The sequence below is a fragment of the Alligator mississippiensis genome, chromosome 4, assembly GCF_030867095.1.
Source record: "Alligator mississippiensis isolate rAllMis1 chromosome 4, rAllMis1, whole genome shotgun sequence".
In the NCBI taxonomy this organism is placed as follows: Eukaryota; Metazoa; Chordata; order Crocodylia; family Alligatoridae; genus Alligator; species Alligator mississippiensis.
This window is the reverse complement of record NC_081827.1, coordinates 131,902,781-132,191,138: the sequence shown is the minus strand read 5'-3', so window position 1 is coordinate 132,191,138 and position 288,358 is coordinate 131,902,781. Positions and strand designations below refer to the sequence as shown.

General features: G+C 45.0%; 1 protein-coding gene across 8 annotated transcripts; it reads left to right on the top strand.

Annotated features, from left to right (window-relative positions):
• The first annotated feature begins 93,576 nt into the window (after positions 1 to 93,576).
• Positions 93,577 to 265,620, top strand: SHISAL1 (shisa like 1). Of its 8 annotated transcripts, XR_009461848.1 has the most exons (7): positions 93,578 to 93,944; positions 163,284 to 163,383; positions 170,201 to 170,414; positions 195,141 to 195,458; positions 232,973 to 233,122; positions 259,164 to 259,595; positions 260,144 to 265,620. XR_009461848.1 is itself a non-coding variant. In XM_059726649.1 (5 exons), coding segments are annotated over exons 2-5 (600 nt in total). In that variant the 5' UTR covers positions 93,580 to 93,944; positions 163,284 to 163,316; the 3' UTR covers positions 259,165 to 265,620. The 8 variants fall into 8 exon arrangements, 4 of the variants coding, with proteins under 4 accessions (XP_059582632.1, XP_059582633.1, XP_059582631.1 ...); XR_002092026.2 differs by having other exon boundaries at positions 93,577 to 93,948; positions 259,164 to 265,620; XR_002092024.2 differs by having other exon boundaries at positions 93,578 to 93,760; positions 259,164 to 265,620.
• Positions 265,621 to 288,358: the final 22,738 nt, after the last annotated feature.

Below are 288,358 nucleotides of genomic sequence, written 5' to 3'. Positions count from 1 at the left end.
TTCTGGCCCTACTGAAGTTAATGGCAAAATTTTCACCAATTTCAGTGGGGCAAGGATTTAGGACTTTATCCCTGGCTCTTGCTCAAGGAATTGACCTCTTACAGTCTAATAGCCAAGACTTTAAGAAATGAAAGCTTAAACTTAGGTCCCTGAGTACATATGTAGGCACCTCAACTAATGGCCCAATTTTCAGAAATGCTGAGCACCCAGAAGCTCCTGCTGATGCTGCTGTTCCAATGAATAGTTATCACAGTACATATGCAGAGAAATGAATATTCAACTCAATAAAAGTTGCCTATTTTGAACATTTATGAAAGAGAAAAGAGACTTTGTCTTTCTTGCAACTGTGGTCACACATTTAAATTGCAAATAATATTTGAGGCAAACCAAAAAAAGAATACACATAAAAGTGAATTTTTTCATTACTAATACATGAAAACTTATACTAAAAAGTCCTAGCAGAGCCGTAGGATTTAGCTCTTCTCTTTGCTGTTTTCGTCCCTTCCTTTTCAGATGTAAAAGAAAATGAAGACTAGCCATCCATCTGATGAAGCACAAATAGATCAAAATCATCAACCTGTTTTCTGTTGCATAGCCTAAGTCTTCAGCTGGGAATTAGAAAATGCAACTCACTCCAGGGTATGTCTTGAACACACAGGTGAAAAAGATATCCAAATACAGTACCAAATACTCACCTTTTCTTTATAGTTGATGGCATTTCCAAAGAAAACATTTTGACTAGCTTTCAAGTGTCCTTGATAAGTTAATATGCAGAAATTTAATGCTGGATTCTACATTTCTAAAGGAATGCAAGTAGAGGGGTTGTTGTGGAAACCACTGGATATATTGCAGTCATTAGGAGGGGAGAAGGAAAAGGCTGACTAAAGAATTAAAGACATTGTAAAAGAATATTTTTAGAAAATGTAAAAAACCTATCCATGGAGGACCCCCAGAGCCCTGAGTTTCTCCCCACTATGCTGCTGCTTGCAGCAAAGAACAAACTGAGGTTGCCCTGGGATAATTCCTTCCCCCAGCAAGCCTTAGCTCAACTTCCCTTACACTGGACCACACAGCTGCAGAAAGAGAATCTTTTCCAGGTCTACATGGCCACCCCTTTGGGTTGTGAAAGAAAGTCCCCCCCTTAGAAAGGACTAGCCTAGAGTATCATTTGCCCAGAGATCACTCTTTCCATAGGCAACCTGTAAAGAGGCAAAGCAACAAAAGGATTTATTGTGTAGGGGAAAAGAATTATACAAGCAAAATTGACCATAATTTTGGAGACAGCCATAAAAAGATCAATAAGGTTTCTTACCCTCTCATCTGGCCCCACATCTCAAAAATGATATAGCAGAACTAGAAAAGCTTACAAAGAAAGGCAACCATAATGATCCGGGGCATGGTGCAGTTGCCATACCAGGGAACTAAAGAGGCTAGGACTCTTCAGTATGGAAAGAAAAAAGTCTGAAGGGGGATATCATATAGGTATAGAATGAGGGGGCATTTGCTGATGTTAGTAGGTGACAGGTTTAAAACTAACAGGAGAAAGTATTTTTTTATGCCACACACACATAGTTAAATTGTAGAATTCATTTCTACAGGAGGTGGCGGTGGCAGATGGCATAGCCAGGTTCAAAAAGGGACTGGATAAATTAATGTATGATAGATCTACTAATGACTATTGAACAGAATGGTTGGAGATGTTCCCACTGGCATCTCTAAACTAATAATGGTGGATGTCAGGGAGGGCATTGAATACAGGGTAGATCATTCTAGAGATACCTGGTTCAATGCTTTCCCTCTATAACATCCATTTTTGCTGCTGTTATAAGGAGGCCAGGCCAGAACCCTAGACCTAGCTCATCCCAATCAAGAGTTCAGGGCAAGTCACCCCCAAAACAAGTGCCACCTGCAGCAACCCCAGAGAAGTGCTATGGTCCCAGCTGGGCTTTGTAAGGCAATCAAGGCCCTCCAGAAGCTTCAGGCAGCAGGCCCCACCCACTTCAACTCTTAAAAGCCAGGCCAGCCTACAGTCTCTGTCTGAGCAAAGGGGAAAGTTCTTTTTCTTGACCTTCTGTGTGTTTCCTTACTGATCTTCTGATTTTGACTTCCAGTTCCAACTCTGGCTTCTGATTCTAGTAAGACCCTTGGCATTCCCTGATTTCCTGCTTGTGACTCTGGCTTGACCTTTGACTCCGGCTTCTGATCCCAATTAACCCTCAGGTTATCTTGTCTTCAGCTTTGGCTTCTGACCCTATAGAGGGATTTTTTTTTCCTATGACATCTGAATCCATTTCTGATATCAGCTCATTCCGGACACTAGCTCCCAGGGGAACAGGCCTAGACCCATGCTTCAAGTAACTAATTCCTAGGCCAAACATGACTGCTACGGCTGTGTCAAGCTTTGGCTCACAATTTGATTTGGAGAAGATTCGTCCTGATTCCGAGGCTGAATCTCCAAATCCAAACTGAATTGCTAGAAACTTAAAATTTTCTGAATTGATTCGGAGCCTCCAAATTGATTCAGAAAAGATTTGGAAGAGATTCGGTGATTCAAAGATTTGGAAGGTGGTCTTTATGGGGAAACAGAAACTTAGAAAGCGGGGGGGGGAGGACTGAAATCTCTAGTTGACCAGTGAGTGTGATTTCTCTCTGACTGCCCTTCGAATCACAGTGTCTGGGGGAAGGACATAGAAACAGCATAAAAGCCTCTGTCTGCAGGCTTGCTGTGCCTTTGTGAGCTGGTTCTGAGTGAGCAACTGCATCAGAAAGGTACTGGCTTGCTTCATAGTCAGTCAGTTGCCTGCTCCTTTTTGTTCTTAGAAAGGACTGGATAGGATATAGCTTAGCTTAGTTTAGCTTAGCATCTCTCTACTTAATACTTATCCAATTCATTTCTTTCAATTTATATTTGTTCTCTCTCTTTTTTTTGTTTTGTTTTTTTTTTTGCAATACTTTTAAACAAGAAAGGTCACTGTTTTCCCTAGTAGTGTGATCCATCCCTGAGCAAGGAAGCATACATTGCACACACTCTCACACACACACACACACACACACACACACACGAACAAAAATCATATATTCATAGAAGAGACTGAATAGTTATGACATTAGTTATTAATATTATTAATTATAGTTAGTTTGAATAGTTTACATACAGACTAAAGACAACACAGAAGAACAAATAACTAGTCAGCCAGCCACATGTTCAGATTCAGACCAGGTCAAAGAAGAACACAACACAACACACCATACATACAGACATACATACAGGTACTAATAATCAATAATCAATCAGACAACAGTCAACAAATCACACAGCACTCACAAACAAAAGAACTTGTCACTGACAGCCCACCACACATTTGGATTCAGACCAAGACCAGATTGAAGAAGAACACAACACACACACACCTTTTCCAGCACAGGAAACATTAATAGTGTGCTGGAAAGGCAGATGCCTGGTCTTCTGGCAGGGGAGGGAGAGGGGCTAGAGGGGGTAGCAGGAGAACTACAGCTTCAAGTTCCTCCCCCCCAAACATAGATTCATCTTCTTCCCAAGCAGCCATGAGACTTCTGCTGCCAGTGGGAGCAAGGAGATGAGAATAGTACCTGAGGTCCCTGCACCTGCACCACCTCCCCTAACTCCAGAAATAGGTACCAGCAGCAGAATCACTGTCTCCTCCACCACAATGTCATCTCCTAGTGTGAGCCTCCCATTGCCAGAGGAGAAGCTGGAGCAGGAACCAGGGGACATAAGCATCTCGGCTCAAGCAGTTCTGGGGACCGAGAAGGAATCGGAGTTTGTGCTCCACACCCCTCAAAGTTCCCCTAGACCCAGGTCTCCTTCTCTGGAAACCAGCACCTCAGAGGAGGTTGAGTTGTGGAGGCTCAGGCAAGAGGCTCATTTGAGGCAGCTCCTCTTGCTGTTGCGCCTCAGCCTGCTGAGGAGGGGGATAAGGCAGCATCCCCGCCCTCAACCCAAAAGCGGGCGAGTAGCATAGTATGGGAGCATTTTGAGCTGGCAGATGATTCCAAGTTTGCTTTCTGCCAGCACTGCCAAAGGCAGATCAGCTGGGGCAAGGGAGGTGAAACACTTCGCCACCACAGTGATGCTGCTGCATCTCAGGAGGCAGCACCCCCTTACCCGTCTTCCTGCTCAGCCTGGCACCAGTGCGAGCATGCCCAAAGGGAAGTCCCCAACTCACTCCAAAGATCTCGTCCCCTCAAAGCAGAGGCAGGCCACCCTGGAGCAGTGGGGGAAGCTGTAGACAGAAGGGAAAGTATTGCCAAGGTGAGCAAGATCACCCAGAGCACTGGGGAGATGCTTGCTTTGGATAGCCAGCCCTTCTCCCTAGTTGAACAACCAGGGTTCAGGCAATTCATGTCACTCATGGCCTCATCTTAACAAGTTCCCACATGCACCACCTTTAGCAGGATGATGATGCCCTCCCTGTATGAGGCACACAGGGAGTACTTGAGGGAGGAGCTGCACAAGGCAGGGCCACTGGTGTGGGGTAGTAAATACCTCACTTAATCATTTTCCAGTTATATCAGTGAGGCTGCTGACAGACATGAAAAAAGAAACAGTGATTAACTGGAAGAAGCACATTAGTTTGGCCCAGCTCTGCAGTGTCTGTATAGACCGTGTACTTCAGGCTTTTTGGAGCTTTTATCTAAAGCTGATTCAAACGGGTATTAGAATAAAAGCACCAAAAAAGCCAAACTGAAGTGCCTGATCTATATGGACATTGCGTAAGCCAGGTCAAACTAACACAATGCCTCTTCTGGACATGTGCTGGGCTCAGAGCATGGGTGTGCAGAGTTTAAAGAACTGTTTTGGGTTTTTTGTGGGGGGGAGGTTACATCTATAAACAGTCAAAATTACAAAAGTACATTTATATCAAATACTATCGTATATACAGACATGAAAATAATGCTAACATGTACCCAGCTATTCAATAGTTACCAATAGAGAAAAAACACCATAGGAGGAAATTAACTTGGGAGATGTCTGCATGCCACATGGTGAAACCTAAAAGTAATTTAATTTGCAAGTGAATCTGTGACAGAAGAGTATGATGTATATTAGGTCAATAAGAGAGACTCTTCACTGTGGCCCCCTCCACATGCAGGTAAAGATATGATAAAATCTAATGTGTAATCCACACAATTGAACCACCTGCTATGCCACATGTACATGGCAGGAGGCACAATTGTGGGATCATGCATTCGAACCAACTGCACCTTATTGCTAGTGTAAGGAGCCCAATCCTGGGCTCCCCCTGCATCTGCAAGAAGCAGGAACCCATAACTAAGTGCACCCTTTGCTGAGGGAGCTCCCAGCCACATAGGCCATGCACAGCTGGGACTGAGAGTCCTTGCAGCTGATGTAGCTCTGGTTCAGCTGTGCCTTACATGTAGCTGGGAGCTCACCCTGTCAAGGTCCTGCATGTGAGGCACAGGCAGAAGCCAGAGCCCAATGAGCTGCAGAATTTCTTAGTCCCAGATGTGGGAGTGGTGCAGCTAGGATCAGGAGCCACAGGTGGAGTTTCATGTACCCCACTGAGCTCTGGGGAACTGTGATCTCCAGATCTTGGGGGTTGCACCCATGTGCCTGGGAGCCCTGTCAGCTCCTGCTACATGTGCAAATTAAAGCTCAATAGTAACCAGCTATAAAGTTAGTACACATTTTCAAGGTCTAACTTTATAGCTGGTTGAAGCTTTTTATTCTGTGATCAGCTACACATGCAAAGTAGCTGTCTCAAGCTAATTGTGCAATGAACCAGTTAATTGTGCAATACTGTAATGTGTAAAGGGATCCTAAGTCTTTCAGTCTGTCCTTGGTACATTTGAACAAAAGGATGAGTTCAGCTGTTTGATTTGAATTTCCTGTTCCTTTCAAGAAGTAGTGCTGATCTTATCTTTCTCTGTGTGTTTTCTTTTAAATTCCCAGTCACAATATTTCTTCTGGTTTAACTAACATCCCTTTTTAATCTTTTAAGGCCATGGATACACAAAGCCAAGCTGTCCTGATTTTAAAGAGTTGCAAAGACATGACCAGAACCAATGCAGCTGACCCCAACAGTAGCAAGTTTACCTCTCATAAAGCAAAGCTAAATGTGTTACTTTTCAAATGTATCCTTGCAAAGTCCACTCGTTTCTCACAGTCTATTCAGTTGTGCATATCTGCCAAACTGCTCTTTGTTCCAGTTTTATACCTCGTGCATTGCCTCTGTTTTTCCCTGACCTTAGTTCAACTGATTTGTGATCCTGCATGGACATTATAAAATCCAATTTATAACTATCATGTATTGATTAATTGAGTTAAATCAATGTACACCAGCTGTAAATATATTTAATTGTGTCCACACAGGAATTTGCCTCAATTTAACAAAGCCAATTAATAGCCCCCTCCCTGCCCCCCCAACACACACAATTCTGGTGAAAACCTGTGCCACATGCTTTTGTAGACAGGTCCTATATTTGATAGATTTATTCTGAACTGGAACACTTCATAACAACAGAGCTGCACTGTTGAATATCAACCTCAATTCTTGTTCTTGTCATGAATTTTCTTCAATGGACCTGTTGTTTCTCTTGTAAGGAGATATAACCCATGCATTTGCCTTCTAGATGGGTTTGTTATGTATATAATCCAAATAGTTTATTCTAAACAGGAATGCACCCTAAATTTTGGTGCAAACCCTGTTAGAAATTATATAGGTTCCTTTCCTCAGTAGTTAAATTCTTAACAGAACAGCTGAGTTGGACACTATAATTTAAAGGCATAAAAACAAAAAACATTTTTTAATTCCCTCAGGACAAATGACCATGTACTGTCTAGCCATGCTGTCCTGTTGATGGAATTCCATCATACATAAAATATTTATAGTGGTAGGAATATATGGCTTAGCTTGGCAGCAAACTAACTTGAGGTTTGTCCTGAATAAATAATGAAATTAGTTCTAGGATTGCAGCTTCAAATGTTTGTCATTTGGGAAACAATATAATCCCCAAGATTAATTCTATCCCCATGGCATATGCTTGTCCTTTAATGAATTGTTTTCTTATTCAGGCAGAAATTCTGTATGTATATTTATCTCTCTCTCCTTTTTTTAATGTGCTATTTGTTATAGCTGGGAATTTTAAAATCTCTAAACTACTTAGACACCAAAGTATTTCTGAAATTAAATGGAAATCCACTGGTTCTCTTGAAAATTTCAACCTTCAAAAATATGAGAGGCATGGAAACAAATTTATTAGCACACTATAAATTCATGGCTGTTGTTATTGCTGTATGTTGTGAACACTCTGAACTTTACAGAGTGGCAGTAGGGATATAATTTAGATTCTTCCTGTTCCAAAATCAAAAACCTCCACTATAGGGGCTAACAAAATACAGTTTTTAGTTATTTATGGAACTGTTTCCCAGAGTTGATCAACTCTGATTCTTCTAGTGAAAGTCGGTGCTAAATATAAGCACCTGTCATTTTATTCTAGTTTCTCGGGAAATAATTGTTTTTATTTCACAGTGCTGGAGGTTGAAGAAGAGCTATGAGCTATATGAAGAGCAATGTTTTTCATAATATATGGTTTATTATTAAGCATATCTCAGTCTGTTGACATGCCTTCTCACTACCATGCTGTTTTTGGCCACAACTGTCCTTCATTCTCTGTTTGCCTGAATTTAATTTTTTTCTGAATATATCAGATGCAACTCAGTAGTGATTCTGGATGTTGACAGTACGTGGCCCAAATCCTCAGCCATAGTTCCATTGAATGCTGTGGACCTATGTCAATTTACATCAGCTTAGATCTGTTCCAGAATATTTATTTGTAATGCAGCATGAAGGTAAAAGTCTCATAATTTGTTTGCAAAATAATAGGAGAAAGACGGTGACAACTGTCTGAGGTTTGTAATACACTTGGCAAGCCAGCCAACTGATGGGTCAAATATTGCTTATTGACTGCATATTTTTGACCGGTCAAAGATTATAGCCGTTTTACAGAAAAACTACATTTTTTTTAGTTTTCTTGATAGGAATACAATTTGTTTATTTTTAAAAAACATTTCTTAATGGAAAATTTGTGCTTTATCTGTATTATTTGTACCTATTTGCAATTTTTTACAATTTTTGGTCAATATTTGACTGGTTAATTGACTGAACTTTATTTGACTAGTCAGATACCCAACCCTATTTTGTAGTGAGTGCATTCTTAAAAATCCTCCTGATAGAGTAAAAATACCTAAGTGAATACAAATGTATGTCAAGCAGAGAATAAACTTAAGGAGATACAAAATCAGAGTATTCAGAGATTGAAAAGACCATCTACAATTAGCCCATACTCCTACAAAGCAGGATGCTGTCAGGGAACTTTAATTCTGATATTTCCTAACTTTTGAATGTTTGATATTTCATAGATTTCATAGACATTAGGGTTGGAAGGAACCTCGGGAGATCAAGTCCAGCCCCCTGCCCCAGGGGCAGGAAGTCAGCTGGGGTCAAAGTATCCCAGCAAGATAAACTTCCAAATGTCTCTTAAAGGAGTCCAGAGTAGGTTCTTGCACCACCTCTGGCGGCAGTCTGTCCCAGGCCTTGGGGGCTCAGATAGTAAAGAAGTTCTTCCTTACGTCCAGCCTGAAATGGTCTTGGAGGAGTTTGTGACCGTTTGACCTTGTCATCCCTTGGGGTGCTCTGGTGAACAGGCTTTCCCCCAGATCCTGATGTATACACCTTACATACTTATCCCCCCTGAGCCTGTGCTTTTCCATTGCAACCTTAATAATTCTGTTTTGGGCTCAAGTGTTCCTAGAGTTTTAAAAAGGAGAAAATGCATTTTCTGATTTTGTTTTTTTCTAGTTATGTGGCATAATATTGGTACCTTAACATTGGTACCATAATATTCATTAGCCAGGATGGAAATTAAAGAGCCAACTTACAGATCTTTGCCACCTAAACTGGGAAAGTCACTGAGAGAAGCAGTAGGTTGTCATCCTTTTAGATCATCACTAAAAGAGGACAGGATACGTGGTCAATAGGTTTCTTGGTATTTCCTGGCAATAGACAAATGGTGAGACTTGGGAATTTTGGGTTCCTTTATTGCTGGACCTCTCTGGATCTGCCCTGCTTTGTTGTCTCCTCTGCAATCTCAGTGAATTCCCTGCCTATACCACAATAGCATGAAGAAGAACAATGCCTAACTTGAATATTGGAAGTACAATCTTCACTGCTCTGTGTTCTAGTGCCGCCACCCCCACCCTTCCTGGCCAACAGCAGCTGGCAGCAAACACTGTAGGGAAAACCATGCTTTGCCCCATAGTTCAGGGCTGATGAGTATTCAGTTTGGATTAGATTTTTAGAGATTTTATATGTAACCTCCAAAATAGCCTACTGTGCATTGTCAAGCAGATTTCTGTTTTTCTAAAGCTTATAAGTTGGCCAAATATAGATAGATCTTCAGTAAAAAGAGTTATCCCTACTGAACAGTTCCTGCTGAACAGCATAGGGACAGCTAATAGAATCATAGAAAATTCTATGGGACCTCAGGAGGTCCAACCCCCTGTTCAAAGCAGGACTTGTCTAGCTGGGTCTTAAAAGCCTCCAAGGATGGAGATTCCACAGCCTCTCTGGGTAACCTGTTCCAGTGTTTTACTACCCTCCTAGTAAAAAAATTCTTCCTCATATCTAACCTAAACTTCCTTTGCTGCAACTTGAGACCATAGCTCCTTCTTCTGTCATCTGCCACCATAGACAACAATCTAGCTCTATCCTCTTTGGAACCAGTCTTCAGGTAGTTGAAGGCTGCTATTAAATCCCCACCCCCCCCACCTCAGTCTTCTCTTCTCCAGACTAAATAAGCCCAGTTTGCTCAGCCTCTCCTCATAAGTCATGTTCCCCAGTCCCGTAACCATCTTCATTGCTCTCCACTGGACTCTCTCCAACTTGTCTACATGCTTACAGTAGTGTGGGGCCCAAAACTGGACACAGTTCTCCAGACATGTCCTCACCAATGCTGAATAGAGGGGAAATATCACTTCCCTTGATCTGCTGGCAACACTCATACAGCCCAGCATGCCTTTAATCTTCTTTTTAACAAGGACACATTGTTGACTCATATTCAGCTTATGGTCCACTTGAACCCCTAGGTCTTTTTCTGCAGAACTGCTGCTTAGCCAGATGGTCCCCAGCCTGTACTGGTTAATGGCATTATTCCTTCCTAAGTGCAGGACTTTGCACTTGTTTTTATTAAACCTCATGAGATTTCTTTTGGTTCAATCCTCCAATTTGTTGGGGTCTCTATGAATCCTAGCCCTACTCTCCAATGTATCCGCTATTTCCCCCAGTTTGGTATCATCTGCAATACTTTTGAAAGAAAGAGTTGAAAGGGCAAAAGGACATATTTTGTCAAGTGCCATTCTCCCAAATGGCTAAAACTATTAAAAAAAACCCCAACCAAACAGTCTGAGTCAGACACCTGTCGTGGAAAATTACAACCCACCTGGTTAAGATTTGGTAATATTTTAAGTACAGTAGTTAAACATAGAACCTTAAAATGAGAAAGGTAAGAATACCTTCCTTAATAGCCAGCATTTCTGGCTCCATTTATAATAGTAAAACATAACATCTTCCATTAAAAGAACTAACATATCCTTTTCATGTTGGCAAAAGGCAGATACTGGGGCAATTTCAATTGAAAAAATAGTATTGAGAAATAAAGATGAATTTGCTCATCATATTCACAGTGATTGAAAACAAACTGTTCTATAAATATTCAAGATATTCTGAAATCAGCTGTTTCTCCTTAGTTGAGAATACATATTTTTCTAATCAGATATACAACTTTAAATTTGTGGTGATGGGTTTTTTTTTGGGGGGGGGGGTTAATTTTTTTTTTTTTTTAATCTCAGATTTATAACCTCTGAGTTGGCAAATCTCCCATGAATTCTTCAACTGTGCTTTTCGTCCCTAGCTTCATCTCTCATCAAAAGCATCAATTCTATTTCTGTTCCAAAATCCCATCTATTTTTATTTCTTTCTTCTTTTGGCCTTCACATTCTCAGTCTTTCTTTCTCTTGCTCATGCACTCACAGATTCCAGAATGCACTGTGTTTCCAGAAAGCCTGCCCCCCTCCACCCCTCACCATGACTTTTGTTTTCAGTCTATCAGATTGCTGTTCTTTCTCTCCTCCATTCCTATTTACTCTCAAACCCTTACTTGGCCTGCATAAAATGGCTTCTGAGCATGTGTGCTTTTTTTCTCTGTCCTCTCTTTAAAATGTTCTCTCTCACCTCTGCCTGTTATAATTTCTCACATAGATGCACACATGCATACACTCCCCCTTTCTGTGGTACTCTAAGCTCTTCCTTTGCTTTGGTTTATCCCTACACCTGACATTGCTACTTTTACTCAGTAAACAATATCAACATGTTCACCAGACACAGTGCTTCCTAGCTATTTATGTGAAAGTAGGATACTTTGTGAGGAGTACTGAGGCCCCCTCTGCATATGTAGGTAAAGGCATGATTGGATCTAATTCATGATCCACACAATCGCACCTCCTGCCATGTCACACATGCAAGGCAGAAGGCACAATTTTGGGATCACACATTAGAACCAATTGCACCTTATTGCCAGAGTAAAGGGAGCCTAGGATTGGGCTACCCTTCATCACCAAGAAATAGGCTCCCACAGCTAGGAGCCCCCATTTGCTGAGGGGACTCACAGTCATCAGGGCCATATATAATGGATATCAAGTGTCCTGCACTGGACAGGGCTCTGTTATGGCTGGGCATGTGTGCCTGGGTGTTTAATGCACCCATGAACCTGGGAGTTCATATAGTGTACCCCTGTGGCTGGGAGCCCTATAGCTGATGGGGCTCCCAGCCATAGAAGAGACCCTGCTACATGTGCAAATTTCAAGCTCAATAACAACCAGCTATAAAGTTTGGAGGGCTCAAGTGCCTCTATACTAATGCTACCCCAACCCCAAGTAGTATACTACCCCTTCTTAATTTGTCCTCCTCCCGATTTATAACTACCCAGACTTTAACTACCCAGACATCTCGTGGGAGGAGCACTCAGCCAAATCCGAGTGGTCACAAAGCTTTCTCTCGTGTGTGGATGACCTCTATCTGATGCAGGAAGTCTAGGGACTGACAAGAGGTAAAGCACTGCTTGACCTCATACTGGCAACCGGGGATGACCTAATCAGTGACCTAATGATCGAAGGGAAGCTGGTTGATGGTGACCATGAGCTGATCACCTTCACCATCTGCTGTAAAGCTGGCAAGTCAGTCAGTAATACAGAAGTCCTCAACTTCAGGAAAGCTGACTTTGACAAGCTAAAGAGGCTTGTCAGAGAGGCCCTAAAAAGCCACAACCCAATGGAGAGGGGAGTTCAGGACAAGTGGTTGCTCCTCAAGGGAGCAATCCTGGATGTGCAAGCAAAGTCCACCCCATCTCGGAGGAAAGGCAGCAAAAGGGCACAGCAGCCCCCTTGGCTCTCCAGGGAACTGGAGGACCTCCTGCATCTTAAGAGGAAGACCTACAAAGGATGGAGGACTGGAACCGCCACCAAGGAGGAATACTCTGCTCTGGTCCGAACCTGCAGAGAGCAAATCAGGAAAGCCAAGGCTGTGATGGAACTCTAGCTAGCTACAAATATCAAAGAAAATAAAAAGTCCTTTTTTAGATATGTGGAGAGCCAGAGGAAAAGCAAGGGTAACATTGGACCCCTGCTAAACCAGATGGGCCAATTGACAACCAATGCCCAGGAAAAAGTGAACTTGCTAAATGGGTACTTTGTGTCAATTTTTCACCAGTCCCACGGGGCGGCCCTGCCCGCTATGGGTCAGGGAGGTCCAGGTGAGGGAGATTACTTGCCCTCCATTGAAGCTGACCTCGTGAAGGAACACCTTGACAGGCTGGATACCTTCAAGTCACCTGGCCCTGATGTGTTACACCCAAGGGTATTCAGGGAGCTGGTGAGCATCATAGCTCAGCCCCTGGCACAGATCTTTGAGAGCTCTTGGTGCTCTGGTGAAGTACCTGATGATTGGAACAGCCAATGTCATGCCTATCTTCAAAAAAGGGAGGAAAGTAGATCTGGCAAACTACAGGCCCATCAGCCTGACCACTATCCTGGGGAAGGTCTTGGAAAAGATTATCAAAGAGGCCATCCTTAACAGACTAGCTGAAGGCAATATCCTGAGGGATACCCAGCATGGGTTTGTTGTGGGTAGGTCTTGCTTGACCAATCTCATTTCCCTTTATGACCAGGTGACTTATCACTTGGACAAGGGGGAAGAGATCGACGTTGTATATCTTGACTTTTAAAAAGTCTTCAGTCTGGTATCCCATAATCACCTCTTGGCTAAACTGGCTAACTGTGGCCTGAGCCTCACCACAATTCGCTGGCTGGGGAATTGGTAGGACCAAGAGGGTGGTGGTTGATGGGAGCCAATCGTCTTGGTGCACTGTGATCAGTAGAGTCCCTCAAGGTTCTGGCCTAGGGCCTATACTATTTAACATCTTCATCAATGATGTGGACATTGGTGTCAGAAGTGGACTAACCAAATTTGCCGATGACACCAAACTCAGGGATAAAGCATCCACACCTGAGAACAGGAGGGTGATCCAGGCAGATCTTGACAGGCTCATGAAATGGGCGGATGAGAACCTGATGGTATTCAACACCAAAAAATGCAAGGTTCTCCACCTTGGGAGGAAAAACCTGCAGCATGCTTATAGGCTCAGTAGTGCTACACTGGTTAACACTACAGATGAAAGGGACTTGGGGGTCATCGTTGACCACAAGATGAACATAAGCCTTCAGTGTGATGCTGCGGCTAGTAAGGCGAGCAAAACCCTGGCTTGCATCCATAGATGCTTCTCAAGCAAATCCCAGGACGTCATTCTCCAGTTATTCTTGGCCTTGGTTAGGCCACAGCTGGAGTACTGCGTCCAATTTTGGGCTCCACAATTCAAAAAGGATGTGAGGAAGCTTGAGAGAGTGCAGAGGAGAGCAACGCACATAGACTCATAGATTCATAGATGTTAGGGTCGGAAGGGACCTCAATAGATCATCGAGTCCGACCCCCTGCATAAGCAGGAAAGAGTGCTGGGTCTAGACGACCCCAGCTAGATGCTCATCTAACCTCCTCTTGAAGACCCCCATGGTAGGGGAGAGCACCACCTCCCTTGGGAGCCCGTTCCAGACCCTGGCCACTCTAACTGTGATGAAGTTCTTCCTAACGTCCAATCTAAATCTGCTCTCTGCTAGCTTGTGGCCATTATTTCTTGAACCCCCGGGGGCGCCTTGGTGAATAAATACTCACCAATTCCCTTCTGTGCCCCTGTGATGAACTTATAGGCAGCCACAAGGTCGCCTCTCAACCTTCTCTTGCGGAGGCTGAAAAGATCCAGTTTCTCTAGTCTCTCCTCATAGGGCTTGGTCTGCAGGCCCTTAACCATACGAGTGGCCCTTCTCTGGACCCTCTCCAGGTTATCCGCATCCCTCCTGAATTGCGGCGCCCAGAATTGCACGCAGTACTCCAACTGCGGTCTGACCAGCGCCCGATAGAGGGGAAGTATCACCTCCTTGGACCTATTCGTCATGCATCTGCTGATGCACGATAAAGTGCCATTGGCTTTTCTGATGGCTTCGTCACACTGCCGACTCATGTTCATCTTAGAGTCCACTAGGACTCCAAGATCCCTTTCCAATTCTGTGCCACCCAGCAGGTCATTCCCTAGGCTGTAGGTGTGCTGGACATTTTTCCTTCCTAGGTGCAGCACTTTGCATTTCTCCTTGTTGAACTGCATTCTGTTGTTTTCTGCCCACTTGTCCAACCTGTCCAGATCTGCTTGCTGCTGTTCCCTGCCCTCCGGTGTGTCCACATCTCCCCATAGCTTTGTGTCATCTGCAAACTTGGACAGAGTACATTTCACTCCGTCGTCCAAGTCGCTGATGAAGACATTAAAGAGTATCGGTCCAAGGACCGAACCCTGCGGGACCCCACTGCCCACACCCTTCCAGGTCGAAACCGACCCATCCACCACGACTCTCTGGGTGCGACCCTCCAGCCAATTCGCCACCCACCAGACTGTGTAGTCATCCAAGTCACAGCCTCTTAACTTGTTCACCAGTATGGGGTGGGATACTGTATCGAAGGCCTTCCTGAAGTCTAAGTATACGACGTCCACCCCTCCTCCTGTGTCCAGGCGTTTCGTAACCTGGTCATAAAAAGAGACTAGATTGGTCAGGCACGATCTGCCTGCCACGAACCCGTGCTGGTTTCCCCTCAGCGTAATTTGTCCTGCTGAGCTCTCACAAATGTGAGCCTTGATAATTTTTTCAAAGACTTTGCCAAGGATGGAGGTGAGACTGACTGGCCTATAGTTGCCCGGGTCCTCCTTCCTCCCCTTTTTGAAAATGGGGACCACGTTGGCCCTTTTCCAGTCCTCTGGGACTTGGCCCGTGTGTCACGAGCGTTCGAATATTCCTGCCAGTGGCTCTGCAATGATGTTGGCCAGTGCCTTCAGCACCCTCGGATGGAGCTCATCCGGGCCTGCCGACTTAAAGGCATCCAGTTCTTCCAAATGACTCTGCACCATTTCAGGGTCTACGCATGGAAGTCTGGCACCTTGCTGCTCTCTCTCAACCCCAGTGAGAGACTTGTCGTGCCCCTCACTTAGGAACACTGAGGCAAAGAACTCGTTGAGGAGTTCAGCCTTGTCCCCCCTGTCTGTCACCAATTGTTTCTGCCCATTTAGCAGTGGTCCTATTCCTCCCTGGTCCTTCCTTTTACTCCCTATATATCTAAAAAACAATTTCTTGTTGTCTTTTACTTGGGTTGCCATCCTCAGCTCCACGGTAGCTTTGGCCCGTCTAACTGCCTCCCTACAAGCACGAGCAGAGGAGGTATATTCATCTTTGGTGATCTCTCCCTGTTTCCACTTTTTATGTGCTCCCCTTTTGTCCCTTAGGCTGCCCTGGATTTCTTTGGTCAGCCAGGGAAGCCTCCTGGCCCCTTTCCCTCTTTTGCCTCGCTCGGGGATCGTCTTGCTTTGTGCCCGAAGGATTGTTTCCTTAAGGCACAGCCACCCTTCTTGGGCTTCCATCTCTTCAAATCCCCTACTCTGCAGTGCGTCCTTGACTAATCGCCCGAGTTCATTGAAATCAGCTTTCCTAAAGTCTAGCGCTTTCACCCTACTAGTTACCTTACCCACTCAACGTCTTATGATGAATTCTATTATTAGGTGATCACTGTCCCCCAGATGGCTACCGATCTGGAGGTCCCCTACCATGTCATCTCCCGTTGCCAATACCAGATCCAGTATGGCATTCCCCCTAGTGGGACCGTGTACCTCCTGTGTCAGGTGGAGGTCCTGTACACAGGTTAGAAACCTGTGTGAGCGGTGGGACTTTGCTGTCTGTGACTCCCAGCAGATGTCTGGGTAGTTTAGGTCCCCCATGACTACCGCCTCTTTAGCTTTTATGGTCTCCGAGAGTTGCCTCAGGAGCCCCGAATCTCTTTCTTCCCCTTGATGTGGGGGTGTGTAGCAGACCCCTACCACCAAATCCCTTTCTCCTTGCCCCCCATGTAGCCTAACCCACAATCCTTCTACTTCCTCATCCTTGGATTCCGTCTTGATGAGGGTTGATGTATATTGCTCACTGACATAGAGCGCAACCCCTCCCCCTTTCTTCCTCACCCTGTCCTTTCTGTACAATCTATAGCCCTCAATATGTACCACCCAGTCATGGGATGAATCCCACCAGGTTTCCGTTAGCCCCACTAAGTCATAGGTGTGGCTAACAATCAGAAGTCAGGAAAGAAGACTGTATGATGAGAGGCTGAGAGCCATGGGGCTCTTCAGCATGGAAAAGCACAGGCTCAGAGGTGATCTGTTGGCCACCTATAAGTTTATCAGGGGTGCTCATCAGGATCTGGGAGAACGTTTGTTCACCAGAGCGCCCTAAGGGATGACAAGACCAAACGGTCACAAACTCTGCCGCAACTGATTCAGGATGGACATAAGAAAGAATTGCTTCACTGTCCGAGCCCCCAAGGTTTAGAATAGACTGCCACCGAAAGCGGTTCAAGCACCCACCTTGAATTCCTTCAAGACACATTTGGATGATTATCTTGCTGGTATCCTATGATCCCTGCTGACTTCCTGCCCCTGGGGAGGAGGCTGGACTTGATGATCCTCTGCAGTCCCTTCCAACCCAAATGTCTATGAAATGAAAAAATCTATGAAATCTATAGTCTGTCCTGCCCCCACCCATGTACCCTCCACCTGCCCCCCCAGATTCACCCACACCCCCCGCTGTGTGCCCCCACTGCAGTGGGCGTAGCTACAGCAACATCCCCAGAATGGTGTTTTGCAACTAATTTGAAACTTTGGAGTCAGTGGCTACATCAGCATTTCCCAACCAGTGTGCTGCTGCATTTTGGGCTGGAGCCACACCCCGCACCTGCTGCTGCAGGCAGCCAGACAGACAAGGGGGTGTGGCTCCAGTGATTCAAACACTGTGCCACCCATTGCCTGCCCCGCCCCCCCTTGCAGCGTTTGGCTGCTCGCCTCCCTCCCCCCCTCCCTCAGTTAGCCAGTGTGCCATGGGGTGGGGGAGGCCATGCAAGTATGTTGTGGGGTGAAAAAGATTGGGAAATGCTGGGCTACATGGCTTCATTCAATACTGCAAACCTTCTGGAATTCACATTCCATTTCAGAAACATGATAAATAGTCCAGGATGCTGGCTGCCAGACTCACTAGGGATGGGGACAAGCAGTTAAAAAAGCATCAAAGAAAGTCCTGACCTGAGCTGTGTTCATATTTATGTATGTATATTTTTTATTTCATATATATATTTTTTTATTTTATATTGTAATGATGGGGTGGGGCAGGAGGAAAAAATCCCCATTTGTACATTGAGTATTTTATATCAGTCTTTTACATTTCTTTATATTTTGTTTTATCTTTATATATTTATTATATATTATTATTTTATGTATTTATATATTTTTCTTTATTTGTTTTCATTTATATTTCCTGTATATATATTTGTTATTTTATATTGTTAAGGTGCTGGGGGGGGGGGAGGAAAACTCCCCTTTTTGTATATTATTTCTGTTATTATTATGCATTTAAATTTGTTATTTTTATGTATTTAAATTTATTATTATTATTTAAATGATTCAATGTTTAGTTAAAAATTGCCTATTTATTTTTTTAAATATCCCTTTTTTATATGCAAAAAGAATGCACCACACCTGTCTTTTTTCTGATGAATAAAGTTTTGATTTTGCTCTCTAAAATGTGTGAGGTTTTCTTTGATAGGCAAAATTGGGGGAGGGGGGAGGGGGGATGCCACCAGCATTTCTTGTAAAAAAGACTGCACCCACCCACAGCAGCAAGCAGGCAGGAAAAATAAAGCAGCAATCTGCAAAACTTCTCCAGGCATGGACCACCCTCACAAAGCCTTTAAAGACTTTAGCAAGTCTTTGCATTACAATTTATTTCATATGCATGCTTGCTGAGGAGGGAGGGGGGTTAACAACTGCTGCTGCTGCAGCTCCAAAGCATTTTTTCTAAAGCAGCAGCTTTTCTTCCCCCCCGGCCCCCAGCTTTTCTTTTCTCTTACCCCCTAGCTGTGTTTTCCTTGCAGGTTGTACTGACTGTTATGGGAGGGAGATGCAACGCAAAAAGGTTTTTTTTTCAATGCTTTTTTTGTAATGCAATGTTTTCCAGTTTTGCAGGCCCCCTCCCCTCCCCTCCCCTCCTGGTCGGTTGCAACCTGCTTCACCCCCCTCACCCCTCCCCCCCAGGAGAGAGTTCATCAGATGTTGGTCAGGATTGCTTTGGCCTCAAGTGACAGCACAGAAAAGATCCTGCCAGGGCTCTACAATGGGTATTGGGATGTCCTCATCAGCTACCTCAGGGAGTCTGATTAAAATCACCCTAGCAGGGAGCTGACAATTAGCCAAGGTCAGGATTTCAAAAACCACTCTGCTCCCTAATAAGAGAGACCAGAAGTCTTATCCAGCAGATGGCTATCCACGGCTCAGCAGTAGCTCTTCTAAAGACAATCCATACATATTATTGAATTGCCTAGAGGGAATGAAAACCAATCTGAAATATGGCCCCTGAGCAGCTTTTTGTGTCCTGCTTGGGAAGCTACTGCACTCCCCCCTCACTCTGCACCCTGGCTCCCAGACAGCTCCAAACTGCTCTCCCACTTCCAGGCCCATGCTCTGAAATCAAGCAGGAGCAAGTACAAATCATTTTTTGTTCCTCATCTTTAATTTTTTCACAGTAAATTCAATAAAATCAGAATAAGGCTTAAATAGTGTACACAATTTTGTTTTAGTCAATAATACCATTGGTACTCAAGTGGTGAATACATTTTTTTCTAAGAACATTACAGCAATTGCCAGCAAACAGGGACTTTAGAAAAACTGGTAAGTAGCCCCATTTACTATGGTCAAATGGTACAATGCATTGTCCCTTACATATAGCAACTTTCAAATTTTTGCTGGCCACAAAGCTTAGGGAGGGAGTCATGGAGGTTGGGACAGCTGGGTCTTTTGGGCAGAGAGATAAGGCCCCAGGCACAGTCCTAAAGGGGCCAGTAGGGTTTCCCAAAGACAGCTGGATCATCAGCAGCATCACCTGAATGATAAGTCTTTTGCAAGTAGTTTGAAACTTTGGCATGCATGGCTACATGACTTCCTTCAACATTGAAAACCTTGCTGAAGTACACATTCCACTTCAGAAACATGAAGAATAGTCCAGGGGCAGATAAGTAGGTTGGGTGGCCCAGGCATGGGCCCAAAAGGGCCCCAGGAGATTTTTCCCTGCTGGATTCCACCTGACACTGGTTTCTGGCTGAGTCAGGCGAAAACGCATACTATAGCATAACCAACATAGCAGGCCCACACCTAGGTGTGGGCCTGCTATGTACAAAATATCCATTACGTATAGTAACTTTTGAATTTTTGCTGGCCGCAAAACTTAGGCAGGGAGGTTGAATGGACAGAGGGTGACTCAGGGGTGAAGTGTAAGGCCAGAGGCATGGGCCCAAAGGGGACTCAGGAGGGTTTTCCCCACTGGATTGTGCCCAACTCGGCTTTCTGGCTGACTCAGCCAAAAACCCAAACCAAGCCTTTGATACAGTATCCCACCCCATACTGGTGAACAAGTTAAGAGGCTGTGACTTGGATGACTACACAGTCTGGTGGGTGGTGAATTGGCTAGAGGGTCGCACCCAGAGAGTCGTGGTGGATGGGTCGGTTTCGACCTGGAAGGGTGTGGGCAGTGGGGTCCGGCAGGGCTCAGTCCTTGGACCAATACTCTTTAATGTCTTCATCAGCGACTTGGACGAGGGAGTCAAATGTACTCTGTCCAAGTTTGCAGATGACACAAAGCTATGGGGAGAAGTGGACACGCCGGAGGGCAGGGAACAGCTGCAGGCAGACCTGGATAGGTTGGACAAGTGGGCAGAAAACAACAGAATGCAGTTCAACAAGGAGAAATGCAAAGTGCTGCACCTAGGGAGGAAAAATGTCCAGCACACCTACAGCCTAGGGAATGACCTACTGGGTGGCACAGAGGTGGAAAGGGATCTTGGAGTCCTAGTGGACTCTAAGATGAACATGAGTCGGCAGTGTGACGAAGCCATCAGAAAAGCCAATGGCACTTTATCGTGCATCAGCAGATGCATGACGGATAGGTCCAAGGAGGTGATACTTCCCCTCTATCGGGCACTGGTCAGACTGCAGTTGGAGTACTGCATGCAATTCTGGGCACCACACTTCAAGAAGGATGCGGATAACCTGGAGAGGGTCCAGAGAAAGGCCACTCGTATGGTTAAGGGCCTGCAGACCAAGCCCTACGAGGAGAGACTAGAGAAACTGGACCTTTTCAGCCTCCGCAAGAGAAGGTTGAGAGGCGACCTTGTGGCTGCCTATAAGTTCATCACGGGGGCACAGAAGGGAATTGGTGAGTATTTATTCACCAAGGCGCCCCCAGGGGTTACAGGAAATAATGGCCACAAGCTAGCAGAGAGCAGATTTAGACTGGACTAGGAAGAACTTCTTCACAGTCAGAGTGGCCAAGGTCTGGAACAGGCTCCCAAGGGAGGTGGTGCTCTCCCCTACCCTGGGGGTCTTCAAGAGGAGGTTAGATAAGCATCTAGCTGGGGTCATCTAGACCCAGCACTCTTTCCTGCATATGCAGGGGGTCGAACTCGATGATCTATTGAGGTCCCTTCCTACCCTAACATCTATGAATCTATGAATCTATGTTTTCTTTGATAGGCAGTATTGGCATGGGTGTGGGTGGGCCAAGAAGAAGCATGTGAGAAGAAGGCCTCCCCAGTTCAGAGACATAATTCAAGGAGACAGAAGGCTTAGCTGCAAGACTTTGTGGCCAGTCACAATTTGAAAGGTACAATTTGTAAGGGAGGAAGATTATTACAGAGCACAGACTGGTCTGTGGGTGAGCAGGGCAAAGAGCCCACAGGCAAGGCCTCCCCAATTCAGAAAAGAAACTGAAGGAGACAGAAGACCCAGTTGCATTTGTGGCCAGCAAGAATTCAAATGTTACCAGGTGTAAGGGAGAGGTTTTTGAAACTGGCTGAGTGGGGCAAAGAGCATGCATCTCCCCACCCCATCCCCACACTGTATGCCACTGCAGTGGGCACAGCTCCTGGAAACAGCTATAGCACAGAGTGGATAAAATTGTGATTTTTTTAAGAAATCAAAACATCAGATTTTTTTTTAAATTTAATTTTTTTTTTAAATCATCAATAAGATACTAACTTTCTCATTTAAAAAAGAACAGTTACAATTAAATCTCATCACATACATGATAAACCTACATTTACAGTCTCATAAAAATGAGTTAATGGCTCTGTCACACACACACACATTGAGTTACCTACCAGTCAAACATGGGCATTCATTTCAGTTTTTCATCTCATGAAAATGGCTCTAGTCTTTCTGTCCAGCCTAACTACCACCTCTTGCTTCTTGAAAGTTCTGGCCTTTCAGTTTCTGTTTCTCAGCAGACTAAAGTCATATGTACAAAGACACAGGCTGTATATGATTGTTGTTGTTCTGTGCTTATGTGGTGGTGGAGATGGGCCAAAGAAGGCAAAGGAGTTAATTAAGGCACTGTCTTAAAGACAGAGAGACAATATAGGAAAGGACAGAGGCAGAGTTGAAAGGAACAGTGGAGTGGACTGGAAAGAAAAAGGGAAGACATTATTCAGTAGTACACACACAGCGTCCTATATTCCCTCACACTTTTGCCACAGAAAAACTGTCATGGCTTCTGGGCATAAGAGACACCATATCTGGGAATATTTTGAAGATATTACTTCCTGGTTAAGAAAGGAAAACTTGTCAAGTGTAAGCAGTGCAAGAGGGAGATGCAGGGCTTAGTTGCAAAAATGAAACATAATGAAAACTGCTTATTGGGAGAAAATGATGTGGATGAAGATGTCTGAGGAACAATGTGGATCAACTGGTTAGTAAATTAAATAATTAATTTCACAATGCATCATTCTTCAAGACTCCCTCTATGCCTTTTAGTATAAGTGTGATTTAACAAGTAAATTCCCAAGCTGTTTGCTATGTTGGATGTTGCTAGAAAAAACGTTTAGCTTAGCTAATCCTTATGGCTTGTTTAATTAATTAACTAGGTTTAGAATCTATCATGCAAGTTTACAGTACAGAAAGCTGCAGTAACAGCAATCTAGAGTTGCCAGTTGCCACTGGGTATCATTTTCTTATTTTGTATTACAAAATACATGCCCCTTATTTTGGAACATCATGGCCCCAGACCGTAATGGTGATGCCATAAGTCTAAGCATAAGAGACTTTGACTGTCTAGCTGCAACAATTTCAGAGTCATCATTGGTACTTTTAGCAGCAGTGCTGCAACTAAATGTATTCCAGACAACAAAGTATCAGTAGCAAGCAAAATAAGTCAATCATCCAGTAACACCACCACCATGGATGGGTTTGTAGTAAGGACCAGCAAATACCAACAAGACACTATAGATGAAAAGATTGCTCGGTTCATTTATGCCACAAATTCTCCTTTTCACAGTGTTAACAATAAACACTTCATTGACAGGGTTGAGTCCTTACAACCAGGCTACACTCCACCTGGTAGAGCAGACATTGGTGGAAGGTTGTATGAGAAGGAACTTGAACAGTGTGGAAGAAATACTGAGGGGAAATTTGCCAGTTTAAGCCTTGATGGGTGGAGCAATGTACACAATGATCCAGTAATATGATGTGCCTGTGAGACAACATAAAATGGGGTTGCATATCTTTCATAAACAGTAGATACATCAGGAAGTGCCCACACAGCAGAATATTTAAAAGAAGTGGCAGTGAAAGCTGTAATAAATATTCAACTGTCACGTGCGCAGGTTTGTCACAGACAATGCTGCAAACGTGGCAAAGATGAGAAGATACTTAGAAGAAAAAACAGTAGGATACTCCTTAATAACATATGGCTACAGTGCCCATTTAGTGCATCTTTTAGCCAAAGACTTAAGTACTTCTCCAGGAATAAAAGAAAATGTTGAAGTTGCAAAATACTTACATAAGAACCATTTTGCTTCAGCTTCACTGAAGAGAGCAGGAGGATTCAAACTAATCCTCCCTCAAGATGTTCAATGGAATTCTGTGGTTTATTGTTTTGAACAATTTATTAAGAATGGGCCTATTCTCATAAAAACCATGATAAAATAGATGGAAGTATCTCATACAAAGTATCTAACATTGGATTAAAGAGGAATGTAGAGGATATGCTCAGTATACTGAAGCTTATATCCATAGCCTTAAACAAACTTCAGAGAAATTGTTGTCACATTGCTGATGCCGTCAAAATTTGGAAGGCACTTCAAGAGACATTGAATAAAGAAATACCTAAGCAGAAAGTTAAACTTCAAGCAATAAAGATGCAAATGGATCAAGCCCTAACTCCACTTCATTTTTTTGTGAACATTCTCAACCCCAGGTATAAAGATAGATGCCTAACTTCTGAAGAAGATGATGCTGCCATGCCATGGGCATCTCAAAATCACTCCTCAGTTATGCCAGTCAAAATAAATTTCAGGGCCGGAGGGAAACCATTTAAACAGTACATGTTTACGGATGATGTTTTGAACAAAGTCATTCCTCTGATTTGGTGGAAATCATTAGCCAGGCACCTTGAAACAAGAGTTTCTTTAGTTGCTAAGCCAACTTTTCACAGCAATAGCTTCCTCTGCCGGCACAAAGACGATTTTCATTGTTTGGTATTATTCACTCAAAGCTAAGAAATCAACTAGGAGTTGAAAAAGAAGGAAAACTCATATTTCTGTTTCAGTCTATGAATAAAAATTACAGGGGGAGTGGGGAAGACGAGATCTAGTTGTAGAAGTTTTAAGGACAGCATACATTTCTAGTGTTGTGATGACTTGTCTGTTAGAGTTAATAAAATTTGAAAATTAAAAAAAAAAGAAGAGTTTAAGGACAGATGTAAAATGTGGTATTGAGCTGTAAATTACCATGTTTTAATGATTAAATTTGTGCCATTGCATAAGAAATATGTGAAGAAGTATCAGTGGGAAACTTGATTTAAATCAATGATTTAAATCAGTGTTTTCTCTTGGTGATTTAAATCATGAATAAAATCAATGGATTTAAATCATCTCAATTTAAATAAATCCATGCTGCTGTAGCATCACTCAAGGACAGTGAGTTCTGCATAGTTTTATAGAAGCTTTACATTCTTTTCTATTCTGAAAGTTCTGGGGAGGAACCTCCCCAATTCTGTTGCAGTACTTTCTGTTATCCTTATTTATTTAAAAACATCCTTCTGCAACTTGGAGAATAAACTCAAGGTGACAGAAGTCTCAGAGAAGAGTTTTCACTAGGGTATATGGCTGGGTAGGTGGGTGGCTTAGTGGGGCGAAGAGCCTGTAGGCATGGGTCTAATACAGGGACCCCGGGAAGGAACTTGGAGGAGGGCTTGCTCATTAGCAATGGCCAGCAACAAGGAGGAGGGTAGACTCCACATCTGGGAGAATAAAACATCTGGGAGAATAAAACTCAAGGAGACAGAAGCCTGATGCTTGAGGCAAAGCCTGTGAAGAAATCATCTGCAATTCAAGTAGACAAAGGAGAAGCCTCAGCAGTACTTTACCTTTCTATATCTTAACTAGGAGGAGGGCAAGAAGAATATGAAGTGGGCCTGCAGAATTTGTGCAACTCGTGATGATGCAGGAGTAAGGGAAGATTTTCCCCAGCAAGAAGTAGGGTGCAACAGGGATACAGGGAGGAAAATTTAAACTGCCCCTGCCTGACATGGCCAGTACTACTGGGACATGGCCAGTAACCAGGAAGGGGGAGAGCAGTCACAAGGATAGAGGGAATTTTCCCTAAGCCAGAAACCTCAGCCACAGGAATAGAGGGACCTAGGGAGAAGCTTACTCATGAGCAGAGAGCAGAGAAATGGCCAGTAACCAGGAGGAGGGCAATCAGGGTCAACCCCCACCCTCAGCCACCATTTAATATCTGTTGCAGGTGGGTGACTCAGGTGGAGGGGAGTGGAGCCCCAGGTATGATCATACAAGGGGCCCCAGGAGGGTTTTCTCCCCCACCAACAGGGGTGGATGGACATCTGATTTGAGTAAAATCCCACAGGCTTCTGTCTACTACAGGGACTACAGGACTGAATTTTCAGGAGGGCTTGGCCAGCAACCGAGAAAAAAGCCTCCGCAATTCAGAGAAGAAACTCAAGCCTCAGCTGCATTTGTGGCCAGCATCAGTTCCAAAATTACAATGCCATGCTATGCTCAGCAAGAATTAGAAATTTACCAGGTGGTAAGGGAAAGGTTTTTGATGCAGGAAAAACTGATGGGTTGTTGAGTGGGGGTGAAAAGCACCCGAGAAGCAAGCCTCCCCAATTCAGAGAAGAAATGGAAGGACACAGAAGACTCTTCTGCATTTGTGGACAGCAAGAATTCAAAAGTTACCAGGTGTAAGGGAGCGGTGATGCTAGAGTCAAAGCCTGGGAAGAAATTGTCTGTAATACCAGTAGACAGAGGAGAAGCCTCAGCAGCTGAGGAGAAGCCACAGCAGTAACCAGGAGGGCAATCAGGGCAACCGCCCCCCCAGCCACCATTTAATATCTGCTACATATAGTAGGTGACTCTGGGGGGGAAGGCCCAAGGCATGGTCATACAAGGGACCCCAGAAGGGTTTTCTTCCCTGCCAACAAGTAGGTGTGTGGGCGGTTGTCTGATTTGGGTGAAATCCCGCAGCCTTCAGCCTACTACAGGGAACCCAAGAAGGAATTTTCAGGAGGGCTCAGCCAGCAAGTGAGAAGAAAGCCTCCACCTTGTGGCCAGCAAGAATTCTAAAATTACAATTTGGTCATATCAAATCCCATACCAACATAGTAGGTGTGGGTCTACTATGTATTTAATAAGGGTGAGAATAATACGAAATGGACCTGCAGAACTTGTGCAACTCTTACCATACTTGAGATGGTGCTCAGGCCAAAACTTCTGCAATGCAAGTTGTAGACAGAAGAGAAGCCTCATCAGTACTTGTGGCCAACAACCAGGAGGAGGGCAAGTAATACAAAATGGACCTGCCTAACTTTGTACAACAATTGAAGTAGACAGAAGAGAAGCCCTAGCCATACTAGTGGCCAGCAACAATTCAAATATTACAGTGTGCAAAGGCAGTTCTTAATTCTTAAATAATAAATAATGTATGTATTTACTTTAGTACACATTCCTTATGTATTTATTACGCATTTCTTTATGTGCTTATTTACAGCAACAGTTACTTGATAGTAGGCTACTGAGTGAGGGGACTGTCACTCAATGAATGTGAGTCACCTCAGTGATATACTTTATACTGCATAGTATCCTATGGAAAATAGCCTCAGCTGCATTTGTGGCCTGGTCAGCAACCAAGGAAGAGGGCAAGAAGAAAGCCTTGCCCTCCTCTTGGCACAGCATGAGGCTCAGAATTTGAGTTGGGAACTTTTTATCTATATTTTAAACAGGAGGAGGGCAAGAGAAAGAGGCAGTGAGGGTGCATAATCATGTGCCTTATGTTCAGTATCTACTGTCTCATCATAACGAATGGAATCATTTTTATAAGTGTATATAAAAAAAGTCATTATGTATGCAATCATCCTTATGCAGTGATTAGAGTTTTTCCTGCCAGGCATCTGCATGTTCTGCTCTGGCTAGTGATGACTCCACCAAAACCTCGAGCAAGCATTTGCGGGACTGCCACTGCCTGCTATGAAAATCTCTGCAGCACTCTGCTGTAATGCAAGCAGGGGTTCATTCCAGGTGGCCATGGGTCACGGTGGCAGCTAAACAAAGAAAGAAAGCAATGCTTGCCTTCCCCCCAGTAGGAAAAAAGTACACCCCACACCACCACCATATAGTTCAAAAAATGTGGGCAGTCACGGAAACAGACCCCACAACAGTGGGGCACCACTTTTACTGCCTAAAACTTACAAGTACCCACTTTGGAAACAGGTGCACAGCTGCCGCTGCCCATGCTAGCTGCCAAAAGAATTAAAGCAAATAATTACTTTGGCATCTGTTACATTACAAGTGGTGGAACCAGTCATGCACCACCACCGAAAGAGCATGGCGACCCACCTATAGTGATACATGAATTTCTCCCCCTCCCCTCCACCCAGGACCCCAAACCCAACCAGCATGAACCTGGGCATTACCTGGAAGTGGCAAGAGGCACGTTACAAGACACTTATATGGTCCAGCATGTTCTTGGGTCTCTTTAGCAGTAGATGATGCACGCAGTCTATGGAACAGAGAGAGACTCTGGCACTAAGCGTATGGTGACTGACAATTCTTCCTGACAGTCCTGGTCATCATGGAGCAGGGAGCGGTTTGCATACAACTGAGACATGCTCATGGTTTCACCCTCATGAAGGGCTGCTGCCACCTCCTCCTCCTGCCCAACCCCGGTGCTGAAAGTCTCCATACCTGGGTTGTTGCCCTCATCCTTGGAGAGAATGACAGACATTTTGTCGTAGAAGGGAGCATTTGTGCCACCTGCCCCAAAATGAGAGTTCGCATCTTTGGCTTGGTAAAATGCAGATCTCAGAAACTTGATCTTGCACCGGACCTGGGCCCAGTCATGATTGTGCCCTTGTGCCTGCATGCCCTTTGCTATCTCTACATAAACAGGCTTATTCCCCCTACTTTCCATCCTGTCTATGATCCTTTGCTCCAACCAAATGTCAATTAAGTCCTTCAGTTGGGTCCATGGGCATTGGAGGTATTAGCCTCCTGGGCTGTCAGCTCCATATTGCTGGACTTGGCTTTCTGAGACATGGCAAAGCAGTTCATGGTTAACAGCATAAGCAATTTGTGAGAGGTGGCCAGTGAAATTTGGGGGGTGGGGGTGCCTTTATTCTCAGGTTGTGCTTTCATGGGTGTCTTGGATTATTCCAACAATTGTGAAGTCATTACATGTAAGTGTCTAAGCACCCAAAGGTGATGAAGCACCCCGTTTACCAATGAAGACCTGGTGATGGTGTTGAGAATGGGTTAAATAAGGCCATTGTCCTTTAGGATGCTTGCTCAGTGGCCTGGAATATTGCAAAAAAATTGATGACACCTACCTGCCTGCTTGTGCAAAATAATTTTATTGCAAAAGCACAGCCTGTTTTCCCTGAAGTGGCAAAAGTTTTGAGTAGCCTACATTACCAGGAGAGGAGCAGGCAAAACCTTTTTTGTTTGCAACCTTGATTACATCAGAACACCAGTGGCTGCTAGCCTCAGGATGAAATGGATGTACAAATGCCCCAATGCCCTGGGGTGACTTGTTGAAAAAGCAGCTACACCAAGCTCCAGACCACAGAACACCCTACAGTTCCTGCCCCACACTTGGTGCAGACATGTGAGAAGCTGCTGCTGCTGACAGAGAGGGGCAAAATGGAGACTGAGGATAAAATGTGCAACGTTGGAGAACAACACAGTGAAGATTCCTCTGACATGGAGAATATGGAAGACATGACTGAGCAGGAGGTGGCGGCAGTACTGCTTCTACAAATGGTGCTTACCTGGGGATCTTGGCTGTACTGCTTGAGATGGATAAGAATGATGACAGATTATTCAATGGCAAGGTGTTTTATTGCTTTAACACCAAGAATAACAGCAATAAAAAGAAGATACAGGTACCCAGAGGGCATGGAATACCCAGAGGGAAGCAAAGAAGTGGAGGATAACTGGGCTGTGTTGAGAAACCTGAGGAGCACCAGCATCCACATGGTGTGGACCCATGACAGCAACTTGGACCAGTGGGAGCGAATCATGCTGACCACTTGAAATAACTAGCAGTGGCTGGAGATGTTCTGAATGAAAAGGGAGACATTCTATCATATCGTCTTGATGCTGGGGCCCCACATTGCGAGGAAGGACACTAACGTGCGTCAGGCCATCTCTTCCAGTCTAGAGGGTTGCAATGGCCATCATGAAACTTGCCAGCCCATCCAGCCTGTGCTACATCACAAACTAGTTCAGCGTGGCTGCCTGCATGGCCAGGCAGGCAATGCATGAGGTATGCCACCTGCTAAAGGAGATTGCTTCAAACAAAGTTATCCACCTGCTGAATACACAGCAAGTCATAGATTGCTTCACTGCCATGGGGTTCCCAAACTGCTTGGGAGCTTTAGAGGCACTTGCATCCCAGTGCTGTGCCTGTTGGGGGGGGACTTTCACACACAGGAAAGGATATACCTCTGTGATCCTGTAAGCCATTGTGGACCACCGGGGCTGGTTCACAAACCTTTATACTGGGTGGGCCAGCAGTACGTATGATGTGTGCATGTTCAGAAACTCCCTTTTGCCTGGCCTTGTGGAGAAAAGGACACTACGCACCTGGTATGGGGACAGCGATCTGCAGTGTCGCCATTCCCCTAGTTATATTAGCAGATGCTGCCTACCCCCTAAAGCCTGGCTCATGAAGCCTTATGGAAGGAACATTACTGACCCACAGAAGCTTGTTTTTAACAACCATCTGAGCAGTTGCAGGATGACCATGGAACGTGTGTTTGGCTGACTGAAAGGATGATGGAGGGTGCTTACGTGCCGGCTCAAGATGGAGCAAGAAAATATCACGGCCTTTGTAGTGGCAGCCTGCCTGCTGCACAATATCTGTGAGAGCTGTGGAAAGGTTTGCAAGGAGTCATGGGAAGATAAAGCATGACAGGCAGTGGCCAGACAACCGAGACGTGTCTCAGCAGCAGCACAGGGACCGAGGAGTAATCCTCAAGGAGAGGCTGGTCGAGCGGCCCTTGTGCGTGATTGTCTGGCAGTATATATTGCTGACAACAACACCTAGGAGTGCTTTGTTCTTTCTCTTGGTTATGTTAAAACATATTCATTTACACTTTAAATCTGGGTCTGTATACATGGGTGTGTGGTGTTGAGGACAGGGGGCGGACAGGAGGAAATGTGGACTGGGCTTGGGGATTGCTGCTTCCAGATGGTCAGTGGTTTGGGGAGGGGGGCAATATGCACTGTCACCTATACCTGAATCAGCCCCCCTCCCCAAGTTAGAAGGTTAATTACACCTCTTGGTGGGCAAGGTGGGTGGGGGACCAAGCTGAACAGCAATCCACATTTTCAAAAAGATTACATAAACATTTCAAAAACAATTTCACAACAGACCTCAAGAAGCCATATGTGGCACTACACAAACAGATTGACAGTGGATCCTGGCCAGGGACCCCACTGGAAACTGTACAAAGATCAATGAGCTTGGGAAAACTGGGAAATGTAGTCCAAAAAAAGAAAAAACCCAGGAAAAAAAAAAGCCAGAAGAGCTCACCGCCACCCCCACCAACATCGATCGCTAATCAACTGGGCAGCAAACACCCACCCACCTGCTACTCTAAACTCTGAACATTTTATGATATCGTAGCAGTTATCATAGCAGTTATTGTAAATAAAAGAAAATACACATCTATTTTTAACATGATGGGATGGGAAGGAAAAGGAACAAGAGGGGAGGATTCATGCAGCTTTGTTTTTGGGATTGGGATGAGGTCTTTGGGATCATGTACTGATGGAGAGAGACCAGACTGACCAAGCATAGGCGGGTGCAAGTGACAAAGATTTTTGGGTGACCGTGCCCAGGGGAGACTCCCAGTGAGAGACCCGGGGCATGTACTGGGGAGGCCGGTTGGTTTACATGCGCCTTCTGCTATAATACATTAGGAAAGATATTATGGGGGGTAAATTAATATTTGAGTCCCCCTACTGAAATCTGCAGGGAATAACACACGAGACTTAACTCACTCAAACGCAACATGTCATGCAAACATGAATGCCATGTTGTGCAAACACAAACACGCCACACTAAATAAAACCACATTAAAATTTTCAGGCGCACCACATTAATGCCTGTGTCATCTACATACGCCCTTACTTTTTTTCTCATTATGCAAGTATGTTATTCACATGTTCCCTCTTCCTGATGGATATGAAGAAGAAAGTTTCCTTTCCTCAATTAGGCTTGAATATTTATGACCATAATGTGTTAGAAGATGTTAACAGTTTCTTTGTTTCCAGGAACTGGTTAATTTTTCCTCAATAAACATTTTGAAATAGGATTTAATAAAAGAGAAGAATTAAATTTCCATCTGCATGACAGTTAGTTACCCATATCTGTAGCTATTCAAAGAATTAGAGAAGTATGATTAGAGACAGCTATTGTGTCAACAGGGAGTCAGTCACAAAATTAACCAAGTCCTTGGAGCTCAGAGAGAAATGTATCTAGAAATAGGATCCAGGTACAGGAAAATAGAGTAAATAGTTCCTACCAACTGGATGCTCAAGCCTCCAGGTACCAAATAATCCCAGGTCTCTAATGTACTATTCCAGTACCATTCTATTTTGTGTTGGCTAATAACTATGAGGCAGGATTTGTCCACAAGAGGATCAAGCACTTAATCAAAATCTCCAGCAATTACAGTAGGAGGATTGCCTTTCCTGTAAAAGAAAATATAAACTGTAACAAATGACAGGATCATTGCAGTTAGGTCCATACATATTACTGATAATCAGTTGTGATCTATTTATAGTAGCTTGGAATACAAAAACTCTTGTCTTGAAATTATCAGAATTTAACACAGAAACCGTGACTATTAGTGGTTTCCAGAAAAGCCTGGCTATACATCTGGATTGGAATAAACAGCAGCAAAACAACTGTCTTTTCCTACCCTATCACAGTCTAACTTATCAGTTGACTCTTTTAAAAGCACTGGACATGTCTACACATGTGCCCAACTGTGCAGTAGCGGGAGTAGCATCACGGTTCATATTTGCCGATGCTACATCGCCATAGATCATCACTACGATGACATAGTATCTTGTATAGACACACCCACTGTGTCTGCCTTCTTTCTTTTTAGCAACATGTACACCTTTTTTCTTATTAATTGCCAGCGGCACGCACTGACAAAATGAAAGCTCAGGAACACTGGCTGTGTTAAGAACTATTTTTGTCATATGTGGCCATATGAGCAAGGGTGATGGAATGTTTGTATCTTCTGCACACTCATGGTTCATCCTACTCTAACACAAAATACACAGGAGTTGAGGGGATCAGTCAGACAGTGATCCCATGGTTTTTGTATTACCAAGCCATTTGTCAGACTTCCAAAACAGAGAAGTATATATAGGAGGTGAGATGAGACAAATGAGATGCAATTGTCTGTAATGGCTCAGTACAGAGTACAGTCATGTAGGGCATGATTTCATGAGCACTGTGGTTCCAGAGGGAGGTAAGAAGGAGTAGGGGAAAAGGGAACTGTTAAAAGAAGATATGAAAAGGCTCTAGAAAGAGGGACAGAAAAGCACAAAATGCTAGCTGAAGAAAAACAAAAAGAACTGCAATATACCCATAACAGCTTGATAGTTGTCAAAAGTCTCTTGTCTAAAGTATGTGGTGTTGAGTATCACTCTATCAGTGGTATCTTCCCACTCAGTAGTAATAAAGTAAATTACAATGATAAAACATCAGTTGTCAAATTCTTAGCATCATAATCCAATGATATGTTCTAGAAGGTGTGGGTTCACGCGTAACCTTATCCTGTTCAAGACCACCAATATATATTTTTTTTAACTAGTATCTTCTGTTTATCTGTACTTCTATGTAGTAAGTGCCTCTTGAGGAGATGAGTCTTGGAGGTTATGGGGGAGGGAGGGGAGAGGAAAGCACCCTCTTCACAACCATGATTTTTCTTAATTAAGATATGATGGACAGGACAGAGATCTAACTAATCCTACAAGCTGTAAACATGCACACCAGATAATCCATCAAGCAGTCCAGTTCTACAAGCAGCTACTCTGCATTTTCATACACAGGAGCTGAGCATGTGGAAGGTGGTGGACTGAAGAGAAGGGGTGAGGAAACTGGGGAGTATAGAGATCAGAGACGGAAGGAGGAAAGGGCAGGATTATAACAATGTAGCCAGGAGCCCAGGGTGGTTGCTGCACACAGAAGCAGTGGTGAGTTCTAGTTGCCACTACAGCAGGAGTCACAATAGTGTGACAAAAGACACCCCTCCCATCTCTGCTGGCACTTGGGACCATTGTCCCTGTTGCCCTGCCTTAGTTACGACACTGGGAAAAGGTGAGAGAGAAAGACCCAGGAAGTAAAGGAGTTTGGGAAGTGGAGAAGCAGGCAAGTAATGTGAGGAAAGGAACAAACATGGGAAGTGTGACAGCAGGGAAGGGATAAGTGATAAGCAGGGTCAAATTAATGGGTTTTGCATCTCAGCAACACACAGTTTTTCATTTCCATTATGTTGGTCTGTTGGGAATACATGTGTTATCACTCAGCACCTGCTCATCTATGCATGACATGTGAAGAAAGAGGAGCTTCCTCCCACACTTCCAGACTGTGGAAAGTCAAGCTGCCAGGCTTTGAAGACCTCAGCAGTAAGATGAAGTATCACAGTGAGATTTTCCGCTGGCACCATTTTTAAAAGTGGTGGTGCCTTCAAGTTCCTGTACAGAAACCAGGGGCTATACTGCCCCCTGGTGCCCTCATACCTAAAATACAACAGGGAGATCTACTTGGGATTAGGTGTCCCTTTAACTCAGGGGTGGGCAATTATTTCAGTTGGAGGGCCGCTTAATGAGTTTCGGTGAGCTGTTGAGGGCTGTGAGCATAGCCCTGCCCCTTGACAGGTGCCCCACCCCCTGGTTGCCATTTTGGGACTAGAAGTCCTACCCCTAACCCCTGACCTTTGGGGTCCCTGAAATCCCTGGGGTGTGTGAGTTCCTGGAGCCTCATGTGGCAGCTGCATGCAGGGTCAGCCCAGCTGGGCCCCATAGCACACAACTTCCTGCTCTCCTGCCTGAGGCCCCAGCTGCATATGGTGGCAGCATGTGGGGCCAGCCCTGCCCAGCCCTATAGCACCCAGTTCCCCAGTCCCCTTTTCCCCAGTGGGAGTCCCTGACCCTGGCCCAGTGGGGCCCTTACCTGAATTTCCTGTCTGGTGGGGGGAAAGGGCTGAGAAACAGGCACAAGATTGCCAGGCAGAAGTTTCTTGTCTCCAGTTCCCCCTACCAAGCTGGGGTTGGGGTCAGTTAAGCAACCAGAGCCAGAGCTGCTGTTATAGCAGGCACTGACATCTCCTGCATGTAGGCTCTGGCTTTCAGAGGGCCAGCTAAGGGCCAGGGCTGGTAATACTTTTCTTTTGGGTTGTGAAGGGGCTCCGTGGACTGGATGGAATCATATAGTGGGCCAGATGTGGCCCATGGGCTGTATTTTGCCTGCCCCTACCTTAACTCCTGTACCAGGATGCTTCTCATTCAGCTGTTGACTGAGAATCCCTATATATGTCCCAAAAAGTAATATATCATAAGCTTCCAGATGAAGACAGAACTCAGATAATTTAGTCAGTCACTGGGTAGGGATAACACTACTTGGTGTAGCACAGACCAGGTGCTTAGCTTCTTGGCATATTTAAAAAAAAACTTCCTATTTCTTGCGGGTTTAGCAATGGGTATGCCTCCTCATAGACCTCCATGTAGAACTGCACTTGGCATGGCCATGCTCCCTATCTCTTCTAAAAGGTTGGTCTCTGTTCTACCACATCTATTGCTAAACCTAGGGGAGAAAATAGTGTTACGACTGAAACAATTATTTTCTTATTGTGAATAACCTGCACAGTTTTTTTTTTCCTTTGCAGTGAATTTGATAAATTTAATAATTAGTACTAGAGGTTTACCATTAGTGCCTGGAGCTGAAGAGCCAGGGACCCATGTGCCATTTCTAAATGAAATTCAAAATTATTTGGCAAGCTAAAGACTGCTGGAAGGGGTAGGAGAGAATTCAAGTAGTCTGCTTCCCTCTGTTCTACCAGGTACCCTTACAATTCTCAGTTTGTTGTGGCAGAACTTCCCCTCAAGGTCTGCCAATTTAGATGAGATACTTTTTAGAGGTTGGTCTACATCTGGCCAGAATATGCTGTCATGCCTGATCCACCATTGTCCACTATTCTATCTTTGGCTTTATTTATCCATCCTGTTAGTGTTTGTTGAAATAAGTCAGTTAAGATGACAATCAGTTAAAGTATAGTCATTGTAGCTTTTAATTTCTATTGTGTCTCCAGCTACTTTTTCCAGCAGGGCTGTCACAGACAGTTCCTGCCTTACCTAGTTTGTTTTCTTCTTTTTGGTTTTTCAAGTACTTGCTTACAGGACTTTCAGAGATGTTGCGGTATTTGCTGCTTGGGTGGGGCAGTCATGGACTATGGGTGCTGGGTGGAAAAGGCACTAACAGATGGGTCTAGACCTCCAGGATTGTTCTTCTTGCTGCATGGTATCCCTAACCCAGAACATTTTCATGATGTTTTTCTTTAGTGAAGATCAATCAGTCAGCAACACAAAAATCCTCAGCTTCAGGAAAGCTGACTTTCACAAGCTCAGGAGATTGGTTGTCGAGGCCCTGACGGATCACAATCCTACAAGGAAGGGTGTCCAAGATAAGCAGTCATTCCTTAAGGACATGATCCTAAAAGCACAAGAAAAGTCCATTCTGGCCCACAGGAAAGGTAATAAAAGGGCTGATAAACCCCCTTAACTAAATAGGGAACTCATGGACCATCCTGAGATTTACTTGAGAAGCATCTACGGATGCAAGCCAGAATTTGGTTTGCTTTACCAGCTAAAAGTCAGTGGGCCCTGATGGAATGCACCCAAGAGTCCTAAAAGTGTTGGCTGACATGATAGCTTGACCACTGAGAACTCGTGACACACAGAAGTTCCTGAAGACTGGAAGAGGACAAACATGGTGCCTATCTTCAAGAAAGGACTTTTAACTACTTTATTCAGGGGTTCAGGGATACAAAAAGGTTGGCCGCTTACAAAGCAAAAAAACAAACAAATTACTATTAAACCAAGAACACTATGTCATTGCATTCAGCACATCACACCATGACAGACACCTTCACTACATTCCACGTCGTGTCTTACATGCTAGTTATATGGTCGGAGTGCCGGCCACACAGTCATAACTATAAATAAACAATTTGTACCCTGCTCTATCCAATCATACATGTGACAACATCTTCAACTTCAACAAAAAGAAAGCAAAAAAGTAGCCTGGTGAGGGCCCAGGACACGGCACGAGCTGGAAGTCGTAGTCCGACACTGAGCCAGCCCAGTCACCCAGACCGGTCATGACATCAGAGTGTGTATTTGAGATGGCCATCCTCCACGTGGCACAGCATTCCCTCAAGGGCCCAGCATGTCTCAAAGGTGGGCACCGCCCGCCAGAGCACAGCATACTCAAACTCCAGCAAGAGGCGCACCTGCACCAGGAGGCAGAAAAGCCGCAGGGCATCATCTGAGTCGGTCCCGGCAAGCCGGTTTCGGTGGCTCTTGAGGATGGCCATCTTGGCCTGACCCAGTAAAAAGTTGGCCAGGCAGACGGGACCCCTCTCAGCCGCCTGGTATGGGTAGGAGCACACGTAGGTGGTCTCTGAGAAGCTCCTGTCCAGCGCTCGTAGCAGCGGCTCAAGGGTGACAAAGAGCAGCCGCAGGTGGGGACAGTCAAGGAAGACATGAAAGAGGGTCTCCTCAACAGCACCCGGGCAGAAGGGACAGGCTGTCGAGGCAGCTGGGTCAAAGTGGGATGCAAACGTGCCAGCGGCTAGGATGCCATGCAGCAACCGCCACTTTAGGTCACCAGTCTTCTTGGTGGTTGGCAGCTTACACAATGTGCACCATACTGGGTAGGCTGGTGGGGAATCTGGCAGCCCCAGGCGCCGTTGCCATGGTGTATTGGGGCAGCCCACCAGCACTTGGGCATGGCGGACATGAACCACCCAGGCATATAGGTTTCTACGTGACAGAAAAGCAAAAGAGCAACACGTGTCAGTGTTAGGAGGCACAGAAAGCATCAGAAGGGTGCCAGGGCCATCAGCCAGCTCACTGGCCATAGCCGGTGTGACTGATAATGTAGGAAAAGCCTCATTCGGGACATCCGCAGCACAGGGGACCTGGCCCGCCCGGAGATGGTTGTCCAGGGTGGCTGCTGCCTGCACTGGGAGGGCAGCCCGGATGTCACACAGGAGACGGCCCATGCTGCGGATGGAGTGCATGCCCAGCCGGGTGGTCAAGGCCTCGGGTGAGAGCCAGGCCAACCGAGCGGGGTCAAAGAGATGGCTCAGGCAGAGGACACGTGCCTGGATGAGAACGGCCATGAGAGTGGCAGAGGCCAGGCTTGGCACAGGGCAACTCAGAACTGGGTTGTGCACCAGGGGTTCCCTCAGCAAATGTGGGAACTGCAGGTGACGGGCCTGGGTCTGGAGGCGGAAAGTGGCTTGCCAGGCTCGTACCATAACACGGTAGAAAGCCGGAAGCACCACCCAGTTCAAAAACGTGAGGTCCAACAGCAAGAGCTCCTGGTCAAAGCCAAGGGCCACCACCCTCTGCAGAAACTGGCATGCCAGTTGTTGCCAAGGTAGGCACTCCTTGCTGTACAGGAGCTGTTGAAGGGCCTGCAGGTGGAAGGCGACCACCTTGCTCGCAAGGTCAACCAAACTCTGGCCCCCCTCAGCTACAGGGAGGTAAAGGACAGCTCATGGGAGCCAGTGGCACCCATCCCAGAAAAAATTGATCAGGAGGCGCCACAGTCTCTCGAGTAGGTCCTGTGGTGGATTGAGTACGGTGCACCGGTGCCACAAGGTTGCCGCCGCTAGGTTGTTCATGATGAGAACACGTCTATGGTAAGAAAGGCTGGGTAGGTGCCAGTGCCACCTTTGTAGGTGGGCCTCCACTCCTTCCTCAAGGATATCCCAGTTGCGCGCCATGAAGGTCGATGGCCCCAGGAACACACCCAGGACCTTAAGGCCCCCACAGTGCCAGGTAAGGCCCCTTGGCAAATCTGGGGGGGGTCATGGTAATCCACGCACCAAGCTACAGGGTATCACTCTTGGCCCAGTTGATAGGGGCTGAAGAGACGCATTTGTAGGCTCGCTGGCAGTCTGTCAGGGTCTCCACGTCTTCCTGGGTGTTAAGGAAGATGGTCACATCATCTGCATATGCTGATAGCTGGAGCGGAGTGTTACCAAATTTGCCCATTACTTTGGGGTGTGCTTATTTATTAGGGATAGTTTCTAGGGTCTTGGTGATTCTGTCAATGTGCTGCTTGTGTTACTATACGGAGCTGTATTTCTCCCTTCTGCAAGCCCTTACCCCCAGTGCAGCTATCTTGCAGGACTCAATCTCAATGGGACTGGGTTCTTCCAGTCACCAAATCAGTCATACACACAAACACACACAAATTAACATGACACGCCTGATCTGGCCGGGCTGATCAGCATGGACAGGCTGACACCCTCATATGCCAAGAATCAGTTCATAAGAGCAACAATAAAATGCAGTCAGACACAAGCACACAGGTGAACAGAATCCCTCTGAATCCGGCTGGGTGTCCAGCTGACACCCTCATGGGCCAGCATTCAGTTCATAAGGGCACGTCTGAGTCAAAGTGGGTCAATCAGCCTGTACAAGCTGATCCCCTTATGTGTTTCAAACTCAGCACGTCCCAATCTTTGGCCTCTTGATGAGCAGACCCCACAATAATTTGGGCTTCACAGGGATCTTTAGCATAGGTAAAAGAAGCATTGCTGCACAGCACGGGAGGAAAGAGAAGCAGAGAAGGAAAAATATACCCAATTACTACCAGTTTGCCTATAAAAGTTATTTACTGCTAAGCATATGAAAGATATAATAGTACTAGTAGTAATAGACTTGCAAAAGAAAAACAAACACAAACAATGACAATACTACCCTGGTTTCACTAAGTATTTGGGGAAACTTAGCTCAAGCTTAACTAATACAGTTCAGGTTCAGAAGTTTATGCCTAGACAGAAGAGAGAGAACGCTGGGGTCTCACCTAGTCCACGGTACTCAAGCTGCAAAGCTGACAGGCACAGTCCGTAGCACAATCCTTGAAGAGAGAGACGATCTGTTCTTCCAGCGTCCCAAGAATGACAGGGGATGGTGTCAGCACAGGAGTTTTTTTCTTCTTTCCTTTTCTCCCTCTTTCCTCCTGCTTCTTCTTCTTTTTCTTTCCTTCTTTCAGCACACACATTTACAGATTTTTATACCCTCAGTTCAGCTGCTTCGAAGCACCCTCAGTAGTGTAAATCATTGTCTGTTCTATTGACAAGGGGTTATCTGGTGTGGACCATCTCAGGAAACTGATTGATAATCAGGAAACACTTAAGATTAGGGAGTAACCCAAATACTTGGGAGCCAGCTTGAAATTCCTATGGATGGCAGATATACTGATGGGATATCTCATGGTTTCTTCAGGAACAATAGATAGCTTGCAGCATCAGGATTTTGGATTTTTACTTGTTGTGCACAAGCCTCAGCTTAGCATGACTTTTCCAGATTTAAAGCAATTATTGGGGTGCTCATAACCTTTTGTGGAGAGGACTCCCACCAGTCGTCTCGGGAAAGATATGACAACACCTGGGATTAGGGCTCCAGCAGGCTGGATGCTGTGATGAACCCTTAACCATTGTTCAAATGTTGCCCATACCCCCTCGGACTTGATCTCTTGCCTCAGCGTTCCCTAACCCGGCAACCGAGTTTTAGTCAATCAAGTTTAAATAGGCCTCCCATACTGGGACCGGGGAATGTACAGCCTGAGATGCCTATTAAACTTAGAGCTGTGTGTGTGTCTGGGGGGGAAAAGTCCTTAGCAAATCCAGATTAGAACTGGTCTGATAAATGCTGAGCTGGGTGTGTGTGAACATGGGTTGATTAACATTGGAAGCACAGATTCCCCATCATGCAGCGCTCTCCTGCTTCTCTGGTCCCAGAATTCACTGCAGTCTCTGCTTCAGGCTTTCTGTTTTCCATCTCTCATGTAAATGAATGGTCATGTGGTTCCATCTCGGATGTAAATGAGACCTAGGGCAGTTGTTTCACTCTTATCACCCTTATCTGGAGAGTTTTAGGTGCGTCTCTCACTGCATCTTAATCAGTTTTGTTTAGGTAGAGGAGGGGAGGGAGGGGGGTGAGTCCTTTGTGAGTCAGACAGACTGCATCCTGTGCCAGGGTTGCCCAAGAACACAGAGCTGAGATGTAACAGGAGGGGCAATGGACAGGCCCATGGCCAGTGGTAAGGCCACACCAGCCAGGCAGTGCCGCAGCACATGCAGCAGTGGCTCAAGGGCCAGGGCATAGAGCATGCCCAACAGGGGGCAGCCCTGATGGATGCCGCTGCATGCGGGGAACGGGGCACCGAGCACCCCATTCACCTTGAGCAGACTGGAAGTGTCTTGATACAAGACCCGGAGGGCCCCAGTGAAAAGGGGCCCAAAGCCAAAGGCCTCCAGGGTCTGAAAGAGGTAGGTGTGGTCTACCCAGTCAAAGGCTTTCTCCTGATCTAAAGAGATGAGATCAATGTCTAGGCCAAAGAGTTCACTGGCTGTAAGCAGGTCACGCAGCAGAAACAGGTTGTCTTGGATGGTTCTGCCCAGCATGCAGTAGCTCTGCTCAGGCCTGGTGATGGAGGCCATGACAGTGCGGAGGCGGGTGGCCAGTGCTTTGGCCAGAATCTTGTAGTCCATGCACAGCAGGGAGACCAGCTGCCAGTTCCTAATGCAGCCAAGGTCTCCCTTCTTGGGCAGCAGAATGAGCACTGCATGGCGGCAACTGATCGGCAAGACCTTGTCAGCAAGACTCTCCTGGAAAACACGCAGGAGGCAGGGACTGAGAAGAGGTCAGAAAGTCTTGTAGAACTCAGCAGGTAACCTGTCTAGGCCTGGGACTTTGCTAGAGGCAAGGCCAGCTGTGGCAGCTGTCAGCTCCGCCAGAGATAATTCTTGCTCAAGCTCGCTAGCCTCCAGGGCACAAAGGCATGGCAGGCCCACATGGAGTTCCTGCGTGGATTCAGAGCAGGATGGCTAGGTCGCAAACAGGTCATGATAGAAGGCAACGGAGTGCTCATGTTCTTCACCTGGGTCAGTGATTACCTGGCCCTCAGGGGTCTTGGGGTGATCTAAGACTTGCTTGCTGCCCACCATCGCTCCGGGTTGAAGAAGCAGCTGGTTGGGGCATCTGTTTCGGCCAGCTCTTGGCAGCGGGTGCAGACCCTCACTCCACGGGCTTCACCATCCACCAAGTCATGCAGGCACTTCCTATGGAACCAGAGGCTCTCGTGCAGCACTGCATCACTGCTAGCAGCCAGCAGGGCAGCCTCAAGCTCTACCACATCTTCCTCCAGCTCTCTGATATGGTGGCACAGTTCATTGGTGGCCAGCTGCGTGTACTGCTGGCAAAAAGCCCAGATCTGTACCTTGCCCACATCCCACCATAGCTTGGAGGAGTAATTCAGTCTTGTGGCCTCCAAGCCCTGCCAAAAGTTGGCAAAGCAGTCCTGGAAGTAAGAGTCTTGAAGTAGGCTGACATTGAAGCACCATTAGGGTGCTCACGCACAGGTTCTCCCCGGCAGGCTCAATTCACAGCATGCCATGCCATGATCTGATAGGCCTGAGGGAATGATGCGACCACTGCGTAGGAGTGGCAGATGGTGCCTGGTAACATAAATGCGGTCGAGGCGGCCCATAGTAAGACCACTGGCACTCATCCTGGCCCAGGTGTACTGGCACGTGTCGGGGTGCAGGGCTCGCCAGACATCAACGAGTCCTGCAGTCTCCAAGATGGACTGCAGCTTGCGGGCTGAGGGCAGGTGAGGCTCAGGCCCTGTACAGTCAAGCGGGGTGTCAGTAGTACAATTAAAGTCCCCACCTACAAGGAGCAGGTCATCATTCTCATTAGCATCACACAAAAGGGCAGCCAAGGTCTTGAAGAAAGTGTCCCTCTCTTGGCCATCAGTAGGTGCATAAACGTTGACAAGTAGCAGGTGGTGTTGTGCTAGGGTGACGTGGACAGTCAGCAGGTGTCCGGAGACAATCTCCCATGCCACCGCCGTGTCATGCTGTAGTTGTGACAATAGAAGAGTTGCAACTCTAGTGCTAAGGTTGGTGCCGTGACTCAAAAACAACTGGCCTTGCCAGGCAGCATGCCAAGCCAACTGATTGAGCCTGTCGGAATGCGTCTCCTGGAGGAAGGCGACAGCCAGCTGCTTCTGGCGTAGGAGCTCCAGGACGGCCTCCCGTTTCACCAGATCTCGACAGCCGTTGATGTTAAAAGTACCAATGGTTGTGGCTGCCATGGGTGTGGGTATGGGAGAGGAAGAGTGAGGTAAGGTGTAAAAAGAAGAGCAAGCCCCCGAGAGCAGAGCAAAAAGCAGAGACAGGTAAAAAAAAAAAAGTCCTATCATGCCTTACTCTTACTCCAGGGACCCCGCCAGGCCCCATTCATCTCTAACCCACTGTGTGAGCTTCTCTAGATGATAAGCCATCTGCCGAGTGCCTAGATCTTTTTGCATAAGTTTGGCCACAGCTTTGGCAGCCTTGATAAAAACTTTAGGATCTACGCACCATTGGGTGATGGGCCCTGCTATGTTCTTCTGTCCCTTAGTCTGTTTCAAAAATGTCAGGAGCCCCCCATAGTTGGGACCGACCCAGGGGGGGTCTGCCAACATGGGCTGCACATTTTTGACAGACGCACAGCGAGGCTGCACCCTAGTTGGGAGCTCAGCTTCTACACCCTCAATATCTAAACCCATCAACCTCCTCTGATCTTCCAGGTCAAGGTCTGGCTCTCAAAGAGCAATCCCCACCTTCTTGGAGGAAGAGAGGCCATCCTGCTCTTGAGGTCGTTTGCAACACTCAGAAAGCTGGATCTCCATCTCACTAGCCTCCTCATCCAATTCAGTAGCTTGGGGTGTGACCAAGAGGTCAGCAGACTCCTCTGCTGCCCCCGGGTCAGATCTCCAGAAGAGAAACATTGTGCATAGGTCTTACTGCCAGCCACCTCCAGAAGCTGGGAGACAGGTGTGGGGTCAGTGACCCCCGCCTTCGCCTCCCCCACCTCCAAGCTGCCATCATCCCTGGTCAACAGGGTCATTGACATGACAGCCAGAGCGGGGCCAGGCTCTCCAGCAGGGGCCCCCCCAGCACCAGCTGAGGAAGGTCTCAGCAAGGATGGGAAGTCCTGAGTGGTCCCTTTCACTTTCTTCTCTTTGCTCTTCTTCTTCTTTGTGGCAGATGGCCCACCCTTCACAGAGGATGGGTCAGACTGCTTCTGGCCTGCCTCCCCAGGGCCATCCACCCCAAACAAGGTCGTGGTGGAGGGCAACTGGGAGGAGGCCTGAACCCCATCATCCAACAGGGCCTTGGTGCCACAATCGCTGACCACCCCAGCCACCTCAATCAGGGTGGTTAGGGCAGGCAGGGGGGAAGTGGAGACATCAGCCTCTCCACCTTGTGGCGTTTCCATACTGGTGGGGGTGGGCATTATAGGTGGAATGAGCAGGGGGGAGGGTTGGGGCCTAGTCCCAGCCCCTCCGCTGGACAGCACTCTCACACCAGAGACACCAGCCCCTTCAGATGAAACAGGGGTAGAAGGAGGTCGGGAAAAGCTCCCGGACTCACTGGATGGGACCTGCATCCCAGAAGTGGATGTGCCATCCGTCGGTGCCGCTGATCACTGATGTTCTGGCTGATCTCCTCCATGGGCATTGGGCTGCTAGGTGGGAAGAGCTCCCACACTGAAAACACGTGGTCTCCCCAAAGGAAAAATAGATCACAAACCTCCGTCCATTGAACATGATGCTCAGAAGAAGAGCCCCACACATGATCAAAGGTCAAGAGAGGAGGCCATATGAGGAAAGCCTGAGAGTCACGAGACCCTTCAGCTTGGCTAAGCGTAGGCTCAGGGGGGGCTTGGTGGCAGCCTGTAAGTATATCAGGAGTATGCATCAGGACCTGGGAGAACATCTGTTCTCCGGGGCTCCACCAGGGAAAACAAGGTCCAATGGCCACAACTGCTGCAATACCATTTTAGACTGGACATAAGGAACAATTTCTTTATCATCCAAGTCTCCAGAGTCTGGAATAGACTCCCCCTGAAGTGGTGCAAGCACCTACTCTGGACACACTCAAGATGCACTTGGATGATTATCTTGCTGGGGTCCTCTGACCCCAGCTGACTTCCTGCCATTGGGTAGGGGGCTGGACCAGATGAACTCATGAGGTCCCTGCCAGCCCTAATGTCTATGAAATCATAATGCAGGTAGGTGGGAGAACATCTAAAAGTTAAAGAAGATAATCACATTTGAAATGTAATCAAAAAACCAAACCTTTTAAAAGAAAGTTTATCCTGTATTTATTCCATCTAATCTAATCTTGCCTAACTACCTAAAAATTACTTATTGTATCTGAATATTTCTTTTACACAAGTAAAAGAACACTCTGCTTACATTGGTCACTTAAATCAAAGAATCTTGTATCACAGTTGCCACCACAGGAATATGCAAGCAAGATGTGCATTAAAAAAAATGAACAAATTCAAGACAGCTGTTTGAAGTCTATCACTCTCAGAGGATATAGAAGCAAAAGGAGAAAAAGAGTTGTGTAATGTAACTGATAGCAAAATGAAGTAGCAATATTTACAGGACAAAATCAGCAATGTAGGTAGCACTACAACAAGTGGCTAGAAATTCTTATTTCCTCTGGAATGTAGCAAAAGAAGCCACAAGGAATTAATTTTCTGTTAAATTGTTATGATGTCTATTTCTGTTTCTTTATAATTTAGTAATTATGTTAATTTTTTACACAGTATGTGTTTTGAATTTTCCTGAAAGAAAGGAAACGCATGTTAAAAACTTCCTCAGTTATACAAAGGATTTAATGGAATCTTTGTGGAAGTTTTTAAGTCAAATCCCCCTTAACTTTTACTCATCACTCACACAAAGACACACAGTTCCTCTATTCTCCGTTTTGCTGGTATGTAAAAGCTTAGAATATTACTTCTACCCAAGCAAGAGGAAAGTAACTATTCTGAATTTTAAATTTTTAACAAGAGTATTATTAGATGACTAAGAGCAGGGTTTAAGTGCTCATTAATGGTACATCCATACAAACAATAAGAGGATTAAGCATTATCACTCAAGATTTTACCAAACTGGCTTTCGGTTTATGAAGATAAACTTCATTAATATTGTGTGCACCATTGTCACAGATGGTTTCTTACCTTTAAAGACTTCCACAAATGATTAGGACTATATTTGTTTGTTTTTTTATCACATGCAGAAGATGCCGCTTCTGGCTGCACCACACCCCTTAGTGGCCTGCTTGAGTTACTGTTTCAAAAGTGACTCAGAGAGAAGCCAATCACCTCTTGAATCATTAACACTATCTTCTGAAGTAGCAAGGTGTTCCCTAGAGGTCTCCCATAGCACAGACTAGTAGGGCGGTGTGAAACACTGTTTCATTTTGACATCTGTTTCACCATTTCAAAGGAACAGTGTTTCATTTCGTCGTTTTGTATTGTTTTCAAGCACTGTCCCATTTTGTTTCATCTAAACTGTGTCACTGTTTTGCCCTTTCACCCATAGGCTATAATGGGGAATCATGAAAATGCCTAAAACTTCGTCATTTCTTGCCTGATTTGGATGAAAATTGCAGGGATGGTAGCCCTTCTGAGGGAACCAAGCCTGCCAAGTTTCAAGGAGATAGGTGCAGGGGTTTCTGGGAAACTATAACTCAAACTGTTCAAACCAAAATTCCTGATACTGGATGACAGCAGCAGCCTCCTCTCATCTGACATGCCAGTAGCCCTGGGAGGAGTCCAGCACAGCCTGGCAGCCCTCCTGGGGGTGTGAGTCCCTGGATCTGCATCAGATGAGAGGATGCTCGGACTACTTTTCCCACCTGGGACTGGCACTGGGCATGGGTTGCACCCAGCACTGGACAAGATTGCTGCTGCCATAGCCTGAGCCTCCTCTCATCTGGGGCAGATCGGGGGGCTCACAGCCCCAGGAGTCTGGCAAAGCCCAGCAACCCTCCCAGGGGTGCAAGTCCATGGATCTGCGCAGGATGAGAGGAGGCTCAGGCTGCCTCTCCCACCAGGGACCAGCACCCCCCGCCATTCCTGCTTGGCCCAAACCTGGCCCCAACCCCAACCCCCGCCAACTGCAGTCTCCCTACATGCCCCCACCCAGATGCAGCTTCCCCACAGGACACCAGCAACAGCAGCTGTGCTCTTGGCCTTATGGCACAGCCCCCTGCATGGCAGGGGGCAGCTTGGCTCAGCTCCAGCTGCCAGGTATCCTCACAGCCTCTGCCACAGAGTGATGCTGCATAAGCTCTGTGCTGTCCAGCCAGGCCACTTCTGTGCATGCAGGACCTGGGCCAGTGTGGCCAGTGGTTCCCACAAGCAGCGTGCAGCCCTGGGTGACAGCCCAGAGCTGCCCGAAAGCACATGGCCTTACACTGTGCCGAGCCAGGCTTCAGCAGCACACTGTGGCAGATGGTCTGTGGATACCTGGTGGCTGGGGCTGAGCCATGCTGCACCCCGCTGTGCAGGGGGGCTGCGGCACAACACCAAGAGCACAGCTGCTATTGCTGGTAAGCCACAGGGGGCCTGGAGCTGAGCCAGGAGGCAAGTAGCGGAGCACCGGTCCCTGGTGGGAGAGGCACCCTGAGCCTCCTTTAATCCAATGCACAGTTCAGGGGCCTGCCCACACCCCCAGAAGGGCTGCCAGGCAGTGCCGGACTCCTCCAGTGCTGGGAAGACTGGTGCTGCCACTGGCCTGAGACAGCAACAACAGCCTCCTGTCATCTGGTGCGCAAATCTGGGAGCACAGCCCTGCAGCCCTCCTGGGGGTGCAGGCCCCTGGATCTGTGTGCAGGATAACAGCATGCTGTCACTGTCAGCTGGGGCCAGCTGCAGCACCACTCTTCCCGAAGCTTGGGGCCTGCCCGCCAGCAGGGCTGCACCCAGCACCGGTCCCAGCTGGCAGCAGCAGCCTCCTGTCATCTGATGCACAGATCAGGGGCTCACACCCCCGGGTGGAGTCCGGCACAGCCCCGCCACCCTCCTGGGGGTGCGGGCAGGCCTCTGATCTGTGCACCAGATGACAGGAGGCTGCTGCTGCTGCTGGCCAGAACCAGCACTGAAGCTAAGTAAGCCTGGCTTCAAAACTCAAAACATTTTAAGTGCCCTTGTTTCATTTTGAAGCTCTTTCAAAGGCTTTTATTTTGTTTTGATTTAGCTGTTCTGAGCTCAAAACACATCAAAACAGTTTGAAACAAAACACCTGGTGAAATTTTGCACAGCTCTACAGACTAGCTCTGACCTTGCTTTAGTTGCAAGATCTTCTAACAGCTTAGCCTGAGGTAAGAAGACTACAAGCCAGGCTCTCTTAGCATTAATTGGAATTATGTGTACATACTGAGAAGAGAATGTGTTCTTGTTAAACTCCCAGAAAGCAGACATATCAGAAAAGGGTCTGGTTAAGCATGCAGCTTGTCTTTAAGGTCTATTTTCATTAAAGATTTTTTTTCTAACTCTCACCATTGCTAACATGGCTTCAACCCTATTAGTTTTACCAGTGGTGAGCCCCAAAACTAGATAGGCCACTGACTTTTCTAGTGCTATGCTGTTTACACCCACTGTATCAGGATGGAGTTTAGTCCATCCAGATTTTGGGAAGATCTAGTATTTTGAAAAAGGGAATTCATATTTGTGAAGATGAGCCACATTATAACACAACATGTTTTTCCTCAGTTAAAGAAAAACTAGAAGCTTTACTAACAGGTGCAGGGGCTAGCACTATATTATTCAATATAAGTTCAAAACAAAAACAAATGTAACTTGGAACGTGCACTGTTTGCTATTGCAACCATTTTTTAAAAACAAAACAAACTAGGAAAAAATTGTCAACAGAGATTGTCATTAGTCATGTAGTCATTATAGTTAAATATATGTGTTTTATTGAGATTCATAAAACACGTTTTGACAGTGCCTCCAGTAGTTCACTGTCAGTCATTTCTACACCTGAGTTAAAATTATCATGCCAGAGTTAAAGTTTTTAGCTAGAGTTTGAAACAATTTGCAGGGCTGTGAAATAGAAGAGAGACATTGCCAAGAGTGGCTAACAGACAGCAAAACAGCAGAAGAAAGGATAAAATAGTGAAATATCAAGACCATCAAAAAAGATAGTGGATTGTTAACATCTATGCAGTGGAGACAGAGTAGGAATCAAGGAGATAATAAAGAATCATGAAGTCAACTGACTCTCTCAGTGCTACCTGAATAGAGATTCCACTGCCCCTCCCAAGCAGTTGGTTTTAAGGACTCGGTAGAGAAGGGTCAAAGAGGGGTGGAGGGTATATCTGCATGTCCCCATGGATCTGACCCTAACCTAGACCAGTAGATTGAAAATGTGGTATTTTGTTTTAACTTTTTTTCAGATTTTGAAGTGATCAAATGCTGGGATATTAACAGGATTTACAAGTTTCACCCTAAGATCAACAGGCCATGTAAGGAAAATACAACTTTCAGAAGCTCCAGATTCTTAGTTGCCTTCTTTTGGAGAGGCCCCTAGAACCTTGTCTATATTCAGAGAACCACCACCTGTCTCTCACTCATTTTCTGGCTGTTCTGAAGTGCCTCATTGGCCTGCTTTTTTTCTTGAGTCCTGGGCTGGCAGGCCAATCCCCCGGATTCTCTGCCCAACCTAGCTCAATGTGCTGTGGTCCGGGTGCATGTATAAACATCATGCCCTGAAGCTTCCTGGGAGCAATAAGCTCCAGAATTTATTATAGCACATTAATGGCACATGTATGCCATGTATGCACCCCTTTTGGAGTAGTGCTAAATAACATGAGGAAGGGTTGCAGAACCAGACTCATTGCTTTTGACTGGGACTCTTTTTGGAATAAAGTACTACTTGATCAAAGTAAAAGTAAAAAATATGACCTCCCAGATGCAGTTTAAATAAGCTGGATTTGCGCATGTTATATATGTATACCTCTATTGACTTGCATAACACACACACACACATCTTCCCCTCCCAAATTAGCTTTCCAAAATTGGGGTGTGTACCTTAAGCAGGGAAGCTGATTTTCTGCCCAGAATAGCAGCAGTGGCATTTCTATTCAGGCAGCACTGAGAGTCAATTGACTTTATGGCTCAACTGATTCCTCCTAATTGTTCTTCATTCACAAGTGTTAACAACCCACTCTTCTTTCATGGTATTGCTGTTCTACTAGCAAGCTATCCTTTGTTGGCAATGTTGCTGTCTGCCAGCTACTCCTAGCCTCTCTCTCTCCCTATTTTACAGCCCTGCAGACTGGTTTTAACTCTAGCCAAAATCCTAGGACCCCACCCACAAGGAGTCCAGCAACGGCTACAGTTTCAGCTTTTGACTGAGCAGCCAAGAGCTGCTAGCAATTCATCTGTAAAAGGGTTAAGACTGTAGCTTCTGCCTGAGCAGAAATGGAAAGGTGAGTGAATTGAAGATTCGGCTGTCACTGTTATATGCAGCCATAACAATGGAGAAATCTTCTCTTCTTCATCCTGCCTTCCAAAAAACAAGGTGTGTGTCATATTTGAGGGGTAGTAAGTGAGAAAATACATATACATATACATATACATAGCTAATCTCTACCTCAAGCAAACATTTCATATTCATTTCCTTGGATCTACATTCCAAAACAGAATTAGAAGCAATTAATTAGAATGGAATGCAAACATTTAATAGACACCTTCCCTTCATTCAGACTGTTTCTCTTCCCTTCCATCCTTTTGTTCTTCAAGATACCTTAGAGGCAAGAACTAAAATGACCATAACCTTCAACACTTTGCCAAAATTATGATAAAAATTATGGAACTAATAGGCACTTATTTGAATTCTTCAATTTTAAAAAATTCTCTCCCAAGCAGGCAACATCTCCAAAAAGTCCAATATATTTTGTTTTGCTTGCACATCTCTTAATCTAAGGAGGTAAAATTATCTTGATATAACCCTTTCTTTCTTATTCTCCTCCAAAAAAAAAACTATTGGTCTGTTGCTTTTTCACTTCAAATACTAGGAAGAGTGTGGGGTTCATAGCATTCTTTCTGACGGGATAAACCTCTTCCAAACAGAGCCAATTTTTTGTGTACTTGATGACAGACTTTCATCAACCTGTTAAAACTTAAATGTTCCAAATATGTGGTTTAAAATGTCTGTAAACCTATAAATATTTATAAAGAGTATGCACAAGGTCCACACATCACAACTATGCACTACTGATTTTATTTACAGTAGTGATCTCTACAGATACAAGGAATACCAGCAATGGTTGGATTGTAATCTCTCTGGGGCACAAACAGGCTCATTTCTGTATTTTTACAATGCCTAGCACTTTGGGATCTTAACCTTTGATTTGAGCTATGATAGTACAAATAATAATCAGGCTGTTCATCTAGCCCTGCTGGCAATGCACATTCTCACTCCATTCTGCATTGATAGCCAAGAAGAGTATTGTACTGATAGACACAAAGCATTTGTATATACCACATCAGCAACTGGTTCTGGTGAAAACAGGACTGAGCATGCACTGTCTTCTGAAGTCCACTCACACTTCAGAGATGGAAGTTCACCAGTGAAGCTGCTCCAGACTGGTCCCCAGTGCCTGCTCTCAGACCCTCTACAGATAGAGGGCTCAAGATCAGGCATTGAGAATAAACCCAGGACAGTCTTACTAGTGCACTTCCAGCTCTGGAGTGTAACAGCAGACTCAGGATGGACTCAGTCCCATCTAATGTGTTGTCTTTAACCAAATCAAATTGACACAACTCTAATAGTGACTCTTACTATCTACAACTGGAGATAATGAGCCTGATTCTTACCTAGTCTGAGTCAGGGGCAGGTTAAGAATGTTTGGAGTCCTGGGTCCAACGAGTATGGGGCTCAAAGAAAGATTGTGCTGACAACCATTCAGAATAGAAACTTTCCAATATCAATGACCGTCTATGTGCCCCTTTTAGGAATGCACTGGCATTGTACCTCTCTCTATAGCAAAGATAGCCCAGGCTTTCCAGTAGCCAGCAGTGTGCTATTGGCATTGCCTACCCTGACTCAGCTGTGGCTGCAGAAAAGTAGCAGAAGTGGTAACTGCCAAGTTCCTGGGGCCTACTGCAGCATGGATCCAGCTGGGCAGGGGGGGCACGTGACCCACTGCCCTGGGCCAGAGTGCAAGTGGAGCCCCTGCTGCAGGGGTCCGTGCCGCAACCCACCTGTCCTTGGCAAGGCCTGGAGGAGCTGGTGCAGCTGTGCCCCTGAGTCCCAGGGGGCCTAGGCATGGCAATCCTGGCTGGGCAGGGCAGCAATGGCTGAGCGCAGCCATGGCTGCTGCCAAGAGCTCCCCAGGCCCTTCACCCAATGGGGTCCCCAGTCCTAGCCATAGCCCTAGCTGTGGCCCGGGCCGGCTCTTCCTGCAGTGCCCTTGCAGGTGCTGCCCCAGCCTGTCTATGCATTACCCCCACAAGCTGGAGCAGATTTTTCCCAGGGGCCCTCTGATTGGCAGGGACCCTGGGCCCAGGCCCCACAGGCCCATGCATTAATCTGCTTCAGGTCTGAGTCACACCAGCCAGCTGGCAGTAAGGCTGTTACAATTCTTGTGAAGTCAGTTTAGCTATTTGGTTTGGTTTAGGAGGTTTGTTAGTTTGTTGTTTTAAAATAAACAACCAAGATATTGATAAACTTTTTGTGTTGCCCCTCTAGGCTTTCAGAGTTTTGCAAATACTGGTAGAGAAGAAAATGTCAATGATGGTACCAATCTGATCTCGTATTTCTAAATGAAGAAAAAACAGCCTGTCAAAATATGTGAGGAGCCATGGCATTTTCAAAATTTTCTACATTCAGTAGATCTAAAAAGTATAGCTAATTTCAAGGCTGAAAGAGAATCTAATTTAACATTAGGAGTTTTGGTACAGTGTCATGGTCCTCATAAAAGGCAAGCTGGTAAAAAATATTATGTTGTGGCATATTCAGATATGTTCCAAAATAAGAGGAATTCTGCTTCTGACTAACAATGCCCAGCACATCCATCTATCCATGCCATTCACTCAAAAATGAGGGAAACTATTAACTTGGCTCAGATAGCAAATGGTATGCATTCCACATGAGAAATATAACTACTGAAAAGAAGCCAAAAAAGGTACACCTGTTATGGAAACTCATCTGGAATAGGTGGTCGCAACAAGGTAGTGATTTGGGTTAAAGATTAAATTCAGCCATAGTGCATAGGTTAAATTCAGGTTAAATTCAGCCATAGTGCACAAAGGATGTTTTTATTCATCATATACCTTTACTGTTTCCACCATTCAGGCTCCATTGGCCATGGTTTAAAACTATCTTCCTCTTTCCCAGTCCCAGGGGAAAGGCACCCTTGCAGAAGCACTGATGGCTCTCTTGCAGTAGCACATTTTCAGTGTAGTGTGTATGTGTAAATGAGGATAAATAAAGCCATTTGTGTTGTGTTATCTCTCTGGATAAATTATTTGCTTTCTTCATAAAAGGTGTGCACAGCTTCCTTCAATTTGTACAGCTATGGTTCATCCTCCCAGGGCCTTTCCAGCAGCTGAGAGGGTAGAGTTACTTAGATCCAAGATTTTGACCTTGGGTATCTTTCTGGTAAATTATCCTTTCTCATTTAGGGGCTTTGGGGAGTGAGAGATGTTTTCTTCTTAAGGACGAGACTGGACCCTTTGGCAATTTTGCTTTCACTCAATCTGCCACTGTATCATGACACCCAGATATTATAGGGGATGTAAATTTACACCCAGGTACACCAGCACTGGTGGCCCCTGCAATTCAGACTTTACCTCCATTATATTCAGTTTCCAGTTTGTGATGGCCAGAACCAAAAGGGTTAATGAGCAACTTTAGCAAAAATATTTTTTGAAAGTATCTGATAAAGGCACATTATGAAACTACTTCCTGTAAATTTTTTCAGCCTGTCTAGAGTATAACCCGTAACAATATATATATAACTGTTTGCACTGATCATAAGACTGGCATAAGTTTTAAAAAAGCAGAACTAAAGAATATAACTGCAGACTTAGCTGATTAGATACATTTTTGCTTAGGATCAGTAAGATTAACAAACCTAACCACAAGGTATAAATAACATCTTAAAAAAATTTAAATAGGTTGAACTTGGGCAGGAAATATGCTAATCTCAGACCCCAAAGTGATGTGGTGTGATTTGCTTATTGAGTAAACTCAAGCTTGGGCAGTAACCTATTATAATAATTTCTAACACCTTTTAACCCCATAGGGTAACAGCTATTGGATAAGATTGTGAGCATCTCTAAAAGCAACAGATTAGCATAGACAGGATATAAAAGAACACGCACATTAAATGACCAGCAGGAAGGGCAAAACAGAATGGTCATTGCTGTTCCATGCCCCCAGATCTCTTACTCCCAGTGTAAGTGAGGACCAGATCCTGACTGAGGGATCTTCCCCAGTATTTCCTCTGACAGCGTGGATCGGAGATGCCTGACTTCACTGAATCAGCTTGATGTGTACCTGACACTGAGGAACTATTGATAATTTGGTAACCAAGTGGAAACTCTGTTTTAATTTGTCTGTCTGTTTTTATTATCACTGCCAATTTTTAACTTTTATTGTTATGCTGTCTGTTTGTTAGCTTAACCTTTTTATTAACTGCTATATGTGTAAACTATATTTTTTGCTGTTGTAAGTAAAATTCATTTTTACTTTTATAAGTAAAACTTGTCATTTCTTCCCTCCCAACTTCACCTCCTCGATCCCGAACCAAACAGCCTGGTGGCTGATACAGTTGCAGCACTCAGTCAGCCTGCAACTAAATTGATACACTCACAGTGCCCAGCTGACCTGTGACAAATGTTGTCATGAACAGGATCAAGGATGGAGAGTTCGGACGGGAAGAATGGTATAGAGGGGGCAGACGGGTGAACCCTGCTGATTGCTTTAATAGAAAAGGTTACAGGTATTAAAAATCTGGGGTGGAATAAAAAAAGATTAAAACCTGCCTGGAGTAATCCTGCCACAGTTCCCTGTCAGTGGGCTGTGTTCACTGCCATGCAGAAAGGCAGACCAAGGAAAGATGTCTGTCCTGGCTGCTGGCAACCTGTTTAAGACTGGGGGGCAGAGGAAGCCACTCAGCTCCATCAAAAGATTCAATCCCTAGAAAGCCAAGTAACCCAGCTTGTAAATTAATTTAAAAAAAAAAAGGATTCTAGCAGTGTGGCGTGCGCAGCCGCTAGAGCAGCTCAAGACCAACTAGAAATACTAGAGCATTGGAAGGAAAAGATACTAGTCACATAGGCAATCACCTCCCTTGAGCAGAAGGTGCAAGTGGCACGATCAGTTGAACCTTCCCCTGAAAAGGTCCAGCAGTGTCTCTATGGCAGAATTCCAAAAACTGAGCTGTGAGATGACCCAGAAAGCAAAAGTCTGTATGGTAAAATCCTGCTTGCACTAAACACCTATGACTTAGTGGGGCTAACAGAAACCTGGTTGGATTCATCCCATGACTGGGCAGTACATATTGAGGGCTATAGATTGTACAGAAAGGACAGGGTGGGGAAGAAAGGGGGAGGGGTTGTGCTCTATGTCAGTAAGCAATATACATAAACCCTCATCAAGACAGAATCCAAGGATGAGGAAGTAGAAGGATTGTGGGTTAGGCTACATGGGGGGCAAGGAGAAAGGGATTTGGTGGTAGGGGTCTGCTACACACCCCCACATCAAGGGGAAGAAAGAGATTCGGGGCTCCTGAGGCAACTCTCGGAGACCATAAAAGCTAAAGAGGCGGTAGTCATGGGGGACCTAAACTACCCGGATATATGCTGGGAGTCACAGACAGCAAAGTCCCACCACTCACGAAGGTTTCTAACCTGTGTACAGGACCTCCACCTGACACAGGAGGTACACGGTCCCACTAGAGGGAATGCCATACTGGATCTGGTATTGGCAACGGGAGATGACATGGTAGGGGACCTCCAGCTCGGTAGCCATCTGGGGGACAGTGATCACCTAATAATAGAATTCACCATAAGACGTCGAGTGGGTAAGGTAACTAGTAGGGTGAAAGTGCTAGACTTTAGGAAAGCTGATCTCAGTGAACTCAGATGATTAGTCAAGGGCGCACTGCAGAGTAGGAGTTTTGAAGGGATGGGAGACCAAGAAGGGTGGCTGTGCCTTAAGGAAATGATCCTTCGGGCACAAAGCAAGATGATCCCCGAGAGAGGCAAAAGAGGGAAAGGGGCCAGGAGGCTTCCCTGGCTCACCACAGAAATCCAGGGCAGCCTAAGGGCCAAAAGGGGAGCACATACAAAGTGGAAAGAGAGAGATCACCAAAGACGAATGTACCTCCTCTGCTCGTGCTTGTAGGGAGGCAGTTAGACGGGCCAAAGCTACCATGGAGCTGAGGATGGCAACCCAAGTAAAAGACAATAAGAAATTGTTTTTTAGATATATAGGGAGTAAAAGGAAGACCCAGGGAGGAATAGGACCCCTGCTAAATGGGCAGAAACAATTGGTGACAGACAGGGGGGACAAGGCTGAACTCCTCAACGAGTTCTTTGCCTCAGTGTTCCTAAGTGAGGGGCACGACAAGTCTCTCACTGGGGTTGTAGAGAGGCAGCAGCAAGGTGCCAGACTTCCATGCGTAGACCCTGAAATGGTGCAGAGTCATTTGGAAGAACTGGATGCCTTTAAGTCGGCAGGCCCGGAAGAGCTCCATCCAAGGGTGCTGAAGGAGCTGGCCGACATCATTGCAGAGCCACTGGTGGGAATATTCGAACGCTCGTGGTGCACAGGCCAAGTCCCAGAGGACTGGAAAAGGGCCAACGTGGTCCCCATTTTCAAAAAGGGGAGGAAGGAGGACCCGGGGAACTATAGGCCAGTCAGTCTCACCTCCATCCTTGGCAAAGTCTTTGAAAAAATTATCAAGGCTCACATTTGCGAGAGCTCAGCAGGACAAATTATGCTGAGGGGAAACCAGCACGGGTTCGTGGCAGGCAGATCATGCCTGACCAATCTAGTCTCTTTTTATGACCAGGTTACAAAACACCTGGACACAGGAGGAGGGGTGGATGTCGTATACTTAGACTTCAGGAAGGCCGTCGATACGGTATCCCACCCCATACTGGTGAACAAGTTAAGAGGCTGTGACTTGGATGACTACACAGTCTGGTGGGTGGCGAATTGGCTGGAGGGTCACACCCAGAGAGCCGTGGTGGATGGGTCGGTTTCGACCTGGAAGGGTGTGGGCAGTGGGGTCCCGCAGGGCTCAGTCCTTGGACCGATACTCTTTAATGTCTTCATCGGTGACTTGGACAAGGGAGTGAAATGTACTCTGTCCAAGTTTGCAGATGACACAAATCTATGGGGAGATGTGGACGCGCCGGAGGGTGGGGAACAGCTGCAAGCAGACCTGGACAGGTTAGACAAGTGGGCAGAAAACAACAGAATGCAGTTCAACAAGGAGAAATGCAAAGTGCTGCACCTAGGGAGGAAAAATGTCCAGCACACCTACAGCCTAGGAAATGACCTGCTGGGTGGCACACAGGTGGAAAGGGATCTTGGAGTCCTAGTGGACTCCAAGATGAACATAAGTCGGCAGTGTGACAAAGCCATCAAAAAAGCCAATGGCACTTTATTGTGCATCAGCAGATGCATGACGAATAGATCAAAGGAGGTGATACTTCCCCTCTATTGGGCGCTGGTCAGACCGCAGTTGGAGTACTGCGTGCAATTCTGGGCGCCACACTTCAAGAAGGATGTGGATAACCTGGAGAGGGTCCAGAGAAGGGCCACTCGTATGGTTAAGGGCCTGCAGACCAAGCCCTATGAGGAGAGACTAGAGAAACTGGACCTTTTCAGCCTCTGCAAGAGAAGGTTGAGAGACGACCTTGTGGCTGCCTATAAGTTCATCATGGGGGCACAGAAGGGAATTGGTGAGTATTTATTCACCAAGGCGCCCCCGGGGGTTACAAGAAACAATGGCCACAAGCTAGCAGAGAGCAGATTTAGATTGGACATTAGGAAGAACTTCTTCACAGTTCGAGTGGCCAAGGTCTGGAACGGGCTCCCAAGGGAGGTGGTGCTCTCCCCTACCCTGGGGGTCTTCAAGAGGAGGTTAGATGAGTATCTAGCTGGGGTCATCTAGAACCAGCACTCTTTCCTGCTTATGCAGGGGGTCGGACTCGATGATCTATTGAGGTCCCTTCCGACCCTAACATCTATGAATCTATGAATCTATGAAAAACTAAGCCAGGAAATGATAAGTATCTAAGGCTTGCCAAAAAAAAAATCCCGCAACATCCCACCTCCTTATGCCCCACCAGCCCAAGAAAATTTAAGAGAGTTAGCCCAAACCTTCCCAGTAGTGATGACCCGTGCAGGGCCACAAGGGGGAAATCTCCGGATGGAGACATGGTCCTTTACTCACACAGAAATTAGAGAATTGCAAGAACAACATAAGGCCAAACCAGGAGAGCCAGTAATAAACTGGTCCGTTCAAATTATGGTGAAGGAACTTCAGCAGTATCTTTAAGTCGCACCGAGGCAGCACAATTGGTTCTTTGCCCTGAAATCCAGTTGGGTCAGTGGGTTGGGCAGGACCAAATATTACTGTTTGCTTCTGCAATGCAGGCGGCTGCTGCGGGTTATGGTAACATGGAAAAAGAGCTTAACCCTCCCCCAAGGGCATGGGCTAACTTAGAGGAAGCTATCCACTGTCTTTATCAACTAGTGTTAACTGAAACCATTCGAGCAGAAAACTGGAGACAAGTTCCAGATGAAAAATTAGTGACAAAAGCCACGTGGAGGAAGTTCTGCTGGCAAGCACCTATGGAATGCACCTCAGCCCTGCTGGCCTTACAGCAAGAGTTAGTAACTCACCCAGTAAGAAATGCAATCCAGCGGTTGGTAATGCTTCTGCCCATCTTGCAGAAGCCGAGGCTTCCCAAACCAATAAAAACTGCCAAGGCCATGGCAGTGGCCCCCAAGAAAGATGACCCAGCAGGGCCCCCCAAGTCTGGGAAAGTGGGAAATGAAAAACCTAAAGCCACGTGGGTGCAAATGTGGAAAGAGTTCCTGGCAGCAGGGTTTAGTAAAAAGCAAATTGACAGACTGCCTACCACAGTCCTGCAAGCATTATGGATCAAACACTGCGAGGGCAGGAAGGGGAAGAAGACAGAATTCTCGGCACCCCCGACCCCCCCAGTAGGAGTCCCAGCTGACCCAGCCCCCTGAGCAAGGGGCCATCGTGGGGTCAGTAGAGGATCGGGGACCGGTAACACAAAATAATATTGGCCCCTTAATCAAAGTACCTATAAAAATTTGTTTAAATGGAAGGAAAAAGTCAATTAACATGCTACTAGATACTAGTGCCCAGCTATGCATTTTGAACTGTGCAGAATGAAAAGGGGCACGGGGAACCCCCTACCAGGTAATAGGAGTTGGAGACACAAGACAACCAGGACATTTGGTCCAGCCCACATTCACCTTACCCAATGGCTCCATAGTAAGAGCAGTCACTGTAATGCTCTGGGGAGGGCCAAACCTACTGGGACTAAATGTGTTGCAGGGGCAGCAGTTTCTTCTTAAGCAGGAAACCTGGCAGTTTGGCTGCGCCACAGCCCAGGAAAGCAAGCAGAAAAATGTGATGATGGCAGTAGCCCGATGTTCCATGACCCCACTCGCCCATAAAGGGGGTACATCGGCCTCAATACCACACACCCCCTGAGGCAACGCAACCCATCCAGGACATCATCATTCGGCAGCTGGAGGATGAAACCATCATTTGAACTCATTCTGCATACAACAACCTGGTGTGGCCAGTACGTAAACCAAATGGGGATTAGCAATTGACTATTGACTTTAGGGCTTTGAATGCCAACACCAACCATCTGACAGCCGTGGTCCCATCCATGCCTTCATTAACAGAAAACATTAGGTGTTATGGACTCCAGTGAATGGAATCTGTGAACATTAAAAACACTTTCTTTGCTATCCCCATCCATGAAGATCACTGGTCTTTGTTTGCCTTCACATGGCTGGGACAGCAGTACACCTACACAGTCCCACCCCAGGGTTGGGTGCATAGCCCCACCCTGGCCCACGAAGTGCTAGCTGCGGTGGCCCATGAAGTCCAATTAAGCCACCCAAAGGTGCATGTCTGGCAATATGTCAATGATGTCATGGTGGGAGGCCAGGATTGGGAATTAACCATTTGTGCTTTTGAGTCCCTAAAAGAAAAGATGCAGGCTTTGGATTCATGCTGTCCAGCAAAAAAATCCAAGAAGTTGGGGCCCAGTGTGAATTCCTGGGAATCCAATGGCAACAAGGTGAACCCACCATACTGGCTAAAGAGCTGCAAAGCCTGGTATATACCCCTGCCCCCAACAATGTAAAAAAACTGCAAGCCCAGCTGGGAGCACTTAGCTTCTGGTGCCTGCATGTCCCCAAGTTTAATGTGTTGGCCCGGCCTCTGTATAATTTTTGCAAAAAAAAGGCACAGTGGCAATGGGGCCCCAAGCACCAACATGCCATGTGGGCCCTCAAGGAGGTGGTAACCACCCACACCTCCCTAGCAACATGACACCCAGAAGGGGAGCTCTGGCTCCATGTGAACATGTCCAACGGGGGGTCCCATTGGAGCTTATGGCAGAGAGATACACCTAAGGCAGAGGGAAAGCCCCTTGGGTTTTGAAGCCAAGGCTGGAAGGGGGCTGAAGCCCAATACACCCTGCTAGAACAAATGCTATGTGCGGCAGCCACAGCTTTAGAAGCCACAGAGGCCCTGAGAGGGGAGTTACCCACTATCATAACCACCCCAATACCCATCCTGGGAATGGCATTGTCTGACTGACACCTCCTGCCCAGAGGGAGGGCCCAAGAAATAACAGTGCAAAAATTGATCTATTATATCCAGTCAGGCTCAGTGGGTAACCTCAAAGGGACGTCCAGCACTAGTAAAAAAAGTCACAGAAAGCACAGTTAACGTATACCCAGACACAGTCAGCTCTGATGAGCCATCTCCCATCAAGGAAGCACCTCCCTTCTCACCTGACATGGAAACACCAGAAGATGTAGAGGTCTGGTTTACTGATGGCTCAGCAAAAGGTTGCACCTGAAGGAGTGCTGCCATACAGGTTTGAGATGGTAAGCAGCTTACAATGGGGGGAAACAGCCAAAGTGCGCAGTATGCCAAACTGGCTGCTGAAGTTGATGTGGCCAACAATGAACTGTTACTAGGGTCAGGCTATACAAAACCCATTTATATCTACTGCAATTCGAGAATGGTAGTAAAGGTTTTCACCAAGTGGCTACCCCTATAAAAAAAGAAAAACTTCAAAAGGCGAGGAAAACAGGAAAACCCCTATCTGTTTTTTGCATTAAGCAGGAATGCAGGTTGCTAATCCAAAAAAAGCCACCACAAGTGTATCCGCTACCTCACTTGTCTAATGTCACCCCATGGTGGAGGTCCCAGACCAGAGCTCCAGTTCTCCTTAATGTCTCCTTGTTTAATGCCCGTATCACTTTTAACCCTGAGCAATGGTTTATCAGAACAGCATTCCCCAACTGATCTGCTGGTGCCCAGTTGTCCAAGAAAATATGCTGTGCTGGACTAGGCCAACTGTTTTCCAACTCGTAGCCCAACAGCCTCCAAGTGCCCCCCCCCCCCCAAAAAGGCATCCTAAACCACGTGTGGAATGGGCTTAATTCAGCCATGGAAGTTTGAAACATAAATAAATGTCAGAAAAACACCGAAGAAACCATGAATATACAACAAGCCACAGGTTTTCTCACTAAAGGGAGTATAATTAATAACATGGCCCTAAAATACACTAATAAATTAGTAGCAACCATTGGCTGAGAAGCAGCACAAATAAGCTACCTTTTAATGCATGCAGCCTTTCAAGCCAATGCTAATCAAACTTGGAGTACTACATGTGCCCAAGTGCAGCTTTCACTTAACTTTCAATTCTCCCAGGTAATGAGAGATCTCAGACACAAAAAATGGCCTGCTGGCTTAGAGCACCATGGACTACCCCCAGTTTTAACCCAACAATTAGTTTACCAAAACACGTGAAACACACAATGGAAGGGGTGTAGCAAGACAAAATACATTTTTGTCGTACATGGGGTAGCAAACGGCACATGGTCCACTGCCCACCTCTTAACAACAGGACTGGAAAAAGGATGCATGTGAAACTGGGACTTACATGGTCCCATTAAAAAAATTATAACCCCTGAAGTCCCCAAGTATTTAGCTCAGTCTCTGGTGTACCCTGTAAATGGCATTTTAATAGGCTTAAAAACTTTATAAAGGGGGTGGCCCAATAGTCTCCCCAACATAATTTGTATAACACCCCTACCAGCAACTCCGTACACTACCCTAGCTCAGCGGGTTTGTTGGGAAGGTCCTGGCCACTTGTACTACCCCAACAGAATGTTTTGGACCTCCTGCACCAGCTGCTGTGCAGAAGATCAAGATTTTCAAGGAGCATCAGCTATTTCAAATGTCCAAGGCCAGGAAGCTATTTTAATGAGGCCAAAAACCCAGCTAGAAAGTTTCACCCTTAATCTAAGTCTTCCAAAATCCTAGGTTCAAGATGTAGACATGCCCCAAGTAAAATGGTGAAATAAAGTAGCGGCCCACATCAACAATTTGTTTAAAAATACCCAAAAAGGTAAACAGCTTGCTCTCATAGCCCAAGAGGGAGGGAAAATTATTAAGTGTGCTACTAACATTCCCCCACTGTGTAAGTAGTATAAAGTAGTCTGTACTGTACAAATGTATACTTTCACTAAAGGTGCTCCCTTTCCTTGGTTTGCAGTAGTAATAAGTTTAATCATAGAATTATTACTATTTATTACAATCCTCTAATATTGTTATTATAAAATAAATCCTTGTGTTTATGCCAAAATAAATGTTGTTGTTCATACTAATGCTATATATGCCACCTGGCAAAAGTCATATTTATAAAGCAAATACTTCAAAAAGCAACGGGTGGATTGTGAGGGCCAGAACCAAAAGGGTTAATGAGGAACTTATAGCAAAAATGCTTTTTGAGAGTATCTGATGAAGGCACATTATGAAACTGCTTCCTGTAAATGTTTCTGGCCTGTCTGGAGTATAACCCATAACAATATATATAACTGTTTGCACTGATCATAAGACTGGCATAAGTTTTAAAAAAGCAGAACTAAAGAACATAACTGCAGACTTAGCTGATTTAATAATTTTTTGCTTAGGGTCAGTAAGATTAACAAACCTAAACACAAGGTATAATTAACATATCTTTAAAATTTTTAAGTAGGTTAAACTTGGGTGGGAAATATGCTAATCTCAAACCCCAAAGTAATGTGGTGTAATTTGCTTATTGGGTAAACTCAAGCTTGGGCAGTAACCTATTATAATAATTTCTAACACTTTTTAACCCCATAGGGTAACAGCTATAGGGTAAAACTGTAAGTGGCTCTAAAGCCAACAAATTGGCATAAACAAAATATTAGAAAAACCACATTAAATAACCAGAAGAAAGAATGAAACAAAATGGTCATTGCTGTCCCATGCCCCCAGATCTCTTACTCCCAGTGTAAGCGAGAACCAGATCCTGACTGAGGGATCTTCTCCAGTATTTTCTCCAACAGCGTGGATCAGAAACGCCTAATTTCGCTGAATCAACTTAGTGTGTACCTAACACTAAGAAACTATCGATAAATTGCTAACCAAGTGAAAGCTCTTTGTTAATTTGTCTGTCTGTTTTTATTATCACTGCCAATTTTTAACTTTTATTGTTATGTTGTCTGTTTATTAGCTTAACCTTTTTATTAACTGCTATACGTGCAAATTATATCTTTTGCTGTTATAAGTAAAATTCATTTTTACTTTTATAAGTAAAACTTGTCATTGCTTCCCTCCCAACTTCACCTCCTCAATCCCAAACCTAACAGCCCAGTGGCTGATACAGTTGCAGCGCTCAGTCAGCCTGCAACTAAATTGATACACTCACAGTGCCCAGCTGGCCTGTGACACCAGTTACTTCATGGAAAAAGACTGAGATTAGGATCTTGATCTGCTTGCAGATGAAGTATTTGCAGTGAGCCACTGCTAGAGATAAGACATGAGTTGTATCAAAGAACCTTTACCATAACTTAATATTTGTTGTTCTGTTGTTTTAGACTGAAGTATGATAAAATCTAATTAAAAAACTGTCATGTAGACAATCTAAAATTGTGCATGTGGCAGGGCACTTGGAGGGTCTGCTACTTTACAAGGTCAGGCAGCCTGCAAAGCCTCCAGCAGGTAAGGCCTAGGTCTAACTGGGAGTCAACTGACCCAGGGAGCTGGCAGGTGAAACTGAGCCTGACAGACGGAGTCATATGACTTAGGAAAAGGGCTGGCCTTAGAGCTTGCTTGCTGCAATTCTGGAGAACCACCACAAAAGGGACAGCTGAAGGAGTCTGAAGGTTTGGGTAGGAATTAAGGGTCTGGAGGAGGTTCTTAGGGACCCAGGGAGGGGCTGAGAGCGTGGAACCAGCAAAGGTGCTCCAGGGCTCAAGCACCCACTGAAAAAAAAATAGTGGGTATTCAGCACCCACAGAGCCAGGCTTGCAGATGTTTAAAAAAAACCCCCAAAAATGCATTTTACTAGAAGAAGCAGCACATTACTTCAACCTGCCTCTGCAGCATCTATGAAGACTGGGCACTTCAACAAGGCTTTTGGGTGCTTTTAGCTAAAGCTGATTCAATCAGCTATTAGATAAAAGCAGAAAAAAGCCCCACTAAAGCACTCAATCTTTAAAGACGCTGCAGAGCTGGGTAGAAGTAACATGCTGCCTCTTCTTGGCATCCACAGGACTTGGCATGGGAATGTGCTGAGTTAAAAGTAAAGTGCCATTTTGGTGGGAGGGAAGGGGAACTCTATGTCAAACACCCACTGACAAAAAACAAAGTTGGCGCCTATGATTGGTGCAAATGACAGTGCAGAGTGCAAGACAACAGTGAAATGGAGACTTTGAATTCCTCAATTTCTACTGAAGGCAATGGAAGATGCTCAGGACCTCCAAAAATTAGAATTTTAAGAGCCATAAACTAATTGGAATCAGTTTTCAGTGGCATTTTTTTCATTGACTTCAGTTGAGAAAAGGACAGCCTTTAAGCAGAGATTTGAAATGTCAGGTCTTTTCTCAGAACTGGCATAGCTCCACTGGAATCAGTAGAACTACCATGATTCGTATCACTGGAGGATTTGGAGCCAGGAACGAATAATTTAGCTGATATTCTCTATTCCCTTGTACCTGGTGAAGACATTTATCCTTAAACAGTATAGATGCAAAAATCCATCCATACTGTAAGACCTCCTGGACCCACAGTGTGTCCAGGAAGTGTGGTATCTGACAAGATTCTGCATGAGGTCAGTAGGAACTTCCAGGCAGCAGAACAGGAGAGGTGTCAGGCCACAGCTTCAAACCCAAGGCCTTAGTGCATCAGTATCAGCCACTGACCTCAGTCTGCCATTTCTCCAGCTGACCATGCAGGCTGGTCAGAATTTCTATCCAGACACTCTATGAAGTCCTATCCACCCACCCACTCCCTACTGCTGAAGTGAGCTCCATCCGAGGGTGCTGAAGGCACTGGCAGACATCATTGCAGAGCCACTGGCGGGAATATTTGAACGCTTGTGGCGCATGGGCAAAGTCCCGGATGACTGGAAAAGGGCCAATGTGGTCCCCATCTTCAAGAAGGGGAGGAAGGAGGACCCGGGGAACTATAGGCCAGTCAGTCTCACCTCCATCCTTGGCAAAGTCTTTGAAAAAATTATCAAGGCTCACATTTGCGAGAGCCCGGCAGGACAAATTATGCTGAGGGGAAACCAGCACGGGTTCATGGCAGGCAGATCGTGCCTGATTAATCTGGTCTCTTTTTATGACCAGGTTACGAAACGCCTGGACACAGGAGGAGGGGTAGATGTCGTATACTTAGACTTCAGGAAGGCCGTCGATACGGTATCCCACCCCATACTGGTGAACAAGTTAAGAGGCTGTGACTTGGATGACTACACAGTCCGGTGGGTGGTGAATTGGCTGGAGGGTCACACCCAGAGAGCTGTGGTGGATGGGTCGGTTTCAACCTAGAAGGGTGTGGGCAGTGGGGTCCCGCAGGGCTCGGTCTTTGGACCGATACTCTTTAATGTCTTCATCAGCGACTTGGATGAGGGAGTGAAATGTACTCTGTCCAAGTTTGCAGATGACACAAAGCTATGGGGAGAAGTGGACACGCCGGAGGGCAGGGAACAGCTGCAGGCAGACCTGGACAGGTTGGACAAGTGGGCAGAAAACAACAGAATGCAGTTCAACTAGGAGAAATGCACAGTGCTGCACCTAGGGAGGAAAAATGTCCAGCACACCTACAGCCTAGGGAATGACCTGCTGGGTGGCATGGAAGTGGAAAGGGATCTTGGAGTCCTAGTGGACTCTAAGATGTACATGAGTCGGCAGTGTGATGAAGCCATCAGAAAAGCCAATGGCACTTTATTGTGCATCAGCAGATGCATGACGAATAGATCAAAGGAGGTGATACTTCCCCTCTATCGGGCGCTGGTCAGACCGCAGTTGGAGTACTGTGTGCAATTCTGGGCCGCACTTCAAGAGGGATGCGGATGACCTGGAGAGAGTCCAGAGAAGAGCCACTCGTATGGTTAAGGGCCTGCAGACCAAGCCCTACGAGGAGAGACTAGAGAAACTGGACCTTTTCAGCCTCCGCAAGAGAAGGTTGAGAGGCGACCTTGTGGCTGCCTATAAGTTCATCACGGGGGCAAAGAAGGGAATTGGTGAGTTTTTATTCACCAAGGCGCCCCCGGGGGTTACAAGAAATAATGTCCACAAGCTAGCAGAGAGCAGGTTTAGACTGGACATTAGGAAGAAGTTCTTCACAGTTCGAGTGGCCAAGGTCTGGAACGGGCTCCCAAGGGAGGTGGTGCTCTCCCCTACCCTGGGGGTCTTCAAGAGGAGTTTACATAAGCATCTAGCTGGGGTCATCTAGACCCAGCACTCTTTCCTGCCTATGCAGGGGGTCGGACTCAATGATCTATTGAGGTCCCTTCCGACCTTAACATCTATGAATTGTCAAGGTATTTCACTTTGCTTTGCTTAAATTTACCCGTTGGTTGAGTGGGGCATTTTTTTATTTGATTACAGCTTAGAATTTATTTTTCCAGTTTATCTATCCAGAAACCATCTATTTGAATCCTTAACTGGCCTGTGTAAACTCATTCTCCTTCATTTCTGTTAGACCCCGACACTATGCGGCACCCAACAACTAGGGAGATGATGATCCATTTGCTCAGAGAGCAAACACCAGCACACATTGCTAGCAACAGCTTCAAGCCAGCTCCAACAAACTGGGCACCTGCCTCGAACATTAGTTCTTTGTACATTTATACACCTTGGTTCATACTCATTAACATTTACTCCACCTTTGTCCCTCCTTTGTTCCACCCTTAGTTCTTCCCATTTTAAGCTCCACCTGTGTTTAATTTTTGTTTCATTAGCATGGAATTATCTATATATTTCACTTATTTGCATGTCTTTTTGCTATAAGCACATGTCTAAGACCTTGGCCCCACTTCTTTCAGTCACTGGGCGGATTTCAAACAAAACCTGGAAGCTTCTGGAGGCTTGTTTACAAATCAGCATTCACCTTTTTGCATATGTTTATCTTGAATTCTGTTACCAGTTACATGTTGTCTTTCACATTCCAGTCTGTTTTTCAGTTGCAGGTTATATCATCTCCACATTCCTAAGACTTCACCTCATTCACAGCACAAAGAGTCACACAGACTCACTTGAAAATGGTTGACAGAGTTAAATTGGTTACTCAGCATAAGCAAATGGCTGGCTTAGCATATGTATTCATCAGCAAAATCCACTTTACCTCCTAATGATACATAATGAGATATATATCTTACAACACTACTATATTGTTAAGAAAATGCTTACCTAAGCATCTTGCAATGTTACTTTTAATATATTATTCTGCTTTGTGGTTAGCAGCTTTGTTGGGCCGCAGGCTATAGCCTTGTATTCAGCTACAAATTAGTGTTCCCCAAGATGCAAATACTGCAACCCTAACAATTTCCTTCCTCTTTGCCTGTACTTTCTGAATTTTGGCCATATATCCCTGCCTCTGAAATTACTTTGTCAATTCTCAGGATTGGAGGTGGTTTGTCATACTTTTGAAAGCTGTGAACCTTACTGAAGTTTACAAATGCTACCATCCATACTATAGAAAATAAAAATATTCATATGTAAAACTGGACAATTAATATTTAACAATCTCAAAAAGCTAGTTTAGAAACTCAATTATAAAACTAAACCATTCTGAGATATTTGGAGAAAAAATCTTCTAAAAGTATATTGTAAAGAAATTAAATTGTTGGCCTCTAATATCCAGCAATTCAAACATTAGGAATTGCTAAGTAATTTTACTGTAAACCATTTTCCCTTAATGAACACTTTTCCTTTCTCTTAGCTGAGTAGATAAGACAGCCAATTAGGAGAGAAGGTAAATCTAAGTATTAGCATTAAAAATGGAATATAGTATTTACATTAAAAAAATAAGCTTTTTATAGGATGCAAAAGTATATAATGTTATCACATCCCATTCCAGAGATACTTTTTCTACAGTAACTACATCAAATATTTATCATGTTCTTAAAAATAAAGTGAGGGATATCATTAATTAATAACCTTTTGCATTTACATGGTAAATTTCATCTGAGGATCTCAAAAGCCTTTTACAAACATTAAAGGTACAATGTTCCATCAAATCTAGCTTTATGTTATGGTCTTGTAAAAATAAGCTTTTGCATTATCTAAAACCAACAGTCATTAAAAAAACCCCAAAATGTTCCGGTATTTGCAACTCAAACATTGTATTACAGGCAAGTGCAGAGGAGCCTCAAATTGAAAGCGACTAGAAACTAAGTATTTTCATTCCAAGCAGAGAGAGAAACAGGGTAATCAAACTGCATATACAATGCACAGTAAATTAGATTTCTAAAATTCTTTCTACTTTAATGACTCCAGTGACATTTTTTAGGTAGGTAAAGGAAATTTTTTATTTTATAACAGGCCAAGTCTAATCACCCAGCCCACTTCCCTTTGTGTCATAAAAAGAGATAGAAAGCTGGTTTAAATAGCAACCATCCAAGCTACATTGCAAAGGGTTATCACCCTGTGCTGACTGCACCAATATTAGAGGATGTTTAAGGCAAAAGGGGGTTTGAGCATTTCCAGAGTATAGTGTGCTATTCCTGGCTGATAGAGCACCTCTTGGGGCATTGTTATAGAATAGCTTTCAAGGGTTTAGAGCAGTCCCTAGGCTTCTAGGAATTATGCCTTTGGTGGTTTGAGAACTGGTGAACAGGCAGTGCACAATACCCCATCTTCTGAGGTACAGCAAACAGGGACCTAGCATAGTTGACAATCTAGCTGTAGAAGAGTAAGGGGAGTGAGAGGAAAAAAAACGATGCTCGCTCTCTTCCCCTTACTGTCTGGAAGTCAAGCAGCCACAGGGAGACAGGCCACAGGAGAGGTTGAAACAGGGCAACTGCAGAGCCTGCTCAAAGGCAGCAAACAGAAGAAACCCCTAGACAAGTCTGGGAACATAGAGAGAACTGCAGAGTACTCTAAAGCAGAGGGGAGAAGTATCTCAGCAGGGAAAGCCTGTGCTGTAGAGAGCCCCAGGAGAACACAGAGACAGTCCATCCCCTTAAGGTTCCCACTGGGAAACAGAATCTCTTGCAGAGAAAAGCCATATCTGAAAACACTAAAAGGGGCTAGAACAACCCAGGCTGTTTATAACCTTACGGGAGGAGTCACTTGATGTTAACTCAGACCAGGTGTCTTCAATACAGCACAGATGAGCTACAGCTGGGGACCAGAAACCAGCATTGATAGGCTGGGAGTCCAGGGTGGAGAGCCCAAAAAGAACACAAGCAGTAGGGGGAGGGGAAGTTCTGTGCTGTAAGAGTAATGGAGGCTTGGAATGAGGAATACCTATATCTATATTTTTGTTTCTAATGGACTTCAGAGGCTTCCTGGGAGTCATCCAGGAAGGTACTGAGAGTTGCTCCTAGCTGTGATACCTTAACAGCAGGAGCCTAGACTTAAATGCAGAGAACTGTGGTGGGGGTACTGGGGTTGGAGAAGCCCCCTGTGAGGCTCTGTTACAGGCTATAACTCATTATTTTGGATTATCAGACACAGCCCTGATGGTGGAGCTGATATCCCTTCTTGGGGAGAGAATTCTTCAATTATTACCATCAAGTAGTGGTAGGTGAGTGCCCCTAGGAGGTAGTGTACCTCCTTAGCGGTGTGCAGTGCTGGTCTAGCCATATACAAAGGGACTCATCCATACTAGCCCATGCTTTTTAACTATGACAGTCTTCCTCTAGCAATATCTTACAAGTCTCATGAGACAAGTAAGAATTATTGCCAGAAAGTGGAACATTATTGCTTATTACAGCTGTACAGAAATTCCTCCATAACAGATTTCCTGGGAGCCATTTTATCCATTGGCTATCTATCATTTTCTTATTACTAGTTGTTTTCTATGTAGCTCTGTGCTTTATAACAACCAAGAGGAAAAGGAGATGGTCTTTTAATGAAGAAATTAGATTGCAGCTCCTGAAATCTGGGTTGATTTCTTGACTCTGCCATGGGTTTCCTATATGATCTTGTATAAGTCTCTTTATGAGCTGTAATGGGCTATGCACATGTGCAAAGGTTTGCAGAACTGGGCTTCAATCTAATATGCAATCCAATTGCATACGCCATTCTCAGGTAAATGTTATTTTGGCTTTGGTGTTGAAGGGATAAACTGAATAAAATCAAGACTGCAAGACTTCACTAAGTCAGGGCTGCTCAAAATATGGCCAGTGGCCAAATCCAGCCTGCCAAGCACTTTCATCTGGCCCACACAGCCCCCAGCCCCAACAAATTGTGCTCGACCCAGCCATTCTACCCACAAGGGTGGGAATGAGGTGCCCACATGTACACGCAGCCCCAAAAACATTCCCTATTGCCTGGCTTCCACCCTCATGGGCAAAAGGGCCCAGCCAGTCAGTGTGCTCCACTTCCCCAGTTTCCTGCTTGCTCCAGGCAGCAGGTAGGGAAGCATCAGGGGTGGGACTGAAACTGAGAAGGGGCACAGAGTGTGGAGATGGGGCTGGTGGCAACACAGAGCCTGCTTCCAGGGAGGTAGGGGGCGGCAGCATTATGGACCTGGGGTGGGCAGTGTGTGAGCGTGAGGGAGAGTTGGGGGGGGGGGTGGCAACAGAAGCAAGCAGGGTGTCCAGGACACAGGTGCCCGGCAGGGTGCAGCTGCAGCCAGTGCTGCATATCGCAGCAAGGGGTGCAGCAGGACTGCCTGTATTGCACAGCAGGGAGGTAAGCCCCACATACTGGAGCCAGCTGCCTTTCTTCCCAGGGCTGCACAGCACAGCAGAGAAACTTCAAGTGCTGGAGCTGGCTGCCTTCCCTGCTCCCCCAGGGAAGATACCTGGGGCTTCCCACCCCTGCAGTGCAGCAGAGGCAGGGAAGACAGCTGGCTCCAGCATGTGTGGCTTCCTTCCCTATTGTGTGAGTGAAGGGGCTGCGCATGAGTGACGGGGAGCAATACAGGCAGCCCGGCAGAGGCTGCAACCCTTGCTGCAATGTACAGTGCTGGCCAGAGCCGTGCCTCACCAGACACCTGTGCCCTTAGCACCCTGCCTGCTGCTACACCATGGGAGGAATGTGGAGGGGTCTCCTCAGCTATATACATTATGCAAACACAAACATAACACAAATATTTTTTGTAATAAAATTAAAATATGTTATAGTGGGTATTTGACTTTTAATGTATGATTTGGGGGTTTTCTGGTTCTAAGATGGCAACCCCCCACCCAAAAGGACTATTTCCAGTGGGCAATGGGAAGGACTTCCAGTGGCAAAGGTCAGGCAGTGGGGGATGGGATTTCCAGTCCCAAGATGGTGACAAGGGGGTGCAGCAACTGTCAAGGGGCAGGACTACCCATGTGGCCCTTGACAGCTCATCAAAAGTCATTAAGTGGCCCTCTACCTGAAATAATTCCCCCCCTCTCTAAATGAATATGCTTATGCTCCTGTGATAGTGAGTATAGTTTCAGATACTAAAACGGTTTTTCAAATCTGATGCTCCTACTTGAACAGGCTTATAAAGAATCCTCATTGGCTGATACAAATCATGATAGGCTACATCAATTAACTCAATATTCGCTTTTTACCTCTACCAAATCTGCTCAGGCACTGGTCGTGTTTTAGCAACACAGAAGGACCATAGAATGGTGTCTGATCTTTTTTCTTTGTTTGTTTCTCCTACGTTTGCAGTAAAAGCTAACAAATGAACACTATTCCCTAGACCCCTGCACATTCCTGCTCATACTTCTAACTGTAATGTGAACAAACAAAGAAATACACAGACTGAGGCCATGCTGGCTTCACCTGCAGTAGCCACAAAGCAAAAATACAAGCAGAGGAAAACAGAATCTGTAGGAATTCATATTGCCAAGATTCTTAGGAGTATTACAAACAAATTGAAGGTAGAAATCTTAGTAAGGGAACTCAGATTGTAGTTGATAGTAGTAGTATCTGGTTTAAGGGAATATTACTTTTATCATTAAAGAGACAAAAACTGAATTTGCATTATTATGTAAATACATGCAGCAGTATTAGAAAACATGTTCTTCAAAAGGCAGAAAAATTGGGCTTGTTTTTGTTTATTTATCTTTCTCCTCCTCAGTCATTTCCAGTAGATTATAATAGAAGTTTCTGCTATTAGTCCCTAAGTTCATGATAGTGTGCTTTGCCATCACATTTCTAGATTTAATAGATTTAGTAGACTTCATAGACATTAGGGGCTAGAAGGGACCTCATGAGATCATCGAGTCCAGCCCCCCTGCCATAGGCAGGAAGGCTGCAGGGATCAAATGATCCCAGCAAGATAAATATCCAAACAACTTTTGAATGAGTCCAGAGAAGGTGCTTGCACCACCTCTGGGAGGAGTCTGTTCCAGACCCTGGCCACTCAGACTGAGAAAAAGTTTTTCCTTATGTTCAATCTAAGTTGGCCTTCTAGGAGTTTGTGGCCCTTGGACCTTGTTATTCCTTGGAGAGCTCTGGTGAACAACTGTTCACCCAGACCCTGATGTACACCCCTTTTGTACTTATAGGCTGCCACCAAGTCCCCCTGAGCCTTCTCTTCTCCAGGCTGAAGAGTCCCATATCCCTCAGTCTTTCCTTGTAGGGTTTGCTCTCTTGGATCATACGGGTGGCTCTCCTCTGGGATCTCTCAAGCTTATTCACATCCTTCCTGAATTGGGGGGGTCCAAAACTGAACTCAGTACTCCATTTGCAGCCTCACCAAGGCCGAGTAAAGTGGGAGGATGACATCCCTGGTTTTGCTAGAGATGCGTCGATGGATGCATGACAGAGTTTGGTTAGCTTTGCCAGCCATGGCATCGCATTGGTGGCTCATGTTCATCTTGTGATCAATCAAGACCCCCAGGTCTCTTTCGGTTATGGTGCTAGCGAGGGTAGCACTGACGAGCCTATTATTCTAGTCCTCTGTCATCAGAGCCTGTGAGAAATTTGGTGGCTTCAAATATCCTGGTAACCCCCTCAAGTACTATTTTGTAAAAAGGAAATCTGAAAATTCAAATAGAATTGTTCTCTTAATTAATATTTTTAATGCGTTTGTAGCAATCACTTCTTTTTTTACAGCCATGATACTTGAAAATATTACTTTACTCATTGGGCACATCTACATGACATCCTACGTTGCTGTAGCAATGAGCTACAGTGATGTAGCTTGTCACTATAATGACATAGCATTGGCGGGCACTAACTGTGATGCTACCACTAATGCGCAGTAGCAACAAGCAACAGTAGGGTTAGAAATGACTTGTGCACCACCAGGACTGTGCAGTACCAGCAGGTATTGTGCAGTACCAATAGCACAGTGGGGCACACATGTAGATGCACCCATGATATATTAATGTTTATTACGAATGATTTGGGGATTTCTCTAAGCTTTAGGGCCTGGTCTGATTCTATTCCTATTTCCTCCATCTCATAGACTGCTGTATAAATAATAAACACTCATAGTCATAGGCAGAGGGAGAAAAAATTAGTTGGGGGGTTGAGCAGTTTGTCCAGGGTGCACCTGGTGCAAGGAGGAGGTAGCAGCTCCTGCTGCTGCACACACCCTGGTAGGGCACAGGGAGCATGTGCCCCTGGATCTACACATGGGGAGGGGGGCTGGAGCTAAGCTGGGCTCTTTCCAACAGAAGGGTTGAACCACGCTGCACTTGGGGTAGGAAGTGGCAGCACTGGAAGAGGGGATGGGGAGGCTATGGCAAATTTTGGAGTGGTTGACCCCCCTCCCAGTAACCTCCCTCCCAGCGCCACCACCTGCCTGCTGGGAAGAACCCGGCTTAGCCCCAGCCTGCCCTCCCAGGGTGTGTGCAGCGCTAGTGGGGAACCTTAATTAGCATCCAATCAGTTAATTAGGATTGCCTGAAGAGCGGCTAACTTCTCGGTCTGGTTGCTAAGGAGGAGGGTGGTCTTTAGCCCTGGAGATAGCTAACTTTGGCACCACTGGTATCTAATCACTGCCTGATCCTCCTGGTTATTAATACTGAGATTTGATTAATTAGCATGCCAACACAGTTAATTAAATTAAATGATTAACAGCAGTTTATTAACTACAAATAACAAGTAACAGGTAAGCAAGTGGAATTCACAACACTCACACAATAATGACATGCTTTTTATACAATTTAACTATCTATCTATTTCTATCTATATTCCTTAGGCTATCAAATCCAAAACAATATTAACTTTATTAAAGAAGGGGAAGGGAATCTTTATTAGACTCTGGCTGCTATGGTCACCGGGTTACTGAGGGCGAGCTGCCTCTCAGGTCCATGACAGACAGGCATTGCTTACCTTCCACTGACTATACTAGCGAACTTGTCACTAATAAAGGACAGGAGCAGAGAAGGGAGGTAGGTTTGGGTATACTTACAGCTATGGGGCAAAGGGCCACTGCCACAAGCGTTAGGTGCACCTGGAGGGGGAAGTTGTGGAGAGCTAACCTTTATTGACTCCGCTGTGGAGTCCGTTGAAGGGGAGCAAATGCAGGAGACCCTCAAGCCTCCATAGTATTTGGCGGTACACCCCCACAGAGCACCTCACTCGTCCTTGCTCTTCACCTTCAACAGGTCCAATCGTACCTGTACACTCTCTATCTCACTATTAAATCACCAAGTATTCAGTCACTCTCTGTCATATGCTATCACACTCACAGAACATCACCACACCACATGCACACACCAGTCATGCACACACCACAGGCAAGCCCCACACACCCTTTATAAAGGTGTTGTGCACAGCACTTCCCTGGGCTCTGCACTCATCACCAAACTGTGCTCACGGTACTGATCTCAGGTGTCTGATGTCATCTAAATGTGGCGAGGTCATTCAAAGTTCAGTTGGTTGACCTACTTAGAGAGCCATACCATGGTCTCCTTCCATACAGCACCAGACGCAAAATTCTGTTGCAACAGCAGTGGCGGGAACCGCCACCCTCTCCCCACGCTGGGTGCCCCCCTGGACAAGCAGCTTGTGACTCCATCCCATGCCCCAGCCCCATTCCCACTTCTTCCCTACCCCTGCTGCAGCCACCAGAAGCCCGTGGCCTGGTTGCCTTGAGACCCTACTGCTTCCCCGTGTTTGGGGTGGGCTAAGTCCCGTTAGCCCCGCTTTCTGCTGCCAATGCTTATTGTAGTACTTACCATGAGTACCTTTTCAAAAACCCATAGGCTGAATTAACAGCAAATCCCTACCATACATTTTTCCATACCTTATGTAATTTTTTTCGATCCCTGATATTAAGCCCTTCTCATTTCCCTATTTCACTCCCAACTCTTATCTGGACATTCTTGTTTTCCCATAAAAACAAGTCAGGAAGCGGTGGCACAGGCAGGTTAATTTATACTCAGTTCACATGATAGAGTGAGGGTAAGGTGTTCATTTAAATCCTCAAAGATATTTAATTCCAGTGCCTAAATAACTTTAAGGATCTGAGTTTAAGTGAATGAGGAGTCTTGTGACCTAGGTCTTCAAGACGGACTCGAGGGGAACGCCTCAAGACCTAAGGTTGAGGAGGACCGGGTTAGAGTGCTTCTGAAGGGGCTGGACGTGTTCAAGTCAGCAGGTCCAGATCCTCTCCACCCCAGGGTGTTGAGGGAGCTAGCAGGGGTTATCGCTGGGCCCTTGGTATGGCTTTACGAGCGTTCGTGGTGCTCGGGCCAGGTGCCAGATGATTGGAGGATAGCCAATGTGGTCCCCATCTTTAAGAAATGGAGGAGGGAGGACCCAGGCAAATATAGGCCCGTCAGTCTTACATCAATCCTGGGGAAACTCTTTGTGAAGATCATCAAGGAGCAAGGGGCAGGTCATGTCAGACCAACCTGATTGCCTTTTACGATCAGGTCACAAAAGCATTGGATGCAGGTGTCGCCGTAGTCTTTCTGGACTTCAGCAAGGCCTTTGACACTGTCTCCCACCCCATCCTCATTAGAAAACTAGGCAACTGTGGCTTCAATGCCTACATGGTCACATGGATTGCTAATTGCCTGAAGGGTCGTACTCAGAGGGTGGTGGTGGATGGGTCATATTCGACCTGGGGGGAAGTGGGCAGTGGAGACCCCCAGGGCTCGGTCCTTGGGCCCACGCTGTTCAATTTCTTTATCAGCGATTTGGACAATGGGGTGAAAAGCAACCTGTTCAAATTTCCTGATGATACCAAAATTTGGGGTGAGGTGAGCACGCTAGTAGGGAGGGAAAGACTGCAGAAAGACCTGGATAGGTTCCAAGGGTGGGCTAACAAAAACAGGATGCGTTTCAATACGGACAAGTGCAGGGTGCTGAACTAGGGCAGTAGTAACCGGCAACACACTTATAAGATGGGAAACTCCCTTCTTGAGAGCACGGAGGCAGAAAGGGATCTTGGAGTCATCATTGACTCCAAGATGAACATGGGCTGACAATGTGAGGTCACGGTTGGCAGGGCTAACTGGACCCTATCGTGCATCCACAGGTGCATCTCAAGTAGGGCCAAGGAGGTGATCCTCCCCCTCTACGTGACACTGGTCAGGCCACAGCTGGAGTACTGTGTCCAGTTCTCGGCGCCCCACTTCAAGAGGGATGTGGACAACATTGAAAGGGTCCATAGGAGGGCCACGCGTATGATCCGGGGACAGCAGGGCAGACCCTACAATGAGAGGCTACGGGACCTGAACCTGTTCAGCCTTCACAAGAGAGGTCTGAGGGGGGACCTTGTGACTGTCTATAAACTCACTAGGGGGGACCAGAAGGGTTTGGGGGAGACCTTGTTTCCCCTAGCACCCCCTTGGATAACAAGGAATAACGGCCACAAGTTGTTGGAGAGTAGGTTTAGATTAGATATCCATAGGAACTACTTCACAGTTAGGGCAGCTAGGATCTGGAACCAACTTCCAAGGGAAGTGGTGCTGGCTCCTACCCTGGGGGTCTTTAAGAAGCGGCTCGATGCCTACCTGGCTGGGGTCACTTGAGCCCAGTTTCCCTCCTGCCCAGGCAGGGGGTTGGACTTGAAGATCTACAAGGTCCCTTCTGACCCTACTTCTATGATTCTATGATTCAGCCTACAAAGTTTTGCTGGAAGAACTATATTGGAAAGGGTTTTGAAGAGGTCATGCCTCCTAGCTGACAGCCATGTCATCAAAACCCCAGGTTTGACAGCTTTACTGTCAGAAGAGAACTTATGTTGGCATAGGTTGTGCTACTCAGGGAGAAGGCATAGATAAAGTGGTGGACAACTCCCCTCTCTTGCTGGCCTACACCATCTCTCCCCCATTGAACTCTGTCAAAAAAAGATATGCTAGCAGAGCTATAGCAGCAGAGACTGTAAATCCTTAGGTTTCTAAGTCATAAGGGGTAAGTCTGCATGTGTCCCTGGTACTCTTGAGTCTGCCACCAAAGAGCAAAACTCCAACCACCTATAACACTTAAAACAATCCAAGAACCCATTGTCCCTGCTGCACCACTGCTTTTAAGCATGCCAAAAATAGAGGTTGAGAGTTCAGCATAGTGCAACTTTGATCTTTGGTGGAAGCCTAGAGAGTGCCAGGGACACAACATTTGGTTCTTAGGTTGTAGTATGAATTGAAATGTTATCTTGAGTAGATTGAAGGTAGCATAGCACAGAACTGAACAGTGAAGATGCTATATGAGGGTATGGATACGTGCATCTGGAGCTGGACACGTACATCCTCATGTTTCAGAAGGGGAACGTTTTGGAAGGGCAGCAGCTGTCACATTCTAACTATTACATGTGGACAAGCAAGAAATACAAACAACTTTAACTCTGCTTCAACTTTGACTGCTTCATTCAGGGTTGAATTCGAAGCAGTTTTACTGCATTGTATCATTCCTGGCTTGTCCATGTATAACAATTAAAACGTATCAGCTGCTGCCTTTAGGAAAGGTTCCCCTTTTGAAATGTGTGCCCATAATCTGAGAGTTCCTAGGGCTGCCTAGTTTCCGGCTGAACCAGTGGGGGCTGCATGCTGTGCAGGTTGCACCAAGGTGAATCACAGGTCCCTGGGCCATGGACTGTGCAGACCTAGCGTGACCTCTAGCTCTTCCTCTGTTCCCCACACTGTATGGAACTGCCCTGCTCCCTAGGGTGAGGGCAGTAAACAACAGCTACAGGAGGGAGGGGGAATCTGAAGCCACCAGCTGCTGTTGCAGTTGTAGCATTCGGGAGAGTGGTGCCCTAACAGGAGCTTGGGATGCAAATTAACCACTTGTGGGCCACATGGCCCATGGGCCTCCATTTGGACAGCCCTGGCCTAGGGGATGCTTCAAGACTATCTGATACTTGGTGCAGTTTGTTCCGTTTGTCCTAGAAGCATAACTGATCCCAAGGGATCATAAAAATGTCTTTGGAAGAGATAAATTAATAGTATCTAGAGAAGGGTCAGTTTCCTCAGAGAGAGGTAATAATCCCAATATCCCTTTCTGGTGGCAGAATTTCGACAAGGGACTAAAGGAGCCCCCAGTAGTCTCCTTCAGTTCATCAACAACATTCTAAGCAAAAAAGGATGGCACATCGAGCTGGGTCTAATCTCTCATTAATGCACAAGGGATTTATACAAGTCACTCCCGTTAATAGTAATGGGAGTTATTTATTGTATGAAAATCCCTAGGCCAAGGATAAAACCATTGAACATAAAATGTTGTAGAAAAGAAACCTAGTTACATGATGATTTTACAATTAATTTTGTGTGTCTGCTATGCACTGATAGATTCCACGAAGATTGAATATAAAGGAAAACATAAGCTATTTTAGAGAATACACTCCAAACTCTGGATTCAGCTGACATTTAAAAACCTCTTGACATAGCTTTGTGCCATTTATTACCATACAACAGAGAAATCCCTTAGCTGACATACCACTTGATTTTGCTCTATGTTTCTTATTCTAATATATATATTTTATTAGGCAGAAACTGCAGGGAATATTTCCAATGAAATGCTGAAAAATAAGCAATATACACTTGGCCTTTTCCATGGATCCTCTATAATAACAGGGATTAATGTAATGTGTCTACATAGAGATTTTCTGAATGGATTACACAGCAGATTAGGGAAAATCTCATTTGGAACACCCATCAAAATAAAACCTTTACTGGTGAAAAGAAAAACACTCCTCTCACCTCCCTTATAAGAGAATATTGGTCTAGGTCCTTAGCTGTGACAGAGCTTGGTTCAGCACAGTTTAGTGGAACCCAAAACTGGCACGTGGATCATAACCTAGCATGTATTTCTCTAAATTTCTCTGGCTCATAATAACCCGCTAAGGGATTCCCACCAGATGGGAATCACCAGACTGTAACTCCATGCACCCATGCCCCGCCTCCTGTTCCTAGCATGCACTCATAATATACAACCCCTCTAGTATTCTCCTGTGCATTGGTGGTGGGTAAAAAAGGTAGTGTTGTAGACTCAGCATAGCTGACTCTCAAAAGTCAGAAATGGTTTTAGGGAAATCCTCTGGTCCCTCTTATCCTCTGAAACAACTCAAAGGGAATGGAGCATGAGTCAAGATCCAACACAACCTGTAGTAATACTGTACTGTAACTAATGCACATTGCATAAGAACTTTCATTTTGTTGTCTTAAAATACTCTGCAGAAGAAAAATTGTCTCTCAGCATTTCCAAGATACAGGCATGACTATAGCCATGTTATAGACAGATGAACTGAAACCTATGCAAGTTAAGTAGGTTCCCAAGGTCACATAGACAGCCAGAGGCAAGGCCTAGAATAAAATGAAATCTAGGATTTGTGTTCTAGCTCCAAGAACACAGATATTATACATGGCCACTAGATCCCCCACTTACCCTCCTCCCCAGTCTGGGTTAGTGCTGTATTTACTCAGATATAAGATGACCCCCCAATAATTAGATTCTGTATATGAAAAATGTGTAAATTTGTTATAATTTCCGGGTAGAGAATCTCATTATTGGAAGTTTGCCTTGAATTTGTCCCCCTCTTGCTGCTACAGCAGAGGAAATAAATCTGGGGGGGCCAGGTAACCCCCTTGTCCTCTATCCCCGCACCCCCAACACAGTTTTGCCCTCTGCAACCACTTCCCCCCCACTCCTTACTGTCAGGCCTTGCACTCCCTGGGTGCACCCAGACAAGCGTGGTCGTGCAGTATGTGGTGTTCTCTGCACTGCAAGGGCATGCTGTCTGAGCGTGTGTTCATGGAGGGCAAAAGTGGAAAAAAAAACCCTGAACAACACACACTCAGCCAGTGCGTACTACTGAAAAGTGGAACCAGCCCATCCAGAGGCATGCTCCACTGCCAGCCAGGTTCTGCATGGCAGAATCACTGTGGCTGCAGCCCTGGGAGGCCCCCAGGACCCAAGATAAAGCTGGTGGGGCTGGCACAGTGTTGGCCTCAGCTTCCCCTACCCCACCCAGGGTAACTTGCCACGCACCAAAGTATGTGTGGCATGAGCATTCCCTGGGGACAAGAAATGGTGGCACAAGGTGCGCTGCTGCTACTTGTCCCCAGGGAGTCAAATGTTCACGCATGTCTGGAGTACATAGAAGTGAGAAGCAAATTTGAAAACACTGACCTTGAAACACAGCTGTAATAATTTGCATATAGTGCCTATAGATTTAGCTAATCCAGAATTACTGCATTTATATTTTTTGACACTGCTACAAGTTTTAGCACAGGTACTCCATAAACACATTTTTAAGCAACACTTATATATAGTACAAACTATGCATGATATTAGTTCAAAATCAAAAGGTTCATGACTTACCATATAGTTCAGTGAGCTGGGCCCCACCAGTCAACAGGTTTTCAAGCCATGGTGACCCCACAGCTCAGCACTGCTCAGCTTATGTATATACTCCAGATATCATGCCCCCCCTCCTCTAAATGATCCAAATACTAATTAGCATGCCCACTCATGACTGGAACCAGGTGTACTTGTCACAAGTCCTGGGATGCTCCAAAAATGTATATGCAGATAAGGTACAGGGCAGCCTGGCTCTACCTCATGGGGCACGTCCACACAAGTACGCATGTGCCTCTTGCCCCGCCTCAAACCCCTTTGATGTGGGGCAACAAGCATGTGAGGGAATGAAAAAATGTTCCAGGATATCCAGGGGTCTAAAAAAATTGAAGCTTAAAAAAGTGGGGCAAGGCAGGGTCACAGACTATGCCTTCAGGCAACTGGAGGCTGGGTCCTCCATGCAGACACTCTGGCAGGGGGAGAAGCCAGCCATGGCAGGGGTTGGGGGCTTCGGGGGGCTGGTGGGGGCCTGCCAGAGCATCTCTATGGTTGGCCCCTCACCATGGTGCTGAAACATGTAGCCAGCCAGGCTGCATGTTTCAGCACAAGGGCTCTGGTGCTGGTAAGGGGGGGCGGCTGGAGGAGAGGGGAGGGGACCATGGGGGGACCCCTGCTGTGGCCGGACCCTCCCCCTGCCAGCCACCTGAGGCCCCCAACCCCTGCTGCAGCTGGCCCCCCCACCAGACCCCCTGAGGCCCCCTACCCCTACTGGGGCTGGCCCCTCCCCCTGCCAGGGTGGGCCCCTCCCCCCACCAACCCACCCGAGGCCCCTGACCCCTGCCCTGGCTGGCCGCATCCCCTCAAGCCCTGCCCACCACCCCTGCCCCCCCACCCCATACTTTAAAAAAAACCCCAAAACCTGGCACTTACCAGCAGTTCCAACTACCGTGTGGCTGACTGGGGCCCCACCTGCACAGTGTGGGGCAGGCTGACAGCCCCAGTGGCCCCAGCCAGGGCCCTCCTGCCCCTCTGCTGCCCTGTGCTGCCCAGGGGTAACTCTGCCAGGAGGCTCTGGAGCCCCACCCCTTCTCAGGTAAGCAGAGGCTTTTTTTTCCATTCTTTTCTGTTCTTTTTCTGGGTTTTTTTTCAAAGTTATGGTGCCTGGGGTTGGGGGCTGGGGTGGGGCATGTGGGCCTTGCAGGGGGGGTGGTAGCCCCTGTGGGGGCCATTTGGCCCCTGTTGGGGGGCTGAACCCTTTGTTTGGGCGATGAACCCGCTTTTGGGGGGCTGAACCCCTTGTGTAGGGGCCAAACACTTTTGGAGGGCTGACCCCTTTGTGTGGGGGACAAATGCCCTGTTGGGGTGCTGAACCCTCTGTTGGGGGGCTGTAGCCCTTGTGTGGGGGCCATCGCCCTGTGGGAGGCAGCAAAATATGTATTCATGAAACCTGTATTTAGAGTTCACTTTATTATTATGGTAAGAGACTTGCTTTAACACTGTAAGATATATCAATAAAACATTGTCCAACTGATCGCCGTCTCTGTCTCACTCTCTCTTTATAGTGGTCTTTTGTTTTACTTGTGGAGGAACATGGATTTGTGGGATTTTACAGAGTGACTTTGGGATTTTTTTTTTATCAGGGATTTTTCAGTTTTCCAATAGGGAACACCAGAATTCCTGCTAGGAAGGAAGGCCAGTGGCAGGACCCTGCCTGCTCAGGGCTGGCACCTTGGACCCATCTGGCTGTGGCTGACCTCCTGGCTAAATCGGGCCAGGAGGACATGCTTTGACTGTTCAAAACAGGCCACCACACCCAGAACATCTTCCGGGTGATAGCTGCTCAGATGGCCAGGCAGGGGCACATATGGCAGTACTGCCACACAAAGGCCAACTCTGCAACCGCAGTCCACAGGCAGCTGGCCCAGAGGGGCAGATGCCTCTACTGGCTCTGCAGTCCCCATCTGGATCTGGCAAGTGCACAGCAGGTCACAGCCAGGCAGAAGCCCCCACTGCCAGACTGCTGCAGTGGGTAGAGAGTGCAGGGAACTCTCAGGGCTGCTTCAGCAGTCCAGCTGGCACAAGGGTTAGTGTCTCCAGGTACCAATTGGCTGGGACCCAGAAGTTCCTGAGAGCTAGTAGCCCTGAGCTACTTGCCAGGGCAGCTTTTTATACTGCTGGGGCCAGGACAGGGCAGCTTTTTATACTGCTGGCAATTTTATACTGCTGCACAGGTGCTGGCCCTGGGCTCTAGCTCCCCCTGGCTGAAGATCTGGGCAGAGCCAGGCAGGGTTATTTTGCCCCATGTGGCACAATTTGCTTCACAACAAAGTGCATGTCCGAGCATGTGCGCTGAAGCAAAAAACCCCAGCTCAAATTTGCACTCCTTCTATTTGAGCTGCTGCAAGCGCAGGTGCCCACGGAGGGCAGGTCCACACTAATCATATGTGCCGGGCTGAGAAAGGGGGCAACAGAAGGATTCTGGGTGAACTGTTTGTGGGCCCATTTTGTGATGTTTGCCAGACATTTAAGGCTGATAACACAACAAGAATGATTTGAAATGGGAAAGAAAGGGACAACTCAACTGTGGAAGTGAAAAAGAAGTCAAAATATATGCCATATAGTAGCTCACCATGACTTTAGAAAAGGACCTAGTGCTAATGAGGACTGCACTCAATAGACATTACCATGTATCTTATTCAGGTGAGTTGTACTAACCTATCCTTTTGGTAGGTTCCCATCAACACGTTTGCCCAATACAGGCCATGCACTGTATTGGCTGCATTTAATCAACTTCATATTTGGTTTCCATTACAGAAAACAAGCTGCTTTTGGCTGCAATTTAATGATAGACAATGTATTTAATAAGGTTTCCTTGTATGCAACTGTATGACAAGGGGCTTTCTTCCCCATGCTGACTAGGGGGAAAAGCTCATACTGTATTTGACTAAATATGATATCTCCTAGTAAAATATAGTAAACTTTTATTGATATGGTTCTCATACCTCTACAAAATGTATGTGACAAATAATTATTTCACTCACCTTGAAAGTGCAGCCACCTGAGGTGAGGTGTAACAACAGTTTAATAGTTTATGCAATAATTTAGGACAAGAAGTGAATGATATCATAACTAATTAAAAATGTATGGGAATTTTAGTTGAGATGCATTGTCTAGCTGTCTTAGTTGTAAATCAAGCAAGATATATACATACAGTAATGCTTCTATAGACCCCTTGGGTGCATCCAGAAGAGCGTGCATGTGACTGTTGCAGCACTTCAAAGCAGTTTGAGATGCCACAAGAGGCATGCTAAGAATAAATAAAATGTTTCCCGTGCTGCATATTTGCTCGAGCTCACGGCCAGAGCATCTCTATGGCTGCCCCATGCCCCACTGCTCCAGCATGCTGCCTCAGTGTGTTGTGGCAAATAGGAGCAGGGCAAGGCTGCAGCGACGGATTGATCCAGGTGCTGTCCCACGTAAGTAGGGATGTGAGGGGAGGGGCCTATATGGGTGGGGGGGGACTGTGTGTGGGTACGGGGGGACTGTGTGGGGGTGGAGGGACTGTGGGGGTGTTAGGGGTTGCTTGGGAGTAGTGGGTCCTCTGCCTGCCCTCCCACAAGGCCCACAGCCCTCCCATGTGGCCCATAGCGCCCCCCCCACACACACACAGCCCCCCTGCAGCAGCAGCAGTGGCCATCAGGGCACTGATGCCTACTCCTGGAAGAGACCCCTGGTGGCATGGGGCTGCCTTAGACCAGCTGCACATGGGGCCAGCTTGGCCCAGACCGTGTGCCCTCAGATAGAACCAGGCTGCCTCCTGCTGTCACCTGGGGCTTCCCACACCGCAGGCAGAAGCTGCACACCCTCAGGCCAGGCTGGGTCCTTCCTCCATGTGCCCTGTACACCCTTGGGCCTGGTCAGCTACATTCAGGCAGGACCTGGCCCAGTCCAAGGGCATGCAGCTTCTGCCTGCAGTGCGGGAAGCCCCACATGACAGCAGAAGCTGGCCCGGTTCTGTCCATAAGTGTGCAGTTCTGGCTGGGCTGGCCCCATGTTCAGCTGCCAGTCTGTGGTGCCCCTGTGCTGCCAGGGGTCTCTGCCAGGAGTGGGCATCAGCGCCCTAATGGCCACTGCTTCTACTGCTGCTGTGGGAGAGCTTGGTGGGGGTGGAGAATCTACCCATCCCAAGCAGTCCTCCCCAACCCACACAGTCTCCCGCACACCCACAAACTCCCTCATAATCCACCCACACACCCATAAACAACCCCCACAACCCCCCTACCCACATACCCACCCTCAAACCCCATACAAGCCTCACATTGCCCCACAAACCTCACCTCACCCTACACCCAGCCCTACACCCACTCACAATGTCCCCAAGCCTCCCACAAGCCCCACACCCACCTCCCACACCCTTTCCTCCTCAAAACCCCACATCCCCCAACACATCTCACACCCTGTATGCCCAGCTGCCAGATGGGACAGGACCTTCTGGTGGGAGCCACAGCTTCAGGGTCATCTGCCACACTGAAGCCCTACCCCGTGCCCACACTGGTGCTGGGACATGAGACCCTTGCCTGTGGGGGTTCCTAGTCCCAGAAACCACTTGGGGGTGTGATGGTGCTAGCCCCAGCTTCTAGCTCCCCTTGGCTGAAAATCTGGGAGGACCTGGGCAGGGTCAGTTTGTCCCAAGTGGCAAAATTTGCCCTACAACAAAGTGTATGTTCATACACATGTGCTGAGGCACAAATCTTTGGCACAAATTTGCGCCACTGCTATTTGAGCCACTGCAAGCTCATGCGCCTGCTTGTGTGGGTGCACCCCTTGATTGCATAAGTCTCTCCTTCACTTGAAATTGTGTTAAAATTCTTTCTGCCACTTTTTGTATTGTGCATCTCTTTTTAGTTATTTTTGTGGTGTTAGGGATTTCATATCAAGGGCCAAATTTGAGCTCTTGCTACCTCTGTTTTGCATTGCTATCTGATCTGACTGGGATCCATGACCCCAGAGGCTGATTTAGGGTTTGTAGAGCCATCCTCCCATCAGATGAAGCCACCTGGTTCTGACACCTTCTCGTAGAGGAGAGAGCTGCTTGGGTCAAGTTGAAGGGAAACAGCATGTGATTAATGTGGGTTCTCCACAGGCCAGGCTTGGATCAGGAGCTCTGCAGAGTAGATTTGCTCAGTTTAAGGGTTTAGCAGGGTAGATTTGCTCAGTTTAGGGGTTTGGCCCTTAATGACTATGAATTAGCTCAAACATTTATGAAAAAGGAATGGCTGCAGATCTTTATACAGGTGGGATACAAATGTGTATCTGTGTGTGTATAGCTGTATGTGCTTGTATGAACATCATTTTCAAATTTGCACTTAAATGTTGTGTTTTTCTGTGTTATTGTTTCTCTGTTGTTATAACATAGCATCATCTTGGACCAATGAATTCTGCACCAAGCTTTTATTCATAGTTCCATTGTACCTGCCATGGAACTGAGGCCTATGAAAGCCCCTTGACTCAAGCTCATATCCCTCATTATGGTTCATCAGAGCCTACCTTTATTAACATTTTTTACACAGTGGAAGAGTCATATTTTTCCCTGGCCATTTGAAAGAGAGAGGAACCTGAAGGGTTAGAGCAGCAGTTTTTAACCTTGTTGGACTTGAGGCACCCACTGGAATCAAAGCACCCCTGACTGGACTTGAGGCATCCCTCTATAACTTTTGTGAATTGAGAAAAAAATAATTTATACATTAATAGTTACACCCATGTAGAGGGATTAGGTAGTGGGGGCGGAGGATCATTCATGCAGGCCTGCATTTATATACTTATCTGTTTATCTCCTTATACCTCATTTATCTCTTCACACCTAATGCACCCTTTCAAAGCATCTGGCAGCATCCCACAGTGCCCCAGCACCCTGGTTAAGAATCATACCCAAATTAAAGATGTTTATTCGTGATCTTTTGCTAATGAGGGATAAACAACCTATTTGCACTATGGAAGAAAGAGACTTGGGGGTCATCATTGACCGCAAGATGAACATGAGCCTTCAATGCGATGCTGCGGTTAGTAAAGCGACCAAAACGGTGGCTTGCATCCATAAATGCTTCTCAAGCAAATCCCAGGACGTCATTCTCCCTTTGTACTTGGCCTTGGTGAGGCCGCAGCTGGAGTACTGCATCCAGTTTTGGGCTCCACAATTCAAAAAGGATGTGGAGAAGCTTGAGAGAGTCCAGAGAAGAGCCACGCGCATGATCAGAGGTCAGGAAAACAGACCTTACAACGACAGGCTGAGATCTATGAGGCTCTTTAGCCTGGAAAAGCGCAGGCTCAGGGGTGATCTGATGGCCACCTAAAAGTTTATCAGGGGTGGCCATCAGTATCTGGGGGAATGTTTGTTCACCGGAGTGCCCCAAGGGATGACGAGGTCAAACGGTTATAAACTACTGCAAGACCGTTTCAGGCTGGACATAAGGAAGAATTTCTTTACTGTCCGAGCCCCCAAGGTCTGGAATAGCTTGCCATCGGAGGTGGTTCAAGCACCTACATTGAACACCTTCAAGAGAAAAGTGGATGCTTATCTTGCTGGGATCCTATGACCCCAGCTGACTTCCTGCCCTTCAGGCTGTACTCGATGATCTTCCGAGGTCCCTTCCAGCTCTAATGTCTATGAAACCTATGAAATCTTTTTGTGTGATATTTACATGACAAATTTTAACAGTTCATAAATGGCAAATGTCCCCCAGTTCACATCCTTTACAAAGAGGTAACTGATACTTTTTATTTGCTTGCTTAAATATAGTTACCCTTCTGTCTCTCCCTTCTTCTGACAGCTTAGTGGGATGGGGATGCTGAAGTCTGACTTTGATAGGCATAGTATAGGAAGAGAGCTTCCACAATAGACTGCTCAGTGGGTGGAAGTGTGAATGAGCTCCCTCCTCAATAGCTGAGCCCTTCATTCCAGTACCAGTGTTGAGGCTATGATCCCAAGAGGTTGGATTGCTACTCTATCAGTTTTGCTCTCTAGTAAGGGGCTAATGTACGATCACTTTAAGGGTTTGGCCCTTAATGACTATGAATTAGCTCAAACATGTATGAAAAAGGAATGGGTACAGATCTTTATACAGATGGGGTGCAAATGTGTATTTGTGTGTGTATAGCTGTATGTGCTTGCATGAACATCATTTTCAAATTTCCACTTAAATGTTATGTTTCTCTGTGTTATTGTTTCTTTGTTGTTACAACACAAATTAAATCAATCAGCAATGAAACATTTCCACTGTAGCTGATCCTTTCCAAAGTCATGGCACCAGAAATGTCTAAAGTAATGTGTGCCAGCATTGCTGGTTCTGGGCCACCTTTTAGATATTGCTCCAGGGGATATCACAGTTTCATCTTGCAAATACTATATGTAGCCTGGCCAGCAACTCTAAGGTCTGTCCCTGTGTCATTTCCTTGACATTTGATTTTGGAAACCTCTGGCAATCTTCCAAGGCCATGTGGTGACTAAGGCTAGTTCCAAATCACCTGAGCTTGGACCTCTCCAACACACAGTCAGCAGTTCGACACTTAATTCACTGCAGATGTCAATACTTTTCATCTGGTATGATCTGGTGGCTTCTCTACAAAAATGCCCATGAAAGAAGTTCCTCTTGATGATAATTAAAAATGAGTTATGACAGATGGTTAACACACTACCTCTTTCCCTTGTACTGTGTAAAAACAACTTACATTTGAACACAACAAAAGATATGGTAGTAGTCCAACAAAAACAGACATTAGTGGAGGTAATTCAGGCAAATCAAAAAAGAATCATATAACAAGACATTCTCTGTTGTCACAATCGTAGGAACGAAATAATAATGAATAATTTAATATTTGCTATACTGTAAAATAAGGAACAAATTAACTAACTGTAAGATGACAATTACATAGTGTATAAAGCTGCTTAAAATTTCAAAGAAAAAACTTCATAGAATTGAAGGCTCTGTGAAGCTAAACGCGCTATTAATGATATCTTAGAGATGTAGGGACTGCTCTACAAGGACTTGCAGGTATGCTTAACTTGTGTATATATATCTTTGCAGGATCTGGCCTTTGGCATGTCAGAAATAAACCAGTTGTGCTAAAAGCCTACGGTTCAGTTGTCCTCCTGCTGAAGTAAGTGGGAGTACTCATGTGCCTAAAGCTATCCGTGCATGTTTGCAGGATTGGACTGTAACTTCCAGTAGCATAACTTGTGGAGGGGAGAAGACCAGAGCATCAGTTCCTAGCATCAGTTCAAATAGGGCACCATAATGGCAGCCTCCCAAGCTGCCACAGCCCATGTTGAGGGAGTTTGTGTAGAGGTAGAAGTAGCCCATGCTACAACCACTGTGCAAGAAGGATACTCCACCTCCTTTATCTGTCTCCCCCAATACCACCCTGGGCACCAAAAGTTCTGCCTCGGCTAATTTGTTAGGAAACAAAATAGTGGGGTGACATCTATACCCTGTTTTTTTAGCCTACTAACCTAGCTGTTTCTGAAGGCTGGTCTGCATGGGTGGACCTCTGATTTTGACAAAGGCTAAAAAGCTGTGAAATAGGAGAAGAGACTGGAAGCCCTAGTAAACAGCAAAATCCCCTAAGGTTAGCTTCATTAGTGGAAGACCATTACAAAGAAGAGATGATCTTTAATAATTGTGAAGAATAATGGGCCATTAATGGGCCATTGACACCCTGAGGAGCCTCTGGAGCAGAGATCAAACCAGGGTGCTTCTATCACCAACAAAAATGCAGCTTCCTTGCTAAATACATACGATCCAATTTTGGGGGCTGATCTTGAAAGAAAGTGTGTGAAAAAATATGGTATTATTATTTTTCACATGATTATGGCAGTAGCAACCAAAGACCCCAGTCAGTATCAGGACTTTTGTACTAAGCCAGGGGTGATCAACCTCCAGCCCATGGGCCAAATCCAGTACATGGAGCCATGGCATCCAGCCCTCAGGGCTTCCCATGGGTTAGGATATTTGGCAGCGGCAATTAATATTGCCACCCTCACCTGCTGCCAAATTCCCAAGACCCATACTGTGGGTCAGAGCTGGACCACCCCCACAAAGCCAAATCAGAGCTAAGCCATGCCCCCTCTGCCTGTGCAACTGAATCATGGCCTGGCAATACTCCCTTTCTCCCACACAGCTGGATTAGCATGGGCTACCCCCTGCCACTCAGCTGGATGGGGCCCTGCCATACCCACCCTTGGGTACCAAATTGGGACCACCAGCTGGATCCAGCCCACAAACAGACCAGGCACCACCCATCCAGCCCATCAGGTAAAAAAGGTTGAGCACCACTGGGTTAAAGCATTGGACAAAGACTGCACACCTGGATTCTAATGGCAGCTCTGACTGATTTTATTGTGTGACCTTAGGGAAAGTGTGTAACCTGTCTGTATTACAATTTCACCATTTAAAAAACCACTCTTCAGGGAGTTATTAGTTTATTGTCTTGAAAATTGGAGGGAAGTTTCATAGCTATTTAAAACATGTCTTTTGAGTTTGAGACCATAGCAGAAGCCTTCACAGCACAGCCATGTTAGAGTCCAACAAATCTGTGAATTCTGCTAAATACCTTGTCACAAGGACAGGAGAAAGGAAAGGATGTTTGTGATGCTCACCAGGCAATACCTACTTTTGAATCTTTGCCACAGGATGGTGAGAATTTCCTTGATGCATAGTGCTTAACCAGAGAAGGATTGTCATGGGAGAGCCCACATCATTGACATCAAGGTTGTCCATGTATGCTTACTGACAAAACAAAATAGAAAAAAAATATGGAATTGGAATAGCTGGTTGTTACTTTCCCTTCAACTCTAAATTTTCATTCAGCATCTTGTCCTTTCGGTTTAGAAGTTTGGGGACTCAGTGAAAGTATGGAGCACTTACATAGTACGAAGTGGATAAACTAATCTACTAATTTCTCTGCATAATTGGAAAAGCTACCACAATTAGTATATGAAATATTAACATTCCCCCACCTACATTCCTATTTGTAAAAGAGCTATCTATGCCCTATGGTATAGAGCTGTGCAGTTTTATTACAATTGCATACTGGAAGAGCCTATTGTAAGGGATAGGGGCAGGATGGTGGAATTTGATCTCTGTTTAAAATTCTAAAATAAAAAAAAACACCTTTTGCAGCTTTCAGATGGCTGACTGGATTGCCTAGCATAAAAGGTATACATATCACTCTTTGTATTTCCCTGATTTCATAAACAGATTTTGTAATCACACTGCTTTGCCTATACAATATCTATATATCAAAAGTGCATCTCAGCAGCTTGAGGTTCTATATTTAAGTAATATAGTTAAGTTAATGGATATGAAGCTATCATACAGGACAGTTTGTTAAGCTAGCGTAGAGAGAAAGAGAGAGATTGGATAAGAAATGATACTTCACTTCCTCTATATCATAATTAAACCTCAGCAGTTCTGAATGTGCAGATTATATTATTAAGCAGCCTACTTTAAATGTGGCTGTAGCCACAAACAGTAAATAATACACATTTGGCTAGTATGAGTCATCATCACTCTTGTGACAATTTCTACAGTGCTCCCTGTTTTGCATAATTTATGCAATACACTGTAGAAGAAACATATGCCTTATTTGGAATATAATTTACATACAAGAGACCATTGGTAAATTTGTCAATTTAAGGCAACCCTATAGGGAAGTCATGATCCCAGTCTTCTGAATGCCTGCCAGGTTTCAGTGTGCTTTGGGTGGGAGTGTTTGGACAAGGAAGCCCAAGCACTGATCTCATAAATCACTGTACAGCTTCCCTATTAAAACTGCCTGGTTTCTTCCGTATGAACACCTGAGGATATTTCTGTTTGTTTGGTTTTGTGTTTTTTGTTTTTGTTTTTGTTTGGGTTTTTTGCAGCTCTTCTGCTTTTCTTTGCCTCAGAGAAATAGAAATACCTTTCCCCAGCTGAGTAAATATGTTACATTTGTAGAACTGCTTAACTACACCTTTAAATATGGAGCTATGAAACCATAAGTGGCTCTGTGTATGTGTGTGTGTTGTGTGGAATCGCATTCAAAATTGGACTTTTACCCTTCTGCCCCAGAGCCCATTTAAACTCCCGCTAATTGAAGTCAAGAGTGTTTCCCCCCTGCAGCCTCCATCTAACCTTAGCTCTTTTCCTTTGTAGTAAAATGTGGGAATCCAACTGTTATCCGGTTACTAAGCAAAGGCTACTGATTGCCAGCAGTGGTACCAGGCTATCACTTGCGTCACTGTTTCTAGGAGATTCTATTCAAGTATTTTACCATATCCAGTAGCAAATTGCATTTGCACTTGCTTGGTTTGGTTTCTGTACTAATTGATGCCTGGGTGTACCAGCCATAAACACACGCCTCCTTTGCCATAGTAACCATGTCAGTATTAGACAGGGCTTTGTTCCGACCGGGCAGATCTCACTCTGTACACCCCTGCATACAGGGCATTAACCATTAATCCTGTCATTGCACTTAATGAGCCAGTCCCTGATGCTCTGTTGAGACTCGCAGCTGGGCGGGACTGGAGCTTTAATGAAGTGCTTCCCCACCTCTCTGGGCAGCAAAAAAAGAAAGAAAGTAAGAATCTGAAGCAAAGGGGGTGAGGTGCTAATAGATGTGTTAGAGCCCATCCTTAATCCTGGTAGTAAGTAAATGCATGGGGAGAAGTGGAAAATATGTGGACAAGTTGGAAGGAGTCCGGTGGAGGGCACTGAAAATGTCGGGGCGCTTGGGGGGGACATGATTTATGAGGACAGGCTGAAGGAACTGGACTTATTTTCTCTAGAGAAGAGGAGCCCGAGAGGGGATTTAAAACCAGCCTTCAGCTGATTACAAAGAGGAGCTGAACTGTTCCCAGTGGCGACAGATGACAGAACAAGGACCAGTGGGCTCAAGTTGCAGCAAGGGAAGTTGAGGTTAGACATGAGAAAAAACTCTCTCACGAGGGTGGTGAAGCACTGGACCAGGCTACGCGGAGAGATGGCGGGATCTCCACCCTTGGAGGTTTTTAAGCCCCAGAGAGACAGCCCAGGCGGGATGATCTAGTTGGGGCTGATCCATCAGGAGTTGGACGAGTGACCTCCCGGGGTCCCTTCCAACCCTCACTTCCGGTGACAAGGAGAAAAGACAGCATGAATGACCGGTTGCCCACAACGCTGCTTTGTTTTTAAAGTTATTTACAGCCCATTTAATCCCCACACAGAGAGCAGGTGTTGCTCCCCTGCGCCCCCTTCCCACCCTTGTCTGAGATGATTCTCCGGGCAAGGGGTGAAGCCTTTCTTCCAAAGACCCAAGACCCCCCCTGAGGGGAAGCTGCAATGAGGGGGCCCCAGCGCCGGGGCGAGCCAGCAGCTGCCCTGGGAGGCCGCTTGCCCCTCAGACCTCCTCCAGCGGGGGGACCAGGCGGGGCTGTGCCCGAAGCGCAGCGGTGCCCCCACAGCCCGACTTGGTATCGCAGGGGCGCAACTTTTGTGGCGAAGGCACTGAGCCGAGAGCGCCCCCGCCTCGCCGCGGCTTGCAGGAGGAGGCGGCGGCTCTCGCTCCCTGTCAGCCCGGCCGCGGAGCAGCCCCCGCCCCGGGGAGGGATGCTGCAGCCAGGCACCAGCTAAGCAGCGCCCGCCCCGGCTGGGAGGAGGAAGGAGGCTACGGGCGGCGCTTTCCCGCCCCGGCGTGCGCCAGCCCCGCAGGCAGGGGCCGATGACCCGGCAGGCAGAGCCCGCAGGGCAGGAGCAGGGGCGGGCTCGGGCTCCCCCAGGTGAGTGGCATCTCGGGAGGGGTCCAGAGAGCCTGGTCTCCGCCCGGGCGGGGGCAGACCCCAGCGGCCCCGTCTCGGGAGGGCTGGGGGCAACCGAGGGCGTGATGTGAAAGGCAGGAGATTCCCTGCTGGCGAGAAACCTGCAGGCACCGGGTCCTGCTGCCTGGCAGCCGCCGCTTCGCAGGTAGGTAAGAAGGACACGGTGGGCGGGAGGGTCTTGGCAGCTCCCCCCACCCCCTTTTCTACCCGGCCCCTTTGTCAGCTCGGATTTGGGAAACTTTCTGTGCCTCCTCGGACAGGAAGGCAGCCCACAGGGGATGTGAAGTGCCCAGCCGAGTACACTGATGGAAAGGGCAAACTGAGAGCCAGGCTCTGCATCCAGGCTTGGCCCTCCCTTGACTCTTAATCGTGCCTGGATCCTACTAATTTATGGGACTGGGACATTCATCACCCTTATCTAGGAAAGCCCATTAGTGGGGACTTGTTTCCATGACGACCAGACCCCTAGGATTCTTCAAGGATATCTATATCTGTATCTATTTTGCTCAGTTTCATGTCTTTTTGGTATCATTCTGCTTCCCTTTGGAAATCAGTCTGGCTGTTTTCCCCATTGGGAGAGAGGGGAGACTGAAAGAGGAAAGCCAGCTGCTCTGCTTCATTGCTGGCAAACCTTGGGGCTGGCTAGAAGTGTATCAACTGTACAGGTTTCTTTAGTACTGGGCTTTTGCATGGTGTCTTCATGTTTATTTGTTGTTGGCTGAAAACAGGATGTGTTAGGAGTTTACTATTTAATATTGGTGTTTAATATGTCTTAGGTCCACATGTTTAAAATGTAGGTGAATGTTGTTGCTTAATGTTTCTTAGTTATGTGGACACTTTCAAAATCTAGGTTTGACCCCTGTTGTGTTGTTTGTTCAGGAGTGCCAAGGTCCTAGCACCACATCTGTGAAAGCTTTTTGTGTTCTAAAACTTGTAGCTTAGGTGGCAGAACTGAGCACTGAGAATTGGGAATGATTTGTTGCTTGACCTTGCTACAAGCTGCCCAATGTGACCTTGTGCAAGGCATTTAGCTCCTCTTGTCCCTTCTTATCCCAACTCTAGAACAGGGGAACAATGCTCATCTCTGTGAAGTGCTTTGAGCTAGTGATTCAATTTTTTCTTTAAATATAACACTATTTGTTATGTAGCAAGCAAAAGTGTTAAAGCCAAGCCTAGACTTTCTACCTCTCGTGAATGAAAAAGATAGCATATGTCATTGAGGGAAAAGATTAGACAGGTGATCTAAAATGATTTTCTACCTTAAAAAAAAAAGTACAAATACAGTAACTCCTTAACTGACATAAACTAGTCTCAGTCTGTTGAAGTCAATGTCGTTGGGGGGAGGGGGGGTGTCCAACCAAAACTTTTGAAGACAATGATCACATGACAGGATACAATTATTTCTTGATCATTTTGTTCTCCATCACAGTATTCAGTTAAACTGTAAAATGTTTAGTAGTTTTAGGCTTCTAGAATTGTTTTTAATAATACACAGTATGAAAAATAACATGCAAATAACAAAAATGCTGTACTAAAATAGAAAGTAAAACGAGAATTGTTCTTTGGATTGTCTGTTGTAATGTCATGACTAATTTATGAATGACTCGGGCACATTATTTTAAAATATCTTGAAGTATACAGTCAATTAAAGTGGTGTAGGTTGTAGATATCAGATTCACCCAAGGAACCTTGTTTGCCTACAGTCAATTAAAAGAAGTTTTCTGTAGGTACAGACCCCCAAAGTACTAGTATGCTGAGAACTAATTTTTGTGGTTTTCCAGCAGTCACTTTATTTGAAAGAAACTCTTCTTCCCCCTGTTGCTTTGGGAATGAACAAGAAAGAACAACAGGGGAACCTAACAAATTGATTATACTGGGGAAAAAAAACAGTGCATCTCAACATACAGAATATTCTGTAGAATGCACAGATAATGCGTGTGTAAACCCAAAATATTGTTTTTCTACTATATTTCTAATACCATTTTAGAAGCTACTAATGATGAAAATAGAAAAAAACAATGCTCAATATGATTTTTTCTCTTCTTTATGTTGACACTTCCCTATTCAATAAACTACCTCAGAAATAAAATAAAACCTTTCAAAGCCTGAAGAGTGAATGGTGGGTGGGATTTCAGCTCCAATTAATCAAAATATTAAGGCATAAGTTTAATGTAAAGTGCATCAGTAATCCCACTGAAGGCTATTGAATACTCGTGCTTAAACTTGAGCGTTTACTGATCCACTTTCTTAAAACAAGGCCTGTGACTCTGATTTTGTACTGCCTTATCTCCAGAAACTTAAGAGTTGGGAACTTTGTTTTAAGAATTAATTACTATTTGCCCATTACTGACCCTAGTGAAGTGATTTTATGGCAATGCCAGAAAGAGAAGGAAAGGGCTAGAAATGGCTGCTTCTTACTCAGCAACTCTCTGTTCCTGGTGCGTCATTGAGTCTTATCTCCCTGCTTAACTGTCCTGTTCCTGCTATTTAGCACTGCTGAATCAATGCAAGTAGAAGTAAATTAAATAGATTCTGTTCAGCTTCACACATTTGGCAAAATTCAACCCTTTACCACTAATGATAACAAGAGGAATAAATATTTCAACTAAATGTTAGATCTCTAGTTGAGTATTCAGTGCCAGCACTGAAAAAAAGCTCTTTTGACTTGTAAATGGATTGTATTGGCTAAACAAGGCAGTGAAACTAATAAGCATAAAATGCCTGTATGGTTATTTTTACACTTAGTTTTCAGGATACAATTCCTTCAAAAGTTTAAGCAAACCAATATGTTGATTACCATTGCTGAAGATGTTTGGTTTGGTAGAAAACAATGCATATATAAAATTCTGCAAAGGCTAAATCTATGAGATTGTACTACCATATGTTTCTGTAGCCCTACATTACATTTTCTCTATTTATAAAAAATCTAGTATTACATACACTATACTATTTTTCCCTGAACACCAGATTACAACTTTCTCTTAGGAGACTGTATTCATACACAAGCTTCATATGTCTTGAACCAAGGTCAAAAGTGAATATTATTTTTCTGGTATCAACTTGTTTCCCAACTGTTGGAGGTAATGAGTAGGGCACAGGATCAGGACTTTGTATTTCTGTTCAAAGATCTATTATTGACCTCTCGTGCAACCTAGGGCAAATCATTTTGTTCTTCTCTGCCTATGCATCCTCCATCTGTCTTGTATATTTTAAATGCAAGCTGTTCAGTATAGAGACTCTTTCTGTGTTTCCATATCTTGTTTCACTGAATGTCCTCTGGGGTTTATAAACATTGCTGTAATAAAAATAATAAGGAATAATAAAAGTTTTTTTTTTTAAATCACTAAGTCTGCACTGATTTGGCAAGGTTACTAGTCATTGTTTGTGAGGGCAGTTACAGTCTAGAGATGGGGTTAGAATGGAAGACTTGTTTGTAGAGAAATTAACTTTTATGAGCTGTAACTTTTACATCATTTTCTTTTGCATGCATAATCCAGATATTCTTAAATGAAATATGCCCCAGAAGTTGATATGTATATTCTCCAGAGGTCTAAATGAATATTGTATACCCAGTCCTTCCTTTCCTGCACACCCAAGAATCCCACAGGGGCAACTGTACATGTCATAAGATTTTCTGAATGGGAAAACACTGTACTTGGGAACGGATAACATGCACAATAATGACAAAGTGCTCATTGTAGACATAAATCAGCAGAAAACATTCACAGCAGAAGCTTGATTTTTCCATGCTTGTAGAGGGTGAGGTAGAGAGTGAAGTTTCCAAGCACTTTTTTTTTTTTCCTGCCCACTACACAAATGTACTTGATTTAGTAGAAATGGAACATAACAGTAAGAAGCAAAGGGAGTAATTTGTGAATTGTATAAAGTACTTGAGTTTGGAGCTGAATTAAGCTCTTGATAGATCTTTGCAAAAAAACATTTATAGTTCATATTCTGAACTATTTGGTGAGAAGTCCAGCTATTTTCCTTTGACATTTTGTACTCAGCAGAACCACTGTGGAGGATACTTGTGACTTCTGGTAAATTTAATCATTTAGTCTCAGACAAGTTTGGTTCCTATAAAAGGTTTACAGCTGAAAAATTGATTTTTAAAGTGATTTCTCTTGTGCTGTGTTATTTTTATCTTTCATCACTGTGCAAGCTGTTAAAATAAGGTAATATTTTCATATATTCATATAAGGCAAAGTGAAACAAAGAAAAGAAAACTTATGCAGAAATCATATATGTTAAGGTAGACTAGAGCTGAGAGCACAAATCAGAAGATCCTGCTGCTTCAAAGACACTGAACATAAGAATTACAGCTTCACAACTCATGAAACAAAATCAAGGCTATATCGTGGCCTTACAGATTCTGTGGCATGAAATCTTCTGGATCTCTGTAGTATGACTGGTTCCAAAAATTGTAAAGAATCTATTTATTCCTCGTTAGAAAGATGTGATTACATAAAGGTTACACAAAATTAAACACAAACAAGTAGTTCTGATTTTAGCAGGCCAACCGGGCTGTTTGAGAGAGAGACTAAAGGAAGTGGTACACATTTAGCATGACCCTTTAGCACCTTTGCTATAACATCCAAGAAATACCCAATGGCTAGCAGAAGTGGTTGTTCTCAGGTGCCTTTAATTTTTAAATACAAAGCAATATGCAGCTTCCAGAACAGAAAGAATATGGCTCAAGCAATCAACAACATTGGGGGAAATACTTTTGTCAAAATAAATATAAGAAAACTATTATTAAGTATTCTGTAAAGGGTTTCTGTTCTGCTGTGCACACACACACAGAGAATGAAAGTGAGAATGTACTGGCCTCAAAGAACTAACAGTCTAGATACAAATTGGGACACACAACAAAAGTTTACAGGAACTGGTGTACAATAGCCAAGTATAGCCCCTGCTTCAGTTCCATGACCACTGCCCATATAATATAACTATGGAAAAAGTCTTTGGCCAGTTCAGGAAATTCAGAAGATTGAGTTTCACCATTCAATGCAGTCACCTCTGAATTGCCCAATGTCTAAAGCTGGAGTAGTATAGCTTTTTCCACAGTTATTAAAATATATAACTGGGGAAAAAATAGGAGCTGTTTATAAGACAGGTGTCAGGAGGTCATGCTAATCCACCAGAACTGATTATCCTGAGAAGTGCCAGTTCTTAAGGCAGAACTTTTGTGCTGAAATGACTGATCTGTTCTTTCAGTTCTTTGAAGCCACCCATGAACAGCCAGCATAGTGAAAGATGAATTACCCTAAGAATCCCTTGTCAGTGTTGATGGTAGAACTGATTCCTATACTTTTTTTTTTTAGTTGCAGGGGGTGGTGGAGCAGCAAACAATTAAGTATATACATTTCTTTCCGTTCGTAGAAGGGCATCACGCATGGTATTGTGTTCCTTTAAGGCCAAAGCCCTCTTGTTAAGCACAGCGGGGTTCAGTTTGCTTTGTGGCAGTTTTGCAGCACTGGGGACTCCATTTTCTCTGTCATGAGGAGCCAGAGGCTTGCTTGGTTTCTCTCTCTCCACAGGACTGGACTGGATCAAGTCAGAGACAGAGCAGGTATAAGATTTGCATACTGATGCAACTGTTAAAATCCACCCTGGATATGATTCCAGAGAATTGTAATAAAAATAACTGTTAGTTCAACACAGCAGTGTCCAGAATGTTGTTGCTGAACTCACAACATATCACATACAGCACAGTTTGTTACTCAAGCTGTCTGTATAATAACTGTCTTAGTTTGTAGGCTGACTTTCCCAGGCTGGTGGAATGTAGCAGATGCCCACTGTGTCCTATTTTTGTCATGGTGTGGCAAGGTGTTGGGCATTACCAACAAGAGGCCTAGTCTGTCCTCGCTCTTGTGGAGCAGGCATGATTGCCAGTAGAAAAAAGACAAATATTGAAATATTCTTCAGTAATTAGAAGGAAACGTCCTAACAAAGATCAAGATTACCTAAAAGGTTGAGCATTAGATAAGTTTTAGCATTCCAGCAGCCAGATAGTAGTATGACTGCAAACCAAACAGGGCAAATGATGAATCACATGACATTCCTGGCAGGACTGTAAAGGATTACCAGCCCAATCTCTTTCCCTGCCGTGAACACGATTACAACCTGATCCTGTTCCCAGTGAAGTCAATAAAAGCTTTTCCATTGATTTTTACTAGGACCTGCATCAGACCTTTGAAATTATGTTACTGATATAGTCAAGAAGCACTGAAGTGTAACACAACAGCTGTAATATAAAGTACAGCACTGAGGATTTAGTTCTCCATTCAGAAAAGACAAAGCTGTTTAACTTGAAATAGCTAGTCCCTTTTTGCTTACTTCTATATGTTGGCATAGTGATTGTTATGCTAGAGATTCACTAGGGCAGGGGTATCAAACTTACAGGCTGTGACGCTTATTGCTACAGCTGCTACAGCCTCTGCTGTTTTGGGTGGCTCCGGAATCCAGGACATTAATGTCACTTGTCTCCATCCAACCATTAACTGCCACCAAAATCAGGGTTTTTAGTCACCCCTGGTGACTAAAACTGGCAGTGCAGGGGAAAAGAAGGAGGGGGTAAGCAACCATGATGTTAACTCCCTAGGTTCCAGCAGCTCTGGGAATTAATGTTGCCACCTCCACTTGTGGATTGTCTAGCTAGTGGGAAGCCCTGAATTTTGGATCCAGCCTAGAAAAAGCTCCATGGTCTAGATCCACCCTGTAGGGGCAAACAATTTTGAAACTTCTATTTTAGGGCATCTGCCTCATACAGCAGTTGATGTTCCTTTGGGTCTTTTTCATGGTTTTAAGATTGAGACTTTAGAGTAAGAAAATAATTACCTTTATTACATTCCTACATTTCATTTAACAAGTAAACTCTTCCAATCAGGTGTTGCTCCCTGATAGAATGAACTAGACCCCCTACAGCTCTTGGTGGTGATATTCCAAAGCAGATCTGTGCAATTAGTTGTTTTCTTTCCAGGATCTCCCTTCTGTTTCTTAAAGCATGCTGTGGAAGAGCTACAGTTCTCTGCAATCTAGAGAGAGTCACTTCTAGACAGATTGGGCACCTATAATTCGCCTAACATCCCTGAGTACATCAGTTGGCACAGTGGCTGCATTGGTTTGGGAACAGATGATGCCATTGCCTTGGAACATGTCTAATATTGTGATCAAGAGGCTGAAGTACATTACCTCCATCCCCATTTCAGTCTCTTCTGAGGTGAGAGCTCTGGGGCTCAAGTTCCTTCTTTCTAAAATGTTGCATCAATGAGTACCACAGCTTAACAATCTTCCCCCTAGAGTCTTTAAGATAATGGGAAGCTTTCCACTTGAAGATTTCATTTGGCATTGTAACCACACCCAAATTCTAGTTTTGAAAGAGAGTTGGAAAAATATTAACACTGCATATTATTACCAGAAATATTACTAAGAAGCCCCAAAAAATCAGCTACACTTTGGGCATAAGCAAGACACTTTACATTCAGTATTAAAAAAGTTTGTCGTTGGTAGTACTTGTCTGTTGTAGGTATTCTGTCACAGTTTCTCTCAAATCAAAGTGAATATCTCAACTGTGAGAAATTTCTAAAACATTTCAGGTAGATTTTTACATTTTTCTGGAAATGATAGTTACTTTACCTCTCCCACTTGTGGTTTGCTTATCCACTATGTCATCTTCCAGTATCCGGTAGCTCTACCTTAATCCCTGTCTTTCAACAGATGTATCCAAAGGATAAATAAGAAGGTCTGAGTTTTTTTTTCCACGTGCTAAGTTTCCACAGCAAACAATGACTTTAATTTGAATTGGGAGTGTTCAGTACTTTTGACTTCAAATCCAGTATATTTTTATTCAGTTATCATCTTCTGTGAAGATTTGTTTCTCCCTTCCCAAAAACCCTGAACAAACGAAACCAGAAACACAACACATTCTTTGAAGATAAATCTAGGCATTTTAACAAGGAACATTTTTCTTAATGAATTATGTTGCACATGATTAACTCTAGATGTAGCTGTGAAAATGAAAAATACTGTAACGCTATTTGCATTGCTCATATGTACAGTATCACAGTTTTCAGAGGGGAAACAGTGCTCTCTAAATGCATGGACAACTGGTGCAGTGTAGAATAGACCTGGAAGTGCAGTCTCTGCGTTGTGAGAATTTGGGCCATCTTTAATGATAATCCATATTTGTATACCTCCCCTCCCCTCCCCCCCCCATTAAATATAATCTAATAGAGTCAGGAACAACTTGAGCTTCTTTCTCCTGTATGTCATACAGGTACACCAGTGTTGATGTCAGACATCTCATGGCATAGCTGGGCTTTCGAGGTGCATTCAGCCGAGCCCCCACGTGCCTCTGCAGCATCTCAGACCCCCTTGAAATGCTGCAAGAGGCACAAGCAGGAACGGGAAAATGTTCCCCTTGCTGCAGATTTGCAGTGCAGGGGCAAAATTAGACCCCTGGATATCCAAGGGTCAAAAAACCCCGCAGAAAAAAAAAGCGGGGCAGGACACTGTCCCAGACAGTGCCCTGAGTCAACCGGAGGCTGGGTCCTCCACAGAGATGCTCTGGCTGCCAGAGTGTCTCTATGGTTAGCCCTTGCCCTCATGCTGAAGCATGCTGCCTGTCTGTGCAGGGCAGGCAGCATGTCAGCAGCAGGGAGCTGGACCCAGGCTCTGCTGCCGGTAAGTAAGGGGTCGGAGAGGCTGGAGGAGGGGGGAGGGGACCATGGGAGGGACCTCTGCTGGCCTTGCCCACTCCCCCATCCCCCCAACTCTGCCCCGCCCTGCCCCCCCACCTGCCCCCGATCCCTTCCCCACCCAGCCCCATCCTCTCCCCAGCCCCCCCGATCTCTGCCTCCCACTACCCCAGCATCCCAGGGGGAAAAAAAACCCCCAAAAAACAAACCCCAGCACTTACTGGCAGTTTGAGCTGCCACCTGGGTCACTGGGGCCCTGCCCGCACAGTGCAGGGCTGGGTGACAGCCCCAGTGGCCCCAGCCTGGGCCCTGCTGCCCCCTTCTGCCCTGGGGGGCTCTGCCAGGAGCCCTGAAGCCCCCCAAGCCCCTTATCAGCGAGTAGAGGCTTTTTTTTTATTTTTTAAGTGCTGGGGGTTGGGGTTGGGGAGGCAGCCATGGGGGGCTGGGGATGCAAGTGGGGAATGGGGCTGGGTTTTGCAGCCATTGGGGGGTCTGAGGAAGTACGGCGGGCTGGGGGGGCTGCCATCTGGGGGGCTGCAGGACCCAACAGGGGATGGGGCCATGTGGGGTGCAATCCAGTTGGCTGGGGGAGCCAGCAGGGTGGGGCAGGGCCTGTGGCCCCTGTCAGGGGGCTGTGGCCCCTTTTTGGGGGTAGTAGCCCCCGTGGGGGGGCAGCAAAACATATATTCATGAAACATATATTTAAAATTCACTTTATTATGGTTATAGAGACACTGGAAGTCTTCCATATTGCTTTAACACTGTAGATATATTAATAAAACATTGCCCAACTGATCTCTGTCTCACTCTCTCTCTCTCTCTCTCTAGTGGTCTTTTGTTTTAATTGTGGAGGAACATGGATTTGGGGGTATTTTACAGAGTGACTTTGGGATTTTTTTATCAGGGATTTTTCAGTTTTCAAATACGGAACACCAGAATTCCTGCTAGGGAGGCCACTGGCAGGACCCTTCTTCCTCAGAGCTGGCACCTTGACCCCAGTTGGCTGTGGCTGACCTCCTGGCCAATTGGGGCCAGGAGGACATGCTTTGACAGTTCAAAGCAGGCCACCACACCCAGAACATCTTCTGGGTGATAGCTGTCCAAATGGCCGGGCAGGGTGCACACATGGCAGTAGTGCCACACAAAGGCCAACTTTGCAGCCACAGCCCACTGGCAGCTGGCTCAGAGGGGCAGATGCCTCATCTGGGTCTGGCAGGTGTGCAGCAGGTCACAGCCAGGTAGCAGCCCCCACTGCGAGACTGCTGCAGTGGGTAAAGGGTGCAGGGCATTCTCAGGGTTGCTTCAGCAATCCAGCTGGCACAAGGGGTAGTGACCCCAGGTACCAATTGTCTAGGCCCCAGAAGATCTTGAGAGCAAGTAGCCCTGAGCTTGACAGGGCAGCTTTTTGTACTGATGGGGCCAAGACAGGTACTAGTCCCAGGCTCTCGCTCCTTCTGGCTGCAGATCTGGGAGAAGCCAGGCACAATTTGCCTGGCCAAGTGGCACAATTTGCTCCACAACAAAGTGCATGTCCGAACATGTGCACTGAGGCAAAAACCCTGCCTCAAATTTGCATGTTCATGGAAATTTACAAGAGGCGAGGATTTTTGTGGAAGATATCTTTTATTGAACCAACTGTATAATTGGGAGGGACATAGACAAGCTTTCAGGTAGTACCATACCCTTTCTTGGGTCTCTCACCCCAGCGCTACCACAGAAATTTAGAACTTTAGATTCCACACAAAAATTAATTGTGGATAGAATTCTTGGACACAGAAGTTGGAAAGTGTAAATTATGCCCCAGATTCTCCACTATGTTGACCTAATTTCTTTTGTGTAAACTGGCCCAAAGCCAGTAGAATGTGCCATGGAAGTATAGTGTAGGTGCATTCTCTGGTTGCATGGAGCCAGGCTAGGCTGCGTAAGAAATATGGCTGATCCAAGAGTGTCAAACATGCTGTGTCATAAGGCCCAAAAGCTCCTGGAGGGGCCAGGAATTCAGGGGCAAGGTAAGCGGCTATAACGTTAAGTTCTGCAGTTCCATGAGCCAACCCAAAGACTCAGGCATGTACAGAGGTAAAAGCTGCCGTGGCTTACCTTGTCACTGAATTCCAGAGTATGAAGCCCAGATGGGGACTCATTTTGGTGGTGGCAGGGTCAGCAAATGCAGCATTAAGCCCCATGGTTCAAACAACTACAGGAATTAAGTGCCTCTTCCATTTGCCCTGATGCTGAAGGTGCATCTGTATCTGGCTAGTAAGGAGCCCTAAATATGGCTCAGGAGGAACAAATGAGTTTGACCCCCTCCCCCAGTGCTAAGTGAAAGGATCCACAGCCTGGTTTTCTCCGTGCCCCAGGGTCTCACTGTTGGTCCCCAGGGTCATTTTAGCAGAAACACCTGAAGGTAGATAGAACAGCTTCTGTTTTGTTGTAACATGAGAATAGCACCAGGGCACACTGTCATCAAGGATCATAGTGCTGCAAGATTATTGGCAGCAGCCAAAGAGTCTAGACCTTTTGCACAGGTGAAGCTTTTTACTCAACTTTAGCTAGTGTACATTAGAAGTGACTTTTCTAGAATTGATGGAGTTACACAGGTGTGTAACTGGTGTAAGAAACAGGAAAATCAGGCCCATAATACTGTTGTTTTTGCATTAGCTTCATGTAGTGAACTGTATTAAAAAGGAAAATCTACCTTAAAACAAAGAAGCAAATTCAGTTTTATTTCAGAGTGGAAGCGAGAAGATGAAGTGATACCACCAAATATAATGTCCAGGAAACTTTTGTAGACAAATATTATGCAAGAACCTGCTTCCTTGAAGTTGGTGGCAAAAATCCCATTGACCTGAATAAAAGCAGGCTAGGGCCCCTTATGTCTGAAAGAGAATAGGTGCTCTTGGAGAAATTCCCTGTCAGGTCTCCTGTGTGGGAACTGGGATGCTGTGTTGCCCAGTGGTCTAAATATAACAATGAGAAATTTATGAGAAAGGGATTTGGCAGTAATAACATTTCTCCTGCCTCTCCACTCTTTATCATTAGCTTCCCACACTTTTGCACCATTCTCGGCAGAATAGTCTACAGTCCATTAATTGTCTTTGTTATGCTGTCTCTCTTTCTCTTTTCTTTCACATAGTAACATATTCGTAGCAAGGCAAGTTCCATCCATCATTAGTCACTGTAAACCCTGAGGCCATGGACCATAGTCTACTACCAGTTTTTTTTCTAAATCTATTATATGTAACAGAAATGCATACTCTCTCTGGCACTTCTTCTCTACCATGTAAGTTGCTGGACATCACTTTCTCTCATGGAAGTGAGTTGAGACTACCATTACAGGATTGGACCTTTTTTTTTTTTTTTTTTTTTTTTTTTTTTTTTTTTTTTTTACTGCCTGAAAACTGTGCATGTCTTTAAAGCAATTTGCAGCATAATATGCAGTGTGTTCCTTTTATAGGTATATAATTGCCATGACCTTTTATAGGTAACAAAATAAGAAAAAGTTACTGCTTATCTTTGTGCAAGAAATTTTGGTCAGGGGGTTTTCTGATTAGTAATACTAATCAGAGAAGTGTGTTTGGTTTTTGTGACAATAGTTCTCTCAAAGATCTTGTCTCTCTGTGGGCAATTGGAAGTAAGATAAACACGAATGAGCTCAATGGATTTAAAACTGTCAATAGGGCAAATGTAATTTGCTACTTCAGAATACATGCTAGTCACTGGGTAATGGCTTTACAAACTTATTCCCGTTACTGAAATAGGATGTGAAATAAATACTGCTTCCGGAGGGTTCACTGAGCTTAAATCCGGGTTCTATCCATTTAATGGATTGCATTTTCCCCCTTCCTTTCTCAGTCTATCCATATGAAACACAGTTAGCTTAAGTGAAATCAGCATTTACTCATAATCCATAAACGATACATCAGGCAAGTATTCCAGCAAAACCAGTTATATTATATTATTGTTTGTGTTACTGTATTACCTAACAGCTTGCCTATGGATTTAGTCTGTGGACTAAGACTCCATAAGTACAGCTCTGAACAAAGAGTAGGTGTAGCTCCATATAAGTCAATACCTCTTAAAATCAGAACCGTTTCATTTTGCTGCCTCACTTTGGATATTTTAAATTTGAAAATTTAGACTATTTTGTAGTATTCTCAACACTAACTAATATAGTTGACAAATGGTTAAAAGCAGCAAATCATACAATATTTAAATGTGAGTCTTTAACATAAGGGTATGGAATTCAAGCTCGATTTTCAGGCTAAGGTTTTACATCCCCTACCTTGTTAATCCCTATTTTAGGGCTTGTCTCATCACTTCTGCTCTGCCTACCTTCTCAGTCACACGAATTAGTGTAGACTCTTGAAGGAGGGGGTTAGTTAAATGCATAACTGATGCTGCTCTGCACTGGGCAGAGTGGATTTGAACTTTGGCCTCCCATCAACCAGGACAGCATCCTAATTGCCAGGATTTAGATAGTTCTTACTTAATCTCTCTTAGACTCAAAAAGAAATGGGTCTGGAAGGTACCTCAAGAGTTTATCTTTTACAGCTGCCAGCTCTTCCCTGTCTTAAACCTTTCCAGCCTTAGGAAAAAGGTTGTTGAAACTTAAGCACCCCACAGAAAGTGAAACAATATTGAGTGAGTGAGCGAGTGAGACTGACTGACTCTCTAGCATGGTAGTCTGGATGTTTAGTATGCAGACTCCGAAGCCGCTGGATAACGGGGTGGGGAATGTGGGCAAAAAAAATCTCCTCCTGTTCTTTTTTTTTTACTTTAACCTAATGAATCTCAACCAGGGGACTGTACAATATTGGCATTGTTACAAGATTCACAAAATAAATCCAAAGATTTCATATAGGAATCTATAGTGTCATAAATATACCTGACCTGTTGTGGTCTTTCTGGGTGCATCCCCACATGCAGGGGCATGTCCTTGCTGTGGCAAAAATTTTTGCCACTACTTTTTGCCTCAGTATACACCCCTGCACATATACTGTTTGGTGTGGGGCAATTGCCCTGCTTCAGGGAAGCTGCTATTTTCCTGCTCTTCCCGACTGCTGCTGTGCTGAGATGAGGGACAACTAAAGTAGTGGAGAGGCTTTGGCCAGCAGCCAGAGCATTTCCCACAACGACCCTCTTGCATGCACTGTGATGCTTTTTTCTGTGTCATTGCATTTTTGCTACCGGGATTTCCCGGTAGCAAATTTAGCTCCTGCACTGCAAATTTGCAGCTCAGGGCACATTTTAACAGGCTAGGCATGCAGGTTGTGGTGCTGCAAAGTTTGTGATGCCACAGACCACACGTATCTGCACATCTGTATCTGGCCTTTGAGATCTTTGCAATAGAAGAATTGCTCCATTATTTTTCACTCATAAAAAAATGAGTGAAAGCTAAGAACTGCCATTTTCCAAGAGGTGCTTTGAATCTAATAATAGATACCTGGAGTCCACAAAAGGTTGAGAACCACTTCTCTAACCTTTCCTTTGCCTTTCCTATAAATACCTGTCTTGGGTTGAACAGAATGTTTTGTTTGTCATTAAATGAATATATATATATTCATTCATATGTATTCTAAATATTCTTTTGCTTTTCAAATCAAAAAATACCTAGCAAACAAAAGAGCATTTAAGTTCAACACAAACTGCTTTTTGTTTTGTTTGGCTGTTGAACCAAAAATTCAGTTATTCATACAGGCCTGTGAGGGCTTCTTGTGTGTCAGTGAACACCGGAAGGATATCATAGGCTTCACTGAAAGGAGAGGTGCTGAGTGTTTTCCTGGACTGCAATCATATTTTCAAAATGTCAGAATCAGTTTCTCTCAGCTATTTCCCAGGAGAAAAGAATTGTTGTCTCACTGGGTAGCAGCCTCTGTGATTATACAGGCAGGGAGGTTGTGGATGAAATTACTGATCTGGATAAAGCCCATAAACAGAGGCAGTGTTGATTTCCAAAACCGAAATTACATGTATTCATTTCTTGAAAAGGATCATTAAGACAAAGTTCTCAGGTTACAAAAGACCCATATCCAGTCCTCATCACTCTCCTGCCCCTGCTGCAGCAGATTGTTCAAAGCAAAGATCGGACTTACAAGTCATCTACGTACTCACTTGACCTAGCCTCCACCCCCTTCGTTCTCTTCCCTTTTCCTTTTTTCTCCTTTTTCTATTTTCTTCTTCCCTTTTTCTTTCCCTTCTTCCACCCCTCTCACTCCTCCCCCCCCCGCCCTGCCCTGCTGGATGCAGTCGTCTTCGCCTGTGAAGGATGAATCCAATTCTCTCATAGTTTAACCTGCACAACAACAATATTCTGATACCATTAAAAAAATTCTGCTAAATGCTCAGTGAGCCCTGTTTTAGTACTCTCCCATAGCCTTTGTTTCTCCAGTTATGTTGGGCACAATTTATCAGTACCAGTTATTAAAATATGTACTAAAGGGAAAGAAGGGCAGGATGTTGCCTGAATTAAATTGCCTAATTACTAGCAACAGAGCAGACCCAATAAAACAAGCCATTTGCTGTATGAAGCTTGATATTGGTAACAAATATAATGATACTGACAAACATAGACTTGATTCTTGGAATCTCTGGCATCTCCAATTGCTGTTTATTGGAACATTCAGACTCTCAGGACCCAGACCCACAGTACAACAGATATTACAAGCTCATCTTTAATTTGACCAGATAATTTTTCCATATCATTAAAAAATATCACCAAAGCAACAATACTACAGTTTATTCCTATCATGAGATACAGAGTACTGTACAAAAAGTAACAGCGCAAACATTTTGCAGCATGTTCTCCCTGACAATATGAAACTCCTTCAGTGAAAAATGGCTGTTTTAAATCAAGTTTGATAAGGTCCTGTTTAGGCTTTGCAACAGTTTGATGGAGTGGTGCAATCTTTGGGGAGCTGAATGTGGCTGCCTCAAATGTTGTACAGCTTTAATCCTTAGTTAACATGAAAAGTAGATACTTTTCCTATCACCATTTCAATCGGATTTAAAATTCACTGTAGCCTAAACCTCTTTTACAGCTGTGTACCTTACAGATCAATAACTCTGAAATAGAAAGCTTAGAACACGGACAAGCCATGAATGTATAAGAGCAAATTGTGAAAGTATATGGAGAGGCAGGGAGGAAGAACACCAAAAGGCCTTTTCTCATTCCCATCCTGTGCCAGTCACAGCAGGGAACTGCTACAGTACTACTAAGAAGCTTAAGGACTGCATGGCTGCAGCCACATGAGCATGGACTTTTGTTTCCCTGGGGACAAGTAGCAGCACCTTGTGCAGCTGCTAGTTGTCTTTCAGAGAACACCTGTGCCATACATCTTCTGGCATGCAGCTGGTTACCACAAGTGGGATAGAGGAGGCTGAGGCCAGCATGTGTGATGTCCCCAGAAGCCTTACCTGGGGTCCTGAGGGCCTTAGGGAGCTGCAGCCATGGTGCTGGGAGCCTGGGAGCTGCGGTGCTGCAGCTGTAGTGCTGCATCTGGGAGCCTGGCCAGCAGCTAGAGTATGGCTTCAGCTTGCTAGGCTCTGGTTTTGGGGAGTGCACTACCACCACATGCACCACCCTGCTTTTATTTGGTGTGGGGCTTTTTGACCTGGGATCACCTTGGGTCCAATCCCCTGCCCTCCCCCCCGCCATGCTGCAAGATAGCAGCATGGGGAATGCATGCATGTGTGGTGCAATAGATGGTCTGTGGTGCCACATATTGCACATCCGTGCTCATCTGGATGTGGCCCATGAATCTAATTTCATTAAAGTCTAGACTTCTCAGATGAAGTGTCCATCATTATCCTCCAGTGCAGAGGCGTAGTGAGCTCATTGAGCACCCAGGACAGGGTGGGAGTTCAAGGGTATGCTGACCACCGTAGACCTGTGGGGTGTGTGTATGAGGGAAAGGGAAATCTTACCTGTCTGGGCTACAGGTGTTGCTGCTGCTGTTGTAGCAGCATCAGATCAGCTCTAGTGGCAGCAGCCCCTTGGCCAGGCTCCCTGGGAGCTGATCCTGGGGCCCCACTCACTCCCCTTTCTCCCTCCCCAGGTAAATACATATTGGCTGCAGGGATGCACCTGCCATGACAAACGCTTCTGGCAGGAGTTGGTGTGGATTATGGCACCTCCTTATAGCTGGCACTGGGAGCTGGTGCCTCACGCTCCACCCAAGTTATGCTACTTCTCCAGTTACCAGCAAAGGAGAACTAGTACAAAGGAAATGTCTGTAAAATATTTAAAGTGTCCATAAGAGCTCCAGAGTGTCTGGAGGAAATCCAATTTAAGTCGATAAGTGCTGCACATCAACACAGCTAATGACCTGATTTAGCCCTTTTTTGTATGTACATTTTCAAGACTTAATTGTTCTGGTTGTAGAGAATCCACTCTTGCTCTGACCTCTTCATATTCTACAACTAATGTGGTGCTAGGCAAGGAGCCAGCTTCTTTACTAAAATGCTGTCAAGGCCTGGGCTTGATACTACATCACTTGTTCATGACATCAAATTGTGAAATCTGTTTTGCTCCTGTGTTGAACACTGGAACTTCAGACTGTGCTAGTGTGGACTTGCCCAGAAGCATCCTATTGGGCTGTATTCCAGACAACTGCTGTGTCTGAGAGGATATTTGACATCCAGAGCCACAAAATTTCAGTCTGGGTGCAACAGCTTTCAATGGCCATGAATTAATGTCTTCCATGAAATGACCAGTTGTCAGCAGGAACTTCTGGGACATACATCCATATGTTCCACACACCTCTGTAATTGGAAGTGAAAGTGCTATAAACTGTTTCTTATACATGTAGCCACCTCGGCATGGGGCTATGGGGAGGTTAATAAGATCACACTGAGCCCAGTCTAGCTAGCTTTGCCTCTTTTGGAATAAGCTACCTAGACAGCTGGTAGAATCTCCACCCTTGGAAATTTTTATAAGCATGCTAGACAAACATTTGTCTAGGATGATTTGGACAGGATTGATTGAACCTTGAACAAGGAGCTGGACTAGATAATCTCCACAAGTCCCTTCCAGCTCTACTTTCCTATGGTTTTAGTTCAGTATAGTGTGTTCATGAAGCATGGTGACCATGCAAATTCATTCCACCCAAACCAGTAGTGTCACTGGGGTCATGTGGCACCAGGAAACATTCTGCTGTTTCATGTATGTGCACGTTTTGGGGAGGAGGGGCAGAAGTCCCAGATCTGCTGGCGTTTTCCCACAATTTTTCAAATTTAGAGCAAACATTTTGTTTCAAAAACACTGAAAGATAACTTCAAAATTTGGGGTTATCCAGGAAAATTTGGCATGACTGCTTGCTGATAAACCATAGAGTCATGGGAGGGTGTGTATCAGGACATTTGTTATTTTCAGTAATCAGTAACTTCGGAGTGTCTTGAAAGTAAAGGCAATGCAGTTAAGACTGCTAAGCATGTGTTCCTTCCTTTTCTGTTACACAGTTTCTGAATCAGTTTAACAAAATAAGCTGTAAGTGCTAAAGTGTAAGTGCAGCTCAATGGGTATTGTCCCTGTGTATAGGTGTGTAGCCCAGCCTACATGGAGATCTGAGGAAATAGGAATAAGTGAGTATGTTTAAGTGTCTCAGACATTGATTTCGGGGTCTGGAGCTGCTTACTGCAGTTCCTTGAGACACCACCAGGTAACAAAATGTGTGAATCTCATCATGTGCTCTGGAGTCATGGGGCATTTGTATATATGCTTGCACTGCAGTGCCAGGCGCTTTGGCACATTTGTATAAATGGTGAAATGCATGTCAGTGCTAAGAAAATGGTGGTGATGCACTTTTGAACTAAAACACATCAACGGTGTTTTATTTAAAAAACACACCAGTGCCATTTTCTCAGCGCTGAAGCACATTTTACCATTTATACAAATGCATGCACTGCAGCGCCAGGCACATCAGTTCACATGCGGATCAGACTTGATTGAATCAGCTCCGGCACACCAGATCTCCGGCGCATCAGAGCAGCCAAATGTATGTGTATAAATGCCCCTGAAGATCAAAACAGTCCCCAAACCAGTGGTTCTCAACCATTTTAGACTGAGGGCACCCCTCAAAATGCCAGCTTTTAACTTTCACTCATTTTTTGACCATGGAAAAATAATAGAGCAATTCTATTGTAAAGAACTCAAAGATCACAATTTAAAGGAAACGTTTTTGATACTATGGATTCCTCTTTGAAATTTCTAGGTTTATCTTGTGAATCATGTTTTGGTCTTCATTGTCTTTTGTCCTGTCACCTTGCTCAAATTTGGGTCCAGAAAAAGACATATCCTCTTGCTTGATCTGTAGTCTTAGTGATGTTGTCACTGGTGCATTGTTTCCCTACATATGGGCAGGCCAGCAAGTGTTCTGTAGTCTGAACATTTCCTCTACATTTGCATATGGTGTTTATGTCATTGGTGTTTGCTAATACTGGACAGCACCCCACCCTTAAAAAGATCTCACAACACAACAACCTAGTTGAGAATCACTGGAGTAAACAGTGCACAAATCCAGTTGGCTTGGAAACCCAGATATCTGTGCACATGAGTCCATTTGACGAGTAGTAATCATGAGGCAGAGAAGTGACAGCAGTTTGTAACAGACAAATCCAAGTAACCTGTGTGGTGTAGAATATGATGAGGGGGATTCATCAGATTTTCTCTCTTAGCTACAGTGACTCCGTTTTTCAAGATGCTGTTCGCTCTGTTTGTTCTAATAGAGGTTTCTGGGAAACAGGTGGCACGTGCACCTTGCTGCATGCACTTTCCTTTGGGAATCGCTCCTTTCTGTTTAAAGTTTATTCTTTACATATTAACCAAATCTAAAAGCTTGCTCAGATTATCTTGAAATTAAGTGCATCTCATGGAGTAGTTGGGTATTATTAGTGACTCAAATTTAGGTCATTTGTGCAAGTAAACCCCCCAGAAAGCTACATCTTTTAAAGTAACAGATCCTACCAACATGTTCCATCTCCTTTTGGGGATCAAACCATAAGTCAATCAGTTCTGCTCATTTGATGTCACTATCATCTAGCATGTAGCTATGTGTTACCCTTTGGCAAACCAAAATTGAAACTGATATTTGTAACAGCTTGGCTCTCTGTAGAGGCTTCTCCCTGATGCTCATGTGCATGTACAAACAATTTACCTAAGAGGGTTGCTAGCTAGGTAGCATTCAAAGGGGGCATTAAATTAGCCAGTTGTATTCAAACTGGCTCATTGCAATCTCTTAAAAGTACACTTAACCAATGGAATAAGCCATTCAACCTGACCTATGCCCAGACAATATCAATTTAAATCAGATCCTTGGTAGAAACCTGAAACAATGTAGCCATGTTTCTCCAATTACCCTCTGTCAAAATGGTGTATGCATTAATTGGAGGAAATGTAATCTGAAAGACAGCAGAAGGTGCTCAAGCTACCACCAAAAATAAAATAAATTACATATGTGAATGCTTAGTAGGAGGTGTTGAGAAACTAGGTCAAGTGGTCAGCAACATATGGCTGACAGATTGGATCCAGCCTACAGACCCATTGGATCTGGCTCATGGAGTTGGGGTTTTTGTTTGCACTACAGCCTGCTGAGGGGGCCCTGTGCATGCTACTCTGCTCCCCTGCTAGGAAGAGGTGGAGGAGAGGGGAAGGAGCACTGTATTTCATGTGGCTGCTGGGTGGTGGGGATGAGTGGTGTCAGCGAGACAGATCAGGAACTCTGGCCTGCCTGAGACTTGAGCAGAGTTGATTCAGCTCAGGGCTCCAAAATCGTGTTGACCACTGAACTAGAATATAAGAAATGGGGGAGACCTGAAGAGAAGGATGTGGTGAGAGGAGGGGAGTTATGGCAAAATGATAGGTGAGAGGGATTTAGGGGGAGGAGTGGAGTATTTGAAGAGAGATGTGAGGCTGGGCATCAGGGCAGGTGAAAGAGATTAGAAGTCTCTTGAACTGTCAGCTACACATTCTCCTCTCCTACATGAATGCCAGGTTTGGAGAGGCCCTGAGTCATCTCTGCCTCCATATAAGCCAGGATCTGGGAGAAAGGGTTGAGAATGATAGAAATATAAGCGTCTAAAGAAATGTCTTTGGGGTAACTTACCTTTATGACAGAGTGTGATATGAGATACTTTAAACTGCTTATGTTGTGCAGAGCCTCTGATTACGCAGAACTGATCAGTTAGAATCCAGACACTGATTGAAGCAGACCTTTGTTAGACTCCTTGGCTGATCAACACCTAGTGACAAGAGTAAAACAAACTCAGCAAATACCCCGAGTAAAAAAAGAGCTGTTCAAAGCCCCTGCAAAACTGAAACTATCTAGAGACATGGAGGAGAACTGGAGAAAGTTTAACTAGCCCTTCACTCTGCAAGCAATGAATGTAAGCAGAAGAAAGAGCATCAAAAGGTAGTCTTATCTCTGACTGCTGGTTCTCAAGCACTTCATATTTTCAGCAGTTTTCAGCTAATTCAGGCACGAGAGATCAACTATGATGCTTTATTATAGAAAAGTTTGAACTTCACATAAAACAAAATACATGGTTGGTTTTTTTTTAACAAGATTGAAACATATCAATAGCTCTTCAATGTCAGACTGATATAAGGTTGAAGAGCTATTGGGAGTGGGAGGCTCAGTCCCTGAGAAGAGAGACAGTGTTCAGAAACAGCCTACTGGAAGACCCAGAATTGATCCTTTACAAAGCAATTGGATCTGCCAAGCTAGTAAACAGTCCTCTTTTCATTCTGAAGTTTATGGAAGATGTGCAGTGCTCTGACAATGTGGACATAAGAGACAAAAATGCTGCTAGACAAAAGATATGCAACATAAAGGCATGCAGAATTCAAAGTTGCAGTCCACAAAAAAAATCATGTGGAGATGAGCACGCTATGGCAGACAACACAAGCCAAGACAATGCCCAACATATGGAAAAAGATGCAAGTGTGTTACATTGTTGTGTAGGTGCTTGGAAACTTGCCATGTGTACACAGCATGGACAAAGAGAATGATAACAGCTGCATTTGCTCAGAAGAATTCTTCAGAGGAGCAATAGCCATTACAGCAGCAGAAAATGAATGTTCTATCTGTCTGAATGCATATGGGTTTTACTACTATATTTATCCATATCTAAGATAACCCCACAATAATTAGATTCTATACATGGACAATTTATAGTAGAGGGTAGGAGGTGGGAAGATAGTAGAGGGTCAGATTTGGAGGGAGAAGGCAGTAGAGGAACTGGGCCCTGGCTGCTGCTGCATCAGGGACAGATCCTGCTGGAGCAAGGGTAAGGAGCAGCAGGCAGAGGCCAGGTGGTGGGAGACAGGGAAGGGGAAGGGAGGCCCAAGGCTGCAAGAACGGGTAAGTGGAATGGCAGTGGCTGCAGGGACCAGGGGGTGGGGGAGGCAGAGGTGGCAGGGGAACAGGCAATAGTTGCAGAGTAAATCTTAGAATCTAGTAAATATGGCATTATAAAATGGGACACAGGTGCACAAGCCAACATGTTGTCAGAAGCAATGATACTAACATTGAGGAAAAAATCCCAGTCAATAGAAGGTGAATAGATGAAACTTGGGACCTTTTACGGTGAGCTAATTCCCACTAAGCAATTATGGGCATGTCTACACAAGACCCATTAATGCGCATTAGTGTAATTTAATGTGCATTACAGATGTGCATCTACATGTGCGCGCCCTTAATGCACATTAAAAATGGCAAAATTAGGTTAATCACACCTAGATTTAATACCTGCTAATGCAGGTATCAAATTTAGGCGTGATTAGTTAAAGTGCATTAACACACGTGTAAATGTGACCCAGCACTAACTTTAGTTCCAGGTTTGCCTAGCCACTAGGGGCACATGGCAGGGCTGCAGGGACTTGGCACTAACTTTAGTGGCAAGTGCACTACCTTAAGTGCCAAGTCTTGCATGTGTAGACACCTGCCAAAAAATCACTTAATGTGCATTTGCTTAATGCACATTAACTTTAGTCACGCTTAAATGCACATGTAGATGCACCCCGTGTGAACTAAATTAATGTACCACTTAGAAAAAAAATTAAAATTTTGTAATAGTATAGGGAAGGCAAACTCTCTTGTAGTTAGAAGCAAATAAACCTCTTGTCCTTAACAAGAGGTGTACTTGCAAAACAATGGCAGAAAGTCTCCCAGCACCCGCTCCCTGATCACACTCTTGGAGCAGGGGACTTGGAGCTGAATATGAGCCAATACTTCTCTATCATGATCAGGGAACGTGGGGCTGGGTAATCCTTATCTCCCAGCACCAGCTCCACGATGGTGGGGCAGTGCTAGGAGACCGTTATATCCCAACCCGAGATCTGTGGTCACGGGGCTCAGGTTGGGAGATCATTATGTCAAGGATCTCAGCGATATCCCAGCACTGGCCAGGAGACAGCTGTCTCCTGGCCTGGTGCTCCCTGGCAGCCCCTGGGCTAGCAACCAGAGGGATCCTAGAGCTTCCCCTGGTGATAGTAGGGGCCCACTGCAGGGCCCCAGGAAGCATAAGCAGTTTGCTGTCGTTAGTAGCAAATCTGATCCCACTTCCCTGCACATGTGGACACTTGTCCAGGATTGTTTACTCTCGAGTTGTTTACTGGCTGGTAAACTTCTCCCAGATCTAATGCACATGTAGATACAACCAGTGTAAGCAAGTAACTCCTTTTTATTGGTTTTAAATTGGCTGTCTCTCGGTTTTATTGAACGTTTTCTGTTCTTTTATTATGAGAAGCTGAGGAGTGCCCGGTTCATCTTTTCTTTATTGTGCCCGCCTGGCCTTGGACATCTTGCTCCGTGCCTCTTTGGTTCGGGTGCTCACCGGAATCCACCCTTCCGAGGCAGGTGGTCTTTCGAGGAGGTCTTTATACACGATGCAGATCACCCCTTTCTAACCTGCCACAACTTTGAATCTTCTTCAGTTGGGGGGCTAAGTACTTCAGTCTGTGTGCACCCAAGATATACCCCGTGCTCCTATCTGGTCGCTAGGACCCCTTTCTTGTTCACCTAGCCTCCCCAGCTTGGCCCCCACAACCCTGGCTATCATTGCCCTGTCTCTGGGCCTTTACAATGTCATCGCCCTCTCTCTGGGCCTTTCGGTATCGTTGCCCTCTCTCTGGGCCTTCACAGTCTCATTGCCCTCCCTCTGGGCTTTCACAATAATGCTGCTCCCCTTCCCTGGGGCTCCTCAGTGATACTGCCCTCTCTCTGGGCCTTCATAATAATGCTGCCCTCTCTCTGGGGCATCTCCTCAGGTCCCCTGGGTCCCTCCACCATTCCACCTGCTTGGAAGCTGTAGGGAGGGCCAGTGCCTCCCCCTTCTCTGCGGAGGCTGCTAGGCCTGGGTTTTCTCCAGCTTCTTTCTTCTTCACCCGCCTTTCCCTGTAGCGGAGCTCCTGCCCCAAGCGCAGGTTTGTCTTTACTGCTGCTGACAGCTTCTCCCTCGCCGTGTCGGATCCTCCTCTGTTGGGGATCGCCGTCTCTCGCTCCACTCCGTACTTCTGGCTAACTCCCCCGGCTGGGATTCCTCCTAGCGTCCAATTCCTCGCCTCCCTGTGGGCCGTCCTTTTTATCCCTGCTGGCCAGCAATTGCTGCTGACATCACCTGCCGGCCGCAGCTAAATGAAAGGACGGCTAATGGCCCGCGTGGGTTCTTCCCGGTGTTCTGCTTTGCCTCAGGTCTTGCTGCAAGTAAGTGTTCTTTTTTTACTTTTTTCTGTTCCTCCCCCATTTTCTGGACCCGAGGTCCCCCCCCCTGGGCTTTGGGGTCTCCCCTGTTTGTCTCTCCCTGTGACTTGTATCCTCTGTAAAACTAAACAGCTTCAATCTTTTCACCATTCTCTCTTATCAAGGTTTTTCTAGGTCTTTAATCATTCCTGTCACCTGTCTCTGTTTCTGACATGGCCTTAATTATAGGTAGCAGTAATAATCTGGTCTAGAAAATTTACATTAAGCATTTTACACATATTTATTTCAAGGGGGCATTAAAATGGCAAATTAGTGAAACATTAATTGATTTAAAGAGGAAAGAAAATACTTCTAAAAATATTTGAGATGAAACTGGAAAATAGCTGGTTAAAAGAACAGCACTTTTACCATCAAGGACTTGAAGCCACAAGGTCATAGGGAGTTTAGAAACATCATCAAATTTAAAGATAAAATCCTTCCTAAAGTTCTGTGCTCAATAACTATAAGGAAAATAGGATCAGTTGTCCTTAAACTGACATATCTTTTTATGAAAAGCCTCAGATTGGAGGCTACCTTCTCTGCTGGGTTACTTTGGGCTTTTGCCTTCTTGCACTTCTGTTCTTATGTCAACTGTATACTGAAATTGTTAAGATAAATACCAAAGGGTAGCACTTGTAGTGTTGAAGTGATGTTGTTGCTGTGATGATCCAGGAAATATGCAAGAGGCAAGAATTCTTGTGAGTGGTATCTTTTACTGGTCTAATTGCATAGTTAGGATAGAAATATGTTAACATCTATCTCAACTATGCAATTGGTCCAATCAAAGATATCGGCCCTAAGAATTCTTGCCTCTCACAAAGGGTAGCACTGTAAATTCATCCTGTCTACAAGTGCAAAAATACCACAAAACATAACGGCCCTGGAAGTGATTTTAAATAGACGCATTTTCAAAGGAAGTCATGCAATCCATTCTTTTTCTGCTGCTATGAGGTATTTAATAACAGTTGTGAATAGCAAACCACAAAGCTAGAGCTTTCCCATTTAAAAGAGAAAAGTCACCTTAAATGTAAAATTGTTTAAGACAGAGCTTATTTTAAGCATATCACTATTAGGAAAAACATTTCTCAGTCCAATGAAGGGCTGCATCTTGAAACTGAAATACTGTGAGCACCAATTTCCACTTTTAATCCTTCACAAAAAGGTTTGTACTCAGGCTAGGCATCTGTACTACAACTGCCTTCCAGTCTCATAACTCTTGTCACAAAGGGCCTATTACAAAATATGCTCAAAGACAGAAGATTGAGTATTGTCTGGAGAATGAATACTCACTTTTACAAGGAAGCCAAGAGGTAGTAATCAGAACTTAAACTCAAATATATGCAATCTGCTTCTCTATGGGTCACAGTCATGTGATCATTTCAGAACGCAAAAGATACAAATTACAAAAAGCATGCAGACGAACTGCTGATGCATGGAAAATAACTAGCCTAGTAAGTATTTGGTATAACCTCACATAGAGGAAATGAGTTGTATGGAAAGTCAGAAGGCATTGCTCCTGAAAACAGCATGAAGGTGAGCTGAAAGGAAAGATTGAGTAAGAATAAAGACATAAAGATCAAAAAATTACTGGAGGAAAAAACTGATGCCAAAGTGGCAACTTGAGTAATTGTGGTAGTACATACATTGGGCTTTTATCTGTGGGTTCCCTTTTAGCTGCTTGGTAAATATGTGCTCTTCAAAACTAAGAATGATTAATAAGAGAGGCATCAGCTCACTGAAATGCAACAAAACAGTTAATAAAACACTATCTGTAGTGCAGTACTACTATAAAATTAGCACCGAAGAATACCCAGGTGGAGATCTACAAAGCATTTGCAGCTGTATCCATGGATTATAAATGTAGCAGAATATGCAGCATAAATATGTACCAGTATACTAGCATGACCTAGTGGAGTCACTTCAAATCATGCCTGTAAGAGTTAAGCCTTCAGCGTTTGTTTAAGTAGTAACAGCTTTGAAATAGCTACTACTAGTTAAAAAGAGAAACAAGAAAAAAGTTCCCTCTTGCAACGGTACATATGCAGTGTCAGAATACACCAATGACTATGAACTTGACTGTCTTCTCAGATTGTCTTCTTATGTGCAATTGATAAATTTTAGGATGATTTCTACTGGGTGATCCTGCTAGCATGCTACTTACAAATTCTTTGTCTATACACAGCATTCCTAGTTACATGCCGGTTTTACAACAACTGTTTGGATTAAATTTGAACTACTCACCAAAGTCCTCCGTCATAGTTTATGTATGTATTAATGTGGTGTCAGTGTGAAGGTTGCCACATTCATGTGACACATAGCACAATGCAGGATCTGTCAATGACCTGGGACTAATTCTCTATAAATAATAAGAACAAACAGTCCTGCTTCACCACGATGTACAAGTTGCCCCTTAGAGGTCCTGTCTGGTATACTTTCTGCCTTCTGATGCACAGTATGGAGCTTAGTTACATGCTGTTTTCACAACAAGCAACATCATCTATTGCATTCCAAATGATTCCATCTCCTGCATGACTCAGTCAAGTTTATAGAAGTGTTTTCAGCTGGCCTGAGCACCGTGCAAGCTCTGCTGTCTATCTGGAGAGAGGAGAACTACATTTCAGTGGATAGCTTAGCACGTAGTAGTGATAAGATTCATCATGTGATGGTACTAATAGGGGAAAAAAGGATAGAAATTCTATTATAACAAGGCCTGGGACAATATGAACTGGTCTGGCTTTGGAAGAAAACTTTTACATTTTACTCTAAGCTACACAGAATTATTGAAATATCCTCCCCTAAACTAGTTAGCTACTAAGTACAAACCCCTTGCCATGTAGTCTTAAGGGATGTGGAGGAACAGAAAAACACAGTGGGTATGTCTACTCATAATTTAAGGTGCATTAAGGGCACACATCTACACATGTGTGCCCTAAATGTGCCTTAAAAATGGAGATTTTAGGTTATTCAAGCTTAAATTTGATATCTGCATAAAGCAGGGCCCAATCTGAACATGTAGGGCTAGGCAGGGGTAGCTCAGGGCTCTAGGGACTGATCCTGGTGCATAAAGCAGGTATCAAATTTATGCATGAATAGCTAAGTCATAAACATGCTAATGTGCATCAATGGATAGACACTGCATTAATGCGCATTAGCACATCTGCACATATGCTAATATGACTTAGCTATTTGCACCTAAATTTATTGCGCCTTAATGTGCATTAGTGCATCCATGTGTAGACGCGCACCTAAACTGCTTTAAGCAAAGGTGCATTAAGTTTAGGCATGCATAAATACACGTGTAGACATGCCCAGTGAGTCCATAAGCCAGACAAATCAGAAGGATGAGTAACTGAGCTGGAAGATGCAGTTTGGCTTCCATGTAATTCCAAAATCTTGGTGCCTCCTTACAAAACATCTAAGAATTTTTGGGTTTCAGCATATGAAATTACGTTTTGGATACTATGGAAAAAGCACTTCCATTACATTGTGTCTATCAGTCTGTCAACCCCAACCACAGCACCTAATTAGCATGCTACTTTTATCTACCTTGAAACACATTTTATTCTGCCTTTCTAGTCAGAGCATGAAACACATTCTTAGGTGGGTTCACTCTATCCAAATGAGAAACACACTTCATGCACTTCAAAGGAAATATTTATATCCTATGTGAAAAGGCCACATTTTTATTATTAAAAGTTGGCCTTTAAGTTTGTTTGTGCTCAACAACATTTATTCCTGAAAACAAGAACTACTACTTCCTACATCATTCATAGTTTTAATTTCATACTTATACAATATCTATTCACTTATCCACAGACTTAGCTGCCTTAAAAACAAAAACCCATTATAACTATCCAACATATGGCCTGAAAAGCAAAATGACCTACTCCTCCACAGACTTTCACACTACAAAGATGAGGACTGGAAAATTAATTAAGGCTGTATTTCATAATACAAACAAACCATGGCAGTATTACCACAGAACGATTTCTGCTACAAATACCTATTTACTTTTCTCCTCCACAATGGGATTGTTTTGACAGTGTGAGTTTCAGGATATCAGCACAGAGAATTTCTACATTTAAAAGTGCTGTCTTTAGAGGCTACTAACAGCCTCAGGTGCAATGACTTATTTGTTTGGCTGTGCATTAACTGATGTCACCCCAGTTAACAGCACTCCATGGCTACCTGAACATTTCCTTTGTTTTCATGAACTGGACACAAATGCAATACGAAAATATGATAATCACTTTGTTGCAGAAGTCCTTGTAGCTAAACAGACTGTTATAGAATCCCTCAAGGGGAGGGGGCTTGCTCAGGACCACTATGGCTTTGCCTTTCAGAGCAGTATACATATACGTAGGTACATGTAACATATATTCTAAGGCAGGGGTGCTCAACCTGCGGATGTAATCCAGCCCCAACACCATGTCATCTGGCCTGCAGGGCTCCTCCTGAGTGCATATTTGGTGGTGGGGGAGTGCTGGCACTATTTTCCTGCTGCAAAATTTATAAACCTGTGGGGAACCCTTAGTATGGCCCTGCATGCTAGATTAGGCATGCAGGGCCTAAGTGGGCATTGCACATGGTAACACAGGGCCCGATCCTGGTGCATGGGGCTCCAGGGCCCAATCTGAATGTGTAGGGCCAGGCAGGAGTGATTTCAGGGCTCTAAGGACTGATTCTGGTGCGTGGGGTTCGGCAGTACCCCAGGGGTGCACGGGCCTGGACAAGAATGGTACAAGGCCCCAGAAGCCCTATCCCAGCATGCAAAGCTTGATCTCAGCACACAGGTCTTGATGCAGTTGCCGTGGGGGCCCAGGGACTAATCCTAGTCAACAGAGGCAGCCCTGTGCCACTGATCTGGTTCACAGGACCGAATGTTTGGGCATCACTGCTCCAAAATATCAGAATGAACCTTCCTGTCATTTCAATTAAAATAATATAAGATAGTATTAGAAATTAACCTTTTTGGATCAAATTTTCAAACTTGAGTGTCTAAAGTCATAATCTTAAATACATATTTAGAAATGTAGATTCTTGTTTTAAATAGTGGTACTAAAATTATCCAAAAACATTGAAATTGGATTATTTGTATTCTCTGCTTGTTTCCAAAATGGGTTTAAAACAGAAAACACTATAGAATCATAAGAAAGTAGGACTGGGAGAGACCACAGGCACTCACCTAGTTCAGACCCATGCTCAATCATCCCTGACTAAACTGCCCTAGTCAAGTGCCTGTCTAACTTGCTCTTGAAAATATCCAAGGATGGAGCTTCCACAAACTTTGCAGGTAGCCTCTTCTGATGCTTAACCACCCTCAGAGTCAAAAAGTTATTCCTAGCCTCCAGCCTAAGTTTCTTCTGCTACAGTTTGAGAGCATTGCTTCTAGTCCTGTCTCCCATGGCCACAGGGAGTAATTTATCACCCTCCCTGCTTTTATTTCAAGGCTGTTATCAAATCTCCCCTCTTCTCCTACTTCTTTTAGCCTTTCCTCATAAGTCATGTTTTCCAACCTCTAACCATTTTTGGTGCTCTTGGCTTGACTTTTTCAAATGTGTCAACATCTTTCTTGAAGTGAGGGACCCAAAACTGGGCACAGTACTACAAGTGAGGCCCCACCAGTGCCAAATAGAATAGAACAGTCACTTCCCTTGGTTTGCATATGACACTCCTGTTTGTAAAACCCAATCTGCTGGTGATTCTCTCCCCCCCCCCCCGCTGCAGAGAACTAGAGAACAGTATGATCCTGCTGCCGGGACATAGTCCCCACTCGGGCTTTGGTGATAGAGCCCACCCTGGCAGCAAGCAGTTCCAGAGTCAGGGAGCAATCTCTCACCCTCTGGCGGCCAGCTGACCAGGAGCAGATTTGCTTCCAGTCAGGCATCTACATGAGCACTACTGTGCAGTTAGTAATCACAAGTAAATTTGCTACTTGCATTTGCAGGTAGCAAATTTACTCATGATTAGCAAGGATTACTGTGCAGTGTGCATGTGTAGATGTATATGCTTACTGCACAATAAAGCCTCTTGTGTAGATGCACTGACTATGTACAATTAGCCAATAGAACTCATTGCCACAATAAAGGTATCAATGGAGATACGATCTTAAGAGGATTAAAAAAGAGATCAAATGATTAACTAGATAATGAGACTGTCTACACTTACAAAAACTGAAAAGTTTGTAATGGATAAAAATCTTCCTGCTTCAGAGTAGAAGTTAACCTTTTAACTGAGCGGGTTAGAAGGAATTTCCGGTATAAAGAATGGATCTTCTTTTGAAACAGAAAATAGTTTAAACTGGTTACTGAGCTAGATGGATCTTTCATTTGATGTAAGGCAGTTCCTATGCCAGGAATTTTATTGAAACTTCATGATCTCCATCACTCAAAACACATTACTCAGAATATTCTGAAAATCTTATTGTTAGGAGTGAACATTTCCATTTGCAGGGCCAAATTCTGTTCTCTCTCCCATATTGGTTTTACATACATCCCACTGTAGCAGGCTGGCTGTCAAAGGCTTGCAGCAAACTGCACACTTCAGGCTGGAGGAGTCTGCAGGCTTGCAGGGACTACAGCCAACTACAGGCAGTAAAGCGAAGTACAGATCTGCTCAGAGGACTGAGCCAGCTGTGAAAGATAAGGGCATGGCCAAAGGAAGATAAAAGGCTCCCAGGGAAAGGAGTCAGGGAGAATGAGACGGAAGAGAGAGGAGATGAGAGATATGGAAGTCAGTAAGGTGAGAAAGTAAAAAAGGGGAAGAGAGTTGCTTAACTAATGGCTGCATTAGCAGGCTAGAGACTCTGAAATACCAGCCAGTGACCAAGGAGCCAGCAAACAGGGGCTGCAAACAAGGTAAGCAGTTTACAGGCAGTTGATGGGGGCAAGAGGAGGAAGGCACCAGGCACCAGATCCTGCCCAGGGAAGGCAAGTGATCCAGTTGCCTGTGCCTTTGCTTTGATGAGTTTTATGGGTCTAATGAGGAGACAGAGCCAGTCCAGAACCCTAATGAGGGGGCAGAGCCAGTCCAGGCCCAGCAGGTATATAAGGAGACTCCCCAGGTGACCAGGTAGCCTGCAAACAAGAGCCTAAATTATTACAGCTACCTATAATTAAGGCCATGAGTCCTTCAGAGACACGTGACAGAAATGATTAAATACCTGGCCTGCAAAAAGTATAAGCAGTTCGCAAGCCAGCTCCTAGGCCAGTTCGTGCCTCCCATCCTTCTTCCCTCCCCCCCCCCCCCGACTCCTTATGAGGGGCAAGCCTTTCAGCTTGGTGTGAGAAAACAGGGAAAAAAGGAACCCTTTGGGGCCAACAAGCAATAAACAGGCCAGCTTGCAGGTGAGTTTGCTAGGGAGGGTCTGCTTGGAAGAAGAGCAGTAAGAGAGAGAAGGCAGATTAAGAGACCCAGGGAAATGGCTGGAGGACATCACAATGCAAGAGCCACTGCCACTGCATCTGCTTGCACCTGCAAGGTGTCTGTCCAGGCATGCTTCCACCCAGGTCCAGGTTTGGTGCTATGGGTACTGTGGCTTGCAGGTTCCTTCCAGTGACAGACAGGTCAGGGAGTGCCTGCATTGAGTGGTGCCTCCTGGTGGTGTCCCTCAGGGAACAGGCAACAGAACAGGAGGAGAGGTGGCAAAACTCCGAAGCATCCTCTGCCAGGAGCAGTTAATCAATTTGATACTGGAGGAGACCTCCAGGACTGTGGAGGAAGAAATGCCAGAGGCAGCACTAGAGAAGAGCGAGTACATGGACACCCATGAGGGTGGAAGCTGGAGGCTTGTGACTTCTGGCAGCAAGCGGAAATCTTCACTTCCACCTGCAGTGGTTTGTCTGGAGCACAGATAGGCATCCCTAGCAACAGAGAGGGAGGAACACATTCCATTGGTGGAGGCAGACAAGCCAGGCCTCATCAAGGTGGGAAGGATTGAGATGACTGCCACCAAGAAGAAGATATGGGTGGTTATGGTTGGAGACACCCTTCTGTGGGGGATGGAGAAGCCATCTGCCGACCTGACCTTTTGTCTTGGGTGGTCTTCTGCTTGTCCAGAGCCTGGATCCAAGATCTCATGGAGGAACTACCAAGGCTCATCCAGCCCTCTGATTGCTACCCCATGTTGGTTATCCATGTGGGCACCAATGATACTGCCAGGAGAGACCATAAGCATATCAAAGGTGACTTCAGGACTGTAGGTACAAGGGTGAGGGGGTCTAGAGCTCAGGTTGTGTTCTTGTGAATCCTTCTGGTCAAGGGAAAGGGCCCAGGCAGGAGCAGGTACATCCAAGAGATCAACACCTGGCTGCGCAGGTGGTATTGCCAACAGAGCTTTGCTTCTTCAACCATGAGATGTTCTTCCAAGAAGAAGGATTGATGGGAAGAGGTGGGATCCACCTGATGAAGAGAGGGAAGAGTGTCTTTGCAGACAAGCTTGCTAACCTAGTGAAGAGGACTTTAAACTTGGTTCACTGGGGGTTAGAGGCCAAAGCAATGAGCTTAGTGGTGAAGTGGCTGACCTGGAGAAGCCACAAGTAGGAGAAGGCAGCAGGGGAGGCGCTTTCATACTTTCTGAGAAATCAGGGCAAACGACTAGTTACCTCAGGTGCCTGTACACAAATGTACAGAGCCTGGGAAACAAGCAGGAAGAATTGGAAGTCTTTGCACAGTCACAGAACTATCACATGATTGGAATAACAGGTGGGATAGCTCGCACGACTGGAGCACTGTCATGGCTGGGTACAAACTGTTCAGGAAGAACAGGCAGGGGAGAAGAGAAGTTGCACTTTATGTAAAAAAGCTATATTTGCTCAGAGCTTCAGTGTGAAGCTGGAGATAGGCCTGCTGAGAGTCTCTGGGTTAGGGTCCGAGGGGAAAGCAACAAGGGTGATGTCATGGTGGAGGTCTCCTATAGACCATGAGACCAGGAGCAAGTGGTAGATGAGGCTTTCTTTAAACAGCTAGCAGAAGTTTCCAGATCACAGGTTCTGCTTGTCATGGGGGACTTCAGTCACCCTGACAATTGCTGGGAGAGCAATACATCAGTACACAAGTAATCCAGGAAGTTTTTGGAGAGTATTGGGGACAACTTCTTGGTGCAGGTACCAGAGTGGCCAACTAGGGGTCAAGCTCTTCTTGATCTGCTGCTCACAAACAGGGATGAATTGGTGGGGAATGTAGTAGTGGATGGCAACATGGGCAGCGGTGACCATGAGATGATTGAGTTCAGGATCCTGAGGAAAGGAAAGATGGAGAGCAGTAAAGTAAGGACCCTGGACTTCAGAAAAAGAGATGTTAACTCGCTCAGTGAACTCATGGGTAGGATCCCCTGGGAAGCCAGTCTGAGGGGGGGGAGAGGAATCCAGGAGAGCTGGCTGTACGTTAAAGAAGCCTTACTGAGACTGCAGGAACAAACCCTTCCAATGTGCAGGAAAACTAGCAAGTACAGCAGAAGACCAGCTTGGGTTAGCAGGGATCTCTTCAGTAAACTAAATCATAGATTTCATAGATTAATAGATGTAGGGTTGGAAGGGACCTTGTAGATCTTCTAGTCTGACCCCCTGCCCTGGGCAGGAGAGAAAACTGGACTCAAATGACCCCAGCTAAGTAAACGTCAAGCCTCCTCCTAAAGACTCCCTTGGAAGTTGGTTCCATATCCTAGCCACCCTGAGTGTGAAGTAGTGCCTTCTAATTTCTAGTCTAAAACTACTCTCTAACAATTTATGGCCATTATTCCTTGTTACTCCAGGAGGCGCTCTCTCCCAATCCCCGCTGGTCCCCTCTAGTAAGTTTAATCACAAAAAGGAAGCTTATAAGAAGTGGAAACTTGGACAAATAACTAGGGAAGAATATAAGAGCATGACTCAGGCATGCAGGGATGAAGTCAGGAAGGCCAAAGCACAACTGGAATTGCAGCTAGCAAGGGATGTTAAGGCTAAGAAGGGTTTCATTTGTAGGTGTATTGCCAGTAGTAGGTCAAGGGAAGTGATTATTCCCCTCTATTCAGCCCTGGTGAGGCCACATCTGGAGTACTGTGTTCAGTTTTGCCCCCCCCCCCCCCACTACAGAAAAGATGTGGATGAATTTGAGAGTCTAGTGGAGGGTGACATTGGTGAGGTAGGTGAGGGATGTGACTTATATGAGGGAACAGTGAGGGAACTGGGCTTATTTAGTCTAGAGAAGAGGAGACTGAAAGGGGACTTAACAACAGCTTTCAACTACCTGAAGGGGAGTTCGAAAGAAGATGGAACTAGACTGGTTCTCAGTGGTTGCAGATAACAGAACAAGGAGCAAGTCTGAAGTTGCAGCAAGGGAAGTTTAGGTTATAAATTAGGATGAATTTTTTCACTAGCTTTGCAGGTTAGACTAACCTGAAAAGATTGAATCAGTTCAGGCTCAAGCTTTTTGAATGTCTGTCCCTAGCCTAAGTGTCTTGTGTAGACGTGCCAAGTGTGGACTATGTTAAATGCTTGGGTACTGAGTGAGGTTTATGCTGGTTCCTGAGAGGCCAGTGGGCCCAGGAAATACAGACCCTTTTATAGTTAAAGGACTGATTGAGTTAATTAACCCCAAACCTGCTGCACCCACTTCATAGACTTAGGTAGAATTGCTTCTTATTTGCCCTGTGCAAGATAATGGAGTTGTTTTTTTCAATGGCTGGATGGGAAAATTAGAGGAAAAAAATTGACTCCGGTCACACCTACATCTACATTCATAGATTCATAGAACATCTATGAATCTATGAATCTACACCAAAACAGAATTGAAGTTTTCAGCAAATCAAAAAAACAATACCCAAGAATGTTTTGGGTTATCCTTAATAGCTTTGTTCTACTTGAAATTGAATGTTTCATTTCTCCCCAAGCAGAGGAGAAAGCAGCAACAATAGACAGGGTAATAGGAGGAGAGGGAAGAGGAGGGGAAGGGGCATACGTCTGAGCAAGAAAAAGAAGGGAATGGGGGTTTTCACCTGCTTTTGAGACTTAAAAGTGTGTCTGCACGGGTTGGGGGACAGAGAAGGCTGGGAGCAGGGGGTGCAGCCATTACTGCAGTACAGGTTGAGGCTCTCACATCCCCCTTGGGGAAATGCTAGGTCCACCCCTGGGCATAGGAAACATCTTGCTGGCTTCTGAAAAATACCCAGGCCCATTTCCTCTAAAGTATTTAGGTGCTGAAGTATCATTGAGAAGGTTGCATGGGAGGCTTTTAATTACCCTTTAGGATGTGGACTTTAAGGCTGCATCCAGATTTTACTGTGGAAGTGGAAGTCTTTAAATTGATTCAACCTGAACTAGATGAGGTCCTTCATAAAAGACACTTTACTTTTATCTCTGTGATATACCAGTAAGTCATAGGATTTCCTGTGTCAGATTTTCAGTTGATGTGAATAAGTATAGCTCTAGTAAAGCCAGTGGAGAAATGCTGATCTTCCTAAAGCCTGGTCCCTGAAGAGATTCGAAAACCACTGAGTTTTGCTTTGTTTCTGTTCTTTTGCATTTTTGTAGTTATGAAAAAGGTTCTTTTGACATATTAAAAGATTATAATTCAATTACAGTTAAAATGAAACAGGTAGTGAACTTTACTGTTGAGGATGTATTGAGTTCTCAAACCCCATTAGACAGGCAAAGGAAAGACGTAAACCTTATATGTAAATTGCTAACAGAAAGCTTTGAGGATAAAAATGAAAATGTAAGTGGTCTCACCATGCTGGGGAGTCTGCTCTGTTTATTCCTAATTCGTTGTAAACTAAACTAGTAGCTCTTTTTTTCCCCAATCCTTTCAGGCAACTGTGAAGCTTTCCAGAGAAAGAATGGTTGTACCATAAATTATCTGATTAATAACAGTACCTAAAGATCTTCAGAATTATCAAGGCCTCAAAAATAATACAGTTCTAGACTGCTGTGAGAGCTCTCCCTCCCAGCTACTTGAAAATAAGCAAATCCTGCTTTCCTTGACCTGCACTGTGAGGTTTCTTTAGCATGGGTGGATATTTCTTAGCTATGATGAAGTACTGTAAAAATATAGAAGTGTGCTACCCAGTGCTCCATTATCTCCATCATAATAATTGCTGCAAAAAGACATTAGAGCATGTGAAAATCCACAGACACAGCTGTCAAACACAGATAAGAGCATGCACATACAGGTAAGAAATGATTAGAGAGATTGGAGGTTAACTTGGAGAGGAGTAGCTCACAAAATCTAAGGGAGGACAAAATCCCAACAAGGGAGTAACAATGGTGTGAAAGGCAAGTAACTTGTCAAGAAGGATAAGGGTCTGGTTCTGTGTTATGATAAAAAAAATCTTTAGGGACTTTAGTGAGAATAGTTTTCTTAGAGTTCAAGGAAGAGGAAACTGAAGAAGACCTTAGATGGAAGTGGGAGAGAGAAACTCCATGTAACTTGTTCAGTGATCTAAGACAGTGACTCTCAACCAGGGTGCTAGGAAACCCTGGGGTACCATGAAATCCTTTGAAGGGTGCCATAGGAAGCATGAGAAGATAAACAGGTAAGGGCAGGCTCAGGCTCTCCCAGCCTGTTTGCTCCTCTGCTCCCACTGTCTGGCCCCTCTGCAAGGAAGGAGCTAAGCACTGTAATAAATACATTAGTTTTTGTAATGGGATGTCACTCAGTTCACAGAAGTGGTGGAGAGGTGCCTAGAGGTTATTTAGGTTACCTCAGCCTGAAAAGGTTGAGAACCACTGATCTAAGAGATTAAAAGGGAAATGGAAAAGTACTGAAGAGGCAAGAAACATTGGGATGGGAGACACTAAAAGCATGATGGTACTGTGAAGGAACAGAGCTATAGGAGTTAAAGAGAGAGCATTGGAATGGGTACATGGGAGAGCAAACAATGAAATATCACACTTGTTTCTGACTCTCCACTCTGCATCTGAGAGCTTTCTCGGTATTTCTGAGCAGCCATCTCATCCCAGCTTTTCCATCTAATAATCTTGCTGTCTTTCTCTTTCCTCCCTGCATTTTCTTAGCTTAGAATTTCCCTGTCTGTATTCGGATTGAGCCAATAATATAGGATTTGGTCATTAGTCATGAGTCCTAGAACTCTTTTGTAATTAAAGTATTTGATTTGCATCTTTTGTGTTGGGGACAAATGGAATCTAGATTCAAAACTAAGCAAAGTATGTTACTTCTAAATAAAAACTCGTGTGCTCCCACTAGACCTCATTACATTTAGTTCAAACAACTTTAAGCTCTGAAGATTTATAAATTCAGTATAATTTGTCAATAATTTACTGTCCTAAAACATAGTTCAGTCTCTTGGGTATGAGACTGATACATTATTATATGATGGGCCTAAAATGAAAATCATCACAGAATGAGCATGTGTAATGGCAGCAAAAAAATTGCATTTTTGTTTGGTGTAAGAGTAAAGAATTCCTTAACAACAGATAATGTGGATGGCAACAGATTGTGAAAATCCAGAATGCTATCAGAATTTAAATAACATCCTAGATAAAAAAATAAAATCTGCACACACATGTGGGCCCCTGAGGGGTGATACTGATGGGCTGAGTGTTTCAAAATAAAATTGTCTTTTGTTCATTTTATGGTGTGTTCTGTGTCTGTGTTCTCTGTTTAACTTTAGTTTACTGTTTTACTTGGGTGTTGTTTTTTTCCTGATCTCTAAAAATAAAATCATTTGGATCTGTTTTGAAAAAGGGAATCTGATGATCATTAGGCCAGATTGTAACTGTTTGCTACTGCAAAAAATAGGTTCATAATACTGCCATTGTGCAGATAATGTATATTTTTGTAGCATTACTGAAAAAGAGGGAAATATTATTCAAAGCTTCAGAAATGTAGCATTTTAAGTCAAACCATTATTTAAAGCCCAACTAGCCCTACTTAGGTTTTTTCTTAATATGTCTGAATCTTATACATGCTTGTTGTTTTTTAACTATGAGGCTAAACATGGAGCTTCTGTGAAAGATCTGATTATCATGAGAAATATAAGATTTATGTCTATAAGTATGCTTATGCTTTCAAGTGTGACTGGCATCATTCAACACAATTTTTATGATAAACTGGTAGCCAAATATAATTATATATGAACCTAAACTATTTCAGGGAGGGAGAAGAGCTATTTAAATTAAAGAACATTATTGGCACAAGTTCAAATGAATCCAAACTGATTCCAAACAAATTTAGAGTGGAAATTAGAAGGTTTTTACTGTTTAAGAGTAACGTTTTGGACAGGCCTCCTGAAAAAAATGCAGTGGATACAGAACATGAAGTGCTTCATGATTGAGTTTGGTAAGTTTATAGAAGGGAAAGCATGACAGCATTTATAGGTTCTTGGAGAAGTAAACAGAACGTGTCAAATGTAGATTCAAATATTTGGTATCCCCATAAAAGGGGAGAAAGGACCATGCTTCGGGGTTTTGCTGCTCACCTCTGCATAAGTTCCATAGGAGTAACAGATGTTACATCAAGTAAAACCCTATTTTAGACATTAAAGTGACTTTTCTGAATGTACAAATGTTACATTTCAACCTGTGGAACTGCAGTTCACAGAACTTCATCCATTTAAAAAGTGGCTGATTGCACTGGAAAATTCCATTGCATCGGTTGAGGTTCAAGTACTAATCAATTGTGATGCAAATGTTTAAATGAACATTTGCATACAACTGCAATATACTGGGGACACAAGGGTATCCTCCAGTATCCCAGCATGCCCTGTTCCCCACATTTTCACCCTCTAAGGAGATGCTCTGTGTCTTGGCTGCACTCTACTGCTGCAGCCTGAGTCACTGAGCCCTTTTCCCTTATAGATCAGGGGCTAGGAAATCCCAGTGGTGCTAGTGGGGGCTTGCAGGTTTCTTCCAATGACAGCCAGCTGTGGGAGTGCCTGCAAAATGAGAAGTGCTTCCTGGTAGTAACCATCAAGGAACAGACAAGAGAGCTACAGGAGGAGGTGGCAAGGCTCTGACGCATCCTGAGCCATGGAGAGCTCATCAGGTTGGTACTAAAGGAAACCTCTATGACTTTGGAGGAAGGATTGCCAGAGGTAGCACTAGAGAAGGAAGAGACAATGGTCTCCCAGGAAGCTTGGAAGCTTGTGACCTCTGGCAGCAAACAGAGGTCCTCATCCCCACCTGCATCAGTTTGGCTGGAGGACAGGTATGAAGAGTAGCAACAGAGGAGAGGGGGCATGTTCTGTCAATGGAAAAGGCCAGACCAGGCCCTCCCAAGTTTGGGAGGACTGAGACAACTGCCACCAAAAGGAAGCAACAGGTGATGGTAGCTGGTGATTCCCTCTTGCGGGGGATGGAGGCATCCATCTGCTAGCCTGACCTGTTGTCTCAGGAGGTCTGCTTCTTGCCCAGATCCAAGATGCCATCAAAGGATTACCAAGATTCATCTGGCCCTATGACTACTGCTCATCAGTAGTCTTATGCTGCTTATCCATGTGAACACCAATTATACTGCCAGGAGGGACCCTGAGCAGATCAAAATTGACTACAGGACTCTGACTGCAAGGGTAAAGGGGACAAGAGCTCTAGTGGTATTTTCCTCAGTCCTTCCAGTCAAGGGGAGTGGCCTGGAGAAGAGCAGATGCATCCTGAAGTTCAATCCATCTGAGTAGATGGTGTCACCAGAAGGGTTTTGGTTTATTCAACCCTGGGATGTTGTTCCAAAAAGAAGGATTGCTAAGGGATGGGATCCACCTGATGAAGCAAGGGAAGAGCATCTTCACTAGGTTAGCAAGCTTGTCTGAGAAGAGGATTTTAAACTAGGTTCACTGGCAGATGGAGGCCAAAGCCCTGACGTAAGTGGGGAAATGGCTGACCTGGAGAAGGCACAAGCATGCATGGAGCCTGGAAAACAAGCAGGAAGAATTGGAAGTCTTCACATAGTCACAGAACTGTGATATGATTGGAATAACAGACACTTGGCGACAGATAGCTCTCATGCCTGGAGCACTGTACTGTATTGGGTATAAACTTTTTAGGAAGGGCAGGCAGGGGAGAAGAGGAAGAGTTGCATTTTATGTAAAGAACTCAATGATTGCTTAGAGCTCCAGTGTGAAACTAGCCTGTTGAAAGTCTCTTGGTTAGAGTCAAAGGGGAGAGCAACAAGGGTTATGTCATGGTGGTGTCTACTATAGACCACCAAAGCAGAGGTGGATAAGGCTTTCTTCAAACAGCTAGTGGAAGTTTCTCAGTCACAAGCCTTGGTTCTCATGGAGAACGTCAGTCACTCTGACATTTGCTGGAAAGGCAATACAGCAGTACAAAGGCAGTCCAAGAAGTTTTTGAAGTGTGTTAGGGAAACCTTCCTGGTGCAAGTGTTGTAGAGGCCAACTAGGGGCCTATTCTTGATCATCTGTTCACAAACAGGAAAGACTGGATGGGAAATGTAGAAGCTGATGGCAACTTGGGCAGCAATGGCCACAAGATGATTGAGTCCAGGATCTTGGGGAAAGGAGGAAAAGAGAGCAGAAGAGTAAAGACCCTGGACTTCAAAAAAGCAGACTTTGTTTGCTCAGGGAGCTGGTGGGCAGGATCCCCTGGGAGGCAAATCTGAGGGGGACAAAGAGTCCAGGAGAGCTGGTTGTATTTTAAAGAAACTTTAATAAGTGTGCAGGAATGAACCATCCCAATGCACAGGAAGACTAGCAAGTATGGCAGAAGATCAAGTTGGCTTCTCAGGGAAATCCTTCAATGAGCTAAAACACAAATAGGAAGCTTACAAGAAGTGGAAACTTGGACAAATGACTAGGGAGGAGTATAAGCATTGTTTGGGCATGCAGGAATGAAATCAAGAAGGCCAAAGTGTAATTAGAGTTGCAGTTAGCAAGGGACATGAAAGGCAACAAGAAGGGTTTCCACAAATATGTCAGCAACGAGAGGAAGGTTGGGAAAAGTGTGGATCCCTTACAGAATGGGGAAAGCAACCTAGTGACAGATGAGGAGGAAAAGGCTGAAGTACTCAGTGGCTCTTTTACCTCAGTCTTCACAGGCAAGGTCAACTCCCAGATTTACTACACCTGGCAGTACAGTTGCAGGAGAATGTGAGCAGCTGACAGTGGTGAAAAAACAGCTTAGTGGTGAAAAAACAGCTAGAAAAGTTAGACATGTACAAATCCATGGGGCTGCAGTTCACCCAAGGGTGCTGAGGGAGTTAGCTGATGTAATTGCAGAGCCACTGGCCATTACCTTTGATTAGAAGTCCCTGGTAATTGGGAAAGGGCTAATATATTGCCTATCTTGAAGAAAGGTAAGAAGGAGGGTCTGGGGAACTACAATGGTCAGCCTCACCTCAGTCCCTGGAAAAATCGTGGAGCAGATCCTCAAGTAATTCATTTCTAAGCACTTGGAGGAGAAAAAGGTGATTAGGAACAGTCAGCATGGATTCACCAAGGGCAAATCATGCCCTGACCAACCTGATTGCCTTCTATGATAAGATGACTGACTCTGTGGATGCAGGGAGAGCAGTGGATGTAATATATCTTGACTTTAGCAAGGCTTTTGGTATTGTATCCCACAACATTCTCCCAGGCAAGCTAAGGAAGTATGGAATGTATGAATGGATTGTCAGCTGGATAGAAAATTGTGGCTGTATCATCAGGCTAAAAGGATAGTAAGTAAAGACTATGTCTAGTTGGCAGTCAGTATCAAGTAGAGTGCCCTACGAGTTGGCCCTGTGCCTGGTTTGGTTCAATATCATCATCATCATCATCAACGACCTGGAGGATGGGATGGGATGCATGCTCAGCAAGTTTGCAAATGACGCCAAGTAGCCATCTGAGGGGGAGGGGGGAGAAGTAGTAGGTGCACTGGAAGCTAGAGCTAGGATTAAGAGAGACCTAGACAAATTGGAGGATTGGACCAAATGAAATCTCATGAGGTTCAATAAGGAGAAGTGCCAAGTCCTGCATTTAGGGCAGAGCAATCCCATGCAAGGTACAGGTTGGGGACTGACTGACTAAGCAGCAGCTCTGCAGAAAAGGACCTGGGGGTTACAGTGGACAATAAACTGAATAAACCAACACTGTGCCCTAGTTGAGAAGACGGCTAAAGGCATATTAGCCTGCATTAGTAGGAGGGTTGCCAGCAGATCAAGGAAAGTAATACTTCCCAGTCTATTTGGCACTGGTGAGACCACATCTAGAGTACTGTGTCCAGTTTTGCGCCCCACCCCTTACACAAATTGGAGAGAGTTCAGCAGAGGGCAATGAAAATGGCTAAGTGTTTGGAGGATGTGACTTCTGAAGAGAGGCTGAGGGAACTAGACTTATTTAGTTTGAAGGAGAGAAGAGTGATAGGGGATTTAATAGCAGCCTTCAACTACCTTCATCCATCCACAGATCCCCATCTGGTCTCAGACCAAGTTCCCCCCAGTTTGAGGAGTGGGTGGGAGATGGAGGAGGGTTGCTGGATTTGTGGGCTTGCTCCTTCACTTGGCTCCTGGTGCCTGGGAGCTGAGCAGAGAAGCAGCCACTTCTTTCCCACTTGCTCCTCAGACCAGAGTCCCCATTCTGAAGAGTGGGTGGGGGGCTTTGCCCCACTGCTTCAGTCTCCCTAGGAATGGGAGGACTGGAGTGTCTGCTGCTCCCCATGCTTTCCCATCAGGATCACCCAGTCTTGGCAAGTGTCACAGGCCAGCTGGGCACTGTGAATGTATCAATTTAGTTGCAGGCTGACTGGGTGCTGCAACTGTATCAGCCACTGGGCTGTTTGGTTTGGGATCAAGGAGGCAGAGTTGGGAGTGAAGCAAAAGCAAATTTATTATAGCTTACACACACAACAGTTAACAGAAAGGTAAATGCAATGAACAGATAATGCAGTATTAAATAGTTAATAGTAAATAATAACAACAGATAATAACAGATAGATGGATTAATCTGTCGCAGGCCAACTGGGCATGGCGAGGGTATCAGCCACTGGGCTGTTCAAAACAACAGATAGGCATCCCCGATTGACGCTGTCAGAGGGATTACTGGGGAAGTTCCCTTGATCAGGATCCAATCCTCACTCACACTGGGAGTTCAGAGTCCGGGCTTGGAAAAGCAATGGCCGTTCTGTTCCCTCCTTCCTGCTGGTCACCTGACGCACACGTTTTTGTACCTAGTCTTATTGTAATCTGTTGGCCTTAGAGCCACTTACAATCTTGCCCTAGAGATTCATAGATTGTAGAGTCGGAAGGGACCACAATGGATCATCGTGTCTGACCCCCTGCCCCTGGCAAGAAAGAGGACCGTGGGACCCCACTGCCCACCTCCCTCCAGGCCGAGAAGGAGCCATCCACCACTACTCTCTGGGTGCGGTCCCTAAGCCAGTTGGCCACCACCTGACCGTGTAGGCGTCCACTCCACAGTCTGCTAGCTTCCCAATGAGGATAGGGTGCAAAACTGTGTCGAAGGCCTTCCTAAAGTCCGGGAAGATGACATCAGCCTCAGCTCCCGCGTCCAGGCAGTGTGTGACCTGGTCATAGAAGGCTACAAGGTTTGTCAGGAAGGATCTACCTGTGACAAACCCGTGCTGGTTTGTTACCCTATGGGATTGAAAGGTTTTAAAAATTATCTTAAAAGATTACTACCCAGACTTGGGTTTATCCAATAAGCAAATTACAATGCAGCATCTTCAGGTTTGAAATTAACATTACTCCGCCTAAATCCAACCCCTTTTAGGTTTCTCTGAATATGCTTTTTTGGGATGTGTTGGGTGTGCCAGGTGGTTGGATCCAGTTTTTATCATCAAGGCTGAACTCTGAGCAAAAACTGTTAGGTCAGCTAATCTTACAACAAACCCACTGAGCTAGGGTAACATAGGGAGTTGCTGGTAGGGGTGTTACACAAACCATGTCGGGGGGACTATTGGGCCACCCGCTGTATAAAGTTCCCAAGCCTATTAAAATGCCATTTACAGGGTACACTGGAGATTGAGCTAAATACTTGGGGCCTTCTGGGGTTATAATTTCCAAAATGGGACGATGTAAGTCCCAGTCCCACATGCATCCTCCCCCCCGGTCCTGTTGTTAAGAGATGGGCAGTGGACCATGTGCCATTTGCTACCCCACGTACAACAAAAAAGTATTTTTTTTTTGCTACACCCCTCCATTGTGTGCTCCACATGTCTCAGTAAACTAACCGTTGGGTTAAAACTGGGGGTAGTCCGTGGCACTCTAAGCCAGCAGGCTATTCTTTGTGTTTGAGATCTGTCATCACCTGGGAGAAGTGAAAGTTAAGTGAAAGCTGCACTTGCGCACACCCAGTGCTCCAAGTTTGATTAGCATTGGCTTGAAAGGCTGCATGCATTAACAGGTAACTTATTTGTGTTACTTCTCAGCCAATGGTTGCTACTAATTCATCAGTGTATTCTAACACCATGTTATCAATCATACCCCCTTTAGTGAGAAAACCTATGGCTTGTCATATAGCCATGATTCTTTGGGTGTTTTTCTGAGATTTATCTATGTTCTAAACTCCCATGGCTGAATTAAGCCTGTTCCACACATGGTCTGGGGTATACCTTTTTTTCCAGGCGATTGGAGGCTGGGCTGCGGGTTGGAAAACATTTGACCAGGCCCAGCACAGCATATTTTCTGCCAACCGAGCACCAACAGAACAGTTAGGAAATGCTGTTCTGACAAACCATTGCTTAGGGTTAAATGTGATACAGGCATTGAACAAGGAGGCATTAAGGAGGACTGGAGCTCTGGTCTGGGACCTCCACCTTGGGGTGACATTAGACAAGCAAGGTAACGAATACACTTGTGGTGGCTCTTTTTGGATTAGTAGCGTGCATCCCTGCTTAATGCAAAAACCGGACGGGAGTTCTCCTGTTTCGGTGCTTAACCATTTCCCTTCTTGTTTCTGGGACTGGTAAACTTCCGAATGGGGTTGGTTTATTCACTGGAGTGAATCTCCATCTGCGTACTTGAACACACAGTGTCCAGGTATGACTATGGCATGGGTATCTTGCAAAAATGATTCTGGCATGGTGACCCCCATGGGTTCAGCCAATTTTTCTGGGTTGACTAGGGCTGTGCCATGCACGCTTTCTCAGACTGTTTGGCAATATGTGGCTATGGTATATTCAATTCCATGAGTGTGCCCCTCTTCATCCATACGGCGGAACCACAAAATACCCGGAACATGGGACATGTTGGTTTCCCATTCCGTGGACCACCACTTGACAGCATAAGAGCTGTTTTTAAACCACCATAGTACCTTGCTATACCTGGAGGACCAGTGTATTTGGTGAGCTGTACACCACTGTGCCAAAGTGTCATCGGGCAGGGGAACCGCTGGAGTGATCTTCTCCCATGGAGATGGGGTTGGAGGGTTTGGTCGCCTCTTTGGGCTCTGGGTGGTTGTAGAATTTCAAGCTGCAGGTGGGGTTGTGGCAGTAGTCATGTCGGGAGCTGGGATGGGTAGCGTACCTGCAGGCAGAATATAACAGCACCAGGGCCATTGGAAGAAACCACAACAATCTCCCCCTGTCCCACACTCGTTTTTCCCGATTTTGGCATATGGGAGGAAACCGAGTAACCACCCTGTCCCACAATAACATTGACAGATTCCCCCTTGCCAGTCCACAATCCATCACTGATGACTGAGAGGCCAGTTTCGCACTTCTTCAATTGCAGCTGGGTGCTCCCAGTATCTCAATGTGTCTGAGGCCTTGGCAGTGGGTGCGATCTGGGGTGCGGGAGCATAGGAATGCCCCACATTAGTCAAGCAATAGCAAACAACTAGCAGTCCCATCATGATGACATTCCATCCCTTCATTGCTGGATGAGGGTGGCGGTGTTGCTCTGGAGCAGGTTGATGACTCAAGAGCGCCCCGAGGCCGCTAAGGCTGTGCCCGTAGATGGACCCAATCTGCAGAAACAAGGAAAATTGAAGCCTGGCTCCTGTTAGATGGATCTGACCTTGACACCCACCGTAAGTTATATGTGTCCCATGCAATTAGCACCCTTTCCCATTTGTCCCTCTGTGGATACCTAACTACTACCTGGTCTCCCACCTGGAGTTTCCACCAGCCACCCATTGGCCATTCCACTGCCAGCTCACGGGGCCCGCTTTGACCAAAGGCTTGCTGCATGGGGCTTCCTCCAGTGCGGGGCCGATTGTTGGCCCAGTTGACTGAGCAATCCATGTGCAGGTCCCAGCCCTTGAGGGCCAAACTAGCGGCCATTCGCAGGTTGCACTTTAAGATACCGTTGGCTCGTTCTACCAGTCCATTAGATTGCGGGTGATAGGGAATGTGATAAGTCCACAGCACATGATGTTTCACAGCCCACTCATAGACAAGACAGTTGCGAAAAATGTGAATCGTTGTCACTTTGCAGCTCTATGGGAGGTGGGTAGATGGCTAACAGGTTTTCCAGTGCTGCACAGGTGTCCTGTGCCGTGGCCTTGGTGGAGGCCCGGGCAAATATCATTTCGGTGACTGCTTCCACTGCTACAAACACATACTGTCGCTTTCTGCGGGTGCAGGGATGTGGGCCTCTAAAGTCGCATTGATAAACTTGCTATATTACCTTTCCATCACACAGCGACAAAGGGGTAGTCAAGGCAGGGGTTAATCGATCTTTGACCTCCTGGCAGATCATGCAGGAGTTGACTAATTCCTGTGCTTCCCTTTTAGTTAGGTGAATGCCTCAGGTGGCTGCTAGGCGAGCAGTGCCATAGCGTCCAGGGTGCCCATGGTGCCGATGCAGCCATTCTGCGGCTAGCACTCCAGGGGCCAGGGTGGGGCTGTGCACTCAGCCCTGGGGTAGGACTGTGTAGGTGTACTGTTGTCCCAGCCATGTGAAGGCAAACAAAGGCCAGTGATTTTTATGGATGGGGATAGCAAAGAACATGTCCTTAATATCTACGGATCCCATCCACTGGGGGCCATAGCACCTAATGCTTTCCATCAGTGCAGGCATGGATGGGACCGTGGCCGCCAGATGTTCGGTGTTGGCATTCAAAGCCCTAAAATCAACAGTCAGTCGCCAATCCCCATTTGGTTTACATACCGGCCACACCGGGATCTTGAATGAAGGTTCCATCCTCCAGCTGACAGTTGATAATGTCTTGAATGGGTTGTGTTGCTTCGGGAGGCGTGCGGTATTGAGGTTAGTGTACCCCCTTCATGGCTGGCAGTGTGAGCGGGGTCATAGAACATCGGGCTACTGCCATCATCATATCTTCCTGCTCGCTGTCCTGGGCCGTGGCGCAGCCAAACTGCCAGGTTTCCTGCTTAAGGGTAAACTGCTGCCCCTGCAACATGTTCAGACCTAACAAATTTGGCCCTCCCCAGAGCATTACAGTGGCTGCTGTTACTACAGAACCATTAGGCAAGGTGAACGTGGGTTGGACCAGATGTCCTGGTTGTTTGGCATCTCCCACTCTTACTACCTGGTAGGGGGTTTCCCGTGCCCCTTTACATTGTGCACAGTCCAAAATGCATAGCTGGGCACCAGTGCCTAGTAGCATGTTAACTGACTTTTCACTTTTACTTAATTGAATCTGTACAGGCATCCGAATTAAGGGGTTAATATTAACTTTAGATACTGGTCTCTGGCTTGCTACTGCCCCCATTGTGTCCCCTTTCTTTGGGGGTTGGGCCGGCTGGATTCCCTAGGCTACATGATTAGGTGAGGTAAAGGCTGGTGACCCCACATTTGCCTGGGAAAATGTTTACAGTTTTCCCCTCAGGGCAGAGAATCTCTCTGGTGACACTGTTGGTGGTGCAGAAGGCTCCGCTTTTGGGCTTGCCCTCTTGGTATAGCGTTTAGTCCACAGCCCTTGCAAGACATTGGTGGGCAGTTTATTGATTTGCACCTTATTGAAACAGGCAGCTAACAAGTCTTATTTTTGCTTGCGGAGTCTTGGGCCGGCCTTTTCCTGCTTTTCTCAACAATTTGGGGGAGTCAGGGGATTTATCTTTTACTGAGGCCACTGCCATGGGCTTGGCAGTTTTCGTCGGCTTGGTAAGCCTTGGCTTCTGCAAAATGGGTAAAAGCTGCACTATTCACTGGATCGTATCTCTTACCAGGTGATTCACCGCCTCTGGCTCCCCTTCTGGAGGGAAGCAGCCATGCGCGCAATCATAATTTTTCCTTCCCTCCATTCTAAAATCTCTAAATGGCTCTGTGTAGCTCACACAGTCTTGCATGCCATGCTGTTAAAATCTTTTTCTTCCCTTAATTCCCTCTCAATCTGGGTTACTTGGTCTTTTAGGGATTGGTTCTCTTGATGTAGCTGAGTGACTTCCTCTGCTCCCAGTCTTAGGCAGGTTGCCAGCAACCAAGACAGGCATCCTTTCTTAGGTCTGCCCTTGTGCACAGCAGTGAACGCAGCCCACTGACAGGGTGCTGTGGTGGAATTGCTCCAGGCGGGTCTCAACCTCTCTTTATCCCACCCCAGATTCTTAATAGCCGTAACATCTTCTATTAAAGCAATCAGCGGGGTCCACCTCTCTGCCCCCTCTGCACCATTCTTCCCCTCCGAACTCTCCATTCTCGATCCTGTTCGTGACGCCAATTTTGTCACAGGCCAGCTGGGTACTGTGAGTGTATCAATTTAGTTGCAGTCTGACTGGGTGCTGCAACTGTATCAGCCACTGGGCTGTTTCATTCGGGATCGAGGAGGCAGAGCTGGGAGTGAAGCAAAGGCAAATATATTATAGCTTACACACACACAACAGCTAACAGAAAGATAAATGCAATGAGCAGATAATGCAGTATTAAAAAGCTAATAGTAAATAATAACAGCAGATAATAACAACAGCCAGATGGATGAATCTGTTGCAGGCCAACTGGGCATGGCGAGGGTATCAGCCACTGGGCTTTTGAAAACAACAGATAGACAGATGTGGGTTGGCAACTTATCGATAATCCCTCAATGCCAGGTGTGCACCACATGATTCCAGCAAAGTCAGGCGTCCCCAATCGATGCTATTGGATGGATTACCGGGGAAGTTCCCTTGATCAGGATCCAATCCTCACTCACACTGGGAGTATGGAGTCTGGGCTTGGAAAAGCAATGGCCATTCTGTTCCCTCTTTCCTGCTGGTCACCTGACATGCGCACTTTTTGTACCTAGTCTTATGCTAATCTGTTGGCTTTAGAGCCACTCACAATTTTGCCCTATAGCTGTTACCCTATGAGATTGAAAGGTGTTAAAAATGATCATAAAAGATTACTACCCAGACTTGGGTTTATCCAATAAGCAAATTACAATGCATCATCTTCAGGTTTGAAATTAACATTACTCTGCCTAAATCCAACCCTTTTTAGGTTTCTCTGAATATGCTTTTTTGGGATGTGTTGGGTGTGCCAGGCAGTTGGATCCAGTTTTTATCATCAAGGCTGAACTCTAAGCAAAAACCATTAGGTCAGCTAATCTTACAGCTATAGCTTCACTTTTGAGGCTCAGTCAGTTCCAGAAACAGTTAGTTTTATCATTTTGGTTAAACTTATGACAGGCAAGTTACATTTGCAGGTTACAAACTTACAAGCTTTATATTAGACAAAAATTCCAAATGCCTCCAAGAAGCACATATTTATTGCTTATTAATTTCTTTGGTTCTGGTCATCACAGGCAAGGAAGCAGGAGCAGGGAAGAGGGGGCAGTTACAGGCTGAATGCTCTGTCTCCCAGAAACCTGGGATATCCCTAAGCTGTTGTTGATACAGACAAGCTGGTAAGAGGTCTGAGGATGTGGTGTGATCCATGACTGAAATAACTGTGCCAACAGAAACCCCTAATGTAGACAAACTATACACGTAAAACTGATTTACACAGACAGCTTGCTCTGGTTGCAGGTGACCATTTTACAAGACTGGTACAAATCAGCTTGATTGGTGTAGCCGTGCCCACACTAGGAACACTTTGCTAGTTTAATATGCCAAAGCAGCTATGCCAGACTGGTAGAGGACCCTGGGGCAGATGTGACCACAGCCTATTTTCAGAATTGGATCCCACAAAAGTACAAAAGACTTGAAAGGGGCAGACCCTCAGGTATTGTATACCAGTCGAATGATCTATATAGATTTCTACTCATTTTTGGTTTTCTTGTATTATGAATTTTTGTCCTGTGTGAATTAATCCATAATGGCCAGCGTCATTTTGTCTCCTCTAAATTTTGGGTATTGGTCATCTCTGAAGTCAATCTGCCTTTCTATTTCTTGTATTTTCAGTCAGATACTCTTATTCTGACATCACATCATGAATTACAAGCTGTTCATGTTAATAATAATTCTTAATTGTTAAAGCAGACTCACAGGAGGGGGAGCTGTCACTGCACAATCTAAAGGGGAAGGGGAATAGCATGGGAGCACTGCAGGCACAAGCCAGGGAGGAAAGGGAGAGATCCTCTCACAGAAGTGTAGAACCTTCTGTGCACCCATCAAAATGTCAGTTCTCTATAATAGGTGGCATGCTTTTGGCTGTCTAAGCCGCTGCCAAAAAACTTAAACAATATATGAAGCTGATTTTAAAATGCAAAATGCTGGCTGCCTGGGGCCCTGGCACATGCATCCCTGCAACCACAGCATCTTAGGGCATGTGTAGATGAAACGGAGGCCCTAAATTGAAGCAGTGGGTTTTTAAAAACACTACTTCAATTTAGGGACAATTAAACCCCCATGTCATGCACACACCCCGCTGACTTACCTGCCTCTCCAGTCGGGGGGAGGGGAGGGCGAGTTGGTGGTGGTCAAAGCAGTCCCTGGGCTGTGGGGGGGCTGGTGTTTCCCTCTGTGGTGGGCCTTCCCCCCCCAGGTGGCATTCGCCCACAGGCACCCCACTCAGGCGGTCCCAGGGACATTGTAGCCACAGGGGGAAGCACCGAGCTCCTGCGCAGCTCAGACAGGCAGGATCCAGGGGGGGTGGGAATCAGGCTCACCACTTTTCTTGGGTGGAGCCTGCCTTCCTGGGCTGCTGCCAGGCTGCCTGCAGGGCTTCCTGCAAAGCCGTGAAGCTGCACAGAGCCTGGTGCTTCACTCCATGGCTGTAAGTGCAGCAAGCTGCACCCCAAGTCATTTAAGGCAAATTACACCACTGAATTTCCTACAGTGGCTGGAATTAATAAACAATACACTGCTGAGGTGTGCAAAGACCAACACCATTAAAGTGGTGCAAAAGCATTTATCCCGCTTTAAAGTGTCATGTACACACGCCTCATTTCATCTACACACGGCCTTAAAACTTTTTAAATTGACAAACTACAATGAACTCTTCAACATCAACTCCTTGTTAAAAATTAAGAGTTACAAGTCTGCAAAGTTATGGGAAGTAATGTTGAAACCTTTGTCCTCCAATCTCCAGCAGAAAAAGTTGGAAGGTGAGGGTAATTTAGAGGAGCCACAGAACAGCAGGTGTGGAGGTTGCAGAGCAACATTTAATAAGGGAAGCAGAGGATTTTTTCTTAGTTTTATAACTACATTTAACAAGTGTTTATTTAGAACCTAATGGACCACAGAAAACAAGCCTGTGCTGCTTCTGTTGGTACCATAGACTTTGGACTTTGCTTTACAGTTGTTCAATTAATCATTTATAAAGATGCTCATTTTGTGTGGAATTTAGACTTCTTCCAATCACCAAGTAGACTAATGGATAAATATGATTTTATCTAGTTAACAAAATTATTGTCTCTAGCTTAGGATTTTAAGGGGATACCATTCCTTACCTTCCAATTGGCTACATACAGGGAGATCCTCTTAGTCTAAGGGAGCATCATTGCCTTCAGTGGTCTCTGCAAAGGGGCAAGCTTGGAGCCAGCATCAGTTTAAAAAGTGTGTTTTATTTAATTATACCAACACATATACATATATGTATACACATAACTGAAAATATACTATGCACATATTGTTATTTATAATTTGTATTGCTGTGGTACCTGGGGACACTGGTCATGGATCAAGGTCCCATTGCACTCAGTGGTATAGACACATAATAAAGAGTTGCTCACTACCTGTGTCCATACCCTTAGTCTCCTGTTCCACAAAGACTTATACTCATGTTTAATTTTATGCACATGTATTAAGTCGCTGGAGGGATAGGGCCTGGAATACCAGTAAAGCAGCACTCCTAACTTAAAGGCCTTTTAAAAGGAGGCACTTACCAGAATTTTCTGTGGCTAATTTTAACCATTCTTCAGTTAAGAATTTGATGCCCATCAAACTAACCTAGTGTATGCTCTTCAAAACCTTTTCATAATAAGGTTATTGCAATGAGAGCCAAACATTTTTTGTTTTGTAATCAAGTTTCCTTTCATGTAACTATAGTGATGATTTTGTTTTAGTGAGCTTTAATTTTATTATACACATGCAAACACATACATACATACACATGTACATGAACAAATATATACAAACATTGTGCTGGTTTATAAAAACCCCAAACTGATGTGGACTTTATTTTTTTTTCATATTTTTTTATTTTTGAATATTGCCCAACCTAAATTAATTACAAGGAGTAAAACTACATAAATATATATATATAATAGGTCCTAATCCTGCAAAGACTTAAGCATGTACATAATTTTAATCATATGATTACTTTCAGTGAGTTTTAAGAAAGGTTGAAATCCAACATGCATTGAATTAACTGGAGGGGTTTTTTGCGTTAGCTTCAAGGAAACCAAGATATTCTTTATGTGTGTATGACCATGGTAGCAATTTAAGGTGCCCACATTTAAAACTGGGTTCTCCATGTTAAAATGTCTTATGATATATACTGTAGAAAACAAACAGCCGTGACCACAAAACAAATGACTGATGAGTTACAAATGCAGTGGTGTGGGTGCCCTTGAACTGATATTTGTGCTTTATGCTGGGAAACAAAATATTACTTTTAAAAACATTTGCTTGTTTTTTTACAAGCCAGTATTTTGTTTCCAGTTATAATATCCTCATTTCCTCTAAGCTCTAACATACATTAACATGCACTGACTGCAAGTACCTTATGACTTACAGATGGAAAGTGCACTATGAGGTATGTATAAAATAAACATGACCCAACTATGTATTTTATTCAGCTCAGTTTGTTTAGGCTATATAAGTTTCCTTTCCGTGGAGATTGGTGCTTATTTCTATATGTTGTATAATGAAATTTTACTCTTATGTTTTGATTAACATACAATTAACTTTCAGGATGAAAACCTGGCATTATTTAAATCAGGAGAGTTTTGCCACTGAAATCAATTGAACTGGTATTTTACTCCCAGTTCTTATCTACAGCAATAAACCACTGCTAAGTCTCCAGGTTGCAGTAACTGATGTATCTAAGCAATGTAACATGGTGAAAACAGAGCTATTAAAACACTACATTTCCCACTCTGCCTTTGTTATACACAGAATCACAGAAAATTAGGATTAGAAGGGATCCCAGGACAGGGGCAGGTAATTCTTCCAGCTGGAGGGCCACTTAATGAGTGTTGGTGAGCTGCCAAGGGCCGCAAGGGTAGCCCTGCGCCTTGACAGGTGCCCCCACCCCCTGGTCACCATCTTGGGACTGAAAGTCCTGCCCCTAACCCCTGGCCTTTGCCATCAGAAGACCCTCCCATCCCCTGCCCTGCCAGAAGTACTCCATTTGGGAGGGGAAGGTTGCCATCTTGGAACCAGAAAATAATCAAATCATATACTAAAAAAGTCAAACACCTTCTATAACATTTGAATTTTATTACAAAAAATATTTTTGTCATGATTTGTGTTTGCATACTGTATATAGAGATGATTACATAACTCAGAAATAAAGTCTTACTCCTGTATATTGTGGGGGGGAGGGGGTTGGGGCAGGTGGGTGTGTATGATGGGGTGTTGGAGGTGGGGGGGGTTCTGAGGGGCTGTATGTGTGGGGGTGTAATAGGGTATATTGTGGGGGTGGGTGTATATGTGGGGGATGGGAGCAGTGTGTGGATGTGTGGTGTTTGTGGGGTGTGAGGGAGGGTGAAAGAATGTGGGGACCTTCCACATGCTCCCACCTATGGTGCACAGCCCCCACCACTAGCAGCAGCATGAGGTGGTTGCTCGTGGCCTGCACAGGCATTGACACCCAGCGGTGCATGGCTCCAGCCAGCGCTGCAAGTAGCAGCAAGGAGGCAACCATGCTTGCCCTCCTCTATTGTGCAGGGCTCCCTGCAGTGCATGTGCAGCTCCCAGCACTCACATGCCACTGGGAAAAGCCCTGCACAATGGAGCTGGCTGCTTTTCCCGCCTCTTCCTGTGCAGGTCCTGGGACTCCACTGGAAATGGCAGGGAGCCCCACCCCCTGCTTCCCTAGCAAGAGGGAGCAGTGAAGACAAATGGCTTCATCATGTGGAGCTTCCCATGGTGGCGCACGAGTGTGGGAGCTGCACATGCACTGTGGGGAGCCCCACATGATAGAGGCAGCCTTGCCTTGTTGCATCCTTACCTCCACTTGCAGTGCTGGCTGGCAGTGCCTGTGCAGGTCACGAGCACCCACCACCTGCCACTGCCATATTTTGCCCACCCCTGTCCTAGGAAGTCATTTAGTTCAACCCCTTGCTCAAAGTAGGGACATCCCCAACTAAATCATTCCAGCCAAGACTTTGTTTACATGGGTCTTAAAAACCTCAAAGGATGGAGATTCCCACAGCCTCTTTGGATAACCTGTTTCAGTGCTTCACTACCCTCCTAGTGAGAAAGATTTTCCTTCCATAGAACCTAACCTTTGCCTGCTGCAACTTCAGACCATTGCTCCTGGTTCTGTTATTTGCCACCACTGAGAACAATCTAGCTCCATCGTCTTTCAAACCATAGACAGTGGAATTCTGACACACTGCAACCTGCTGCACATCTGACTCCCTAGGTACCTTTCCACTTTTACCTGCACTGCTACATCCCCGTTCCCCCTCCCAGCCTGTCCCTCACCCCCCAATGCCTCCATTCCCATTTTCATTGACTGGCTTTCTTTCCTGCATTGTGTGCCAGGCCAGCCTCTGGATTCTTTACTATTCCTTCCATCCATGACCAGCAGACACACCAACTGCAGGTGCTTCCTCAGTCTGACAAAGGTTTTTTCAACCCAAAAGCTGGCATCTCAGGCAGCTAAGCTGAGCTCACCTGGAGCCTCACAACTCCACTACCACCAGCAAGCCTCAGGCCTGTCAAAGACGTGACAGGTCTGGGCTTCCCCCAGGCAGGACTGTGTGCGTACGTGCATGCATTAGCTGGAGGTTATGGCGCCTCCTACCTGCCTTTCACCAAGGGATCCTTGGTTCTGGCATTTACAGGGCTGTCACACTGTCAGGAGTCCCACCAGGCCTCCCTACCCTGGCAGGGTGCAGTTTCAGTGGTCATGCCCAGGACCTGGGGCCTCCTCCTTTCCCATGGCCCCAGCCCATACCTCCAAGTTTGTCCTGGCACGAGAGCAAGCTCAGCAGGACCATGTTCTTCACCTGCTGGCTGGTGATGCAGTGAGTGCCCCATCAAGCTGAGATTAACTGGGGCATTAACTGGTTTTTAAAAAACAAAAAAAGGAAATAAGTGCAGATGGAGTGAGGAGGGTGGCAGTCAGTCCATCTGCACCTGGAGCTTGGCAAACCCCAGCACTGGGAGGTTCACCTTCAAGAACACCCACTGCTCCACCAAACCAGGATCCAAGCAGGTATGGTGGGGTGTCACTATATCCCCAGCAATGCTGAACACCCTCTCACTCAGAACACTGGCTGGTAGATAGGACAGGTGCTCACAGGCAACCATGGCCAGATCCGGCCACATCTGGCTGTGGCTTGCCCAGTAGGCCAAGGGGTCACACAGCAGTTGCTCCATGTCCACAGTGAGATAGGCAGCCACCAAGGCGTGAGTGCTACCTGCCTGATAGTGGGGTCTGGTGGCTCCGGACCCCACCATAGAAGCCAGGCCCTTGGCCCACATTGGCAGCCCCTGTGGTGGAGGAGGACACTGGCTAGTGGATGACGTTCTAGCATGGGACAGTGGATCCCCCTGTTCCACATCCGCCTGCCTCCTTTTTCTGCCTCCCTGACTTTCTTTACCAGCACCTCCACCCACTGATTCAGTGTTTGGATACTGCATAAGGTGCCCTTCACCTTCAGATCACACATGGCAGGCAGCACGTGGACCATACTGAACCACAAGGGATCAAGCTGTTTCCTGATGTCCTCCTTCAGCCGCCTCACCAATACCTGCACGTCTGGTGACAGCAGTTTGCCCCAGCCAGGAACACTGATCTGCTGGAAGCTCTCCATTTGGCTCTGAAGTTCCCTCACTATGGGGATCACCTGGCTAAGGAGGGCATTGCCAGCTCTGAGGGTCTCGGTTGCCTTGAGGAATGGCTTGAGGACCACCAAGATCTGGGGGATGGTATCCCACTCAGCTCTGTTCAGGGGGCCGCTAATCCCAATCTCCCTGAGCAAGACCATTTCATGGATGGCCTTCTGTTGCTCCACCAGCCTCTTGAGTATTAGGTATGTAGAACTCCACAGAGTCTCCTCATCCTGCATGATTTTGTGCTATGGGATGTGTAGGTCTCTTTGTTTGCCCCACAGCATCTTGCCCCCCTTGATGCTCTAGTGGAAGTAGCCTGCAACCTTCCTGCATTTCAAAATGAGCATGCTGGTGGTACTGGCGCCATCACTGGCAGCCCTGTCCCTCCAAGGCATCCCTGACAACAAGGTGCAACTTGTGTGCCACACAGCAGATGCCAAGAAAGTTGGTGTCACAGACTGCCTTTACCATATTGGCCCCACTGTCGGTGACCATGAACCCATGGGTGAGCTCACCCTGCCCAACGAGCCACCCCTGCACCAAGCGGTTCATGGCCCCCATGATCTCTGTTGCCATGTTTGACTCATCCATCACCTCGGCTTGAAGAAGAGCCCACCGAGGGGCTCACTGGTCACACCAGTGCCCTGTGAGGGAGTGGTAGGCATGATCGCCACCCCGGCTGCTCCAGATGTCCAAGGTGAAGTATAAAGCCACCTGTGGCCCTGCCTTGTGCAGCTCCTCCCTCAAGTACTCCCTGCATGCCTCATACAGGGAGGGAACCACCGTCCTACTGAAGGTGGTGCTTGTGGCACTTGGTATAGAGTTCATAGATTTCATAGACATTAGGGCTGGAAGGAACCTCAGAAGATCATTGAGTCCAGCCCCTCGATGGGGCCATGGGCACCATGAGCCACCTGAACCCTGGCTGCTCAACTAGGGAGAATGGCTGGACATTGACAGCAAGCATCTCCCCAATGCTCTGGGTAATCTTGCTCACCCTTGCAATGCACCCCGCTTTCTGTATGCCTTTCCCCCACTGTTCCAGGGTGGGCTGCCTTTGCTTTGGGGGGATGAGGGCTTTAGAGCGAGAGGGGGATTTCCCTTTGGGTACACTCCCTCTGGTGCCCGGCTCAGGAGGAGCAAGGGCAAGGGGGTGGTGCCTGCGGAGATGCATTAGCATCCCCATGGTGCTCATGTGTTTTGTTCCCTTGCTGGCTTTGGCTTGGCAGTGCAGGCAGATAGCATATGTGGGATCATCTTCCAGCTGAAAATGATCCCAGCCATTCTATTCACTTGCTTCTGGGGTGCAGGTGCATGTGTGGATGCTGCTGCACTTTCTTCTCAGCAGGCAGAGGCACAGCAAGAGGAGAAGCAGACTTAGCCTCCACCTCTACCTCAGCCTCCTCTAAAGTGCCTTCTGGGGAAGGAGAACTGGCTCTAGGGGAAACTTGAAGGGTGTGGAGCACAAACTCAGCTGATTCCCCCTCCTTCCCCAGAATTTCCCTTGCTAGGGCACTGAGATCCAGATCCAGCACCAGCTCTTCTTCTGACACTGGAAGACTCAGCATGGGAAGTGAAATGGGGGTGGAAGAAGCTGCCATGCTGGTGCTGGTGCTGCTGCTTGTTGTTGTCATCATGGTGGTGGGGGTAGGGGAGGGGGTTCTGGCTGGTGCTTATGGAGGAGATGCAGTCTCGGGCACAGGCAGTGGCACTAGCACTGCTCCACTCTCCTTGCTGCTTGTAGCAGCCTCCTCCCTTTTAGCTGGAGGAAAAAGGGGGCATCTCAGTTTGGTGGGGGAGAAACTTACAGCTCTCCCTCTACACCCTCCTTTGCCCCTCCCTGAAGGCTGGCTAGTGTGGCCACCTGCCTTTCCACCATGCTTCATGGTGTGTTTCATATCTTCCTTTTCTACAAATATATAAATGTATTCGTGCTCCTATATAAATTTTAAAAATGTAGGTGTGTGGTGCAAATAAGAAATGTATAACAACAAATATAAATATGGCTTTTTCCTGTATAAATTCAAAAGCGTGGGTGCAAGACCATGGGTAGATGTGTGGTGCAATGAAGAAATGTATAACTGCAAATATAAATATGGCTTTTTCCTGTATAAATTCAAAAGCGTGGGTGCAAGACCATGGGTAGGTGTGTGGTGCAATGAAGTAATGTATAATAACAATTATAAATATGGCGTTGCCCCTGTATAAATTCAAGAGCATCAGTGCAAAAGCATAGGTGTGGAACATATAAGAAATCTATAAAAGCAAATAGAAATATGGCTTTGTCCCTATATAAATTCTATAATGAAGGATGTATGCTGCAAAGCTTTAAATGGATAGAAATAAAATATAAATGTATTTCCCTTCCTATGTAAATTAAATTCTATAGTAATCCTATCCAATATAATTATAGAATTCAAAGAATAAATCAATGAATATAATAGTAAAATAAAAGAGCCTCGAAGAAAAAGGTATTCTGAATCTGAAATCCCTCTTGCTAGCAAGTAGGAAATCCTTTAGAAGATCAGTGCTGCTAGCCGTAGTTGTCTGATGCTGAGCTGCTGGAACACACCAAGGCAGAAAGCAGGGCAGTTCAAACAATGCTGACTTTTATGCAGTTTTTTCATCCCTCCTGCAGAGCACTGGGATTGAAAGACACCTCAGGGAAGGATGACAGTCACTGGCCAGCTACACAATAAATAATGAGAGCACTCCTTCCCCCCACCCCCTACCCTTCCACCTCCCTCTCCTTACTTTAGTTTCTGTTTCCCTGCAGACAAGCCCAGCTTGAGCTTTGAAACTCAAAATGTTTTGAAAATTTCGAAATGTTTCGACTTGCCTTGTTGCATTTTGAGGCAGTTTTGAAGCTGTCTGTTTCATTTTGATTTCACTGTTTTGAGCTCGAAATGAATTGAAACAGCGTCAAAACAAAACTGCCAGTGAAATTTAACACAGCCCTATGGCACAGCCCTTTATGCATGTAGTCCTTCCAACCTGCACTGCTGCTTCTCTGCCAGTAGGTGACCAGGGAAAGCAAACAGCTTGACAGACTTGTCCCTGGAATGACTAGCAATTAACTTGAATGAGCCACAGTTAACTTACAGATGTACATATTTTATCTTGCATATTTTACCTTGCATATTTTACAGGTACTTAAAGTGAGATAATGGATTGGTACAGCGGTGCCCAACCTTCCAGCCCCATAGGCTAAGTGAGTGGTACAAGTTGATCCACAGGTCAAATTCCATGCATGGGGTCAGTCTGCAGGCCCGCCTGCATGCACCAAGATCCAGACACATGCACATATGACTTCATGCTCCCAGATCCCACTGCATGTCAGCCAAACCCCACTGTATGAATGTGGCCACATACGGCCCAATTCTGGACATCCTGATCCTGACAGGTAGTGACTTTGCATGCCTGAACAGGACCACATTCTCCAGCCTGTGGGGCTCCGCACAAGTCCAAAAATTTAGCAGCAGGGGAGCAGCAATTAACACCTGCCAATCCTGCCTACCAAGTCTCCATGTCTGTTGAAGTCTGCTTTTCTGAAATCCAACATGTCTAGTCTGTAGTTCTCCTTTCTTTGGGATTATGAAATCACAGTCATTAACTTCAAAGAGAATTTCACCTTTGAGAGAGAAAACATTGCCATTGACTTAGTAGCCAGAGTTAGTTATTAATATCAGTCCATCATCACAATCATGACAGCAATTCTTTTTGCAGCTGTCTCCCCCATAAGGAATAATTTACTAGATTTTATCCCTGACATAAAATGGAATGCATACAATAAGGAGACTGGTGGAAGATGGACAAGACCCATAATTTTAATGACTTTCATTTGCAATAAATCTAGTAAACATGAAAAGATCCCAGTAGAACACAAATATGTAATGAATTTCACAGAGGCTAGATTGTTAGCAGTATCTTAAATATAGCCTTTGAGAACATGAAAAATTGAATTTTAAAGGTTAGAAAAATTTCTTATCAGTGAAGGCTTGAGATAAAATCTAAACATACAATAGATGTACTAGAAGAGTGGTACCAAAACTTTCCAGGCAGATGAGTAGCGCTGGGTCCCTCTGGCCCAGATCCAGTCAGCGGGCCTGATCTGCTGCACCTGCTGGGTTAGTCAGGGCCTGATGCAGCTGCCACATCACTGATCCTCCACTGCCATTTTCCAGACTTGTGGGGAGACCAGATCTGGCCCACAGGCTAGGGTTTGAGCACCCCTGCACTAGAATTATTTATTATTGTTCTTTTTATAATGGAAGGGCCTAGGCTTTGTTCAGAACTGGGCTAGGGACAGACATTACACGTAAACCATTTTAAGTGATCGGAAACCAATTTAAACCTGTGACACATCAGAATTTTAGTGCACATAAACCAGTTTCAAAATGGCCAAAACCAGTTTAAGATAGATCTAGATTAATGTAGTATCAAGCTTAACTGATTTAGTTAACATCAGTTCACTTCATTATCGGTTCAATCTACATAGCTTAGAAAAACCTGAAGAAATTGAATCAATTCAGCCTCTGGCCTTTTGACTTTCTCAGTGGCATACTAACGGTGGGGTGGGGGGAAGCATGCCCTCCATGGGGTACTCAGTGCCACCAGCATTTCTGGGCTTGGCAATCAAGGAGGGGGGCAGCGAAAATGCAGGCATTGGCCCCCGGGCACTGGAGATCCATGGGATGCTACTGGACTTTCTGTACTTTAGCCCTGAAGTACAAAAGGCAACGTCTGCCCAAACTGCATGTAACCAGTAGCGTAACTGAAGGGCCATGACCAGTGTAACAGCCCTGGATGCCTTGAGGGGGAGTGGGGATCGCTGGTAACTAGCTGCACTACCATCAGCAGCAGCTGGTGTTGCTCCATGTGCCACTGCTACCCAGGATTCAGAGATGCCCAGTTACACCTCTGCGTGTGAGCCTGGTTTCTTTGCAGACCAAAAAAGATGAACTAAACAAACTCATAAGAAAAGAAAAGTGCATGGGTGACTGGTGCCTCCCGAGTCTGGGGGGGCACCAGATCACTGATGGGGGAGGGGGGAGGTCCCCCAGTGGCCCATCGCCGAACCCAGAACCACCAGCAACAAAATCAGAAGTGCACTTCTGCCGCCACTTCTGGATTTGCAGCTGGCGCTGCCAGGGGGTGCATCCGCATGCACCCCCTACTCATTGCCAATGGAAAAATGTATAGAAGCAAAAGGAAAACAGGCAACATTTTGCAAGATCATCTGAAGATGCAACATAACCTTCTTCACTTTGTGTATATTTTATGCATTACTGACATTAGTGTTAAGGCTTTGAAGGATTAGATTGTACAGATACCTTCTTATGGGCTACAGCGTTCCACAGTAGTTCACTTTGACTTGTTTGGATCCAGGCGTCTAGGTTTATTAGTAGCTATTTAAGGGATAACATGGTTGCAATCATGGAAATGCATTTGCATTTTCATTACAAAAATTGGCAAAATTTAAAAAGAAAAAAAGAAAGCCAATGTTATTTTGTCCATATATAACAGTACTGACTGCTTCACTGCAAAATTAAGAGTACTGACAAATGTACATTTATAACTGCTTCAAAAGGAAAGAGGGAGCTACTAGTCTGGAGTGTACATCCTGTGCATGATTCTGTAGCAATATAAATGAGCTAAATTACCCCAACTTTGACCACAGGGTTAAAGCTGGAGCAGGTTTACTCTTGTATCATTACAGGCTCATGCACACCTAACAGTTACAGCATAACAGTTGCTGTGCACTCCTTCAATGCTGTTCCTACTTTCCTTTTGGAGCTACTACAAAAGTACATGTCCATATCCTTCGTATCCTGTTCCTGCAAGACTTATGCTCATGCTTAACTTTATGCACATGTATTAAGCCTCTGGAGGGATGGGGCCTGGAATACCACTAAAGCAGCACTCCAAACTTAAAGACCATCTAAAAGCAGGCACTTATCATAGTTTTCTGTGGTTAATTTTAACCATTCTCCAATTAAGAATTTGATGCCCATCAGGCTAACTCTTCATTACCTTTTTCTAATAAGGTTATTGTAATGGGAAGCCAAACATTTTTTTTTTTGTAATCAAGCTCCCTTTTGTGCTAATTATAGTGCTGATTTTGTTTTAATGAGCTTTTAATTTTATTATGGCACTGTATGTGGACTCATACAAGACAAATTTGCAGCCTATTTTCACGGTGGGAGTGTGGCTGTTAAAAGTGAGAGTCCTGGACTGCAGGCCAGAAGACCTGGGTTCTGTTCATAGCTCAGTCCCAGAATTTCTGCATTACCTTGGTCCAATTTCTGAATCTCTGTGCATTAGTTTCAAAATGTATAAAATGGGGATAATAGCTCTTTTCTGTCTTTATGACACACTTTGAATCTGAAATATGTCATATTAGTGTAAAGTATTTGTCATCATTTCATTATAATCAAACCATTTATTTTCATGCCTAACACAGCTGTCTTCCTAGACCTGTATGTCATATCATGACCCCTACTCTAAGCTTAAAAGTATCATTGCATAGCTATGTCACAAGGTTATGATTTTTCTACTGCCTATAAAACTGCTACAACTACAGAGCCAGTTACACACATATAACTGTGTTTAAATTTAGGTAACTTCTGCCAGCCAGTGGAATCAGTGCCCTTTTATACCAGTATAAATTCAGACCTACTTGACCTTTTGTTGATATAGGCAAACCACAAGAGGTATAGTAGCCAAACTCTAAGTGTAGAGAAGGTGAAGATGATAATGTCTTCAGAGAAGGAACTTTCTCTTTCTCTATTACATGAGCACATGATGCTGAGCATTTTAGGACCTTTCACCCTAATGAGGGCCTTTGGGTATTAATGAAGTATAGATAATAAATAACACTGACAGACAATTAAACACATAACAGTGTATGTAAGAGCATAAAAGCATTTCGCAAGTGTATTAGATGTAACAGGAAGACCAAAAACAGTCTTGGGTCTCTTAGGGCATTTACAGAAGTTATAGGGGGTAAAAAGAAGATACATAGCAGGTAAAAAGAAGGTACAGGGTAACGTGGGGCCTCTGCAGGATGCACTAGGAAATCTGGTCATCGCACCAGACAGCAAAGCTAACCTATTTAACAATTTCTTTGCCTCCATTTTTCTGAGCAGGGACCAGGTCACCCCCTCCACCGGGACCCCCGTAGGCCTCAGGGGAGGCGCACCCAGGCCTAGGGTCAGTGAGGATCTAGTCAGGGAACTTCTGGAGGGACTGGGCGTATTTAAATCAGCTGATCCTGACAATCTCCACCCCAGAGTGCTGAGGGAATTAGCAGGGGTCATTGCCTCTGGCATGGCTTTACGAGCACTCATGGTGCTCTGGCATGGTGCCAGAGGAAAAGGGCCAATGTGGTTCCCATTTTCAAAAAAGGAAGGAAAGAGGACCCAGGAAACTATAGGCCAGTTAGTCTTACCTCGGGTCTGGGAAAGCTTTTTGAGAGAATTATCCTGGCGCATGTCCGCGAGGGGCCAGCAGGGGAGATTATGCTTAGGGGCAACCAACATGGGTTCATTAGAGGCGGGTTCTGTCAGACCAACCAGGTGGCCTTCTATGACCAGGTCACAAAATCCTTGGATGCAGGTGTCATGGTGGAGATAGTCCTTCTGGACTTTAGGAAGGCCTTCGACATTGTCTCTCATCCCATTCTCATTAAAAAACTAGGAGACTGTGGCGTCGATACCTACACAGTCAGATAGGTCACTAATTGGCTGGAGGGCTGCACCCAGAGAATGGTGGTGGACGGGTCTTATTCGACCTGGAGGGATGTGGGCAGTGGGGTTCCTCAGGGCTCGGTCCTCGGGCCCGCACTGTTCAACATCTTCATCAGCGACTTGAACAAGGGGGTAAAAAGCACCCTGTTCACGTTTGCAGATGACACTAAGATGTGGGGAGAAGGGGGGATGCTAGAAGGGAGGAACAGGCTGCAATTGGACCTGGACAGGTTACAGGGGTGGATGAATGAGAAAAGGATGGGTTTCAACACTGACAAGTGCAAGGTACTGCACCTGGGGAGGAAGAACCAGCAGCATACCTACAGGCTGGGGAGCTCCCTTCTTATCAGTGCAGAGGCAGAAAAGGATCTTGGAGTCATTATTGATGCCAAAATGAACATGGGCCGACAATGTGGGGACGCGGTCAGGAAAGCCAACCATACCTTGTTATGCATCCACAGATGCATCACAAGCAGGTCCAAGGAGGTGATTCTCTCTATGCAACACTAGTCAGGCTGCAGTTGGAGTACTGCATCCAGTTCTGGGCACCACACTTCAGTAGGGATGTGGACAACATGGAGACTGTCCAAAGGAGAGCCACCTGCATGATCAGGGTCAGCAGGGCAGGCCCTACGATGAAAGGCTAAGAGACCTGAACCTGTTCAGCATCCACAAGAGAAGGCTGAGGGGGGATCTAGTGGCCATTTACAAACTAGTCAGAGGGGACCAGCAGGCATTGGGGGAGTCCTTGTTCCCCCGAGCACTACCAGGAGTGACTAGAAATAACAGTCACAGGCTGGCAGAGGGTAGGTTCAGGCTAGATATCAGGAGGCACTACTTCACTGTCAGGGTGGCTAGGAGCTGGAACCAACTTCCAGGAGAAGTGGTGCTGGCTCCTACCCTGGGGTTCTTTAAAAGGAGGCTGGATGAACACCTTGCAAGGGTTGTTTGACCCCAGTACTCTTTCCTGCCATGGCAGGGGATCGGACTTGATGATCTGCTCAGGTCCCTTCTGACCCTACCAACTATGAAACTATGAAGAAGTTACATTTTTCATGTGATGAGGCCCCTGGAAGTGCTTTACATCCATAACATAAACATTCACAGCTGTAGAGCACATTTAAAATAGCTGATTGTGCAAAAATTTAACCCTCATCTGATGAAATATTAGATAGGTTCCCTTCAATTGTTAATTTTGGGCAATTAAATTTGTGCAAGCACCAACACAGCCCCACTCTTGGGGCTATCATAGAGAGGAGACAGAAAACCTGTCTTCTCCCTGTGGGATAGGGGAGAGAGGGCATAGAATGGGGAAATGGAGCCCCCCTTGTGCATGGTCTCCCCCCAGCTATCCCTGCTGGAGTCTTGAGGGGAGTAGGAGGGGCTGCCTTCCCCCCTCCCGGCCCCCATGCAAACATCTTGACAGCAGTAGAATCCACTGCACCCAAAGCTGGGGTTCAGAGGAGGGAAACAGAGTCCCTCCCTGCCTCACAGACCCTGCCCAGCTACCTCTGCTGGGGTCTTCATCGGGAACTGGGTCAAGCCTGCAAAGCAGGTGGGGCTCCATAACCCCCCACCCCAGCTCTGGGCACTGCAATTTCTGTTGCTGTCAAGACACTTGCATGAGGGGTGGGGGAAGGGAGCCTCCCTGCCCTGTGTGCCCTCCCTAGCTTCCCCTGCTTAGGACTTGAGGGGAGTTGGCTGAGCTTGAACATCAGGGGGGGCTCCCTTCCCCTCCCACCCCCATTTGAGTGTCTTGACAGCTGGAGCCTCATCTGCTGCACCTGGGGTGGGAGAGAAATGGAGCCACCCATCCTCATAGGCCTGCCCCTGCCCACAACACCCTGGCAGGGGTACCAAGGCTGGGCCTGCATGGTGGGGGGGGCTCCATTCCTTGCCCTGTCTCAGGATTTTGACAAAAGTAGCCTTGTGGTTGCTGTGTCTGGAGCTGGGGCACAGGGAGAGAGGGAGGGAAATGTTGCTTTGCTTTCTTTTTTTGTGTTCTGTTCCACTTATTAGCATAGTCTACTTGCATAATTTTCTTCAGGGAAAAGGACTATGCAAATAACTAGACTCTACTGTGGTTTTAAAAAGCACACATTGGGGTTGTTTTAGGGTTTATTACCTAAAACAGGATAGGAGCTCAAAAAACACCACGTACCTCATGCTCAGCTCATTATCCACCATGTATTTTACCTCTTGAGTCACTGCTTCCTAAAAGATGCTGATCTAACGTGGCCTACATACCACAAGCTGCAGGTTAGGCTCTTTGCCCTCTGCAAGTCCTCTCCTTGAAGCTAACCCCTGGGAAGCCAAAAGAGAAAGATTGTGGGGCCAAGAGGAAGAGAATAAGCTAGAGAGCTTTTGGCATAGTAAGATAAGCCCTGAAAGGAAGGAACCCCTAGATTCTAGCCTGGGCCCTTGGGTGGTATAGGATAGAAGCTTCCCCACTTTTCTTCGTTCATTTTATTCCACAAATGTTAAGTGCAATGGCAAAGCCCCTTATGGGAGAGAGAAGCCTAGAACCTAGGCTTGGCAAGTTGCCCAACCACTAGTCAATTGCACTAAAGTATGAAAGAATTACCATCCTTCTCCATGATTTATACTTTCCCATGGCATGAACATTAACACTGTACATGGAGTACAGTGGCAAACCGTGTGCAAGGCCAGGTACAGACATTACACTTTACTGTTATAAGTGATCAAAAACAGGTCTAAACCCATAACAGAACAGACTGGTTTAAAAATGGCAGAACCTGTTTAATATGTGCACTCCTCAACCCCTGCCAAGGCCAAATGTGTGTTCTGTTCACTACCGATCTAAACTACACTGCTTACAAAAAACTGCATAACTTAGATCAATTCCACCTCAGACCTTTTGAATGTCTGTACCTAGCCCAAGTGCCAAAAGCACAACTGGGTCACAGCCATTTCACCTAAAAAAGTGGAATATAATTCTGCCAATAGTGACATTCTTAAACAGTTCTCAGTCATTCTTTTTTTAAAGTCCTTTCTCCCAGCTGATTTTGTTCATACTTGGTTTCATCTTAGTGAAATTTGAAAGCTTTGAGAGAGAGAGTGAGAGGGTATATAATATGGGACTTTATATTCTATAAACAGGAATTCCTACTATTTGCACATATTGGGTGTGTCTACACATACAATTAATGTAACTGAATAAACTACAGCGCAGTTTGAGCCAGAGTAAATTAATCCAGTCACAGGAGCAAAGTACATGAGAGCCCAAGGGCCCTGGCCCCCCTTGGAAAGAGAGCTGTTACCTGAAATGTGTAAAACTTTCCACATGTCCATCATCTTTGCCCCCCCCCCCCCCCCGGCAAAAATTAAAGTTGGCATCTATGCCAGACGTCATTGTCTCTATGCGCATTTAAGCGCAATAATTTACTCCACTGTTGGATAGTACTTGTGTCTGATGGTACTATGTGACAGCATGACAGCGCAGTAAATTAGTCTGCACCAACCTAATTGCCGCACATATGTAAACAGTGATGCTTTACTGTGCAGCAAATTAGTCTACTGCACAGTAAAGCATACATGTAGATGTGCCCATCAAATATCAACTGGTCATGACTGTCTCAGCTACTGCTAATTTTTAGTTTTGTGTTCAATTCATCATTATCTATCAATGCGAGGTTTACTATAAAATCTGCCCATGTTGGCTGCAGCACTTTTAAATGAGTGAAGAATATGTCACCTCACAACATTCTATGGATATTTTAGTTCTGGCAGCATGGCACCTCCCACATGTGTCATTCAGCCTGTAGTCCCCCTTGATAGTGCAGCCTTTCCCCACTACACACAGAGGTACTTAAGGAGCTCATAATTCTATTATCTGGTTTGGTTGGGTGGCTTGAGCAGATGTCAATTATTTACTCACTATATGTTTATATGTTAATACATTGATTCATAGGCATTGAAGATTATTTTGAATGTCAATGACTTGAAAATAGGCAATGCTTCAGATGTCATTCCCCTTCCACTTTTGCCCACTTGATTCTTCTTCTGTAGATTATAGCCTTTGCTTTTAATAACCCAGTAATATGAATCATTCCCCAGTTGGCAGATATCTCAATGCAGCTGAATTTATGCTTATGAATTAACAATTCCAGTTTCTCTTGCTTATTATTCAGGCTTCTAATACTGGTGTGCCAGCCCTTAACAAATGTCTGTACTCCATACCCTCTGGTGAAATGACAGTGGCTAATAGTGTTGACTTTAAACATACTAGGTCTTGAGCATCCATCACTACCACTTGCAATAAGATAAGGAATACTGCAGCACTGGTGATACCAGAGGTAGGCCCCTGGCAAAATTCACAACAGGGCAGAATCTTAGCTACAGTCAGGGAATGCTCAGTATGGCTGAGGACAGCCAAAACAACATGAAGTTCAAGACTTCTTTTGTCTCATCTAATCATAGGGCTGCTCTACACCAGGCCTATCTTGGACATAAATTTAAGTAGTCTTTTTCTTTCAACACTTGTCAGACTTCAAAGGACCTGGGTAGGTGAGCTGGCAAGAAACCAGTCAGCAGTAGACAAGGTTCAGTGTAAGCTTGGCTGGTTTCCAGTTGAATGTTGTTAAAATGATCTCGCAACATTTTTCAATTTCAACAAATTGGCAAATTTTGAAGGGAACAAAAAAGTATGTTTAAACATTTTTTCCATCAGCTCTGTTCTGTAGCCCACTTTCTGAAACACTGCATCATCTCAACCTCATCCTAGAGTGATGTATAATTTTTTGAAAGGGAAAAGGGATTACTTTAAATCATGTTAACTTTCCTAGTTCTTCTGACACAATGAAATGGTTCATTCTTGCCTACAGTATTTCAAGTCCTGAGGTATGCTCTTTAAGATTACAAAGCTAGGAGAATAGTTAGCTATGAACTTCAATTGGTTCATCTCTCCTTAGTGCTTTAGAATATAAAATGCATATATTAATTTTTCATCCATTCTTTGAATTTATTAGCCTTCACCTTTGTTTACAAAATCTATGTTGTCCATAAAGATTTAAGCAGGTAAAAGTGATATGCAATTACACTTAACCACAATATTGCATCTTGTTAAACAGGTAATCCTCTAATGGATCAATGAAAGCAAAACGATGACAAGTTGTGGTCACCAGTCCTTGAATGCGCTGATGGTTGTGTTCTCATTACTTTTATCAGCAGGTAATGTTTCTACCAAAAGTGTGTGTGTGTGTGTGTGTGTGTGTGTGTGTGTGTGTGTGTGTACTCGCACACACGTGAACTGAGTAAGGGAAGAATTTGTTTTGTTAGTAAGTAGATGTAATGACATTATAACCAAGTGTATCCCTAAAAGAGTTAAATCAAGGATAACGTGATGTATAAAAATTATAACTCTGTAGTTGGTGATTGGAAAATAAGATAAAAATGCAATACTGTTATGTTTAGGAAAGTTAAACTAACAGGAATCTAACAACATAGGCTCAAAATTTGTCACATAGAACTTTAATGATCAATTTTGCTTGCCATTTGATTCTGAATAGTTTATGGTCTCCTTGAAAAAAAAGAGGGGGTGGGGGGCTTCACTACTGTACAAATCATACTGTTATATTGAATGATCCATCTATACACTCAGCAGCTAGGGTTACATGTAGGCTTGGCAGAATTCAATTTTTATTTTTTAATAATTCAATGGCTAATATTAGGGTTTTTTTATTTTTAAGCATTTATTTTGATTTTTATCTATTTACATTTTCAGGATTGTGTGAAATTAGGGGCATGGGGGCACGCACGCACAAATATGCCTGCTTCCTCCTCCAGCCCAGCACACAACATGCACAGGGGAAGTTGTGCTGCTGGGCTGTTAGCCTGCTGCCTACCACTGTGCATAGTACTGATGAGCTCAGCACCCACTTTCCTTTGTCCCACAGAGGTCATTGCCCCCAGCTCCTGCACCCAGTCCCCACCAAAGAAAGGTCCAGCTGCTGCAGAAGCCTCTGTCCCCTTCAGCCAGTGGCTTGCTCTGCCCACTGGCTTCCACTTAAGTTGCAAGGCAGTCACTGAGCTAGGGAGGCAGGGGAGGGAACGCACATTCATATGCATGCAGACCACAGTGCCCAGCCTGCCCCTCCCCACCTCTGCCTCCAGCCACTGCTCATATGGAGCACACCTGCGCACTTCAGCAGCAACCTAGTTTTATGTCCCCTTTCTATAAATTTTGATTATAAATGATGGAAGTACTTTTTTGTCGGTCTGTGAGTGTGAGGTGAAATAGCTGTTTATTGACATTTACCAATTAAAATCGAATCCTGCCGAGCCTAGTTATACGGCAAGTATATTCACTTTCAGAAGCAAGAGCATATGAACGTGTGTGTGGATCACATTGCCCACCACCATCTAGCCTTTCAGATCTTTCTTCTGCTACAGTTAAATTGCAAAACTATTCCCATCATTAGCAGTATCTTACACAGGCTCAGACCTTCCAAATCCTCATCTGTTTGGCTGAAGTTTTCCATGTTTATAGTCTTCAAGAGGATAGGCAAGTAGAATCCTATGCACCATTTCTTCTTTTTTCCTTTTTTAGTTTGTAAAGATCCACCCTTCCCCTCTTTTGGTATACTGTTAATCACACTTTTGTATACAGGAATACAGCAAAAATGGCTAAAATTTATACACAGAATATCTTCATTGAGAACTAGTAATAATAACTAGCTTTTACAATGCTTTTCATTCCTACTTCTTAAAACACTTCATAAAGTTGGCTGACCACCATTATCCTATTTTAGCAATGTAGCAGTGAAGCAAAAATGTATTACTTAGGGTTACACACTGTCACTGAGCAAAATAAGTAATCTCAAGAAATGTAAAGAAATAGTGTTAATATATAACAGTAATTCTCAACCTTTACAGACTGGAGGTACCCCATGGAAAATGCCAGCTCTTAGTTTTCGCTCATTTTTGCCTATTAAATAATAACAATAGAGAATTTATTTTATTGGAAAGAACTCAGAAAAACCACAACAGATCAAAATGTTTTTAACACTATGGATTCCTATTTTAAATTTCTGGGCTTACCTTGTGAATCATATTCAAACAGCTAGTGATGCTAACATTGTGTGGGACCCTGTAGCACCCTTGAAAAGATCTCAGGGCACCCCACAGTGTCACAGAACCCTGATTGAGAATCACGTATTCTCAATGAGCCTTAAGATCATATATACATAGAAAAGAAGTGCTGGAGGGAACCTCAGGAAGTCATCTAATCTAAGCTCCTGCTCAAGACTGGATCATCCTTTTCTATATCATCCTATACAAGTGTCTGTCTAACCTGTTCTTAAAACTGCACAAACAACCCTTTCAAAGAACTACCAGGCATAATGCTCCAAAAAACTAACAACATCCTAGCTTGCCACAGGTAAAGCAGAGGGATGACAGGACTGTCAATGTCTTGACACTGTATGGACAGGAAGTAGTTTGTTAAGATAAAATCAAGAGTTCCAAGATATCCAATCTTATCTCCACTCGTGCCTACATTCTGATATCTTGACCATGGCATCTCCTAAATATGTATATAGATCAGCATTGTGAAGAAAATGTCACGATTTTGCATTATCTTAGAAACAGTTTGTGATCACATTAATAAAGATTGTTTTGTATGGATATTCATGAGAGAACAGAGGTCTTCAAACCAGATCCTCAAAAGGGAGCTGAGTACTTCAACTTCCTTTTTAGGTATGTAATTCCAAAATGTAGATCTTGCATACACTCACAGAGCTGCTGCCTAATCCTTGAAGCATCTAAAAACTGTAAGCTTCTAACGTTGCTAGTAAAGAGTTATGTAATGATGTTGAAACATTTTTAGAGTGAAAATATCTAAATGGCATATTTCAAACTTTCTAAACAAAAAAAAAATTGATATTCCAACTTTTTCCGATTCAGGGTGAAAATAAATTTCAAAATATCACAATTCTCTGCAGAAGTTAACTTTTTTGACCAGCTCTTAGTATAGACTTCTGAGTTCAATATTCCTGTCTTAATCACAAGAAAATCCAGACTTTTGGGCAAGGTACAGACATTCAAAAAGCCTGAGGCAGAACCGATCTAAGTTATGCAATTTTCTGTAAGTGGTGTAGTTCTGTAAACAGCGGTAACAACCACACATTCGCCCTTTGGTGAGGGGGCAAATCTTATACCAGCTTCTGCCATTTTTAAATTGGGCTGTGCGCCAAGCTTCTGTTCTGTTACAGGTATAAACTGGTTTTGTGTGCCAAACTGTTATAGGTATACACTGGTTTTGTGTGCCAAACTTCGGTTCAGTTCTGGGTATAGACTAGTTCTGATCAGTTATACTGGTAAAAGTGTAATGTCTGTACCTGGCCTTAATGGATAATTGCAATGCCTGTTAATTTTGAAATGCACTAGTATGGTTGTTTTGCGAGTCTAGAAGTGAAATGGAGTGTGTTAGAGGCCAGTATAAAAAATGAAATTAGAACAACTGTGTGAAGAAAATTTGGCAGAATACATGAGCATACCCAAGCATTAAGCTGAGGATCCAGCCACATGCCTTGTTTTTAACAAGGATTTTCCATTTCTTGACTTTGTCCTTAGCAAATTTACAAACAACAAATATAGAAATACATATATTCTGGGCAATAAATATCAGAGGCTAAAATTTTCAGGTAAACAGTTTAGCAATTACACGTAGAAGTGAGTATTTACACAGAGAGGTATGAATTTGTTTATACAGTTATTTGCTTTGTTTAACTATGGGATTTCTGAATATAATTTGGGCATGTATATACTGTATTTACTTGATTCCAAGACAAGGTTTCCTTTCCCCACTTAACATGGTGGGGCGGGGGAAGGAGGAAAGCCCCTTGTCTTAGAATTGGTGGGGGGGGGAGGGGAGCAACAGCTGAGGCCCCAGCCCCAACCAGCTGCTCCCTGCCCCCTTCCCACCACTTTTTCACCCCCTGCCTCTCTGCCTCATAACCTTGCCCCCCCCCCTCCCTTCCAGTGTCCCTGCTGGCCTCCTTCCCCCCTCCATCTCCTACCCCATTTTACTTCTGTCCCTCCCCCCACTCTCCCTCTAGCACTTACCCTTGCTCCAGAGTCAGCAGGCTCTGTCCCCACTGCATCTAGTTGGAGCACAGCCCCAACTAGACTCCATAGCATTTGAATTGATACACCATATTCTACAATCAAGATCATTTTCTTCTCAGAGCATGTAATGCTTTCAAAAACTTGATGCCAAAAAGATATATTACCTTCTGTTCTGGAGTATGAAATTATCATCAACTCAGTCATATTCTAAAAGTATCCTGTCAGAAAGGAATGACAGTTATGTTTGTTAAGATACTTGATTGGGGTGCAGGACACAAGAAATTTCTGGCTCTGCCATAGACCATCTATGGTCTGTAGTGCACTATAGGGTTAATTTAGAATTTCCATAATTTTTACATTTTTTAGTAGTGTTGTTTCCTAATTTAGTTCTGGGTCCCAAGACTAATCCTTTGTCCCTTGTTGCATAACAAATGCCCCAAATTGTGGTCACAGCATTGTGTACTCAAAATTTGTACCACCTTTTTTCAGCAGACGTTCGCTTGCTTACAGCACTAGAGCACAAGCTCTCATTCACCCTAGCTAGGCACTTCCGGGACCCAATCCTGAATGACAACAGCCTCAGGCATTAGCCCAACCCAGGGCCTATGTCTGCAGGGGCAGAACAGGTTATGCCATGGGCTTTCCCACTCAGTGCTTGCAGGTACACACCCTGTGAATTCCCTTGCTGACACAGACCAGGGAAGCCCAGTTCCCCACTCCACACTTGCAGGGGAATTTCTGGGGCATAGATTTAATAGATTTCATAGACATTAGGGCTGAAAAGGACATCACAACATCATCAGGTCCAGCCCGCTGGCCAAAGGGCAGGAAGTCAACAGAGGTCAAATGATCCTAGCAAGATAGGCATCCAAGTGTTTTTTGAAAGTATCCAGAGTAGGTTTGCACCACCTTCCAGGCCCTGGGGACTCGGACAGCAAAGAAGTTTTTCCTTATGTCCAGCCTAAAACGGCCTTCCATGAGTTTGTGACTGTTGAGCCTTGTCTTTCTTTGGGGTGCCCTGATGAACAGTTGTTCTCCCAGTTCCTGATGCAGACCCCTTATTTACTTATAGGCTGCAACCAAGTCACCCCTGAGCCTATGCTTTTCCGTCCCATGTCTCTCAGCCTCTCTTCATAAGGCCTGCTCTCTTGTCCTCTAATCATTTGCGTGGCTCTCCTCTAGACTCTCTCAAGCTTCTCCACATAATTTCTGAATTGTGGAGCCCAGAACTGGGCACAGTATTCCAGCAGTTGTCTCACCGAGGATGAGTAAAGTGGGAGGATGACTTCCTGGATCTTGCTTGAGATGCATCGGTAGATGCAAGCCAGAGTTTTGTTTGCTTTGCCACCTGCAGCATTGCATTGGCGGCTCATGTTCATCTTGTGGTTAATCATGACGCCCAAGTCTCTTTCAGTTGTGGTGCTAGCGAGTGTAGGACTGCTGAGCCTATAAGTGTGGTGTGGGTTTTTTCTCCCAAGGTGGAGCACCTTGCATTTCTCAGTGTTGAATGCCATCAGGTTTTGATCTGCCCACATTGTAGGCCTGTTGAAGTCAGCCCGGATTGCCAGCCTATCCTCTAGGTGGCACTTCCCCCTAGTTTGGTGTCATCAGCAAACTTAGCCAGTCTGCTTCTGACACCAGAGTCCAGATCGTTTATAAACACGTGAGTTTATAGGTGGGATAGGTGGCACGTGTTTGCAGGTGGGAAAGAACAGGGGATTCCAGCAGCATACATATCATGCTGCCATTCCCTGATCTAGGATGCGCCTCTACAAGCAGGAGAATTGCCACGGGGTGTGGCACATGGGGGCCATCATCTTACAGGATCAAGCCCTTGAAGCGCTAGGAGCCCAACATTGCTGATCTCACCCCAGAAATGACATCTGTTTATGGCCCAAGTTATACCAGTTAACTAAACTGGCTTAAAATCAGAACAAAATTATTTCACTTCCTCCAATTTGATAGTCTCTTTAGGCTGTAATGTCATCACGACATAGAGTGTGTGTGGAATCTCAGATGGGGCCTTTAAGTCCACCATAACACAAACTTTAAATAAATTTTAAAAATACATGTTAGAAACAGGTTAACTACAGATCTCTTTATCCTAAAAAGCTGTATAATATGCTAGTCATCATATGACAGTTAGTTTATAGTCTATGATCTGAATAAATAGGCAGAGATAATGTAACTGTTTCAAGAGAAGTGAATGGCAAAGCCGGAGTGAAACAGTTATGGAAAAAAAGTCTTAAAGGAGACAGTAAATATTTTACATGGGAAGGTAATAAAAAGAAACACACAAGCTCTGAGAAATCATTTCCTTTCCATAGATTTTGTTTTAACTTTGTATATTCACAGTTGCTCTAGTCTGTTAGCATGACAATGCTTTTAATTATTATTTTTGGCAGATTGGTGCTCATCAAAGAATGACCTTTATAGTGGAGCAAACATTTCTGACACATTAATAACAGCTGTTGTTAATCTTGCATCTCCAGACTCTCATTCCAGTTTGCATATATTCTTTTTATTTACAATAAAATCATCCAGGCAAAATTCTGGACTAACATTTCTAGGTCTTTGCTGGTACCCATATTTTTAAAACATCAGAGTTGAAGATATTTTCTAAATGTTTTAGCATTATGTGCCCTCCATACATGTGGTAGTTATTGATAGCATTTCTTCTTTCAATTTAATAAGAATGGAAACATAGTACTCCTAAAAATTGAAGTATAAGATATAAGATTTTTCCCTTCAGACTCAGTATTTGTATTTATCTTTAAGTAGAAATTGGTGAAATATATTATTACTGTTTTTCAGAAATCTAAGAACATTTTTTGAAGCTTAACTAAGAAACAATAAAATATACATAATATGCAGCTGACACAAGTGACTCACAAAGACAATATCACTCTTTGTTTTCCAGCATTGTCTGCTCACTTTCGGGTCTGTGAGCCATATACAGACTACAAAGGTCGCTACCACTTTGGTTTTCACTGCCCACGTCTTTCTGACAATAAATCTTACATCTTTTGCTGTCACCATAACAACACAGTATTTAAATACTGCTGCAATGAGACGGAATTTCAGACTGTTATGCAGATGAACCTAACAGGGAATGCAGATGGATATATGCATAAGTAAGTAAATGAGTTATAAAGTACTCTTTACCACATTATTCCTGGTCTAATCCCATAGTCTGAGAGATGCTTAAATGGTAGAAGTAATTAGAATAATTACTCAGACAAAGAAACATTGCTAGAAGCTCTTTTCCTTACAAGGTTACTCCTTAAGAAGGGTATGCTTTACCTTTGCTTCTGCTTTGATGCTCATTATAAACATACATCTAAAAGCATGTATATACATTCCATAAGACAATAAACCAGGGGCGGGCAAAATGCAGCCCGGGAGCAGGGTGTGGCCCTCCAGGCCATTCTATCCAGCCGGCGAGGCCCCTAAAAAATTTAGAAAATTAATATTTATCTGCCCCTGGCTGCTTATCATGCGGCCCTCGATAGCTTGCCAAAACTCAGTAAGCAGCCCTCTGCCCAAAATAATTGTCCGCCCCTGCAATAAACTGACTCTCCCTCCTAAACAAATTGTCAAATCTGTGTTTAAATATATATCAGTATGAATAAAAACCTCAACAAGTGACACAAAGGGAAGCGGACATTTTCTATACCAATCCAAATGTTTTGCATGGATAATTGTTATTTTGAATTTCTTCATGTTTTGCATATTAATGCCTTGCAATCACCAAACTTGAATAATGAAAAGCATTTGATTATATGTCTGTGTTGTTTACCTCTCTGTTTGTTACCTGAGGTCCTTTTTGCACATTTATTTTTATTCCAAAGCAACTCAGTGACCTGTTTTGGAGATAAATCCAAGAAACGTGGCGGGGGGGCGGGTTGGCGGAGGTGGAACACACACACATGCATGCACACTCAACTACAAAAATAGTAAGGAGATCTGGTATTATCATTAACACTATGGGCTAAATCCTATTTCACCTAATAGGTATCTAAGTATGATCCTATCCCATCCTGCTCTGGTTCCTGAAAAAAAAAATGTAAAATCTAGTTGGGTCCTCCTCCTCTTTGACATTTGTTTTGACCTAGTCTCAAGGTGGTGGTGGTGGCATGTTACAAAAGTAGGACTGTTAATGGTTTTTCAGGTTCTTGCAACCTCCTGGTTGTGCACACAGCAGTAATAACTTTGTGGCCAACCACTGTCAGTGCAGATAGAGGATTAAGTAGCATTCACTAATCCCTTATTTCCTCTTTCTCTATCCTGTTTGAAGGAGTAATCCTCCAGCTCTGTGTTTCTCTGGCAACCCCTGCCAGCCATGAGCACTTTCTATGGAAATAATATATGAGAGGATGGAATTTCCCATGTGAAATGGCAGCATTCTTTTCTGCAGCTTGACCCCTTAGTGTGTGTAACAATATGTATGGATCTCAGAGGCAAAACCAGCAGCAGCAGAAAGGAGAAGTCCAAAGAAGGAACAGGAAGTGAGGGGGAGGGAGGAGACAGGAAAAACAAGAGAGTTTGAGAGGCTGGGGGAGAACCGCAGGTCCTGTAACAGGTCTGTAAGAAACTACTTTAATAAAGACACTGTTTATATTAAGTAGGGAGCTGTTCCTTGATTACCCATACAGGGTCACATGAAACATGGTGCCTTCAGAAAGTCTGTGAGGAAGCCCAAGACAAGAGAGAAACCTGGGCCCCAGCAGTGATTAAAACAGATTGCAAGAAGCATGGAGGGACAGAAGGCCCAAGGACAGCTGGATTTCAACACAAGAGCCTGGCACAGACATGGAAACAATGGAAGCAAGAATTCAGTTTGTATACAGAATTAACCATGACTGATAAAGTAGAGAAAATGAAGGTAAAGCTGTTTTACTATCTAGTGGGGGAAAAAGGCTGTGAAGTATGACACTGATGACAGGGAACTCTGACACACCAAAACAGTTGTTAGAAGCATTTGATGCATACTGTGACCCCAGGAAAAATAAGACTTTAGAGAGATATCAGTTTTTCACCTGAAACCAAGAGGAATGAATAGAGGCCTATATCACAGCGCTGAAAACTCTGGCATCCTCATGTAACTTTGGAGACATAAAAGACTCCCTAATCAGGGATAGGATTGTATATGGTACATGGGGCTCTGCCCTGAGGGAGAGACTACTAAGAGAGGTAGATCTAATCCTGGGAAAATGTCACAAAATTGCAAGAGCAGCAGAATTGTTTTAACAAAGGATCAAAATGATATCCACAGCCACATGTACAGAGCAGGTTCACAGGCTCAACCTAAAGGACTCTGGAAAGCAGGAACCTGACAGGCCAACTGCAAATGTCAACAATATGATTCAGAGCATGTACTGTGGGAAGCTACATGAAAGGCAGAAGGACAAATGCCTAGCCTATAGAAAAGGGTACAAAAAATGTGGAAAACAGAGTCATTTCAGGGGTCAGTGTCATAGCCACCCAAATAGAAAAAAAACAGTCCACGCAGTGATGAGCAATCAGGAGACTACAGATGAGGAGGAATCTTTCAGTGTAAATTTGACAGATTCACAGACTCACAGGATACACACATTACAGAAAAAAGCGGGTAGCAACTTGGCCATATTTGCAACAATGATGCTAGAGCAAAGACCTATGAGATTCCAGGTGGATTGTGGAGCCACTTGTAGTGTCCTTCCTGTGAATCTATTGAGTAGCAGCATCAGAATGGAAACATGTCACCAGGTGCTGTTAATGTATAACAAAACAACTATGAGGCCACCGGGAAAGTGCCAGCTGACTATAAGAAATCCATGCAACAAGAAACAGTACTGCCTGGAATTTATAGTGATTGACAGGGCAGACACCCATCCACTGCTGGGCAGCTGAGCAGCACAAACCATGGATTTAATTACATTGCAACACCACAACATCCTCCGGGTCACAGAAGAGCAAGAATGGTTATTAAGTTCACTACCTAACTTTCTGTTAAGATATGGAGACATATTCCAGGGCACTGAACTCTTTGAAGGCAAACTGAAGTTAGAAATAGATCCACAGGTGCAACCAGTATGACTACCAAAACACAGAATTCTGCTAGCCCTGCTGGAGCCACTGAAGAAAGAACTGACAAACTTGCAGAAAAAAGGCATCATCACACCAGCTGATAAAAGCACTGACTGGATCAGCAGCCTAGTAGTAGTAAGGAAGTCGTCAGGCAAACTGAGAATCTGCATTGATCCAAAACCACTTAACAGGGCACTCAAAAGAAGCCCATTACCCACTGCCAACGATTGATGATGTACTACCTGACCTGTCAAGGGCACGAGTGTTCAGAGTTTGCGATGTCAAGAATGGATGTTGGCATGTGGAGCTAGTCGAATCATCCAGCCACCTGACAACCTTTAATATGCCCTTTGCCAAGTATCGCTGGTTAATCATGCCCATGGGGATCAACCCAACTCTAGAAGTTTTCCAGCGGAAGCTAAACCAGGAGCTAGAAGGTCTTCCAGGTATCAAGATTGTGGCTGATGATATTCTTGTCATAGGAGAAGAGGATGATAAGGAAGAGGCGATCTGTGACCATGACGTCAAACTACAACAACTCCTTAACAGATGCCAGGAAAGGAACATTAAACTGAATGCCGACAAAATACAGCTGAAAAGAGCAAAAGTACCCTACACTGGACATCTGCTGACTTCGGAAGGACTATGCCCAGACCCAGAGAAGGTGAGAGCCATTATGGAGATGCCCAGGCCACAGGATGTCAAAGGAGTCCAGCACCTTATTAGGATGGTTAATTATCTGTCCAAATTTTGTACACACTTGTCTAATGCTTGTGAGCCACTTAGGTTGCTAACACACAATGTTGCAGCCTGGGAATGGGCACAGACCCAAGAGGAGGCATTCAAAAGAATTAAAAAACTTATCAGCAAAGCCCTAACACTGAAGTACTTACTACAACACAGCTGAGCAACTAGTCCTACTGTGTGATGCATCAGAAGGAGGTCTGGGAGACAGGGCAGTGATCCCAGTAGCTCTGTGGCAAGACATGGTGAACCAACTCTATGTTTCAAACATGGGAATAGAATCATGCCTGAGGAGAGCATGGGAGTGCATCTACTGGCCAGGCATGAATGCCCACTTGAGAACATACATGGAGCAGTGTAAGGTGTGCAAGGAATACAGTGACAAACTGCAAAAAGAGACATTGAACCCTCATGATATCCCTTCTCGGCCCTGGGAGAAAGTAGGGACTGACTTGTCCGATGTCAATGATAGAAACTATATGGTCACCGTGGACTACTATTCCAATTTTTGGGAGGTGGATTACCTCAAAGACACTCATGCAGGAAAGGTGATCAGGAAGCTGAAGGCTCATTTTGTACAGCATGGGATACCTGACACTGTGTTCTCACAGTGACCCACAATACATCCCAAGAGAATTCAAACAGTTCTTCACTAGATGGGAATTCCAGCACAAGACATTATCCCTTGGGTACCCACAAAGCAATGGCAAGGCTGAATCAGCAGTAAAGACAGCCAAGATACTCTTGTTGAAGGCAAATAAGACAGCAGGGAATCCCTACCTGGCTCTATTGGACCATGGCAACACACCCTCCCATGGATTAATGAGCCATAGAACTAAGACATTAGTCCCCTTGAGAGACTGTTTGCTACAACCCCAGGAGAAGGGGCAACAGTAAATGGAAGCAGCTAAAAAAGCAACAGTCTCAGCAAGTATCACAGTATAACAAAGGATCCAGGGACCTGAGACCACTGTGCAGAGGAGAAAGGTCTGGGCACAACCAGTAAGTCCACATGTGAAAGAATGGCAAAAGGCCACCCGTTGAGGGTGAAGTGGGAGATTGATCCTACAAAGTTGTCACAGATAGTGGACAGCGGCTGAGATGTAACCAGAAGCAGCTGCAGAGCGCTGGCAAAGTGGAAATACAATTGAGCAAAAGATTCCAGGATCAGGACCAAGACAACTTTAACAAATGGTCAGTCATCAGTGAGCCCCAGATAGGGGAGAAAGATGCCATGGACTCCACAAAGGAAAGAGACACATAAGCAGAGTCCAGCCCACAAAACAAAGACACGGACAGAACAGAAGCAGGCATAGCACCCAGAAAAATCAAATAAACAAGAAGCGGGAGGCTGGTACAATGACCAGCATACCTGGATGACTATGAGCTCTAAAGAACATAGCAGACCAGTGGTAAAGGCTTGGTCTCCAAAGTGGGCTATGTGCTAGCAACCTCTGGCCCAACCAGGGGAATAAGTTAATCATCTCTTTCAACTGTTGAAAGGAAAAATGTAACAATATGTATGGAACTCAGAAGCAAAACCAGCAGCAGCAGAAAGGAGGTGTCTGAAGGAGCTGAAGGAACAGCAAGTGAGGGGAAGGAGACAGGAAAAACAAGAGAGTTAGAGAGGCTGAGGGAGAACAGTAGGCCCTGTAACAGCTCTGTAAGAAACTGGTATAATAAAAACACTTTATATTAAGTAGGGAGCTGTTCCTTGATTACCCATACAGGGTCATATGAAACAGTGTGTATGTAGATAACTTACCCAAAGCTCAGTGACATAAATAGGAGATTTCTAATCATCTGGATGGGTTTTGGATCAGGCCCACAGCTTTGTGGGTGGGAAGGAAGCACAGGGCAGATAATGCTGCTTATAAGAGCTTTGTTTAAACATAGTGCTGATTAGTCTTGCTTGGACTCTAAATAAGTAAGTTTGGAATTTACAACTAAACTCCCCTCTCCCCATCTTTCATGAAACAAAAAGCAACTGTGAAAGTGTTGTTTGTTTAGACCTTATTTTACACACCATCACAAGAAAACTCATGTACAATAGGAGTATTGGTGAGATGGGAGTCCAGAAAGGGTGGTCATTCCTAAAGGAAGCGATCCTTCAGGTGCAGAGGGAGACAGTCCCATCACGAGGGAAAGGGGGGAAAGGGGCTAAAAAACGTCCTTGGCTAAACAGAGAAATCCAGGGAAGCCTAAGGGCAAAAAAAAAAGAGGGATATAGGCAGTGGAAGCAGGGAGAAGCTACCAAGGAGGAGTATATCTACTTGGCCCGCACTTGCAGGGGGGCAGGTAGAAAGGCCAAAGCAACTACAGAGCTGAGGCTACCAACACAAATTAAAGACAACAAAAAGTCTGTTTTTAGGTATGTAGGGAGTAAAAGGAAGGTGCAAGGCAGCATAGGACCCCTATTGAACAAGGAGGAGCAATTAGTGATAGACAGGAGGGACAAGGCTGAGCTATTCAATGAGTTTTTTGGCTCAGTGCTCCTGAACAGGGCTCAAGATAAGTCTCCTAATGGGTTCTTAGATGGGCATCAGAGAGACACCAGCCTACCAACTGTTGATGCTGACTAGGTGCAAGTCACTTGGATGGACTGGATATGTTCAAGGGAGCAGGCCCAGATGAGCTACATCCAAGGGTACTGAAGGAATTAGCCGGTGTGATAGCAGAACCACTGGCATGGCTGTTTGAGCACTCATGGCGCTTGGGTCAGGTCCCAGACCACTGGAAAAAGGCCAATGTGGTCCCTATTTTCAAGAAGTGGAGGAAGTAGGACCCAAGTAATTATAGGCCAGTTAGTCTCGCCTCTATCCTTGGAAACCTCTTTGAAAAAATTATTAAGGATTTCATTTGTGTGAGTCCAGCAGGAAAAATAATGCAGCAGGGCAACCAGCATGGATTCGTAGCAGGTAGATCATGCCTGACTCATCTGGTTTCTTTTTATGACCAGGTCGCAAAATGCTTAGATGCAGGAGTAGAGGTGGATGGTGTTTACTTGGATTTTAGGAAGGCCTTCAATACGATATTCCATTCTCATAAATAAACTAAGAGGCTGAGACTTAGATGATTACACAGTCCAGTGGGTGGCAGATTGACTTGAGGGTCACACCCAGAGCATGTTGGTGGACAGGTTGGTATCAACCTGGAAGGATGTGGGCAGTGGGGCCACGCAGGACTTGGTCCTTGGACCTGTAGTCTTCAATGTCTTCATCAGTGACTTGGATGTGGGTGTGAAGTGTACTCTATCCAAGTTTGTGGATGATACTAAATTGTGGGGTGAAGTCAACACACTGGAGGGTAGGAAATGACTGCAGGTGGACCTGGGCAGGTTGGAAAAGTGGGCAGAATACAATAGGATGCAGTTCAACAAGGACAAATGCAGAGTGTTGCACTGAGGGTGTAAAAATATCAAGCATACTTACTGGCTGGGGAATGACCCTCTCAGCAGCACAGACATAGAAAGGGATCTCAGAGTCATAGTGGACTCCAAGATGAACATGAGTCATCAGTGTGACAAAATCATCAGCAAAGCTAACCGCACTTTATCATGCATTAGCAGATGCATGACAAATAGAACCAAGGAGGTGATACTTCCCCTCTATGCAGCATTGGTCAGACTGCAGTTGATGTACTGTGTCCAGTTTTGGGCACCGTACTTTAAGAAGGATGTGGATAACCTCAAGAGGGTCCAGAGGAGGGCCACTCGTATGATTAAGGGTTTGCCGGCCACACCCTATGAGGAGAGACTAAGAGACCTGGATCTCTTCAACCTCCGAAAGAGAAAACTGAGAGGTGTTCTTGTGGCTGCCTACACATTCATTAGTAGGGCACAGCAAGAAACTGGAGATGCTCTGTTCACCAGGGTGCCTTTTGGGGTAACAAGGAACAATGGTCACAAACTGACAGAGATCAGATTTAGGCTGGACATCAGGAAGAACTTCTTCATGGTAAGGGTCACCAGAATTTGGAATGGGCTTCCAAGGGTGGTAGAGCTCTCCCCTACCTTGGGGTCTTTAAGAGAAGGCTGGATAGGCATCTGGCTGGGTTCATCTGACCCCAGCACTCTTTCCTGCCACTGGCAGGGGGTTGGACTAGATGATCTGTTGAGGTCCCTTCCAACCCTAGCATCTATGAATCTATGAATCTGTGTCCTTAGTAGCTGTGGAGAATGATTGATCTAGGGTATGCATAGCAATGAACCCACAACTGAGGACTGTGACAAAGATTGATTCAGAGTTACATTCTTTCCCTTTTTTTTTCCTCTTCAGCCATTCTTTCTACCACACACAAACACATTTCTTGTATTAATGTGTTGTGGGAGAAACTCGTATATAGAAGATCAATGTTGGGTATGCCTCAGTATAACTTCAGACAAGGTTATTTACATTTATTCCATTATCATATCTAAAAATATGATACATTTTGGTAGAATATTGGGCTATCTGTGAACAACCAAAAGATTTAACTGAAACTTTAGCTTATAGTATTTATTCATATGAATTCCTAAGAAAGTAAATGTGAGATGTATGAATGATTGGCTTCCATCAGCTAAATAGTTTGTGTATTTGGGAAATACTGCCTTTGGAGCAGATCCTCTTCTGAAGTTAACTAACTGATTTGCACCAAATGTGACTGTCTAGCAATCTTTGTCTACCTGATTAAGATCTATGTCTGCATGAGTTAATATGTCCTGGAGAATCTCATAATTGAGAAATTGGGTGTGTTTGAACTAAAATTCATTTGACAAGCTTTAGTTGAAGCGCCCCTGCTGCCATTTTGAAGCGCGGGGACGCTGATACATGCAACAGTGGCACTTTAAATAGAGCAGGTCTTGGGCCTCTGCCCCTGTCTCCACAACTCATGTAAAAATGCCCCAAGAGACAAATTCTGGCCCAAAATATGGTGGCAGTGAGGCCAATGGATCCATTTCAATTTATATCCAGTAAAAATCTTGGACCATTGATTTCATACACATTTCTATAGCATTGTTAGCATTCAGAGTAATGTTACTCCCTCCTAACACTTGGAAACCCTGACTGAGGGGTTTTTTTGCACAAAGCGGCTTCCAGAGGTTCAGTGAAAGGGGTGATGGAATCATTTTGACTCAGCTCATCTTCCTCTTGTGATTTTTGAGGCATTATAACTAAATTTTGACTCCCTTAGCTCCTTTGGACACTGTTGTTTAAATGCTTCCTAACTTGTTGAGTGATTATTTACTTCATGAATAACCCTAGTGATTTCAATACTATAGTGAAGCTATGTAAGTAAATATACTTGCTCAGAATTTGTACTTTATTATAAATGATCCCTTCTAATTTTAAGTACAAAACAAAAAAGAAAATAACACTTAGATGCATACATACTTTAAGCACTTTGAGGTTGATGTCATTTGTTGTTTATCGTTATAAATATAGCAAATACAGTTCACTTAATTATAAACAAAAATGCTTTAATCACAAGTTTAGGGATGTCTGTTCATGGTTTGTTTTATTTTAATACGGGGTAGGATAATGTTACAGGTTAGACACTAGAATGGGCCTCAGTTCAAAAGCTTCCTGTGCAATTTCATGGACAGGTAACTTGAGGCTAGAACCAATGAAGGACTTAAGCATCTACTAGGTAGGTACTGCAACACCTTCCCTTTTAGATATCTGGCTCGCAAATTAGAATACACAACCCAGAGTTAGGTACCTAGGCTCCTCATACAAGGTGGGAGGAAAATTAGATGTCTCAGAAAGGGGATCCAAAAATCTGGTATGTTGAGCAGGGAGCTGGCTTAGAGGTAAGTAGTAGAAGACACTAAGTACAGAAGACTGAACTCCCACCCCTTTCTAAATCTGAGACACCCAAGTCAGGACTGTCAACTGGCAAATTCATACATTCAGGATCCTGATTTCTTGCACTGTTTTCCACTTTTCCATTCATAATACAGCTAGGTATGGTGATGCACATTTTCTGTATGATAGACTAGTCACTATAGTAATCACCTGGAAAGCTGGAGATCTGAGTTCTGGGTTCCCCTTAGGTTGAGGAGTTCAAGCCCACATGTCCCAGAAGAGTGTTCCAACCACTAAGTTATTATCTAGGTTGAGTGGGAGTATACTCCCTTCTTGCAGAATCTGAGTCATATACATCACCCATTGGATTCTTGAGGAGTGCCCACCATGCACGTAACTTTCAATCCCTGCAAAGTCTTACCTAAACTAATTATGACCAGGAGAATATTGGTATTGCATCCTTTCAGGTATATCCCAAAGATATTTTTTTCTCACATAATATCCCCAGTGAGAAATATCTTTCCCTGAATAACCTGAATAGCCAGGTTTTATGAGTCTCTTAAAATGTAAAGTCCTCACTGTCTGGAAGGCCCTGTCTCAAGTGCCTTGATCAAGTCTTTGGAGTCTGTTTGAGTAAACAAACACCTGTCAGATGCTAATTCTCAGTGGTTACTTCTTTTCAGCTCTTTAGGCTTGGAGCCTATTCCAGGTGTGAAAGAAACTCAGTGTTTAAGTAGTGACACTTGGGAATCATTTCATATTATGCAATCCTAGCCTTACCATAACATATCAGAAATGCATTTAATCTCATGTACTATAGTTCATAGAAACAAGGATTATATGGCTGAGTGCATCTTAATGCCTCCTAGCTGTTGAGACCACACAGGCCATCAGTCAGACTCAAGAAAACATGCATGACACCTCACAAACACCTCAAAATTTTTTTTAGGGATCCTGACAGGCATTACCACCCCCACTTATTTTGAGATGAGAGTAGCTACAATGGATTTTTGTTAGGGGCCTGATGCTATTGTGGGTTAAGCATGCCCATGAGCAAAACCTACCTACCTAAATCCTGCTCTGCCTGATTTCTGAATTATGTTGGGGCATACACAGTAGGTAGACACTGAACTGCTCAGGGAAACACATGGCAGTCCTTGCTGTGTGAAAAAAGCAGAACCCTGGACATCTTGAGAATGTTTATGTCAGTTATGGACTTTTAGATGCCTCCAAAGCAAGGTAGCCACTGGTGGTGAGGGGTAGGGGTTCACTGATGTGTGCCCCATCCTCAAATGGAAGGGATAGGTGGTCAGGCAGTTTTGCTGTGATAGGGATCTAGTTGCCTCTGGATCAGTTCCCTCTAATTCTCCATACAGCTAGGCCAGGACATGTAACTATGTACAAGTTTATTAATATATGCACATAAATATATATAAGACCCTTAAATGAATAGTAAATATTTACAATATGAGTTTACAACCACATTCAACAAACAATGGCCAGGAAAGTGTACTACCACCAGTGGCTATCAAGTCCCCACAGGTAAGTGACCAGTCCTAGAACAGGAAAATGAAGGTAAAGGCAAATAATCAACACCCGGCACAGGTGAGTAATTGGGTCCTGAAACAGGTAAGCACAGGTAAGTACAACAATATTCAAACGCTAGCTAACAGCAGGTAACTATTGACTATTTATGAAGGACATTTACCCAGAATCAATAGGTAAAGGTTAGATTCTCATGAAGAGTTTGATCATAACCCAAAATGTAACAACATGTAAGGTGCTCTCACTCCCTTAGAGGTGCCAGTGGTGTGGGTATACCTGGGCTCCCCCTTTCAACCTTAAGGAGCACTGCTGTGACTTGCCAGGGAGAGAAACAATGCCCAGGCCTTCCTACCTCTCATGGATTGTGTCAGACACCTCTTACCCTGCAGGGGCCTTTGTTGGTTCCCTCCCAAGGGTTCCCTCCCCTGGGGGAAACCCCCTTTTCCCAACAACTCATGACTCCTGGCAAGGCTGGATCTACCTCTGACTGTCCCAGTTTGGGGGCCTCCTCCAGGCAGGAGTGGCCCTCCGCTGTCCAGGCTCTCTCCCACTCTGTAACAGCCTCATGGCCCCATGCACCATCACGTGCACTGCGGGGCTTGTCCTTCTGCTGAAGGTTGGAGGTCCAGGCTGCCTTGTGCAACACTGGGGCTCAATCAGCTCTTGGGCCTCTGGGGGCTGACGCTGCCTGCGTCAATTGCCTGGCTGCATGCCAGGGAATGGGGACTCAAGCTGTCCGAAAATGGCTCCCCAAGTCAGGATCCATTCCCAGATCCTCCATGCAGCAATCTCTGCACCATGCCCTGGCCACTTGCCAGGGGTTGCAGACCCAAGCTGCCTCGAATGGCTTCCAGGGTCTGAGCTCCATATACTGTGCTGCGCTGTACTGCACACGGAATAGAACTGAGGCATCAGTCCTAGTGAGGAAGTCTTCAGGGCACTGGGTCCACCCCCTGGGCAGCTCTTCCCAGCTCTTCTCTGCCCCTTCTTCTCCGTCCTCCAACACATCTCTCCATGTGCTGGGCACACAGCTCCTTTTATTCACTTCATAGGCTCTGCCCCCAAAGTCTTGCCAGACCTGCAGAACACAGACTTCAATCAGGTCTGGAAGGCTCTTCACTCCACCCCACTCCATGCAAGGGGTGGGGCTAGCCCCACCCAGCCCTTACCTGATTGGTGGATGGGCTCCACCAATGAAAACAAAGATTTTCCAAGCCTGTTTAAGCTGAGCTGAATTGATAAATCCACCACATTGCAATTCTGGCTTTAGGTTTTTCTGGATTTGGTTCTTCGTCTTTTGGGGACAGGGCTTGTCCACCAGTAAAATAACAATAATAATATTCTCTACCTTAATGAGAAGCAGATCATAAAGGATATGAGGTATTCATACACTATCCTGATAGGGGCCATCAAAATACCTGAAAAGATGAGGCTTCTTTTTTTTCTTTTTTCTTTTGTGGCTGAGATTTTGAATTAAGCAGCTCAGCTTTGATGAATTATGCATCCAGGTTCCTTGTGAGCTTTGGATTTAGACATCTTATGAAGGGTCCCCCCCTCTCCCCCCACCCCCCAATCTGTGTATATTTAAAGACTAAGCTGTTTGAGCTCTGCCTGACTCCCCCATACAGACTGTACTCTTTTTTTCTTGTTCTAGTATACAGTACCCTGACAATAAAGAAAATAAATTTCAATAAAAATAACTTAAAAGTAATCTTTGTTGGAGAAGTAGGTTTAGGATGGGACTTTCAAAGCAGCCAAGAAAGTTAAGTGTAAATTTAGTTAGAAAGGTTACAGTTCTTTACAAAAATTTTAGTTGAATATTAGGTACATGCTCTTCAATTAAATTAAGATGAACATTAAAAAGGAAAGGGCCATATTTTTGTTCCATTGTCCATTGGATTAAGTTTTTGCTCAACATGAGTACCTTGAAGTCTTTTTTGGACCTTGTTACATGGTAATTTTAGGCAATTTCTGGATCTCTTAACCCCTGGATTGGTAGTTTAAAGCACTTGTTAGTCATCTTACAGTTATGCCACTCCATTCCTCCTAATTTTGCTCCTGTTTCATTAAGGTATGGCCACTCCATACAGATATTGTGCCCAAGTTGAAGTCCTCCAGCATCCCATAATGTAGTGGCCTCTCTTGAGTCAGGGTGAGGATGCCAGGGTGCAGTGGGGCTGGGTATGGTGCCTCTGCCCTCCTGCTTCCACCAGGCAGAGCCAGAGCCACAAATGTGGAGTACCCGATGGCTGCAGGGCTTCCCAGCTGCTCCTAGTGCCTGGACTCAAGTTGGGCCATGGTGCCTGTGGAGGGCGGCAGGCTGGTGCTTACTCCTCCTGCTGACCCACAATTGAACCTGTGCCCAGCCCCACACTCAGCTACAGCACATCCCTTGCCTAGTGCTTGCACCCCGAGAACCCAGGCACATGCCCTGGCAGGGGCAGACAGCTGGAGCAGAATGGAGCTTAGCAGCTGCAGCATGGCACCCCAAAGCTGGTTGCCACTGACCCTGTTCTCCACTGGGCTGTTCAGGGTCTGACTGTTAGCTCTCCTTACCTGGCTCACCCAGCAGCAGTCACAGTTGCGGCTCCTGAACTTACCGTAGCAGCTGGGCAGCTCTGGGAATGGAGCATGGGACTCCGTGCTGGGGTTGCTCCAGTGTGGGGCAAGAAGTCCTGTCCCTGTTCTCCCCTCTTCCCCCCCACCCTCCCCCAGGCATGCTCCCAGACTACTGGGCCTGAGCAGAACAAGTAAGCTCCAGGGCTGCAGCACTGACTCTGCCCAGCAGAAGCAGTGAGCCTGTGGTAGAGGGGAGGAGATGCAGGGATGGGCCGCTGAGGCATGTGTCTGGGTCCTAAGCGACCAATTCATTTTTTTCCCCTGGAGATTATCCCCACCACACCACTGCCAGTCAGCTAGCTGCCAAGTAAGCTCCAAGGGGCCAAATCCTTTTTGGAGATCAGGTGGCACCCACCCAGGCAGCAGCCCAGGAAGGGGTGGCACAGGGAGTGGGCTCCAGAGAAAAAAAGGATCAGGCTCCTCAGAGCTCAACCAGTGAACTGGTCCTGCTGTTAGCTCCTTTAGTCTTGCCCCTCCTCACCAATCCTCTAGTGGCAAGTCACAGTAGGTGAAGGACAGGCAGAGATGTTTTTTTCACCTTCAGATGTGACTGTTCCACTAAGCCAATTAACACTTCTGCTGCTTACAGTATAAGATGTAATACAGTGTAGTCTTGGAGCCAGATCCAAAGCCCATTAAAGCTAATAGAAGGATTCCCATTCTGTTCAGTGGACTTGGACTTTGGTCCTTAAAGAAAATCTTTGCATTATTCATTAACAGAGGTGTAACTAGCATTTTCAGCAACCTCAGCAGAGGTGGGAAAGGGGGATGTTCAAAGCTGCTGCTGCCATAATGCAGGCTCCCCTCACACTAGCTGCTGCTGGTGCCATGTGGGCTCCCTGGAGGTCACCATTCTGGTACCTTCTCTAAATAGGTGCTTGGGGCTGGTATCCCACTTATCCCACCCTAGCTGTGCTACTATTCATTAATCCAACTGTTTAAATGGTGAATTCGTTTTGAAACATACATATGCGGCCCCTCATTGACATCTACTCTAAGTTACTCGGCTATAATCCATGCAAGCTATAGCTTACAGAACCACTTGATGTGAAAAAATATTTTATCTCAGCTGAATGTAGGAAATGGGCTAAGGCACCAAATATGTCCATAAAGCTCTAGTTCACCTTCCCCAGTTATGCTGAACATGGGATCAACTCTTTTCTATCAGTTTGTGGAAAGCTGTATTTCTTCACTGAGATCCTGCAAGAATCCTGAGAGTTTTTCATATGACCTATTGAACCCTTTTCCAATCATTTTCAGCCCTTCAGAGCAGTACAACAAAATTGATAGTGATAATGATGGTGATAATGATGTGTCAAAATTACACTCCCATCCCCAAGTATGCCAGTGTCTTGCAATTACCAACTATGTGAATGAATGTTTGCTTGAGAGAAAATGTAAATGTGGTCATTCAGTATTTAGCAGCCTTATCCAGGCTGCTGCAGGAAGAGTCACCCTAATGAGTTCTGGGTGTCAAGCCACACCAGACTTCCAAGGCTTTTTTTTGCTGAAGTGTGGCTGAGGTTCAGGTTTTACAGATTTTCTTGGCATCATTTCTTTCTGAAGGCCTTCTTAAAAGGAACCTTTTTTATGTTCCCCTTTTCTTGGATTGTTTCCATATGGTACCAAGGAAGTAAAAGAGAATGCTGGCTGCCTGTAGCTTCTGGCCCACTGTCTCTTGCTTGGCTTCTTTTTCCTATACATATTGCCCAGTGCTGGGGAAAAGCAGAGAGCCTTCCTTGATGTGCTAGGGCTGTTTTGGTTATAGGCTTGAATGTGTCACTTGTAGGGGTAATGCACTTCCTTACAAATGCATTTGAACAGCTGTGTCAGCAGCACTGTAAATGTCTTTAAAATAGTTCTATGGACAAAGGACATGCATGTAAAATTTCCACTGGAAAATATGATTTTTTAACAAGGGTTATGGACAAACAAAATTAGTTCATTAGAGTGAACATGTTGGAGACCCATGTCTAAACCATTCTGCATGTGATTTATATACACCCTTGCGTAACCAAAGCTCACACTTAACATAGTTTAGCCTTGTCCTCTGTTTACCCAGTGCTGTTGTCCTGATCCCTTTAGTCCTAAGCACACTCTTCTGCCCAAGCCAGCTATCCAGTTTTCTGAACCAGAGTTTGTAATGGGTGGCATATGTCCCTTAAGCCCTAGTTACCTGGGAATGAATTTTCTATAAATATAGAAAAGGCAACAGGGTACAAAGAGAAACTGCACCCACTGAGAAAGATTAGGTAGATGTGAGTGATATTATTAGGAAAGCTTCATTTTTTAACTGTTTGTGATTAAAAATAACAGCTACACTAAAAGCCTTTTACAGACCATATAAATTTCTGCCACCCAAGCCACTTTCCCTAGGCTATTTTCTTACTGCTGTTTAAATTGACTTAAAAATAAAGATCAGTTGACGCTATTTTTTTTCCTGCTAGAGTCTCTATTGTACATGCTTCATTGAGTTCAAGTAGCAGCTCTGTTTTAGGGGTCCTTACTCTATAACTAGATCAATAGATTCACAGATGCTAGGATTGGAAGGGACCTCAACAGATCATCGAGCCCGACCCCCTGCCAGTGGCAAGAAAGAGTGCTGGGGTCAGATGACCCCAGCCAGATGCCTATCCAGCCTTCTCTTAAAAACCCCCAAGGTAGGGGAGAGCACCATCACCCTTGGAAGCCCATTCCAAATTTTGGCCACCTTTACCATGAAGAAGTTTTTCCTGATACCTTACCTAAATCTGCTCTCTGTCAGTTTGTGACCATTGTTCCTTGAAATGTTGCAACGTGTTACAGTACACTGATTATTTTTTAACTTGTCTCTTACCCTAGATTTGCAGAAGTGAATGAGTTCCCCCTCCACACTTTGGCTTGGATGCAAAAGGAAATAATGACATAATGACACTGCCTTTTTCTCTAAGTTCAGTATGTCCCTTGCAGAATTGAAATGAACCTGCTTATCTACAGCAAAACCTGATCTACAAGAGTGCTGACAAGTCTGTGCTGTCCATTAGCCACTGTAGCATTCAGATGTAATTTAACTGGAACACTCTTAGCCAACTACAGTGATGAGCTCTATATCTTAAGGTAGGCAGATCCTCAGGGCTATGGAAAATTTATTTTAATTTTAGGAAAGGTGATATGCAGAAAGTGTATATTAAAGATTTCAATCCCTCTTCCATTATACAGGTTTCTAACCATTGCCAAGCATGTGTGTGTGTTTGAAAGAAAAATTTGCTTGAAATAAAATTTAAATATATAATATACTACTATAATTAGCAGTCCTGTCCAGAAAAAAGCAGCTCCATGGCTGTTTGCCCACAGATAAATTATACAGCTGCAACAAGCTCTTGCAATGTTTTTTAAAAACCTAAATTTAATGGTTCCTTAATCTTTCCACTCCTGTACAGTGCATAAAAACTACTGGTTCAAAAAAACCCAAAAGAAAGCACATATAACCCCTCCCACCACACACACTCCCCGCCCCCTGCAAAAAAAACCCTCTGTGTTCCAGTCCTGCCTACTGTCTATCTAAAGAATTTCGTGATTAGAAAGCACAGTCACCTTATGACAGTGATTCTCAACCAAGGGGGTCATTGTGCCCTGGGGTGCCATGACAGAGGGAGAGAGGAGATAAAACTCAGGCTCCAGTAAGAAGTGCAGGCTCTTCCCCCCCAGATGCTCCTTCTCCTTCCCAGCCCTTCTTCAAGCAGGTAAGCACTATAATAAATAAATATATTTTTTAAATGGGGTGCCACTCAATTCACAAAAATTATGGAAGGATGACTCAAGTGAAAAAGGTTGTAAACTACTCTTTTTGGAATGCAAATTACAAAGTTGACCATCAGTTTTCTTTCATAATGTTAGCCCAAAAAGAACTCCAATTATGATTCTGTAACTGGAAGAGGATGGAGAAGGGTAACTAAAAGTAGTTCATACCATGTTTACTTAAATCTAAGATGACCCTGAATTCAAGATGACCTGCCCCTCCAAAATTAGAATCTATACATGGAAAATGTATAAATTTGTTATAATTTTAGGGTTGTGTGAAGCATCAGGTGTTGATTCGATTTGAAGGAGATTTGGCCCGATTTGGTGGCTCAATCTCCAAATTGGAATCAAATCAGGGGACCAATAAAAAGGTCCGAATCGATTCAAAGCTCTCCAAATCTTTGGAAAAATGATTTGAACAGCCCCCTCTCACTGCAGCAGGGAGCTGGAGCCAGACTTGGAGCTGGTAAGTAGGGGGCGGAGGAGGAGGGGGCTGGAGGAGGGGGGAGCGGATCATGGGAGGACCCCTTCCAGGCCCCATCCCCAGCCTACTCACCCAGCCCACTCATGGCTGCCCCGCCCACCCCAGCTCTGGCCCTTTCAGAAAAAAAAACAACCCTGAACTCACCAGCAACCTTGGGGCTTTGGGGGGCTCTTGGAAGAGCCCCCCATGTGGTATGGGGCAGTGGGGGGCAGTGGGGATTGCCCCTGCCTGGCAGGAACCGATGAGTCTGGGGTTTGGGGGGGTTCCTTAAAGGGCCAGAGCTGGGGTGGGCGGGGCAGCCATGGGGGGGGGGCTGGGAGAGGGGCTTGGGGAACTTGTGCAGAGCCCCCACACAGTGGGGGGCAGCAGGGATCGCCCCACCTGGCAGGCAGCACTCAGTGAGTCGGGGCTTTTTTTTTTCAAAGTGCCGGGAGCTGGACTGGGCAGGCAGTCATTGCTGGGGCTGGGAGAGTGGGTGGGGGACAGGCCTGGGTGATTCGGAGATTTAGAGATTTGGCAGCAGCCGAATCTCCAAATCAGATTTGGCCAAATCGATTCATGACAGTGATTCGAATCACCAAATCAAATCACTGTCCCCCAAATTGGCCGAATCCGAATCTGAAGCGAATACTAGCAACTTCACACAGGCCTAAAAGTTTTCCATGTGTAAAACATAATTTTGAGGTGTTATCTTTAATTCATCCCCTCCCCTACTGCTACAGTGGGGTAGGCAATGGGGAGCAGGTGGTGTTTGGAGGCTAAGCAGCTTGCCCTCTGCTTCTACTTGTCTCCCAGCCACGTCTGCCCCCTGTCTAATCCCCGTCCCCCACAGCCTCGGGCCCACCTTCCCCTTGCTCCATGTTGGCAGGCTCTGTCCCCATTCTAACCTGGGGCCCTGAGCATGGCCCCAGCCCATTCCTGTAGCAGCTACACAGGCTGCAAGCCACTGCTCCACAACTGGGCTGAGGCTGTGCTCAGTGCCCCAGGCTTCAGTGTGGATGGAGTACACTGGCACAGAGCAAGGGTAAAGTGGGAGGAAGAGGGGCAGGCAGGGGAACAGAGGCTATGTATGTTGTGGAGAGAGGGTGGGTTGCAGAGGTGGCATGCAATGGAGGATAGGGTAGGCAGAAGTTGCGGCTACCGCTTTGACTAGGATTACCATATGTCCAGGTTTTCCTGGACATGTCCTCTTTTTACATCCTCCGATCTCAGACGAGGCAGTTCTTTAAATATGATCAAATGTCTGGGATTTTGGTCAGCTCAGCTTCAAAGTTTTTCCTGGCACTTCCTGGCTTGCCCTATCAAGGAGCTATTTGGGGCTGACAGCAGGGTGATTGGAGGCAGGGCGCACACACACATGGCTGGTATGCAGCCAGACAGGGGGTGGGAGCAGCCTGGCAGCTGGATATAGGTAAGTCTGTGGAGGGCATCGGTTGGATTGCCAGTACTTCAGGATTGTCACTGTGTGTGTGTGTGTGTGTGTGTGTGTGTGTGTGTGGTGGGAGGGGTGTGGAGGGGATGGGTGGTGTGTGGGGGGGAGGGCAGGCACCTGCCAGCACTGAGGGAAGCTGTCCAAGTGCTGGTACTGCAGCAGTGTGGGAGGGGGAGGGTGTCTGTCCCTCCAGAGGGGGAAAAGGGCAGGGTGCCCTTCAGGGGCAGCAAGGAGTTGCATGGCTGGCCCAGCAGCACTGGGGCCAGTGCCTATTCTTGCTGGGGCTGGGCACCTGAGAGACACTGCAGGGCTGGGTGGAGCAGGGGGCTGTGGGTCAGGAGTGAGAGGCATTGGCAAGGCTGGGTGGGAGCTGTGGCTTGGGAGTGATGGGCATTGAGGGGGCAGGGGACTGGGTCAGCAGGGCGGGCCACTGGCAGTGCAAGGGGGTTGTGGGTCAGGAGCGAGGGGCACCACCAGGGATGGGGGGGGCTGTGACTTGGGAATGAGGGGCACCAGCATGGTCCAAGGGGGCAGGGTACTACAGTTTGGGAGTGAGGGGCACTGACAGAGCTGGGGTCTGTGGGTTGGGAGTGAAGGGCAGCAGCAGGGCTGAGGGGGCTGTGGCTTAGGAGTGAGGGGCAACAGAATGGGCAGGGACAGGGTACCAGCATATCACTGCCTCCTCCCTTCCCACCTCCCCCGCCAGTCATATACATGTCTATCTGGCAAGTGTCTTCTTTTTTGGAACTGGAAATATGGTAACCCTAGCTTTGACCCCAGGTAGGGGCTGGAGCCCAAGCCACAACTCCTGCCTGCCCCCACACCACCCTTATACTCAATTCTAAGATGAGGGGCTATTTCTGCCATGTTAAAAGGCATTGTCTTAGAATCAAGTAAATACAGTACTTCTGTGAGTCTTGAATTAAATACCCCTGAAGTCATTTTGAATCTTCCTGTTGACTGCAGCGGACTTTGATTCAAACCTATACTACATCAGTATGAAAGCCAAACCATTTTAAAGGACTGAGCTAAGGGCTTAAATTGCTTCCCTATAAATTATATAGCTGTGACAAGCAGTTTGCAGTGTTTTTGAAAACCAAAATCAAGGGCTCCTTATTCGGTATTCTGATACATGCAAAGTGTTAAAATTACACTGTCACTAACTTCCACAGTTAGGTTTATAATGTTATAATGCAGTAATGTTGCAATGCATTAAGTCTTATTGGATTTTTATTAGAAATAGTTTTTTGATGCAGATGAAACTTTACATTTAATGTTAGTTGTACAGAAAGGTTATATGTTGCACTATTTTAGTATTTTGTATGACAAACTGGACTCGAGTGCAGGTTTTCTCTAGACAACATAAAATGTATTTTATGCATGATTTTTACATGGACTTTTTACAGTGCAGTCGTCCCACTGTATGTTAATTTAAGTAAAGCACTCTTTCATTTTTGGATTTGTGAGAAACAGATGTTATTTACAAGGAACAGATGGACAACCCACATACACTGGGATTAATAAATTGTTGCTTTACATCACAGTGCTCAAAATAGCCCTAATTTTTTACTAAGTGTTTTTTAATGATTAAAGCTAAATACCTAAAATGCAAACAAAACAAATTCATGTAAAATCACACTAAGAAATGTCCCCACCTCCAAGTTCTTGCCAGTGGATATATAACATGGTTTCTAACTTTAGGAAAAGAAATACATTATCCTTCCCATCGTTGGCAAATTACTGCTCATCTTATTTATAGAAATGGTTCTGTTCACCTAGGGGTGTAGACAGAAGTATAGCTCCTCACTGTAACCAAGAACACTTGGCAGGAAACATTCTGAGTTGCAATGATCCCCCAGACCAAACAACAGTTCACTGTTGGTTGCAGGGGGAGGGGAATCTAGGTGCTGGCTGCTGGCCTGCAGCCAGTTTTCTCTAGTAACAGGCCCTCCTCCCTGCCAGCCCCAGCTGTTTTCAGAATGGGAGTGGTGGAAAGGGAGCAGAAGGAGCTCATTCTAGAGGTTCCCTACCCTAACTTGTGCTGGAGGGTGGGATGGGTGAATTGGAGCCTCTCACCTTGCGGGAGGCTCCAATACACCCACCACACCTCCCAGTACCGGCTGAAAACCCCCATACCAAACTCAGTCCACTCCCTTTCTCCACTCACATTCTGAAAAGTGACAGTCTGGCTGGCAGGCAGGCAGACAGAAGTTACAGAATACACTGTTTTGAAACATCTTCATCTGATCCCTCATGCAATGAGGGTTCAGATTTTTGCCCAATCAGCCGTTTTGGGATTTGTCTGCAGCCATGTACTTGTATTTGGTCACAGCTATAGACCACTTTGTGGCTAGATTGGGCGAAAATTGTCACCTTTGTCTGTGCCCTAGGATAGTGACTGGTACTTTACTGAACACGAGTTAGGTCTGAAAACCTGCTCCTAAATTATTCAGGTCTGATTTCCCTTTTGTTTACATTGGTAGAATAGCTAGAAAATAAAACAGAAGACAAGGGTAAGCCCTCTGAAAAATAAAGAGTAATTCAGCTGAAAGTCTTGATCCACACCACTCAGATAAAACTTATTAGGCTCTGGCCCTACAAAAATTTGCACAAGTTAATAGGAACTACTTTCTAGCATATGCAGTTCAGCATATGCATTTATCTTAACAGCATCTGGTCCTTGGGGTGAGATTTTCAAAAGTGCTCGGCTTTACTTTGTTCCCATCCCACTGAAGATTATTTAGCATTGAACACTTTGTGAAAACCAAACTTTAAAATGTCTTTATTTGTGATTTTGTTATTCTAAGGCAATTAATATAGGACTGATTCTGTAATCACTAGCACCTGCTTTTTAATAGTGTGGCTATTCTGAAGTCAGTAGAGTTACCATACCTAAAACATTTTTAGGTAGATTTTACTATCCAATAAATATTGGACACGTTGTTGCTTCCTACTAGCATAACTCTCCTGACTTAGGTAAACCCTCCAACAAAAAATTGTACCATGCATTTGAAATAACAGTTTTGTACATCTATGTGGTGTTCTAGCTCTTCCCACCTCCCCCCTTGTTTGGTGAGTCACTCACATTGTTGAATCACAGTTACCTTCAAATTCAATGGAAAAATGAAAAGCATTTTGTAAATAGATTTTACTATCCAGTAAATAGTGGACAGAAAAATCAAGGATATGCTAATGTTAGAACATTTTTTAAATCAGTATTTCAGGCAAGATTCTGAATTCTCAGCATGTCATGGTTTAATTTTGATTTTGAAAAAGTTTGATATTAGTATGTTCTTGAAGGTAAATTGTGTTCTCCCTCCATAATGTGTGCGATTCACCAAGCAAAAGCAGGAGGGAAACTAGAGTAATACAAAATTGTACAAAGCTGTTACTGAAAACGCGAAATGTGATAATTTTGCTGGTGACATTGACAGAAATGCAAGAGAAAAGCATTCATTTTCCAGGCTAGTACAGTATATCCGTTATCTACAGTATGTTGCATTGGTTTGCAAGTGCTGTTGGACTTTGAATGATACCGTTTTCTTTTGACATTTTATTCCATTTCAGAACCACTCCCAGCTTTCTAACATAAGAAAATATCCTTTAAAAATTCTCCCATTTATTTCAGCAAGAGGTGGTTCAGGTATATATGTAAATAGATCCCTTCTCTCCCTGCTTTAAAAGCCTTTAAGATAGTAGGTCCTGTCCTGAACTGCCCAAAATATAAAGTATATGAATTCAACCTTCACCTGTGAGAAAGAATGTGTTCGTGTGAATGAAATCCCCAAATATACAGTTCTGTTAGATGGAGGCTCCATTTCATAAATAATTTTAAGATTTCAAAGTGTGAATTTATTGTGTGTCAAAGCAAAAAAATAACAATATTTCCTCTATGAAGAGATAGCTTAAGAAAATATTTGGGGAGTATAGAAATGATTCATTTTTTTTAACTCTTTAATTTTATGGTATGGTCCCTGCCACTAAGTGTCTGTGGCTAATAGAGGCCATCTTTGTATAGCTGGCAAATACTTCCTTGCCATCCCCATAGACTTCAGTGACAAAGCATCATTTATACTGTGTTAAACATGCTGGTTATTTTCCGCAGACTTGTCTGTTCACACCTCATTACACAATGATTACCTTACAGACGCATGAGTTATACGCTGGTGATGCCCTGGTGATTGAATCAGTCTGTTGTTTGTACCTCTTCAAGGAGCAATTGCAGTGGCTATTTAAACCATACTTCCAGGAAAAAAATAAAACTGTTTGTAGAGTTCTTTGCTGGAAATAATCAAGAAAAGTTGCAAGTAATAGTTTTAGTGCTTCAAGTTGCATATGTGACTTTTTACATTGGCTTTTTTTAATCTGTTACTTTACTGTGGTAAAATATTTTGCTTAGTAGCAATTTAGAGGTATTTAGAATGTCAGGATAATGTCTGAGATGTTCTGCATATTTCGGATATCCATCTCAGAGTGGGTATTTAACATTAACCCACATGCCTGCTATAACAGGTAGGGGCTTCACAGAATAACTGTAAAATCTCCCACCCTAAATGCCCAATGAAATAACACTTGGTTTTAAAAAATGTTCCACTTGTTGTCTGGGGAATGTTTTCTATTTCCATCTCCGAATCTTCTCCCATATGTTGTTTGGTACCTTTACTTAAATCTGTTCTGTTTTTACTTAACTACATTTTTGTTAGCACATAGGTAGAAACCTTTATGATTCTTAATCATATATATAAAATAGTTACGCAAGCATTTACGCATAAGAATAATATATATTTTAACCTCTAAAATGTTGAATGAATTGTGTAATAAAACCATTTCTCTTTGTAATGCCAAGTTCACAAACGTTATGGCACTGATAGTTCTGGGGTGCCAGCAGTGGCTACAGCTGAACTTATGGTGAATGTGGTTTGATTATAAATGCAAACAAGCCAAGTCTAAAATAATGTGGTTGTAATGGAAATCAGCAATAAGTATATTATTTTAACACCAGCAAACCCAGAGGGCTCAGTTTTTACAACCTCTACTCAAACAAATAATGTCTAATTGCAAGAATAGCCCTGCCGATTTCAATGTTAGGATTCATGAGTAAAATGTGGAGCAAGCCATAGGCCCCTTAAATTTATGCACTTCGGCAGTTCTGTTGAATTCAGTACGGCCATTCATATACTCAGAATTAAGCACTGACATAAATATTTTTAGTATAGGAAAGTTCATTCCCCTAATGGTAAACAGTGCTTAAAGCAATTCTTCTTATGGATAAAAGGGCAGATATTTATAATTGCTTGCATTTTACATTAAATGATATTTTTAAAAGCACTGATAAATAACTAGCATGATAAGTTCTATGGATATGTTGGATGACTTCCTTTGTTGTTTTCTATTTTTACAGCAACTACAGTGCACTATTAGGAGTGTGGATCTATGGCTTTTTTGTGTTGGTCCTGCTGGTACTGGACCTTTTATATTACTCTTCGATGAACTATGATATTTGCAAATTTTACCTGGCAAGGTGGGGAATCCAGGGAAAGTGGATGACGCAGGGACAGAGCCGATGGATTAACCCTGCTCAAGATACAAGCCAAGTACAGACACAGACACAGCCTCAGCCTCCACTTCAGCCACAGCCTCAGACGTCACAGGCAGTACGTACTGTAAAAGGAGATGCTTTAAACCCACCACTGATGTCTTTTCAGAGTACATCTGCCTGGTAAGTTAAGATACATTGTGGCCTTTCCCCCTCACCCTCATATTATTGTGATGTGTAGAGGCACCCACTAATTATCATGTACAACAATGAATATATTTTCATTTCTAAAGGAACATACACTCAAAGAGTTTGGTGTCACATCAGAATGGAAAACCATTTTAATTTGTAAGGATTGATTACATTACTATCAGAAATTTTGAGCTGTCCTATCTTGTCAGACCTATGAGTATAGTTGTATATTACAATGTGGTGTACACATGTTCCTCAGGATTTCAAGAGGAAATGAGGTAGATCAGGTTATATTTAAAAGCTTTCCGCCATGTTTCATGCAAGTACAATAAATCATTTAAATACCTACGGTTCTACTGGAGCTAATATTTATAAAGTATTATGCTGAGAAATTTTGCTTTGACATCAGGCACCAGGGAAAATGTTTGTCAATAGCTTTATCTTTCTGCATAGAGGCAGCCAGACTTAGGGAACAATAAAAGGATGGAGAGGACCTCTGCAAACTGCCTAGGAAGTGAGGAAACTAAGACCCAAGGAGTTGGGACCAAATGAACTTGTGCTACAGAAGCCTACATAGAAGACTTACCATTTTACAGTCTGCTCATTTGGCCAGCCAAAAAATTCTGTTTGGGAGCTCCTGAACCATAACGTTTCTGTAAGCGCCCCTTCCAGAAAATAGTGCCACTGCCCTCTTAAACAGTTGCATTCTTTTACCTCTCATACCAAATGAGCATTAAACAGTTTAAAAATGAAATCTTGTGGGAAGGAGTTTCCACTTACTAGCCAGCCTTAGAAATGAGCTCTGACGAAGGAGCACTGAGTTTAGGTCATTTGAAAGATTGGCAGAGGAAAGGTGCCTAAGAATGAGCTAACATCAAAAAAGTACAATTTAACAAATGAGAGAGAGAGAGTCCTAAGGAGCAGGCAGATCACGTGGCACAAGCAGGAGAAATTGAATACAGGAAGAATGCTACTGGAGATGGAGAAATGTTAAATCAAGGTATAAAGCAAGGTCTTAGGAGTAGTAGGGACAAGGAATGACTAGTATATGTTAGAGCTGCTGTAGCAGGATTATCACTGAGTTTTGGCAAAAGTAAGTGCTTGTACAGTAACAAGTTCACAGGCAGGCTCTACATTTGCACAGCACCTAAGCAGTGAGATCTTGATACTGACTGGGTACAACCATAATATAAATGAGACTGCGAGTGTGATTTCTGTTGTGATTTTCCTAAGTATCATATATTTGTTTTAAAGAAAATCCTGGAATATGCCTGTATTTTCATAATACACCTTCACCTTTATTTGTGACCATGGATTAGGAATAATAGAAGTAGGTGAGCAGCTGGAATAGGAGTCAGAAATAATGCATTCGGTTCAGCTACTACTTATATACATTAATAACATGACACATTTCAGCACTTACCCAAGTCATTTAACTTTCCTTGCTCACATTCTAGAGTTATTTTATCTTTTCATTAGGAAAATAAAAATGGTGTCCTAACATTTTTCTGTCTCAGACCAGATCCAACCAATCTTCATAACTGGCCTCTAGATTATAATAGACTGCAATTCCAAAAATTCCTGAACATTTAGGTTTCCAAAATCCAGGGAGAAGGAGAGTCATTTTTTTCTTCTTGAGATGGCTTTTCGGTGCATTACAGAAGCCCTCATGACCATTGTTTTCCCACAATTTTACCAGAGTGCTCTAACATAGCAACAGCTAGAAGAGGGATTAACAGTTCCTACTCCATAGAATTAATATGAGGTTTGAATGCAGCAAGGGACAGAATTCTGATTTGTAAGCAAGGAGAGTTTCTTCATCCTTCATACTGTCTGCAAACTGCTGGGAAAAATAAAACTAACAACAAAAACAATAAGAAAATGTTATTTCCTAAAAGGCTATTGTCTACTTTGATTTCCAGCCTCTTTTTTTATGTTTTCCCTGCAGTTTCAATTGGATATGGTAGTGTTCTTCACATGCTGTTCTAAACTGTTGGTTAGTGTTGTGCACATTTAAACAGCTGGCTTTTCACTTCAGTACCAGTAGAAGTGATTTCTGCGTATACATATTTTCAATGAAAACTCTGTGTTAATGAAATATTTAGGTTGTACAGTCAGTATCACAGTCAGGAAATGCTGCGGTTCCTATAACAAAACCCACTTTTGCTTGGGGTTTTTTTATTTTGTTTTGTTTTGATATATAATGTATAACACAAATTGTAATGGACCTAGACGCTTACTAGAAAAAAATTGGACAAAATAAAGTTGCTATGGGAAACAACCACTTTCATGATTTTTTCTCTTCTTTATTTGTGACATTAAGATGCAACTTTTAATGTAGTATTAATACAGTTTCCTTTAAATTTATTTTTCTCCATTTCCTAAAAGAAAGATAAAGCATGTGTGTTGAATTGTATTTTAATAGTTAAGCATTTAATTTTAGCTCATGTGTCCTACTTAAAAGAAGCATATTTTAATAATTATTGATCTCTGTTCCTTAGCTAATATAAACTGGTATAGTTCCTGGCCCATTTTCACATTGGATCCACACTGTAAACAGTTTCAGGGCAGGGACTATATTTTTGTTCTGTTTGTGTTAGCATGATGTAGTCCTGGTCTATGACAACAGTCACTAAGCACACTGTTAATACTAATAGTCAAAGGGCTGTGGCATGCTATAAACCAAAGGTATCCCTGAGAGAGTCTCTCCCATGATGTGACTGTGCCATTGCTCCAGTCCCAGCCAATAATGAACTACAGAGAACAAGGTTTCTCTCTTGGGAAGTCCTGTGCAGTGTGGGGGAAAGCAGCAAGGGGTAGAATTCTATTTTTTTTCCAAGAAAATGCTATAGGAGCAATTTGCAAACTGTTCTCTTTTCTTCCTCCCTAGTGAATCGTGTGTGTGAAAGATTGCCTATATGCATTTCTCAACATTTTTCTACTCATTTTGGATTTCCCACTCTTCTCCCTTGTATTTCATATATTTGACTCACTCTTATGCTTGGTCTTGCCCCTACTTCAAAAAAGAACTGCTGATGTCTGCCACAATCTAAAACAAAGACAATATGATATTTTATTTCACATTCAAGTAAAAAAAATAAAAGCAACTCCTGATGCAGGGCAGTATGCTTTTTTTCTTGGTATCTGAAAAGCAGTTGAACAGGTCAATTCTCTTATTACTTATTACTCCATGGAGTGAGAACATTAAAGGCATATGAAAGGTGACTGCTCTGATCTCGAATCTGTTTGTGCAGTAGCAGCATCTAATATGCATTGTTCTACAAAGCTAGGGACAGACATTCAAAAAGCCTGAGCCTGAACTGATTCAATCTTTGCAGGTTAGTCTAACCTGCCTAGGCAGAACCAGCTTGTAACCATACAGACATCCCCTCTAGACTGAAGAAATGCAGGCATATACCTGCAGTAGCTCAGGTTAGAAGCCCAGGAGCACTACAGCAGCCCTCCCTTTCCTTCCATAGTGCTGAGCTGAGGGGGTGGGGGCATGGCCAGGCCCCAGCAGGATGCTCTGATTAGGGAGGAATCATCCCCCTCCCCATCCCCCTCCCCCCACCACTGTTCCTCTGACCAGAGACAGAGCCAGCAGGGAGTTACACTGCTTTTATCAGCCCATCATCCAAACAAAAGCCTCTCTCATTAGTTCAAGGTTTTCTTAAACAACTTTTTCCAAGGAAGGAACCAAGGGACATTACCAGCTAACTGTTGATTTGCTCCAGAAAGCCCTAAGTGGACACTGTCCTGTCTGCCTTTGTCCTATCTACCTTACACAGACACCATTCAGCATTAGCTAGCATAGATTCATAGATTCATAGATGTTAGGGTCGGAAGGGACCTCAATAGATCATCGAGTCCGACCCCCTGCATAAGCAAGAAAGAGTGCTAGGTCTAGATGACCCCAGCTAGATGCATATCCAACCTCCTCTTGAAGACCCCCAGGGTAGGGGAGAGCACCACCATAGTCAGCATATCACATGCTGACTATGGTCCATGCTGTGGGAGAGAGGAGGGAGGGATCCCTGCTTGAGCAGTGAGTGGTGAGGTGGGGATGGGGTAGGGGGAAGCCAGGCAGACCCTGCTGTGCCTGCAAGTCTCTGATGGAGTTACAGCCTGGGAGCAGAGGGGCAGGGCCAGCTCTGCTGTGGAGCTGAGAGCCCTACCCAGGGCTGCAAAGCATCTGGGATAAATAGTGCTTTGATTTCCATCATAGCATGTTTTAGCCTCCAATAAGGACGCAGGATGTTCCTTAAAAGGCGCAGACAGAAGTGACGATTTTCACCCAATCTGGCCACAGAAAGTGGTCTATAGCCATGACCTAACACAAGTGCATGGCTGCAGACCACTTCAAAAATGGCCGATCAGTTGAAAATCTGAACCCTCGTTGCATGTGAGGTCAGATAAAGACATTTCAAAACATAGCATTTTCGGGGGGGAAGGGGCTCCAATTCACCCACCCCACCCTCCAGTACTGCCAGTGGAACCCCTAGAACAAGCTCCTTCTGCTCCCTTTCCCCACTCCCATTCTGGAAACAGTGACAGGCTGGCAGGGAGCTGGCAGGGAGGAGGGGCCATTGCTAAAGGAAACTGGCTGCAGGGTGGCAGCCAGTAGGTAGATTCCCCTCCCCCCTGGAATCAACTGTGAACTTCTGGGGGATTGTTGCAACTCAGATGTTTCCTGCAAAGCATTCTCAGTTACAGCGGGGAGCTGCACTTCCATTTGTGCCCAGTGAGAGACCTCAAACACAATGGTAATGAGTACATCAGGTAATACAAGATACACACAAATGTTCCTGATTTGATCTTAAGGCATCCCCTAACTCAGTCCAAACTCAAATTTTGAAAAAAACTGATATCAAATGGTTGGGGTTTTGTTTTTTGTTTGTTTTATCAGCCTTCAGTGTTTTGGCCTGACCTCCAAATAGCCCAGTTACCACAAATGCATCTGTAGGACATTGGCATAAATGGCCGTATCTGCCCACATACATTTGCAACCAGATGAGAATTTTGTTTTAAACATTAGATTTATCTTTGAAAAATATTTTCAAATAAGAAGAGAGAGATCATAGGGCAGATCCTCAGCCACTGTAAATCAATGTTATTCTACAGACTAAAATGAAGCTAAATCAATTGATTCTAACTGAAGTGCTTCTGGCTCATATTTTCTTAGAGGTAGCACAACACACAACAGTATGATCTTTAACCATGGAACAACAAGCATCATCAACATTATCACAAGGGGCAAGTTGTTCAATCTGCATATTGTTTGAGTAGCCAGGGTGAATCCCTCAATAAGTGAAAATCAAAATAGCTCCCATATCAACACAGATAGGCCAAAAAACAAGCTGTGAGAACCCACATTGACTGCAGCAGCACAATTTAAATTCAGCCCAGCTTCTTCTAATTTGAACTTTTCTACCTTCATCCCCACAAAGGTCATTTTTTAAACTAACTTTAAAAACTAAGAACTGAGCAAATAATAGATCTCTTGGTTTAGCCACTAGATTGAATCACATTTTTCAGGATTTTTTTTTAACAAAATGAAAACATTTTGGTTTTAGTCAATCCAAAGCATTTTGTTTAATCCAAAACAGAATGTTTTATTTTGGATTATTTAAACCTTTAAGTTACTGATTTTTTTTTTATAGAAGGATACTGTTTCAAAATAAAAAAATTTCAAACAGTTCAGTATTTTATACGTGAAACACTTCATTTAGACAATGTCAAAGTTAAAATGTAAATCCTTGCAATATTTTTCAAACTTCTATCCTTTTTCTGACCTAATTCAACCTGATTTTGTAAATTGCTTCAGGTCACCCACAATTTGGGGGGGGAGGGAGGGCTTTAACAAAATTTCCTATTCATAAAAATATTTTCTTCAGCTCTAGACAACAGTCCAAAATTCTAAGCCAGTTTCATTCCTACAATTCTACATGCTGATGCCACCATACCAACCCTATCCTAAAGTCACTCACAGCTACCTAAGTGCTGCTTGCATTCATGACATTGGGGCTAGGGTTCTTAAAACAACCACAGACAAGAGGAGGACTGGAATAGTGGAGTTCCTTTTTACTACACTCTTCCCCTATCTGCTTCTCCTTTGGCACACCCTTTATGTCAGGTTAAGAAACTGGTAACATTGAAACAAGTTCCACCAATATTATCCCAACATATACCACACACCCACGTGCTTAATGACAACCAAAATTCTGCCATTTGTCAGGGCTGTATTTTTAATGAGAATCTGACCTTTCAATTACTCCATTATCAGAACTTTTCATAAATAATGCCTGTGCAGCTACAGACCAGATACAGACATTCCACTTTTACTAGCATAAGTGATTGGAAACCAGTCTATACCCGTAACGGCACAGAAGTTCGGCACACACAGACTGGTTTAAAAATGGCGGAACCCAGGCTAAGATTTGCCCCCACCCCTACAAAGGGCAAATGTGTGTGCTGTTCACTACCAATCTAAACTACACTGCTTACAGAAAACCATGTAACTTAAATCGATTCTGCTTTGGGCTTTTTGAATGTCTGTACCTAGCCATAGTCTGGTAATTGCAACAGATAAGCTAATAAACCTAGCTTTCTTTATGCACTTTTAGGGATTTTAGAAGTCTTTACAAAACTTTATGTAGACAATTGAAAAACCATGTTTTTCATGTCTATAAATAAAGTTTGAAACAAGGCTGTTTTTGAACTGGAAATTGTAGAAGACTTCAAAATCAACTGCAGGTTTAGCAACTGTTCAGACAGTATTAACAATGGTGGCAAACTATTAGACCTCCCCCTTTGTATTTTTCCGAGACATCTAATGCTTTGTGGACCACGTAAAATATTTCATACTTCCAGTATCCAATAATGTCAACATAACATTCAAAAAATGAATTGGGGCCCCTTTAAAAATCATGCATGAAATGATTTTTAAGCAAATAATATTTTTGGCTCCCATTTTCTTTATGTATAGGATTCATTAGCTTTCTGCTTTCTAGATTTTCTCTGCAATCATGAAAATTAGAAACTTAAAAAAAATTGAAAATGGCAATTCTTTCACACTGTTAATTCCAACATCAAATTAAATGAGAATAGGCAACACTGTGTCTCATGAAAAGTAAAATGGGCGTGTATGAGTGGGACTAGTTTTCAAGGTATTGATACAAAAGAACTGCCTTTATCAAAGAACTTATCAGATTTTTAGCAAGTTTACTCAAAAGATTTTATCTTTCCATCACAAAACCCAGGGACATTCTATTTTTATTCCATTTATATTCAAGGAAAGTCAAGTTCCTCTCCACTTCACTTGGTCTTCTGTAATGTATATTTTATGTTTCCTTGGACCAGGGCACCTGGCAGCTGCTGAATAGAACTGCATTTTATATGAAAACTTAAAGTTTGTAGATTATTACAAACTGAAGCAACAAAAGTTAGGCAACAAAAGTTAGGCAACAAAAATTGCAAAGACTCTAAAACTATGGCATCATCATGCTTTTCTGTTTGCTGAACCTGGTTTGTAGGATTTTGCTGTATATTTCTTATTAAAATACTTGAAACCTGTATTGTAAAAATAGTTATGGCAGCAGTTTTTCTGCTGCCTGGATTGGTTAAGAATACTACTATGATTCCCAACATTAAAGAAAAAATTAAATCAGACTGGGCAGAAACAAGTATGGAAGTGTCAGTCCCAAACAAACTCCTCAGAGTTTGAAACTTACTTTATTTCTTCAAGTGAAGATAAATCTCACTAATCACTTATCTACATAATATATAAGCTTATGAAAATAGTTGGTGGTAACTAAAATTGATTTGTAACCTATACTGTATTTTCACCATTTGGTTTCACTTTGGTGGATTTCTAACACATATACCCCCTTATTTCAGTTAAGAGAGTGGAGACAGTTTCAGCAAGAGAAGTGATGACAGTTTTTCTTAAGAAAAAAAGGAAAAACAAAAAGCACACTGCTGGTTAAACCCATCGTGTTTTGAAATCCTGGTAATGATAAATCAACTGGGATAGCATATACAGAGAGTGTTTAAGCTTCCACAATGTCTTTGTTATGAAAGTTAAAACTTAAAACCAGTATTTTACACACCACAATTTCTGTATCTATTCTGATTGAGGATTTCAACAATCGCTTCAGGGTGTGTTTGTCTGCAGCTTTGGGCACATATAAATCATAGCCTTTTAAATTATATGGCTTCCACTCTGAAATACAAACACTAAATGTCACATTACATTATAGTGTAGACATTAACTTCTGCAACTGAATTCTCATATTTGATTGAATGATAACCAATTCATTGTAAAGTACTCTGGGAACATAAAGTACGTATGAGAAGAAATGTCAGCTATCTTGATTTGGTCTAGAAATTTCATTATTATTATTATTTAAATATACCTTGGTTTCAGATCTTTTTACTGAACTTATGAAAGTTCACATTTCAAACACTGCAGCCTTTCTGCACACTGAATTCTCACAGACTTCTGTCACAACCCAAAGTTGTGATTTTTTGGTTGTGTGTGCGCTTCGGCACTGCTAAATTATTTCCCGCCAAATTTGTCACTTTCTTTGCACGGTAGAGCTCTCTGCTGCTAGAGAGAGCTCTGGTGCAATGGGGGATTTCCCGCCAAATTGCAGCTTCTTTGCAGTGTGCATCTCTTTTGCATCATAGTGATACACGCTGTAAAGAAGTTCCTGCCATTTGTATTAGGGTCCACGCCATGTTATTGGCTGACTCCTAATTTAGGCACACGTGGTGGCTAGCGATTGGCTTGCTAGCCGTACATAAGGCTTGGGGAGTTTCCGCCCAAGCCGGAGGAGGGAGGAGAGAGAGATATTCTGTGTGAAGATCTCCAAGCGCTGTGGACCCTCGCGGACCCGGTGCGCCTCCCCTAAGCAGGCAAGAGAGGCAATAGAACCGAGCCTACGGAGCTTTCACTTCTCGCCTCTCCCCGTCGCCGAGCACAATCCTAGACGTATCCCTTTCCTGTAATTTCGGACCCCGTGGAGCCTAGCAAACTCCGGGGAAAACATATCGGACCCGCGGAGCCTGAATAACTCCGGGGAAACTTTTCGAACCCAACTTAACCGGACCCGCGGAGCCTAGCAAACTCCGTGGGAGCAATCGTTTTGTCAGAGTTTTCCAACGAGGGTTCAAGCGGGAGCTGTGCCTGGAAACTTATCCAGCCTACACCAATACCATCTTTGGGTGTAAGTAAACAATCTTTTCAATCAACCATTATGCCTCCGTGACTAATTCTAACTCACGTGCACAAGACCGTCCCGCGGTTTCTCCCACCCCGTGTGTCCGGGCTGACGGCCACAGCCCGCGCGCACCGGAGACGGGTCCGGTACGACCCCGGTTTGCCCCCGGCTTGCCCATGGCGGCCAGAATGGGATCGGAATCACCGCTGCGCATGGCGACGAGGGCGGGATCGGGGCCCGGCCCGCACATGGTGACGAGGATGGGATTGAGATTGGGAGAAAACTCACACATGGGATCAAGATCGGGAGAGAGTGCGCATGTAACAACTCAGACAGAATTAAGAGAGAGCACGCTCGAGTTAGAATTAGTTAGGAATTGCCCTTGGCGCGATAACCAACGCCAAGTGAAAAGTTTTGAAGAACTAGAGACCCATATCGCTTACCATCAAGCGGGCAGAACGGGTGAAAGATTTGTGAGCGGCCATTTGTCGCTAAAGGGAGAAGAGGGAATCTCCGAAGACGGAACCCCAAAAGAAAGGGAAGTGTATTTGCTCCCTGCAGCGTTCGGGTGTATAATGAGAGATGAGCGGGTACTGTTTAGGCCCCTCGATACTGTGTCCCTCGCCGAACCCAACCCGGCGGGCGAAACGAACCCGACTTTCACCCGGGAGTGTGCCCGATGCCTACGATATGCTCAGGAGAGTGAAGAACCGGAGCCCATTGGCTCGTTCTCTCCGGGAATGGTAATGTCTAGATTACGGGGTCGCAAGCTTCCCTCCGAGCTCCGTAAAGATCTGGAGACGGAGGAATGCCCCGTGGATGAAAGAATAGCCTTGCGGTATGACAAGGGGGGAGAAGGTAGTGCAACTATTCGTACTTTAATGAGCCTAATGCAAAAGAATTTAAGTTTGAAAGCCCAGATGCAGATGGCGATCCGATCGGTCAAGGAAGCGGCTGAGAAAAAAGAGCCTGAAACGCCAGCCCAAGATGGCGCCGAACAAGAGGGAGACCGCGTGGAAGAACCGGAAAAGAAGGGTGGAGCTTCTAACGAACCCGCGAGAGTTCGGTCAGCGACTCCGCCCATCGACGCAGCGTCGTCGCCGGCAACCCCGCCTAGCGACGCAGCGGCGTCCCGGCCGACCACGCCTTCTTGCCAACGAAGGAGAGAGTCAAGCAGAGGAGAGCATCCGCTCCTCCTGCCTGAAGCAGTAACAGCAGCAGTAACCCCAGCGGCAGCAGTTCAGCCTATGACAGCATCATCTCCCGAAGGAGCAGTTTGTTCTACAACAATGACGAATAGAGTTGCTACTACTTACTATGCTCGCACCAGAACTGAGTTGCAGGATTTATGTAGAGCGTCAAAGATTCAACCTGAAGAGACTCTAGCTGTATGGTTAGGACGTTTAGTCGTGGAACTTGGATCCGACCTGCTGAACCAAGAAGAAGCAAGCTTCTTAGTCAGACAAGTTTCGTGGAGTAGAGGACATGTCACCGACATCGACATGATAACGTGTAATACTCATTGGCCTATTCCACTGCCAGCGCTTGTTGCAGGACTGATTAGTCAAAAAGCCAACATATGCCATGCAGGACGGCCAGAATGTGTCAGCGCAGATCACCTTATGCTGGCAATGATTGGTGTCTCGTATTGTGCTTGGAACCCGAGAGCATGTGCGCTGGGACTGACATCGCTCCAGCGAATAAGACCATGGCCTCATCGTCACTTGCGAGATCCTGGAACCGTTCCACTAACCTCTCACAGCTTAGATAGTTGTCTCGAGATCTACGGACAAAAGAATATTGTCGTTCTTCGAATTCTGTTCAGTCCAATGGTGAACCAACGCGTAAGCAATCTTCTTTGTGAATTGCTGAGACTGCGTATCCTGATGGAGCCAAGATTGTATTATGATCGGGACTGTCAACACCCGACTAAACCTCAAGGCACCAGACGACATAGATCCGATCTTCCACCACTGCCACCGAGAACCCTAGAGGAGCGATACATGTTTGGATTTCTCCTACAGCGTTCCGGACTTAACAAGCGGCAGCTTCGAATTTTGGGGGATGCAGGCCAGTGGCAGTTAGCTTATGAGTTAGGTTTCCATTATTTAGAAGAGCCAGATGATGAATCTTCGACGATTTCGTCTAATTAAGCCATAGGAATCGTTTAAGATTGTTTAAGTTTATTGAATCAGATCATTAATCTGTTTTTGAGAGTTTTCTGTTTACAGATCCGGAATTCAGAGCGTGTGACGAGGAGAAGCCCTAAGAGGGATGACACCACTGGAAGGAGTGAGGGCCTAACATACAACTTTGTCACGACGCCCACTGAAGCCCTGATCGTGCAATTTTGTCATGAATCAGATTATGTGTTTGTGTTGGTTATTATTTCTTGATTGTTATGCAACTTGATCCCAGGACAGCGAATTTTATGTTTGTGTATTTGTTTGATGGCTTGTTCACTCATTGGATGATCACAACAGATTTTAGATTGCTCAGAAGAGTGTGGCATAATTTAGCTATGCTCTCAGCAAGGGGGGATGTCACAACCCAAAGTTGTGATTTTTTTGTTTGTGTGTGTGCTTCGGCACCGCTAAATTATTTCCCGCCAAATTTGTCGCTTTCTTTGCACGGTAGAGCTCTCTGCTGCTAGAGAGAGCTCTGGTGCAACGGGGGATTTCCCGCCAAATTGCAGCTTCTTTGCAGTGTGCATCTCTTTTGCATCGTAGTGATACACGCTGTAAAGAAGTTCCCGCCATTTGTATTAGGGTCCATGCCATGTTATTGGCCGACTCCTAATTTAGGCACACGTGGCAGCTAGCGATTGGCTTGCTAGCCGTACATAAGGCTTGGGTAGTTTCCGCCCAAGCCGGAGGAGGGAGGAGAGAGAGATATTCTGTGTGAAGATCTCCAAGCACTGTGGACCCTCGCGGACCCGGCGCGCCTCCCCTAAGCAGGCAAGAGAGGCAATAGAACCGAGCCTACGGAGCTTTCGCTTCTCGCCTCTCCCCGTCGCCGAGCGCAATCCTAGACGTATCCCTTTCCTGTAATTTCGGACCCCGTGGAGCCTAGCAAACTCCGGGGAAAACATATCAGACCCGCGGAGCCTGAATAACTCCGGGGAAACTTTTCGAACCCAACTTAACCGGACCCGCGGAGCCTAGCAAACTCCGTGGGAGCAATCGTTTTGTCAGAGTCCTCCAATGAGGGTTCAAGCGGGAGCTGTGCCTGGAAACTTATCCAGCCTACACCGATACCATCTTTGGGTGTAAGTAAACAATCTTTTCAATCAACTGTTACGCCTCCGTGACTAATTCTAACTCGCGTGCACAAGACCATCCCGCAGTTTCTCTCACCCCGTGTGTCCGGGCTGACAGCCAAAGCCCGCGTGCACCGGAGATGGGTCCAGTATGACCCCGGTTCGCCCCCGGCTTGCCCATGGCGGCCAGAATGGGATCGGAATCACCGCCGCGCATGGCGACGAGAGCGGGATCAGGGCCCGGCCCGCACAACTTCAATGGACATCCTAAAGCAAACTGGGGTCTTCAGTGATGTAGTAATAATTATAATCATAGACTGACACAGAAATCAGGCACTGTAAAGGTTTAAAAAGCTTGATTGCACATTTTAAAAAATATATTAGGTGTAACTAGTTGGTAATATTACTGTAGCATTAGTAATAAATGGAATTCCTTTAGTAATATGTCAAACTTTAGATGACTTTCAATGATTGTTTATTGCTTTTTTTGTTTTGTTTTGCTTTGTTTTTTGCCTCGTTCTAAAGCATTAAGTGGGGATCATATGTTAGGATCAGGTAAGCATATCCCATATGCTCTGTTTCCTGTGACTGCAGGAGACAGGCCCTAATGGGTCCCTACTCCATGTCCTTCTGTGTTTTCCTCCATCCACAAAATTACTCTTTTTCTCCTATTGCCTTTAATTACTTAAAGAAACAAATAAATAGCCTTAGCTGCTCTTAATTTTTCCTTTTTATTTCAGCAGGTAAGACACTGCAAGAAATACTGCTGGGCCCAGATTTACATACAGCATTTATTGTCATGTCCATATTTTGAGGACTGATGTCAATACCGGCTTTTTCAAATGTAATTTTTATACTACCAATGAATATTGTGCATTAATCATGTCAGTGGTTGTTTTAAAAGAAACTATCAAATTATTAAGACATTTCTCCCTTTATATTTTAAGCTTGATTTTTCCATTATTAAAAAGTAGATCTCAGCAGACTGGCATTTGAGGGAACACTAAGATTACAGTCACGGATTCTGTTTGTTGCTATAAAATAATCTTTTAAATTTTGGGGGGAAATTATAGAATATCCTAAATATATCCTAGTTTCCATGTGCCAGTCTACAAATCACAATCATTCTCTACTTAGCAAACTCAGGGTTTTTTTTAAGAGTTGGCAGTGTCTTACTCGTTATTATAGTGATTGTGGCTCAACTCAACAATAATAAATATAATTGTGGCTCAACTCAACAATAATAAAATGTCATACGAAAATAGATTTGTTGATATGTGACTTAGTCTCAACTTGATTGCACAGACAGATGTGCAATCTGAAGCAATCTGAAGCATGTAAACTAGGGCATTGCTAAAATTGTAAATAAATAAATAAATATATATATTTTTTAATTCCCAGGGGTACAGTGGTGGTGCTTTCAAACTCTTCATAGTTTCATAGGTCTCCCTTTGTATGCAGAGTGATCAAGTTATTGCTATCCAGTTCCTGAGTGTTGATGTTGTCAGTCTGTCTGTGGCAACTGAAAATACAAAATGGTCTTCTGTCATGCAACACAGAAGTTTAAGTTTATAAATAACATCCCAGAAAAACTGCAAAAGCCTGGAAGTGCCATTAATGCACTGTGTATTATATTTGTATCTCAATAATTAGATGGTAGCATGCAGGTTCTTTCAAAAAAAGGTTACTTGCATGTAATAGCTAACCTGGATTCTGCTCCAATATTCTTCTCATACTTCAAAACAGACTTAAACTAAACAGTTTTGGCTAAGTAAGGGAATTGAAGCCACACAGAAACATTGGGCTGGAAGGGACTTAGGAGGTCCCTTTAGTAAACCTTCCCCGCTGCTCAAAGCAAGAGCATCACTGTCTAAAATGATGAATACAGAAGTGATCCCTTAACCTCTTCTTTGTGTCAGTTGTAGGATGCAGCTTATGGCAAATTGGTAATTGTTTTCAAAAGTAAACACCCAAAGGTAAGAAAAGGTATACAAAAATTTTAAAAAAGCAAAATCACCAAATTAAGAAATAGGCAGAATCTTTGCAGCCATAACTCCACTGAAATCAATGGAATTACATCAGCAGAGAACTGATGTTTGCTTTATTAATTTCAGAGGAATTTATTCAGTTACCCACGTGCTGTTTGAAATGCTTCCTGAAATATTCATTATAGAGAGATTCCTGGAATGGTTTCTCTAGTCTAGTTGGGAAGATTATTATTGGTCTTTTATTTTTTAAATGAGCATGCTGTTGCTGGTTGGTATTGCCTTTCTGCATTTCCTCTCAGATTGATAGTAGGGCAAATCAAGATGAACGTAATTTAAACCAGTGTAAAAGAAAAATCAGGTGATCCCAGGTATCCCCTTGTGATTGCTTTGAAATATTGCACTTTGCTTTGAAAATTTGATTTTTGTTTATGAGGCCTTCTAAATTTATCTGGTAAACATTGATCAAACAATTAAATTAGTGTCCACCCTAGAGTTGCTAAATTGTGATGGTAGGGGAAAATTATCAGAGTGGCCACATCCCCATGCAGTAGCCATGGGGCAAATGGCAGCAGCACAAATTTATGCTACTGCTTTTTGCCCCAGCACACAGCCCCACACGTGAGATTAGTATGGGGAAAAAATGCTTCAGGTGGAGTAGGGGAAGCTGGGGCCAGTAGCTGGGCTGGTCCCAGCAGACATATCTTGGGTCCTGGGAGCCTCCTGGGGATCCAGTAGTGGCAATCCAGGTGTGCAGAGTGTAGCCAGCATCCAGAGCATGGCTCTGGCCAGCCAGTCTCTGGTTTTGGGTGGTACACACTGCTGCTAGATGTGCTATTCCGCTTCTTTTCTGTGTGCTTTTTTTTTTACTGGGATTTCCTGGTATCTAAATTTGGCTCTGTGATGCAAATATACAGTGCAGAGAACCAAATCACATGCATGGGGTGTGTTTTGCAGCACCTTAAAAACCTCTGAGTTGCTGCAAAACATACATGCGCTGTCATGTGGACCCAGCCAGTGGGCGCATCTACATCTGCTATAAATGTGCCTGAATAAACTCCAGCATAGTGTTCACCAGAGTTTATTGCTCCCAGGCTCAGCATTTAAATATGCACCCATGACTGCAGCACATTGAGCCAGGGCAGTACAGCCCCAGCTGGCAGGAGGCTGTAGAGGTCAGCCTGCCAGCCTGGAGTTGCTCTGCCTGGGCTCAGTGTGCTGCAGAGGAGCTGGTTGGAGCTTGAGGGTGCCCCAGTGCAGGCTGCCCCCCACACTGTAGCACTCTCATGCACCAACCAGCACTGTCTACACATGAGCACATGCAAATACTCTGCTGTAGGATAGTACTTGTGTGAGGCGGTACTATCCTATGGTGGGGTTAATTAGTTTACTGCGGCCTAATAGAGCTGCATGTATTGATGGTGATGCTTTACTGCAGAGCTAATTAGTCAACTCCACAGTAAAGTGAACCGGTAGATGCACACTGTATGTTTGAATTTTGCCTGGATTTATCCAGGTTTAGTGAGTTGCAAGAATTCCTTCCTTCTCTGTGCATGGTCTCCATAATCTAAACAGAAATCTCCATCTTGGTGTTTTCCAAAATATCGCTGTACAGTCAGTGTAAGCAAGAAGAAAATGAGCCCTCCCCTTTCCCAATGACATTAGTTTGTCTGTTCTCCTAGTTGTATACAGCATCTCAAAGGGTGCACGAGTGGATTGAGACGAGACAGTGATATTGTCTGCCTCTTCCCACTCCTAACTGTCCTCGTCAGCTGAGCTGGCTGATCCTACAGTGTGCAGTAAGTATGCTTTAAATCAAGACTGGATGTTTTCCTAGAAGATATATTCCATAACTCAGCCAGAAGTTATTGGCAAGAAACTGAAGTCACTGAGTTAAATGCCATAGCATGAGGTTAAACTAACAGTCTCCTCTGGTCCCAAAGTCTATGCATTCCCAGATCCTCAGGGAGGGTCCCCAAGTCCCTACAAGAATGCAAGTACATTTAATCTACAGTTTGTAAAGTGATATGCTGGTATGAGATCGTTCTGGATGAAAGATGGTGCATCAATATATATTATTACCTTATCTATGCAGAATCATGCACTTCCTGCTGCAATTCAGCTAGTGTGAAAATCTTGGCAGTCATTGTTTTGTTTTTTTTTTATATGCTGTAACTACGAAACTGGGGTGTTTATGATAGACAATTTAGTGCAATGGGTTGAGGGCAGAGGTGTCCAAAGATGTTTAAACATTTTGTCTTAGCAGACCACTTAGTTATTTGTTTGAGACAAAGGGAGCCATGTATAGTCATAATATTATTATAGCTAAAGGAGTCTGGAATCCATTACATATTCTGTTGACTGCAGTTTTGCCTAGGGAAAGCAAAGAAAACTATTCATCTCAGGAAGACTAAGTCTGTCTTAGAATAATATTGCTGCATGATATGGTGAGTGGTTGGGCAGGCCAACTAATACAGATATTTTCTTTAGTACGGAAACCATCTGAGGGCAGTTCAATGGCCCATGTGTTCTGAATCCAGGTCCTGGTGGATGTACCTCCACGCAAACAAACACTGCCTCGCTTGGCTCCAGTTTCAGAAAAGAGGTCAGCAATTGAATGAGACTAAACTGTTCTTTCACATCTCAACATGGTTCCATCAGGCCATCACTGAGGTACATGAGGAAGAGCTTGATCATAGCAATTCTTATTGATTTAAATGAGAGTCAGGAGGTGTATCCAAGCAAACTTGATCTCTGCCTATTCAAACAGGCAGAAAAAAAAATCCTGCTTTGCACTAATGTATAAAGCAGGGGTTTTCAAACTTTTTGGATCATTGTACCCCACCAGTGGCTGGATGCAGAGCAGTGTACCCCCAGTCACCAAGGTGGGGGAGGCGGGGTGCACATGGCCGGATGTTGAATGGGGAGATCAGGCAGGGAGAGGGGGGTAGCGCACAGCTGGATGCAGTGCAGCGGCAGCTGATGTATGCAAGCTTCCCACACACCCCACATCCGGCTGGGTGGGTGGTACCTGCACGGCAATGTGGGATGGTGCATGGTGGTGCTCTGTCCCTGCAGGCCTATGCATACCCCCTAGCACCTTCTCAAGTACCCCAGCTGACAACCCCTGGTATAAAGCATAGATACAATAGCATGAGATCTGTAACTTAAGTGAAGGAATCTAAAATGCGTACTGAAAAGTGTTACTTGTATGTTCATGTGAATATTTCTAATAAAGAGATCATATGTGGTACTTTGGCTACATGCCTCTGTAGGAGGTGGTGCAATGCTGCATCAAGCTAGGAGGAGCACTTGTAAGACTGTGCGTGAAGCAGGTACTCTCTCTAAGGTGCACTGTGCATAAACTGCTTTATTTATTAGAGTGGAGGAGAGAAGTATGCTATCCCTCTCTATAGATTACTATAGTGTGGGGCTAATGCCAAAACTGAGCCTCCTTTCCATCCTGTAAATACCATATGGACTGACTGCTGTGGTAAAGGCTATGTATGGCAAGCCTTTCTGCTGTCAGGCAGAAAGAGCCCCTGCATGTTTGGTCCAAAATGAGGTCTAACAGACAGTAGTAAAAAGTGTAGATTTTCAAAGTCAGTTCTGATTTTGGTGTTCTTGAAGTCCTTCTGTAACTAGTACCCAAACTTCAGTGCTGAGAGAAGTGAAGGTGTTCATCGCTTTGCAGGATTGAGCCTTAACCCCACAGTTTTAGTGCACAGTGCCTCTCCTCTCTCACCTGGAGTGAGTCTTTGCAGATGGAGAGGTTTCCTAAAAACAACTGGCCTTAATAATGACCTTAATAATTTTGCAATAGTTTGTTTTTGCATTGTGTAGTCTCTTGCAAACTGATTAGAATCCTTATACAGATTGAAGTTTTAAAATCTATTAAAAAATTAGAAAAGTGTTTGAACTTGCAGTGAATTATGTTTGGACTGATTTTCCTGATTTTCAGTACTAAACCAGTACTCCAAATCTTCCGTGTGGTTACACATGTAACCCTTCTGCCATGCACCAGTCAGCAGCAGGAAGGACCAAGTTCACATTTCCAGGTATCCCATAAATTATACCAGTGGTTTGAGCCCCCACCAAGAAATCTGGAAACACTAAATTTGTTGGGGCACCCTGTATAAACAAACCCCACTCTTTGCAAGCATGTAAACACAACCCCCCAAATTTGTTACAGAGAATAAAAACAAAAAACAAAACACTAAATATAATTTTAAAACATTATTAACTACAAAACAAAGTCTATAGGTGGCACCCTCTTGGGGGAGGCTTCACCCATTTCCCAGCAGTCTGGGACTTGGGACTCCCCAACAGGTAGTTTCAGGGGCCTGCACCCCTATACCTGCCCTTCAGCAATGGACTGGAGGAGGGGTTGACACCAGAGAGTCCTATGAACTGCTTCTTGTGTTCATTGTGCTTCAGGGAGCTGTTCAAGAGCATGGGTCCTTCTGCATTTCAAGGGGCTCTGTTGCTCCTGGAGAAGTGGTAGAGTGCCAATCTTTGCTCTTATGGAGAGGCTGTAGGGGGGAGGGAGGAGCAGGGGATGACTGCAGAAGGTGAAAAGACAGGCCTACCCTCTAGGCCTGGGCTGCAGGTATTTGGGTTACACAGCTTCTTTGGGAGCAGGAAGTTGCAAATTAAAACCCTGGTCCAAAACTGGTAGGATTAGAAACACCCAGGTTTCAATGCTGTTTAAAACTGCTTGGCCTAATTTCTAGCCAGCCAACCCAAGGAACCAATACCCTCCTCCCTAGTAGTAATCCCTTACAACTTCAGAAAAGGGGGAAGAAAAGAGCAGAGAGGAGTTCCCAGACACTGGGACAATTCTCCCTCTCTTTCCTCTCTACCTGAGTTTCCCCTTTCACTATCTGCAAATTCCTTCTCCCTTGGAGGAGACTTCACTTCTCAGCAACCCCTAGCAGCTTCTCCACCCCAAACCAGCCGAGCTCACCTTATATCCCTCCACATGACATCATCCTGGTCTTGTCCAGTCGGGGAGTGCCTGCACCACCCCTGCTGGGAGTCTGTTCCAGAGTCTGGTCACGTGAACCATGAAGTTTTTCCTTATATCTAGTCTGAAACCTTCTAGGTGTTTATGATCATTGCTCCTGATTTTCCCCTGGGCACTTTGGTGAATAGTTGTTTGCCTAGCTCCGATGCTCTCCCCTGATATATTTGTACGCTGCCACCAAATCCCACCTCTGCCCCCAAGTCCCCCTCTCTTTTCTAGACTGAACAGTCCCATATCTGTGAGCCTTTCCTCGCATGGCTTGCTCTTCAGACCTCTAATCATATGAGTGGCTTTTCTCTGCAGCAGACTAAAGCCATTCAGTGATGAGGTGAGGCCACTTAGAAGAATTTTGATAATGTTGGATTTAACAAGTCTACTAAGTCATTTTGCACACAGCTTTAGGCAAATTCTAAAGCTTATATTCAGGTTCATCCAACAGATCTTTCTCAGAAATTTATGAGGCCTCTACAATAGAACTTGAAAAAGAGAAAAAGGCCAAATGCTGCTGTAACCTGTTACATGCTGCATCGCAAGAATGCAAAGGGGTCAATCTTACTTCCCATGAAGTCAATGCCAAACCTCATACTGACTTCAGAACTGCAGGATCAGACACAAAGAACATGCCACTTGTGCTGGCAAACCCAGGCAGGGAAGGCCTCTGCAAGCTCTTCCTCCACAAAACTCCAGTCACCTCACCATAACAGGCCTGCACAGAGAGAATCCACAGCTCCCTGCTCTTACATATCCACACTCACCAGCACGGGTCAAGCCTGAAGCTAGGTATCTATTCATAGAGATCAAGGAAAATCTGGTGGGTTTTTTTCCTTGCTATGTAGGCCAGAAGTTCTTTGAGGAAGTGAGCAGCACTGTCTTTACGGCACTATAGAAATATAAGTGGTCAATTAATAATATATTAGAGAGAAAAGGTTCAGAAATAGAAAGTGGGGGTAGAAGAGAAGGAAAATTATGTAACCTTTTACATGGGCTCCTTGCTTTGACAAGCAAGGACAGTGCAGGCACTCTCATACCAGTGCATGGTAAGACACCTGACTCCTCAGAGAAATGACATGGGAACCACAGGACTGCACATCACAATCTAGGCTTCCCTATAAAAGAAAATATCATTGCACTAGAAGTAATTAGGGGGGATTTTAGGCTTCCTGGCACCAGGGGAGCATCTGTCATTTTTTCAATGTGCTTGACACAAGGTGCTTGAAATATCATTATGTCCCATGATGCTGCCTGTGCCCCTGGCTCTTAGATCATCCCTGCCATATTGTGAAAGGACTTATTTTAATTACTAAATGGAGATGCATACAAGAAAAATGTCAGGTCCTAGATGGGACCTACTGAACTGAGTAGAGTTTGGCCCATTTTAAATGGGATTTAAAAAATAAGAAAATGTTAGGTTTGTTAAGCCACGGGATCACCATATTGAACAATTTTAAGGTGCAGAATTATTTATCTTAAAATCATAAGGTGATTTTATTTATTGCCATTTAAATAACACAGCTAGATCATTATATACACTCATCCTAAATCAAAGAACAAAAATGTTTACTCAATGTAGGGGTTTCATGAGACAAAAGCTGAAGAAGAGACCTGACTTGGAGTACGAAAAATCTGAAAAAGTAACCCAAACATAATTCACCCCAGGTTCAGTTAGGGTTCTTCATTCTTTTTAAATATATTATAATCAGTTTATAAGAGACTACACAATGCAAGAACCAACTAGTGCAAAATTATTAAGGTGATTATTAAGGAGAAACTATTGACTTTCTGCTTGAAGCCCCGAATCCTGCAGTTGAAGGTCTGTAGTAGACTTCTTCATCTGCAAAGTAACTCCAGATGAGAGAGGAGAGGGACCATGCACAAAAATTGTGTGATTAAGGTATACACGCTCAGTCCTGCAAGGTGATCAACACCTTAATCTCTCAGAACCACAACAAGAGCGACAACAAATGCATTCTTTGTATGAAATGAATTTAATAGAAATTAAAGATAGTTTTTATGGGTATAGGACCAAGTTCTACATTTGACAATTTCCCAATTAGCACATGAGACTAAACCAATCTGATAAGGATTTCACACACACTACTGTGAAAACAGCCAATCCTTGGACATATTGACAGATTCTGCTGCTTTGTTGATGTATATGTTCTTTAAAATAAACTGTTTATTTTATGCCTAAATCTTCTACAACCTTTGACCTGTAAAATACAGACTGTCTATTGCAATATCTCCTTTTTTTTTAGAAATCTTGCTGTCCAGCGATTCATGGGCTCTGAAATGATCCAAGTGACAAGTTGGCTCAACTCCTGGAGAGGGGTAACTTGTCAACAGTTTTGTGAACTTTAATTAACTATATTGGACCTTCATAGCCTTTTTCCTAGCACTGATTTTTGCTAATGTATCCACTAATTGCACTGGGCAAAATTCAAAAACTTGGATCTCCTTGTCTCTCCTGAGAGTGAAGAGGGTGTCAATCAGACCTTCTTGGTGATGGTGTTCCAGAGTAGAGAGAAGTTGGAACAGTCAGTCATATCTGAACAGCAAGGAATGATGTAAGTTATGTACCTAGTGCAGTAAGAGAGCAATTTTAAAATAGTCTCATGGCTTCCAGGTGACAAGCAGAGGTAAATACTTTGAAACCGCTATCATAAAACAGCAGAATAGTCTTCAGAATAAAGCAAAGAGTGGTATCCTCACTATGTGATAAAAAAAGTATTCCGGCATGTCCATGCACAGGTACAAGTGGAGAGAGGACTTGATTTACACATAATAAACACACTGTTTGAGACATTTGTCCACACAAAAAATAACTGCACATTCAAGTGAATAGAAGGAGTTTGTGCTAGAGTTGGTGGCCAGACAAGAAAAAATAAGCAGTTGGATGGAGTCCATTCAAAACGCTTGTTTTTCATGTTTTTGGCCATAAACAAACAGACAAAAAATGCAAAAATAAATCCTTTTGAGCCAAAACAAAATGTATAACCTCATTGTTTTGAAATATGTAGCCTTTTTCACTTTTTTAACTTTTCACTAGATTTCTCAGATTTTTGTACTGATCAAATTCAAAAGTGCAGCAGGTGTGTGATGGAGGCATGCTGGACTTTTTCCTAATAAAAGTCACCTGCATTTTATTGTACAAAGCATAAAAACAGTGTATGTGGCATGCTTTATGAATAGGGGTCTCCCTAAATTGCAGGGGGACTTACCAATTTTTGCAGGTTGATCATTGCCTAACTCTAATGGTCATTTTGCAGCAGCCATGCCCCTTGGTTCTGACTGTTGGAGAGGCCCTGCCCCTCAGTGCAGATTGGAAGAGAGGCGCCAGGAAGGGAGGAGGGATGAGGGGCAGCCACCGTCTTGACTGCTGGCTGCCTTTCATGTGGCCCCACCCCTCGGTGCCGATTGATGGAGAGACCTTGGGGAGGGGAGGGAGGCGGGATGATGAGGTAACCACCATTTTGTCTGCTGCCCGTCATGCCACCCCACCAGCTGGCACCTTGCCCTCCTGGCACCAAGGACTGCTGGCTCCCACTGGGGAGCCAACATTTTATTTTTATTAAGTTCTTTTGTCATTGATTTCATGGATTTCATGGTTTCCACAAAATCTGCAACACCATGAATTAAGTATATCCCTATTTATAAAGCAGGAAGCTAATCCCACAGGGTTTTGTTGTGTGAACTTCATTGTACCCTTTTTAGTCCTTTCTTTGCCATGCCATCAAACTGGAACTGCTGCATTCAGCAACCCGCCAGGTCCATTTCAGATTTTATTTTCTGTGAAAAGCCTTTTGTGATTAAATGGAACTTGAATGTGGCCATCTGCTTTTGAAGCATCATCAGAAAATAGCAACTAAAAACATTAAAAAGGTCGCCTGTTCCTAAATCTTGCATTGCACATACTGGGGGAAAATAAGTTTGAACATTACCCATGCTTATATTTTTACAGTGTTCAGAGTAGGTGCCCAGCAGTTTGAATTCAAGCTCACTTTGTGCTGGCTAAGGACTAACTCCATTGCAATGAATGGAGTTATGACAGCAATAAATATTGCGAGATCAGAATCAAGCACAAGTAAATCTACTTCTGCTTTGGGATGATCTCTTTGATAAATGTCACACCCATTTTTGTTTTTATAATAGATTACCCCTTATAATAGATAAGCCATTTACCTTCTAATTTTCTTTGAAGCATGGATTGTAGGAAGACTGACATACTTAAAAGTTTTTTTCCCCTATGCTTTTGTATATTCCTAGGACCCAAACACTAAACAGCACTTGAGAGGCATCTGGGCCACTTTTAAGTTTTACTTTCTGATAGAGTAACAATATTAGAAGCTATTTAAAAGCTCCAGACTTTGCTTCTGACATATCAAAGTAAAGCTTGAAATCAGCCCAGCTGCTTCTCAAATACAGCCAAGTGCAACAACTAAACTTTAAGGAAAAATACTATGTGCATCATTTAGCCTGTCCGTTTCTCTCAATAGCACTTGAAAGGTATCTGGGCTAGCTGATTTCTATTTCATTTTGCATTTAAAAAGCTAAAATCAGGAGCTGACAACTGCTCTCCATTTAGATTGTGGGAATTCAACTGGAAAAATAACCCAAAATGCTTATGAGAAGAGCATTAAAGACCCAGAGCATTAAAGACAAAGATGAGGTACTGAATTGTTTCTGGCAGTTCCATTGTACTGTGTAGTCTCACTGTACTGATTCAAAACTAACCTAAGTTGGTAGTAACCAAAAAGTTATTGGGGGGGAAGAGGGTTGGTATTAGATGAGATTGGTAGTACAGTAAACAGAAATATCTAATAAGACTAATGCAAAGCTCTAGGCAGAGAGCTTAAAATGAGTGACAGAAAACATGAAGTGACCAAACTACTTTGGATAAAAACAATCAAACAGCTAATAAAAAATGGAAGCAGTTCTGGAGGCTGCATCAGAGACACAAATGGAAAAACTCATAGATCAGGAGGACAAAAACAACAGGTAGAACATTTTCTTAAATAGACCAGCCCCCAAACAAACCTCTAGAAATATATGATGAAGACCTACCAGCAGAGCTCGATGCTGATTCTTGGAGCCATTACACTGGCAGAAGTTAGAGAAGCTACCAGTAAATGAGAAAAAAAATACCTGGAAAATAGGCCTGTGGATTTGGATTCAACCGATTTGGGGGACATTGATTTGATTTGGTGATTCAAATCAGTGTCCCAAATCAATTCAGCCAGATCTGATTCGGAGATTCGAGTGCTGCTGAATCAGCCAAATCTCCGATTCACACAGGCTCCATGCCCCGCCTGCTCTCAATGGCTGCCCCGCCTGCCCCAGTTCTTTGGGGGGAAAAAAGCCTGCACTCACCAGCTCCTGCCTGGTGGGGGGCAATCCCCACTGCCCCATGTCACATGGGGGGCTCTGCCATGAGCCTCACAACCCCCGCCCACTCTCCCAGCCCCCCCATGGCTACCCTGCTCACCCCAGCTCCACCCCTTTAAAAAAAAAAAAGCCCTGACTGACCAGCTGCTGCCTGGTGGGGAGGTGATCCCTGATGTCCCTCACTGCCCCGTGCTGTGTGGGAGGCTCTGCCATGAGCCCCCAAAAGCTTCAAGGCCACTGCAGCAGCCAGTGAGCCTGGGTGGAGGGTTTGCTTTTTTTCTTAATAGGCCAGAGCTGGGGTGGGCGGGACAGCCATGGAGGGGGCTGTGTGAGTGGGCGCGGGTTGGGGAGCTCATGGCAGAGCCCCCCATGCATCAGGGGGCAGTGGAGGGCAGCAGGGATCACCCCCCTGCTGGGCAGCAGCCAGTGAGTGGGGCTTTTTTTTAAAGGGCCAGGAGCTGGGACCGGGTGGGGCAGCCATGGGGGCCTGGGGGAGTGGGTGGGGACTAGGGGGTGTTCAGGGGGCCTGGGGGAGCAGGCAGGGGATGGGGTCTAGCAGGGGTCCCCCCTATGGTCCCCTCCTCGTTCCTCCAGCCTCCTCCAGTCTCCCCTTCCCGTCTATGTTTTAAGGGCTGTTTATTTTCCACCTATGGGAACTTTCACCACCTTTAATTTTCCCTCAGCCTGAAGAACAGCACATGTGCCCAAAAGCTTGCAAAGAAAGAGTTTTTTTGCAATTTCTTAGTTGGTCTAATAAAATAATCATCTCTGAACCACGAGTTTTAGAGTTTTGCATTTCCTTTTTTAAATGTAGTCATTTACCTTGTATTGAACAAGCAAATCATCCTTGAATCACCTAGCCACACTCTCAACAATCATGAAAAAAAGCAGTTGCATTTATAATCCCTAGTGCCAGATGCTTCCAGGTTTCTTATTTCACCGTTAAACTTTGAGTATCTCCATTACACTCAAAGCTGCTGGATTTTACACCAGCATCAACACTTTCATTCTGATTCCTAGTTCACAGCATCCCTTTCTGCAATGACTTAGCACTTTCAATTTTCCATTTCTAATTAGAAAACCTAAATTCAGGGTGTTACGATGCCATGCATCTCACAAGGTGTCTTTTAAATGGAAATAAAATGAAAAATTGTCCCTGAGCTGGAAAAGCATAGCAGAAAGGGTTGCTGTTGTACAGCAGGAAGCAAATGAATTTTTGCAGTGGGGTTGCACAGAGTTGAAGCTGGCACAGGTTGTGGAGAGAAAGAGTTAGTTAAGAAAATTTACAGTCACTTACCTAGTAGGCAAAGAATAACAGATTTATCAACAAGATTTTCTGCAGCTTTCTCTTATCAAATGTGCAGAGTGGAAAAATTTCCAGTAAAACTGAGTGAAATAAAATGTTAATGAATACCTACATTACACCTTTTTGCCATATTTTAAAGGCAAGCTCCCTTGCTGTTTGCTCCCAGTCCAGCAAAGCCTAACTTGAGCATGTGTTAATTTTTTTCACATGAAGTTAACTAGTTTGTGTGCTTTCCTGGATCTGAGCCAGAGGGCTCAGCACTTTGCATATTCATGTCTAAGTCATCCACTTACAAAGGAACAAGGATCTAGCTACGTTAGGGCTGCGTGAAGCTTCGGTCCCTGATTCGATTCAGCAGAGATTTGGCCCAATTCAGTGGCCAAATCTCTGAATCCAAATCAAATCAGCAGACCCTTTAATCTCTCTGAATTGAATTGGAACCCTCTGAATAGATTCAGAGAGATTCGGAAAGATTCGACAATTCGGATGTAGACATAGCTTTAAATGTTTTCTCTACATACCTCAAGGTAGCAGACAGTTTGTGAATGCTGTGCTGCTCAGACGGATGGAGCGGAGAGGAGCCCAGAGGAGCACAGGGGGCTCCCCAGCGCTCTTGGCAGCAAACTCGGAAGTGGAGCAGAAGCACTTCTGGTCTACTTCCAAGTCTGCTAGGGAGCACACTGGACCCCTCCCCCCCCCACACACACACACACCCCTCCAGCTCGACAACTGGTGCCTCCTGGGTTTTGGGGGGCACCTGGGTTCCCCCTGTGGCCAGTCGCTGAGCCAGAGGGGCTGCGGAGGGGGGCCCAGTGCACTCCATGATGGACCCAAGTGGACTTCTGGTCCACTTCTGGGTTCGCTGCCAAGCATGTGGGCCCCCCCACTCCTGTGGGACACTCCATCTGCCCCAGCATCACAGCATTCACAAGCTGCACCTGGTACCTTGAGGTGTCTACATCCAAATTGCTGATTCTCCAAATCAACGAATTGAATCACTGTCCCCAATTCGGGCTGAATCTGAATCGAATATGGCCCACTTCACACACCCCTTTTGCAGGATTGTAGTCTTGCCATTCCTTTAATAATACACCTCAGGTGGTTGCTGGAAACAGAGATTCACAACTCCATTGAAGCTGTGTACAGTTGAATCACATAAGCACACTTCTAAGCCAGGTTCTGTTTGTGCTTGAACTGGAGTAATTAGACTGATCCTTTGCAGTCACTAGAATGGTACTGTTGTAAGGTAGAGCAGACACACCCACTGTATTATGTCTTACTGCTGCTCTGATTAATTACTATCAAGATGTGCAATTAAAAATAGGAATTGGATCAGCAATGCCTCAAAAACTAAAACTAGTTAAATAACTATTAAGCATATTAATATGGTGGTGAGAAATAGTGTATTTAAATCATTTTGATCAGGCTTGAAGTATGTCAATTATTTTCCTTTCCTACCTCTCCGCTTTAAAAAAACCCAAACATTATGAGTCACAGGAAGCTGCTGAATATGTTCCATTTTAACACTACTGATCAGAGCAGTACATATCATCACAATTTTACCTAAAACTACACCTAGACCTGACTTGAAAGTGTCTAGTTTTTGCCCTTGTCTGGCACTGCAAACATCTCAAACATTTATTTTGAGATAATTTTGAGATAAATTAGATGAACAGATCCCTGATCAGCAAAACTGAAATCCCCATGGCAAAAAAAAGTGTATTTATCTATATTTTTCAATGCATCATTTCAAAGTGAATCATATGAGGAATTCTTGGAATCTTCCATTATTTCCCAAAAGTACACAACAACAATATGCTGAAACTAAAAACAGCACATTTTTCTTTTTGCACATAAAAATCATAGATGAGTTTTCTGTTAGTTTAAAATACAATTTAACTTTGGTGGTATATGGAAAAAAAACAACAAAAAGAAAACACTTGGGAGCCAGATTCTTCCAACAATATTCAGGCAAAGTATACTTCTTACTCCATGTTCACTCCATATTCACAGAGGCTAAGTACAGACATTCAAAAAGCCCAATCCTGAATTGATTCAATCTTTGCAGGTTAGTCTAAACTGTACAGATTGAACCTGAGGCAAATGAATTGACATTCACTTTTGTGTCTGGAAATGCATCTGCCTGCCTGCAGCAGCTCAGGCTAGAAGCTGAAGGGTGCTAGAGCAAGGCCTCCCTTCCCTTCAGCAGTGGTCAGAAGGCTGGAAGAAAGCTGGGAGAGAAGCTCTACAAACTTTCCCCACCTCCCTGCTCAAGCTGGTGCTGGGCGGGGGAGGGGCATGGCCAGGCCCAGTCAGGCCTGATGAGTATGATTGGGGAGAGTTTAAACCCCCACCCTGGCCTGCACGGTCCCCAAATGGGGTGTGCCTGGAAGGGGAGGGGGAAAGTAGTCCCTGCCTGGCTTTGCTCCACTTGCCACTCCAGTGGCTGGCATGCTGAGTTGGAGGAATGGGAAGGGCATTTAAACCCTCTCTCCCCTGTCTACATAGGACCCCAGCCCAAGTTTGCCTGTCTGGGGCTGCTGCACCCCTGCCAGGCTTTTCCCTGCCCACCACTCGAGCATATGGGGTAGAGAGCATGGGCCAGATGCTGGCCCCAGGCTGGCATACTGAGGCAGAGAGGAGGGAGGGGGTTTAAACTTCTCTCCCTCCCTTCTCCCAACAGCACAGCATGACAGGGGTGAAGCAGCCCCTGCCAGGCTTTTCTCCACTCACCTCTCAAGTGGAGGGGGCAGGGGACATAACCAGATGCCAGCCCCAGGCTAGCATGCTGAGGCAAAGGGGAGGAAGGAGTGTTTAACATCCCCCCCCCCTTCATCCCCTTCACCTCAACATGTTGGCCCGGGACCAGTGTCTGGCCACATGCCCTGCCTCCACCACTTGAGCAGTGAATGGGGAAAAAGCCTGTGAGTGGCTGATTTGCCCCTGCCAGGGAGACCTGGCTGCAGTCCCAAGCAGGGTTTTCCACCCCCACCCCCACCCCCACCCCCTTCTCAGCCAGCTAGACCAGTGATAGTGCTTAAGCTAGGGAGCAGAGGGGTGGGGCTGAACCTGCTCCACTGGAGCAGAGAGCACAGGGCTGCAAAGCATCTGGGATGCGGGGGGACTCCAGTCTAACTTAAACCAGGAAGGGGGCTAGTACACACACTGCATTGCAGTTTGACCTAAATCAGTTAAGTCTACATTCAACCAGGTTTATCTTAAACCAGTTTTGGCCATTTTGAAAGTGGTTTATGTGCACAGAACTTCTATTCTGTTATAGGTTTAAACCAGTTTCTGATCACTTAAACCAGTTAACATGTAACTTCTGTCCCTAGCCAGAGTGAGGTTTTACACAGTTGGAGTAGGATCTGTTCATTATACTTACCTAGGGAAACTCCTAGAGATGACATAAGTCAGAATTGTTTTTTTGGCAGTATAAGAAGTATCTACTGTAGTCACAGCATTGATGACAACTGCTATCCAATACTTTCTGTTATCATCCTTGTCTGTAGTTGCAGATAACTATAGCAGATTTTAGCCATTTGGGATGAATATTCTGAAACATTTTGGCCTCTGTTTCAGGTTAGATTTTTATTTCTTAAAAGCTTAAGCAAAAAATGATTCAACCTGGTTTGAGAATTATGTTATTAAAAAAAAAGATGATATTGCCAGTATTGATTTTTTCCATTTTTTTTTTAAATCAGCTAGCATACCCATAGAGTCTTGAACATGAACAGTAGTCCCTCATTACTATAACCTATGAGCAACTTCAACACTCCTGTGAGTTAGGGGAATGCTGTTATCCCCATTTATAGCTTGGGAACTGAAAGGCTAAGTTACCCAAGGTCATACACAAAATCAGTGGGAAGACAAGGGACTAAACTCATATAATCCAAGGTCCAAATACAAATCATGATCCTTCATTTGTATTTCCTCTACCTAGCAGGTACATAATTCAGGAAACAGAAATTGTCCGTTTAAAATGCCATTCAGTCCTGAGCAATGGGGGAGTGGGGGATTTGTAACACACTTGTACAGCATGAGCAGGTCCAGGAATTTGTGAAGGGGGTTGTTGGGGCAGCAACTGGTGCTGCAGTGGGGCCTGCACTCCTGCTTCCAGCTTGTCCTCACACCAAGGCCCCACACCAAGGAGACTTTTTTTAAGTTCCCAAATCAAGTCAGCATCCTGTCATCCCTTGCCGGCCCCTCCCCCCCCCCCCCCCCCCCCCCCGGTCTTGGCACTCTCTCCTCTTCTCTCCCCTCCCCTGCCTGCCACTGCTGTTGTCCTGGAGCAAGAGACCATGTGCTGGAGCTGCTCCTGTCTTAATAGGAACAGCAATGGTAGCAGGCACGTTCCTCTTCTCTGCCTGCCCCACCCCTCTTCCCCCCAGGTGCTCCTTGTCAGTGTGGGAGCTGCCTACCACCTACACCCACACTGGAGCACACTTGTGCCCCAGCCAGCCCTCCACAGCACATTGAGCTGGATCAGAGCAGCCCTGGGTTGGCAGGGTGACCTTTGGTCCTCCTAGGAGCCAAGTCTACTCCAACCTGGCTCAGCATGTTGTGGTCCCAGGCGCACATTCAAATGGGGTGTCTGGGAGCAATAAACTCCAGTGTGATATGTACCAGAGTTAATTGCTACATGCTAATCACACATGGAAATGCACCCACTGATTCTCTGACCAGGTTCTGATGGTTTCCAAAACAGAAGTTAGTGAAGGTGAGTAGAGTGCTCACAAACTATTTAAAGTAGAAGTCAGAAACCTTTTAGGAGAGCCAGGCCAAATTAGTACAGCTTCCTCCAATGGCAGGTGGAATGCCACCAATACCACCCCCAACCCTCCACCACTGCTGAATTGCCACCAATGTCCTGGCTTGACTGTCCAAATTAAATTGGTAGGTGGGCCAGACATGGGTCACAGGTGCTGGCCCCAGCCTCTAGATCCCCCTTGGCTGAAGATCCAGGAGGAGCTGGGCAGGGTCATTTTGCCCTAAGTGGCACAATTTGTTCACACCAAAGTGCATGTTCAAACACATATGCTGAGGCACAAAACTCCAGCACAAATTTGTGCTGTTTGAGCTGCTGCAAGAGCACATGTCTGCATGTGTGGACACTCCCTACTGGTATATATCATCTTATAGCTAAGTAGGTCACACATGCTGAATGAAGGACTGTATTATGAAGAATCATGAAAGAGAACAAGTGTCAAGGGTCAAGGGGGATAACAGTATAAGGTCTAAGTGTGCCCTAGTGCTAAGCGAACAAATGTGATTCTTGGGTACAGAAGCAAGAAAACATCAATTTGCAGTACGGAGGTGGAGTTCTGCCATGGTCCATAACATTACTCAGACCATCAATCCAGTACTATGCCCAGTTCAAAAAGAAAGATGGCAAATTGAAAAGGGTTCTTAAAGGGGCTACATAAATTATTTAACTTCTGGAAAACCAGACTTGCACTGAAAGACTTAAGAAATTCAAATATTTATTTTTAGTTTAATCTGAGAGAAGGGTAGGAGGTGATTATCACATAGCCACATGGGGAGACAATTTTGGTGATGAAGGGCTCCTCACTTTAGCAAGTGAGGGTATAACATGGTCCAGTAATGGGAGCTGAAGCTATACAAATCTGGACTGGAATGAGGTGCATTTTTTTCTTTATATTTACAAGGAGATTAATTGACCACTCCAAGAGGAACACAATAGATTATCTGCCATTTACAATTTTAAACTAAAAAACACATCTCCTAAAATATATATCATAATTTAAAAAAGTTACAGGGTTGATAGAAGAACTGCTGAGTGAAATTCTGTCATGCAGTTCAAACTAGATGATCAGAAGGATCTTTTAAATCTGTTAATTTATCTCAGAACCATTTACAGCTTGTTCAGATTATTTCCTGGACCTGTTTCTATTACATCTCCATTAGGTCTCCAAAGTAGTGATAAAAATGTGGGCTCACATCAAAAGCCATATAAGACTATTCTATTCTTTTGTTCCCTACCATGTGTTTTGAACACAGAAAACAAACATATGCTCCTCCCCCAACCTCATTCCAAAATTTGCTTGATTATACAGCTGCTACATAAGAGCAAATGGTGCCAATGGCAATATGTGGAGATTGCATAATCAAACTATAAAATGCAAATTGAAAAATGTATAGAACAAAATTCTGCTCTCAGCACCAGCTACAAAATCCCACCTCTGATATTCTGCAGGCACAGAAACTAGAAAGGAAAAAAAGAATGGGTCAGGAAGGTTATTTCTATACTACAGGATTGTCTGCTAATATTTTATTTAGAAGTCCTTTAAAACTATTGTGGACAAAATAATATTGACGCAGCACAGCAAGATTGTCCTTGAGAGTGCATTCTGTCAAGAAAATATTGGTAGTCTGTTGAATTATTTAGTTTGTAATTTTTACTATCTCATCTCATATTAAACTGCACACCTGAAAAAACACAATCTAATGGCAAAAACCCCCTCAGACATTCCTGATATAAAAATGGATACACAATGCAAAAAAGTTAATATATCATTACAAAGAATAGAACACAAAATAGTCACCAGCTGACACACATTGTGGTTCAAAACAAAAAATTCCATACTTCATCAATTATTGTTCAAAACAAGCCAGACTAAATTAAATACCTCAACCAGATGCCACTGAATGAATGAGATGTTGCAGCATAAGAAGAAAAACAAGGCTTTTTTGTAAACTTCTACTGCAACTCAAGAGGGGCTGTTCAGCAACGGCCATGCCCTGCCATTGATCCACGTATAAAGATCCTATTGTAGCCAAAGGGAACTGTACACAATAACAGAACAATATCAAGATAGGGCCTTGAGACATTTCTCAAAACAAAAACAGTACCACTGATGGAGTCAAAGTGCTTTCTTTGTAATACCAGAAAGTGCAACTAGGGTAGCCACAAAAAAGCTTTTCCTTCCTCCCTCTCTGCAGAGATCACACAGACTCTTCAGCTCCCTTGTTTCTATCTTCCACCCCCTCACTATTTACTGTACCACACTCACTTTATCAGTCCAATACCATTTCCATATTAAAAACTGACCTCTATTCATAGGTCCAACTATACCTTTCCTAGGGTCTTTCCAATATATTCTTCAGCATGTGAAACCAAGTACAGTCAACACATTAGTACCAACATGCCTGTACCCTGGTGTTAGGTGCTTCTGCATGGCTCTTGCTGCTATATAGGTCATTATCTGAATGCACAGTGCAAAAAATGTTCCCATGGGAAATGTTACTGAAAAGAAGTCATTGTTCTTACCATGCGTTACTATAAATGATTGTCAACTGTATCACAAAGTGGCTATGGACAGTTTATGGAGAAATGTTCTGATCCTATCTATATTTTAAGACAAAAAGACAAATTAAACTAAATGCTACTACATGTATTCCGTGTGCATACACAACTACAGCAGATATACAATATAAAAGCAAACAGAGAGAAATAACACACAAACCTGCAGCCCCAATCATCTTTATTTCAAAGAAATTCTTCTGATAATCTTGTTAAAGTTGTAAAACATAGCTGACAGTTAACTGGAAAATGTGCACAGATTGATTTTTAAAAGGATTGTGTTTTAGGTTTTATACTGCTAAAAATGTAGCATTGACCCGGTTTTAAGAAAAAAAGCCCTCACAAATGGGCAAAGGACAAACATGAATGTTTCATCTTTAATTGAAATTAGCTTTCAATAGATGAAGTAGTATATTTAACATTTTCTCTTAAGCTAAGTACAGGTATGCAAGGAGGTTAGGGAGAGGTTAGATCACATTAAAATGGCTCCCTGATCTATGATAAATTGGGATGGGGGGCTAGTAGGTGGGGTTATAGGGGTGGGAGCCAAACAGGCCTGGGGGGTCATTGGGGCGATCAGAGTGCAGGTAGTTAGGGCTGTGCAAAGCTTTGGTCCCTGATTTGATTCAGTGGAGATTCAGCCCAATTCGGTGGCCAAATCTCCGAATCTGAATCAATCAGAGGAACCTTTAATCTCTCTGAATCAAATTAGAACCTTCCGAATCGATTCGGAGAGATTAGGAAAGGTTCAGCGATTCAGACACACACACAGCTTTAAATGTTTTTTCTCCATACCTCTAGGTAGCAAGCAGCCCGTGAATGCTGTGATGCTGGGGCGCATGGAGTGTCCCACAGAAGCATGGGGCACTTGGCAGCAAACCCAGAAGTGGACCAGGAGCACTTCTGGTCCACTTCTGGGTCTGCTGGGGAGCGCGTAGTGGGGATTTCCCACCCCCCCCCAGCTGGGGGGGAGCAGGGGAGCCCCCACAGACTCCCCAACAGACCCAGAAGGGATGCTTCATGTGCTCCAGCATCACAGCGTCCACAAGCCACGCTGGTACCTCGAGGTATATAGAAAAAGCATTTAAAGCTCTGTCTGTGTCTGAATCAGCATCGAATCTTCAGATTCAGATTTGGCTCAATTTGATTTTGAATCAAATCGGGGACAGTGATCCAAATCAACTAATTGAATCACTGTCCCTGATTCAAGCCAAATCCAAATCCAAATTGAATAAAGCCCACTTCACACACCCCTACAGGCAGTGTCTGCAGGAGGGATCGGAAAGATTGGGGAGGTAGGAGGGATCTGAAGGAGGGGTCAGAGGGCTGTGTAGGTAGTCAGTGTCTGTGGGAGAACTTGTGGGGGCTTGAGGGTAAAGGCAGGGGGTGGAGGACAGGAGGCATCTGCAGGTGGCACCAGGGGAATTGGGGCAGGAGCTAGCCTCTGCAAGGGGGTGGGAGGCAGGAAGGAGCTGTGGGAGCAATCAAGGGATTACAGAGGGGCTTGTAGGGGGATCAGGAGCTATTTTCAGCCCCCCAACTTCCCCGGTGGACCTACCTTCCATCCCTCCTGCCCCTTCCCCCCACTGATACTTCCCTGGCTCCTGGCAGTGATAACACTGATAAAATTGTCACTCAGTGCAGCTTGGGGATGGGGCTTTTGGTGAGGGAGTTGGCTGGTCCATGGCAGGGAGCCCAATGGGTTGAGGGGCTAAAAATAGCCCAGTGCCGGGGGAAATGAGTAGGAAAAGCACAGCCCCAGAGCTGAGGCAAGCAGCTGGGTTTTCCTAGCCCTGGGACTGCACAGGCAATTGTAAAGAATGCCCATGTAACTGTTTAACCTAGATGAAGCTTGAGTGTACACTGATCCAGGTCTATTTTAGACCAGGTTCTGCCATTTTTAAACCAGTCTATGTGCATGGAACTTCTGTTCTGTTATGGGTTTATATTGATTTCTGATCATTAAAACTGGGTCTAAGCTTAAGGTCCACACCTGGTAAATTAGGTGATCATTTTTAATGTGATCTAACCTCCCCATCACCTCTCCCCTTCCCCCCCTTAATCTCTGCAATTAGCCAGAATGTCTGAATTAAAAGGGTAATATGTTTTTCCTCCCAACACTGAAATATAAAAGTTAAAAACAAATGATTCTTTGGTAAAAGAATTATTGTTTCAAGACATGCAGTGAATTTTCCAGATGCTACCAGTATGTGTTTTATGTTGAGAAATGAAAGAATACTGTCTATGTTCTGAATCATGTTGAAAATAACTTTAGGAGTCTGAGCTAAACCAGTGGTTAGGAGATCAAAATCCAAGCACTGAAATAGATCCCTCACTGCTAGGTTGACAGGTCTGGGATTAGAACAGAAGCAGCATGTTCAGCCTCTGGTGCAGTTAAGGGGAACAAGCACAGGTATCAGTCTACTCCTCTGACAGTTTTGGATACTATTTCAGCTCTTCCCTGAGGGGAAGCAGTCATTAAGGAGGAAACAGAGAGATTAAAACTGGAACAAATTGAGGGGCTCATAAGAAATACAAAATCTAAAAAAGGTTGAACAAGAGATGGCAGTACTAATCTTCACATCCAGGGCAACTGTTTCTCTCTCGCACTCAATTCTGGCAAATTGTAGAGTAATAAGAAGGTCTGATTACTTGAAAAAAGGTTGGCTGCCTTTTCTATATGGGCAATTTCTCAAGACAGTTCCCCATCCCATCTCTCACTTGGGATTTACCTGGAAGGTAGCAAAGATAGAGTATAAGCAAAAGTTTCCCAGCTGTTGAATAAAAAGCCTGGGATGCTTCACAGTTTTACCAGCTGGTGCTCAGCACCAGTCAGGATCAGGCTCCATATAGGGGGTCAAAACATATTTCCAAAGAAGATGGTTTCCTTATTACAAAGGGATCTAGAAATACTACTCCTTCCTGCAGAAATAGTTACAATTGGGTCATCTGTGATAGCAGAGAATAAACTGCACAGAACTTGTCAGAGCAGGGACTTGAACCTGGGTTTCACATTTGAGGCCAGCATCCTAACTACCAGGCTAGAATTTTTCTCTGGAATACTCCACCCAGCAAATTCAGTTCTTGGACACCCCTGTGAAATTTTACAATGGCCTCATCACCATCACATTGTATCTGAGGGCTATAGCTAGCTCCCCACCACCAGCTCTCCTCCTAAGTGTGCTCCTAGATCCATTATCTAGAGCCAAGCTTTATATTACAACAGTATCTGCTCTGATCCCACCAACTGGGATGCACACCTACAGGATTCCTACACTTACAATACAATCCCCAAACTGTTTCACCTATAGTCCCCAGCTTGAACTTCTTGGACACATTATAACACCAAACCCCTCCTGGAAAGTGACAACCATTTCAAGATACCCATGGGGGACAAGCCTATCCTGGCTTGTCCCCCAACCTCAAATGACATCTCTCCATCAACAGACTACCTAACTCCTACCTAACTTGGTAAGAACCAAGCCACTAGGCCTTGCTCCAGATCCAGATGCCAGCTGTGTCCCCTTATCAGCACAAACCATATCATCACTGGATAAAACAACATGGCTTATAACATCTGAGGTTCATTTGCTTGCTCCTCAACCAATGTCATATATGTCATCACCTGCTTACAATGCTCCTCTGCTGTATTCATTGACCAGACAAGCATGATCCTAATTTGAAAGAATGAATGGATACCAATCTGACACCAAGTCCAGAAATATAGCCCATGGCAGAACACTTTAACCTCCCAACACCCTCTATCACTGACTTCAGAGCAGCTGTTCTTAAATAACAAAACTTTAAAAATTGATCTGAACCTGAAACTGTGGAACAAGACGTCATCCACAGATTAGATTGTGTTAAGTATGGTCTCAACAGACATTATGGATTCTTATCCAATTACCTGGCCTTGCGTTTATAACCCTTATGTCCCTCGAAGCATTATTTGCTTTGCGTTATCCCTATTGGCCTGTTCAACTCCAATTTTGCTTCTTTCAGTAGTGCTCCATCCTTCTATTAAGAACCCTGCTTTCTGCAAGCCCACTCATAACATCTGTTGAAGTAGACTGTCACCTATGAAAGCTTCTGACTCTCTGAACCAGTTAGTTTCTAAGGTGCTACACTATCCTGCCTCCTGCCTAAGGTTAGGTAAGTTTCAAAACATTGTTTGAAGCAAAAATACAAAATGTGTTTCAACTTTATTCTTCTTCTCCAGACAAAATGACATCACACAAATGGGAGGTGTTGGGGGACAGAGGGAGTTTCACCTGGGAAAATTTGACTCGGCTCTCATTACAGTTTAAATAGGTGGCACAGAGAGGTGAACTGATCTGATCAAAGTTACCCAACTGTGTGGGAGCCAAGGCAGGAATGGTAGAGGCAGGTCAACCAAGAGCCTGGTTCACTGAACCATACTGTCTCTGAGTTGTAATAGTTCTCTGAGGTAACATATTCTGATTTGTAGGATGCATCTTCTATACCATTGAACTCCAGGAGCCTTGTAGAAAAGCCATTCTATCTTTAGGACTGCATAGGTAAATCTGAGTGTTTAGATATAAGGTGGCAAGCCTTACTCTGGAAAGTTAGAATGAAGGTGGTTTTCTTGGTCCTTCTGTCAAAATGTTGTGACTTGTTATGGCTCTGAAACAAAGTGGGTATAATTTAGTAAGAAATATATTTAAGCTGGAAAAAAGAACATGGAATCTACCCAAAAAAACAATGAGGTTCTGCAATAGCCTTCCAGTAAGAAGAATTGGGCAGAGGAAAGATAGGAGGACAACCTAATTGCTTTTAAGAAGGATCTTGATAAGTTTATGAATTAAATTACATAACAAACTAGGTTTCCACAGTAGGGGACTGGATTCAATGGTTCAGTCTCTTTCATATATATTATGATAACTCCAGTACTTTTTTTTAAAATAGCTTCTCTGACACCATGCAGTTTGAAGTCCAGGCTGACTCTGGCTCAGCTTCAGATCAACACTGTCTCGTCTAGATTCTTAGCAACCCAGAGGAAAAAGACCAGCTGCAATTGAAATACTAATCACCTTGCCTCTTATCACCCTAAATTCATCTAGTCACATCTCAGAAATATGAAGAACTTTAAATGGCCCAATTCTTCCTTTGATCATCAACCCCTTGTATCCAAACTTTGCTACAACTATATGAACTTTCCTTCTCTATATGAAAGGCCCAGAGACATCAAGTGTTATCCTCATTCAGTCCAGCAGTCTAGTTCTGTGATAGCTTGAAAAAATATCCATTTAATTAAGGTTATCAAAACCCTAAATTCAAAGGCTCACATCTAACAGTTTTCTTGCAGTCCTTGGCCATGTCTATATGTGCAATTAGTGCACGTGAATAAACTATGGAGCTTATTGCCACTTGAATGTGTGCCTCGGAGCAATTAACTCCAGAGCAATCAGCTCTGGAGTTTATTCAGGCACAGCGTGTGGAGCCTGGTTGGAGCAGCCCGGCTGGCAGGGTCCCCTCGGGGTCAGCCTGCCAGCCTGGGGCTGCTTTGACCAGACTTAACGTGCTGCTGAGAGGCTGGCTGGGGCACAAGGGTGCTTCAGTGTGGGAGGTAGCCAGCAGGCAGCTCCCACAGTGAAGCACCTTGTGCCTTAGCCAGCCAAGTTAGTGTCTACACATGCACAGCTGTACACGAAAAAAAGCTGCAGCAGGATAGTACTTGTAAATATACAAATATACAAGTACTACCCTGCTGCAGAGTTTATTAGTTTTGTGCATCCTAATAGGGGTGTACATGTAGACACAGATGTTTACTGCAGAGCTAATTAGTGAGTAAACATCTTGTATAGATGCACCCCTTACAAATCAATTTGCCTTAACTTCCACTGATTATTTAATGACAGTGCCATGTAAAAATATATGATGATTTTGCCACAAACACACAGCTAAATGGAGTACAGAATAAAGATTTCAATCTAAATTTTCTTTGCTTTGGGAACTCAGGGAAGTACACTGAGTGCTGTTTTTAGAGCTTCCAGTTCATATTCATTCCCAATAGAAAACTGAGCATCCAAATCTGTCAAGCTGCTTTAAAGATTCACTCTAAGTTTTTAAAACTTATTTTTAAAGGGTAACATGCTTTAATGGAAGGAGAAAAATATTTTGTCTCTTAAAAAACTGATGTTAATATACTTCAGTGAAAGAAGAAACACACTCTGTAAAAAATGCATGTTTTTCAGGAAAATACTCCAACATCCTCTTTCCATTTATGTTCTCAAGCCTTCACCATCTGTTTCCCTATTCAACACATGTAAATTAAAGTTTTCATGCTTCAGGTTTCTTTTAAAAACCTCTGAAGTGATCAAAGTGGATTATAAAGTGGGGTCTATATTCTTTCTAGAACTGTATTACAAAACAGCTCAAAAAGTATCAAATGAAAAACCTTTAAAATTAAGTTCAAACTACTAAAGGTTTAAAAACCTGGGATCCAATCCTTCAGCCATTACTCTTAATGTGTATCATGCTAGTAGCCTCACTGACTTCCCACATATACTCTTTGTGAACAACAACTGAAGAACCTGGCTGTTTTATAGCAAATGTGAAAAGCAGCCTTCTGTGCATTTTCATATTTTCCCCAACTAAAGAAGTAAGGGATGCATTTGAATTTGTACAAATATAGTCATTTCCAAAAACAGAGAGGCAGCATATTTTCTCTTTACATTTGGAAAATTAGTTAGCTAGCTTTGAAAAAATATCAGCTACACCTAAAGGTAAAGACCAGAGCAAAACTCAGTTTATCACGTAAAAAGACATAACAGTTAGCCATAGAGGGTGGGTCAGATGCTGGGCCTATACTGCATACCTAAGTGTGGGAGGAGCTAGGGAGTACCAGACAGCAAGTCTACCTTTCTGTGACAGCTACCCCCAGTCTCTTTGGAGTTGTTATGGTCCCTCCTGCATGCTGGACTGGCAAAGGGGAGGACAATTAGTAGTGTCATAACTCATCCCCATGCTCCCAAATATGGCAACACGCACAGCTTCACTGGGGAAAGCTGTTCACATTCCTCTTCTGAGGACACGTCTACACAAGATGTTTTGCTGTGCAGTAGAGCAAATTACTGTGTAATAAGCATCACTGTCTATACCTGCAGACACTTACTGTGCAGTAATTTGCTCTACTTGGCAGTTAATTTTGCTACATGCAAATGCAAGTAGCAAATTAACTGCTAAGTAATTACTGTGAAGTAAGGCATGTGTAGACAGCTGACCAGGAGCAAATTTGCTCCCAGTCAGCAAGGCAGCAGGGGGCATGAGATTGCTCCCTGCCCTCAGGAGCTGCCTACTGCCAGGGTGGGCTCTGCCACTGGAGCCTGGGTGGGTACAATGTCCCTCTGCCGCGGCAGCAGGACAGTTCCCAGCCAGCCCTGGGCTGCATGGGGAAGTCTGCACATGCAGTGTAGAGCTGGTTGGGGACTGTCCTGTTTCGGGCAGTCCCCAGCCAGCTCCAGGCTGCACATGCAGACTTCCCCACATAGCCCAGGACTGGCCAGGAACTACCCTGATATGGGGCAGGTCCCAGCCCTGCAGCTTTTTCCCAGTCCTATGCCCCAATTGGGCAATCAAGACACAGGGCTTGGAAAGAGCTGTGGGGGAAGGGCAGGTCTCAGCCCCCTGCCCTGTCCGCTGGTGGGGCAGCTAGCAGTGAGCCCCCAGCTGGGCAGGGAATCTCTGCCAGAGGGGGCAGGAGCAGAGCGGGTGGGAGCAGACTGCTGCCAGGAGCAACAAATCCACTCCCAAGTGGGTGCAGGTGTAGATACCTGTCTAGGGTGAGTTTACTTACCCTGGAGTAAACCCATGCAGCAGCATTTGCACATGTATATGTGCCCTGAGAGGAGGTAACTAGGAGGCAGATTGTAATCACAGCTGTTTCCTAGGCTGTTCTATAGCTGAAGTCTCACAGCACAGCCCCAGAGTCAGAGCCAAGACTTGTAGTGAAGCTCTTATCAGTATGAAGTCCAAACTGTTAACCTATAAGGAAAATTATCTTCTTACAAAAATGCTATTTTTTGAACTCTAAATCAGTAAAAATGTGGTTTCAGCTAGGTCAAACCCTTCTGGAGTCAAACTGAAGTGAATTGAACAGTAAACTTTTGAAAGTCAGTTTCTTAAGCAGTACAAATCATCATGTACAAAGCAACATCAACAGAAGGATGTTGATTCTCAGATGTTGACGAGACAGTCTTCATTATTTAATTGGTTCGAGGGGTTGGATTCAGGCTTAAAATGGGGGGGAAATACTATAAGGTATAGGAAAAATACACAATTTTGAACTCCTGGTTTGTTCCTACTTGTGCCATCAGGAATGGACAATGCTTGCTCTCTAGTATCTGATCTGATCAGCATCTATCTACCCAACAGCAGCATAATTAGTGCCTGGACCACATCTATCCTATGGCAGCATATCTCCAATTTGTTTTTTTAATACTGTATTTTTTCACATATATAAAAAAAATGCATGAAAAATGAGTCCCTATGGGCACTTGTCCACGTTACACCACTCCTGTTTCCATGTTATGCTTTTCCTGTGTCCACATGACAAAAATCGCCATTATGCTAGCTAAATTGCACCTGTGTATCCACGTTATCAGCTGATTTTCTCATTTTAGGGTTTTTTTTGTGATGATTTAAAACACCTCTGACATGCTTCTGAATTTCTTCCTTGAGGGCTATTTTTATCATTTTAAATTTATAAGATAGATCTGACTTATGCCCAAAAACATGATTTTCCCTGCTTTGCAACTATTGTACCAGCAGATGCTGCTTGGGTTCACTTGTAAATCCATGGAAAGCCATGGAAGTTCATCTAATTTCTCCTGCACTGATTCAACCAGATGCTAGGTGCTAATCTTGCAACTTTTTACTGATTATTTTATTGCTTATTTTAGATTAATGAAAGATGAGATTTCCCAAAAAACATGTTCTGCCTTTTCGCATGCACCTCGCTTCCAGCTGTCCTTTTCCCCACTGTGCTGCTGCTGCTTATCAGAGGTGGCCAGCATCAGCCACATTCCACCCAGACCCCAAACTTTTTTTCTCCCTGCTCCTGCCCAGCATTGTAGGAGGCACCCCCACCTCCATGTTCCCCTCCTCCCCCCCACAGTGCCACTATCACAGAGAGCCGGCCAACCACCCAGACCCCAAACTTTTTTCCCCCAAACTCCCACTGGCCAGCCAGCTTCAGCCACGGCTATTTAATTCTGCCACCACCCCCCTATTTTCCTGCTTCTCTTCCACCCCACATTGCATTTTTCTCAGTTCCAGCAAGCCCACAGAAGACTGTATTGTATTCAAAAAATGTTAATAACCTACGTTAACTTAAATATTAACAAACAAATACTTTAATTTGATCATACAATTTAACTTTTGCAAAGAAAGAAAGAAAGAAAGAAAGACTTTGATTTTTGACTTTTTACTTTTAAGAGGCATTTATTCCAGGGAGGGTGACAAATCGGGGCCAGTAGAGAGTTTGTACAGGTTAGCCGGAAGATCTGGGCCTCTAGGACAAAGCCTGGGCTCATGGCCTGCAAGGCCTGCCCTCACACTCTAGACAAACAAGCAAAAAAAGGAATAAAAAAATATATACCGTCCATCCCACTCCCAGCGAGCCAGTTATGGCAGCTCTTCAGGGTGGCCATCTTGGCCTGGCCCACCAGGAAGTTGGCTAAGCCAACTGTGCCCTGCTTGGCCACCCGGTACAGGAAAAAGCAGATGTATGCATGCTCTGAAAAGTCCCAGCCTAGCACCCAAAGCGGTGCCCCAAGGGTGGCAAAGAGCAGCCACAGCCAGGGGCAGTCAAGGAAGGAGTGAAAAATGTTCCCTTCCACTGCTCCCAGGCAGAAGGGGCAGGTTGCCAAAGCCACCGGATCCAGATGGTGCACAAAGGTGCCAGTGGCCAGGATGCCATGCACAGATCTCCACTGGAGGTCTCCTGTCTTCTTCACGGTGGGTGCCTTGTACAGCATGCACCACGCTGGGGTCCCTGGCAACACCAGGCACCACCGCCATATGGTGTTGGGGTGGCCAGCCAGCACCTGGGCATGCCAGGTGCACACCATCCATGTGTAGAGTCCCCCCTGGGGCAGTGTGCTGAAGGGCCAGCCCGTGTTGCCGGCCAGGTTGGTCAGGCCCTGGCCCCTCTCAGTGGTGGGCAGGTAGAGAGTAGCTCATGTGAGCCAGTGGCATCCATCCCAAAAGAAGTCCACCAGGAGCCACTGCAGCCTCTCGAGCAGCTCCAGCTGGGGGTCCAGCACAGTGCAGCAGTGCCACAGGGTCGCCACCAGCAGGTTGGTGGCAATAAGGACCCAGCCACAGTAGGAAAGAGCAGGCAGGCACCAGCACTGCAGGTGGGCCTCCACCCCCTCCACCAGGTCCTCCCAGTTGCAAGCTGCAAAGACTGGCAGCCCCAGTAACACTCCCAGGACTTTGAGGCCTTCCCAGCACCAAGCGAGTCCCCCCGGCAAGTCTGGAGCGGTGTGCCAGCCCATGTCCTGAGCAGGAGGGTTTTGCTTGTGCCCCAGTTGATGCAGGCCAATGAGGTGAGCTTGTAGATACACTGTCAGTCCACCAGGGTGCACACGTCCTCCTGGCTGCCCAAGAAGAATGTCACGTCATCTGCCTACACAGTCAGCTGGATCACGGGGGCCGGTGGTCAGGCCCAGTGCTGCTGGCAGGGCTAAGCTGGTCAGGCAGCAACGCAGAATATGCAGCAGTGGTTCAATGGCCAGGGTGTACAGCATGCCCAACAGGGGGAAGCCGTGGCTGTTGCCCCAACACACCAGGAATGGGGAGCACAGCATGCCATTCACCTTCAGCAGGCTGGAGGAGTCTTGATACAGGACCCACAGTGCTGCAATAAAAAGGGACCTGAAGCCAGAAGCCTTGAGGGTGCTGAGCAGGTGGTCAGCCTAATCAAAGGCCTTCTCCTGGTCCAGAGAGACCAGGCTGATGCCCAGGCCAAAGAGCTCCACAACCGCGAGCAGGTCACGCAGCAGGAACAGGTTGTCCTGGATGGTCCTGCACAGCACACAGTAGCTCTGCTTGGGCCCAATGACAGAGACCATGACGGTGCAGAGTCGGTTCACCAGCACTTTCACCAAGATCTTATAGTTGACTCACAGAAGGGAGACAGGACACCAGTTCTTAAGGCAGTCAAGTCCCCTTTCTTGGGCAGCAAGGTGAGCACCATCTGGTGGCAGCTGGTTGGCAGGGTACTATCAGTGAGGCTCTCACACAAGACACAGAGGTGGCTGGGCCCAAGAAGGAGCCAGAAGGCTTTGTAAAACTCCACAGGCAGTCCATCAAGGCCCAAGGCCCAAGGACCTGCCCAAGGTGAGCCCCCCCAAAGCAGCCTTGAGCCCTGCCAGAGAGAGATCATGCTCCAGGGCCTCAGCCTGTGAAATACAGAGGCATGGCAGGTCCTCATGCAGCCACCAAGTGGCCTCTGGGCAGGTGGGTCAGCCACAAACAAGTGCTGGTAGAAGGCAATGGTGTGCACCCACACTTCACCCAGGTCCATGAGCAGTCATCCCTCCAGGGTCTTGAGATGGTCCAAGTCCTTTGCCACAGCCCGCCGCCTCTCCAGGCTGAAGAAGAAGCTGGTCAGGGTGTTGTCTTCCACCAGCTCCTGGCAGCGGGCATGCACCTTCGCACTATGGGCCATGTCCTTTGCCACTGCCAGCTCCAGCAGGCATTTCTTGCAGGACTGGAGGCTCTCAAAGAGCAACGTGTCATTGCTGGTGTGGAGCAAGGCCATCTCGAGCTCCACCACATCCACCTCCAGCTCCTGGGTGTGGCGGTGGATCTCACTGCCAGCTGGGACTACTGCTGGCAGAACGCCTGGACCTGGATCTTCCCCATGTCCCACCACAGCTGCCAGGAGGAGGAGTCTGCTTGGGTGGCCTCCCAGCTCCTCCAGAGGTGGGTGAAGCAATCCCGGAAGTGGATGTCCTGTAGCAGGCTGATGTTGAGGAACCAGTAAGGGGTCCATGTATGCACCCTGCCAGGCAGGCTGAGTTCACAGCAGACCAGGACATGGTTCGAGAGGCCTGATGAGATGATGCAGCTGCTGCACAGTAATGGCAGATGGTGCCAGGCAATGTAGAGATGTTTGAGGCGGGTCATGGTGATCCCACTGGTGCTCATCTTTGCCCAGGTGTATTGGTGTACGTCGGCGTGGAGGGCCCGCCAGGCGTCAACAAGATCCGCTGCCTCCAGCATGGCCTGCAGCTTATGGGCCAAAGGCAGGTGCAGCTCTGGCCCTGTCCGGTGTAGCTGCACATCACTGGAGCAATTGAAGTCCCCACCCATGAGGAGCAGGTCATCACTCTCACTGGCATCACACAGGAGGTCACCCAGAGACTCTAAGAAGGCTCCCTCTCCCTCCCCTGGGTGGGCACATAGATGTTTACAAGGAGCAGGCTCTGGTGTGCCAGGGTGACATGGATGGTCCCCAGCCAGCCAGAGACAACCTCTTGTGCCACCGCTGAGTTGTAGTTGCCACCCCAGCACTGAGGTTGGTACCATGGCTCAGAAACAGGTGGCCTCTCCAGACAGCATGCCAGTCGGCTTGATTGTGCACGTTGATGTGTGTCTCCTAGAGGGAGGCAGTCGCCAGCTGCTTCTGCCACAAACCCTCCAGGATGGCTGTCCACTTCACCGGGTTCCTGCAGCTGTTGGTATTCAGCGAGGCAATTGTGGTAGCAGCCATGAGCAGAATAGAGAGGAAGGATAGGCAGGGTATAGGTGGGAGAACAGGTGACGGAGCAAAGCAAAGCCACAGAGAAAGGGGAAGGCCTATCGTGCCCTATTCTACTTTGTGGACCCACCCCAGCCCCACACCACCCTCACCCGGGTCACAGGGTTCTCAAAGTGGAAGGCATGTTGACATGTGCCCAGATTCTTGTGCATGAGCCTCGGTGCATCACTGGTGGTGCGAGCAAGTTGCACAGGGTCCGGACACCACTGACGGATACTTTCCACCATGTTTCTCTGGCCCTTGGTATGCTCCAAGAGGTCGATGAGGCCTCCGTAGCTGGGGGCTGCCCAGGGGGGTTCTCCAGCAGGAGCTGGATATTCCCAACCGATAACTGGTGAGGCCTCACCCTGACAGGGGACCTACCAGTAAGGCCAGTGAACGTGCTTTCAATGGCCAGGTTCCCTAGGAGGCCCCCCTCAGCATCCGGGTTGAGGACCATCTCCAGGAGATCAATCCCCACCTGCTTCAGGGGCAAATGTCATCCTGCTTGGAGGCAGGCACTCCATCTCCTCATCAACAGCCTCGGTGGGTGGGGGGGTGCCAGGCCCCTCTGCCGTCTCCTGCCCCTGACATTGGAGAGGCTGGCACTCCATCCTCCCTCCCACCATCCACAATTCCCACAGGCTGAGATGGGGGTGAGGGGTTGCCTGACTCCCCCATTACCCTCTGTGCCACTGGGACATCCTCAGTCATGGCCTGAGGTGGCAGAGTCACTGGGGGGGAGGGGCAGGCAGGGTGGAGTCAGGGTCCCTGGCTACATTCTCCCTGGCACTTGCAGATGCGGGCCCTAAAGGGGCTAGGGCTCCTTGGGAACCTCCCTTCCACCTCTTGCTCTTGGCTTTCTTTGCAGTAGAGATAGGTGGGACCTCTCCCAAAGAGGGAGGGCCAGGCTGCTTGGGGCCCACCACCTTAAATGAGGCAGGGTGGAGGGAGGTGGAGAGGGGGGTCTTGGTTGTTCCACCCAACAGGGCCTCAGCACCTGGGGCACTAGCCACCCCAGATAGAACTGGGATGGGGGGGGACTGGAAGGCTATCCCAGCTCCTCCACCAGATGAGGACCCCACACTGGGGGGGCAGCCCCACCAGGCAGGTGGAGGGTGGAGGGAGGCTGAGAGGAGGCCACGGTCACCATTCCTGGTGGGGTGTCAGCGTCTGAGGCACCAGCCACCCCAGAGGGGTCCAGGGCAGGAGGGGATTGGGAGGAGTCCCTAGCCCCTCCACTTGGTGAGGCGTCAGCCCTGACAGAGGCAGGAGGAGCCTGGGAGGACATCCCAGGTCCCTCCCCCGGGTGGCATGCTTGCGCCAGAGACATCGATCCCCCAGATGGAGCAGGGGCAAAGGGAGGCTGGGAGGAGCCTCCACCCCCACCTTTTGATGAGGCTTCTGCACCAGGGGTGGATGCGCTATTTCCCTGAGTGGGTGCAAAAGCTGGTGTCCCTACTGGGCAGCCAGGTGGGAGCTGCTGCCACAGCGGCAGCATGATGCCCTGGGAGAAGTACACCATATACTACCTCTCAGCCACCACAAAGGTCATGGAGAGAAACAGGGTCTGGGGGCCCCCCTTGAGAAGGATGAATGCCTGCCTCCAGAAGGACAGGACATGCCTGAGCCTGGGGTCCCTGCTCTGAATGGTCAGCCTGTGCCAGGGGTTAGTGAGGACACAATAGTGCTCAAGTGCTTTGATGAGGTCCTGGTCTGGCAGGTGTGGGGGGATGTTGGAGGCCACCGCCCACACTGCCAGGGTCTCTAGGGGCATAGCCAAGTACTGGACGCCTGAGACCACCAGCCCCACCGCACACACCTACCTCACCAGGCTGGGGGAGCTCAGGTACATGATGGGCACTGAGTTCACCCGGGAAGTGTTCCAGGCATTCCACCAGGTCTGCCAGAGCACTGGCACAGGCCTCCACCCTGATGTGGAGAGGAGCATACACCCGCAGGCCATGGCTGAGGGGCAGGTCTGCAGAGACATCCCCGTGCCATATGCCCTGGCTGCTGGCAGCCATCCTGGGCAAGAGAGGGTTAGCTCTCCCAGAGAAGCTGCTGCAAGGAGCAAAAAAACCCAAAACTTTGAACTGATACTGGGGACTGGGAGGGGGCTAAAACAGTCCCAACATCAGCTCCAGGGGGCACAGAACAGCCCTGCAGAGGCTGAAGATAAGCCCTAAGGCAGGAGGAGTTGTCAGAGACCAGGGTAAGGGGCTCTGGAGGAGGGAAGCAGTAGGAATCAAAGGGAAAGTACAGGTGGGAGAGGGGGAGGGGGAGGGGCAGAGGCAAGTGAGGATGCCACCACCCAGGGGAAAAAGCTCAGAAAGTGGAGAAAAGGGGCATAGAGGGGGTCCCCAAGCACAAGCTGGAGAAAGGCAAGGTTTAGTGGGGAGTAAGAAAGAGGTTGGGCAGGGAGCGGGGGGGGGGGGAGGGAATGCACAGAAGGGACCTGAGGTGGAGGATGTGGACACGCCGGAGGGCAGGGAACAGCTGCAAGCAGATCTGGGCAGGTTGGACAAGTGGGCAGAAAACAACAGAATGCAGTTCAACAAGGAGAAACGCAAAGTGCTGCACCTAGGGAAGAAAAATGTCCAGCACACCTACTGCCTAGGGAATGACCTGCTGGGTGGCACAGAGGTGGAAAGGGATCTTGGAGTCCTAGTGGACTCCAAGATGAACATGAGTTGGCAGTGTGACGAAGCCATCAAAAAAGCCAATGGCATTTTATCGTGCATCAGCAGATGCATGACGAATAGGTCCAAGGAGGTGATACTTCCCCTCTATCGGGCACTGGTCAGACCCAGTTGGAGTACTGCATGTAATTCTGGGTGCCACACTTCAAGAAGGATGCGGATAACCTGGAGAGGGTCCAGAGAAGGGCCACTCATATGGTTAAGGGCCTACAGACCAAGCCCTACGAGGAGAGACTAGAGAAACTGGATCTTTTCAGCCTCCGCAAGAGAAGGTTGAGAGGCGACCTTGTGGCTGCCTATAAGTTCATCACAGGGGCACAGAAGGGAATTGTAGAGGTGGTTGAGGTGGGCCATGGCAATCCCACTGGCACTCATCTTTGCCCGAGTGTACTGGTGCACATCGGCATGGAGGACCCACCAGGCATCAACGAGGTCCACTGCCTCCAGCGTGGCCCACAGCTTGTGAGCTGAAGGCAGGTGTGTTTCTGGCCCCATGCTGTCTAGCTGCACATCGATAGCACAGTAGAAGTCCCCACCCATGAGGACAGGAGGGTTGCCACCCTGGCACTGAGGTTGGTACCACGGCTCAGAAACAGGTGGCTTCTCCAGACAGCCTGCCAGTGGGCTTGATCATATGTGTCACTGTGCGTCTCCTGGAGGAAGGTGATTGCCAGCTGCTTCTTCCGCAAACCCTCCAGGATGGCCATTCACTTCACTGGGTCCCTGCAGCCATTGGTATTCAGCGAGGCAATTGTGGTAACAGCCTTGAGCAGGAGAATAGAGAGGAAGGATAGGCAGAGTATAGGTGGGAGAGCAGGTGATAGAGCAGAGCAAGGCCACAGAGACGGGGAAGGTCTATCATGCCCTATTCTACTCTGTGGACCTGCCCTGGCCCCATACCTTCCTCACCCCTGGGTCACCAGCTTCTCAAGACAGAAGGCATGTTGACACATGCCCAAATCCCAGCACATGAGCCTCGCCACGTCACTGGCAGTGCAGGCAAACTGTGTGCGGTCCAGGCTCCACTGATGGATACTCTCTGCTACGTTCCTCTGGCCCTTGGTCTGCTCCAAAAAGGTTGAGGCCTCTGTAGTTGGGGGCCACCCAGGGGGGGCTCTCCAGCAGGAGCTGGATGTTCCCAACTGAGAACCAGCACCCTAGGAGGGCACCTACCAGTGAGGCCAGTGAACATGCCCTCGATGGCCAGGCTCCCTAGCAGGCCCCCCTCAGCATCCAGGTTGACAACTGTCTCTGAGAGATCGATCCCCATCAGCTTCGGGGGGGAAACTTTGTCCCGCTCCTGAGGCCACTGGCAGCGCTCAGGGGGAAGGCACTCCATCTCCTCAGCATCGGCCTCAGTAGGAAGGGGAACTGGTGCGGGGCTGGCAGGCCCCTCTGCTGTCTCCTGTGCCTGACGCCAGAGAGGCAGACGTTCCATCTCCCCCCACTGCTCATGAGTTCCACGGCCTGGAATGGGGGTGAGGGGTTGCCTGACTCCTCCAGCACACACTCCCCATGCTGCTGGGACATCCTCAGTCATGGCCTGAGGTGGCATGGTTGCCAGGGGGGGAGGCAGGGTGAGGTCAGGCTCAGGTCTGCCCAACAGTGGCAGGAGGAACCTGGGAAGACACCCTAGCGCCCCCCCCCCCCCCGCCGTGCGGCATGCTCACACCAGAGGTGCCAATCCCCCCAGATGGAGCAGAGTTGGAGGGGGGCTGGGAGGAGCTCTCAGCCCCACCCTTCAATGAGGCTGCTGTGCTGAAGGTGGATGTGCCATCCCCCTGTGCAGATGCAGCAGCCAGTGTCCTGGCTAACTGTCCCAGCAGGCACTGGGCAGCCAGGTGGGAGCCACTGCCACAGCGGTGGCACCCAGTCTCGGCCTGGGAGAAGTAGACCACATACTGCCTCTCATCCACTGTAAAGGTCATGGAGGGAGGCAGGGTCTGGGGGCCCCCCTTGAGAAGCATGAACACCTGCCTCTGGAAGGACAGGACATGCCTGAGCCTGGGGTCCCTGCTCCCCATAATCAGTCTGCACCAGGAGCTAATGAGGATGCCATAGCGCTCAAGTGCTTTGGTGAGGTCCCAGTCTGGTAGGTGTGGGGGGATGTTCAAGGCCACCATCTGCACTGCCAGGGTCTCCAGGGGCATGGCCAAGTAGTGGATGCCTGAGACTGCCATTCCTGCTGCACACAACTCCCTCACCAGCCCAGGGGAGCTCAGGTAGATGACAGGCACTGAGTTCACCCAGGTAGCATACCAGACATTCTGGCTTTCTATCAGGTCTGCCAGAGCACCGGCGCAGGCCTCCACCCTGATGTGGAGAGAGGCGTGCACCCACAGGCCATGGCTGAGGGGCAGGTCTGCAGAGACATCCCCGTGCCATGTGCCCTGGCTGCTGGCAGCCTTCCTGGTCAGGAGACGGTTAACTCTCCCAAAGGGGCCACTGCAAGGAGCAAAAAAAAAAAAAGCCTTGAACTGAAGCTGGGGACTGGGAGGGGGCTAAAACAGCACCAACTTCAGCTCCAGGGGGGACAAAACAGCCCTGCAGAGGCTGAAGGCAAGCCTTAAGGCAGGAGGAGGTAGCAGAGACCAAGGTAAGGGGCTTGGAGGAGGGAGGCAGCAGGAATCAAAGGGAGAGCACAGGCAGGAGTGGGGGAGGGTTGGAGGCAGGTGAGGATGCCAGAGCATGGGGAAAAAGCTCAGAAAGTGGGGAAAAGGGGCAGAGAGGGGGTCCCCCAAGCATAGGCTGGGGAAAGGCAAGAGAGAAACAGGAGGGGCAGGGAGTGGGTAGGAGCACGCAGAAGGGACCTGAGCTGGAGGAGCTCAGAGGGACTTCACCTGGCTGCTGCCATCTGGAAAGAAATAAAGCAAAGAAAGAAAAAATAATTTTCTTCTTTCTCCCTCATAATTTTCCTCTGTAAGGTTTCACTCATGCCAAAAAAAAAAAAATTGAAATTTGTACAATGTGTGGTGTCTCTGTTTGCTAAATATGAAAATCCAAGTACTTGAACTTTCTTATCGCAGGACATAACTGTATTTAACAATTGTTTCCATTACATATGTACCTAAGTAATGAATGTATATTCCCATTGATACCAGTCCTCCTCTGTCTGTGTTGCTGCATCTTTGCTGTCAGGCCTTTGTGGAGCTATCAGGGGATATGACATTGAGCAGTTACCCCATTCCAAAAATTCAACTCCAAATTGCTGTCCTTTTGCAAGCTACCCCACTATACTCCAACTTACCACTGTCTTGGACTCTCCTTTATCCCCAAAGCACAGGTGCCTACAGCATTCCCACTGGCATTCCCACTGGTCCTGTGCTGGGAAGGTGGTTGTGCCACAGCATGTACACAGTAGCGTGCACTACAATTTTTTTGGGGGGGGGAGGCAGTGAGAGGGGGATTATTCATATTACCCATGGAATGGGTAGGGAAGTACCCCAAGTGACTGCCCATGCCTGATGAGAAGGTTGACACACTGGGCAGTGCAAAGGCATCTTGCAGCTGTCTGTCTTCCTGATGTGTCCCATACCTAATTTATGCTACATTATGTAGGGTGGTTCCCCTATGCCTTTGTAAAGGGCTAATGGCTGATGATCTACTTCATAAGTGCCCTCAACCACAAGACAATAGCCTTGGTTATGCTGGCCCCATGCTGGCTGTCATCAGATTTGGGATTCATATTATTGGGTGCTTTCCTTTATCACCCCACCTAGCATCACAGAAGATTTTCACCCAGCTTCTTTTATGGAAAATTAAAATACAGGATGCTTTTCAAAGTTCTTTTGTGATACTTTATTTCTATCAGAGATTTTTTTTAAAGTAGGTAGAGAGAAGAGATATAGAATGTAACCTGGTTCACACAGTCCCCACCTAGCCCCCAGTAGGTTGAAATGCAATCTGCTTTGCGAATACTGGGTTGGCAGTACATGAGGGAGGGAGAAGCACACCAATCCTGGGGGGTCATAGAAAACTCTAGTCATAAGAACCTACTGCCCCATGAGATGAGCCCCCCTGCACCCTTCCCGGGTCACATCAACATCCCCCTCCTTCTCCTCATGATCATCCCTGAAGCACCTTGGGGCTCTTCTCTTGTGGCTACAGGATGCATGGCTCTCCTTTGCAAGAGATTGGAGAGGTTTTTTTGGTGGGCTACTCTCAGTGCTGCTCCCAGTACATCAGCATTCATGAAACTCTGTTACAAACTCCTGTTTGAACCTTTAATTCCCCCTTGTAAACGAGATCAACCTTCTGATTGTATTCCTTAAAACATTGTACTGTGTCATTACTACTGCATTTCATAACCTCCAAATTGGCTTTCTCACTATGCCTACTAAGGGAAGGTGTGTAGAAAGACTATTTTCCCCAAGAAGCCCCCCAGATTTGGGGGAAGGTGTGTGGAAGGACTGTTATGCCCCAAAAGCCCCCCAGCCATGGGGCAGAGAAGGTGTGTGGAAAGACTATTTGCCCCAGAAGTCCTCTGGCCATGGGAGAAAGTCTGTGGAAGGACTATTTTGCACCAGAAGGCCTCCCTCACCTCGATGTTAGGGAAGGTAAGAGTGAAAAGAGTATTTTCCCCAAGAAGCCACAGCCATGGGGCAGGGAAGATGTGTGGAAAGACTATTTGCCCAGAGAAGCCCCCCAGCCATGGGGAAAGGTGTGTGGAAGGACTTTTTTTAGATGTTCAAAACAGTAAGAAACCTTTAAAAGGTATTTTCACATTTTGCAGGAGGAAGACGTAAGGAATATTTTGATTACAACAGAAAATGTGCTAGACACAATGAATATTGAAATCACTAATATTGTAATGCTAAAGCCTGAAGAAAAGGTGCCTTCCCTCAGGGTGCAGCCAAGTGTCCGTTCTTACTTACCAAACCTTAAGTGTCCCGATTGCTTGTGAAACAGTTCAGTGTCCTCTTTCAAGTGTCACAAAAGCGGCCTCATCCTGCACTTAAAAGGAAAACTGCACCCAACATCATCAGCAAGCAGCAGGCACTGGTGCTGTGCCAGGGGCAAGTGTGCCCTTGGGCTGAGTTCTTGTGCCTCTGGTGTGCTGCCATCTCTAATCTGCCTCAGAAGTCTCTCAATCTTCAATACTGTGTACGCACCCCAATACCTGCTCCAGGACTTTATAGGCCCTCAGGGGACAGACATACCCCCCGTCAGCCTCGTTCTGGTGTAAAAAAAAAAAAACACAACACACAGTCTGGTGCCAGCCTGGTAAGCACATGAAAACACACGTGTGCTGGAAAAAGGCGCAACAAAAGTTGCCCTGAGAAGGGCTTTGCAGGGTTAAATATTTTGCACCTAAGGGTACCCTGCACCCGGCCAGCACGTGCCCGAGCAGCACAAGTGCTGCAGCAGGGTGTTTCTTGTCCTAAAGTGCTGCCTGGCAGTAAGGTAGTACTGAAAGGGCAGAAGAAAAAATTGTTCTGGAGTACCCCCTAGCACTTTTTACTAGTCATTAGGGCTGTGCAAAGCTTCAGCCCCTGATTCTCCAAATCCAAATTGAATCAGGAAACCCTTTAATCTCTCTGAATTGAATTGGAACCCTCCAAATCAATTCGGAGAGATTTGGAAAGATTCAGAAATTCAGACATAGACACGGCTTTAAATGTTTTTTTCTACATACCTCAAGGTACCAGGTGGCTTGTCAACACTGTGGTCCTGGGGCAGATGGAGTGTCCCACAGGAGCATGGGGGGCTCCCCAGCATGCTTGGCAGCAGACCTGGAAGTGAACCAGAAGTGCTTCTGGTCCACTTCTGGGCCCACCGGGGAGCGTGGGGTGGGGGGCACCCCTGTGTCCCCCTGGCTTGGTGACTGGTGCCTCCTAGGATGGGGGGCACCCAGGGTTCCTCTGCAGCTGATCACTGAGCTGGGAGGATGTGGGGGGACCCCCCTGAGCACTCCCCGGCAGACCTGAAGTTCTTCCAGTCCACTTACAGGTTCACTGCCAAGCACACAGTGGCCCCCCTCCCCCACCATGCACTCCTGTGGGACACTCCATCCACCTCACTATTGCAGCGTTCACGAGCTACCTGGTACCTTGAGGTATGTAGAAAACATGTAAAGTTGTGTCTATGACTGAATTGCTGATTCTCTGAATCAGCATCGAATCTTCAGATTTGGATTCGGCCAAATTGAATTGGGGACAGTGATCCAAATTGAATCACTGTCCCCGATTTGGGCCAAATCCGAATCCAAATCAAATACAGCTCGTTTTGCACACCCCTACTAGTTATAACATGTAAGGGCTTATTATGCTAAATCAGGTACACATTACATAATTAGTCACCAAAAATAAGAAAGGGAAATTAAACCAGGAACATTTTTAGTGACTAAATATCAAGTATGCGTACAAGCACCCTATGGGTCCAGAAATTTGAAGCTACAGAGTGGTAGCAGCTTTAGTTGCTGAAACTTCATCTGGCACAATGGACTGGAGCAGGCTCAGGAACAGATTCAGCTCCCTAGCTGCTACTAGTTAGTTTCTACAAGGAATATTTTTTTCTTCATTCTGCCTTTCAAAAACAAGGTGTGTGTTGTATAGAAGGGGTGTGTTTGTATGCAAGAAAATACAATAATAACTCTACATCCATCTGCAGGGCAGGGAAACAGGCAATTAAGGCATCCAGCTATGTTTTGAGAAGCTATGAGTGTGAATCCTCAACTCTTGAAGCCTGCCAAAGGCTGTCCTCAGTCAATCCAGCTGTACCTGGCTGATCATTCTGACTGCAGAATCAAAGAACAGACCTGATGTGTGTGATTGACTATAGAAACAGGTGTCCTTAAGTATACTACAGCCCAATGGGCCATTAAACTCAGGGGACCTATTTGTTTTATCTATGTAACGTGCATCTCACACCATGGTTAAACCCACTGCTTGACTTTATACCCAGAGACTCTCATAGGAGTTACAAAATTGTACAGAACTAGAGGCCTGCATAATGTTTATTGAAGCCACTGGAAGCTTTCTTACTAGTTGCAGGAACTTAAGATCAGTCTATTGAATACCACCACCAAGACAACAAACCCCCACGAATGACATCACGATTTCAACCTAAAAGCAGTAACACTTTTTGTGGTTAGTTAGCCAAGCAATCTGAAAGGATGGATGTATAAATAGCACTTTCTTTTTTTCTCACTGTACAGCACTTTAAACATGCAATCTGCTAGAAAAGTGTTGAATGTTTTTTTCACTCCTGCTGCTGGTGTCACTATTAATACAATCTCTCTCTGCAAGCACACACTCACACACAGCCCCTATCCACCCCAAAAGCAATTGAGAGAGGTGAGAAATTACAGAACTTTCCCCAGAACACATTAAGATTTTCTTCAGATAGTTAAACAACTTTAAAAATGGGATAGAAACTGCTTTACATCCCACACCAGTTGACTGATCAGTGCTTTCTTGTACGGGTATTTGAGTGCTGGTCTGTGAGTTAGAGAACACGGTACATGACGTCTTATTTATCCACTCCTTACAAAGACTGTACAGCCAAGCATGCTGACAAAATTTAATTTTCAAACAGATGTAGGAAGCTGCTTATAGTTTCTACATTCCCAAAATTAAGATGCTGCTGGGAAAGGTGGGCAGGCTCTGTGGGCAAAAAACAAACAAAAAAAAGGACCGTCGCCTTTTTTTTTTTTCAGTGAAGACTGCCTGCGCAAGCTACTGCCAGGCCACACAGCCCCTGAGCAGGGGGGGAGCAGTCCTTCCCTCTGTGGTGGCAGTGCCCCCCAGGGCCACATAGGTGGGGTGCTAGCTGCACAGGTGCTGTCACAGTTCACAGGCAGCACCCGCCAGATCCAAGTCTTCCCTGAGCCAACACAGGGTGTAGCATCCAGAGGGCTTCCAATGCATGGACTCGTGGAAGTGTTGTATCCTTAATAATACCCATAGCCTCCACCGTGTCAGGAGGTTCCATCTGAAGCCATCCAGGCCGGGGCGGAGGTTTCATATAGCGTTGGGAGCTTTTCCTCATCCTCCGGGCTAGGACTAGGTTTTGTGTCCTCAAATTTCCAGCAGCACCAGTTGTAGTGGTGGGCAAGCACCAACGTGTTCCATGTCTTAGGTTCCCCCTGAAAATGCGGGGCGACTTTCTCTGCATCTAGCAAGGGCAGCAACGTGGCAACGGGAGCGCGAAGTGTCCCGTGCCCCCTTGCTAATGGCTCCACTAGCTGTCCAGCTAGGAGGATTTTTCCTATAGCTCCATACCGATGTTGTGCTGCTTGAAGAGTCTTATGGGCAGTGTATACTAGTTCATCACGAGGGTTGTGCGCAACAGCCCACACGTAGTTTGTGGTGAATCCAAGGGTTACGATTAATGGTTCACCAAGATTGATTGCATGGAGCTGCATACTCTTGACAGCAGCTAACGGGCGAAGTAGATTCTGCTGGTCCCCTTCCGTCCAAGGTGTGGATTTTCGGGACTTGTTACCGATCTGTCGCTGTAATTTAGTAAGGAGTGCTAGATGACTAGGGTTAACATAATGCCGATACCAATTTAAGTGACCTAAGAGCTGCTGAAAATGTCTTTTAGTCACGGGCAGGGATTTCTTTAGTGGGTCGATGTCAGGACCATCATGTGAAATTCCATGGCGGATGGAGCCAATGAATCGGGTGCCAAGGAATGTGATGTCATCTACGGGATGTAGGCATGACTCTTCCTTGTTAATCATCCATCCCTCACTCTGAAGGTGGGCGACCAGTTGGTTGACTATGCTGGTAACGATGGAACTGTCACGACCCATAATAGCGATGTCGTCAATATAACTCCAGATTCTCAATTCCTCTTCTGATGGAAGGGTATGTGAGGCACGAAAGTTCTTCAGGGTATCATTCATGGCACCGGTGGCTAGTGACGGGGCATTGCAGTATCCCTGCGGGCAGACCGTCCATCTGTACATGGTGCCCTCGATGCACATATTCAATACTCCTTCAGGGTCAACTATCGGAATTGAAAAGAACATGTTCTTTAGGTCCAGTGTGACCCCGACCCATTTGTTTCGCTGGAATTGAGCCATTTCGAACATACATTGTGGTAGGGTTGAAGGGTTGGGTTGCTGAAGCACTCGACAACTTTTGTTGGCCTCCCTGTAATCAACGACTAGCCGAGCTTCGATGGGTTTCCCAGGCTTTGCAACTCCCCACCCCGGTGACAGGTAGGTACTGGCAGTTACTGGTTTGATGCAACCTTGTTGCTCCAGTCATTGCAGGAGATCAATGAGGGATTTTTTGAGGGGGCCCTTGGTTGGGATTGGTAGGTATTGCCAGGTGGAGGTGTTGTAGAGCGTTGGTCGATGCCAATCCCTCTTCGGGATAGTGATGGGTAGCGCTTGTAACACTTGTTCCTTGAGGTTAAGTGCTTTGATTCCCAGAATTCCCAGAATATTGGTGCCCCCTAACACTGCCCCTAGAGTCCGTTGATGGCCTTGGACAGTAAATTTGACTTTTGTTGTAACTGCAACAGTGTTAAGTCCCTGTACCCTAATTGTTTTTGTGGTTTTCTGGTGGGGTATCATTGAAGTGATTACATTAACTTGAGCTCCGGTGTCGAGGATGAAGAACACTTGTTGTTGATTACCTGGATCAGTGGGATCGTAGACAGTAAGTTCAGCGTAGGGACGGAGATAAGTGGGGTCAGGTTTGAGTTGGAGAAGGCCGCCGGTGGAGCTGACGGCCGTTATTCGTTTTTTGGCTTGTCCCCGAATTTGAATCCTAGTGTGTTGGCTAGACGACGTTGGCCCTCATTCTCAAGGACACGCAACTGCTGCTTTGTAAGTCCAGAGTGGCTGAGGAGGAATCTGAACATAACTCTTTCCTCCGTTGATCTTTGGGGTGACCACCATGGCTCTCGCCGTAAGTCAAATTCCTGACGCCTCGGTCTTGGTGCTCCAACCAGATGCGCCAAAGCCAGTCTTTTGCATCAATAGGAGCTCCCTCGCTTTGTTTCATGAGCGCCTGTAATCGTGGGAGATGACCCAAGAGGTTTCCTACTGGCTGACCTGCCACTGAATTAAGGAAGAGTCGGAGTGTGACAGTGTCCGTTCCTCCATACACTTCTACACAGGTGTCTATAGCCTCCAGAGGCGTTGGAATTGCTCCGGGGTTTGGTAAGTGGCGATGAGCCCATTTTTCCCTACGCTGGGCAGCTGTTAGTCCCAGTGGATGTATTCTTGGGTTCCACGTAAGGTATGACACTCCAATTATGGCCAAGAGAAGTTGTTCCGTGCTGGTCTTTTGTGGGTGGTGCTCATGCCAGGTGTGGGATTTATGGGCTACCTGTCCCACCACGAGCGCCGGGAGAGGAATGGGCCAATGTGTGTTTTCCGAGACCACATTCAGATCAGTGGCGCGTCCTCCACTCCACGCCGCTTGTCGGGTCAAGGCACTTGCCTCTTCTAGGTCTAGTATGTTGGATGCAAATTCCACAATCAGTCGTCCCAGCCATATGGCCAGAGTTTCCTCAGGTTTCATTTTGGAATCCCTACAAAGTTCTTGTATCTCTGGTCGGGTGCGCGTGCGAGATGTAATGATGGTACGTGTGGTACCTCCCTCATCTGCGACATGCTTCATTAATGCTACTGGGTGAGCCGCAGCCAGGAAAGGGTTAAATTCATCAGGCGGGAGCACTGGATACATCTTCCCTCCCATTGCCCCCTCCCCGTGACAAGGAGGCGGGGCCGTTGGGAGTGACGTCACTTCTGGGGCGGGCTTGCTGGGCGGATCTCCGCCTGTTTTTCTGAAGCCCCGCCCCTCTTTTCCGGGTTCTCCGGACAGCTTGGGTTTCTCTTGGCACCATTTTCTGGCGGCGAAGCCATGCGACCGGCACTATTTTTAAGCGTCAGTTTGGAGTCCTCTACCGTCCGCTCCATTGACTCCTTGCCTGCTGTATATAACTGAGCCTATAAGTTTGCATTCTCCCATAGTAGACCCGCTACTGAACGGAATAACACATTTATTATTTTTCCCTTTTTCCACTTTGTTATCCGCCATCTTGCCACGTGGCGACCCTCGGTCTCCAAGTCTTCTCGGAGTTGAACGAGGAGTTCGTGACCACGCGACCCAGGCACTAAAGCCGGACAATTAAACCAGTCCGTTGGGGTGGGTTCCCCTCCTTCCCTCAGGTATCGGGTGCACTGGACAAACTCCTGAGCAGGGGTCAGCTTTTCCACCTTCCTCACCTTCACCCCCACTAGGGATAGGGTCGGTGTTTCCTCTGGAGGTCGATAGTAAACCTGCTCACTGCCCATTACACACCCGAACTCCCCGACAGACAACTTTGTTCTCCACTCCTTTATGACTGCTCCTTCCCTTTTTACTGAGAAGTAGCCGTTAATGTTTCTTCTATCCCCTCCTTCCGCTTGGTGGTAGGCGATATGCGCCCAGAGCTCATTTGCGCTTTCCACACAGCGGATCCCGGTGCGCCAGGGGCAGCACTCAAGTAGATTCATCTCCACCACCGTGCCCTTAGATCCTATTCGTGACACCATGTCTCGGCCAGGTAGAGCCGACCGAGGGGAACGCTGGTTAATTAAGCGAACATCAGGCGGGCTGGTGGATGGAGAGGCGAGACAGCGTATTGGTTGCAAAAATAGTTTTTACTTACGCCGCTGGTGGCCGCAACGCAGGCTGTAAAGGCTGCTTGCGTAGTTGCAATGAGTTGCTTCAACTGGCAAGAAACTAAGCCAGTAAGTCTACAGACGAACCAGGCATGCAGGGAAAGGGTACGTCGGGGATAAGCGCTTGGCAACGGGGAGGAAAAATCGGTAGTTGATGAGGCTACTGATTCGCTCTGCCACGAGTCAGGAATTCTTTAAAGTCACTCTACAGCGTGCTCAAAGTTCTCCGACTTGGGCGGAAGTCGCGTGGATTTTTATACGGCTAGCAAGCCAATTACTAGTCGTTAAGCAGGAATAATTTAGAACCAGCCAATAATGGGGTGCGAATTTACATACAAATGGCGGGAACTTTTTTTGCACCGGGGTTCTCTCTCTGCAGCAGAAAATTCCATCGTGCAAAGAAGTTCCAATGTGGCGGGAAAATTCCACTGTGCCAAGGCACTAAAAATGATTGGGTTATGACAAGAATAATACTAAAGAATTTCACCTGAGCCAACAGCATGCAATGCACTTTACATACACACAAAAAAAACCTGAAGGTACCATAATGGACACAGTTAGCCCTGAACTGTGACAGGTACACTTACTATTTTATATCTCCATCCAGGTATTTTAATTTAAGTTATGAGTAGATCTCAAAAGGTTCCCTCTAGAACTAAACAGACTTGTTTCAACTTCTTCAGTATGGAAACCTCATGAGAAGTAGGCTTTCACAAATAATTTTTTGTTTTGTTTTGTTCCTTTCCGTGATTTGGCAAGGTCAGACATACCATGAAAACAATCATGTTTCATTCTTTGTTTCAAATCAGAACCAAGAGGCACAAGATAATGCAGACAACTAAACTCACCCCAAACTTGTTTCAAAACTTAATTATTTCATTTGATTGGAACTTTGGGTGAAGGCTGGAAATGAGTTAGTGCTATATGAGCCAGCTTGTACCTCTTTATTTCAAATTCCCTCTGCATTTTCAAAATAACATTTTCAAAAATAACGGCTTGACATAGTACTCTTAGAAACAGATTCACTGTTACATTCATGTGAAGCTATGTTGATGTAAAATTGGAGTAAACAAAATGATGAATCTAGCACTATGTTCTGAATTGATTTGATAGGTAAATACTAAATAACAGCAGATGACAATATTTTGTTCCCTGAAACAGATGCTTCTTTATACTGCACTAATGGCATGCAATCTGTATGATGTTGTACATCAGTTTGGGAATACTAACAATGGATAAAGAGAAATCTGTGTCTGATAGAAGATGCAGATGAGTAATACTATTATTGCCTCTTGCCTACAACTATTATAGTTAATGTTTTTTTCTAATCTTGACCTACCTCTAAATTTAGCCTACTATCTAACCGTTAAGTTATACTACACAAAACAAAAGATCCTGAGGTGTGAGCGAGTGCTGGATTCCTACATGAACTAGTCTGTCATTCTCGGCCTCTAGGCAGCAGGGTCTGGGATTCAGGAGAGCAGAGTTCTCTCAGCTGTACTGTGATTTACTGTCACCTTGGGCAAAATCTCTTTACCCTGTGTCTCCATTTTCCGTCCATGTTTTGTACATTTTGGCCATTTAGCATTCTTCAGCAGAGAACATCTTAGTATGTTGCAAAAATGACTCAATTTGCAGGTGCTCAGTACCCAGGAACCATTTGTAAAGAGCGTACAAGTACTTAACACATTTATCACATCTGTTTTGTCTGGCATGCTGTAGAAACTCCAAATAACACTAATCTCAACACCTTTTGGAGAAAAGCAAATACATATCTTAGGCCACTGACCGGAGTTAATGTAAAGGCACAATGGGATCTAATCCCCAATCCCAACAATTGAGCTCCTGCCATGCCACAAATGCAAGGCAGGATGTGCGATTTTGGGATCAGAGATCAGATCCGGCAGGTTCAATGTTCAGTGCCCAACAATCAGCTGATTGTCACCTGGGTCCAGGACTGCACATACATGGTCCCTGGAGCTGGCAGAAATCACACTGGGGCCAGTTCAAGCTCTGATAGGGGCCTGATCCTGACAACAATAGCTGAACATCAGCAGAGACAGTACCTGGGCTAGTTGGAGACTTCAGTGCACTCTTCACACTGCCATATGTTCAGTTTAAGATACAGTGGAAAAGAGCCACAAAAATTACACATTTTTACTGATTTCCCTTTTTGTGGTACTATTCATCCCCTAAACATGTGGCCAGGTTACTGCTTAACAGATGATTAACAAATGCATTGTGTCTGAATTATAATGTGAACTAGAGCCTCAGTCACTCTTTTAGACAGTGGTAAGTGAAAACATGGCTATACACATTCTGCAGCACTCCTGGGAGGCCTGAGAAGCATGCCACACCCAACCTCTCCATGTGCACCAATCCTTGAAATAAGAAAATGAAGCCACCTGAGGGATCCCCCTCCACTCGCAAGCACTCCAGAACTAGATCAAGAGTGGCTAGGAGAGGCAATCTCAGGACAGCTTTTCTGCTTCATTTCTAGGACTGATGCACATGTAGCAGAAACAGGTAGGCAAGAAGTGTTTTCCAGCTACTGAGAGTATAGACATGCCCCATAAGTAAAAGTTAAGTAATGCCACAAAAAGAATCAGCAGCCGAGTAAGGATCTGGCTTAGGCATTATTCCCATCCCCATGCATAATCTATTAGTAGTAGCAATAAGCACCATACCCAACACATGGGTAAATCTGATTTATGCAAATGTTCCCAAGTCCATGGAGACTATTCAGGCAAGTAAGGTTTTTCATGAGAATAATGGTTACAGTGGGTGCATCTACACATAGCCCTAACAAGACAATCATCAACAACAAACTAACCCACAGAGAAGATGAGAAATTTGGGAAGAAGCTAGTTTCATTTCTCTTATTAGAGCCCAACCAACCAAGTACCTCATACCTGACTATGGAAATAATTCTTAGTAGGACTATTTACATTAAGCGTGAGTGTCAGTGTTCAGTATTATTAGGAAACATTTTTTTAAAGTCAGTTTGAAAACACAGGTTTACATTTATGGAAAATTCTATTACAGTGACAGCTTGAAGCATCCTGACAAATATTTCCATTTTCTGTCTTTCAGAAAATATATATATATATTGATGTGCCTCAAGATGGGAGAGGTAAGATTAGAATCCAGGGAGGAGCTTCCAACAGAACCGTCCAGCTGAATGACAGAAAAAGAAAGACACTCTTGAGATGGATGTTGGCCAACTCACCTGAAGAGAATCACCATCCTGCCAACTTAAAAAAAAAAAAAAAGCAAACAACATAGAAAGTTTTTGATCAGGAAGCAGTCTGCAAGCAATATTTTCATTCTAGACCAAGATTATTATTATTGAATGGAGAAACTGTATTGAGAAGATGCTCAGACAAATGAAACACATGTTGCTCTGGCAAGATCCATGTCAAGGTGGACACGGACTACAAGATGAACATTTGGTAGATAACCTTTCTTTGCCTCCCCATCCATCTATTGCCATTTGAGCCTAATCTAAGTGTCACAATATTGAATGTGAGTTTTTTTCCAAAGTTCTCTGGTGAACATTATGTCACAATAGTCTAGATGTCAACAAGCCAAGTTACTGTCCCTCCCCTGCCCCTTATTGCACATTATAATGCAAGGGAACCTCTGTCATCTAATTGGAATGCAAGATAATAGTCATTCCAACACCTAAATTCTTCTTTCACCCACAGCTGTGTCAGCTGCAGGACATCAGACTCCTGAGCACACCAAGTGGTTTCAGCTGCACACACCCTCCTTCAGGGTGAAGAGTGGTTGTAAAGAAATAAGATAGATACCACCCCACCATCACCTCTCCCCTTCCTGAAACTAATAGAAAGTGGAAGAAAAAAAAAAGAAATGTTTATATTACAAATAGCAATAATGCCATTGCCCCTCTTGTTTTACAAGGCAATAATCCAGTTCCCTCAGCCATTGATTGGCTTCATAATTTATCTGAGGATTCCTGAGCAGGCCAAAGTGCCAATGATAGAATCACAGAAGCATATTGAATGCTCACTGTATGTTGCAATAGCTAAATGTTATTTTTTATGTTACAGGTTTAATTTGAAATCCTGTGGTATGTTTTATACAAATCATTCCTGTGAACTTCAGTCATGCATGGAGACTTTATATAGAAACAAAGCACCTGGTGGTGACAATGAAAAGGAGTAATTCCTCTGGAATTCCAGCAGTCTATACAGCACATTTATTCCAAATGAATAAATCATAGCTAATATTTTTTCAAACACAAAACAATATGATAATGACTAGGCATATATTTTATTGCATTGGCCACACCAAGAACAACTCCATATTGAATATCATTTAGAGACTACTTTGACTTGAGTACATTTTACTATTTTACTGAACACCTAATGGATAGATTATTACTTGATGACTTGGAACAAGTTATGTTTGCCATGCTTACATACAGTCAACAGAAAAAAGGAACTGGGAGCAATTTATGTAGGAGGGCACAAGTAAGGGAGGCCAGTCAGATTTGCTTGAAGCAGCCAAGTCCTCACCAGAGGACTGAGTTAGATAGGAATGTGTCCATGTACCATCTTCTTGCACATCAGCCAGCAAATAGAAAGCATTCCTAAGTAAGGTGAGAGCATGCAACATCTAGGTTAGGGACACACATTCAAAAGCTTGAGCCTTAATTGATTCAATCTTTCTAGGTTAGTCTAACCTGGATAGGCTAAACCAGTTTGTAACTGTTAAGACATCCCCTCTGGACTGAGGAAATTCAGGCACATGCCTGCAGTGGCTCAGACTAGAAGGGGGCACTACAGCAGCCCCCTCCCCCCCCTTCCCTTAAACAGGGCTGAGCTGAGGGAGTGACGTGGCCAGGCCCCAGCAGATGCTCTGATTAGGAAGGGGTTCCCTCCCCTCTCCCCCCCACCCTTGATAACAAAGCATTTATCAGCTCTGTTATCAGCATTTAACACCCCATCAGAAAACAAAGCCTCTCTCATTAGTTCAAGCTCTTCTTAAACAACTTTTTGCAAGGAAAGAAGGGAGGGACATTACCAGCTGTCCTGTTGATTAGCTCCAAAAACCCCTAAAGACACTGTCCGGTCTGCCTTACACAGACACCTCTCAGTATTAGCTAGCATACCACATGTTAGCTACCATCCGTCCTCTGGGAGCAGGCAGGGAGGGATCCCTGCTTGAGCTGCAAGCAGTTGCGGTGGGGGGGAGCAGGAGGAAGCCAGGCAGATGCTCCATGCCTGCAAGTCTCTGCTGGAGCTCCAGCCAGGGAGCAGATGGGTAGGGCCAGCCCTGCTCTGGAGCAGAAAGCCCTGTCCAGCCCAGAGAGCATGCCCGGATGCTGTGGGAGTCTGGTTTAATTTAAACCAGGAAGGGATCTGAGACAGACATTGCATTAAACCAGCTTGACTCAAATCAGTTAAGTCTAATACTATATGCAACCAGGTTTGTTTCAGCCATTTTTTAACTGGTTTATGTGTACTGAATGTCTGTTCTGTTACAGGTTTAACCTAGTTTATGATCACTTAAACCAGTTTATGTGTAATGTCTTTCCCTAGCCCTAATGAACATCTAAAACAGCAGGTGTCACAGACAAGCAAGCATGCTCCCCATCAGCATCACTGGAGGCTCTGAATCCTTCCTCCTCTCTAGGGGCATACGTGCAGCATCCCCACTGTGCACGGTGCTCCAGTGCTTCCTCCTGCTCCACATGCAAGTCATCTTGAAGAGCCATGCTAGGATCTTTGAAATATTTCTAAGGTATTTTACAGTGGAAAATGTAGCACTCCAAGCAAAAAAGGGGAATCAATATTCTTTAAATTCTTAGTTAACATTAGAACCTCAAAAGCTTTTAGTTTTCTAAAAACAGCATATTAAAAGAGATTAATTCAAAGCACTTTAGTTGAAGCACGGAAAAACAGCAGAGTTCCAGCAAAGGACACTATGGGTAGGTCTCAAACACTGTATGGATGTATGTAATGTGCACACAGCATTGGTTTCTCCTGAAGAATTAAATTTTCCCTCACAAGAGCAAAGTAACACAGCCCCTGTGATCATGCTTTCCACACAAGTAAAGGCTGCAAAATGGAGCCATTAGATAGAATCATCAGCCCCAATGTGTTAGTTAGGTCAGAAAACCCATGTACCTGGACACAATATTTTTTCTGTCCTTGACCCACTGGGTAAAATAGTTCCTTCCCCACAACCTACCTTCCCTTGCAAACTATCTCTGAGGTTTTACCTATAATAATCACCTTCCTTTCACAGGTCCTTTGCTGATTTACACCCTCTCCAAAGCAGTAACACTGCATTTCCATCAGTTACAATAGATCCGCACAGGATCAGGCCTACAGAAATTTAGCAAGTATCTGGGTGCATCTATACCTTCATTAAAGTGCTGTAATTACAGCTCATTATGTTTAGTACTTGAAATGACAGGTACTAACTGTGCTGTAATGGGCACCACAGCGCATTAGTGCAGTTGAACATTTTTGGTGATGCTACTGTGCATTAGACTAACTCTACTGTGCATTACTGCAGGGGTTTTCAACCTTTCTTGATTAGTGTACCCTGGTGGCCAGACACAGAGCAGTGTATCCCCAGTGGCTGGACACGGAGGGGAGGGTGGGCACAGCCAGATGCAGAGCAGCAGCAGCACTGCACATGAGCTTACCTCACCCCCCACATCTGGCCAGGTGGGCAGCGGCAGCGCGAAATGGTGTGTGGTGGTATTCCATCCCCGCCCACCCACACGTACCCCCTAGGGTCTTCTCAAGTACCCCTGGGGGGCACACATACCCCCAGTTGACAACCCCTGCATTTGTGTATTAGCATGAGCTTTGCCCACCATGCTAATGCACAGTAGAATTAGTCTTCTGTGCATTAAACATCTTGTGTAGATGTGCCCTCTGTTACCAAACAGAAATCAAATGGGAGACAGCTCAGCAGCACCTCTAAGGACCAAACCTACTGCTCCTTTGAGCTTATGGGGTACATTGTTCTTAAAGGACTACAAACAACACTTTGTTATGTGACACTATGCCACAGTACAGAAGGATGAGAATGGAACATCCAACTTAAGGAAACACAATCAATTTAGAAATCAAACCCCTCTGATATTTTCTTACCATATTGTAGCACTCACAGTTACCATGGAGACTGAAGAAAAATTATTTCACTATTTTTTCTACTTTGTTTAAGAATTTTACTGTATTTTGTATATAACCAGTTTCTCCATTCCCCCTCTGTAAGATCAATTTCCCCTTGTACTTGTGAGGATGTTTCCTGAAACAAAGAAATGACAGGAGGAAAATATTTAAAAACAGAAAGAAGTGAACAATTGTAAACATCAAAAATTGTCAGGGGGGCAAGTTAGATTCTGAACACATTTTTTTCAGTTAGCTTTTGGGCCAATGGTCCCTGAATTTTAGCCCGGAGTTTGTTAATTTGTGTGTCAAATTTCATAGTACTAAAACAATAAAAAACAGAGGGCCAGCTTTTGACCAAGTTTTTTTTATACCACTGGAACTCTACTAAAGTAACTTCCAGATTCCACCAGTGTAAGGGGAAAAAAAATCAGACCCAAAGTAACAAAGGCACAAAAAGCTCATCCTCCATAGGGCAATATTACAACAAATATTTTCCCATGAAGTACAAACTCAGCAACTTTACAATCAGCAGTGTCCTTTCCTGTACATAGTCATTCTAATTGATCTCCTAATCAAGAAATCAGAAATCTTCCTGAGTGTTTTTTAAATGACCTACTTTTATTGTGAGGTTACAACCACCACAGAGATCTTTGTAAAAAAGCTTATGTTCATGAAGGAATTTGTATTAGATACTGGTTTGTGTGACTTACTGTATTTTGTAAGGGTTTTTCCCTTTGGGAATTGTGCGTTATTAATGAGCAGTTTTATGCTTTATTTCTAGTCTGTGTATACATTGTAATAGATGTGTGTTTTTGAATCTCTATACAGAACCAATTAATCTTAGGTAGATACTCACTGGTTGAAATTTCCATACTGCCTACAAATTAACATATATAGATAAATCCATGTCATAACAGAGGAACAAACCATTCCATAAACATCATGATAGCCTATATCTTGTAGCTAAATACTGGATCTTAAATAAGACTAATATTAGTTGAGCCTTAAACTAAAAATATGCATAAAAAATCACTGGATTTTTTTCTCCTCTATGTGACATATAGCTTGTGAAGTTTTTAAAAAAGCAATGACTAGGCAAACAGTAGCTTCAGCATCTCAGCTATAAGCTAAATGTAGAGAACTATCAGATCACAGCCTTCTGCTAACTGATTATGACAAACCAAAAACACACCATCACCAAATTCAGCATTTGCTTTTACATTAAGATCCTGATTTATTCACAGCTTCAAATAATCATGTCTGCAATATGTAAAAGAAAATGGGTGATGGAATGAAACTCACCTACTAATGCCCTTTCCTATTTAACTGGAACAATAGGAGACATGAAATCACTCCATTATGGAAAGTTTATAATCCCATCCTATCCCTCATGAAGGACTCCCTTTTCAACAGCTATTATGTTGCTCATAGTTTACAGGCATTTTTCCCTGTCTAAATTTATTATATACATACCCTCATATATTATATTTTATTAAGAATAATTTGTGTGTCCAGCTTACAAATATTCTAGTGTTGTACAAAATAGGACAAAAAGAAATTAGTAAAAAGAGTATGTAGGTGTTAGCATTGCATTTAGCCATCTTTCATGTCTGGTTTTGATTTCAGTACAGATACACAAGTGCAGCAATTTGGCCTGTCAATTTTACTGTATCCTTCAGCATACTGTAGCAGCAATTTTAAATAACTGAGGTTTTATTATGGCTAGAGTTTTTATATGAAAGCTGTCCATATAAAGAAAAAGTATGATGTAGCATAAATAAAATACATTTCAAACATATTTTTAAAGCCAATTATTCAATTATGTTTAACAATCTACCCAGTGTGGGCAAATTAAGGTAACATAAAAAACCCAACCACCTGGAGTAACTTTTTAATAAGCATTGCAAAGCCTGTTATGCAAGGCAGGCATTCGTTCAGTCCCTCTCTTTCATAAATATTAAAATATTAACAATAGTATATTTTAATAGTTTACAGTCAAAATTTAGGTTCCCTTCTAACCTAATTAGAAATTCTAGGATTATAGTGGTTTTCTTATTTTTACTAATACCTTAAAAACAATATCATTTATTTAAACACTTGATGTTTAAATTCAATACATGCAGGTGTCCGGTGATCTGCTATTCTAGTTTTGGATCTAAACTTGTCCTATTTTTTTTTTATTTTTTTTTTTGCTGTATACTCTGACTTCATATTATGAATCATTTCCTTCTAAAGTGATTGCCAGGTAAACCAAAAATGTGTTTTACACTGCTATTGCACTGCTTTTGTCTTTCTATACAGTAGTTTTTATAAAGATGTCTTTCTGTTTTAATAAATAAGTGTATTGTAAACTAATCCCTGTAATAAAATTTGCTTTAATGTTTCAAAAGCCAGTAACAGCTTGAAAGATTTTTATTTCTGTTTCAATCAGTAGATTCAAAAGCAGGTCTTCTTTTCCCATACATAGTCAAATCCCCTATTTGTATATGTACGTACACTCTACAGATGAATAGTATAAACTCTGCTTTACCATGAAAATTAAGGGTTAGACTTGGAGGGATGGAAGGGGTGAAGGGAGAAGAAAGAAGTTCAGACCCCAGTGATACATTATACATTCTGTCACCCTCAGGGACATTAGAATTTAACCCAGAAACCCCTGACTGCCTCCCTTGTAGTACAACATTGTCCACTGTCCAAGAACAATGGTTGGGCAGTTATCCAAATCTTAGTCACTTGATCAGGAGGTTCCAGATCTAGTGGAAGAGTTCTCTCTCATTTGAAGACTTCTCGACAACTGCCTCTGCTTGCTGCAATGTACCAGAATTGAACTCTGTGATATTGGTCACATGATCTGCTCCTTGAAAGCAATCTATAGCTGTGTCCTGACAAAAGTGCATGGTTCCAGAGCAGGCAGGTATATTGCAGCCCCCTTGGGCTCTGCCTTGGAAGGGCTCCAATCCACCAACCCCCTTCCAGCACAGGCTGGGCAAAACCCAGACAGGAGCTCCCTCCCCTCCCTATTCCCCTCCCATCCTACAGAGAACAGCAGAGCAGGTGGGGAGGAGGCAGAGCTAGGGGAGAGAGGCTGCAGACATGTGGCCTCTCTTGGATCAAATCCAATGTGGAGCTTGATCCTCCACCCCCCAGACCCAGCAGTGAATGTCTGTTGGGTCAGTGGAGTTGCTGTAACCCATGGCGCTTTTTGTCATGCACTGAGTTACAGCAGGGAGCTTCACATCTGTCAGCACCCACAATGTCTTCTTTTTTAAAGCCTGCCTGGTTTGGTTCTTTGCACTGTGACTGCACAGGCCTTTAACCCCAACCCTAGCACACACAAAAAAACAACAGGAAAACTTTACAATCAAGAGATGAGGTTTCAACCTGAAAAACACAGACACTTTGATGATGCCATTTCACAAAAATATTCAGAAGGTAATTGTTTACTACTGATCATGTTCAAATTTCCCCCTCTAGAAAAAAAAAAAAGCTATTAGAGTGACTCAGAATGTAGCAACTATTTAGTTAGTCAACATTGCCACTATTTACTTGGTCTAATAAAAGATATTGCCTCTGACCCAAGAGCTTTGTGTTTCTCTTTCTCACGCCAACACGACTTCAACACAGATCCCTGAAACATGGAAGATATCATATTTTAGCCATTTGGAAAAGTAAACTTCATTGCTAACCAATAAACAAAGGTTTTTTTCACCTCCCTGTCTGACTGTGGCATTGGACACCTCCCAGAAATAAGACTAATGTGCCTAATATGCACATTATAGAGATGTTGCCCTGTGGGGTCAGGCCACCTCTCAGGATCACAATATTGAGCTGTTAGGTGCATACACACTATCAACTCAGGCACATACACATCCAAACCAGCCTAGGCACATGCATACCTATCACCAATACAAGCACATACACTATACACCCCAAAAGTAAGACAAAAATCAATTGTCCATACCTGCATACTCATTACACATACACAGATCACTAATTCATATATCATGCACACAATGGCATATATATATATATATATATATATATATATACATACATATATATATACACACACACACACACTCACCAGTTCACACACATACAATGCACCTACACATACACACAGATAAGTTCCTAACTTAGATGGTATGGTATGTATGTGTGTGCTTGGGGTACATGGGATACTTGGAGAAAGGTTAAGTTGAGAGAGAGAGTTAAAGTGTAGGGAGTGAAAGTTGCCAGAACTGGGATTAGAACCAGTGGACTAGAGAGAAGCTGGCTGAGGAACTGAGGCTTGGGGTTACTTAAGGTCAAGTGACCCCAGGGTTACTTGAGGTCACTGGTGTAAGGGAAAAGCCTGGTGGCAAGGAGGAGACAGCTGGGAAAGAGAAAGAGGCAGAAACCTGGGGGCTTGGGCCTGGAACTGAGGCAGACAGCTGAGAATTGGGGGGGTGGGAGGGAAAAGTGGTGTCATGAAGGAAGTAGTCAGGAAACAGACAAAATCCCAACTCGGGATTTCAAAATAACAGGTTTATTAAACAGCCAACACACTACACAGCCCCATGAAGTTATTGGTTCCCCCCCCCCCCCCACACACACACACAAGCACTCACAATGGCAGCAGGAGAAAGAGACTCAGTGGAAGGGTTGGAGTCCAGGTCAGGAAGAGAAACAGAGTCCAAGTCCTTGGTTGAAGAGAGGGTGGGGATATCTACCTATCCAAGCTTGGGGTCCTTGTCCAGTAGGTGTTGTCCAGAGGGGGGTCGCTGGCAGGGCCTCTGGGTGAATAGATGGTGTGGTATGGTGCTGGTCCAGATGGAGAGGGTGTCCCAAGGAGTCAGTCTTCACTACCCCTTTTTATGGGGCAGACTACCTCTGATCTTCTATGGGGAGGGCATGTCCAGGCAAGGTCAGTTCTGTTCCAGAGGGCTCCAGGTGTTTTTACTGAGCATGTGCAGCCTTGGCACAATGGTGGGTTGCCTCATCTTTTGTTTCTTGAATGCTGAGGGTGGTTCCACTGGCTGGGTCATTGGTCCAGGTATTGGTATTGATGGTTCGGTCATTCAGAAGGAGCTATTTTTAGACCTACTGCCATTATCTCTCAAGCACCCTCGTTCATCCCCATTCATTCAGGAACCAAGTTACATAGGAAGGGTAGGTATGAGTCATGGGTTACACAACAGGGGATGGGGAAAAGATGGGGACTTGACAAACAAAATGGAAACTTGATATGATTTATGCTAACTTACATAGGTAGTCCTAAATCATATAGTATCAGTAAAACAGTAATATGGACAAGTAAAAATCAATGTAAACATAATAATTATACAATATAAAGAAGGAGAAAAAGACGAAACAAATACAACTCACTACCAAAATAAAATGCTGAAGCTTATCCTATGTCTTAGCTCACTTATACCTTTCGATAGGGAATAGAGAGGGAGAGAAGTCAGAAATGGTTGGGGAAGGGGAGGGAATGCATTTTAAAATAAAATAAATTAAAAAAAAATGGGGGTTTTGCTACAGAGCAACACTCTCACAAAAGGACTCTGAGATACACTGGGGAATAAATGTCCACCCTCTACCTCCCCTGTGCAAAATGGAGTTTATTTTCTACCTAGAAGGACTTTTGCAAACTTTGAATTCTCCTCAGCCTGAAGAAGGGTGTATGTTCCCAAAAGCTTGCAAAGAAAGGAATTTTTTTGCTATTATTTAGTTGGTCTAATAAAAGATATCTCCTCTGACCCAAGAGCTTTGTGTATCTAAGAAAATGTAGATATATCACAAAATTATAGCGTTAACCATCTACAACCCTGCCCCTATTATGAGGGGAGCTGGAAATCCAGATCCATCTCTCTGCTTTACTGTTAGGACAGAGTATCTAAATTGCTACAAAGAGGTCTGTGAAAGATGTGTGAGATCAATCACAAGTATGTGAATGCCCACACTTACAATTCAAATGGGTGTGTACTTCCATTTGAAATTTCCAAACAGGCTTACACCTCCATTCAAAATGTTTTAGGGGTCCGCAACTGAAAAACCAATGCTCTACATCAAATATTTAGATACAACTTGCTTGTAACACAGATCTACAAAACACTTTTTGCCTTACAACACTGGAAGCAAGAGAGAAGCAGTTCCTATTCTCTTCTTTTCATCCCTAACCTCCATGCACACTCTTTCCCAAGCTTTCTCCCCGACTTGCCTCATCTAATTTAGATTGCCTGTTCCTTGGAGTAGTGAACATGTCTTCTCTCTTCCTGTGAAGTTTATCACACTCTGCCAGGTTGCAACACTTTATAAGTGCTTGAGATTTCTAAAGTTTAGAAATATGTTGAGCTTACACTACAAGATAAATCTTTATCACTCTGAGCTATATTGCAGCAAGCCACCTCACAGGAAAAAGGAAGTTTAAAGTTATATTTTAAGAGAATGGGAAGAATTATTGCAATTGTCAGCTACTTTAGCATTAAAGACTATTAAAACATGATATAAAGTATTGTATAGTATCTTTAAAGTGGGAAAAAGTTATTGTCCTTACTTTTAACCAAGGAATTACCACTTTATTTCTCAGACTTAAGCAGTGCCTATATAGAAAATCCTACCAGATCCCATTGAGGTAAGGGCCATACAAACAGATAGTACAAAAGCAGTCACTATAATATTCTCATATTCTATAACATGAGCATATTTGCACTTCTAAAACCTAATAAAATGCATGTGAAACAAGATATTACAAGCAAAAGAGTGGAGCATTGTTACTAATGTTTCAGTAGGATCAATATGCATGTGTGTGTGACGGTCTTAATAGTTACTAAACTTCAACACCATATTCAACATTGTTCAAAATGAAAATAATTATGTTCAATATATCCTGGTCACCAGTAGCAATTTTATATATAGTATAAGCCGGCAAATTAATGGCTTTTAAAAATATTCCATTGGAGATATTAGCTTATTTATACTGATTCCAAAATTAATCATGGTTTTAAAACCAGACTGCTGTTACTAAGTCATTATCCCTGTATCATAAACAAACAAGATCATCAAAGACTGTTCTTTTAATTAAGAGTTCTTTTTAGTTCTATGATTATTCTGATCTGATTGTTCTTCCAAGTTTACAGTAGAACAAAGAGATAAAAGACATCTCAGCATTAATATCCATTTCTAAGAAAATAAAATATAGTTAGCTTCACACCAAATAATCCTACCAAACCAATTTCTGGATATTTCATCAGGACAGAAAGTGGAAATTGTAGAAAAATATCTATATTAGCTGTGTGTGGGAGGTGTAGATATCTGTTTTCTTGAGTCTTAGGATCAAAATTGTGAACTTGGTACTTTGAAATTTCAAAATGTTGTGATGTTCTAATTAAAGTAATATAAAGTATAAGCTGAATTGCTTATAATTGTGTAATACTGTCATCAGTATTTATTTGTAAAATGGAGCTTCAAGGTGCACTGTAAAAACAACATCCTTCTAACAAAAGGCAAGTATTTTCCATGATACCTTTTATTGGACAAACTGTATAGCTGGTTGAGCTGTTAGACAAACTTGTGGACATCAGGTGCCTTTCCTCAAGTCTAACAAAAGACCTGCAACACTGGAACACAGTTTCCAGCAACACTAGAAACCAGAACCAGGTTCCAGCAACCAACCAGAATTCTTTCCTGCGGTCCACTGGAGGCACTTAAAAATATTCCACAGTGTAAAAAAGTGCAAACATTTTTTTTTTTTTGTAGACAAACATTCTCCCAGCTTCCCAATGGATTCATCCTTCCCTTACAGGTTGATTATATGAAAACTAATACTACGGCTATGGCAAGAAGGTAAATTTGCTGTAATGAGATGGAGGTAGCTGTGTGGATCCCTCTACCAAGGGGTACCTGCAGAAACACAATTTGTTTCCCTCCCATTCCCCATCTGCAAGATGTTCTAGTATGGCATTTCTCCGCTTGCTCTTGTCTAATCTCTCTGCATAACTTTACAGTACAGTACTGTCCTATTGTAGCAAAACCCCCAGTTTTTCTTTTTTTTTTTCTTTTAAAATGCATTCCCTCCCCTTCCCCAACCATTTCTTACTTTGTCTCTCCCTCTCTATTCCCTATAGATAAGTATAAGTAAGCTAAAATGTAGGATAAGCTTTAACATTTTATTTTAGGTATTGTTTTATTTCTCTCCCCTCTTCAAATATGTGCCCTGCCATTTTGATATAGATATCCACTGTTTTATAAATGATAATTATTATGTTTGTATTGATTTTTTTCTGCTTTTATATTTTGTGATTACTGTTTTAGGCCTACATATGTAAGTTAAGTTAGGCCTACATATGTAATCATGTCAAGTTTCTGTCTTGTAATGTCAAGCTTCCATCTTATCCCCATGCCCGGTTGTGTAACCTATGACTCATACTACCCCTCCTATGTAACTTGGTTCCTGAATGAATGGGGATGAATGAGGGTGCTTGAGAGACAATGGCAGTAGGTCTAAAAATAGCTCCTTCTGAATGACCAAACCATCAACACCAATACCTGGACCAATGACCCAGCCAGTTGAACCACCCTTAGTATTCAAGAAATAAAAGATGAGGCAACCCACCATTGTGCCAAGGCTGCACATGCTCAGTAAAAACACCTGGAGCCCTCTGGAACAGAACTGACTTTGCCTGGACATGCCCTCCCCATAGGAGATCAGAGGTAGTCTGCCCCATAAAAAGGGGTAGTGAAGACTGACTCCTTGGGACACCCTCTCCATCTGGACCAGCACCATGCCACACCATCTATCCACCCAGAGGCCCTGCTGGTGACCCCCCTCCGGACAACACCTACTGGACAAAGACCCCTTTCCAGCTTGGATAGGTAACTATCAACCCCACCCTCCCTTCAAGCAAGGACTTGGGCTCTGCTTCTCTTCCCTACCTGGACTCTAACCCTTCCACTGAGTCTCTTTCTCCTGCTGCCATTGTGAGTGCTTGTGTGTGTGTATGTGTGTGTGTGGGAACCAATAACTTCATGGGGTTGTGTAGTGTGTTGTCTGTTTAATAAAACTGTTATTTGGACCCCTGTGTTGGGTTTTGCTTTACTATGGTTCAGCACTGCTCCAATCTCTGCTCCTCGCCCCTCTAACTTCTGTCTCATTTCTTCCTCTCCTGCTTCTGGCTCACTGCCACCTCCAACCCCTGTCCTGAGCTCCTCTCTGCCTGCAAACCTCCAGTTTCTTTGCCACTGTCTTATCCCCACTGCCTTTTTCCCTGAGCTCCCAGGTTTCTGACTCAGTTTCTTTCCAGCTATCTCCTTGCCACCACTTGTCTGCCCTCTCCCCTGCAATATCTCAGCTGTCTGCCTCAATTTCCAGCCCCAAGATCCCAGGTATCTATTTCTCTCTCTTTCCTGGCTGTGCCCTCCTTGCACACACATATGGTTCTAATCCTGGTTCTGGCAACTTTCACTCCCTACACTTTAACTCTCTCTCTCACCTTAACCTTCCCCCAAGTATCCCAGGTACTGCAAGCACACACATACATACTGTACCATCCAAGTTAGGAACTTACCTGTGTTTATGTGTAGGTGGGTGGTATATGTGTGAACTGGTGAGTGTGTGCATATGTGTGTGTATGTGTGTGTATATATATATATGTCATTGTGTTCAAGATATATGAATTATTGATCTGTGTATGTGTACTGAGTGTGCGGGTATGGACAATTGATTTTTGTCTAACTTTTGGGGTGTATAGTGTATGGGTTTGAATTGGTGATAGGTATGCATGTGCCTCGGATGGTTTGGACATGTATGTACCTGAGTGTGTGTGTGCATGCACCTAATTGATTTGTGTGTTTATATATGTGCAATTGTGTCACACCCTCCTGTCTAACAGTGCAATATTGAGATCCTGAGAGTTGGTCTGACCCCCACAGGGCAACACTATGAATGTTAGCTTCAGAGGTGTAACTAGCAGTTTTAGCACCCTGGGAAGCACCATGCTGTCAAGCACAAGGAAGGGGAAGGGGAAGGGGAAGGGAAGGATGCCAAGGGTCAGAGACTAGGGGTGTGGAGCAGCCTCTCTACATCAGCCCCCCTACTCACCCCGGCCTTATTAGACTATTGATTGGCTGGTCCTTCAGTTAGTGGTTCACAGTGCAAAGGAAATGCCCAAAGACAGATATGAAATGGACACACTGGTAGTACAGTGATGTTTTTGTCGAGGACTGAAAGGTCTTAGCCTGGGCTACCAATAAGCAAGGAATGTCAATATTTTAAAACTTAGAGACATGTCATCACAGCAAGACCAGAGCAGATAAAAAATAATAGCTGGGCCCTTACTGAACTTGAGAGCCAATAGGTAAGGCTCACATAGATAATTTCCTATTCCTCCTTCAACTGAATTTGCTGTTTTATTCACAGCCTCTCTTTCATATCCCTTTCATATTAGCTTTTGTTTTGTCCATTTTGCTGTAGATGAGCTTTATAGTGACTGTTGAAAAGAACTGTTTGTTCTTTCTCATGGAAAAATCGTTAAAAAAAACCATATGCCCGACATCTTCTTGGTCCTCATGAAAGGACACATCACCTTGTCTCCCTCCATCTTCTTGTAAGTTCTGTTGCCTACATAATGATAACTTTCTTTCATAGAGGAAAACTAGAGAAGACTTCTATCAAACGCAGTCAGTGGAGCTTGTTAATTAGCCACAACCAGTCACTATGGATTAACATTGCGGCTTAGCATCAAATGACTCGTATCAGTTCACCAGATGCATCTCATTTTTCTGATCTCATGTAGTGTCTGTTCAAAGTGCTGGAAGCACACTCCTTTGGCTAGCTTGTCATCCAAACTACATGACTAGTCACCTTAGTCACATGACATAATTTCTCTTCCCTGCTTGGATTTTTTTGGAGAAGATATTCATATATACACTTGTCCTATATTCAAGCTATAGATCCTTTCTTCCTGTAAAGACTCCATATTTCCCCCCACACTATGACTAGTGGCCACTTACACCTTTCCCTATCCCCCTCTACCAGAGCTGCTTGCCCTCTGCAAGCTCTTGCTTGTGGCAAGCCACTTGTCTTCCTTTTGCCATCTACTAGTCAAATGAATTAAAACAGCCACAAGAATTCATTCACACTCCCCTGGCTCTTGCTAAAGCCCCTCTTTCTTCCCAGTTTACAGTACTGTATGCTGCCCTCAATTTATCCCCTATGCCTAAGGCAGTTGGCTGGACTAGGGAATTTTCCCTTTCTGCAGTGCTTCAGCCTTCAGTGACTGGGCACACCTATAGTATGGCTGCAATGGGTTCCTGTGTGTATGTGGTGATGGCTGCAGTCTCCAAACACCCAGAATCAGCATCTCCCCCAATGGAGCCACTTTGTCTGATGGCATGAAGCTGGAACTTCTAAAGTTTCCTTGGCTCTTTCATACTAAATCTCTTTCTCTTCAGACCCTGTAATCCCTCTATTAGACTTTATCTCTTTGAAAGTCACTGGCTTCCTCAAAGCCATAAAACACCGAGTAGCTACATGAATGCTGCTGACACAAATACAACTCAATGCTCTATGAATTCATTCTTTTGTGTAGAGAATACATGAATAAAAGTATTTCCCCTCTGCCCTAAAATATTCTTATAAACAGAATTGGTCATAGGCCTGTTCACCAAAGGATAGCAACAAATGTCACTGGACCATAATTCTACCTCTCTTCCTCTCTCCCCATTCACCACCCATCCCTACTCAACATGGAATGCTCAGAATTCAGATTGTTCCAAGCATAAGTGACATTTCTAACCATTTGTCCTAGAACTATCAAGTGCAAACAAGACCTTGGCTACTTCATAGCATGGATAAGAATGCTGTACCAGGCTTGAAAGGTTACAACAGCATATCCTCACAAGCCAAACTCTACACAAGACCCTAGTACACCTATGATGTGCACCTGAGGTTAGAGTCTACATACAAATTTATATGCTAATCATATTCATATGCTTGTTTCCCATAAACTTTACCTCAAAGGCCTGAAACCTAGAACAAAGTATTTTTAAAAATCTGATTACCTTTTTTGAGGCTAGTCCTGCTTTGGAATACTTGGATTCAGTAATGTACAGACTGCATAGTCTATGCCCTTCAGGATTTTACAGCACCCAGCAGAACAAGACCTTGACCTTGACTTGGTTAGACTTTTTGGCACCAATATACCGTTAACTAATGACACATGGTGCCAAACAAACAACTTTGAGGTGATGATAGACTGTTCAGGGCAAGTGTGGGGAAAATAGTCTGAGGATGAACAGTAAAAAGAGTGATATAGCCTGGGAAACCTGAGAACCACTTTGCGTCTTCTGGCAGTATGTGAATAGGACCCAGCAATAGGTGTTATATGTTTAAATAATTACAATGTTGCATTAAGTATCTATATTACCTAAGGAATAACAGCAACCAGTTTTCCCTTCTTCTTCAAACCCCGCCCCCCATAACTTTTAAAGTACGCAGAAAATGCCAAACTAGTAATGCATTCCTGGTTCAATGGAAAATACCAAATTATGCTGCTATCTAGGTAGTATCAAAGCACGTCATTTAACATATCTCCAACAACCCTAGAAACAAGGAAGTACTACTAATCCCTATTTGACAGTTGGGAAACCAAGACAGGTAGACCTATGCCCAAATTCAAAGGCTTAGGGAGAATTTTAGGCGCTTACATCCAGGAGTCCATTCTTGATCCTGTAGGAGCTCAAGTTTTCACCAGCAAATGTTCTTATGCACCTAGAGGTCTGCCTCTCTGTGTTCTCAGAAGGGCCTCAAGTCTTGTCAGTGATCACTACCAGAGAACCAAGCTCATCCCTGAGTGCAGCAGGATCCACAAGCTAGCCACGTCTCCATCCACCTCATTAGGTGGGTATTTTTAAGTATGGTCAGGCCTCATGTAAAGGTTAAAACTGTGCACAAGACATAATTACCAATTTCATTTAAAAAAACATGTACATAGGACCGAGCAGTCCAGGAGCCTAGCAGAGAACTTGCATGTTAAGTGGAGAGTTCCAGGTGTAAGTTGCCATCAAGCAGAAAGCTCCCACCTACCAAAAGAGACTATAATTCAGGGGGTTGGTCACTATTTTGGTCTTGGGGCACTGTGCTCCTTCCTGTTGCAGTTGTTCACTATTCACTGGGTATTTGGGAACTGCATAGGCCTTGGGATCTTGTCTGTTATGGCATAGACAGAAGTGACAAGTTTCGCCCCATCTGGCCACAGAAAACAGTCTATACCCATGACCAAACACAAGTACACAGCTGCAGACCACTTCAAAAATGGCTGATTGGGTGAAAATCTAAACCCTTATTACATGAGGCATCAGAAAAGATGTTTCAAAACATAGCATCTTTAATAACTTCTGTCTGTGCTACCTCCCAGCTCGTCACTGTTTTCAGAATGGGGGGGGGGGGCGGGAAGGAAGGGAGCAGAGGGAGTTTGGTCTGGGAGTTTTTCAGTGCCCAAGGTGTGGTGGACTCCAATGCACCCACCCCACCCTCCAATGCTGGCTGGGGAACCCCTAGAATAAGCTTCCTTTCCCCCCTCCCATTTTGAAACAGACAGGCTGGGAGGTAACACCCTGCCTGAAATAGATCCCCGGCTGTACCCTCCACCAAAAGCCAGAGGCAGGAGGAATAACCCTGTGCCTGCCTCCCCTAGGGGCCCTGCCTGGCCGTGCCCCCTCCCTGCCGCTGTGGTGGGAGGGACAGAGCCCTTACTGGGGGCAGCAGCCTCTGTCACACTGTGGGGGAGAACGAGCCCCTTCCCAGTGAGGGGCTGTGCTGAGGGCTTGGGCTGCGCACAGCAGTGTGGGGGTCTGGAGCCAGAGCCCTGCAAGCCCTGGGAGTGCCGCTGTGCTCCACAGCCATTCTGCCAGCACCAAAGTGCTCCTGCCCATGGAGCACACACCACTTCGGCTGCTGCCCAGCTGGGCAAGCGCCACGGCAAGCAGCTGAATAAACTCCTTCCTTCCAGGAGGGGGCTTGCTCCAAGCACAGAGGGGCTGCTCACTTCACGGCCAGGTCTGCCTAGCTGGGTCTGCCCAGCCTGGCTGCTGCAGCCCTGCAATTGGAGACAACTCCCTGCCAGCAAGGGGAGGCTTGTTCAGACGCTGTCTCTGGGCACAGAGCAGCAGCAGCAGGGCCAGCAGCCCCCCTGTGCTTGCAGCCCAAGCCCAAAGCACAGTCCAAGGAGCTCGTTCTCCCCCACAGTGTGACAGAGGCTGCTGCCCACAGTAAGGGCTCTCCCCCTCCCTGCTTCACATCTAGCTGCTGCTACCCACCAGCTCCACATCCAGCCACTGCCACCCCCACCCCCTGCTCCACCAGAAGTGTACTCAAAAGAGGTACACTCCTTAAAAAAGGTTGAAAACCCCTGCACTAGAGGAAGGAGGTATGGGCCTCGGCCCCAGAGACAGGTGGAATTTTATCCATGCTCTCTACTCAGAATTTCCTATTGACTCATACATAGGCAGCTCCCAGCTTGGTGTGTTGACTGTAGAGAATCCCACTCTGAGGAGCCTACCACTTACCAAACCATGACCCCAAGTTCCTAAAACTTAGATTCCATTTTTAAGTCTTTTACTGAAGGGGTATCAAACATGCGGTCTGTGAGCCAGATCCAGCCTGTGGAGCCACATGATCTAGCCCATGGACCTCAGGACCAACCCTTCATGCCAGCCCCAGCCTCAGCCCTAGCCCTATGCACTGTCTGTGTCACATTGGCGGGAACTAGCACCACACACCCTGCATGCAGCACCAGGGATCAGTCCAAGGCATGTGCTGCATGCAATATTCACACTGGACCAGCTCTGCACGCTATCTCCAGAGCTGGTCTGGATTGGACCATGCTGGAACCATCACTCAGGACTGGTACAGCAGGGTACTGTGGCCAGCATGTACCCCATACTGGCCAGCCCAACTCTGTGTACTACATGCGGTACGCTCCAGCCTGAGGGCTTGCTATGGGGGTGGCATGGGGTGCGTGCTGTCCACAGCATGTGGACTGGACCCAATGCTGCATACAACACAGGGCATCAGTCTGGGGTGCTGCATGCGGCCTGTGCCCCAGATACCCTGTACTACATGCAGCACCAGGTTCAGCCCACATGTTGCAGGTAGCATGCAGTCCATGCTAGCCCTGTGCATCATGTGCACAGCAAGCCATGGGGACAATATGTGTTGCACACAGCACTTGGACTGCACCTGGCTCCTGGTCCAGCCTGCAGATTGGCTCAGTGACCCTCATCTGGCCCACAGGGCTGGATGAGCTTGACAACCCTGCTTTACTGGATCTAGTTCTAAGTGTCCTGCCCTGAGTCACTGAGAAGTCTATAGAAGAACTAGGATAAAACCTTGTTATTTCAATATCAGATAGTGCAGAGTGTCAGATAGCTTGAAGCCACCCTTACTCCCCAGCTAAAAGGATAGGTTTTTATATGCATTATGATACAGATAATTCAAAATATGTCTCCTTTAAAATCCGAAGCAGTTTTCTGGTCCATTGGACCAGGAAAACCTCATTAATTCAAAACAAAGGGAACCAAAAAATACCTACTTTGAAATAAATAGGTTCAAAATAATTGTACAGATAGTAATTTTTATGTATCCAAATTACTATGGGTACATACAGACTTAGTTCATCTAGGTGTGGCCCATTATGTGCTGCCTACAGAGGCAGGTCCTCATGCCTGCATGGCTTGGTCACTGCTCACCATCACACTTAAAGGCAGAGGAGACACAGCCCCTGCCTGCCTCCAGCCATTTCTGGCCAGCCTCTTATTGCACAATGCTCCCTGCAGGAACTGCACAGTGGTCCATAGCCTGTAAAAACTGCAGTTTGGCATGATCAGGGGTTGCCCCAGGAGTGTCCCAGGGAGTGGGAGCATGCAGAGTAGCCAGGGCTGAGGATAGCAAATGCCAGGGTGCATGGGAGTCTGCAAGGGCAGAAGGTAGAGGCAGCAGCTCCCAGTACATGCATGATGTAGGGCAAAATTGGGAGTTAGCGGGAACAGGGTGGTTTCACATGATTAGGGATTCTAAGTGTGCTAGGAGTTGGGTAAGATAGGGCAGCAGGAAGATGACAGGACTTAGATTGATATAAGCAGAAAAAAAAGGCCTCTAGATCATTGATGTTAGTCTACATTAGGAACTCCCTTGTGCTACATCCCACGAAATATGCTTATTTGGTAGGGGTGTGAAAAGCAGGTCGTGTTCAATTGGGATTCGGCCCAATTCAGGGAACAATGATTTGATTCATTGATTCAGATCACTGTCCCAGTTCAATTCAGCTGAATCTAAATCTGAAGATTCGATGCTGATTCGGAGAATCAGTGATTCAGCTATAGACACAGCTTTAAATGTTTTTTCTACATACCTCAAGGTACCGGGCATGGCTTGTGAATGCTGAGATGGTGAGGCACAAGGGGACACTGGGTGCCCCCCCAGACCCAAGAGGCACCAGTCACTGAGCCGGGAGGCGGGATTCTGGCCCACTTCCAGGTCCACCATTGAGAGCACTGGGGACCCCGCCCCCCATGCTCCCATAGGACACTCCATCCACCCCACCATCTCAGCATTCACGAGCTGCCTGGTATCTTGAGGTACATAGAAAAAAAACAAAAAAAAAACAGTTAAAGCTGTGTCTATGGCTGAATCATAATCTCTCCAAATCTCTCTGAATCAATTCAGAGGGTTCCGATTCGATTCAAAGAGATTAAAGGGTCTCCCAATTCAGTTCGGATTCAGAGATTTGACCACTGAATCTGGTCAAATTGAATCAGTGACCGAAGCTTTGCACAGCCCTATTAATTAGTCATTGGGATAACCCCTCACTTTGTCTTATCAGTTTGTAAGATTGGCACATGGGTAAACGAAGTCTGTATGTACTCATAGTATGTGCCCATAGTAATGCAAATTACTATCCCTACATTTATTCCAAACCCATTTCTCTTGAAGCTGGTATTTTTTTATCCCCCCTTTCAAATTAACAAGGTTTTACTGCACTGAGTTTCAGAACGGACACATGTTCAACAATGCCTCATTTTGCAGAGAAAATAACACTGAGCATGAGTAGGCATTCCCAAACATGCCAGAGGAAGAGTAGACAGACATGACATCAGGTAAAATTTGGGATTGTGATTTTTACAACAGTTTCACAGAACAACAAAAACAACTGGTTCATTCCTGCTCTACATCTAAATTACAGAACAAAAGAGTGAAAGGATTAACATTTAGCATCATATCACATCATTATTTGTTATGGCCTCTACTTGGGCAATTTCAACTTCTCATCCTACGTTGGTCTTGCTTCTGCTTCTGTTTTCTTATGCAGAAGATCAGTTCCTCCATGGACTCTAAATCAAGTCTGTCCTGTGTCTCAGCTGAAAAAAAAAATCAAGGCCCATAAGAGAGTTTTCTAAGAATTATTGTTACCATAATCTCAGAGTCCACAGTACAAATACTCCTTAATTACAAAACAGGAAAACTCAATAAAGGGACATTAATTAATTCTCATAACAATTCCCAGTTATGAGGGGCTTGGTTTTAATAAGCAAAATGGAAAATTACTGATTTAATGCAAATGCATGTAGATAGGGCTGTCAAGATATCCTACAAATCACAAAGTTACATCTGCAGCATGAACAAAGGAAATAATTATTTTCTAAAGGAAGACCTGTTTTACCTTCTGGCAATTAGTGAAGAATGTTCTTCCAATTAATACACCTCAGGAAATAGAAAATCTTGCCAATTTTTTATTTTTTCCCCGTATTGAAAAGCACCAGCGAGAGATAAAGGCAAACTATGAAATTACACTGAAATTTCATTAAGAGTTTACAATGGAATAGAAAGCAGCTTAGCTAATCCACCCCACTCTTCCACCTTGTTTGGAACTCAAATAATTTGTTATAATGATGATAAATAACCAGTGGGCAAGGTTCTTTCAACTCTTACCAAATTATACAGAAAGAAAATAAAAGTCTACATCCCCTTGGGTTTTGCTACTGAAAGAAAAAAAAAACAATTAAAAGGGCCCAGAAACCTCTGGTTTCAATAGGAGTGAGAGACAGAAACTGGTCCCACTTACATACTGTGAAGAGATCACCTCAACAGGAGGTATGGAAAGACATCACAGTACAGTCTGTTATCAAGCAGCTTATGCAGAGTTGTATGTATTTTCTGATCTGGCAGCAACATGGCTGGAAAGGAAAATTTCTCTGTTCACATCCAACTCCTAGTTTCCTTGCAGGTCATGAAAGAGAGCTATGAGTGGAAGTATCTGTCACATCAACCTAGCTTACCAGCTAATTATTTCTCCCATGGTTCAGAACACTCCAATTTTTGCAAGCCTTCCCAGTGCACAACAATAGTAATTCTGGCAGCTAGTAACAGAAAAAAGAGAAGTGCACCCAAAGAAAAGAGCAGTTTTCCAAGCCTAGCAAGACTAGAAATGAGGAATTCATAGATTCATAGATGTTAGGGTCAGAAGGGACCTCAATAGATCATCAAGTCCGACCCCCTGCATAAGCAGGAAAGAGTGCTGGGTCTAGATGACCCCAGCTAGATACTCGTCTAACCTCCTCTTGAAGACCCCCAGGGTAGGGGAGAGCACCACTTCCCTTGGAAGCCCGTTCCAGACCTTGGCCACTCGAACTGTGAAGAAGTTCTTCCTAATGTCCAATCTAAATCTGCTCTCTGCTAGCTTGTGGCCATTGTTTCTTGTAACCCCCGGGGGCACCTTGGTGAATAAATCCTCACCAATTCCCTTCTGTGCCCCTGTGATGAACTTATAGGCAGCCACAAGGTCGCCTCTCAACCTTCTCTTGCGGAGGCTGAAAAGGTCCAGTTTCTCTAGTCTCTCCTCGTAGGGCTTGGTCTGCAGGCCCTTGACCATACGAGTTGCCCTTCTCTGTACCCTCTCCAGGTTATCCGCATCCCTCTTGAAGTGTGGCGCCCAGAATTGCACGCAGTACTCCAACTGCGGTCTGACCAGTGCCCTATAGAGGGGAAGTATCACCTCCCTGGACCTATTCGTCTTGCATCTGCTGATGCATGATAAAGTGCCATTGGCTTTTCTGATGGCTTCGTCACACTGCCGGTTCATGTTCATCTTGGAGTCCACTAGGACTCCAAGAACCCTTTCCACCTCTGTGCCACCCAGCAGGTCATTCCCTAGGCTGTAGGTGTGCTGGACATTTTTCCTCCCTAGGTGCAGCACTTTGCATTTCTCCTTGTTGAACTGCATCCTGTTGTTTTCTGCCCACTTGTCCAACCTGTCCAGATCTGCCTGCAGCTGTTCCGGGCCCTCCGGCGTGTCCACTTCTCCCCATAGCTTTGTGTCATCTGCAAACTTGGACAGAGTACATTTGACTCCCTCGTCCAAGTCGCTGATGAAGACATTAAAGAGTATCGGTCCAAGGACCGAACCCTGCGGGACCCCACTGCCCACACCCTTCCAGGTCGAGACCGACCCATCTACCACGACTCTTTGGGTGCGACCCTCTAGCCAATTCACCACCCACCGGACTGTGCAGTCATCCACATCACAGCCTCTTAACTTGTTCACCAGTATGGGGTGGGATACCATATCGAAGGCCTTCCTGAAGTCTAAGTATATGACATCCACCCCTCCTCCTGTGTCCAGGCGTTTCATAACCTGGTCATAGAAAGAGACTAGGTTGGTCAGGCACGATCTGCCCGCCACAAACCCATGCTGGTTTCCCCTCAGCATAATTTGCCCTGCCGGGCTCTCACAAATGTGAGCCTTGATAATTTTTTCAAAGACTTTACCAAGGATGGAGGTGAGACTGACTGGCCTATAGTTGCCCGGGTCCTCCTTCCTCCCCTTTTTGAAAATGGGGACCACGTTAGCCCTTTTCCAGTCTTCTGGGACTTGGCCCGTGCGCCACGAACGTTCGAATATTCCCGCCAGTGGCTCTGCAATGATGTCGGCCAGTGCCTTCAGCACCCTCGGATGGAGCCCATCCGGGCCTGCCGACTTAAAGGCATCCAGTTCTTCCAAGTGACTCTGCACCACCTCAGGATCTACGTATGGAAGTCTGGCGCCCTGCTGCTGTCTCTCTACAACCCCAGTGAGAGACTTGTCATGCCCCTCATTTAGGAACACTGAGGCAAAGAACTCGTTGAGGAGTTCATTGTTTCTGCCCATTTAGCAGCGGTCCTTTTCCTCCCTGGGCCTTCCTTTTACTCCCAATATATCTAAAAAACAATTTCTTGTTGTCCTTTACTTGGGTTGCCATCCTCAGCTCCATGGTAGCTTTGGCCCGTCTAACTGCCTCCCTACAAGCACGAGCAGAGGAGGTATATTCATCTTTAGTGATCTCACCCTGTTTCTACTTTTTATGTGCTCTCCTTTTGGCCCTTAGGCTGCCCTGGATTTCTCTGGTCAGCCATGGAAGCCTCCTGGCCCCTTCCCTCTTTTGCCTCGCTCGGGGATCGTCTTGCTTTGTGCCCGAAGGATCGTTTCCTTTAGGCACAGCCACCCTTCTTGGGCTCCCATCCCTTCAAAACTCCTACTCTGCAGTGCTTCCTTGACTAATCGCCTGAGTGTATTGAGATCAGCTTTCCTAAAGTCTAGCACTTTCACCCTACTAGTTACCTTACCCACTCGCCGTCTTATGTTGAATTCTATTATAAGGTGATCACTGTCTCCCAAATGGCTACCGATCTGGAGGTCCCCTACCATGTCATCTCCCGTTGCCAATACCAGATCCAGTATGGCATTCCCCCTAGTGGGACCATGCACCTCCTGTGTCAGGTGGAGGTCCTGTACACAGATTAGAAACCTGCGTGAGCGATGGGACCTTGCTGTCTGCGTCTCCCAGCAGATGTCCGGGTAGTTTAGGTCCCCCATGACTACCGCCTCTTTAGCTTTTATGGTCTCCGAGAGTTGCCTCAGGAGCCCCGCATCTATTTCTTCCCCTTGGTGTGGGGGTCTGTAGCAGACCCCTACCACCAAATCCCTTTCTCCTTGCCCCCCCATGTAGCCTAACCCACAATCCTTCTACTTCCTCAACCTCGGTTTCTGTCTTGATGAGGGTTGATGTATATTGCTCACTGACATAATGTGCAACCCCCCCCCTTTCTTCCCCGACCTGTCCTTTCTATACAATCTATAGCCCTCAATATGTACCGCCCAGTCATGGGATGAATCCCACCAGGTCTCTGTTAGCCCCACTAAGTCATAGGTGTTTAGTGCAAGCAGGAGCGCTAGTTCATCCTGCTTGTTCCCCATGCTCCTAGCATTAGTATATAGGCACTTGAGCCCTGCGACTGGTGCCTTTGCTGCCCCCCCGCTCCGAGTCCCATGGGGCCCATTGTTTCTTACCTTCTTGTTTCTTACCTGTTCTGTAGTGCTGGCCTCCCCATGGCTTTCAGGTTCCCAATGTTCTCCTTCTTCAGGCTGGGCTGTCCTTGTGGGTGCCACATGGTTTGGTGGTCCACAGCTTCCCCTGCCCTCGTACTCCCCTCCCCCCGACGAGCCTAGTTTAAAGCCCGCCAGAGGAGATCCGCCAACCTAGTAGAAAACATACGCTTACCTTTGGGGGACAGGTGAAGCCCATCCCAGCTAAGCATGTCCCTCGTCGTGATGTGCGGGTCATTGTCCAGGAAGCCTAAGCCTGCCTCAAGACACCACTGCCGAAGCCTCCAGTTGGTCTCTCTGATGCAGTTCTCCTGCCGTCTTCCTCGTGCGGTCACTGGTAGGATGGAAGAGAAAACCACCTGGGCACCGAACTCCTTCAGCACGCCACCCAGAGCACAGTAGTCCACCATCAGGTGATCGGGGGTTCTCCTGGCCGCATCATTAGTACCCACATGGACTAGGACCATGGGGTAATAATCGGTGGGCTTGATCCTGGCCTGGATTACCTCCATCACATCCCGAATCTTTGCTCCAGGGAGGCAGCATACCTCTCGTGCCGAGGGGTCCTGGCGACAGATGGGTCCTTCCGTACCTCTCAGGATGGAGTCTCCTATGACGAGCACTCATCGCCTCCTCTTCTGGGTCATCGTGGATCTCTTGATCTGTTTGGAGTGTGAAGAACGTGGTGTTTCTTCTTGCTCAAGGGTTTCCTCCTCCCCTTCCATCTCCTGCAGGAATGACAGCTGGAATCAATTAAAAATCAAACTACCATGTTTGTTCATCAAAATCTTCAGCACAATAAGGTTTGGTTAATTTAATGCCTTTTGTCTGTGCAAAGAGTAAATTTTTGCCTGTCCTTTGTTCTTCCAACTTAGAGCTGCAAGAAAAAAATATGTAGCTTAGTAATTGCTTTCTTCTTAAATAGGCATGTCTGGATACTTGGATCAAGCTAAACTCACATGACACTTACCTCAAGCTCTCTCACCATCTCTGTTAGAATTTTCAGAGCACTTCATTTGTAGCCTTGAAGGAGAAAGAATGGCCTTGTGATTAAAGTTCTGGGCCTCCAGATCTGGGTTTTTACTCTCTTTGCACCTTTTAGTCTCTTTGGGCATCTATACATATGCTCCAGGGTGGAGGGGTGGGCAGCACTTCAACATGTATTCTGCACCCCATGCTTCAAAATGGTATTGGGGGCAATTTAACTATAGTTCATTCAACAAGCTTTAGTTAAAGCAGCTGGGCCACCACTTTGAAAGGTGGGGATGCTAAATACATGTGACGTGGAGGCTGCTGGAACACAGTAATTAGCACGTTCCAGCAGACTTGATTAATCAAGCCTTTTATGCTTCAGTTCCACAACTAAAGATAAGACTTCCCTGCCTTCTAGAGAGAGAGGGGTACATTCATAAATATTCATGAGCCTCTCAGACACTGCAGTAACAGTGGTGATATAGGCAGGCAGACAGCCCACATAGTTGGAGCAGTGTCCTCCACAGACAAGCATCATTTTAGGCATCCAAGGATTTTCACAGCAATTTAAGTTTAAGTGCATTTACCAAGACCTTTTTTACATGCTATGGATACTGAATGTTTTCCCCTCCAACGCACCATAAAGTTGCTACATGATTGATTACAATCCTTCTGTAAATGATATGCCCTTTACAAGTGTCTGTTTCCTTTCCACTGGGAAGCTCCCTCAAGACAGAACGTTGTACTCACATTTCAAGATTGAATTCATCAAAGTTATTGCAAAAAAACACTTTCCAGGTTGTGTCATTAAAGCAGTATTTGACATTCTTTGTTTGTATCACAGGCATTACAGTGTACAACGTCATTAGCAGACACTTGAAAACTGCCCTTCCTAGACAAATTGAATTGTAATTTATGAGGATGTGTTCTGGAAACTACCCAAGAACCAAAAGCCACAAGATATAAAAAAGGAAGCTGAAAACATTCAAGATTAAAGTACAGTATTTTTTTTTTTTTTGTTTTCTGTTTTTGTTTTTTTACAGTCTATAGTACTTACAGCAGGATAAAGCTCAAAGGTAAAAAGAACACATGAAGTATAAAATGGTCATTACTCTCAGACAGTACTCCCTGGAATAGTGCATCCTGTGCCTGTCCTGGGGATGTGAATAGATGACTCTTGAGGTCCTTTCAAAGGCCATGATTCTAATGCCAGGGGATCTAATGAAATTCTAGGGTATTAGGGAGAAGCATATGAAAATGTATTTCTATTTTTATTTGTATTATGGTAGCACCTAGTGAAATTAGAGGCCTGTCATTATAGACACTGTACAAAAACAAGAAACTGTCCCTTCACTAAATAATTTTCCATTGACATAGGGCAATGAAAATATTATCCCCATTTTACAGATACAGGAACAAAGATTAAAGGATAGTTCCAAGGCCACCCTGGAAATCTGTAGAAGAGTTAAGATCCCATTTGCATATGTCTTAATCACATGACTAAACTTTTTTCTAGTAATGGCAAATAGAGCTGGATAGACCAATTTTTAGCAAGTCATTTATTTGCCAAAATCTATAGCTTCGTAGTGGCTGTAAATCTGTCAATTCAGGTTGAATTTGCCAAAAAAAAAAATAACAACAAAATGGCAAAACATTTCAGAAATATCCACAAAGAAAAGTGTCAACACTCCCCAGAGTTTTCATTTTTGGGCATGTGAAATAAGAGCCAAGAAAATAAAGGGACAGATTTAGGTCAATTAATCACAGAGTACTTATGACAATACCGTCCCCTGTTATAGCATGTACAGAGCAGAGAAATCAAAATTATCAAACTACTCAACAGTCATCTCAGGTTTAGATTGCCAACTGGACCACAAGCTACAAGGCAGTGATGGGAGCATCATGTTCAGCTACTTTTACTCCCTACCCCATGTATTTCTCAGTTGACAGGGTATGACCTTCAGTGCAAATGTGCAGTCATGTTAAAACTCATGCCTTTTCTGCTTTTCCAGCGTTCCTCTCATCCACATAGTAGACAGGTCTATTGGCTCACAAGCAAACAATAAATGGGCTTCAAATTGCTGGATCTCTGTAGCAAGCGGCACCCATTGAGCTCCTGTAAAATAATCGCACAAAGACAAAAGCTAAGGAATCAATACTAAGGCCAAAATATATATATTTTTTAAGTTGACTGTACTCTAGAAACAAATCCTTCCACATGACTAGAGGTCAAATGAATGCACCAGTTCTCTTTTCATCAACTGTCTTTTTAGAACTCTGGAGAATAAAAAGAAAACCTTGTAGTACTCAGAGCCGGTGCTTCCCTTCCATGTCCTCCTCTCTTGCCTCACAATACCAAAAATCTGCAAATAAATAAAAACCTGAATGGTTACTGTGCTTATCCTCCACTAAATTTTCTTACCAGGATTATTCTGCTTTATGAATGTATTTATTCATATTGAATGCAGTAACCAAATGACAGAACGAGCTATAAACAACTTGTAAACAACCTATAAACAATAGCACCGGGGGATACGGCTAGAGTAACAATTTTAGATTTAATATCCATTGCAAGGCAACATCAATAGCCTGGTGCAAGGTCTTCAGTGCAACCACTAAAATGATAAATAGGATATTTCTGCATGATGTGTGCTATACTTTGGATTTTGCCACACTCACACTTGGGGGTTTTAATAAAATTCCATTTACATGGTAGGTAGTTACTAGGTCTGTGTGAAACACCGTCATTTCATTTTGACGT

Coding starts and splice junctions, on each gene's coding strand:
- SHISAL1 (XM_059726647.1), top strand. CDS start 163,317: ATGACAAGTTGTGGTCACCAGTCCTTGAATGCGCTGATGGTTGTGTTC. Junction 163,384..170,200: donor CTCATTACTTTTATCAGCAG/GTAATGTTTCTA, acceptor TTTGTTTTCCAG/CATTGTCTGCTCACTTTCGG. Junction 170,415..195,140: donor GCAGATGGATATATGCATAA/GTAAGTAAATGA, acceptor CTATTTTTACAG/CAACTACAGTGCACTATTAG.